We start from the raw sequence: 213,592 nt of genomic DNA on the forward strand, positions 1-213,592 counted from the left end.
ACAATGATGATTTGCAGGTAAAAAGGCATTCTATTTGAGTCTAGAATATTCTGCTCAAATCAATTATCAATTATTTTAGTAAAAACCAAGAACCCAGGAAACTAACAAGTCTTCTGATGAGATTTATACAAAAGACGAAAAAGACTCCATTTTTTCCAATAGAAACCAACATGGGATAAATGAGTACCCAAGATAAGATAAGCATAAACATTAAGTAGACAACTGGCCATGGCATATCAACCACCCATACGACAATAAAACCACTAATTGAGAGTTACGAATGCAATTAGCATCAGGATTTTCCCAAAACGGCAGCACAAGAACTTAGCAAATAAAAACTTAGACCACTAGTAGCAATTGGAAAGTCAAGCATGACACAGTTTAACTTGGTTTTAAATCTCAAAAGGAATTTTGTCTGCAAAACAGCGACATCAGATAGTGAAGCAGCAATTGGACAATTTGTATAGAACAATAACTGATTTTCTCATTGTTCCTCGATGGAAAAAACAAGCAAAAACTATCTCATGTAGCATTTTCAAGCAGATACCGAGTTTTGAGAAGAATCCTATTCTTAGGACTAACATAATTAACTATCAGACGTGTATAATAGAAGAAATAATCCAACTGTTCTGGTAGCTTTTACCTTGACATGCATGGGATGCCCAATTCTGTCGCGAGGATAAGGAACAGCATCATGCAGAAGGCCCATAGTTTTCAACCGATGCCAAGTTTTCTGAGAAACAAAATATCAAGTAAAACCTTTTACTTAAATTGGAGTAAATGATTGCTCAATAACATGATAAGAATGAGGAAATTCATTCTTCCAGTTGTCAGACACTATCATTTTTAACAACATACCCATGTAATCCCACAGGTGGGGTCCGGGGAGGGTAGAGTGTATGCAAATCTTATCCCCTTGGGATGTAGAGACACAATAGTTTTTTCTTAAACTAAAATGAGAAACATTGTTTAAGGACTGAAAGGAGAGATCAAATTAATCTACCTGTGAAAAGCACAATATACGTCTGGATGCCAAGATTCCACTGCTCGCATTTTTCACTCGTTCAATGGTAGGAAAAATAATTCTAATCGATGGGTTCCTCAATTCTTGGCTCACACTCCAGCAGCCCCACTGCCAGAAAAAAGTAAGGACAAACTCTGAACCTGATAATAACATATTACTCGAGCCAAATCATACAATTTCGTGATAGCTACTCACATCTGGATCAGACTCCTCTGATTCAGTGAACCTTGATGACCGCTTCCCAGCTGCTGTTGAAAATGCCGCTAAAAAATTTGCATTGATGGACCCAATTGAGGATGCTCCTTAACAAAATGGCAAAGATAATTATAAATGATAAACTCAATAAACTTTGAAGGACTGAGCATAATAATCATCAAGTAATCATGAAACACTCACCAAATACAAAATCAGTTTCTAAATGTTCCGGCCATTTGAACTGGCCCAACACCTGAACGCAAGATGCAACGGAAGCAAATGTGAAAGTCAGGACATAACTGTTATAGATAAAGATGTTATCTATCAAACAAATTATCTGTCAAACTTTATGTTCCGGCTGACTGTTCCAACGTCCACCTACATACATTTTGAAACACTACCCAACTTTAAATCTTTTGTATGCTTCTAGGTCTGCTAACCAAGAAGCTACAGCTCATTGTACACCTAAAATACCGAACTTAGGTTCTTCAAGAAAATGATGCATCTATTAAAATGTTTGCCTTTTTCATTGTGAGACAACCATAACAGGTCAAGATACCCTCAAACAGTATACTTGTAAATGACATACATTTGGCATCTCAACAGAATTGGTGTCTACATAATGCTAATAAAACGTTTCGTAGGAATTCACAGAAAGAGTGAAGTCTTCAAAGATCCAGCAATCATGTGCAATGTGCCATGTTTTAACCGAACACCACCCTACAATCAGACTTACCCAATAACCGCAAGATAGTTCGAAGAAAATTTGAAAAACTTGTGAAAGCGATGGACAATGCATTAAGAATAACAATGGCTATCTTGAGAAAATTGTGAAAGCAATGGATAATGTGTTAAGAATAAAATTAACTATATCGTGCCTAAGCTCCATAAGCTGTTAGACCATGGTATCCAAGGTAAACCATCACTTGAGCCCAAAAAAAAAAAGTCCAAGCAGAACAAGGTAACATAGAAAATTTTCTTTTGTGATGTTAATTATTACTGTTTTATACTATTAACTTGATTGCGGTCTACACAACTGCTACACTTAGGGTGGCAACATGAGAGGATACAAAGCATGGATTTTAAAAGCAACATTTGTCACAACTATAATGCAGTGCCCATAAGCCCATGGTTGAAAACTATACGGGGCTGACACAAAAAAATGGTGACTAGTAATGTCCACAGTCCCAAGACATAGTAGTTATTTTTAATTGCACCAATTGAGAATCAGTTTAGATTTGACATATTGTCCGACCTTCTCAGAAAATTACCTCTTGAAGCCGCCAGATTCCCCAACACCTCTGAAGCGATGCAATTAGTGAGCAGATTGCAGAAACATGTTCAGCTCTAATAATTTCTGCAATGACTGAAAAGGATGGACCCTGCACGTTATGATCTCAATACGACTACTAGACACATGAAAAATCAGTTCAATAGAATAATCTAAAAGAGTATCACAGATGAATACCTGAGATACATGCAGTATTAACTGTACTTTGCTGCCGCTTCCCTCTAAAGCAGCACTAAGAACTTCACTTGGGAAAATATATGCAGAAAACACAAAAATACCACTGTCCGAGAGTGGCGCAACCCACTTCGCATAATTCTTCGGAAGAAATCCAAGTTGAACACATTCTATCACACAATAAAGCAAAAGAATTGGTTCAAAATTAATAATCAGAAAAATAATTTGGCAATCAGAAGAACACAAATGAAAATATTCAAATCTATGGCACTATACGATTTAATTGTCTGTCCCTCTTACAAAACAACAAAACAGTAAGATGCTAATGAGAACAAGACTGAACTACTTCTTAAAATTAGGTCTAAGAGTGAAATGTGGAATCCAGCTCTTACTAAAATGTTATCTGAAACTACTTCTAGATTTTATTCTTCAAGTCACTTGGACCATTAGTATGTCACAGCCACCACCGGCATTTATAATAAACTCGCCTCTAATTAAGGAATTGAACATGAGAAAAAGAATTGTTGACAAGTGAAATTTCTTGGAAATCAAACTGATCCTAGTGAAGATACTTATCATTACATTTCAATACAGATGCCACAAATAAAGTATAAATCAGCTAATATTCCTATTCAAATATTTATATATGAAGTGTTAAGTAATTTACCCCCTAAAGAAAGATCTTCAGGATTAGGTACATGAATGCTAACAGCATTTGCATCGGCTGGTATATTTGGGTCTCTCTTTAGAATAACCTCTGACATCCCATATACATCTTCACCGCATTTCCTAAGGTAACTTGCAAGTTTCTTCAGCCGTGCTCCATTAAGATCCGCTGAAGTACGGAAGAGATGACTTAGACCAGCCACTGATGCTTCAACAGAACCCACTGACTTAAAGTGACATAACTCTGGCAAACAATCACCCTACAGTATTACGAGTAGTGCACTTCAAACTTCACTTCACCAACCACACCCCAATAAAATGCCTCCAGGTTATAGAAGAGCTAAAAAGAGAGAAAACACTGAAGAAATATTTAACTAGTAGAACCATATACATGAGGGAATTTACAAAACAACACGGCTCATGAGATACGAAAGCCCACAAGAGCAGAACTTTTTTTCTGCTAATATCAGAATTTTGAAATGGGTTTTATTCAGACAACTGGTAAACAGATTTTCTTAACATAAAACTAGAAAGTAATGGGGTGGATTTATTCAAATGATCTTCAGATGAATACCTTTTTCACCCTCAATCAACAGGGAGCTGTTCCAAATTTAAGATAATACAACACGTAAAACTAACACAATTGTCGGGAGAAACTCGGACCACTCTACAAATTTATTCCCCAAGGGCCAAGGCAATGAAATCTATCACTCTTTCTACAAGATTGTATGCAACAATTCCTTATTTTGAAAAAAAATTATATTTCTCAAATATCAACCTTAAGATTGTACTGTCAGCTCGTCTTACCCCATCATGCCTACAAAAGCTGGACACATGCATTAGCAGAGCCATGCTTGGGTAAATGGAGATCACAAACCTTTACATTATTTTGGGGAAAACGTTTGGGTAAAATGGAGATCACAAACCTTTACATTATTTTGGGGAAAACATAGAGAAAAGGAAAGAGATTGTATTGCTATTTAAGCAAAATTCACCAGTAATTTATTTATATTGATGTGCAAAGGTATCCAAGTCATCTTTTTTCCGTGCACATGACTGGCAATATCTTGTCTTACATGTACTGTTTATTAACACCACAAAGCACTAGTCTATATTAGGTGTAAGCTACAAAAGTAAGAAGATCGCTGTACAGAGGGTTTCATATTTGCTTTCGTGCAGTTACACACTAAATGGGAATTGCTTTAAAATCCTGTGCAACACTACAAAAATATCATCAGTGTGACTGAAAATAACAATTCAATCAGGCACTTCACCATAAGAAAGACATGTAGCAAAACTATATCAGACAAGACAAAAATTCACAAGGACAGAGGGCACTAACCCCTAAGAAATGTTTTGGTTTTGATATACGTGGAATGCGACTTGAGTGAACTCCAGGTACAGAGGCAACCAGATAGCAAACACTTCCTTTAAAGTCATAGTTTGTCAGCTCCAGGATCCAATGTGCCTGACTAGGTACATCAGCTACCAAAGAGGCCATGAATCCAGCTAATTGAGCAGCAAAATCAGATACCAGATGTCCATTATTTCCCACTGCAGAAATTGGTGTGAACAGTGACAAGTAATCTGGTACATCCAAGCGAGGGAAATCCTGCCACCAGATTGTATTTGTAACTCTGCACCACTGCAGCATTTGAGTCGAAAACATTAGTACACCTGGATGAAGACAGTTCATAGAACAAACACTCAGATGATTAACAAATATATATATGATAATATAGGGCCCTTCTTAACCGATTTTTAACCCTCAGAAGGAACGGAGTGTCTAGATTACTACTTTTCAAAGTTGGAGCCAATCTCTAATCTACTTTTTTCTTTGTTCAAGAATATCTGATGGACTCTTAACTCCTACTTCGCAGCCCAACTCGATGTTGCAGGTGTAAAAAAATTATATATGCTCAATTAGGCAAACCTATAGCAATTAACCGTATCGTGAGCACCACAATTTTGTTCTTTTTCCTCTTCTCAATTTATTTTAACAGGTTATCAAGATTTACAAGAGTACTGACGAAAAGGGAAAGACGAAGAGGAAAAACTGAATTGCTAGGTGACTTGGTGCCAAAAAAAACACGTTCTTTTCAAGTTCACATAATAATTTAATAGGTCATAAGAGAGAATGATTTGATTCACACAAGACAACACAGAGGAAAGGTGATTAAACAAGCACCTGTCCTGCCACCAAATTAGCAGATGTGACCACAACACGGAGACTATCTCTCCTTTGCAACACAAGCAACTTCGGATGATGGCAACCAATGCCTGATTTCCTCAGGTCTTGACCAAATGCTATCACCTCAGGAAATGCAGGATAACTGTAATCATGAATTCATGTGATCAAAAGTTGTCTGTTGTTACATTCCTAAGCAGTTTAAGAAACTCAACCATTTCTAGTGCATGCTCCTGATAGCATACCATTGGCAAAGCAGAGTGGAAAAAAAAAGGGGGAGGAGGGAGGGGTATGTCAACCTACACAACAACTAAGTTTGGAAAATCTGGGTAAGGCTTTGAGCTTCTTCTATCAGGGCTCGAACTCCAACATCTTTCAGCATTGTGGCAAGCAATGGTAACAGGTAGATCAGCTGGAATCTCACAGTAGGACAGAAACCTATAAGAAAAAATCCATTCAGAATAAAGAAAAGAACAAAAACTAGGTAGTCTGGACATATACATATATTCCAAGCTATGTAATTGACTATATTGACTCTGTATAGTCAGTTGCCTTATAAGCTTCAAGGAACTCCATCTCAAACAGAAGATAATTAAAATGTAACCAAGAAAGTCTAACCTACCATGGTATATCAGCAGTAAATGTCGCAATAAATAGTTGTTCAAGAGTCTCAATTGGATAAAGAATCTCCTGCAATGATACAGCATTAGGATCTTCTAGAAAATTTGGTGGCCCTTCACTAGCCAGTCGATTCAAAACAAACTTCTTTCCTGGAGGAGGAACAACACGAGTTCTGTCCTCTTTTTTCATTGTATCATCAAGTAGACCAACTACCTCCTTGCTTATAAACCCCTGAGATAAAGCTTCCTCTATTCCAATAGCAATGACACCATTCTCGTGAGATGCTCCGTCATTATTGACTTGTTCTGCCCCCTTCCCATCGAGATGACATGTTTCCACCTCAATAGCAAGTGCAACATCTTTGAGGAAATCACATTCCCTATCCTGGACAGGTTCACCCTCAACAAGAAATACCTCTTTCCTACAAGCTTTTTGACCAGACTGTACTCCATGAACACTAGCCACTGGGAAATTAAAATCCTCATTGACTCCAATTTTACCATGGCATCTAACTCCCCTTCCATAATCAAGAATAACACATTTGTGGATACACGACACAGGATGGTTGCTACTTAATATCTCCCTACACATATTCAACAACACATTTGCTTTAGAAGCAAGTGCATAACTTGCATACCCAACTGGAACACAATCTGTTGTTAATACATCATTTTTTCCAATTATATTCCTATCATCAACCTCCTGAATAAATACAACCTTTTGCAAACAAAATCCTATCTGTAACCCCATACAACAGACCCCTTGACTTCCACAGCAAAGCGAAACTTCATCACCGACACAAATCTCTACAACCTTGCCTTTTGCAACTCTAACCCCATTAACAAACACCCCATTCAGCGAAACCCTAAACTTAGTTGAACCAAAAAATAACCCATCGCATAAGTACAATTTCTTATTTAAGGGATCAAAAAGAATCTGACAATGAATATTACTGATTCGATGGTCTTCGAATATGAAATCACAGCGGCTGTAATTACGGCCAATAGAGTAAGGTTTATAGGGTCGAAGATGTATAGTATCAGAAGAAGAACCAGTAGTTTTTTGAATTAGAGGAATTCCAAGAGACTTTATATGTAAATATGTTGAATTTAACACATTGGCTCTAGGTTTCTTGCATGGAAGTAGAGAAAAATCGAGTCTATGGCGTTTCGAATTCGTAGGGTAACTATCATCTGAATACTTCATGAATGAAATAGAGAAAATAATAATTATCAATTGTAGGAAAAAACATGGATAGTGAAGATAAACAATTACAAAGAATTGAAATGAATAATTGCAAAAAAAAAATTAAAAAAAAATGGAAAGAATGGTGAAACCTGAAGCGTACAATGGAAGCCAAGAACTGTTCTTCCTTGTTCTAATTGAAAATTTCCCTCCAACTTGTTATTTATATAGAATTAATGGGCTTTTCTCATATTACTGGGCCTTCAACTGTATCTTAATTGGGCCTTGTGACACTGATAACCGGAAAAGACTTCGGAGAAAACTAGGGGATTATTTGCACTTCTGTCTCTATTTTTTTGTGATTTTCTTTTGGTATAAACACACTAGAAATATAGAGTTTCAGATTTATCTATGAGTTTTCAAATTATTCACCATGTCTCAATTTATTTGGCATAGTTAAATTTTGAGATTTAAATTAGTTTGATCTTTTCGTTTGCAAAACAGATGAGACACAACAAACAATAATATATTTGAGATATAAAATTTATTTATTTATCAAAATGTATATAGTATTTATTTAAATGTTAAATGCTACTTTCAATAATATTCTTCTCCTTGTGTTTATAGTTTTATTGATAAGAAATCTAAATTATAGAAATATGACGTTTGAATTGGCTTAAAAAGTAGCTTTAAAGTCAAACTGAAATGATTTTTAAGTTAAAAATAAAAATAGGAAGAGATATACTTTTGGTTTTTGACTTATTTTAACTCATTTTGAACTTATTTTAATTCATTTTTTATCTTGTCAAACACTTCCTAACTTATTTTAAGTAATTTTTTATTATTTTAAGTTATTTTTTATATTTGTCAAATACTCCAGAAGTCAAAAACTGACTTAAAAGTAAGTTTGACCAACTTTTAAGTCAATCCAAACACCCTTTACGTATCTATTTACAATACTCCCTCTGTCCCGTTTTATATGTCATCCCTTCCTATAAATAGTTGGACCACAATATTTGTCATTTTATAAAATTTATGCATAATTTACCATGTTTTGCCTATTATACCCTTGATAGAATAGTTAATAAATCTTGTCATTTATTAATAAAGTTAACTTAAGAAAACATTAAATAAGAATAGAAGGGTAAAATTACATAATTTCTTAATGCAAGTGCAAAGTAAAAATGTGACATATATAATGGGATGGAGGGAGTATTAGAAAAATAATTTTAATGAGTAATAATAACCTAAAAAAAGTAGAGAATAACGAGACTATATTTGTAGTTTCCTATTTCCTCCATTTCATTTTCTATTTTCTTTTGCTAAATTAATAAAACATTAAATGGTCATGTTTTTTTATATAATAAAACCAAGAACTCCTAAATCTAATATGAGATCTTGTGCACGAACGCTTTTTTAAAGTTTTCATTCTTTAAAAGGATGACCAAAATTGTTTTTAAAATATTATGTTATTTAAAAAAAATTATATATACGTAATAACATAATATATACACAATATTTTGTTAATTTTATATACATTTATCACGGAATATCTCATATACAGGAGAATTGATTATAAAATTTAAAATGTTGGTCTGTTTTTTTTTAAAAAAAGAAGGGAAAAATGACAAATATACCCCCAAAACTATCGTAAATAGTATGCATATACCCTCCGTCATACTTTTGAGATATTGGTGCCCCTGCTGTCCAAAAACTAGAGCATATATACCCTTTATACTAACGGACATACACGTGTCATAATCTTATCCACCGACCGACATTAATTAAATATTAGATCGACGGATAAGATTGCGCCACGTGTCCCTATTTAGTCTTCCGTTAGAGTGAAGGGCATATATGCTCTAGTTTTTTTATGGCAGGGGGACCCATGTCCCAAAAGTATAACGGAGGGTATCTGCATACCATTTACGATAGTTCAGGGGCATATTTGTCCTTTTTCCCAATAAATAAATAAAAATACAAGCCCCTTTTTTGTTGCTAATTCAAGATTGTTAATGTACATACTATTATTATATACTTTCAAAATTAAGTATCTTATCACTAATTAAGAGTTTCATACCTATCTTACACTTAGATACATGTATTTTTGCTACCAGATACACAAAAATAGGGAGAAAGACTAGTGAGATTGAGGAGAGAAGCGAGCAAGATTCTTATGTTCCCAAAATACATGCGAATCACACTAGTTATGTGTATCTGGAGTGTTTCACACGTATCTGAGATAACAAATACATGAGAGAGTGGCGAGCGAGATAAGAGAAAAACAAACTAGGCGAAAGAAATCTAGATACAAGTAAATCTACTTGAATACAATGTATCTAAAAACAAATTACACATAAATTTGACCTCATTTATCCGAAATACATGTATCAGAATGTGTCAAAATCTGATAGGATACATAATATTATAAACTAAAGTGTATCTAAATAATTAACTCTTAAATAAATAGAATTTAGATAATTACCCTCAAGAAACCAAAATAATCGAAAGACAAAATATCTGATCCTACAAAACAAAAAAAAAAAACAAAAAATTTAAACAAGAAAGAGGGTTTTGGGGCTCAAATAGAGCCCATTAGGTCCACAGTCGAATAGAGCAATGCCACAAGCTTCTCAGACAAGCTTAAAGATTCAAGAAATTCCCCTTTCGTCACTCCGGTGAGTGTGACGCCACTCTTATTTCCCCATATATAATCTGCATTAACAGCGACACATAGAGAGAGCTAAGCAGGAACGAATATACAAACACCCAAAAGAGCAAATTGTTGCGGAAATGGCGAATCCTCCGAAGCCATGGAAAGCTGAGTATGCAAAATCATCGCGTTCAGCATGCAAAACTTGCAAAAGTATTATTGATAAAGAAGTTTTCAGAATTGGAAAAATGGTCCAATCCACTCATTTTGATGGATTAATGCCGGTATGTCTCAATTTCCCTTTCCAATTTTTCACCTTGCAGTGTTTGTTTTGAAATTCATCTCTTTCTTTTCTATTTTGAATTTCTTTTCACTTTGTACCTTTTCCATGCCTATTTTATTGTTTTCTTGTTTTCCTTTTGCTTCTCTAAAGTAATTTTCTGGAAGTTTTTGCCTGTTTACTTTTTTTTTTTTGTCTTGTGTGGGTTTCTCCCATTTCGTTTTTCACATGCTTGATGTGGGTATACACTTCATGGGGACATGATCAGTTTTCTAGGATAGGGAAAGGTAGACATTATGGTGAAACTCACTCTTGTGTGCACTATTTTGACTTGGTGAGTTATTATTAGAATTAGAAATTCGGTGGATGGTTACAACAACAACATACTCAGTGGTGTATGCGGACCTTAACCTTGCCTCATGGAGGTAGAGCGGCTCTTTACTAAAGACCTTTGACTCAAGTAATGAAAGCAGTTTGAAAAAGAAAATACAAAAGCCGAGAAGACATAGCAAATAATAGGGAAAACATTAAATAGCATTTAACAACAACAAAGGAATGATAAAAACAACAAAATAATGCGATAACCAAAGCACAAGTTGATGATATGAGTTGCTTCCATTGTAGTTTTGTTTGTTAATCCACCAGGGTAACAGGGAAATTTCAACTACACATGAGACAAACGGTATATGTATGCTATTGATGGAAGTATGATTATCAGTCCTATATGTGTTATGTCCTGCTGATTCTTGAGATCTGAAGACCCTTAAAAAAAATTAGTTTGTTAGTTGATGCCTCAAACACCACCACTTGCTGGGGCATGTAGCTCTTATTCTACTGGTAAATTTGGTATCATAGGTTCCCTTATGATACTCATTGCTAATGAGTTAAGAATCTTAAGATTTGTTTCTGTTATATTTTTCATTTTTCGTCCTTGTTTACAAGAGTTTAGTTTTTTTTTGAAACTGGTAAATGTGTATTCCTCAGCATTAAGGACATGCTGGACACCATCAAAAAGTGTTAGATAAAAAAAAAAAACCAACTAAAAAACAAGATACTTACAGAGATCTTAATATATCTACAAACTGATCTATATCCTCTAAACCTACTTCTTTACATTAAGTTTTGCTTTATTTTGTCACTGATCTTCCTTTTATCACTCCACTTTTTGTCCATTTAATTGGTTCTTGTTTTTGGATTCAGATGTGGCATCATGCTAACTGCATCTTGAGGAAAGCAAAACAGATAAAATCGTATGCCGCTTCCATTTCCAAATATTACTGTTAAATTGTGGTTTGGTGATACTAGAAAGAACTTTATTTTCCATTGACTTGCATTTTGGTGTTAGCCTTGAAGATGTTGAAGGGGTTGACCAGTTGCGGTGGGAGGATCAGCAGAAGATAAGGGAATATGTACAGGTTGGTGGATCCTCAAACATCCCTACTCCGGCTGCAGTGGAATGTGGTATTGAAGTATCTCCAGCCTCTCGTGCTTCCTGTCGGCACTGCAACCAAAAGATTGTTAAAGGGGAGGTTGGTTTTGTCACTTAGTATGCTTTATTTAGCTACTACTACTACTACTACTACTAATTCTTGGTTAAATTCTGAATCTGCCGTGATTCCTTCCCTGGGGATTATTAGTTAGTCTTGGTTGAACATTGCCATAAATCATCAGGGCCTCTGTTCTTTTTGGTGCAAGCACCTGAACAGTATGTGTTTCTTGGGTCATTTTTCTCTGTACTTTTAGAGAAAATGTTATTTTATACAAAGACTAATATCTAGGCACGAGACAAGTTTTTTTCTCAAAATTAAATGACAAATGATGTAGTTTAAAAGATTGTATGCAGATCTGTAACATTGTCAGAGCTTTGAATATCATATCACCTGCTCATAAAGCATAAAATAAAGATAAAATGGATAGAGCACTATATTTTCTTAAATACTTGCTATCTGTGTTAGGTACGCATATCATCAAAACCTGAAGGTCAACGTGCTAAGTCGCTGGCATGGCATCATGCGAAGTGTTTCTCTGAAATATCTTCGACTACCCAGGTTGAAAAGCTATCTAATTGGGATAGCCTCTCAGCTGCTGATCAGGCAGCTGTTCTATCCCTGTTTAAGAGTTCTACATTGACAGGTAATAAGAACTTTGCTCTGTTGATTGCACATCATGTTGATTGCACATCACTGTTGTGGTTGAGTCGCCCTCTTTAGCAACTAATGTGTTTGACAATTGTCTTAGGTAACAAAACTGATCCCAAGGAGGAACTAGCACAAGAATCAACATCTAAGGCTGGTGCTAAAAGGAAAAAACCCAGTAACAACAGTGAGAAATCAAAGCTTGCTAAAGCTGAAGTTGATGTTTCTACCGGCAAAAAAGTGGTTGACAGAAACATTGACAACGTGAAGGATGAACTCTCTAAAGCATCTGAGCTGGAGAGCCAACTAGAGTCACAGACTAAAGCCCTATGGGCACTCAAGGATGATCTCAAAAAGCATGTCAGTACAGGAGAGTTGCGAGAGATGCTTGAAGCTAATGATCAGGAATCTTCAGGATCAGAGCTTGATCTTCGAGATCGCTGGTGTGGTTTTTCTGCTGGTTAATCTGATATATTTTAGATGTGGCATTGGTCACTTATGATGCATCCAATATTTTTCTTTTCAATTGCCAACTTTAGGGTAGTTTGTACTAGAATAGTCTTGGATTTTGAGTGATGTGGGCTTTCTTTTCCTTACTTAGTTTCCTATATCCATTGTTCGATGTCACCTCTTCTTTCTTTGGATTTCTTTGTTTGTTGAAGGCAAAAGAAGTATGCAATGTTGGATGGAGTTTTTGTGCTGCACTCATACATTCTCTTTATTTTTTTTCTTGGCTTTATCCAGTGCCGATGCGATGCATTTTGGAGCGCTCCCCAAATGTCCCCTTTGTTCAGGACACCTTCGATATTCTGGAGGCATGTATAGATGTCATGGCTATTTGTCAGAATGGAGCAAGTGTTCATACTCTGTCACTGACATAAAACGTGATAAAGGAAAATGGAAAATTCCTGAAAAAACCAGCAACGAGTTTCTTCTCAAGGTACATGGTTAACAAATTCTAAAATATGATACATAAGTATGAGCAGCACTTTAAAGATTCCCTTTTACCCTCAACTTGTATTTGTATTAGAGGTATGGATCAATGTTATGCTGCTCTTTGATTGTAAAAATTATTTTTCTGTTCAGTGGTATAAGGGACAAAAGTCAAAAAAACCAGAAAGGATACTGCTTCCGGCTACACCCAGCAAGGAATCTGTGAGCCAGGCTGCTGATGGGCTGTCTCAGTCTTCCAAGGGTGAAAACCTAGAGGATCTAAAAGTTGCTTTGATTGGATTGTCCAGAGATTCCAAGGTAAGGCTTTTCCTTTCTTTTTTTCCTCAATTTCTCTTTAGTCTAGTGGGTCACTCATGAGTATTTGAGGTTATACTCTTTCCCTCTGTGATTTTTGTCCAGCTTATTAATACACTATTTTCAATTTAATAGGAGAACTGGAAGAGCAAAATTGAGGAAGCTGGTGGACGGGTGCATGCCAAGTTGAAGAAAGGTGCTTTAAGTCTTAGAATTTAGGTTTAAAATTTGTCAGTCCTTGTCAGTGGCGGCTCAAGCTAATTAGTGGCCTAAAGCCAAAAATAAGTTGGAGGCCTAAATTTTAATTGTTTTTTTATATCTGAGATTTAAGTTATTTCTTTTTTTTAATAAAAAAAGTCTTATTTTTTTATGATCTTAAACTAAAGATATATACATACATATATACCAAAATATTTTTTAATCTTGTGATCTTAAAGATATCATGTGGAAGTTAAATTTAAAAATTGATCTATAAAAAAGAAACATTCCTTAATGTTTCGAAACAAATTAAAATGTTAAAAAAAGTTTAAGATAATTTTATTATTACTAAAAAATTAGGCCCTTCGGGCATATGCCTCATCTTTAAAGGCATTGAGCCATCCCTGATCCTTGTTATATTCTAAACGTTTGAAGTATTTGGACTTGCAGACACAGATTGCTTAGTTGTAATAGGGACGTGGAATGATCAAGATTCTGAGATAAAGAAGGCCAGGTAACTCCTTGCAGGTTGCAACAATACATTTTACCCTGTCAAATTCTTCATTTCTAGCTGCTTCATTCTGACAGGAGACTGAAAGTGCCAGTAGTCAGGGAGGATTATTTGGTGGATAGTATCAACAGAAAGAAAAAACTTCCTTTTGGCTTGTATAAATTAGAAGCTAATGGTGAGACTCAAAGCATGAAAACTGTCAAAGTAAAAGGGAGGAGTGCGGTTCATGAGTCATCCAGATTGGAAGATACAGGACACATTCTTGAGGACAAGACCAGCATTTATAATACGACTTTAAATATGTCAGACCTCTCAAGTGGCATTAATAGGTGATGCATCCATATTTTTTCCTCTGAAATATGCAGTTGCAATCTAGTAGCTGTCTTTTTCTTCTCTTTTCGTACATTATTCTGTGTTTCACTTTTGGTCTTTCTGCATCACTAATTGAGATGTCTCTGGTATTGATAGGTGTTTCACTTTTGGTCTTTCTGCATCACTAATCTAGGTTTCTAAAAAAAGAAGGAAAAATATATTTAGTGGGAATTGATCTCTAGTCCTCGATCTTCTTGTAACATGGGTCCTATGGGTGCCAACAGATAATATTACATTAATTTTAGAAAATATATACATAAAATACCTATGGGTTTACGAGCCCCAATCTTTGCCTATAAATTTACCCCTGGTTTGAATTTACCTAAACCAAATTTATAAAGTAATGAATATATCTCTACATCTACATGAGTAATAGGATATTCTTTTAAATATCATTTGGTTTTGGAAATAGCTCGGTTTTCCATGCTGCCGAGGTAGTCAAACCTCTTCAATTTATAAAGTAGCTCTATTATTATAGTGGAGAGTGATTTCTATCTGTAACTTTGCCCATGTGAGTTCCTGGTTTTGTTTGATCATATGGTAGTTTGGCCTTTTTGTTTCTGTTATCTGCAGTTACTACATCCTTCAAATTATTGAAGAGGACAAAGGGTCAGACTGTTATGTTTTTCGCAAATGGGGTCGCGTTGGAAATGAGAAAATTGGAGGAAACAAGTTAGAGGAGATGTCTAAATCAGATGCAATACAACATTTTAAGCGTTTGTTTCTTGAGAAGACTGGGAACTCATGGGAAGCATGGGAACAAAAGAAAAATTTTCAGAAGCAACCTGGCAGATTTTATCCTCTGGATATTGTTAGCCACCTCCTCTCGCCTCAAGTCTTTAAACATTTTGCTTCTTTTTTTTTGGGGTTGCACCCCTAGTGTTCTTCTCTAATAACACCTTAATTTTATTAATTTTGTGCTATAGAAACGTCAAGAACCTTCACCAAGTACTCAGGTTTCAAAATGATTTACTTTGTAGGATTATGGGGTTGACAAAAAACCCACCTCTAAGAGTAATATCAATGACACAAACAGCAAACTTGCCCCTCCATTGATGGAGCTGATGAAGATTCTCTTTAATGTTGAGACATACAGGTTAAATAAAATCTCACTGTTGAACTCCTTGTATGTTTTAGAAATGCAGCTGAACCCACAAGTGATGCAGGGCTGCTATGATGGAATTTGAGATAAATATGTCGGAGATGCCACTAGGAAAGCTGAGTAAAAGGAATATCCAAAAAGGTACATTAGTTCAGCTATCTACTTCTATTGGGTATCTCCTCTGTCTATCTATGTGGTGTTTAAGCTCGTCTGCTTACTTGTTCCTGATAATGTTTCTGGTACTTAGGTTTTGAGGCATTAACGGAGATACAAAATCTGTTCAGCAGCACTAATCATGATCCAACTGTCAAGGAGACCCTTCTTGTTGATGCAAGCAATCGCTTTTTCACAGTCATACCATCTATTCATCCTCATGTTATTAAAGATGAGGATGATTTTAAGTTGAAGGTGAAACCTCTTTACTTGATATCAATGTTGTTTGATTTGACAACCACTCTGCCAACTGTGTTGTGCCATCTTAGGTTTTTGAGGATCGCCACCAAGTTAAATTTTTTTAACCAACTGCCATGTCTCCATGCAATCTTGAGTCATTGTTTCCACTTAATGGAGGTGGCCTAAATCTGAGTCTAGATTTTAGCATTTTCTTTTTTTCAGCAACCACTTATTAGCTCTTTAATAGATTTGAATCGTTCATATCTTATACAAAGTCTTGAAATCATTAAGACCTTCCCATAAAAGTTTCATTAACGTACCGTTTACTGCTATTCTGTTTCTTACACCACCATGATACTACCACCGGTTGCCTCTACCAGCTTCTACTGCCGGCCTCGACATCACAACCTCTAGCGTCACTTACTACCAGCAAACCATCAGCCATCACCACCAACCACTTCCACCATTACTAGCTATCAGCCCATCGCCAACACCAACCACCTCCATCACACAACTACCACCTCCACCACCCACCTTCACTGCATAACCACTACCAACAACCACATCCACCACACAATTATCACCACACAACCACCAATCCATTGCTAGCCACCACCATTACTCTTCACCATCCACTGCAATCTATTTGTTTTCTCCACATCCAATTCTACCTTTTCCAATTCTGTCAGTATAAGAGTGATACTTCCCATTTCCCTGTCTTGTAATTTTCTTATAAACACTATTTCCAAACTTCATTACTATACCATTCAGCAACAGTTCAGTGGGGATTATTTTCGATACTATATGGATTCGAGAAGCATCTTTTAAAGTGTTCCCATGCATCCACATGTCTTGCTGCATTCTAACTTTGTTCATATCTCCAATTTTCATTCTGATGAGAGTCAGAACTCACCCCGGTCCTTTAGTTTGTTTCCATTGGCCTGTTCCATGGGACTTAAGACCTGTTTGAGCACTCTGGTTTTCCATTCCATATCTTTTTTTATAACATCTTCCCACCGCTCCTCCTTTTCTGCACAACTCCATAACCAATTGTATAGTAGGCTTTTGTTCTGTATTTAGTTTGTATATCTAATCACCCTCTATTTATTTTTCCCGTAGCACCAGAGTCCACTTGACTAGGTGAAACTTTGTCTTGATTTCCTTCCCATTAGAAACATCTTGTAATCTTGACTCAAGGCTGAAATGGAAGATATTTTGTAAGATTCAGATGAGCCCCAAGGACGTTGGTCTAGGGGGTAAGACGGCAACGCTTAATGATTTGTAGAATGTTTGAGCCATATTTATCAACTGAAATTGCTTGTAATTGCTTTCTTTTTTTCTTTTCACATATTTAAAGATCATGCATTGCTTGTTTGGAATGCTAGGTTTCCTCATCTTTTGGTATTAATCATAAGACTAATTGCTAAATCTGTATGAGTTCTTTTAAGTTTATGTAGTAAGTTCATGGAGTGAGTTAAGAGGACATACTCTGACTGAGATATCTGCCTCTTCAATATCCCACGTGTTGCTGTTTCTTTGGCTAACCTGCTGTTGGATATTTTACTCAGCGTCTCTTCTACCTCATTTGGGTGCCAGGATACCAGCTAACTTATGCCCTGTGTATTTGGTGACAGATAAAAATGCTGGAAGCTCTTCAGGACATTGAAATAGCTTCACGACTTGTTGGCTTTGACATTGACAATGATGACTCGCTGGATGAGAAGTATAAGAAGCTACAGTGTGATATATCTCCACTTCCTCATCAAAGTGAAGATTATCGAGTTATTGAAAAGTATCTCCAAAATACTCATGCTCCTACACATAAGGTGGGCTTGTGACTCCCCCTTCCTCTAACCGTCTTTTCCCCAGGAGCTTGCTAGTTGTTTACTTCAATCTTTTTGTGTTTTGTACTTCTGGAAACCCAAAATGGATCTATAAGCACACTTTGGCTGGCGGTGGTGAGAGCACTACCGGCATAGATGCAACTGAATCCTCTCCCTGCCGTCTTTAAAATCTTTAGCTATCTACCTACTTATTGAAGCGATTTGAAAAAGACATGTTTTATATTTTTCAAGTTTTTGAAAAAAAGAGAGGGTATGTGCTAATGTTTGCAATTTTCTCAGGACTGGGTTCTAGAAGTCGAAGAAGTGTTCTCTCTCGAACGTAAAGGGGAATTTGACAAGTTTAAACCTTGCAAAGAGCAACTGAAGAACAGAATGCTTCTATGGCATGGTAAGGTTAAACACACATCAAGGCGACCTGTCAACGGGAGGATTTATCAGTTGAATGGCTCACAATTTACATTGTATTGAAATTTAAGGTTATGAGACTATTATTAAACTACGAAAAGAGAATTTAACTGCATCGAAAAACTTTTCAGGTTCACGTTTGACAAACTTTGTGGGTATACTTAGCCAAGGACTAAGAATTGCTCCTCCAGAAGCCCCTGCTACGGGGTACATGGTATCACCTGCCCCTTACATTAACATCTTGTACTTTTTGAATTGACCTCTGTTTCTTAGCTACTCTTTTGTCCGTATATCAAGGCATTTACTAAGCTTTACACCTATCTGATGTGCAATGTCTTTACCTACATTGTAGTTTGGAAAGGGAATATACTTTGCTGATATGGTCAGTAAAAGTGCACAATATTGCTTCACTGATCACAAGAATCCTGTTGGGTTTATGCTTCTCAGTGAAGTTGCTTTAGGTGAGGTTTATGAGCTAAAGGCAGCCAAGGTGAGTAAATACAGTAGGATTGCCATACCATACTGCTGTTATTTTGTTCATTCACCATACTGCTGTTATTTTGTTCATTCAGCATGTTCGTCCTATCTCTCTTTGTCTGCATTTAATTACCTGGTACTTATGGTATTTATTGCGGCTTTGTTTGGCTTCCATGTAGTACATGGACAAACCTCCTAAAGGGAAGCACTCTACTAAGGGTCTTGGCAAGACAGTACCTGAGAAGTCAGATTTTGTGAACTGGAGGGATGAAGTTGTGGTTCCGTGTGGAAAACCAGTAACATCAAATGTTAAGAACTCTGAGCTTCTGTACAATGAATACATAGTCTACGACGCTGCTCAAGTAAGTGTTCTTATCAACATTAGGTCTGTTTCTTGATAGAGTTTGGCAATAAACCTTTTGAGAGTATCCAACATCTATTCTTGTTTGATGCAACACCACCTCTATCCATGAATTGGATGAACGATAGGGTTATGTATTTACTTTTGCTTCTTTCCTATAAATCAGTAGGTTTATGTATTTCGTGAACATCAGAATTTCATGCCACCAACATAAAGCAAGGAAGCGCTGTAATGAATTAACCCCGTTACAGCAGTTTCTTAGTTGATACAGAGTAGTAGTTCAATTATTTCACATTTTGATGTCAGGGTCGCCTAATAGCTGTGTGCAGAAATCAGTTAGGATCTTTATCTTTTAACAATCATTACATATTTTTATATCATGTTCAAACTTCTTTCATGACATTCTTCAGTTGTGGGGGTGGGGACATGAATGATAGATGAACATACTGATGGACTGACTGCTTTGAATTTCTGTGTTCTGCAGGTAAAGCTGCAATTCTTAGTCAAAGTGAGGTTTAATTTCAAGCGGTGAAGTTATGATTCAGACTTGTAAATACGTGTGTTTTGTAAAAAGATAGTTTCACTCCATATCAGTGAAAACTGCACTTTCTTACCCATCATGTGCAGGCTTGACATTGTCTTTTGTTGTGTATGGGGAGGGCTAGATCTCATTTTGGGGTTTTTAGGAGGAGATCGCTTCCTGCACATGTAAATGTCTCTTTGTAAGAGATGAAATCATGTTTCTATTTTTCGACTATGATGCTTAGATTTCTGGTAAAGATTAACATTAGCAGTATTAACTTGAGAGCTCTCACTGTTAGCTGTAGCCGAAGCTGCTTTTGCTCTGCAATTTCCTCGAGATTGCTACAGGTTTGCTTAGCGTCCTTTCTGCTGCTACTTTCTTACTAGTTGCGAAGAAAGTTTGACATGAAACTAGTTAGAGTTGCATGGTTTCTCCTGGTTTTGCTTTCTTGCTACATCATGAACTGTTTGAAGTCCTAGCAAGTTAACTAACTATGAATGGCTATAACATGAAAGATGGTAATATTAATTTATGGAAAAGAAAAGGAATTTTCATAATGTTTATCAACTTTAACGAGCATGGAAGCCTTGAAGCACATTTTGACTTGTCCAATTCAATCCATCTAAAAAATTAGACCAGTCCCCTAAATTGATTCATGAGAAGTCAAAATATTTTTAAAGAGGTTGTCTTCGTTTGATATATAAATTATGGAAGGACAAAAAATTAGAACTTTTTAAGGACTGACCAGATAGATTTATGATTCGCCTTTTAGTTCATTTAACTTAGAATGAAGTGTGAATAACACACTCAATTTTTATTTTTTTTAAGCATTGGGAATGCCAGTTTGATACTAAAATTATTACTCGGTAGAGAAATACATTTCTCTCTTTTACTACACTCTCTTGATGGTGTTTTATCTTCACTTTATTTTATAATTAGAGGAATTCCAAGAGATTCGGGCATCTCCAACTCTAATCTCTATTTTACTCTCTAAATATAGAGTTCTCTATTATTTTTAGACAATCAACTCCACACAATTCTTTATTTTACTCTTTAAAAAAGAATCTTTTTCTCTCTCCTCAAATATTATATTATTATTTTTATTATTTCATTCTTATTTTCTTATTTCATAATATCACCCTTTATTTCCTCTTTTTTTTTTTGCAAATAATCACTTTATATAATTTCCATGTAATATAAAATTTTATTTTTTCAAATTCTTTACTTAATATAAAATTATATTTTTTTCTAAATTTATAAATACATAAATTGCTAGTTAATATTATATAATGTACAAATTAATAGACAATTCAAATAAAAGTGAAATTATTAATGAAATATAATTACATAAATACTCTACTTTCAAGATTATTACGTTGCTCCCATAAATGCTCTATTAATGCATTATGGACTTCCAATGAGCATTTTTATCCTTAATTATTTTATGTCTAGCTAAAGATGTTCAAATTAGAGATTTTCATGCAACAAGAACAACTACGAATAATTGAAAAAAGAAATCAACAAGTACAACCGCAATCACAACTACACTAATTATGTGGATCACACTATTTTTTTCCAAAAATTGTAAATGACCTACCGGATTACTAAATTATCGTTGTGATAAAATTATTATGTTATGTATTGTATTTTTAAATTAATATTTTCATCTTATCATTTTAATTTTGTGCATTCTTCATAGTGAAAATTAATAATGATATCAAACTATATTAAAGTGACGAAAATTAAAAAAATTGAAATATTATAAATTCGAGATGAAAGTAGTATATATTAAATAATATATTTTTTAAAATGTTATATTACATTTAAAATGAATTACTAATATTAGAGATTTAATTAATGGTCTTATGTAGAAAATAACATGTTAACTACAAAACAATAGAAATAAAAATAATCAAATAATGAAAAAAGTGAAATAGAGAGGTGGTTCTCCAGAACTACTATTCACCTCTCTATAAATGGAGAATAGAGAGTTATTTAGAGGATGGTTGGAGAGCTCATTCTCTATTTTACTCTCCAAATATAGAGAATGGAGAGTAAAATAGAGTGGGGTTGGAGTCTTGGAGATGGCCTTATGATTTGTAAATATGCTGAATTTAATACATTTTCTCTGGGTTTCTTGCATGGACGAAGAGAAAAATAGAGTCCATGGCGTTTTTTATTTGTATGGTGACTACAATCTGAATACAATTTCATGAATGAAGTAGAGAAGATAATAATCATCAATTGTATGAAAAAACATGGATGGTGAAGATAAAGAATTACAATATGAAGAATCTATCTATATATAAAAGGAGAAGAAAAAATGTCACGTGTCAGCACCACAAAAAAAGAATTTATTAATTATTAAAACTAATTTAAAATATAAAAATCTAAAAATAAAAATTTCAATCACTAAAAAAAAAAACTGTCTTTTAACGTTTAGAACTTTTCTTCTTCTTCCTCTTTTTTTGGAAGTTTTCAAATTTAATATTAATTATTTATTTAAAAATAAATTTTAATTATTTGAAAGAACTACCCACGTTCTTTGGAAAAAACATATATTCATAATAATTTATATATATATATATATATATATATATATAATTAAATAACAAATTACTATTTTATTTTACAACTAAAGTTTTTTTTCTTAATTTAAAACAGTTCTAAAAAATAGGATGCGTGATTCCCTTTTTAGTGGAAAGTTATCATATTTTTATTATTATTATTATTAATAATAATAATAATCTTTTATATCTATCTATATGTATCTATCTATATATCTATATCTATATATCTAAAAAACAGATATTTTTAATAATTAATATATATGTAATATAATCAAATAATAAAATATTTTATTTTATAACTAAACTTTTCTTTAAAATTTAAAACAATTTTAAAAATATATAGAGTTTTTACCATAAATAAATAAATATATAGATTGTCTTATTCCTTTTTTTTTTGGGGGGGGGGGAGTGGAGTTTTCATTTTTTATTAATAAATAATAATAAAAATATAATAATAATAATATTAATAATAATTTATTTAATATTTGCAGTAAAAAAATTACTATTTATATTATTAATAAAAATATGAAAACTTTCCCCAAAAAAAGAATATGTTAAATTCGAAATTAAAAATAAAAATTATATACAATTTTTTTATATATATTTTTAATTCTTAAAGTTTTAATTCAAATTGATTTGAATTCTTATCTGATTGATGTTTTTTGATTTTCAAATTGATGACAACTTCTCATAAACGGTTTATTAACTTCTCTGAATGTCTTTTTACTGCATTACAATTATCCTATAAATAAACTACCCATTAAGTCTTCTAAACCAACCCCACTCACTTCTTCTAAAAAAAAAATACTGCAAATTCGGAATTACTATACATTGTTGTAACTGTTCAAAATTTTATTATAATTTGAATATTTAATAATTAATTATTTCAGAAGGGTAATAGTCTTCTCATGCGTGATGATGGAAACAATTCATCAAGGAAAAATATGAATATGAGTAGGAGGTGCTAGACAGATATGTATTTAATCACTCAAATTATGAATTTAAATGCTTTTCATGATTTTCTTAGTGCCAAGATATTAAAATGTCACTGAGTCTTTTTGGTATGTATATCAGTTACTCCCTTTAGTTCTGCATACTTCTTTTTTGTGTTTTCTATGAATTGTAGTTTTTGATATATAGTTCGGTTTGTATATTTTGTTATTCATTTTTTAGATTTGCAACCGTATTCAAGATTTTGCAAGTTATATGGGATTAAGTTTTACATGTGTTACTAACTTTATTAACTATGGAAAGAAGCATCATGTAAGTGTTTCTTAATAGTTTCACATTATCAAAAACTTATTAAAGTTATTAATAATTAAGGAGTTGATTGTTAATGTTGATGAACCCATTGTTCGTAAAATAACTTTATCATTTTAACTACAACAAGGACACACGTTTAGATGTGGAAGAGAGCATAGGCAAGACGAAGCATAAGAGGAGCACAATTCTTTGTAAGTGTCTTGCTTCTTATTACAAAATTTTAGAGTTATTGAATTCAAATTAAAGACAATATTTAAAGTTCATATATTATTATTATCAAAAATAATCTTTAAAGGATACTAATACGTCATAATCTTTAACAAAAAAAAAAGAATAAAAAGATAAATTCATAGAAGGAACAAAAAAATATTAACTACTAACAAATATGTGACTGAAATAATGCTACATGCACAATGAATATAGATTTGTTCAAAAGATAAGGATACTTTTCAATCTGAAATAAAAAATTTAAAAAATCAAGAAAAGGATTAAAAATAATTAAATTTGATTATATATATGTTGTAATAATAATGCTGATAATTATCAATACAAAAAAAAGATCACTATATTAACAAAAAAAAATACAAAATATTACGCTTATAAAGTTATAATTTTAAAAATGAATTAATCTTTATTTTAGAAAAAAACATCTATCCAACTAAATAAAGAGGTTTTAAAACTTCTTTGCCAAGTAGCTAAAAATTAGGATTAGATAACTACTAATTAATTCATATTGAATTTTGAATTTTAAGTTTTAAACAACCCAATTAAATATTAAATAAATAAGTTATGGATATATTAATTATTTAAATATTATATAAAGTCATATATTAAATATAACTAATCACTTTTAAATTTCATCAATCTTTAAGCAATTGGTGAAAAGGATTTACTCTCCATTATGCAAAGAAATCCTAAATTTCATTTTGTCAAGGTAATCATCAATTTTTATCACTTCTTTTCATATTTTGGTATTGAAAATCTCATGAATCAATCTTCATCACTTCTTTTTATAGTTTGGCATGTATAGGATTGTTTACCCAAAAAAACAAGCATACGACTCCTATAATTTTTTAACGCAACAAAGAAATAGTAGAAAGATTTATAAGTATGAATTTATCATAGGCCAAATCATAGATCTATTTGATATATGCTAGAGAAAGAGATTTTGTGCTTGAAGTGTATCCACAAATATTAGATATGTATTGAAATTTTCTTAATTTTCAGTTTTCTATTAAAAAAATCAACAGAACAAATGATTTTTACCTATAAATTTTGTTTTGACTTTTTATTAATGCTTATATCTTTTATTTTATTTTTGGATTAATTTTCAGGTTTTGCTTTCGTTTATATGAATGATGAAAGAGATGCAACGGTTGATATTGCTTGCTTTTTTTTTTTCTTTTTTGAGACTAAAGAAGGTAAAATAGATGGCAGAAACTACAAAGTTTGATTGCAGTTTACATAATCATGGTTACTTTTTTTAATCATAATAATAAAAATAATAAATAAGTATACAAAGATTTTACTTGAAGAGAATGTAATAAGTAAAATTATCATTATCATTATCACAATAATAATAAAGAATTATCTTCTTTTTAAAGTCTTTTATAAAACTATTTAAATTTAAAATTGAGAAGTTAATTAGTTTTAAATGATAGATCTAAGGGTGTGTGGTTCCCTTTTTTGTGGGAACTTATCACATATTTAATTTGAATAATAATATTAATAAAAATGTCTTTCTATACGGTTTTTTTTTTAAAATAATATATTTTTTAAAAAAGTAAATTTGTTTGGTGGCGGAATTGTAAACAGAAAAAATTGAAACTCGAAATTAAAATTTTAAAAATGTAAAATACAGAATTCAAATTTCCACATAAAAAAATAAAAATGAAACATGTCAAGTTGGTTTTTTTTAATGAAACGTAATCTATCTATATAAATAACATATTAAATTTATTTATTAAAAGATTACTTAAAATTAACGGGGATAAGGGCCTGAAAAATACCCCAACTTTGGTCGGATTTGCTGTTGCGGTACTAAACTTTCATAAGGACCTATTACCTCCCTAGACTATTTAATACCGTATTTTTTACCCCATGAACTATTAAATAGTGTATTTTAAAGGTATATATGTGCCCACGTGGACACATTACTATTTATAATTTTGCATTATTTTTTATGTCCACGTGGGCAAATATATTTATTTAAAATACGGTATTAAATAGTCTAGGGAGGTAATAGGTCCTCATGAAAGTTTAGTATCGCAACAACAAATCCGACCAAAGTTAAGGTATTTTTCAGACCCTTATCCCAAATTAATGTGATATAATCATTTTATAATTTTCAAAATTTATATAAGATAATAACTAAAAATTTAACTATCTAAATCTGAAAAACAAAAAATAAACATTGCAGAACATGAGTGTGATTATTAATTTAAAATTTAAAAAATAAAATAAAAAATTGCTCCAGTTAGTCAGTGGATAATTTTAAGGAACAATTCAATTAGTGGATAATTTTAAGAAATAATTTCAAATTTTAAATTATTATAAAATAAAAATTACAAACTTAACTAATAATAATAATAATAATATTAATATTAATATTTTTTTTCAGAAATGTTCCAAATGACAGTCACACATAAAATTCTTTTCCCGGTATCAATTTTCAAAATAAAATTCCCCCAGAAAAATTCAAAAATATTAAAAATATTAAAAATCTATATTTTTTTATTTTTTATTTTTTAATTTGAATTGATCCTAATCCTTATTTGATTGATGATTTTTGAATTTCATATTGATGACAACTTCTTATCAACGATTTATTAACTTTTCATAATGAATGACTTCTTACTGCATTACAATTATCTTATAAATAAACTACCCCACTTCTTCTAAACCAACCCCACCCACTTCTTCTCCTTTTGTTCTTTTTTTTCCCCCCATTAATCAACGGGGAAAGAAATACTTTGGGATGCATACACGTACTTTGTTTTCGTTGTCTTCTTGAATTTATTTTTCATATTGAAAAAATCTATGATAATTCAAATTATGAGTTTTTTGATATAATATATTATCATGATTATCTATATATGATTAGTTTTCTCTTATATATATATCAAAGTAAGACACATCCAAGGAGGGATCAATCCTCCATTAGTGAAGGAGATTTTCTATATGTCAATATCCAATCAAAGAGTACAATTCTATATATGTCAATATCCAATCCAAGAATACAACAGTGGTACAATTATTGGTCTGATGAAACTAACTGTAATTTATGCTTCTTTGAAAGAATTCTTTTCACGAAAAACTTACTTTTTATATTACAAATATTTTGAAATTCTAAAGTGTTATGTTTCAGATGGGGTGTTATTAACAATGAAGAAGATAAAACAAGGATGTTGATGTCGGGGCCATAAATTCTATGTCAGGAAAGGAAAAAATTAAATATATACTAGGAGGAATATTTATATAAAATAATTTAGTAAGGAAATACTTAAATTAAAATCAGAAAAGGAACAAAAAAAATATTATTAACTAAGTAATAAACAAAATTAATTTAAAATCTGGAATTAAAAATTTAAAACAATTTAAATCTTAAAATCTGTTTAAAGGAGAAGAATACTTATGCACGATGGAGTTTTTAAAACATAATTCATATTCAATTAACAAAGTTAATTTATAATCTGTAATTTAAAATATTTTAAATCTGAAAATCTTTTTAAATCTGAAAATATTTTCATTTTAAATAACATAAAAAGAAGAAGATAACTTTACCCTTTTTAAAAAAAAATAGAAAATCTTCGCACGTTTTTAAAAATAAGACGAATCTCTTCTTCTTATCCTCTTATATATTTTTGTATCTATTGTTTTTAATTTTTATCGACTTTTAATAATTATATTATACCATCAGATTTTTGCTCGATGTTGAGATAAAGAAAAAATAGGAGTAAGTGGCACGTGAAAGTGAAAAACATCCTTTAAGTTTATGTATCATGGTGAAAAATTTAGAGAATTAGAAAAATAAATGTAAATTTTGATTCATTTGATATTTGGTATATTAGAAAGATAAAGTATAATGAATATTTTATTTAAGTTGAATATCTGAATAAAATAAGTATAAAGCCTTTGATTATGATCCGTTAGCATCTCTGAAATAGTTGAAGTTGTGACAAAAAATAATAGTATTGCATCGATTTGGCCAAGAATGACGTTCATATTATTATTATTATTTTTAGTTTTCTGAGTGAAAGTTGGGAGGTTTAAATAAAAATATTTTTCAATTAAATTTGTGATTTTTTAAGAGTATTATACTAATTATCATTAAAATATAAAAATAAATAATAAATATTAATTAAAAATCTACATGCATATTCATCACAAAAACCACGTGTCATTTTTAGGATAAAATTATTTGTCATTGTAATTTTAAGTTATTGGTATTATTAAGTGCATAATACGTTTTATTAGTTATTTTTAAGTATAAAATTATCATATTTTAAATTATCCGCGCAGCGCGCGGGCACGTATACTAGTTGTTAAAAAAATCAGAAGAAAAGAATAGTGAAACCTGAAGAGTATACTAAATGAAAACTTCCCTCCAATTTGATTTTACAGAGAGATATTGGGCCTTTCTCAAATTACTGGGCCTTCAACTGCATCCTAATTGGGCCTTCGAACGCTCATACCGGGTCGTTTGCACTTTCATCCCTATTTTGTGTTGGTTTTAAACATTTTCCCCTCAAGACAAATAATTTATTTCGATTTCACATCGTAATTTACCACAAGTTAATAAGTTATACCTGCGCCCTGAAAGAACTTGTGCCTGGTAAGGCGCAGGTTTGATTTCTCAAAGGGAAATATTAAAAATCAACTCATTTGAACGGCAAATTGTGCAACAAAATGTTGATAACTGAAGATTTGTCGAAAATTAAGACAATATTGTGGTTTCAATTTCTATATGATTGCCTACCAAAGTTCAAATAAGTCTTGCTATAAAACTTACAAACGAAATTTTTGCTTAAAAAATTGTCTTGGAACTTTAGCATAATATATTGGAGTATCACCTTTAAAAAAATTTAATTTTACTAAACTATCTTGAGTTTACTTATAGGACAATTTCAAACTCCAACAGCAGTGTGATGGATTTTCACAACTCCATCATATTTTTGTCCCAATATACTTTTCTTTTTCGTGTTAAAAAGTTGCTAGACTATGAATAGTTTTGATGTGATGACTAAAACTTAATTAACGGTCCAAAAAGTGGCTATTCGCCAAATTCTTCCCAAAATTCCTACAAAATGAAAAAGTCCGAATCTCTTGGGTTTACATGCTATTGGGCTTATTTGTGGGCTTACATATATTGGGCCTATTAGATGATCCTTCACCAGATGCTTGTTTGGTATCGTCATTGTCATTCTATAGTGTATATTCTGAAGATATTTTTTCTATACCAACAACAACATATGCAGTATAATTCCACAAGGTAGGATGTACACAAACCTTATTCGTGTTATTACGGGGTAGGGATGTTGTTTTTTATAGACTCTTGACTCAGATGCTATACCATATGTATAAATATTTTTGTATTCTATATGTTTTAGAGTGCATAATCAGAATATATATTTTAAAATATTGTTTTGTAGTATATCATATGTGTAAATGATGTGTAATATTTATACCACACACATACCTTACATTTATCCATGAAATATGTGTAATTTTTAAATATTTTTATACATACCTTACATCATTGCCATTAGATGTATGTATTTTTATATTTTTATTATTAAGTAAAAGAAAATTATTTAACGAGAAAATATCAATGGATTTGCATTGGGTTTGTAGGAATATAATTTAGTTTTGTTCCTATGAAATGTAGCAGAAATTACCAAAAAATGTCTATACCGTTCATTGTAATTTTTTTGTAAAAAATCTGAACAATCACACATTTAATCACTTAAACAAAAAAACAACCTATATATATAAACAATTTTTATAAATAATATTTTCAAATGTAGTCCAAATTGATCCACTAGAAATCTTATCAGAAGGTCAATTTTTTAATTTGATATATTATATATAGCCATGATAAAAAAAATATTAGGTACTAATTTTTTTTTATAGAAGAACATATAAATCAATTAAACTTGGTAAAAGTTGAGCGGATTGGGCTGTAACCTATCTATATTTTAATTTTTTAACTCATTTCAACCCAAATAATTTTTGGACAGTTTGTAAAGAGCTAGTAGTGTAAATTAAAGAGCAAAAGACTTTTTTTTTTCTCGCTGGGTCCGGTACCCACATTGAGTTTCACCAAATTCGAATTGCGTCAGAAAGTCTGGATAAAGCACTCCTAAACAAATGCAACTCTGTAAACCTCTGGTTAAGAACGAAACAATACTTATTACTCCATCATGAGTTTGTTGACGCGGTCGCGTCAATGTTATGCAATGAGCATGAATGGCGGGAGTGAAATCCTTAGTAAGTTTGAAAGCAAATGGACCATAGATATATCGAGAGAGAGAGAGCATTAATTGCTCTTGCATAATTTAGTTTGTAGTCTAGCTAGTGGAGCAAATTTGGCCCCAAAATAAAATATTCAAATAAATCTACTCGCACAAATTTCATTGATTATGTACGTAATAACTAATACCTACTATTCTTTGTGATATGAGTAACAAATTTATGGTGTATATGTAAAGGTCAAGCCAAAAGCTCTTGTCAATGCTTGTAACAGGTTAATTCACATATGATTCCTATTTTATTTACAAAATTATTTTTATGAAAAAAGAATCACTCAACATTACCAAAATATCCCGAAAGTCACCAAACCATAGGCAATATTAGGCATTGGATTCTCAATTTGCGTAATTTTAGTTATAAGTTCAAACTATAACATTTGCCATATTGGAATAAATACTTTTCTAATACAAGCCGTGTTTAAGTATTTTTGGCTTTACGGTAATGTATGTATAGAGTAGCCACCAAAAATCAATTTATGTCCGTTGACCGGTCTATATTTTCATACTAATTTGGTCAACCTTATGACCCAATAAAGAAAAGTAGAGAAGAAATAGGAAGGCCCATCCCTTTTAGATCCAGCAACTTCCTTTTTGTTCTTTTGTACACGAGTAATTTATAGTATCATAAATCATGGGTTGTTTTGAAATAAAATTATGTACTTATTAAAATTTGATCAAGCGTGATTTTGTTTGGGACTAAGGGTTGTTAGTATTAAAATTTGATGGAAACGTTTCTCTTTGTGTAATCTAAATAAGGGAAATTAGAAGAAAGGATTCCAGTGAGAGTAGAAGTCTGATTAGGATATAGAAAGTATTTCCCACAATCAATAGATTATGGTTCTCGTGAGATTATCCGAAATGAATTTCCATGTTAAATATATAATGTAATGATTTCCCCCTAATTAGAGTGATAAGGAAGTGAACCAGACAATGTAATTCAAACTCAAAAGCTAGTTTAAAAAGTGACGATTGTTCAAGACTATATGTTTAGCAAGAACCCATTGATGTGGGACCACTAACACGGTACCCCTGCACGCCTAGGCCAACAAGTATTGGGTGAACCTATCTCTTATACTATGATATTAAAAAAATGAACTTTAGACCTAACTCTACAAAAGTCTATCAAAATCATATAAGAAGATAAATTTCCATCCACACTCACTACTACTAAAATTGAGATACACCAGTAATTATCATTTCGGTGATTTAATTATGTAAATATATTTTATATTATCAGGGCATAAAAAAATCTTTGCGACATGTGACAAAATCCACAAAATTACGATTTGCATGCGTCAATCTTGAGGTTGGTTTGATTTTGTTGCGTGCATGAAAACGTAATATCTTATATTTGCATATCGTATCATGCCAAAAAGGATTATACACCACTGGTTGACACTGCAGGCTACCTCCCGCGGCTTCTTCGAAAGAGCACCAAAAAGCTTCTAATTAATTCTAAGGACAACAACTTTTTTTGGTCAATTCAAAAAAGTTGTATATATATACGTGATCAGGTCAACTTATTGGGTCAGTTGAAAAAATAATGTAGGATCGATACACAAAAGTCAATTGCAGTTAATATAATTAGGTGTGTTTGCAATAAGAAGAGAAATCAAAGTAAATTAGAACTTCTTTCTTTACTTCTTCTACGTATAAAATAGGAATACATATATACAAGATTATATATAATCAGGGAGGATCTGTAGTAAGTAGAATAAAATTTCATAATCTTTAATTATAAGTTTTGAATTTGAGTCTTATAAATAGAAAATTCTAGCAGAGATCTTTCTAATTGGCCTTAACTGTCGTCAGTCTTATGCAATGTAAATCTGAATTATCGGGATCCAAAAACAAGTACAGGACATCTCATATATGAAAAAAAAAAAGAACCGGAGATTTCCTTGAAATTCACCTACCAGCACTTTTGACTATTGTATCCAACTTTTTTCAAAAATAGACCTGAGTCTATCGTAGAACTTTTGAAAGTTTTTTTCTAGTTTATAGTTAATAATTTAACTAATTAAGGCGGTATACAAGTTGTACAACTAGTCTAAGATAAAATTCTTATTGATTTACACATCTGAAAAATGATTAACTACAGCTAGCTAGTATAATTATATAAAGTACTTTATGATATGAAAATGCTCTTAATAGTTACCGCACTAGCTATAACGTGTTAATAATAAATGCATGATGTAACTTGTGGTCTTTTTTTAAAAGATTCAGTATTTAAAATAAACAAATAAGTAAATAAAATAAGTAAAATAACTGGATTAGTCATATGATATCGTGGAAGAACTTTTTTATTTTTATTTTTTTAAAAGATACATCTTGATATCGTGGAACAAAAGTTAAAGAGTACTGTTTCTTATAATTTTACACTCTTGACCAGAACAGATACTGAATTGTTTAGGATTTTTTAATTATATATACTAAAAGGGTATAATGAATTAATTGAATATTTTAACATGACATAACTGTTACTTATTTTAACCCTAATTAGTGCTACCTAGCTAGTACCTATAATGTTTACTTGTAATTATTATATTAATGGCCTCGTTATTTAAATATTTTTTACTTATTAACACATAGTATTAAAATACATGCCGAAGTTGAGAAGGCTGGATAGACGATATACAATCTTGCAATCTAATCAACATCATTACTAGTAATTAAACAATTATTGTGATTCAGTTATAATTAAGTATGAATTCAACCAAATGCAATAATTTAGACTTAAGACTCTACATTAGTGTTAAGAAATCTACTAAGAACAATGTATATATAAAAATTAACTTTTGAATTTAGTATCTCAAATTCAAATTTTAAATTTGTCATTAGAAATAGATAAAAAAAAAATTATATAGAATATGTCAATCAAGCTAGGACTTTTCGAATAGCTTGAGAGTTGAGACTTGAACTCCAAAATAAAAGATGGGCAATCTTATTTCCAAAATAAGGGAAGTTGTTGTTCATATCATAGTACTTCCAATCTAATAATTGTAAATTAAGTTGTAACCTCTGAATGAAATCAATGAAATTTTAAAAACAAGATAATGTATTGAATAAAAATAAAATACCTGTTAGTAAAAAGAAAAGATAAGAGTATTACCTAACTGACCCTTTCTTCAGGATTTCAATTTAAGACGCGGTTAAAAAATTTATTATTGTTTCATTGAAAAATATTCAGTGGTTATTTTTATAAATATTTTGATTGAATCAGATAAAGAAGAAAAAAATAGTACTCCTAATATTTTCAGATAAAAAATTAAGAAGCTTTCCAGTATATTAGCATAGATTTTCCTATTGAGTTGGTTCGATGAAAAATGAATAAAAATCATATTTTGTAAAACACTTTTTTGATTAATTCGCAATGGAAAAAAAACTCTATTTCTTTTAATGAAAACTGATAAAGATGAAGGGTGTGTTTGATATGATTTTCAAAAAATAAGTGGGTTTCTTCTTCTTATTTTTTTTTTTGTGTTATTACCTAAGAAAAATGATTATTCTAAATGGTTGCTTGTATGGACTATGGAGGGTGCACCACCTTATATTATACTTGTAATATAATCTAGACAAATACTATGAAGATAAGGATGAAAAATTAGATTTTAGGGTTAGGGGTGGTGAAGATGGGGGGCTACACAGTAAGAATAAAGATGAAGGCGTGTTGGAGGAAGAAGATAACACAATTAAAAAATTATTTAATTAATGGAACTTATTTTCCTATTCCTATTAGAAATCAACATTTTTCTCATTTTAAAAACTTTTTTGTTTTGTAAGAGTAAATATTTTTCAATTTTTAAAATCATAATATAAAAAAAATTGATTTTTTTTTTTGAATATTTTCTTCCATTAGGAATACACTCCAACTGAAAAAACTAACTAGTTTACTCGTCATAGAGAAATTGAGAGGAACATTATTTAGGATTATCTAATAGTTATTTTTAATTAATTTATGTTAAGATTCCATTCCATTTAGGTATACCTAACATGTTTTTGGTGTCACACAATTCAGCAACACTGACTTGAAAGGGTATCCACAAATTCACAATATCATACGTACGTACAATATGCATGTCATAGTCATAGTATATGTAAAAACTTTCATTTCATGGAACTAATTTGAATGGAATTTAAACTGTGGAGCGGTATAAAAAATATTTATATAATCAGATTAATAGCTATTAATTATTAATTTGGTAAAATCATAATCATCTTACAATTCATTAATAATATAAAAAAAAATCGTTAACATTATCGATAAGGTGGCGGCATTAGACAAAAAACTCCATAGGGGTAGCAACAAAAATGTCGTTAAACAAGTGGGTACACATTTTTTGACCTTATAAACCAAGTTTTTGTTTTTAGTAAGAATTATAAACCAAGTTGCAATCTCTGTCTCCATCAATTACCCCTACTCATTTATTGTTTCCACTTTCCAGAAGCATTACAATTTTGGACACAACACTTCCTTTGTCCCTAATTACTTGTTCACTTTTTCCTTTTAAGTTGTTCTTAATTCCTTGTCCATTTTGACAAATCAAGAAAAAATATTTTTTTATATCTATTATACCCTCAATTAATTACATTGAAAAATGTAAAAACTTTTTGAAAATTTTAAGTTTTTAATTCATCTACTTCATAATTAATAGGGGTAAATGATAAACATACTATGTCAATCATTGTTTTCTTAATAGATGTGTCAATTCAAAAGTGAACAAGTAATTACGGACAGAGGGAGTATCAAATTATTATTTTTTTTCTAAAAAAAAAACTATAGATAACTTTCTATAGTAAATATTTGTTATATGAATCTTGAATTTAATTTAAGAGAGGAAAATTGGTCAAGATCATACAAGGTAAGAAGACGATCCACTCATTAATTACTAATATGGAATATCTATACTCATCATCCCACACACATAAATGTTACTATCCAGTATTGGATGTGTGTACACATTTAATGTCTATAGGGATTCAACATCAACTATCCAAATCCAGTATATTAAATGGACCTTAGATTTAATTTAGGAAAAATTACTTAAATACACAACACTTCTTTACCTATTCTCAATATTTCCCTACTCTTTTACTAAAATACAAAAATCCCTTATTTTCCCCCAATTCAACTTAACCGGATACTTTATTAGTTTAAGTATCCGCTCGTTATTAATTAAAGTATCCGCGTTGTTATATTATGCATCCGTCCGTTAATTAAGTATCCGTGCGGCTAACAACTTAATAATTTAAGTATCCGCCCGTTATTAATTAAAGTATCTGCGCTGCTATATTATGCATCCGCCCGTTAATTAAGTATCCGTGCTACTAACAACTTAATAATTTAAGTATCCGCCCGTTATTAATTAAAGTATCTGCGCTGCTATATTAAGTATCCACACTGCTATATTATGTATCCGAAAAACACTAAAAAATGGATTTTTGGTAATTAATGAAAGAGTAGGGAAAGGAAGTAATTTATTTCTTATACTATGTCATTTGCCTAATTTTTACTTTAATTTAATCTAAAAAACTAGCTCAAAAAGGAAAATATATCCCAAATTATACATATAATTATAAGGAACCATTTTCTTATTAATCATCGATGTGAAATATCTCATTCATCAACATTTAAAAAGTACGAAGATAGCTTGTTATAATTGAATTATTGTGTCAGGGTAAAATTTTGCATTATTGATTATGTAATGCCAGTCCATTTCCTTTAGTTGATTTTCAACCTATTATGTGTTTACTCTAACATGTTATAACATATTTCATACCTTATTTTCTAAGTTATGGAAATTTATTAATTACGGGATATATCACATGTCATTGTCGTTTTGGTACATGATTGAACTGTATTTTTTTAATTACACCATTAATATAGAATTAAGTCATTTTATTTTCATAATGAATTTAATGACAACATGCTTTATTATATTGCTTGCCAGTTAATGTTTTCGATTGTGAACTTTGACGTTTATAAGACCCAAGTTGGAGAAAATAAAATTGGGCAGTCCAAGAATTTAATGGGTCACCTTCTAAATAAACAGATAACACTATAATAGGTCACTTGCTAAATTGGGACGGAGCTCAATAATTTAGGTTCAAATATTATATTTATATTAAATTTTATTATATATAAACAATTCATTTAAAATCTAGTAAACAAAAATCATCATAATTTAAACTTCATATATTAAAAATCCTAATCCGGTTCTATTTTAAAATAGGTCAAATTTATGATGACCCAAAGTAATTGTTCATTGTAAATTAATGGGATTAGGTGAATGAATTAGAGGCTGCTACTTTGACTGAATTATTAGAGGTTCTTGCACCTAATCTATGCATAAAATATTAATATATGGTTGAAAATATGACGATTCCATTTTTGTTACGTCCTTTTTTTTTGGGGGGTATTATTTTGGGGAAATTACAAAATGGGTGAAGATATTTTTGTCATTATTTTATTCTAATATAGGTCAAACAGGTATGAAAAGTCCTATAAGGCAGTAAGAAAGGAAAGTCCGGATAGAAGCTGACGAAACCAGAACCGTGTTCCCAATTAGGACACGTGTTAAATATATTTCTTTGTAGATTATTTTTGTAACAACTTGCCTTTTCTTTTTCATTCAACTAATATTGTATTCGTCGTATTGATCTAAGTTCATAACATATTATTCGTTTTGCCCTAACAAATCTTATAAATTTATCCTTTTGATCATATTTTTATCGAGTCCAATAATGTGTATTATATTAATTTATTTTATGTTATATAAAAAATTCATATTCCTCTTTCATGTTAATGTCAAATTAGTCTAAGATATATATATTTTTTTACAAAAAACTGTCTACTAAAAGCATATCAATTTTTTCTTTTACTAACAACCTTCGTCAGCCTGCTTTTTATCTTGTGCATCATATATACCAATCCTTAGAGGTACTTAACGTCTTCATTGATATTTGATCTACCAAGCTCGAAAGCCAATCAGGCAAGACAATTATCCAAGTTCACGAAGCATATATATTTATATGTTAGTGCAACTAACTTCATAGATTTGTTTTTAATCTAGACTACACCATCATCAATTCTTAGATTTGATTATTTTTTTTAATTCTCTTTTATGTCATATAAAATATCATGTACAGGCAAGCTTCTATTCGAAAAATATGCCTTCCATCTTAAAGGTTCTACTAGTAATTTTTTACCAAAATTAAGTTTCACCTTCCAAAATTATAGCAACTTTGAACCACCCTCCATGTTCCACGTATTTTTCTTGAATTTAGTGTTCTGCAAATACCCTTGATAAAAAAAAAATAATGGCAAGCTGAGAGTATTCTCTTACTATATAAGAGGGAGTTTATGATGGGACATTGTGATGTCCAATCATAAACTCCCTATATAATATATAATATATAATATAATAAATCATTTTTTCTACTATATAATATATATTTATTTTTCTACTATAAGGGAGTTTATATAATATATAATAATATAATAATATAATAATATAATATAATAAATCATTTACAAATGACTTAAAATATTTCATATTTAAAGGATATATAATAAAATAGTTCACTCTCAAAATTCTATCCGGGTCACATATATTGGGACAGAAAAAATAACATATATCATTTTAAAATTACCAAAAAAGTATTATAAATAATAATAATTAACAACTTAAAATATTTAATTTTGTAATTGTAATTTCTACTATATAATAAAAGGGAGTTTATATAATATATATTCTACTATTATATAATATCATAATAAAACCCCTTTTATTATATAGTAGAAATAAATATAATATATATATATATAGAAAAATAATATAATATATATTAATATAATATAATAAATCATTTACAAATGACTTAAAATATTTAATATTTAAAAGATATATAATAAAATAGGTTGACTCTCAAAATTCTATCCGGGTCACATATATTGGGACAGAAAAAATAACATATATCATTTCAAAATTACCAAAAAAGTATTATAAATAATAATAATTAACAACTTAAAATATCTGAAAGACATTTTAAAAGGGTTAATTTTGTAAGTTTATCCATATCACATAAATTAGGACAAAGTGACCAGCAATGTAAGTTATTTGAAAATTACATAAAAATATTATAAATCACAATAATTAATAACTTAGAACATTTTTTTTTAAAATGCAAATTTGGATGACTCTTCAAATTTTATTTGTGTCACATAAATTGAGACAACAAAAATAGCATATATTGCGCCCATTTTAATTTATTTGTCTTAATTTTTTTTATATTTTAAAATTGTGTAAAAATACTATAAATCATGATAATTGACAACATAAAATATTTCAAAAATAAATACATATAAATTTTTTTGATTAATTCTTGATATTAATTTATCGTTAAAAATTATGTATAAAATACAATAAATCGTGATTTTGACCACTTAAAATATTTATTAAAAAACCGGAAAAAATAAATTGACTGATTCTTAAAATTAATCTATCAATGTCACATAAAATGAGACAAAAGTAGTAATATGTATTGTTTAATGTGAAATTATTGAAAACTACGTAAAATGTATTATAAATGTTAACAATTAACAACATTTGATTGAATCTTGAAATTTTATCAATGCTACGTACATTGAGACAAGTGGAGTAATATATATTAAGTATTTAAAAATTACGTACAACCATATTGCTTTTTGTAGGCTTCGAATTATCGTGGTCATTTTTTAGGCTAGCTGATACAAGTTTTGTATTTTTTTTTTAATATTATAAATCGCAATAATTAATAATTTAAAATATTTTAACAAATATATTAAAAATCTAGTTGGTTTCGGGAATTTTATTTATACTATATAAAATGGGACAAAGGAAGCAACATATAACATTTACAAATGACTTAAAAAGTATTAAAAATTAGAATAATTACCAATTTAAAATATTTAAAAGCTATATAATAAAATAGGTTCACTCTCAGAATTCTTTCAGGCTCACATACATTAGGACAGAAAAAAATAACACATATCATTTTAAAATTACCAAAAAAGTATTATAAATAATAATAATTAACAACTTAAAATATCTGAAAGACATTTTAAAAGGGTTAATTTTGTATTTTTATCCATATCACATAAATTAGGACAAAGTGACCAGTAATGTTGGTTATTTGAAAGTTACATCAAAATATTATAAATCACAATAATTAATAACTTAAAACATTTTTTTTAAAAAAATAAAAATTTGGATGACTCTCCAAATTTTATTTGTGTGACATAAATTGAGACAACAAAAAATAACATATATTGGGTCCATTTTAATTTATTTGTCTTATTTTTTTTGGGTTTTTTATATTTAAAAAATGCGTAAAAATGTTATAAATCATGATAATTGACAACATAAAATATGTTTTGAAAAAAAATACAAAAAATTCCACTCATTCTTTAAGTGAATCTATCGTAAAAATACTATAAATCATGATAATTGACAACATAAAATATTTCAAAATTTTTGTATGTGGATAGTCTTATTGTGCCTTGAATAGCGTCAAATAAAGTACAAGTTTGTGATAAAAAAACTTATTCCTTTATCCACGCAAACAATCGCTTCAAAATCTCCGTTATTAGCCCCAAAACATACCATTTATATTATTGGGCCCGTGCCCGTGCATAGCACGGGCAACATTACCTAGTATGTATATAATTGATACTATATGATTCCTATGTTTCCTCTATTTTATATTACTTGATCTCTAGTATTAATTACGTATATATCTTTCAAAAAAAATTAAATAGATTTATGTTTTATTAAATTAATTTTATTAAAAATACTTTAAAACTTTAAATTTGACTACTACTTCTTTATGTAATTGTTTAATACTATAGATAATATAAAAAATATGATAAAACTTTTTAAATTTACTAAAACGAATAAATAACATGAAATACTTTTTTTTTATTTTTATATAAGAGGCCATTAAAATAAAAGGCTTAAAGTAAAGTATATTACTAGTATATATAGACTATATATATCAACTATTTTTTAAATTTATGCTCTAATATTTTTTTCTACCTTTTAGAAGATCTAGAACAAAGAATTCAAATGTATGATACTTTACACTGCAATTATATATGACGAAGACACATCTAGTCTGAACACACTGCAATTTTTTTGCTTATGAACTTCTCTTTAAGAATTAGTCAACACATATATGGAACAATAAATAGATTCGATTTTATTTTATTTTTTAAAAAAGGATAACATACTCAATTGAAACTTGTTTTCTTCTCCTTGTTAAATAATTCACGTTAAATTGACTTTGAGTTCGACAAGAGTTCTCCAACTACCTAAGGAGTTTAGTTTTCTAGTTTATTCGTGAAAAATAAGAATTAATTATATAGAAGTTCCTGATCTAGTTCAAGTAGGTAGCTTCAAACTGATAATGGAACCAAACCCGTATAATTTTACTAATAAAATACACAGCCTAATAACAGGAGAAGATCCAAATAGCGGATTAGTAGTATTACAGAAGAATGCATTATATATATATATATATGTTAATAATTTTTAAAATCAAACAATGATTAAAAAGAGTAATAAATGTGAGTTCTCTACTTATTACTCCTTTAATTAAACATAACAGCACATTTTGAGTGGAAAATGGAGAGAGACTATGAGTATGTGAGTTGATCTTAATTACTTCATCAAAATATTAAAGAAATAAATAAAAACATTTCTTAGTAGGCATTTTGGATATGTTTGTTATGATTTCAATGAGGTTTTGAATATACGATTCGTGATCATGATTTCATGATTCAAATACATTTTTTTTTAAAAATCATCATTTAAATTCTATATCGTGATTTTAATTTTTTTTAAATGTAAAAATTTATCCATAAGTTTATATTCATCATTTTAAATTGTGCAACAAAGACTTATGTTCTACATGAAGAGATTATTTGATCATGTGAAATGTTTATATTAAAGAATAACCAATTACTACTATTATTGGCCAGTGTATCTTTATAAAATCATATGAATTCAAAATTTGTCACCGCAAACGATAAAATATATAATTATTATGTAAACACACTTTAAACATATGTATAGCACTGTCGATCAACATAGAATAGAAAATTGTAAAATACGCACGTTTGTCAAGAACAGTAATCAAAGATTTGGCACAAGATGACCAATTTTAGCCAAGGTTTTTTTTTAATTAATTACGTAATGTAACAGATAATCTTAGTGGGATAACACCAGTAATAAAATCTATTAAATGCGACTCATCGACCGACCGTTATCACTTCGAATTGACGAGTGGGAGTTGCTCGGATGGTAAGCACTCCTCACTTTCAACCCAATGGTTGCGAGTTCGAGTACCAAGGGAGCAAAAGGGGTGGGAACTCTTAAGGAGGGTAAAAAAAAAAGTTATCACTTCGAATTCATATTGTGTTAATATTAATTTCTCGATTATTATTCGACTTTCATTATATCACTGTTAACTTAATTTTCATTTACGTATCTGTGAAAGTTATTAAATTATTTTTTATAATAAAAAAATCCTTCAACTTTATTTAAGAAGTATCGTATAAATATTATGTTTTAGTTTTTTTTTTTCTAGTAACTTGAAGCGATATTCAAGCAAATTTTAAATATTTTTTTTACGATTAATCAAACATTTAATCCATTTGTCACTTCAATCAGGGACGTAATTTCAGACTAAACTCATGCGCATATGCTGAAACGGGAAAGTGAACAAAATCAAGTCTAGGACTTAATAATTTAGTCAAAGTTTAAGAAATCAAACTATTTGTGATATATATTAACACTATCCACGAATTCATAAATGCTTCTAAATTGTTTTTTTGTCCTTATAATAATTTATCGCTAATTAACAATAACAATCATATTTCAATCTCAGTTAAATTTGAGATTAATTATCGTTTATAACTGATTTAACAATATTATTAGGTAGAACACATGCAAATTTGTACAATGTGGATTACTGTGCATAATTTGCACATCAAACAACTCTAAGCCTTACCTATTATGTGTTGAAGTCTTAAATAATAATTAGTCGTTGCTAAGTTTGTACCTATGTGTTATGAAGTCTTAATTAATAATTAGTCGTTGCTAAGTTTACACATATGTGTTTTGATGTCTTAATTAGTCGTTGCTAAGTTTAACTATCTTCAAGACCACGACAGTATTTTGCATCAAAATTCAATTTAATCGACGACCACGTAATTTAAAAGCTAAATTTGAATATAATGGTGATCATTTATGGAGAAAAAATTGACAGTGAGATTATTGGTTATTACCTACTTTAGTGTTTAATTCAACTTATAATGTTGTTAGTCAATCTGATCAATAAGTAACGTAAGTGAAATTTTGTTTTACTTATTTCTTATCTATCTAAGTTTTTAATCTGTCCACATGCATTTCCGCGTGCCAATTATTAAGTGATACTATTAACCGTTTATTCAATTTTTATAATTCTAGTGATCACTCACAATTAATATGTATTATATAAGAAAGTCATTTTTCTCTTTTATTCTAATTTTCTTCCAAAAAAGTGTTTTTTGGGATAATAATTACTATCCCATCCACTAAACTAAAAATAGATTGTTACTTTTACTTGTCCAATTTGAAATATCAAGAGATAGTTTATCACTTAGTTTATATTTTACCCTTGTTATTAATTATAATCATTTCACAATGCATTACGCAAAATATTAAATTTATTATATTAAAAAAATATATAATAAATTTATTATTTTATTAATTATTTCTTAAAAAATATGTCAAATTAAACATAAACAAATAAAAATAAACGAATAAAATATTAATTGAATGACCAAATCAACTCACAAATAACAAAGCTGTTAACTTTTTTCTTTTCAAACTAAAATATAAGTAAATTATTATTATTATTATCAAGTACTCCTAGGTTGACTAATTCATATTATTTTCCCTCTTTCTTCTTCTTCTTCTTCAATTTTTTGTGCTTTTGATTCTAATATTTGCCACTTGATTCAAGAACGATGCCAACGTGTGAATATTAATTACTAATATTGAAGGATTCCAAGCTAAAAAATAAATTTCCTTGAAATTTCAAGTTCAACCATATGTGAATTATTAGGTCGTTTATTACCATCAAATGTTGTATTTTCTACCAGAAATTGTATGCCAGAACAAGTCCTAAATAGAATCATATTATTAATAAATATGGTAGAAAAATAGTTCCTAATCGTTTTTGAAATTATTAATTATAATCATATCATATATAAGTTATAACCCATTTTATTTCTCATATTTCATGGTTATAATTCAAATTATTTTTGGATCTTTAAATCTCCCCTCGCCTAGAAAATATGTATAACATAACCATATACGTGCTTACGGATTAAAGGTTTTCTTTCAAAAAATAAACTTGAAAAATTATATCTCCGGACTAATTTTTCATCAGATACAAACAAAGACATGAGCAAGATTTGTAATTTATGAATTTTAGCAATGACTTTAAGTTAATATACAATATAACTAAATTCACTAAATTTCCGTAAATCAATACATTACACACTTATTCCCCTCAAGATACACACACAATAATTATTAAATTATCTGAATTGTGACTCTCTAAATTATAAATTTTATATTTAGAAAAATCCGCGGGTGGGTCGTTGCGGCGAATCTAGTTTAATTAATTGATAATAACATAAGTCTTAAAATAATTATTTGAAGGAAAATAATTAAAAGGTTATATAAAGCCATGCAATGTACCGGTGAAATAATGCAATATTACATAAAACATTTTTCTTTGGTCAAACAAAGACCAGCTTCATTTTCCTAGCTCCCTCCTTTTTTATTTTCTTTTTTAAACAATGCGGCTTCCTTTTACCATTATATATAAACCCCAAAGTTGAACGCCTTATTGTAGAAGAGAATTAAGGCATTACGACCACTTCTGAGTTCTGTTTGGAAGAAGAAATCCTAAATCTTTTATTTGTTTATTGAATTTTAGTCTATGGTCTGAAAATCCAAATTAGATTACTTTTGTTATCTTTTTCCTTTTGATATCCATATCTACTACTGGAATTTCAAATTCGAATTCCATTTATTCATTTCTTTTTTCCACGAAGAAACTATTGTAGCGATGCAAAATTCGGAAAATCATCACCCGCACCACCACCATCACCACTCGGATACGGAGATTATAGGGAATGATAGAGCGACGTACAGCGGGCCTTTAAGCGGACCGCTGAACAAACGAGGAGGAAAAAAGAGCGCGAGGTTTAACATACCGGAATCTACTGACATCGGAACTAGTGCCGGAGCCGGCGCCAAGTCCAATGACGATGCTTATGTGGAAATCACTCTCGATGTTCGTGAAGACTCTGTGGCTGTCCACAGTGTCAAAACTGCCGGCGGTGCTGACGTGGAAGATCCAGAGTTAGCTTTATTGGCTAAAGGTTTGGAGAAGAAATCTACCTTGGGAGCTTCACTTGTCCGAAATGCTTCTTCGAGAATCCGGCAAGTGTCTCAAGAGCTCAAGCGATTGGCTTCCTTAAATAAACGCCCAACTCCTACTGGAAGGTTCGATAGGAATAAATCAGCTGCTGCTCATGCTCTTAAAGGTCTTAAGTTCATCAGCAAAACTGACGGCGGCGCTGGATGGGCCGCCGTCGAGAAGCGGTTCGATGAGATTACTGCTCCAACTACTGGCTTGCTTCCCCGGGCCAAATTTGGAGAATGCATAGGTAAATTAAATGAATTATAGTCACAACAAACAGTTATTTCGTGCTGTATACTTCATTTTAGTGTTACTTTTCGTGTAGTTTTATTTTTCTTCAGCTTGTTAAAATGGAAAATGAAAATGAATTGTTTTTGAATGTTAGGTATGAATAAGGAGTCTAAGGAATTTGCTGGAGAGCTATATGATGCGCTTGCTCGAAGGAGAAACATCACAACTGATTCCATTAACAAAGCACAGCTCAAAGAGTTCTGGGACCAAGTTGCAGATCAAAGTTTTGATACTCGACTTCAGACCTTCTTTGACATGTAAGGGTTAATTATCAGTTAAAGTTCAACATTTATCCCATAAATTAAGCATCTCAGATTCAATCGATTCAGATCTAAATCGTGTGATGAATTTAATTTATACAGGGTTGATAAAGATGCTGATGGTAGAATCACAGAAGAAGAAGTCAGAGAGGTATTTCTGAATTCTGATTTTTTAATTCTTTTATTGTACGTCAGAAACTCGGAATGGCATTGACAAAGTCTATCATATATTATATATTTTTTCTAAAATTTGTTTTGCGATTTGCAGATTATAGGCCTTAGTGCGTCTGCCAACAGGCTGTCAACTATCCAGAAACAATCTGATGAATATGCGGCAATGATCATGGAAGAGTTGGATCCTAATAACCTGGGATACATTATGGTAAGTAAGAGGCATTAATTAGACTAATAGTAAGCTTAAATTTATAGTATTAAATTGAAAATTAACTGTTGATGCTATGATATTCAACAGATTGAGAACTTGGAAATGCTTTTACTGCAAGCACCAAATCAATCGGTGCAGAGAGGAGGCGAAAGCCGGAACTTGAGTCAGATGCTAAGTCAGAAACTTAAGCACACACAAGAGCCAAATCCATTAGTGAGATGGTATAAGAGTTTTATGTACTTTTTGCTGGATAATTGGCAGAGAGTTTGGGTATTGTTGTTGTGGATTGGAATTATGGCCGGTCTATTTACTTGGAAGTATATTCAGTATAAACAAAAAGCTGCATATGGTGTTATGGGTCCCTGTGTGTGTCTTGCTAAGGGTGCTGCTGAGACAATCAAGCTCAACATGGCTATCATTTTACTCCCAGTTTGCAGAAACACAATTACCTGGCTTCGTAACAAGACCAGATTAGGTTCTTCTGTTCCTTTCGATGATAATCTCAATTTTCACAAAGTAAGTTGATTACTCCTTGATTTCCAGAAAACTTAGCGAATTTTTTTGTTATAATTAGTACTCTAATTGTGTACAAGTCTAACATCCAAACTATTATTTGCTTTGGTCCAACCTTTGGCGCCTTATAGTAGTACGTCTAGACGGTTAAATTCCTGAGTAGTCGATGGCTCATTACAGGAAACTAATTGGTTCCTTTTCCCCTGTTTAGGTGATAGCAGTTGCGATTGCACTTGGGGTTGCAATACACGGACTAGCTCATTTAACGTGTGATTTTCCTCGGCTTCTGAATGCTAGTGAAGAAGCATATGAACCAATGATATACTATTTTGGAGAACAGCCCGAAAGCTATTGGTGGTTTGTGTGGGGAGTTGAAGGGGTAACTGGAATTATAATGGTGGTACTAATGGCAATAGCTTTTACACTAGCAACCCCATGGTTTAGAAGGGGCAGAGTCAGTTTCCCCAAACCATTTCACAAGCTCACTGGATTCAATGCCTTTTGGTACTCACACCATCTGTTTATCATTGTCTACACTCTACTTATTGTCCATGGAGAAAAGCTATACATTACCAAAGATTGGTACAAGAGATCGGTTAGTAAAATGTTCAAAATCTTTTATTTTCATTTAAGTTTCTAAGTTGATGAATGTTTGCTAAAATTAGATGGATTTTTCATAATTGGCAGACATGGATGTACCTTACTGTCCCACTAGTACTCTATGCTGGTGAAAGGTTGCTTAGAGCCTTCAGGTCAAGCATCAAAGCTGTTAAGATTTTGAAGGTAAATCCAATCCGACCAAAATGTCGTGCTCTTAATAATTTCAAGAGAAATTTGCATTTTAGTCCCTTGATTATTGATAAATTTTATTTTTAATCCTTCTAATATTTACTTAATATATTTAACCTTTAATTATTTGAAACAATCTTATGACTCAACAACATGTAGATACAAACAACTACTCCATTATTTGGCCTCCCATGTGTTTTATAGGTTTATTTTATTTTGTTACTTCACAATTGGGGATGATTAAATAAAGTAAATATAATATATTTTCTATTTGACGGATCGATTTTTTTTTCTTTTGTGTGATTAAATGTTAAAACAAATATCACAAGGATTTAAATTAAATTTACCAATATTTGAGGGACCAAAAATATAATTATCCATACAGTCATGAATGTAATTTTGTAGATTGACTCGAACACAAATTAATTGGTGCTGGAATTTGTAGGTGGCTGTATATCCAGGAAATGTGTTGGCCCTTCACATGTCAAAACCACAAGGCTACAAATACAAAAGTGGGCAATACATGTTTGTCAACTGTGCTGCGGTTTCACCATTTGAATGGTAGGTGAAACTTTTTTATTTAATTATTAAAAGCATGAAATCAGCCCATCCATTATTATTTCTCATGCCATAAATTTGACCAAGTCATGAATTTTTGGTATCCTTTAATTACTACGTCTTTGCAGTATTTGCTGACTTATGGATAAACATTAATATAAAATTTCAGGCATCCATTTTCCATAACTTCGGCCCCAGGAGATGACTATCTCAGTGTCCATATTAGAACTCTTGGTGATTGGACCAGACAACTTAAAACTGTTTTCTCTGAGGTAATTACTAATTACTCCTAATTAGTCCTTTTAAAAATAATTATATATTATTTAAAACTTAAATACTTAAACCAAAATATCTAGTTAATTAAATAGTGGAGGAATGATTGTCCCACTTTGGATGACAGCTTTAAAAGCCGCCTCTTATATTTTACTTTGTCGTTTTTTCCCAAAAAGTAAATGTTAATTCCACTATGTTAGTGTTAAATGTTAATTATTGATCTTCCTGAATTAATTATTAGTAATTTTTGGTCTTTGTTAGGTTTGCCAGCCACCACCTAATGGGAAAAGTGGACTCCTTCGAGCTGACTACTTGCAAGGAGAGAATAATCCTGAGTAAGTCCTTTTCTATTCTATAAAATCATCTCCAATTCTCCATTACATTCACCTTTTTGAGCACACTGAATTGCAGAATTAAACTAAAAAATTTCCCACCTTAATATCCGGGGATATTATTTTTATAATACAAACTTTTTGATAATTTAATACTTTAAATGTAATTAGTTTAGACCTTAAAGTGATCGTGATTGGTCTGGACTGGTACGTATAACAAACTCGTAGTCACTTTATCCTAAAGAATCTATACACGTTTTGAATGGACCACTTCTTAAAGTACTACAGGGTTATTATTTTGTGAAATTACCGGGATAGGGACAAGGAGGGATAAAACAAAACTCAATTATTGCTTGATATTTCTAAGGAAAAAAAAAAAGGAACCATTGCTTGCAAGATATTTTTCTAGTAAAGGATTAATTTTACATATATCTACAATTTTTAATATGCTATAGAAGGTTACTTGTTTTATTTCTCAAATTATAAATTTTTATGATTATACATAATTACTTGGAATTGCATGAAATAACATTTGTGAAGAGTCTGAATAACTTCGGTAAAAATTCATATACCTTGTCTTGTGGGGAAAAGATAAACTCTACCATAAAAACTTAATTATATAGCATAGCTAATGGAAAGGATATGTGTTTGGCAGTTTCCCAAGAGTGTTAATAGATGGACCATACGGAGCACCAGCACAAGACTACAAGCAATATGAGGTGGTTTTATTGGTGGGTCTTGGAATTGGAGCCACACCAATGATCAGTATCGTTAAAGATATTGTCAACAACATGAAGGCCATGGACGAAGAAGAAAATTCCTTGGAAAATGGGAACGGGATGCCAAATGCAGCACAAAATGCTAGTCCCAATATGGCACAGAAGAGGGGTTCAGCAAGTGGAAGAAATAGCTTCAATACAAGGAGGGCATATTTCTATTGGGTCACAAGAGAACAAGGTTCATTTGACTGGTTCAAAGGTATAATGAATGAAGCTGCTGAAATGGATCATAAGGGAGTAATTGAAATGCACAATTATTGTACAAGTGTTTATGAAGAAGGTGATGCTCGTTCTGCTCTTATTACTATGCTTCAGTCACTTCATCATGCCAAAAATGGTGTAGACATTGTTTCTGGCACGAGAGTTAAGTCACACTTTGCTAAGCCTAATTGGAGAAACGTCTACAAACGCATTGCTCTCAACCACCCAGAGGCTAAAGTTGGTAAGTACTACTATTAATCAATCTTCGTTCTTTTGACTTTGGTGTCTTTATGTCCTTGTGAGAGTTGAAAAAGCATGTTCAATTGATAAGTTTTTCTTTGTGAAAGCAATTGGCACTAGGGTCATTTTCAAATCCATTTCATGACATATATTGTCGATGGCTAACTCGTTTTCCCTTTTTTGACGATTTGCAGGAGTGTTCTACTGTGGGGCACCGGCACTGACGAAAGAGCTAAAACAACACGCATTGGATTTTTCACACAAGACATCCACCAAGTTTGATTTCCATAAAGAAAATTTTTGATCAACAAATGGACCATTAAACAGACCATCAAAGAATTCGTCAAAACTGCCACGGACACTAGTTGTTTTTCTAGAATCCACTACCTCTCCCTATTATGTACAGATAATGTTGCATACCAAGTTGATATATATTAATTGTGGTTGTAATATTAGTATATTACAAAATATAAGATTTTTTTAAAGTATATAGATAAGATGCTGAAGGAATTAAGAATGTTCTCTTGGAGAGACAGGCAGAAGATAGTGGAGTTGAACCTGTTTTTATGGGTGCCACCCACCACTAAATTGGATTTTACATTATAATTGCATAGATGAAGGTGGTTGTCATCATTGTTTTTTGTTATTGTTTATTTTTTGTACTCTTTTAGGTGGTGGAAGAGAGAGTCAACTAGCCACCTACTTAGTAATTATTGACCATTATATGTGGATGTTTAATAGTTTCCAGTAATAATTGTATACTAGGCCTTCTTGTATAAAAAAGAGTTATATAGTTTGAATACCAAACTTAATTGCTATAAGATTATTCTTTTTAGTGGCACGTTGATGACAAAATGTTATTATCTACCCCCAAAATAAAATTTTGAAAAATGCAGTGATAATATGGATCTTAAGAATTGCTTGGTTTGCTTTAAAAAAAGTTAGAACCCCAATACTAAGGAGACCGTCTTATTTAATTTGCTTCAATGATAAATGGTACATAAACTATACGAGAAGTGAAAAGATTCGTAAAAAGAAGTAATCCGATTATTCTTGCACAAAAACAGTATCTCATATGTTTCACTATACCGCTAAGAGGGAAAATGGGGTTTTGGCGTGGGGATGAGGGATAAACCTGAATGCAGACAGTACCCAATAAGTTTCACAAAGTTGAGTCCTCAATACTTTTAAACTATAAGATATTAGAAATGGAAATATCTTTTTGGCCAGAAAATTTGGCCAGAATGATAGTTTTCCTATGTTATTTTAACTTTTAAAACATTTTTACCTTTTTAACTTAAATACATTTTAACTAAAATATAGAAAAAAGATCAATTTGTTTTAAAATAAAAAAATATTAATTTTTTTAATTTTCTGGCCATTTAGCACTTCCATTAGAAATATTAAACACAGCAAGAAAAAAAATCATAAATTGATCTTTGATCCAACTACCATATATTGACAATGAAAGCAAAATTACAAGATAACGGCGAGAACAATAATATTATACTCCCTCCATTCCATATTAATTGAATTTTTGAGGCATTTTCCATTTTCCAAATTAACTTAATTGTTCAATCTTCAAGACTATTTTTTAAATATTCTTCCAATTTTACTCAATGTGATGACTTCAATAAATTTGACAATAACAAGGGTAAAAATGGAAAACTATGTTTAATTTATGTCTTAATCTACTTTTCTTAAAGGATATGAAACACCTCAAAAATTCAATTAATATGGAATGGAGGGAGTAACATGACAACAACAACAGAAGACAATGACAAAAATTACTGTAAGTACAGAATATGAAGCATGATACTTAAATTGTTTTACACTAGTGATACACAAAACATTACACTATTTTTTTTTGAAATTGTAGCATAAAGAACTTTTCTATCACACTAGCCAATAATGTGGTGCAGTAATGATTTGATTGCTTCCCTAAAAGAATATTGAAGCATTGTGCGCTAACTCGGAGTCAACAAAATTCAACCGGAGGACACGCCGGTTAGTTGTTCGATTTAAGATTAAAATTGTAAATTTGAATATAGTATGATTCTTAAGAGAGTATATTTAAATTTGAATGCTAACTTATTAAAATTATTTTTCTTTTACTACATTAAATTGTGTATAATTAAATGCACTCAGTGTTGTCCCATAATCATATACGAAAACGTAATTGGTCATGGGACAGATGGAAGTAAACGGACATTGATAGTGCTTCAACTTGACCTCTAATTTAATTATTTATTTATGACTAAAGAAGTTTAAAAAGAGTGTATATTATCATTAAACCCCGCCACTAGCACAAAGATATACTGGTGAATATAGCGGTACTCCATCCACTAACTTCAAATCATAGATTAGTTGGTCTTTTGACGTCCCACAATATAGAAGCTAAAAGATGGGATACAGGCAGGCTAATAGTAACTTTTCACACACAACCGGTTTGGTGCCGACGGGCACACAAATACAGAAAAGAATAAATTGTAATTTCGAAGGACTTGTGTTTTCTACAGCACCACTAAGAATTTCCTGCATTGATGAGCAAAACTCAATAACTGATTATTTATTTATTTGATGGGTGCGAGTGGGCCAAAAGACTATTTTGATGCACCAGGAAAAGGAATCAAGACTGACCAAAAGTCCAAAACTGAAGAAAAGGAAAAAAAAACTGAAGAGTATGGTGAAAGCTTGCAAACTAGCTAAAAACCATATTTCCACCTAATATTTGAGGAAATAATGCATCACTCTTCATGAAGTAAAAAAGACGAATAAAGAACTCACTAACAAGTCTTTTGGCTTTCTAGTCTAGTCTATCAGAAAAGTCTCTTTACCTCAAGCAAGGAAAGGTAAGGTCCACGTACATCCACCCTCCTCAAACCCCACTTATGAGATCACACTAGTGGGTATGTTGTTGTACTAACAAGTCTTTCTAGTCTCTCGAAGTGTACCTATCTAATCTCCTCCCTGAATGCTAGGTGGACGATGATACGTCAGTACGTCACTCTTCTTGAAGTTAGAAATATGGTTTGATGTACTCATTTTTCAAAATGTAAGGATGCATCAGAATTTAACTAATTGAACTTGTCGTTCCTGAGTTTGGTGTTTCCAGTTCATTTCCCCGGAACAAGTTCATTCTTTATAATGTGTCATTGTCAACTGTCAAAGATTAAGCTACAAAGACCTTTCCCCAGACAAATTCCTTAATCTTTGCTAAATTGTAGCATATATAGTTCAAAGCTCTTCATTTCAAAATCTATTAAGGCACATCACAAGGTATGGTGGTAATCATGACCGTCCAGAATTGTTAATAGTTCAAGAATGTTAAGATTGAAGTAAAATGTAGAACATCTTATGCACATGATTAGTTATCTTATGAAAAGACAGCATGCTAGAGAATTAGAGATGCCAAAACAACATAGAACGAGAAGACGGACCTCTGCATACTGAAAGCTTTCAGCTTGAAAAGGATTTTCCTAGTTATCTTTTCCTCTTTAGCCTCTGAAAGTTTGGTTTTATGGGCTGGCTCAAAACAATTACCTGACTGTCAGGATTACTGGGTCCAAAGGGGATCAAAGGCTTCTTTACTGAAGAGATTGACACTGTATGGAAAGTTGACAACGTAGGGGAAGCTGCTTTTCTTTTCAGCTGCTTTGGTATCTCCAGTCTTTCAAGGATTCGTGAAGTTTTGTCATCAAGTTTCCCAGTACTTAGAAGGGGAGATGAAACCTCCTTATGCAACTTCAGCTTGGAGATACAAGTGGGAGAAGACATCTTTGGCATCTCTAATACAACCAGCTGTTCCCATTCTTCTGTAATTTTAGCACCAGTTTTACCATCAGCCAAAATGCTATCCAGCACGTTTTCTTCTATAACCTCCACATCGTTGGCTTGTACTGATAAATCCTCTACCACAGGGTCTTGCAGAGCTGTGTTTGATGCAGTCACCTGTTCTTTAGCCTTAGCAGGTATTGCCCTGAGACAACCTAACTATTAAGATGAAGGTCCATGACCAACCAATGAAAATATCGAAAAGAAGCAATTGACTCAATGCCTACATAATGCTGATGTACACGTGATCATCATGGATGGTGATTAGCAGATGGTGATCAGACTGCTAAGGCTAAAGCTCAGAAGCTAAACTTGTTATAAGAGTTCAAATGAAATTTGCTGCGGATCTTACTAAAAGCAAATAGCTCCTGATCAAAGTAGCTGACTTCTTCCATCTCCTAACACAAACTAATAAGATAGGATAGTTCTTTGCGAAGAATTAGTATGGGCTATAGTTTACCCAGATCAGAAGAGTGTAATTAAGGTTAAGGGCTTGAGAAGATGCTAGTTGAACAAATTAGCTACACTGATGCCCTATCAATAACTAAAAAAGGCAACAAGCTCCTAGAACTCAAATGGATGCTGTGAAGTAATCAACAGTACCGTCAGCAACTTAGGGCAGCTCTCAATAGACCACCAGAAAATTTTCAGGTCTATTATTGGCAGAAGATGAAAAGGAATGAACTTCAAGAAACAGTCAATGCATATATTGTAAGGCTGACCTGTGAACTATACTGAAAGAACTCTACAGGAGAGAAAAAAAAAAAGTTACCCAAATTGTAGGCTCTCTTTGACAAGCAAGTTTAGTCTTTGATGGAAGCCCCTGTCGTGCTGAACTGGATCGTAATTTCTTAATTCGATCTGGAATATAATAACAAAGAGCATCAAATTAAACTGGAAATGTACCAAAATGACTTTCCTCTATGCACCAAGGAAGCACACTCAGCCGTTTCTTTATACCTAGCAAAGTGCAAACACATTAGAGATAGAGCTACATTATCATTAATGACGAGAATGTGAAACAGCAAATACTTCAGAGAAATAAAATGAGATCCAGTTAATGGCGCTTGATGTATTTATAGATGGATGCTACTTCATCTTTGATCTCATGAATGCATGTAATTTGGCATTGCTCCCAGTAACAAATGAAGAGGCATCGGTAGAATCAACAAAAAGTATAGGAATAGAATATCCCTAATGAAACAGACCTTAAGCAAAGAGGCTTGCAGAGAATTTTCAATATCCTTGCTGACTGGGATGCAAGCAATATTAGTGATGTCAGGAACAGGCAAGACCTCCTCTGATCCAGCAAGCCTCTGCAAATAATTATGCAGTGACATCACAAAATAAAGAGTAGAGAACCATCTAGTAGGATAGCTGGACATATTAAGACAAAAATAATCCAGAGATCGTTGGAACAAAGTAATATTCCCACTGCAGATTATAACGATGGTGACACATTGGACTTCAGTACAACAACAAATCTAGAAGGCAGAGAGGCTTTTCCGATAGACATTGGATTTCAGTGTCAAACAGAAAACACTAGGATATTAAACGAAAGAAATATCATCATCAACAAATAACAACAACAATAACTAATTGCATGTTCTCCTTGGTGGCATATTGCAAGTTAAACCTAGTAAGAGTTATCAGTCACATGATTTTATTTTATTTTATTTTAAATGAGAAGGAAAGAAAGCACTAATGCTTGATCAAAATGAAGAGAAACAGAAGGGAAAATCAGAAGTTGTTAAAGGGACTGTGGACTTACTCTTAGAATCATCACTCCTTTCTCTGAAGGTAAAAGAATATAATAGCACAGGAAGGAAGTTTGCTTTGCTGTTTCTATATTACAATTTGATGAGCAAACTAAACCCTGGTCAAGGGAATGCAGTATACCACACAGCACTCGAAAAACTGCCAAATCACAAAGTCAGATCAAGATCTCTTCATGATGGAGTATTCAGAGTTTAATCTCAACGACTGTGTAACAGAACATTTTATAAGCTGGACAAGTTTATATAATATATATGGAAATACATTGCAAGAAATAATGGTAGGCCTTCTGCTTACGTTTAACATTTAGCTCTGATATATCAGTATCATCCAACTCAGAGAAGGCTGGGGTAACAATGTAGGAAGCACCTAAAATAATCCCTGTCAAGTAACAAAAGCTGATATTGAGTGTAGATCACCAATGATCAGTAAAGGTAACAAATGCATGTTCAAATTAGGTGCCAACTGATGAATCATATGCACCATGAGAATCTCCAAGTGAGGTAATGAATGCAAAGATAGGGTCTTGTTAGGACTTTGAATTCTCATAACTAATATAGTTTCAACTGGAACTAGACATGAACAATCGAAATTCTTAACATTGGCATCAAAGTCATAAACTAGATCAATCATATATAATCATCTGGGAAATAGCATATCTTGTATTATTTAATTTTTAGTATGCAAATTTTAAAAGAGGATGCTTTTTATTCTCATCCAAACTTACCTTCATCAAGTGAGCTCAAGTTAGTTCTTTCAATAACATTGAAGTTAATTGGTAAAGGAACTTTCTGAAGGTCCTGGCAACATTGAAAAGAGGGCATATAGAGGATTGTATGTTCTCCTATCTTCACCGAGCTATCAACCAAATCCAGTACTCCAAGCTCAACACCAGTTACTGGACAAGAAGACATATCGGTCGGGATTGTTCTTGAGGTGTCAAATGGAATGCCATGACACCTGCATGACTGTCAAAGGAGTGATAACTCTTAGAAATTTCACCTGAAACTTACCGCTAACTACAAGAAAATAAATGATGTATACTCCTGCACACCCAGGGGAGGTAAAAGAGGGTTTTCTGATGCAATTAATGGCAGGGATATCAATAACATTCAAAAGGTGGGGGTAAGGTCTGCGTACACCCCACTCTCCCCAGACCCTGTGAGATCACAATAGTATGTCGTTGCTGTTGTATCTCATGGTTAAAATCATAGAATCTAAAATAGCAAATGTTTTCTAACCAACTCATTAGGCCATCACAGAACAGATAAGTAGTTTAAATACATCATAAAACAAATCCAAAACTTAACAATTACCAATCAGTTAAAGAATGTAACCTTTTATTTTATAAGAACCAGTTAAAGAATGTAAGTTAGCAGTAGGAAGAACGCTAAACAGAGAGAACACCACGATTTTACTGAAGAATCAATAGTTCTTATAATCCAGCTCATCAAGACTTTCACCTTTAAAATAAGAAGGCATTCTTATGACCTATTTAGAAATAAATCAATTGTTATGCATAATAGCCTAATGAACTTAATTTATACCTTACAAGGAACGAATTCATCAATTATCTGATTGAAAGAGGTGCACAAGTTGCAGGATATCCGATTTGTTGAGCCTAAAAGATTGATCTTAAAGACAAAACGAGCCTGCATTTGTTCTTCCAAGCCCTCCTTCAGTTCCTGAAACCATTTCTTTACCAAGCCAGACAAAGTATGTGCATCTGCACTATTCGTTATAGATAATAAGGAGAAAAATTGATTCTCCCAGAAAATTATACAAAGATGTGAAGCCCAAGAGTGTACTCATCCATTGAACTAAATGAAGGAGATTTAACCTTTGAAGATCAAATTTATGAAATCAGTCGAGGATATTTGACCTTTATAATCCATCAAGGGCAACATTAACCTCTTTGAACACTCACGAAAGTACTAAGTTTTAGCTGCTTTTAGTATTACATTAACAAGGATCCAAAGACATAAGGAAGGATGCAAAGAAGCACACATGAATAGGAAAGCTTGTCAGAGTATCATTTTTTAGAACTAAATGAGCATTAAAATCATTGTCACTGTTAAGTAGCTTGAATTACCGACAATTTTGTGTCTTATAATCGTAAATGTTATAACCTACAATCAGGAAGAATAGAATTGGCATTTCTGAAATCTTATCTAATAGTTCACTTCCTACCCACTGAAAGCGTTGAGAACAAATTGATCTCTATGGTAACTTAGGTAACAGATTCGATTCTAAGAATCTGTAATATAGAACCAACAAAGATAGCCCTTGCTCAATTAGATAATTTATTATATTTACCCTTGACATAAAATGAAATCACAGTGAACAATTCATCTTAAAGATCCCTATAGGGAAGGATTAAGGAGTATCCATAACCTGGAATGTAGTTTTGAAACGAACAGTTATCAAGATCACCAATCTGCTTCAAGAATTTGTTAATACTTTCAGGAATATCAGCAAGATGACTTGAATTTTGCTCCAAGAAGACAAACTCTACTGATATACAGTTAGCTGCTGCATCCTGTCAGCAAAACCACAAGTTTTCTCAACCAAAAGCTTGCAGCTTAAAAGGTTCATTTTCTGGCCACCGGCAAAACATTACCATTTGTTCATTTTCCTTCTAAATCTAGTAGTGAAACTGAACGACTAAGACATCTAATCATCACTTGAAACACCAGAGAACAAAAGTAGAGTTGATAATGATAGAAATGCAGAGAGTAGATGCCCATACCGTGAGAACCTTTTTGGTAGCAGAGTCCAGGGTTTCAAATATGCAGGAACTGATCAAAACCACCTTTCGAGTAATATCTTTACTATGACCTCCCCATGAGTACAAAATTTTGTCATTTAGGACACTGCTAAGTTTCAAATCTGCAAGCGCCAAAAAGGTGCCCACTCTAATTGTAACAAGAGCGATCAAATCGAATTAAGTGTGCGCATGTAGCAGCACATAAACTTGAATACATTTACATTATAGAAAACTATATATAAAAGAAAACACGAAAGAGTTACCGCTACAACATAGAGCTCCAGAACCGTTGAAATCAGGTAAAAAGGCATCGGAAGGCAAATTGTTCACAGCATGATGGAAATCTCGGAGACTGAAGTTGCCCCGTGGACTATAAGCTACCTTAAGCTGTGTATAACACCACTTATCAGTTTATATGAATATTTTTACAAGTTTACCAGGTAAACATAGTTGTAATTCGCATTTCGGACTAAATATGCATACACTGATGTAAGCATATACTAATTCGTACTAGAAATGGTGAAGAGATACTATGTTTACTTCATCAGTACGTGAGAGTCGATTTTTGAACAAATAGCAAAGTCCAATGCGATCGAGCAGCGGTTTGGATCTCGAACTGCTTGTACTACTAGTCGGTGACGATATCGCGTAGAAATTTGCAAGCTGTAACATCGACTGGTAGAGAAGAGAACATCAATCAGAAATTACAATGATAAGTATGCGATTTCAAGTGAAATTCGAAGATCAATGGAAAAACAGAAAACGCAATGTTTTACACCAGCGAATCATTCAACAGATTGAATTGCCGTATAGAAATTGTACATGCGTAGATGTGGACATCTCACCTGCTTCAAATCGCGAAGCAATGGAGGTGATAAGCTCCGGAGATCCAAGACGAAGCAAATAAACACCATTTTCTGGATTTCTCACTCTTACACGCTACGTGCTCGTTCCTCTTTCACGCTACGTGCTCGTTCCTCTTTCACGCTACGTTTTTCCTCCGCCGCTCGCCTATTTATAAACTGGTTTTGGCGCCTAACCTCTCATCAGCCTTCCTTGGGTTTGTGTTTTTGAGGATTTGTAAATATCAAAATGACTCGATCCTTCAAATAAAGTTCACGTGATCAAAATAATGCCTTCTAATTATAAAATGGTTTAATTAATTATTCCCTCCATTTCAATTTCAATTTTTTTATGGCTTGGCAATAAATTTTAGAAATTATAAAAAGTAAATTCAACATATATTGAATACAACAAAATGTCATTCAATTTGGATTTTAAACAAATTGAAATACAGAAGTATGACCTTTTGAACTAAAGAAGGTATATTTGGATCGGATCTAAGAGAATTGATTTTTTTTTTTTGGGATTAACGATCTTAGAATAAAATGCAAAATTATTTTATTCTGTGTTTGATTAGTAGTAATACTGAATCTCGGGAACCATTTTGTATTAAAATGATGGGATTAACTATACCATATAGAGGGTGGAATAAATAATCGCATAAGATATCTTTATCTAACCGAACGACCCTTTTAACAATTTAATAATAACCTCGTCCACTCATTTAACTCATTTAGTCGAAGACGTATATATAAATGTATCAACTACACTTCTACAAGTACAGAGATATGCTTTGAAAAAATAAAGTTGAGAATATCTTATTTTGTTAAAATGTTCAATTGTCATCCTGGGTGCAGTAGAGATTAACAATTGGGTTAATACCATCCCAGAATAAAACTACCTACAAAAAGAAGTTGCAATTTGCAATTAGCTAAATTAGTTGACACCATTAACAGAGGAAACGAGGCTCTTGTGTTCATTTGGATCAGTAAGAATTTCAGATATGAACTTGATCAAAGAGCAGAGACCCCCCAAGAAGTTATGATCAATTACACCTCTTCCTTCAATAACGTGAGCAAAATCAATTAACTTGATTTGTCCACCTGGATTCTGTCCTTCCAATGCAAGTCCCTTTTCAAACATTATCAGGATTGAGCAAGAATAAAAATGGTACATCGTTTGATCCTCGAACCACGCTTTCATCTCTAGTAGCTGTGATAAAATGCCAGTAGAACCGCCATAAACAGTTGCTGCAAAAGCACAATCTGGTTGCAAGTCCATGTCAGTCGATGTGTTAGAAGAAACAAACTTTTTCAGGATTAACTTGACTTCCTCTGCAGGAAGGTTCTGCATGGAAGTTCTTTCAGGTTTCCAGTAACCAGATTCTCTGTTTCCATAGATTTGTATCCCTGATAGCCTGAATCCTAAGGGAAGGCTCGATGTCTCTCTATCTTTTTTCAAACACTTCTGGATGTACTCCTCAGATGCTTCTGGTGCCCAGGTTCTTGAACCTATTTTAATATCAACAATTGATGGATTGACTCGACCAACAGAGAGATCCTCTAAAACTAAGTGGGGTTTCAACCCAGATCCATCAGATGCCTCTATGAGCTGAGTGCCATAAAAGGTGGGGAAGAATTTGGAGATGTGTTCTAAAATCCTACTGTTAGAAGAGAATGATGTGTAGAATTTGAGCTCATTGGACCCTCGTTCATCGCCTTGGAGAGGCTTGTAGAAACGTCCTGATTCATCCACAAGGGGACCAAGCTTCCCGTTGCCTGCTTGGTGCCCTGCAACTTGGTGGGGAGGGATCTTAAGCATCCTCACAGAAAGTGAAGCACAATATAACAATCAAAATCTCCAATGCAGGCGCCTTTCCTGTGCATTGTAGAAATAAGTTAAGAGTTAAAACCAAAATCTCGACTTTACTGATTACATTATTTTCAACAACGAAGAATTCACATAGATTGAATTTCAATTTCTGGTATAGGTGTTGTTAGATATGACATATTTTGAATTAACTTTCATCATGATCGCCAAGTAATAGCATGGGGAGATATATAATGTGCAGGCCAGTTAAGATTAGGAAGCATTTGCAATGCTCAACATAATCATGACGCACATTGTTAAATAGTCCATTCTTTCAATTTTCCTTTCCTCTATCTTAACTGTGGAATTACATTGGGTATGTTATTGTTGTTCCAATTTTCCTTTCCCCCAATTTCTACAGACAAAGTAGATAAAGAAGCTGCTTGATGAAACCAACTACACAAATCAATGCCCAAAGTGACAATAATAACCGCATCACCAATGCAAAATCCCCAAGTGACTGTAAGCTTGAAAAGCATAGGCTACCCAAGCTCTAGTCTTTCCATCTCCATAGAAATTTTTTGAAATGAGTTAAAATTCTCTGCTTACATCCAAATATCTCTATCAAAATGGACAGTTTTTTCACAAGACAAACAACAGATAGTCATCATACAACCTTTTCTTTTTTCAGAAACATCACCTGTGTGATGCACAGAAAAAACATTTACCACATCCCTTCAAATATTCTAAAATGTTAAAAACAGGGGAAGTTTTTTCTTGGAACAAATATGACTCTAAATTCTCATAATGTTTTTTGTAAGTTGTTATTACATATGTTACCTAATCTCATTCACATCCTAAAAGTAACTAAATTTTCTTATTTGTTTAATAGCATCATATTTCATACACCAAAATTTTGGAGCGTAGGTCATGAGTTCGAGCAGTAGAAGCAACCACTAGTACTTGCATCAGGATGAACATGCGATGCTTTGTGCACCTGACTGTCCTTCCCCTTTACCAAGTGCTTAGATTAGTCATTTCATAAAGGTTAATCACAATCGGGATCTTATGGGTATGTGCATGCTTTTGAGTTTTAATAAGTGTTGGCATATGGAAGAGTTACCCTTCTAGAATGCAAAAACACATGCTAAATAAACCAGATGGCAGATATGTCCCTCATTTCATTATAATAATATAAAACCCCAATTTGTTAACAGAAAAAAGGTAGCGTAAAGTTTAAACAACACAAATCACCAAAACAGAAACATAAATAAACTCAATTCTGCTTATAAAATAAGAAGATCACATCTAAAAAAGCAGAATTAAATGATCTGCATGAAGAACAATAGATATACGCCAAAGATTAAAACGAATTTCACTCAAATGTTAATCCAAATAACAAAATTTCACCAATACAATATCATCGAAAGCTCAAGAGATAAACAAATCTGCAGAATGAAAAAAAAAAAAACCTTAATACTTACAGATTAGAGAATTCAAGCACAGATTGCGTTTCGTATTTTGCTGGAGATCCTTTTATTTAATAAGAAAATGGGATTCCGATTATGGGCACCCTACATGCAATTTATAGTAAATTGAGATAAATTGATGCTTTGGAAATTGCGATTTTCCAGAAAACGTGTCTTTATCGGGAAAAAGGATCTTATTTTGGGTCCTATTAGAGAATCCGCATCCCATGAAATTAGAATCTGATCCTACATGGCTTTTTGCCTTTTTAAAAAATTCTGAAGTATTTAATTATTAATATTTCTCATAAAGTCAAATAAAAGACCTTTCATTTTTTCATAACCAATAGATCTTAACTAACTCCTAACTGTTTTTTTAATTTGCGATTGAAGCATATTCCTTGAATAAAGTCTCAAAAGATGGCTTTTTGTAAGTTTTTTTTTTTCTTTTTTTCTTCTAAGTAATATTTTGACTCCAACAAAGGCGGCCACGTTAATTAAGAGAAATTAGGAACATTGTTGGAAAATTGATGACATTTTGGGACAAAGTCAAAGCAGTGACGGCTTCAAAGAGGATCGATCATTTGAACAAAGGAGAACACCAAGATTTGCTTTGTCCTTTCGTTGTCTTGTTAAAACGTTGAAGCAGCCCTTGTCTGTTCTTTTAATTATGCTGCAATGAGAAAATAAGGAGCTTTAAGGTCTTTGATCAAACAGAATTTTCACATATTATGAATTTCTCAATAACCTCAAAACCTTAAGCAATTAGTAACTTTTTTGTTGTTTTTTCTTGTCATTTTTACTACTCTGTGAGATGTGAGTATCAATATCTAGGAAGGAACTAGTTGACTTTTAAGACTCCATTTCTAAAATTAATTACATATTTGATTCACAAAATTATGTGATAATAATAAAGTACTTCATTGAAGAATTTATATTGTCTTGCTAGGAAATAGTCCATCCTTTTCCAGCGTCAATGCAATTTGAATGAATCTTTTGAATACAAATAAGATCAAAGAGTTTATCTTTTTAAAACTTGTTACTCAACAATAGACTCTTTTGACTTCGACAAAGTCTTAAATTTTAAAATGACCTTAACTATGTCTTGAGTTTTAAAATGACTTCAACTAAGTCTTAGATTTAAAAATGACTTTATCTATGTATTGAATTTTAAAATGACTTTAACTATTTTGCGTAGATTGGAGGTGTTTGACTGAGTGGGAAAAGGAAATCAAATAAACCAATAGAGAAATTGTACCCTTGTTAGGATAGGAGGCAAGTGCAGATCTTAAACCACATTGGTTACTTGTTTTCTCAAAATCAGTATTTTGAACGTTGCATAGGCATCTGGGGATCAAGATGGTATGCAGAAAGAGTAGTTCGGGGGACACAGAGTGTGTGGCAGATTTGCCCAAATAGAAAGCAAAAGATAAAGGAATCGGGCACAAGAGATATTGCCTCACAGTTTAGACATAAAACTTATCACCCAGACACAACGACAAAGAGGCCAGATTATTCAGTCTAATAATTTAATTTTTTTATAAAAATATTTTAAAATGGAAAGCAAGAGAGAACATAGTTTCTCGCACCTCCTGAAGACTATTCTTTCCTAAAGTTACATGTGAACACCACATTTAAGCTATCTCGAACTTTAACCTCTCTATTTCCTTAAGACAGAAATTTGTTTTGTTGGTATGATGGGTGGACTTTAGCCTGAAAAGGCCCCAGGCAATTGCCACCAATCAACACTAATGCAGCATTCACCGTTTCCCAGCAGGTTTCCTAGTAGGGATATCCTCCTCATCTGACTCGACATCTCCATACTCCCACATCGCGCGTCTCTTTTCTCGTGCTTCTGTTTGATGCTTCTCCAATTCATCCAGAGCCTGTTGTTTCTCCTTGGGCTCCCACCTCTTCCTTTTCTCCATCCTAGCAAGTCCTTCCTGAAAATTATGCAGGTCCCTTGTTAGAACACCGCCAGCAACAAAAAAACAAACATAACACTAGATATTTTAAAACCCAACTCAACCAGAAAAAAGAGAGGATAATCTAGGTAAACCTTAAAGTTTTTAATCAATTGGAACGACACAAATGGATTGAACAGCCAAATGCAATGTACTGCTTCTCTACTGTAGTCCAACGAAACAAGTTTGGCGGGGAAGAGGGTAGTGAACAAAAAGAACCTAGTGGCTATAGAAAAACCCATAGAATTCAAAAGCAATAGATATGAGTAAAATAATTATTAATATAAAAGCAGCTATAATTTCGAACCTTGAGCAAAGTAGCATTCACACTGACATCACTTTCAGGATCAACCAAAGTCACCAAAAAGATTGTCCCTGTTCCTTGACCTTTAACCTTTCCACCTGAAGTGTCTTTCTCCTCGATGACAGCTCCAAATTCCTTTGTCCCACTTAGAAGAAGCTCACTTAGCCGGTATGCCGCCTCCTGACCATAATCATCTTCTAGCCCAGGAACTTTAACATGGGCAAGACTACAGAGCTGAGCAAGACCAGGACTGGAGGACACAGATGCTTCAAGAGGCCGCAACTGACTGTACGAAACAACTTCTTGGTTTCCATAATCAACATAGAAAACTTCAAACTTGTCTTTGGAAGATTCCACAGCACCGCGAGGGGCATTGACAATCTTGAACATATTTTGAAGTAGTGAAAAATCAGAAAAAGAATATGATATGACAAGCAAAAATATAACATAATAAATCACTTATATCCTACAGAAGACATGAAACGTCTAAAACCTACAGTAATGACCCAACAGAAATATGCATGCATTGGATTGACTAAAGGAAAAAGGCCTAGCGGACGACTAGATGATCAACGAAGATCGATTCGAGACAAGTGCAGCAGACAAGAGAAGCTCCAAGACGAAGTAATGAATTGTTCAAAGAGCTAGCAACGTTGCATGAACAGGTATATATATAATAGAAATATATATATTTGTGTGTGTGTGTGTATGTGCGCGCGCGCGTAGTACCAAAGAAAACACTAAATTACCTAGCAATGTTTATGTGATGACAAGAAGAGTAGTACAGTTTAAGCAACTAGTTCATTTGATTAATGGAAAAACATATTGTAATTTGCATGATACGTGAAAAAGTAGCAAGTGTAATATTTTGAAGTGAAAAGCAGCAAATTGGAATTTTGAAGATTAACGGTTTGTCCTCATACTAGTAATTCCCATTCAAATTATAGAGTACACAAAGTTAGGGGACTCAGTAATTCAAGTCATATCTTCAACTGTTTAAAGGCTTATGGAACTACATAAATAAAATTAAGTAAGAGATAGAATTATTGGATCACATACCATTGCTCGGTTCCATGAATTATCAGCACTGAATTGAGCAAGAACAGTATCACCCTTCTTGGGATTAAAGGAACCAATTACAGGAGCCTCCTGAAGATTTAGTGAAGCAAGTTGCTTTTGAATGGTGGCTACTTTCTGGTCGGAAACCAGCTGAACGTAAAATTTACCCCCACCCAAAATTTCAGTGACAGTGACCTGAGAACATAAGCGTGTAAAAGTATAGAAGTCAAACAATCATAAGAAGAAATAGTATTCACAATGAATCCAGATGGTAAATAATGACAAACAATTAGGGATGGCAATGGGGCGGGGCGGTTGCGGGGCAAACCCGCTTAAACCCTTTAAGATCTCAACCCGCCCCACTCCACCCCACATAACATATTTTGTTGTTTTCAACCCGCCCCGCCCCGCCCCATCCCACATATTTTGTAAAATCAAATAATAGGCTCAATAAGTTTTCAACTTAAGAAATTAAAATTTTGTTAGCTGTTAATCGCTAAAATTAATATGTTATAACATTATTTTAACATTACAGTTTCTTAGCCATTCAAAACAGTTTACGTAAAGAAATTATTTTAATAAATAATGCTCTATCACTCTTATAACATGTAAGAAGTTAAAATTAAGTTTGAATCCACATGAAATCACATATACCCGCAACCCGCCCTGCATCCCACCCGCCCCGCACAACCTTAAACCCGCCCCGCCCCGCCCCGCATAGCCTTAAACCCACCCAGCCCCGCATCCGCCCCATTGCCATCCCTACGAACAATAACTAACTGAGAAGCACTAGATCTAATTACATTACCTTCACCTCTTCCTTTTGGCGTCTTTCAGCTGCTCCATCACTGACAACTTCCTCTCCCTCGACATAATTCTCCCATATCTATATCGAGGCACTTGTTAATAAATAGTAAAGAACAAATACATGACTAAAAAGTATAACAGATCTTGATCTTGCCTTCAATTTCTGCCTTTTGGCAGCCTGTTCAGCTTGCATGAGGAGGTGAACTTCTGGGATTCTATCAGCTCCAAAAGAAGTTTGAAGCCTTGCTAAACCAGCTTCCAGTAGGGTCACTGCCACATTGGATCTTGATTCCCATAATGTTCCAATGAAAGTCCCTGTTCTATCAACTGTTTCTACCTCGATCTATGTAGAAGGCAATAGGAAAGAAATAAGAGAGATTCATATGTAACACAATACAATGTAAGAAAGAAACAATATTACCTCGACATCTCTCTGCATTATCTTCCGCCTCATCAAGGCAATGGCTTCCTCAGAGTACGGTTCATCACGACCTGGGCATCTCACTCCAGAAATAGAGAAAGCAATGCTGCAAGTCTCCTTGGGAATGAACAGTTTGAATCTATGACCACTGAGGACATACTCTACTACAGCAGACATCCTCCTGTTACGCTGCAAGAAAGGCAAGAAATCTCTAGCTTTCTTTGACGCTGCCTGAAAGTATAACAGAAAGATTAGTTGTTCCCTAGTGTCACATAAAAAGAGACAACCAGTGACAATGATACTAACCGTTAGCAGGTCCGTTACATGCATCACCGGAGCTTCTTTGGGAGAATGAATGCCCTTTTTCCCAGAAGTAGCACGTGATTCCGCTGAGAGAAGCGCATCATAATAGTTTGAACGTTCTTCAAAATCACGATGTCTAACAACAGTTGCAAAACCGCGGGCAACCAAAAGCTCAGCAACATTGACTCCAGCCAACTGGTTGCCAGCAGCAGATGGAGCAGGTGATGCATCATCCCCATCCTTGGATTCCAGGAATACAGTTCCAAAATCCATCACCTTTGAATCTGCACCACTGGTGGGAGCAGCAGGTCCATCTGCCATGCCGACCTTCCGTGAGTACTCCATGGAAACATGCACCTGAAAGGATATAAGGTTAGTAAATCATCCCTTTCTTATTCTGTACCTCTAAAACAAGGAGAGGAGGTATCAGAAAAGATAGCAATACCTGTTTTCCGATAAGACGATTTCTCAAAAACTCCTTTGCTTCACGAGCATAGGGAGCAGGCTTCTCTTCTCTACGAGGATTTCCCATTTTAGGAGACCTAATACTTGAAAGATTGACTCTTCGTTCTGCTGATGGATCTCCAAATGGCAGAGAATCATCAGCTATAACAAGACAATCTCCGCTGACAACCTCAACCACCTACAAAAAGCCAAGCACAAAACATTAGAAGAGAGAAAGGGAGAGGAGAATAAGAAGTTAAACAACCTTTTAACTCATAGCTACCTTTCCAGTGAAATTTTGGTCATGAATAGCCTTGGAATTTGTTGCTGGAGCTACATAGTTCGTCCAGATTCTTAAGCGTGTCTTTTTGGCATCAAGCTCAGCATTTTTCAGCTTCTTCTTGGCTTCACCTTCCAGCATGTTTGCACTCCAATCAACGTATTTAGCATAGCCCTATGCAAAAGGAAAGGGAAGGGCATAAACAATAGATTAGATTGACCTTAAAAGTTCTAAAACCAAAAAAAAAAATGCATTTCCTTTTGTACAATTAGGAGGAACTAGACAGTCACCGTCAAGTAAGTTCACTAATTGAAAATTAGAGATGAGCCTAATAAACAGTCTTTATTCTATAACTTCAATTTCATAAAAGAAAAGTTAAAGTGACGAAAGTTGCGGCTAGAGAAAGTTAATACATTTAGGTGAAAGAGGATCCCTTGCTCATCCACATAAAGGAACCAAGAGATGGTACAAAATGAGAGACAGATAATGCCCACTGAATGTAATGGCAATAAAGACTATGATGGGCAGCACACACTAAATGTACAGGTAATAGAGACTATGATAGGAAACAGGTACATAATGCACACAGATGCATAATATTGAAGACTGCATTTGTACCAACAATGACCAGCAAAAAGAGGGCACTAACTGTGTTACCTAAATGAGATACAAGCCACTTATGTTGAGCATATCAATGCATAAAATTCTGAATTACAGAAAATCTACAAGTAAATAAATAATCTTTACAAGACACAATCAACAAGAAATGCCCATCTATGGTTAAGAAAGTTTCCAATTTCATGGAGAAACGTATCATAAAAAGACACAAAGTAAGCCTGTGTACCAACTGCAGTGACCTTTTAACAGCTTCAGTTTCTTATTAGACACATGTTCTAAAGTATCAAAAGTAGTATGTATATCACGTACATTTTCAATAAGCTCCAATCCCAGGTCCTTTGCGGATTCTCCATCAGGGTAGTACACTGAGCCGATTAGATTGCTATACTTGTCAACACCCTCCAGAACAATTCGAACCTGTATGTTAAACTACATTAGGAAAAGGGTAAATAGGAAATACAAATCATTAAGAGCTAACAAATAGAATCTCACATCTCTATTTAAGACACGAGTTTCAGTAAAATGCTTTGCTTCTCTGCCATAAGGATCAGGAGAAACTTCTGTTACAGATGCTGCTGAAGATGTCAACCTCTGTGCTGATGTCGGAGTTGCACGAGGTTCAGTAATTGATTCTCCATTTGGGTCATCAGAGGTAACACGAGTATTAATGACAGTTTCTGATGTTGCTCTTCGTCCCATAGTTGGTGCCTGTTTATTGAAACAAAAGGGTAAACGAACTGGTAAACTAACAAGATCTGGTCAAAAAGAAAATTTAACTTGTATTGCATTAACCTGTATTCCAGCAACGAACACTTGAATGAACTGGAAGTCTGGAAGCAAATACACTCGCAGCGTACTTCCATCACGAACCTGCTCAACAAATGCTTCTATAAGCTTACCTTTACTTCGCTCCAATAGACCCATTGCATCAAAGTTACTAGCATCACCGATCGCAGATGTAGGTAGATTCCTAATAGATGCCTCAGAAGCACCAGGTGCCTGAAAACAGCAGAATGCCAGGAATTACTGCGCTTGCAAAAGTAGGAAGCAAAAAAAAAAAGCTAGATCGCAATATGTGGAACACTGAACTAAATGAACAAAGGTACTATGCAAAAGATCCACCAGCCAACACAAACCACAGTGACAGGAACTACCCATAAGAGATTACAGTTTGGATTAGATCTAGACATTTAGTTGATGGTTTTTCTACTTGAAAGGATAACAAGTAAAAGGAAATGAAACAGGATCATCTGGATACCACCCACTGCTGCAGCACACATCCTGAAGTGCTACCATCAAAACTCAATACATTCTAGATTAAAATCTTGTAGCTCAAGGAGCATTGCAGAAAGAAGCAGACACTAAATGGAAAATAAACATGCTCAAAAACAGCTCGAAAGTGTAAGGGGTCAAAAAGGAGAAGTAAACGGCTTCATAGTGTTTCAGTCTACAGAAAAATATCATCTTCCTTGGCTCAACCCATCTCATCCAAAAGAAGGTAAAATGGTGAAGTTCACAATAATTGTCCAGTAATAAAAACACATCAGAGACGATGAGAAACACACCCTACTCCAACGACCTAGACCTTGTTGCTTGGCTTGTTCTTCAGCATCTTGCAGCTGTTTTAAATAGGGATTAGCATCTTTCTGTTGACCCTGCTCCCTGACCTGGTTCCATCAAAAATAATCATTTCATGATACTAGATATAATGGGAAACAAGTCACCTGAGAAACAGAGAAATTAACAACAATCCAACCTTGGCCCAGCCTGCAGCAACAACTAGCATGGAAACGTTCTTGTCACCAAGAAAAACAGTGCCATATTCTCGCCCTATGGAAGGTACAGCATATTCCACCTTGAAAGTGACCTCCTAAAGAATAAAAAGGATGCATTTAAATCTAATACTACTAAAAGAAGAATATATATATAGAGAGAGAGAGAGGATCAATGCAAGGACACCTTTCCAATGCAAAGCTTCCTCAAGAAGTCTCTGCTTTGCCATGCAAATGGCTCATCCACTCCACCACGACGTGCCTACAAGTGGAAAGCCAGAATGAGTAATGAAAAAAGAGATACAAATATAGGAGCAATTTGAAAATATGGATCATAAAAAAGGTAAGGTTTATTAGTGCATGTCATACCAATCGAGGAGCCATTAGAGATCCTAAGGTAATAGATTTTTCAGGGGGGATTTCAGCCTTGGAACTACCCATTATAACCAAACTGTCACCAGAGGGAACAGCTTTCACTCTTCCCTTCAACCATCCTGTTGATGCCATTTCAACTGCTAAATGCCTGAGATTAACAATCCAAGTGAGGAACAAAATTCAATCGAGGCAGGAATCATACCGCTGAAACCAAATGAAAAGTTCTCATCAACCAGGTAGACATGCAAAAACAAAATAAGCCACAGCCACACTTTTCGAGGGCCGTCTCTTTTGGTAAAGAAAAATCAAAACCTTTAATATGAGTAAGGCCGAATAACTAAAGATTTGGTAGAATAACAAGATCTTACATGGACAAAGTAAATGAAATCAAAACAAAAAAGATGAATTTTGTTATAGATCTCTGCGGAAGTAAAGTTGTTGAAACTGCTAAATAAAATAACAGCCAACTTAATTATGTTCTATAGATTTCAACTTATCTTTCATAACATCTAACCATAACTACTACTTCTAATGACTCGTGAAAATGAAACTAGATCATTGTCAATTCCCAAGTCAATTTCTAACACAGGTAGATATACCAAATAATCATCCGAAATAGAAAGTTTACTTTGTCTTTGAGACTTTCTTAATGCTACTTTTGGGGGTTCATCTACTATTGTTCTTAGGTTGTACAACTACTTCACGAACAACAATTTTTGATAAAGAAGTGCTGTATAGAGGAACTTGCACCCTAAATTCTTTAATTTTCACATCACGTGGTTCATCACTACCACTAACTTCACCATTCTCAATGAACCCAACATTTCTAGTTTCAACAATGCTCATACTGTGATTAGGACAGTAAAATTTATACCCCTTTGATTTTTCTGGATAACCAATAAAGAAACCACTAATTGTTTTTTAATCCAATTTCTTTTCTTGTAGATGGTCAATACGCTGGGCAACCTCAAACATGCAGGTGCCTTAAACTAGGTTTCCTTCTCATCCAAAGTTCAAAAGGTGTTTTTCAGTCTTTCTTACTAGGTAACCTATTTAACAAATACACAACCGTTTTACAAGCATACCTATACAGTGAGATGGGTAAAGATGAACTACTTAACATACTCCTGATTAAATCATTTGATGCACGATTATGCCTTTCTACCACTGTTTGTTGTGGGGTCTAGCATTATGCATTGAGGATGTATGCCAGTGTCAAAGAATTTACCAAATGGACAAAGATGTTGTCCAGTTTCATCATATGTTCCATCATACTCACCACCTCTATTTGACCTTACTATTTTCACCTTTTTATCTAGTTCTCTTTCAACATCATTAATAAATAGCTCTAACATATTTATTGTAGGAGATTTTTCATGCAACAAATAGGCATATCTATAATGTGAAAAGTCATCAATAAAAGTGATAAATATTTTTCTTTATTGAAAGGAGGGCAAAGGGTCAAATATGCCCCTAAACTATGCAAAATAAAATAGATTTTCCCTCCGTTAATAATAAGGAACAACTATACCCTCCTCGCTAAAATTAGCCACATTTGCCCTTATTTTCAAACAACGAAAGCCTAGCACTCGATGATGCCATATGTCAGGATTAATCTATTTAAACGAGCGTAAATATGAACCTTTTGCATAGTTCAGGGGCAAATTTGATCTTTCTCCTTAATTTTGGATTTTAGATTGCCTTTTTTTATTATTCCACCTTTTTCTCTTCCCTCCACTACCTCTACCTGTCAATCATTCTTTCTTCCTCCTTTGTCCAATATGCAGCTATACACCTGCATTAAATTGGTACTCCCTCCGTTTCACAAAGAATGGTCTAAATTGACTTGGCACGGAGTTTAAGAAAATAAAGAAAACTTTTGAATCCTATGGGCCTAAATTAAAGTTATGTCAAATGTACAAAATTGTCCTTTAATCTTGTGCCCTTAAACATGTCACGTGGAAAGCTGAAATTAAAATGTTACCAAAAAAAGAAAGAGGTCATTCTTTTTGAAACATACTAAAAAGGAAAGGAGGTCATTCTTTTTGAAACGGATGGAGCACTATATGTTGCATATTCAAGTCGTTTAGCATATTCCCTCCTGGTGGTGGAGGTGATGGTGGGGTGGCGTGGAAAGGGAAAAGGAAGTGGAAGAGAAGATGGTGGTGAAGGTAATGGTGACAATGTTGGTAGGGAGAGAAGAAGGATGGAGGAATAAAGAGTGATTGTTGATAGAGGTAGTGGCGAGGAGGGAGAAAAAAGGAACAAAAAGAATTAAAAAGTCAAAACTAAGGAGAAGGTTCAACTTTACCCCTAAATTATGCGAAAGGTTCAAATTTGTCCTCCGTTTAAAAAAATTAATCATTAATCGCAAACACATGGCATCATCGGGTGCTATTTCGTCGTTTGAAAATAAGGACAAAATTAGCTCATTTTAGTAACGACGAGTCACTCCACTCCATAAATATTATGCACATATTCTTCTGTGATTTTCCATACCTTTTGGGTCAAAAATGTGCACAACTAGTAGGGTTGTGCCAATTTTAGCAAATTTGACCCTAACCATCAACGGAGAGTAAATTTTTCCATTTTCCACAGTTCAAGTGCAAATTTAACCATTTGTCCTTGAAAGAATTTACTTCAAAATGACCACATATGTTGATGTGTATAATTTCTAGAAGCTTTGTGCTTATGTGGCTCTTTTCCTTGTTTGTTTGGTTTGTTCTTCTCTAATACAATTGACATCAAATATTATAGTTCCATAATTCAAATTTGGAAGGATTTCTTTCTTTTTTTGGATGTGTGACCTAAAGGTTCATGCAACAAGTAAGCATTGTGTTCATTCACCAAACCACGTTTAGATCCAACATTATGATGCACACTTGAAAAGGATTTTGTCAAGTAGACTATCAAGATTTGGTTTGTACAAACCATCACAACAAATACTCGAACCAATGAGAAAATTATATGCTTAAACAAACTAGAGCATTCATTGTCTAAATTTAAAAAGTATTCAACTTTCCTAACTTAGACATGAAAATTGGATTTCTTGAAGAAAAAAAGGGTACATAATAAGTTCCAAACAAGTTTAAGTGATGCTAGTAGCTAGAACTAAACTAAAAGTCTCGATAGCTTCAAATAGAGTGTTCACTTTATTCTCCATGTACCCAAATCTTTCATTTTGATTTATGATCTTGGTTGTAAGGAATTCTTGCATTGTGTTCGAACCCCAAAGTCAATCCACCAAGTACTGTAAGGTACTTCAATTAGATTTAATTTAAGACACGTAAAAGCACTAGGTTAACCTTTCTTCTCAAACTGAACATTACCTTTCAAGTAATATTTCTAAAAGTGCTAGGTTCTCCATGGAAACGACACTTAACATTCATGTGTTCTTTCTTACGTAATTGGAGAGATGACTTGTTACATTATGTTGCCTCTATTTACCCTTGTCGTGTTTTTGTCCTCTTTTTAGCTCCTTGATGGCTGACAAGGTTAATGATGTGAGTTTTTTTATTCTTTAGCCTAGTTTCCTCAAACACCAACATTTTGTGCATTTCATGCACGTTCCATTGGTCTTTCATGATGTAGTAGTTCATTTAGAAAGGCCCAAACAATAATGAGTTAATGATGAATTTCACAAGGAAATTCTCATCTACCTCCATTTCCAAGGTCTTAAGTCTTATTGTTATATTTGTCAGTTCAATGACGTGCTCATGCATGGTACAAAACCATAAACTTCATGACCGTCAAGGTACCCATTAGTGTCCTGACAAGAGATTTATCAGTTGTTTAGAAGCATTCATCCACAAGTTTCAAAATCTATCTAGCACTTCCAGTTTTGGAAAGAGTTTTGTTTTCTTTGAATAGGTAACAACTAAGTATTGGTTACCAATACTTGGGAACCAAAAAAACTCTCTACAAAAGAAAGTGCAAAACAGAAAATAACAAAAACAAGGTGAGACGGGATACAATTCTAACATGAATCAAAAACTAGGATTGTCTATGTGTCTTCAGGATATGACTTTATACACCAAAAAAATAGCAGAACACCACTGAGCTTGATCTTCCATATGGTGCTGCTTTTATTCTCAAAACATCCGCAATTCCTTTCTTTCCAAATGGTCCACCAAATATGCGCCGGAATCAACCCCCAATTTCTTCTGCTCATTGCCCAGACTCCTTTTGCTCTTAGCCCCAAAGCCGCCTCATCCCAGTTTTGGAAAGAGTTAGTCTTAATGTTGCTCGTAATATTCATTCAATTAACATTAGGCTTATGACTTAAATGGTAGATCGGTCCCAATGCTACTTCCAATAACAGCAATTGGCTTCTCATTATACAGTGTGGAATCAAGATCTAACACTCCAACATGGAATTTGATCTATTCACATCAATGTTGGAAGTTAAGTTAGCGAATCAAATTGTAGTTTCCTTAGGTAGCCACCGATCTACGGTTATCCTTACACTTCCGTGCTTGGCGGAGAAGAAGCGAACAAAAGACGCTCGCTCGTTGTCTTGTTCTCTATCGCGAACAAGGATCGTTTACCATTTCGGTTAGATTGGAGAAAGATTTTCTGAGAACACATTCCCCGTATCAAAGGAAGGTCATAACAAAAGCAGAGTGTGAACGAAGAGCAAATGCTACAAATAAAATATGTTAATTTGTTAATGCTTTGAGTTATAACCCAAACATACTATCAGATTAAAAAATTGTATATTTATTATTAAATGTATAGTCATATTCTCCTTTGGGAAAAATATGAAAGTACAAATTTAGACATGCTCAATAAAATTAAAACATTATTTGATAATCTATAATGCGCCAATTAGTAATATTTACTATCATTGATATAAAACAAACTAATTGCACATTAACCTCAATTTACCAATTTTTTTTAAAAAAACTAATGGCACATTAAAATTATCAAAGTGTAATTCAACAATTATAAGAACAAACGATTAACCATGTAGCATTTCTTGAATATCTTGAGCAAAAGTTCTTGAACTTTCTAGTTCTGAGAAACTGTTTTCTCTCCTTCGGGGTAGCTTCTTCCTCGCGTTAATCGATAAAAATAACTATGAATTGCAATTGAGAGAGGACTAGTTTCTAAAGACCACTTTATACTCCAATTACACATAAAGTAAGAGTATATCACTAAGCTACTCTTTTCTTAATGTGCAACTGTGAATTCATTATGAGCTATTTATATATAGCAGGATTGTACAAGCACGATGTGTGTCATGTTGACGAGGCATGCACGCTAAACCATGTCATGCTTACTTACCAAAATTTATCAGCCACATTATCGTACATTGTGAATGGATACCATCTAATCATGGAACAGTCACATAATTTGTCACCTTCCATCAATGGGGAGTTATTCAATTCTGTTACAAAGTTGTGCTATAAATTCTAACTAATACACTTTTATCAGCCCTTTTATTTATTAAACCCAATTTAAACACATGAAACATATGTCTTACAGAGTGAAAAGCAAATCTTCAAACCAGTGGTTTGATTAAACCCAATTTAAACACATGGAACATATATCATACAGAGTAAACAACAATTCTTCAATTCAGTGATTTGAATTCATTAAACAACTGAGGGAAAAAAAGCATCACATGAAAAAACATACAGAGGATTGCATCGGCGATACATTCAATTGTAAAAGTAAGTTGATTTGATGCATAAACAAATGAAAGCGTCAATTAAGCATGAACGATCCGACAGCATACCTGAATGACTAGCGCTGAATGGATCGATTGTAGACGGAGGAAAAGAGAGAAAGCAGAGTAACGTACGGATCTAAAAGCAAATCAGCTACCAAATCATGTGAATTGGATTGCTTCAGAACAACGGTTAACGGAATCCGGCCAGAAACGAGAATGCAGACGCTGTGTTCGGTGGCGGGCGGCGGATCGAATGAGGAGAATTTTTTAGATGAAAACCCGTAACTGTAGAGTAGAGTGCCAATTTATATGTGAGCCCGATATAGAAGATGGGAAGGGGAAGTGAAAAGAAGATTCACCTCCTTTTTGGGTAAAATTACTTAAAGTGCCAGTGGTAGTTTAAAATCTAGTAGAAGAAGGTTCTAATTCGATTAAAAGAAAATGACTGTACTTGGACCTGATTAGGACAGGCAGATTTTCCTATTTTTGTGACGACGACGACGGAGGGCCACGTGCAATAATCCACCAATAAACTCCTGCCACGTCACTATGGAAATGTTGCTGTTGCCAAGTCAGCACCGTGGGTTTTTTTTAAGAAAAAGAGTTAAGGTTTTACTTTAAATCCCATCTCCAATTGTTTTTAGTGTTGATTAGTGCAGACTTGCTTTAATCGTTGAAGTTCTGAAAAAGTTTTATTAGTCCCTCAATTTACTTTCCTTGTTTGGTTAGTCTAAAAAATGAATAATGATTTACTATTTTAAAAATATTTATTTTATTTTTAATAAAATAATTTCTAATCACATAAATATCGATGACTCATTTAAGATCATAAGTCTCATAAAAAAAATCTTTAATTTCGTGTCAAATTCAACACATATAAATTGAGACGGAGGAAGTACTAAACGGAAGTCCGAAGAATTAGACAAAATATTCATTGGGTCAAAAATAACTTTGACTACTGAATGGTTATTCGGCACATTTTATTTTCAGCCGAAGTGCATTTAGTTGCACTAATACTTCTCTTCCTTCTTCAGTTTTTTTGCTTCTTATTTTCTTCTTAGCTTCTTGCTTCTTCTTTTAGCTTAATTTAAACCTTCTTTAAAAGGTCGACTTTAAAATTTGATATGTCGTAGACATAAATTATTTCGAGTGATTTAATCAAAACACTTGAAACATTGAGATGAACTTATATCTAAAATTTGAGACTATTTAGAAGAGATTTTGAGTTGGTCAGGATTGAAAAACTCCATTAGCCATTAAAACTTCTTCAAAGCTCGATTCTAAAATTCAACGTGCCGCAAATGAAAATCATTTCATGAATAATATATCAAGACTCAAACATTAAAAGGAACTCATATCTAAAATTTGAAACTTTTTAGAGGATATTTGAGTTGATCGAGATTGAGAAAAATATGTATATGAAAAATATTGCATAAACAGCATATATGAATGTATATACATCTCTAATATATAGCTATACATATATAAACAATATATATATATATATATATAATTGTATATAGATCTCTGATATATGATTATAATAGATTACATACATATACGGTTGTATACTATTTATGCAATATGATACATTACATATACGTGTGGCCATTTGTTGAGAAAAAATTCACATGTAGTAAGAAGCCCAAAACGATTCTCCAAATAATTTGGCCCACTTGTGTTGAAGCTTGGTACAATAAATACGTGTAGTGAATTGTCGATTTCTATTTGAAAACCTTGGTCTATTTTTTTTTAAAAAAACTAATCTTACACAGATCTTATGCTCATAAGGCAGTGCCATTGAATAATATTTCCACATAAGACTCTACCTTCTTCCATCTTTCGATCATTCCACAACTCACGATTGCATTTGGTCGTGACAAAATTTTAAATGGTTTTTGATCTCTGTATGTATATATCCTAATGGTATTTGAATTTTCTTGATTTAATTTGCTTCTAAACCAATCTTATTTCATGTTTCCTAATTTTCTGAATAGTTATGGAGTGGAAAGAGCTGAAAAAGAAGATCGATGGGAGAAATGGGGGAAGAGAAATGGTAAAGAGGTGAAAGTCTGGACTCTGGACTGGGAATGGGAGAACACTGGAAGTGTTGAATTATAGTGGAATATGGGTGTCATCTCCATCCCTTTTTATAGTAAAATCTAAGGATTTACCGGTATAGCATTCAATAAATTGATGAAAACATTTGTTTTTGTTTCCTTTTACTCGTAAAAAAAACATTGAGATAGTAAAACGATCACGATAAATATTGCCTCTCAGTTCTGATAAAATTTAACACATCCCTGATGTAAGAACGACAAAGGAGGCCGGTTTATTTAGTCATATAAATTTAAAAAAATTAAGAAAAAAAGGGGGAAAAAAGAAAGAGAACAAAATTTCTCACCTCCTGAAGTCTCTCTCTCTCTCCTAAAGTTACATGTGAACAACACATAAAGCTAACTCAAACTTTCACCTCTCTATTTCTCTAGACAGCAATTGTCTGATTTTAAGGCGGATAAACCCCCCATCCAAATTTTGTCAATTGCCACCAGTTTAACTCTGTTGCAGCATTCACCGTTTCCCAGCAGGTTTCCTAGCAGGGATATCCTCCTCATCTGACTCAACATCTCCATACTCCCACATTGCAAACCTCTTTTCTCGTGCTTCTGTTTGATACTTCTCCAATTCATCCAGAGCCTGTTGTTTGTCCTTGGGCTCCCACCTCTTCCTTTTCTCCATCCTAGCAAGTCCTTCCTGAAAATTTTATAGGTCCCTTGTTATAACACCGCAAGCGGAAAAAAAAAAACATAATGCTTAAAGGGACAGAGGAAAATGGCAGAACTAGGAATTTCAAACCCAACTCTACCAGATAAAAGATGGTCTAACTAAATGGAATTTGAACAGCCAAATACAAGGCACTGCTTTACTATGATATTGTAGGGGAGGACTGAACAGGGACCTAGTGGCTATTGAAAAACTCAGCAGAATCCGAAAGAAATAGAAATGAGTAAAATAATGTTGAATCGTAATTAAAATAAAAGTGGCTATTAATTTCGAACCTTAAGCAAGGTAGCATTTATGCTGATATCACTTTCAGGATCAACCAAAGTCACCAGAAAGACTGTTCCTGTTCCTTGACCTTTAACTTTTCCACCTGAAGCATCTTTCTCCTCAATAACAGCTCTAAATTCCTTTGGCCCACTTAGAAGAAGCTCACTGAGCCGGTATGCTGCCTCCTGACCATAATCATCTTCTAGCCCAGGAACTTTAACATGAGCAAGACTGCAGAGCTGGGCAAGACCAGGACTGGAGGACACAGATGCTTCAAGAGGCCGCAACTGACTGTATGAAACAACTTCTTGGTTTCCATAATCAACATAGAAAACTTCAAACTTGTCTTTGGAAGATTCCACAGCACCGCGAGGGGCATTGACAATCTTAAACATTATTTAAAGTGAAAAATCAGAAAAAGAATATGATATGACAAGCAAACATATAACATAATAAAATCACCTATATCCTTCAGAAGATATGAAGCTTCACTAATCTACAATAATGAACCAACAAAGAACTGCATTGGATTAACTATAGAAAAAAGGCTTATGGGACACAACTAGATGGTGAACAAAGTTCAATTCATTAGACAAGAGCAGCAGCAAGACCAAGTAAGGTATTTTTAAAGAGATAGGGACATCACATGAGCAGGGATTTACTTATAATATATATGTGAGTGCCAAAGCAAACACTAGATTAACTTGTACAGTTTATGTGATGACAAAAAAAGTAGTACAGTTCAAGCAATAAGTTAATTTGATTGGAATGGAAAAGCACACATTCCAACTTTCTTTGAATACATAAAAAGTAGCAACTGTAATGTTTCAAGTGAAATGTCCCAAATTGTATTTAGACGATTTAACGGTTTGACTTCATACAACTATCCAAACTGGTAATTTACATTATATTATAGAATGCACAAAGTTAGGGTACTCAGTAATTCAAGTCATATCTTCAACTGTTTAAAGGCTTATGGATCTACGTAAATAAAATAAAGTAAGAGTAATAAAATTATTGGATCACATACCATTGCTCGGTTCCATGAATTATCAGCACTGAATTGAGCAAGAACCATATCACCCTTCTTTGGATTAAAGGCACCAATGACAGGAGCCTCCTGAAGATTTAGAGAAGCAAGTTGCTTCTGAATGGCGGCTACTTTCTGGTCGGAAACCAACTGAACGTAAAATTTACCCCCACCCAAAATTTCAGTGACTGTGACCTGAGAACATAATCATGTAAAAGTATAGAAGTCAGAAAATCATAACACGAAATAGTATTCACAATGCATCCATATGGTAAATTATGACAAACAATAGTTAACTGAGAAGCACTAGATCTAATTACATTACCTTCACCTCTTCTTTTTGGCGTCTTTCAGCTGCTCCACTACTGACAACTTCCTCTCCCTCGACATAATTCTCCCATATCTATATCGAGCCACTTGTTAATAAATAGTAAAGAACAAATTCATGACTAATAAGTATAACAGATCTTGCTCTTGCCTTCAATTTCTGCCTTTTGGCGGCCTGTTCAGCTTGCATGAGGAGGTGAACTTCGGCGATTCTATCAGTTCCAAAAGAAGTTTGAAGCTTTGCTAAACCAGCTTCCAGTAGGGTCACCGCCACATTGGATCTTGATTCCCATAATGTTCCAATGAAAGTCCCTGTTCTGTCAACTGTTTCTACCTCGATCTATGTAGAAGGCAAAAAGAAAGAAATAAGAGAGAAATTCATGTGTAGCACATAACAAAACTAAGAAAGAAAAAATATTACCTCAACATCCCTCTGCATTATCTTCCGCCTCATCAAGGCAATGGCTTCCTCAGAGTACGGTTCATCACGACCTGGGCATCTCACTCCAGAAATAGAGAAAGCAATGCTGCAAGTCTCCTTGGGAATGAACAGTTTGAATCTATGACCACTGAGGACATACTCTACTACAGCAGACATCCTCCTGTTACGCTGCAAGAAAGGCAAGAAATCTCTAGCTTTCTTTGACGCTGCCTGAAAGTATAACAGAAAGATTAGTTGTTCCCTAGTGTCACATAAAAAGAGACAACCAGTGACAATGATACTAACCGTTAGCAGGTCCGTTACATGCATCACCGGAGCTTCTTTGGGAGAATGAATGCCCTTTTTCCCAGAAGTAGCACGTGATTCCGCTGAGAGAAGCGCATCATAATAGTTTGAACGTTCTTCAAAATCACGATGTCTAACAACAGTTGCAAAACCGCGGGCAACCAAAAGCTCAGCAACATTGACTCCAGCCAACTGGTTGCCAGCAGCAGATGGAGCAGGTGATGCATCATCCCCATCCTTGGATGCCAGGAATACAGTTCCAAAATCCATCACCTTTGAATCTGCACCACTGGTGGGAGCAGCAGGTCCATCTGCCATGCCGACCTTCCGTGAGTACTCCATGGAAACATGCACCTGAAAGGATATAAGGTTAGTAAATCATCCCTTTCTTATTCTGTACCTCTAAAACAAGGAGAGGAGGTATCAGAAAAGATAGCAATACCTGTTTTCCGATAAGACGATTTCTCAAAAACTCCTTTGCTTCACGAGCATAGGGAGCAGGCTTCTCTTCTCTACGAGGATTTCCCATTTTAGGAGACCTAATACTTGAAAGATTGACTCTTCGTTCTGCTGATGGATCTCCAAATGGCAGAGAATCATCAGCTATAACAAGACAATCTCCGCTGACAACCTCAACCACCTACAAAAAGCCAAGCACAAAACATTGGAGAGAGAGATGCAGAAACTAAGAAGAACTTTAAAAAAGCTTAGACTCCAAGCTACCTTTCCCGTGAAATTTTGGTCATGAATAGCCTTGGAATTTGTTGCTGGAGCTACATAGTTTGTCCAGATTCTTAAGCGAGTCTTTTTGGCCTCAAGCTCGGCACATTTCAGCTTCTTCTTGGCTTCAACTTCCAGCATGTTTGCACTCCAATCAACATATTTAGCATAACCCTATGCCAAGGAAGGGGGGAGGGCATAAAGTTCAGATTAGATAGACCTTAAACATTCTAAATATAAAATAATGTTAAACATTTCCTTTTCTAGAATTAGGAGTAACTAGCGGATCACTGTCAAGTAAGTTAACTAATAGAAAAATTAGAGACGAGCGAAATGAAATTCTTTTATGCTACAACCTCAATTTCATAAAATAAAAACTAAGTAGAGAAAGTTACAGCAACAGAAAGCTAATAAACTTATGTGAAAGAGGATCCTAATCCATAAATAAATAATCTTTACAAGAGAAAATAAACAAGAAAGGCCCATCTATGCTTAAGACAGTTTCCAATTTCTGGGAGAAACCTCACATAAAAAGACATAAAAGTATGCCTGTGTAACAATTACAGTGACCTTATAACAACTTCAGTTTCTTATTAGACACATGTTCTAAAGTATCAGCAGTAATATGTCTACCACGTACATTTTCAATAAGCTCCAATCCCAGGTCCTTTGCCGATTCTCCATCAGGGTAATACACTGAGCCAATTAGATTGCTATACTTGTCAACACCCTCCAGGACAATTCGAACCTGTATGTTAAACTGCATTAGAAAAATGGTAAGAAGGAAACACAAATCATTAAGAGCTAACAAATAGAATCTCACGTCTCTATTTAAGACACGAGTTTCGGTAAAATGCTTTGCTTCTCTGCCATAAGGATCAGGTGCAACTTCTGTTACAGATGCAGCTGAGGATGCCAACCTCTGCGCTGATGTCGGAGCTGCACGTTGTTCAGTAGTTGATTCTCCATTTGGTTCATCAGAAGTAACACTAGCATTAATAACAGTTTCTGATGTTGCTCTTCTTCCCATTGTTGGCGCCTGTTCATTGAAACAACACGGTAAAACGAACTGGAAAAGTAACAAAATCTGGTCATAAAGAAAATATAACTTGTATTGCATTGACCTGTATTCCAGCAACGAACACTTGGATGAACTGGAAGTCTGGAAGCAAGTACACTCGCAGCGTACTTCCATCACGAACCTGCTCAACAAATGCTTCAATAAGCTTGCCTTTACTTCGCTCCAATAGTCCCATTGCATCAAAGTTATTAGAATCACCAATTGCAGATGGAGGAAGATCCCTAATAGATGCCTCAGAAGCACCAGGTGCCTGAAAACAGCAGTATACCAGGAATTACTACGCACACAAGAAAAGGAAGGAAAAAAAAAAGCTTGATTGCAAATGTATGTGAACACTGAACTAAATGGACAAAGATACAACGCAAAAGATTCACCAGCCAACACAAATCACAGTGACAGGAGTTGCTCGTAAAAGATCAATACAGTTTAGATTAGATCTAGACATCTAGTTGCTGGCCTTTCTAGTTGAAAGAATAACAAGTAAAATAATTTCTACTTATAACATAGAAGTTTATTAGTAAAACCAAGAAGGTACTGAAAAGTAATTCCTAAACAGACAGCCCCTTATAACATTCCTAGTTTACATATTTCCTGGTGAACACAAAAATTCCATATACTGATCCATACTCTAATATACTCCTTTTACACCCAAAAAAAAAAAAAGAGAAACAAGTAAGTGAAATATAACAGGATAATCTGGATACCACCCAATGTCTCAACACTTATCCTGAAGTGCTAGCCATCGAAGCTCAAATAGATAAAATCCTCGTAGCACAAGGTGTTTTGCAGACAGAAGCAGACCACAAAATGGGACAACAAATATGCTTCATAACATCTAAAATTGTAAGGATAGACAAAGAATTGAACACCAAAATGGAACAAATCTATAAGAATACATAGGCACCAAAAAGGGAGAGGTAAACGACTTCTTAATATACCAGTCAGCAGAAAATATTATCTCCCCTGGCTCAACCCCCCGAACAATCCAAAAGACAATAAAGCTTGGAAATATATTGCTGTGAAGTTCACAGTATCTGATCTCAATAAGGTAAAAGGATGAAGTTCATAATATTTTCCCAATAACAAAAACATATCAGAGAATATGAGAAATCATAATATTTTCCCAATAACAAAAACATATCAGAGAATATGAGAAATATGAGAAACGCACCCTACTCCAACGACCTAGACCTTGTTGTTTGGCTTGTTCCTCAGCATCTTGCAGTGGTTTCAAATAGGGATTAGCATCTTTCTGTTGACCCTGCTCCCTGACCTGGTTCCACAAAAAATAATCATTTCATGAAACTATATAGAGTTGGAAACAAGACAGCTGAGAAACAGAGAAATTAACACCAATCCAACCTTGGCCCAGCCTGCAGCAACAACTAGCATGGAAACGTTCTTGTCACCAAGAAAAACAGTTCCATATTCTCGCCCTATGGAAGGTACAGTATATTCCACCTTGAAAGTGACTTCCTAAAGAATAAAAAGGATGCAGTTAAATTTTATACTGCTAAAAAGAGAAGATAAATAAATATATAAACAAGTTAGAATGATCAATGCAAGGACACCTTTCCAATGCAAAGCTTCCTCAAGAAGTCTCTGCTTTGCCATGCAAATGGCTCATCCACTCCACCACGACGTGCCTACAAGAGGAAAACTATAATGAGCAATGAAAAAAGAGATACAAATATAGGAGCAATTTGAAGATATGGATCATAAAAAAGGTAAGGTCTATTAGTGCATGCCCTACCAATCGTGGAGCCATTAGAGATCCTAAGGTAATAGATTTTTCAGGGGGGATTTCAGCCTTGGAACTACCCATTATCACCAAACTGTCACCAGAGGGAACAGCTTTCACTCTTCCCTTCAACCATCCTGTTGATGCCATTTCAACTGCTAAATGCCTGAGATTAACATTCCAAGTTAAGAACAAAATTCGATCAAGGCAGAAACATACTGCTAACACCAAATAAGAGGTTCTCATCGATCAGGTAGACATGCAGAAACAAAATAAGGCACAGCCACACTTTTCAAGGGGCATCTTTTGCAAAACCTTTAACATGAGTAAGGCGTAATAACTAAAGATTTTGGTAGAATAACGAGATCTTACATGGACAAAGTAAACGAAATCAAAATTTAATTAAAAAAAACGAATTCGTATATAGATCTCTGGAAAAGTAAAAGATTACTAAACAAAATAACCTCCAAAATCTCAGCCGTGTTAATTAAACAAATTTAATACAGGCGAATGTCAAATCGGTCTTCTCTTAAAACATGACCATGCGGCTACTTGTTTGAACATATCAACCAATGTGAATACTCCTAAACATACACGCAGCGAAATCCAAATCTTCAAACCAGTGATATGAATTCATTATGCATGTACGACAAAAAAAATCACATAAAAAATAACGAAACATTGAATTGCATCGGCATAACGTTCAATTGTAAAAGCAAGTTGATTTGATGCGGAAAAACATTAAATAAACACGATCCAATAGCGATACCTAAGTGATCAGCGCTGAATGGATCGAGAGAAAGCAAAGTAACGCACGGATCTGATAGCAAATAAGCTAACAAATCATGCAAAATTGAATTTCTTCGAAAACAACGGTTACCGGAATCCAACGAGGGTCGTCAATGCAGAAGCTGTGTCCGGAGGAGGACGGCGGATCAGATCGGGAAAATAAATATAAGAAAAAAAATCCTAATTGTAGTGTGAATTTATATGAGACTGGGGTATACAAGGGGGAGTGAAAACAAGATTCACCTCCTTTTTCGGGTAAAATTACCTAAAATGCCATGGTAGTTTGTGTATTGTACGGTAATTTAAGATGTACTACCTCGGGTTTTCTGAATTTGTTAAAAGAAGGTTAGTTGAAAAAAGTGACTGTACTTGGACCCAATAAAGACAAGCGGATTTTTCGATTTGTGACGACGATGGAGTGCCACCTAAGATTATTCTACCAATAAAGCATTGCCATGTCACTTAGAGGGCATTACTTTTGCCATGTCAGCAGCAAACCATGGGTTTGATTTTTCCCAGCAGGATTTTTAGTTATTTGAGATTAAGTATTTTTCATTGATTGTTTGATTTATAATTGTACTAAAATAATATGTATTGTACAATTTTTAAGACAAAAATTGTTTGTTTATAAATTACTTTTCGTCTTATTTAGTAGAAAATGGTTTTAAGGAAGTTATGGGTATTTTTGTCATTTTTAATATTTTATCCTGGATGATTTCAGTATTATAGTTACATTATCTGGTTTGGATAACTTATTCGGTTAATAATTATTAATTTTGATGTAACTGAAGCTAGTAATTACCAAAAAAAAAAAGAGATAAGATTGGATAGGATAAAATCCGGACTCGATGGGGTGTTGAATAGAATGTGCACGTGGCAAAAGTGACAGCTAGACACGAGTCAACAGAATTTGCATCACGAGATATTCAATGTTATTCAACTGATCAAATCATTACAAAATTGTTTGTTTATAAAATTACTCTTCATCTTATTTAGTAGAAAAGGGTTTGAAGGATGTTATGGGTATTTTTGTAATTTTTATTATTTTATCCGGAAGAGTTTCAGTATTATAGTTACATTATCTGGTATGAATAACTTATTCGGTTACTAATTATTAATCTTAATATAACTGAAGTTAGTAATTACCAAAAAAAAAAGATAAGATTGGATAGGATAAAGTGCAGACTCAATGGACGGTTGAATCAAATGTGCACGTGGCAAAAGTGACAGCTAGACACGAGTCAACAAATTTTGCATTAAAAATGTGGTAACAGACACGAGACAATCAATGTTATTCGACTGATCAAACCGTTACAAAATAATATGTATGTTATAATTTTAAGATAAAATTGTTTGTTTATAAAATTACTTTTCGTCTTATTATTTAGTAGAAAGGGTTTGAAGGATATTATAGGTATTTTTGTAGTTTTTATTATTCTATCCGGAAGGATTTTAGTATTACAGTTACATTATTTGAAATGGATAACTTATTTGGTTACTAATTATTAATCTTGATATAACTGAAGTTAGTAGTTACCAAAAAAAATAAAATTGGGTAGGATAAAATGCGGACTCGATGGGCGGTTGAATCGAATGTGCACGTGGCAAAAGTGACAGCTAGACACGAGTCAACACAATTTGCATTAAAAATATGGTAACAAACATGAGACAATCTATGTTATTCAACTTATCAAATCATTACATACGATTCAAACTTTATTGTTACACTCTCGATTCAACTATAGATAACTTTTTCTATTACTAATCATTAATTTTGATATAACTTAAGTCGACGGTTACTGAACAAGAGATAAGACTATATGAGATAAAATTCGAAGTCGATAGGTGAATGAATTGGTAAGTACATGTGGCAAAAAGCAATAAGACATACATTAATGAGCAAAAATTAAATCAGAATTGTGGTGTCTAACACGAGACAAAATAGATTGTTGTTATTCAAATTATTAAAGCATTACACAAGATTCTGGTATTATTGTTACACACTCTATTATAAATAACGCATCCAAGTACTAATTATTAATCATGATATAATATAAATTAGTAATTACTAAATAAGAGATAAAATTATATAATATAAAAATTGAACTTGGTGGATAGTTGAATGGGAGGTGCATGTGGCAAAAGCGACAAGTCAAGTATGAGTCAACAAAAATTGCAATTAATAATGCGATGTCAGACACGAGATATGGATCTGGTTAGTATAATTTAAATGATCAAGCTATTACATAAGATTTTGATATTATTATTACACTCTCAATTATTGATAACTTATCTTATTGCTAATTATTAGTCATGACAAAAACATAAATTAATAATTATCAATTAAGAGATAAGACTGTATATAACAACATCTAAACTCGATAGGTGTTACCAGAAAAGGAAAAAAACTCGATAGGTGGTTGAATTGAAAGTTGCATGCAGCAAAATGACAGGTTAGGCGTGAGTCAGTAAAAAAATATAATAAATCTCCAGTAATAGCTACGATACATGGATCAAATCAATGTTATCTAAATAATCAAACTGTTACACATGATTCCGACAATGATGACAGACAATTAACGAGCTTTGTGAGTGCTTAATTTATGGTACTCGATCTTTGAAATATAGTTATAAATAGTTGTAAAATTTTCACAAATAGCTACTTTAGAAAACTTAGTTAGGCAATTGGCTACCGTTAAAATGATTACGCGTTGTATCTATAGTTTTAATTGCTATGGATAATCTTCATGTTTGTATAATTCGCATGTAATTGTATAATTGAGTTATTTTCATTTGTATTTATATAAATTGGTTAGTATTAATTGATTTGTATTTATTTTTGTATAAATTATTTTTGATTGATTGAATCATTGATACAATTTTGGTGGAATAAGTGCTTTGATAAATGAGCTATTTCTATTTGTGGTTGTATAAACAGAATAGTAGCAACTAACTTGTACTCCCTCCGTCCCTATTTAGTTGTCCATATTTCCTCTTTTAGTTGTCCCTATTTAATTGTCCATTTGGACAAATCAAGAAAGGACAACAATTTTTTTCCTATTATACCCTTTTTTAAATAAAGTTGTCATAAATAAAGTAAATAAACTTATGAACTTCTTACTTAGCATTGATTAGTTATCTTGAGTGAATTTATTTTGGAATTGTAAATTGTACTATAAGGGTAAAATTATAACTTCACTATGCTAATCATTGTTGCCTTAATCTGTGTATCATTTCTAAAGTGGACAACTAAATAGGGACGGAGGGAGTACTTATATATTTTGTATAAATATAATTTTGTTGGTAAAATTTTGTATTTATATATTTTGTATGAGTAAAATATAGAAATATACAATTAGAATAACTATATACAAATATGGGTACAATTGTAAATTTAAAATTATGCAAATATGATAAAACTCGAAAATTTATACAAATACAAACATAAACATCTAAACTTTAAAAAGCTATACAAATTACATTATACAAATGTTATACAAATTATATTATACAAATTACAAAAACTACATGCTTATACAACTCAGACGTGGCCGCGTAATTAAGCCTATAAATTAGTGACAAATGATAATTAATTCAAATTGTAGCTATGTTAACTAATTTAACTAGGATATATTTGTTTATTCACATAATTTTTCTTAAAAATAATATCTTACATTTTCGTTGAATGTCATCTAAAATTCATTCTTTCACAAGTATTATATTAAGTTCTCAAACTTTTATACTTTCTAGGCGTCATTGAAGTTCAGGGCAATTTAATTTTCTTAGAGTTAATATTATTTTATTCTGTATTTTTTATAAGTAAATTTATTATAATTTTATTGTCGATCAATTTACTTCATATAAAATTACGTATAAAAATTTAATTATATTATTCTAAAAGCAAATAAAACAAATCATTGTTTTAAATTTTTTATACTCAACATACCCACCTACCTCTTACGGTATGAAAATCCAAAAATAGGAATTATCCAATTAATATGTCCACTTGTGTTGTAACGTTGACATGTCTATGGTATTGTATTACGTGAAGTGCTTGAATTGTAAAATTACACATAAATTTTATGCTAATATATTTTGTCCCATAATTATTTTTATTTGGGGTTGTGGGTCCACAAATAGGTCAAAATCTCTCCTTTTAAAGGGAAAAAAAAATGTTTAAGTGAATTGATTTCCCCCACTAACGCTCCACCACTATCTCTCCTTCATTTGATAGATAGATCGTGATTTTAATTTGGGTGAATTAATGTATCAAAATTTGTATTAATGATGTAAATTATGAATTTATATGTAAGAATATATGAAAATTAGTATAAATTTTAAATATGAACTCGTAATATTAATTGAGTAAATTTTAGGTTTAACAAACATAAAAATCATATTTGTATGTTATAGATATAGTTTGTATAATTGCGCTTCATACCAAACTTTATGTTTGCTATGACTATTGTGTATATTTCGATATAAATATACATAAAAATATGTATTTATATATTTCAGTATACAGACTAAAACATAGTAATTGTATATAAACAAAATTACTACATATATATAACACATATGTATATCGAATGAGTCTATTTGTATATATCAGTATACAAATGGCTCCTGGAATTAATTTTTATACAACACATATGTATACCGAATGGGTCTATTTGTATATTTCGGTATACAAATGGGTCATGCAATTAATTTTTATACAACACATATGTATACCGAATGGGTCTATTTGTATATTTCAGTTTACAAATGGGATGACAAAAAACATAAAATGTTTGTTGCGAATTACAAATAAAAGAAAATATGGCTATAACATTTAATTTGAATTAATAGTTTGTTATTTCATACAATTTCCCCATATTAATAATATAATGAGTTTATTATTGAAAACTTTAAGAATCAAATTCATAAAATTTTAATTCCGAATCCGTTTCTATTTTTAATTAAACTAACTTCTTCCCATCTAAATTTAGTTGAGCACATCAATGACCACCAATACTGAATAATGTCGTTTTTAAGACAATTGAATATTTTCTAAATTTTTATTATTTACAGAAATGAATTCGTCATAATTATATTAGTTTTAGGGTGATATTATTTTTTTGCGTAATTCTCATCTTTATAATGGGCCTATCTAACCAAAATAAATGTCACTTTCGAAAAGGATGCTTATACGCCATTTGACATTATTGATTGGCCTATCTTTATGAAGTTAGGTAGTATGCTCAACTATCATAAATCACAATGAAAGAATAAAACAGTATGTTTGTTAAGTATAGAAAATATTATTCTTTTTACGTTATTGGTACTTAGATAAATATGTTATAAATCTTGTGGATTTACCTCATGTGACACATAACTTCATTAACAGGACATCTCTGCAAATTGGACAATCTTGTTGGGAGATAGCTTTAAAATGAGGCGTAATGTGAATTGGGAATGGAAGATCTCCAACAGGTATTTTCACACATGTTGATTGTCCAACTTCTGACTATAAATTTTGAGACTTCACCTAGTTTTTATTCACAATGGAAGATCTCTTCTTTTGTGCGTCGTTTTCAAACAACAACTAGTGTCGTGTGATTTTGCTTCATCAAAGTTCTGTAATTTACATTGTCATTATTAATTTATCTGTTCTATCCCGAAAGTAACCCAAATCATTGACAATAGTGAGGGAGTTATATTTTCCTTAAGGGCACACAAACAACTTGTTGACTCGATTTTTTTTTCTACACATTTGTTTCAGTATTTTTTTTGTTTCTTTTTTATAAAACAGAAACTGATTTCTCAAAAAACGGTTCGAAACACAAGTGATAATCACACTATCACCAGAGTGACGATATGTGATGCAGCAGATGAATAAAGTTTTGGCACAAAGTTGTTAAATATACAACAATATCTCCAGATTCATCCTTTCTGAGACATCTATATTTCAATACTTAAAACAAACGAATAACAACTTCAAACAGTTTTGAATACAGGTTGTTCCAGCACATGTTCAAAACTGAATCTATCGTGATTAGGTAATCGCGATCGTCAAGACAGCAACAACAACATTTCGTTTAAAGGAAGAAAGTAAAATAGTAAATGATACTAACACGCAAATATTGTTTCTACGATTACCTCATCTCCAAAAAAGAAAAAGGAAAAAGAAAGATGGAGCTAGCCCAGATCTAAAGCAACCTTGTAATACCCTTTATCCCTGGTATAGAAAATGGATGTAAAACTTTTACCCGTGTTTACACGAGAATAATTCAGAACTGAGACATCATATCATCAAAGAAAAAAAAAATATTTCAATCCTCGGTAGAAGTGTTGCTCTTCAGCTTGGATAAATAATCCACTAAATATGAAGTTACAGACATTTACAGATTGGCAGAATTAGAACCATAACATAGAGAAAGAAGTAAACATAATTTTTATCTTCCTCATGGCTCAAACAGAAAATTGCGATTCATGCTTTCATAGTTTTAGCAGCTACAAACGTTGGTCTGAATCACACCAGGTTCAAGCACATAGAGGCTCATATCAAGCACTTGTGAGCATGAACAAACAACCCCACTACAGGGATTTTGGTGATTCTGGAATAGGATCATTTGGCCCAAGGTCATCAATTGGTGGCCGCTGCTTATGATGATTGGTGACTGATTGATAAGCAATTGCTAAAGCTAGGGCCTGGACATAAACGAAACAAACAAAATGAACGAGTGCATGTAATAAGCAGCACAATCAGAAGTTCAAAGTCATCCAATTCTTGTTTAAGTCCAGAAATCCCAGGACTCAACAACAAAGCAAAGATGATACATTTATCCAAGACCAGATAATATAGCACGTGTCCTTTACACATTTGCTACTACACTAAAAAGAGGATCATAACTAAAGAACACTTACGACATGATCACGGTCTGGAGGAGCATATATTCCTGTAGTTATTGTTGTTCTCCTGCGAGTATCATTTGATGGTGCATCAGATATCTTTTTGAATCCTGTTGGAACAACTACTACTGGAAAACCCACAAGATTGCCAACACAAACTTTCTCCCAGTCAGTTGCATTTCCAATAAATGCATCAACACTGAAACTTTCTCTTACTTGCTGAATCAATATACCTCTAGCTCTTTGTGCCTGGTTAAATAACATACAAATATTGATCTTAGTGTTGACAAATTCTAAACCAACGGTTTAAAAGTGGATTACGAGCTCCGTTCTGTAACTAAGCCAGTCAGATTTTGAGATGTATGAAAGAATTTAATTAATTAAGTTCTTCTCCTATACCAATGGAAATAAAAATAGTAACATTTTAAACATCTAAACCAAGAGAAACTCTGTAGGTCAGGACAATTACCTGAAAATAGTCAACTGCAGATATGGCACGTGCTCGGCGAAGTTCAATAGGCCATTGATCTTGGGCTTCATATTCATCATCCAGATTTGAGCGCTGCCATTTATCGAAGTGAGCCAGCATCTCAACATCCATTGTGAAATTGAGAATACCTTGGACAGAATCAACAGTGTAACTCAGGTTAAATGGGACCATATTCACTCCTTTTGATTGAAGTACATGAACGACCTGTCATCGTCAGCACAATATAATCCAGTTAAGATATTCGTCAAATAGGATAAAGAACCCAATTAACTCAGCCACAATCCGATATTGGAAAATAGCTACTTACTTCCATCTCAGCATCCTCAAGATATCCAACAGTGAGCTTTGTGATATCAACTGAGAATGGATCTCCAAAGGATATGTCTCTAGATGAAACATCATCTGGGTCCTTTCCCCGAATGGCATCCAGAACAACCACACAATCCACAGAGTTTCTACAAAAAGGGCCTAATTTATCCTGACAAAAAGTTAGATTTTAGTGTATCGTAATCAAAACTAATGTTAGGAAAGGAATTGCACTGTGGAAGAAATATGAGTACCAAGCTTTCAGCTATGCTCATAACACCCGTTCGGCCAACAGCTCCAAAAGTGGGCCGCAGTGCCGTCACGCCACAGCGGGAAGCTGGATAGGTAATAGAGCCGGAAGTTTCTGAACCAATTGCAAATGGAACCAAACCTGCAATACCAGACTCTCTTAAAACAATATGTTCTGCCTACTAATCAATTATAAATCAGTAAAGGACATCATTTCCCCATTTCAATCTTCCAAAAGGGATACAAACTGACAATAGCTATTGAGCAGAATTGTCATAATTGCAAATGGAGAAGACAGGTACCATAATTTGGAATTTAATCAGGTATAGCACGATAGCTCAAAGATACCTGCTGAGGTGCAAGAAGCAGGACCTGCTGATGATCCCGTAGAATATTCCTCGATATTCCACGGGTTTCTTGTTCTACCACCAAACCAAATATCATCATATGCTAAAGAACCAGTTACTAACTTTGCAACAAGAACTGCCCCGGCAGATTTCAGCCTGCATCAACCATATCTAGATTATTACAAATACACGCACAGTAAGAATGGATATTTAGATCTGGCCTTATATGTCGTTGATTCATGATTAGTTATACCTCTTATAAACCCAAGCTTCAATATCAAGAACTTGGACTTTAAAAGATGTTGAACCCCATGTTGTGGTATAGTTAGGTACTGCTATGATGTCCTTCAGACCATAAGGAATCCCATGAAGAGGACCTGTATAGAAAAGAAGATGTTATACTTGTAATCCCTTTGAGTTAAAACAGAGAATCTAGAGAGCAAAATATTGTTAAAAAGGGTTATGAGACTATTAATGTCGCAAGGAAAGTGATCCAACAAAACATTGGAGAAAACATTTTTCGTATTACTCCAAATTTCATAAAGAAGTACCAAGAAATATCATTTCAAGAAGCTACCAATGCCATAAAATCCTAAAGTAAGCTTCTCTAAAATAAAAGAAATCAAGAAAAATTAATTCAGAGCATGAGATGAGAAGCGAAGGAAGCATTGGAAGATTACTCTGTCTGGAAAAGGTAACTGTAGAAAATGAACAACCTTAAGTGCTTGAAGGGTAAGGTAAACCATTACGGCATCAAGAAAATATCAGTCTGAACAGCTTGAAGATTTACGATTTTCCTGATTATGTGTAATGTTTCGATGGTCTAATTTTGATATGGCTGATAAACATATAAAAATTTCCTTCCATGGTACTTACTATGCTCACATTTTATATTTCTTTATGGAGAAGTTGGATGTATACCACTACTTTTTTCAGATGTAAAGGTCCTGGGTCCATGACATCTATGGAGATTTAAAACCAAATTCCTATTTCGTCTCTTCGCCACAAAATCCCCTCACTCCAGTTGTATAAATAAAAACTCATATATAAAATCCAAAATTTTGAATAGAGCGGAATGGATATGGAGAATTCATTATTACTGAGGCATAGTTCAGTGATTGATTGACGGAAAATCCAAAATTATGAATGTAAATAGGAAATACGTGAAAGAGGTTAGTGGAGAGGAATTTGGCAGACTGTTACCTAAATATTTGCCTTCAGCAAGCAGTTGATCAGACTCTTTTGCTTGTTTGTATGCTAATTCTTCAGTAATTGTAACGACCGATTCAAGAACAGGACCATACCTGCGACACCCCCAGTAGATGAATCATTATGAGGACTAGATAATCAATAGCAAGAAATAATTGAAAGCAAACACTAGTTCTAACACCTCTTCAGTCTCTTCAAGAAAATTCCAGTCAGCTCCACTGATGTGATTAAATTTACCTTGAGAAGCTGACCAAGTTCAAGAATCTGAAATGAAAGTATAGGTGTATGAGTAGATGGAAAATGCCATAAATTTGAGCACATAAGTCCTGATATATAGATCTGAAGGGAATAACACGGAGCACTTACACTCATGAATGCGATATCCTCGTCACTTTTTGGTCTTTGTATACCAGCAGGTGATGGATAATTGAGCTTTTTGTTTGGTTCATGTTCTAGTTGTCGGGCCTTCCATGCAGAATTGAAGACTAAACAAGACGGTTTATGCAGACCTCCATCAATAGAGGCAACTAACTTTCGGTTGGATCTGATTATGGGTATGTTAAAGTCATTTGCTCCCTTTTCGATTTCAAGCATCTGAAAAGAAAGAACAGAATAGCTAAATATAGTCTTGCTTTATACTCTAGTTCAGAGCACAAAGGATAACCAGAATAATTAAACTGTCACGACAGTACCTTGTTCTTATTCAAGAAGCAAGAGTCCAACATTTTGAATCCACATTCACAAACTGGAAGATGTGTGGCCTTTCCTGAGCATACACCGGGGTTTTGGGGACCCAACTTCCCTCTTTCCTGATTAATGGTCAGATAATTAGACAGAAAGCAGTACAGTCCATAAAACCTCCACAAATGATAGTTCAGGAAACGGATATAACCCGCATTGACCACTTCACTAGTGATAGTATCTTTGGGCGTTTAATCTTCTCAATAACAAGCTGGAGATGAGATTCTTCATTTATTATTTACAAAAGTTCATAATGGATTAGTAGGATTTTCTAATTTATGTTATTGACTACACAATAGCCTCTACTCAAGCCAGCAATGGAAACGAAATGTGCTAACAAAAACTTTGCTGCATTCCTCTCTAGTATTATCTAACAACACAGTGATAACACAGAACCACATTACTTGTACTAGAAGCTTAGAAAGTCAAAATAGTCCAAGAGAAAGCGTACCATATCTGTGGAATTGTTGCAGGTAAAATCCCAGTATCCTGATGAGTATGAAGAAACACAGTTGCTATTTAGCAACAAAGTAAATACAAGCACGAACATGGGCAAGCGCAAAGACCGACGAACTGAACGTGCCGGAATTGGGAAAAACACGTCGCCGCCCTTTTCACTCGCCGCGTAACAAGCCATGGGTACTATATTTCCGGCAACCCTCTGTAGTATGTTAAAAAAAAAAACTCTGGATCAATGCCTTCCTTCTGATTGAAGGCGCCAAATATTCGATCCTCCCTTTCCTTTCCCTATGAACTGAAATCCCCAAATTTATTTAATAGTTAAAAGCATTGACTGCTTGAACTGTTGACTTGATTACGACAAAATTACTTCACTGTTTCAGATTTTACCTTTAAATATTTCTGATTTCTGACCTATTCAGCAAGAATCAACTTTCTCCATTAGATCGTCGGCCACAGCGCAGTCAGCAGGATCAGCCGTCGGCACCTAAAAATTGCTAGCTCAACTTGTTGGCAGCAATTACATTACCATTAAACTGTGATCTACGTATAGATTCTCAGTTGTAGAGTGCGGCCTAGTGGCAAGTGGTTCAGAGCCAAAACACTAGGCATTCTTTTCATCTTTTTTTAGGTCTTGTAGACCGAGTTCCTGCTACATATTGTTGGTGGGACGTAATACGTATCTCGTGAAATAAATTCAAGTGCGTGAAAGCTGACTCAAATATCTGGATATAAAGTTACATTCTACTCAACTTTCTCTGCTCTTCTTCTTCAATCTTCATTCCCCTCCTCTATTTACTGCTACTTTGAGCCCTCAAAGCAAAACTTCCAGCATCTGGAAAATTTTGCCATTAATGAACCTCATTTGATTTGAGACAGTATCTAATTAACCAATCATATAACATTTATGTTCTATTTGGATGATTGCCATTTGTCGGTATTGTTTCTGTATTTTATTAATATCTTATTGTGTTATACTCCCTCTATTTCATGTTTACCGAATTTTTGTGATTTTTTCGTTCAAAATAATTGTATTATTCAAAGTTTAAGATGTTAGACATCTATGTTAATTAATGGTAACATTGATTATCAATCGTCGATCCGATCATCAACCAAATCCATATCATTATTGTAGAAAGACAATAATGAATGTGGATTAAAGTTGATTGACCCCCGAATCCAATTTATTTGGATCAATAGGGAGAGTAGATTATGATGGTGTTTTATGACGTTAGCACATGTTCTCTTTACTCGCAAAAATGGTGCCTTTAAAGCAAACTAAGAGCAAGGAAGGAATTATGATCGGCATAAGCTCACCAATTAGGATGCGTGACTGACGCATCTTTTTTTTTTCCAAATGATCTAGGCATTCCTTCCCTTTAATGAAGTTGAAAATTTTCTAAAATCATAAATTGCATTACGTTATATTTATGATTTCATAAAGGACAATAATGGAAAATATGGTAGTGGAAAGTATTATAAGAATTTTGACTAACATTTTACGATATATTTTTTCATCATATTTAGGGCCCGTTTGGCCATGCGATATGGAATTTTTGTGTTGTATATTTTCTCATAAACATAAAAATCTCATAAGTTGTAAAACTATTAAAATAACCCCAATTGTTTATTCAATCTTATCAAATACACAAAAAAATTATAAAATCGCATAATAAATTATTACAAAGTTATTTGTTCTCCACTTAAGTAATTGTTTCATCTAACTTTAATTTTTTAAAAAAAATTGAACATAATTTGTAGTGTTGCACTGCTTTAGGAACCTCCTTTGCGATTACGATATGCTTGTTGCACCGCTTTAGGAACCTCCCCTTCTATATATGTTCCATCAATCGCACCACACACAATCCTACCAAATAAAAAAATACATCAATATTAGTTTAGTGAACATAAAATAAATTGGAAGCATTATAGAATGCACTTCATAAAAATAATGTTTGTAAGAGTAATAAAAATAGTGTTTCCAAGACAATGCAAAGTCATAAAATAAATTTTATTTCTTTAAACAAAGTTGATAGGAAATATGTAAATAAATACTAATAACTTACACATAAAATATAAAGTGCACTTATTAAGGCCATGAAATAAATTTATTAATGTGATTGAAATTTTACCTTAAACCAAGGCCAAAATCGAGTATTATGTCGAATTTTGGAATGTACACCACTCATATTTTTTGGTTGTATAAATGTTGGTGCCATCTTGCTAATTGCATCGACAACTATTTTAACATGCCGGTTAATTGTTTCAAGTGAATGTTGAAAAGTTTCACAATCGTGAGGTGTGAGTTAAAGTGACTATATGTTGGTGAGAATAATAAATTTTAAAAAGTAATGATGTGATTATAAATTTTATTTACGTATGAAACAAATGGTTAGTATATATAAATGTGGGGTTGTTTTAACAAAATATAAACTCATGGATCAATTATTGTATTAAAAGATCTCAAATCATGATATGGAATCACCATATAATTCCATATCATGGTTTTTGGAGAATATGGTATCACCTCTCATGATATGGAATCATGAGATGAAATCAACGTAAAATCGCATGTCCAAACGCTGATTCCATCTCACGATATCATATCGTGATATGGTATCGCATGACCAAACGCCTACTTATAGTATTTTTCGTATAGTTTTTGTATATCTAAATCTTTTGTTTAAAATATTGAATTAATGTAATCTAATGGTATAATAGTGACTACATCTCAATATCAAGTCGGGCACCTTCTTTTTCTTCTGTTCACTACAGGAAGAAGAAGAAGAAAGACAAAGTTCTTTTATCCAATTGAGGATCATTAGATCTTGAACAATTTGCATTCCAAAACAATATGCGCAAGGAAGGTATAACAACTAATTTGATTATATTTTGTCTAATTATAAGAAAATAAGAAAGGTACATAAGTAAACGACTGTAATTATTTAAATTAAAAACGTAAAAAGTAACCTAACAAACAAAATAAATAATATGTATGACTCAATACGGAGTTGGTGTTATCCAAGTTGGAGGACAAAAACGACTGAGGGAAACACCGTTGTAATCCAGTTGGATGCTGCCATCTGCTAAGTTGAACACCCCATGTCCAAGCCTCTTCATTTATAGGACATGTATGTTTCTTAAAATCATCTGTAAAATAAATATGATTGGGCCTGATTCTTGGATATCGCGAAGTTTGGACCGAAAGAGAAGCATTAGCACCTAGAAAAAAAGTTGTGTCCTATAATTCTTTGGTTTCCGTCATTTTGACGGCAGCTAAATCAACCTGGAGAACTCAAAAATATCTTGTGCCATATGTTACATCCCGATCAGCATCACTTATTTCTTCTAGATCGTGCGTTAAAGGAATCTTGTCGCAATCATTTTGGACTAGCCTAAATTGAACACCATATCGCACAATTACAAATAATGATCTTAGTGATTCTAGGATGTATGAGTGCTATTGAAAATGTTCATCATATTCAGATGGTATGATATGACATTTAGAGAGTCTAGGGCTAACAACATCAGCAACATTACAAACTAGGAGATTGCCCCAATAATCCACGACATATATTTGATTATTAAAATATATCAAATCAGTAAAAAAAAACCTGTGATTGTTTCCTTCCCATGTAACTCTAGTCCATCTAATATCTCCAAGTTTCCAAAAATTGAGAAACCTGAAGTTCCAGTCAATGACCATGAGAAGGTAGTCGGATGTGTGAGAAGGAGTAGCTGACAAAACTGTCTTGCTAGTAAAGCAAGTCAGTGGGTTAATATGATGATTGGTGTACTCTACTGTGGTATTTTGATGGGGTAATTCAATGTGAACATCAAAGAAGGGATGTAGCAGACTAATTTCACCCTCTTCTCCTACCGTGATAAGCCAACCCATAGACTCCAAACATCGTTTTCTGCTGGCTTTGGGAATCCTTTTGTTCAAAATCATGCCATTATAGAGGCTGAAGAATTTCGGACGAAATTTCCCTCTTCCTCCGCTAGCATCAGCCAAGGAGCTCTAGACATGTCATTGTTAAAATTGGTCTTGGTAGCCACAGAGTGCCACGATTTGCAAACACAACCAAAATTTAGGTAGTCTTCAATCAGATTCAAACATCTACCTATCGAAACCAACAGATCAAGTGGAATTTCCGACCAATCAGGCATTTTTTATGCCATCGGCAAATCTATCTCAACCATTCCCATCCCAGCCAGAGGCGTATCCAGGAGGGGGTCACCGGGTTCACTGAACCCATGCTCCCCTCCTGAAATCATATATAGTAGTGTTATATTTTTTAAAAATATTTAAATATAGATATGTGAACCCACACTTGAAGTATTATACCGTGCGATTATGTTGGGTGCACCTCTCTAAGTGAGGTTAGAAATTTGAATCTTTTAGTTACCTTGTTTTATTTTCCTTTTTAAAATTGGTAATGTCTCTCTAAGTGGTTTGGACAGGTAAAAATAACTTTGAATCTATAATTTTAAAATTTTAATTATTTTTAGTGATAAGAACCTAAATGTTAAATCAATCAAATTTATATCTTAGATCCACCTTTTTGTAATAATGCATTCATCATCTCAAAATTCTGGATACGCCTCTGATCCCAGTCGGCTTATATAATAACCTAACAACAAATCCCTATATTTGGTGAACAAAGTGGAATCTTATTTCACGTGACCTATTACTTTTTTCCTATTACTTTTTCTTTTTGAGGCTAGGTGCAAATCCTTTCTCCAGGCATTTTGTATAGTTTCGTGTATCATATTGTATTGAGTTGTATGATTGATAAATATAATTGTAATTATTAATTTATTGACAATATTAAAATTTAATTTACTATAAAATAATATTATAATTTTTTTTAGAGAATATTAACATTTAGCACCTTTATTATATGTAATAATAGAATATTTATGTATATAAATCAATATTATCTTAGAGAGATTATTAATTTATCGAATATTAATTTAGTGAGGTTTTATTGTAAGCATAAGAATATTTTTTACTGATTTTATGTGTTCTCTATTTTATAAAATCAAGTGATATTTGCGTTCTTTCTTGATTAGTTACATTGTATAAACAAAGAAAATAAAATTTTTAAAAGACAAGTGGGATAGTTTTCAGAGTATACATGCACTATTATTTTTTAAAAATATTTTTTGAGACAAATTAATAATTTTTTAGAACTGGAGCAAAAAAAGTATGACAATAAAAAAACTTAACATATTAGATTATATAGAAATTATCATATTCTTTTTTAATTTAATCAAATTATCGAAAAATAATTAACATATAGAAAAAAAAATGCATATACGAGAAGGGGGGGGGGGGGGGGGGGAGGGAGGGAGTGAGAGAATTATTTTAAACTTATTTTGAAAATAAAATGAAATAATAATACATATGATACATATATTTAAATTCATACAATGTAATTGAAAAGATGAACTATTTAAAAATCCCAAACTTTTTCAAAAATTCAGGAGTAACAAAATAAATAGACATGTTATATATTAATAAAAAAAACACCTGGATAATTATATTAAACTAAATGATAAGCTAATACAAGTTAATATTAGCAACCTAATATTTTTAAATAATAAACAACCTAACGAATACAAGTTAATATTAGCAACCTAATAATTTTAAATAATAAACAACCTAACAAGGGAAGACATGAAATATAAATGTAACTTATTCGTTGTCTATTCATAGTAATATAGTTTTGGTTATAGGGGATTGGGAGGGGAGGGGTTATAGGGGATTGGAAGGGGGTAAAGGAGTGTACATTTCACCAAGAAATAATATAATAATTCATTTTTTTTAAAAGATAATATTATTTAGCATATTCAAACAAAACATTATAATCTAAAATGCTTTATATACACATCGCATCAAAAGAATCAACACTAATTTGCAAAAGAAAATTAAACGGAATTATGAAGGATAATAGGCCTTCGGTAAAAGAAAGCAAACAAGAAAAATCTGTTTTCTTTAAAAATCTATGATATAGGAGAGGATACTCGGATCAATCGACATCGAGATAAAAACTGTCTCATATACACTAACTGTGATACATGCTTGTTTTGAGGGGAAGCAAATTGCTGGAAAAACTTGCTTGCCTTGATCATCAAGAATTTGAGAAAAGAGGAAAAGGATTTCAAAACAACAGGAACACAACTACTAGCTCAAAAATCTAAAATAAGTCCGACTGAGGTTACTAGAACCTTTCCCATCCTAATTGTCGCGCCTGGTCCTCCGACGAGGAGCAGCAGCAGCATCCTCACTCTGCTCTTCCTTCTCCTCAGCGGCTTGACTATTGGAGGTCGAGGTTTCAGCTCCGTCAGTTTTCTCAGTCTCCACACTAGCTATAGCCTGCATATACACACAGCAGAAACATAAGATAAACGAAAAAAACTAGTGGGTTCTTTCCTTGCTCTCTTTTAACTAGGATGACAGGGATTAGTTAGTGCTTACAGGCTGCGGCTTCTTCCCACCGAAGATAAGCTTCAATAGAACTGAGAAGACAACAACTACGACTGAGACAACGACACCAACTGTGATATTGGGCTGTTTCTCAGCTTTCTCGAGAAGATCCTGGAGAATAAGTTAAGATGTATTAGACACTTGCAGCAAAACCACACCATATAATGCAACAACAATAGTTCCTCCACTTACCAATACTTTGGCCTTGTGTTCACCCAAGAATGGGACACCAGCTACCTTGTAGAGGAGGTCAAATACCACTTTCTGCAAAGTATTAGCACATATTTCAAGTTGTGTGAAATGAGAACAAATCAGAAGCATAGAAATTATATGGTAAAGAAAAATCCAATCCCTTACCTGGTATCCTTTGAGGCCACCAGATTCTGCTTCTTCCTCGGCTTTCTGTTTCTCCTTTTCTACATCAAACTTGGGTTTCCAGGCAGTCTTCCTGTATGATTCTGCAACTTTTTCATCACTCGCAATCAAGATATTGTCAAACAATATGCCATCTTGCATTGTCCAGATCTCAATGCCAATGGCTGCGATAGGCTCAAAGTTGGGTTTGTCAAGTTCAAAATAGTCAGGATTGGGGATATCTCTTGGCTTCCAAATACCCTTGTAATTGGGGTTGTCAATAAGTGGAGAGTGCCATTTTCCCTTGTACGCTGGATTTCTGATCATTGGTCTTTTCCACTCCCCACAACCAGGAGCTTCTGCACATTTTGGGTTGTCAACCTTTGGAGCCTCCCATTCACCATCCTCATCATCATCCCAATCTTCAGGCTTAGTGGCCTCAGGATCATCAACATCCTCAGGCTCATCATCCAGCCATCCTTCGGGCTTCTCGGCTTCCTCATCTTCAATTTCCATTGGTGCATCCTCATCCCAATCATCAGGTTTCTTAGCATCTGGGTCTGGAATCTTGGCTCTCTCATCCCAGTCCTCAGGCTTCTTGTCTTCTGGGTCTGGAATGGTCTCAGCAGGAATGAGTGGTGGCTCAAAATCATCAGATGAGAGGAAGTTAGCCTTCTTCTTTTCTTCTCCGTCAACCAAGATAAGAACATCATTGTCCGGTTTCAACACAGCAGTGTAAACATGGGTTAGCTTGTCAGCTGGTACAGAAGGAGGAAACTTGAGGTGGTGCTCAACGTATTCTCCACTTTTAGGGTTCTTGTGTTTCAAAATGAAGTGCACCTTGTTTGTGGCTCCGCATTTATCAGGTCCAAACATTATTGTGTAGGGGGACTCGTTATCAAAACCCTTTGCGGTCCAACCTGCTTCCTGGGGGCGGAGGTATTTTATGTAAGCACCACCACATTCAAGTCCATCCTGGAGGCGAACCTCATACTGAAGGACCACAGTTCCATCTTTGAGGTCAACAACATTGTCAAGCTCCTTGACAATGGCGTATTTCCTAGCCTTCTCACTAACAAGAAGTCCATAATCATCATGTCCCTCACTCTTGGCATGTTTCCACACACCTGATACACAACACAATGTCAATTTAGACTTGGTGCAACTTAAAAGATCAACGATTTGACTTCATATCATTAATGTAAACATGATGCGCAAACATATAAGACTTGAAACATTTAAGTGGCTTCATGAATATTCAGTATTCATATTTAGCATGAATAATCAAAATATTTCAATGCTGAAGACTGCATAATAGTATGTCAGAACTCATGAGGCACATAAATTGCACCTTCAAAAAAGTCCCACAACTGAAAGCAAATTTCAAAAGCAACACAGACTTCCAATTTTCAATTTTCAAGAGTAAGCATACTTGCACTTAGTAACTACTATAGGATCACTTACCAGCACCACTGAAACCCTAATACAACTTACATAATTTTAAATAGTTAAGAGACAGGATAAACATCCATAAAAGCTAAGAAACATCACAAAATTTTCGCTCCACTGTATCCAACAAGGAAACATTTTAAACAAATTATGCTAAACACTGTTTACCCTTTAGCCTTAATATGTTTTATAATTACTTCCTAATCTTCTGATTATTTTAGCAGCTAATCACTACCACTGCTACCACACAAAAATTAAAATAAGTTATATTCCTTAATTATTGTCTCTTCCTTTAACTTTAATGCTGCATAATTACTTCCCGATCTTCTGATTATATTAGTCTACTCAGTTAACAAGTCATACATAAATCAGTAGCAAGGATGACATTAGTCTAATCAGTTAACAAGTTATACATAAATCAGTAAAGGATGACATTGTAGCAGCTAATCTCTCCACTTTTACCAAGCAAACATTAAAACGAGTTACGTTCCTTCATCATAGTTTCTTCATTTAGCGTTAATTTGCATAATTACTTCTCAACCCTCTGATTCTTTTCCTAAACTCTATCAACAAGTTATAAATGAATCTGAAGAAGTGCAAATGACAAAGTAGCAGCCAATACTATGAACAGTCGATGCAACAGAGTGAAAAATGAACGTAACATAAAAAATCAAAACCAATACTTCAGAGATCCAGACAAAAACTCACCTGAATACTCCTCTTTCTCAGATACGATCCATCGCCCATCAAATGCTTCATCAAATGACTCGTAGAACTTCTACAGATCAGCAAAAAAAAACATATCTCAGAACAATACAATACAGTACAGATCGATCCAGTAACCACAAAAACAAAATCGCAGGTATAGATTATCGGTTACCGATAACAATCTTACCACATCAGAAGTAGCGTAGAGTTGAGAGAAGAAGCAACAAGCCAATAACAGGAACGCATATTGCGCCCAGATCTTCCTTCTAGTTTCTTCCATAACCCGTTGTGGACTATGCGAAGAAGATAATAATCGAAACTGTATCAGAGATCTGGATTTTGGAAAAACCCTAACGGTGTTTCCACTATGGGAGGAATGGATCAAGGAGAAAATAAAGAACACTTCAGAAACTAAAGAGTACGAAAGACGAGATATTCAAGAGGGCTTAAATAGATCTTGAGGAAAAATGGCATCGACTTGTTGTAGCCAATGGAACTTCATGACACGTGAATTAAACCAATGGGAGTTTGCCACGTTTGCATCCGCGACGAGGTAGAGTAGAAATTAGGATCGACGGTTGAGATTGGTTTCAGCATCCCTATTTGGTCACCCATCATCCTTGACTCTTGTTTCCTTTTAAATTTTCTATCTTTATATATATACTAGATATTAGGTTCCCGCGCCAGCGCGAGCCCAATATATATTACTTCCTCCGTCTCATTTTATGTGAGATAGTTTAATTTGTCACGGAGTTTAAAATAGAAATGAAGACTTTTAAAATTTGTGGTCCAAAATGAATGATATAAATTTGTATGACTGTAAATTGTTTCATTGAGGGTAAAATAAATATTTTATAATCAAATTGTTACTTAATATAGAAATGTGACATTCTTTTGGGACTGACTAAAAAGGAAAGTAAGTAACATAAATTCGGAGCAGTTCTTTGTTTCAATTTATGTGACAGCGATGAAATTTGGAGAGTTATATAATTTTTTGTATGTGATTTTGTTAAATATATTTTGAAGTTGTTAATTTATTGTGATTTATAGCACTTCTTATATCATTTTCAAATAATATATATTACTCTTTCTGTTCCATTTTATGTGACGTAGGTACTTTTACGAAACTCAACTAAATTTCTTATATGATTCTTAAATATTTTTAGTTGTTATTTTACTTTAATTTACGGTACTTTTTATGTTATTTTCAAACAAACTTCTTTTGTTTCAATATGGAATTAAAAAGTCAATAAAATTTCTTTTATGATTTTTAATTATGCTTTTTTTAATATCTTATATTATTACATTGTGATTTTAAGTACTTTTTATGTAATTTTTAAATCTAGAACAAATTAAAAGAAAAATAAGGAAAAATTTAAATGAAGAAAGTACTAAAATTTTCAAATAATCATATTTCTATATTAAAATGTTAAAAACTTTAAAACTCCACATATATGCAGAAAATCATATACGGAAGACAAAATAATTTTTAAAATATATATTAAAGCTCTTTCTAATAATATCACATATTTATTCTATTTTTCAAATATTATGTATTTCTCACTCAATCTCAATTACGCAGTACATATGAAATTTTGAAAGTTAATCAAATTTTTAGTACTATTTTAAACTATATTTTAGTACTATTTATATAATTTTCAAATAATATATGTTACTCACTCTATTATATTATGCAATACATGTGAAATTTCAATAATTAACCAAATTTTTAATATTTTAAATTGATTTTAGTACTATTTTTGTAGTAAATAGAGGAAGTTGAAGAAGAAGGGCAAATCGATCAATTGACTAATTGACCTTAAGCTCCTAAACATTTTCACTTCTAAATGCAAGCACGGGCACAATATCCGTTAAATTGTTAATTATTATGATTTATAATATTTTTTACATTATTTTCAAATAATATATGTTATCTATTTTTAAATACTTTAAGTTGTGATTAATAATATTCTTAATGTAATTTCAAATAATATATGTTACTCCATTTGTCCCAATTTATGTGACACATGTGAAATTTTGAGAGTTAATATGTTTTTCAAATATTGTAAGTTGTTAACTATTGTGGTTTATGGTATTCTTAATGTAATTTTTCAAATAATATATGTTATTCCCTTCGTCTATTCGCGTAAAATTTTGAGAGTTAATCGAATTTGTAATATTTTAAATTTATTTTTTAGTACTATTTAAAAAGGAAAAAATTAAAATATAATGAAAGAGGAGTGTATAAAAGTAGGTGGACCATCTTTGTGATAGGTCAATGAAGAGTGTGCTTATTCATTCTTCTTATATAGTAATTTTTAGTACTATTTAAAAAGGAAAAAATTAAAATATAATGAAAGAGGAGTGTATAAAAGTAGGTGGACCATCTTTGTGTAGGCCAATGAAGAGTGTGCTTATTCACTCTTCTTATATAGTAATATATATATATATATATATATATCTTAAATTTTAATCTTCCTTTTTTTTCTTTTCCCATTAAAGTGTTAATAGAGAAAATAAATGATTATTATTTTAAAGGAAATCTAATTAGTTATATTATCTTTTTGGATTTTGATTGCTTTAATTACAAAAATAAAGGAATCTTATGACATTGCGAATAAAAAATTAATAGATCTTGTTGATAGTGAATTCTCCCTTAATGTAGAAATTGTAAAAACTATAAAAATGTATTGATTGGAAAATCATTTTGTATCTTTAATAATTTTATCATCCAACAGATTTGCTTTGAAGTGGTTGGTTTAACTATAAACATGTACAATATTCTATATGCTATATTATTATCATTGATTTGTACACACTATTAGATTAATTTGATTTCCACTAAAATGTAATTTGATTGTTCTTGTCTTTGAAGTATTTACGCAAAGTGTAAATAAGACTATAGTATATAGTACGTATACGTTAATCAATTTTAAAATGTATATGTTATCTCTAAAAATACTTTTGAAATTGTAGTCAAACATAAATTATTATTGGCTGATTATACAATAATGATTAATTGGTCTTGATTATACGAATTCACGTATTTGAGCTCTATTTTGTTGATTTTAAATAATTTAATTAAATTAATGAATTTACATGAACCACAAATTATTTGGTTATTGTAAAAATAATCAAATCAAGTGAAATAATACATAAGTAATTATCAAATAGCTATATGTATAACAATCCAAATCGATTTCAGTAATCTAAATCACACATGTATTTGCTATATTCTTTAATTAATACTCTCTTTGTCCCTAATTACTTGTCCAATTTGAATTTTATAGTTGTTCCTAATTACTTGTCCATTTTGACAAATCAAGAAAGGACAAAATAATTTTACCTATTATACCCTCAATTAATTACTTTGAAAAAGGTAGAATTTCTTGAAAATTTTAAATTTTTAATCCATTTACTTCATAATTAATAGAGGTAAAATGATAAACTCACTATGTCAATAATTAATTTCTTAATAGATGTGTCAATTCAAAAGTGGACAAGAAATTAGAGACAAAGCGAGTATAATGCAACATAGAGTACAATCTTATTCATCACTCTTATGGTGGATGGTTGGAATGATTACTCTTAATTATGTAAAAGTTTAGTTTAAGTCTCCTAAATGAAGACTTTTTTATGATGATTGCTTTATCTTATTAATAGATTTATCTCATGCGAATTTGATTTAATTGGCTGATTTATGCAAATATTCCTTTTTAACCACTATTTGAATTTTGTCTATATTTTAAAAGTTGGGTAAATATAATTTTTGGAAATTCCGATTATACAATTATTATAATTGTCAAACATCTATAGACTTTTGCATCTTTACCTAATATTTATATCGTGATTTAATATATATATATATATTTAAAAAATGGAGACGAAAAATTGAACCTTCATTAACAAGCTCATAATTCATATAGTGAATCGTTTAAACTAGTAAAATTCTCGATAATTTAAATGTTTCATGAATTACAATAAAAGAAAAGGATGGTTATTTTCTAAACTTTTGTTCCAAATGGCTAAACCAGAAAAGTTATATAACTCTGAATTAGACAGAGAAAGTATTTGAAAGGTCTTCTTGATTACACAATTCAGAGTCTTCGTTCTCTACATATTTGATCGATTTCAACAATTCTTCAATATTTAACTTGTCATAACTGCAACCAAAAGATGATCAGTTAATAACAGAATGGTGTAATATTTTAGGATGAAAAATATCCATATAGTAAAAAAGAATTGTCCTTCAAGCGATGAATTTGTTCATAAAAAATGAATCTTATTTCTAATTCAACTCTGAAACCTAGCTAGCCAATGTGGGTCCCTCAACACCTCTCTCACACATAAGGGTAGCTAAATATCTGGTCTGTGGACAATTTAATATGAGAGGCCTATCATTAATAAATCATGAATTGTGATGAATCTGACTCTGATATCATATTAAATGAAGAAATGAATATTAGATTTAAGTTAGCCCCAAAGATTAAAAAGAAATTGCCAAGTCCACATACGAAGTCTAAATTCTCCTCATTCCAATCCGAACTTAACATGGCCCAAATACGACCCCTAGTAGGGTGGTTAAAGAGGAGGTTGCAGATTTCTGACCTCCGAGCCAAAACTACTAGAAGCAAACTATCCTGCACCGGCTTCGACCCTCTTTCCAAGAGAAACGCTTAACTAAGAAAGCAAGAGCTTTCTGGACTCAACCCCCCAAAGCTGCTATTTAATTAAGCTGCAAAGTAGCAGCATAATTATATGAACAGCCATTGAGGGAGAGAGTTCAGAAAAATCTGGATTTCCATTAATATCATCCCTTCCATAACAACAATGTGCAGGCTACTCGATATTTATAGGTAAAATTTCTGGCCAATTTACTTAAAATAATTAATTAAATATATAGTATATGTTTCTAAATCAAGTATACAGTTCTAGGCATTGTATTTTTGCTGCTTCTTTTTGTTCTTTAGTAAAGAAAGTGTTATTGCTGATGAATTTCGACTTAATTACCTCCACAAGTTTGATGCTAAAACAAATTACTACTAATTAATTAAGAAATTTCATGTTAGGTTCCTTCGAAGAACGTACTGCGAAAATTCTACCAAATTAATAAGCTCCTAATTAATTAAGAATATGTAATTCCAGGCAAACATTACGTGTCACTGATATGGATTACAATGGACCACACTTTCCCCATTCTTCTTGTTGTTTTCTGTTTTTTCATATTGATAGTTCACAAAGATTACTGTTTTACGTATTACTCCCTTTGTTTTTATTTATATGTCAGAATTTTAATTTTTACGTTTTTTAAGAAATTAGGTAAATTTAAATTTATCATTATCCTTGGTCAAACGTATACTTTCAAGGCATGCATTGATTTTGTAAAATGACAAATATTAAGCACTACTTATTTGTTTAAGGACGACATATAAATAGGAACCAATGGGGTAATAAATAATTACTTTCTCTACTGCATATTAACTGAATTTATGAGGCAATGCACACTTATTAAAAAAAATACTCAAGGACATAATTTAAATCGTATTTTTCACAATTATCCTTGTGAAAGCATAAATGTATTTTTTTAAAGTAGTGCAATTTATCTACTTGAAAATATCAAACTCCATTAAAGGAAAGTGCAAATATAAAAAAAATAATTCAAACATTCATCTTAAATTTTGAACAATGCAATTATCTTAAACAATAAAAAAAAATTCAAAAAATTCAGTTAATTTGAAATAGAGGGAGTACCTTTAAGTAACTTAATTGTATTTTCATGTAAATGTTATGATGTATTTATAATTATTATTTTCACTTTTTTTCGAAACATTTTTTCTAAATCAAATTGAAATTAAGGGGGTGTTTGGTATGAAGGAACGGAAAATGTTTTCCAATTTTCTCATGTTTGGTTGGGTAAAATGTTTTGGAAAATGTTTTCCAAATCAACTCATTTTCCTCAAATTCAAGGAAAATGACTTCACTTCGAAAATGAAGGAAAACATTTTCCAAAACTTTCCTTCAACATCAAAAATCAATTTTTTTGTTGAAAAAAATAAATTTAAAACTTAAAAAAAAAACATATTTTCAACTTCAATTTTTAATTTTTTTTATCCCCTCCTCCCGCCAGCCCCCTACTCCCCACCCCCCCCCCCCCAAAAAAAAAAAATTCAAAAAATTGAAGTTTGTTTGTAGAATATATTTTCTAATTCAAATTCTTATTTTTCATCCGACCCCACCTCCCGGCCTGCCCCCTACCAGCCCACCCCCATCCCAAAAAAAAACAATTTAAGTTTGTTTTTAAAAAATATTTCTAATTTCAATTTTTTATTTTTTCACCCCAACACGTGACCTCCCCCCCACCCCATTAGCCTCCTACCGCCCTCCAAAAAAAATATTTAAATTTGTTTTTAAAAAATATTTTCAATTTCAATTTTTTTATTTTTCCACCCCACCACCACCCCCACGCCCTACCCGTGACCCCCCCCCCTCAGCTCCTCACCCCTCCAAAAAAAATTTAAGTTTGTTTTTAAAAAATATTTTCAATTTCAAAATATTTTTTTTTCACCCCACTCCCTCCAAAAAAAAATTAAGTTTGTTTTTAAAAAATATTTTCAATTTCAAATTTTTATTTTTCACCCCTCACCCCCACTTCCTACCCGCGACCCCCCCCCTCCCGATCAACCGCCCACCCCCTCCAAAAAAAAATTTAAGTTTGTTCTTAAAAATATTTTCAATTTCAAATTTTTATTTTGTTACCCCATCTCACCCCTACCTCCCTCCCCCCGCCTTCCCTCCACCCTTCCCCCCAAAAATTAAGTTTGTTTTTAAAAAATATTTTCAGTTTCAATTCAAAAATTATTTTCTACTCTCTAGTAAAATTAAAATAGATTTTCTCAAAAATATTTTTCATTCATAAATCAAACACACATAAATCTTTTCCGAAAAAAATATTTTCTACTCTCTAACCAAATATGAGAAAATAAGTCCAAAGTCTACTTGTTTTCCAGGAAAACATTTTCCTTAATACCAAACACACCCTAAACGAAGAAAGTATTGTTTATGGCTAAACGAGTTTAGTACTTTGTTGGTGATTCTCATAGGAACTGCGTTTTTTGTTAAAAAAACTGGGCTGGGCTTATCTTACATGGGCTTTTACTAGAAATTAGGTCAGCCCATTTAATGTTGCAGTCTTATGAGTCAATCTCAAATGGGAATTATTGTCGGCCGTCACTATCTTTACCCACTGACCATCCTACGTTTCCATACATAGAATAAGTTATGTTCAAATTCGTACAAGAAAAACAGTTTGTTAAATGAGAATTAGACTAATTATTTTTCTAGTTCGAATTTGAACACAAAATATTCTGTTTATTGAAAAAAATTATATATTCAAAAATTATATAAAAAATTTGTAAGTCACAATTGTTAATAATTTACTTTGATGAGAATCAAAGGCAAGCACTAGAAACAGTTCAAAAAGAAACTGTGGCAGCAATTTGGGAAGATATTGCCCAGCATATGTAAAATATATTGAGTAGTAAAAATGATAATAAAACTTGTAACATCCTCAAAGATAATTGTAGGTTAAATATAGAGGAAAATTATGCAGAATAGCAAATATTAACTCTATATTAGGTATTATAGCTATAGTTTAAGAAATAATTATAATTCGCGGTTATAATTTTCTCAATTCTTGTTATTTGTTTGATTTGTACAAAATCAGAATTTGTATAATTCGATTGTTATATAGATATATAGTGTTCGCCTGTTATTTTTCAAGAGCATCGTTCTGAATTAGAAAACACCATCAGATCAGGGGCGGAGGACACCTTGAAATTCCTTAGTCAAAAAATTACATTTATATAAGTCAAAATTTGGTTTAACAATATATACAAGTGTTAACAGCTCTTCATACAAGTTGAAGGTTTAGTATAGCACTTATATAATTTTCCTTTATATTTTGACACCCCTTAATAAAATTCCTAAGAAGAATTTCTTCATATTTTACCAAAATATTTGTTTCATACTTTCATTATTTCATACACGATTGAAATTATGAAGAGATAATGAAAGGTTGAATACTGCTACAATGTTTCATTTAAACACTAAAAATAAGTCTTGTTTCAATTGAACACTAGCAAATCTTAATAAAATATTTTAATTAGACACATTCGCTTCAAATTTTGATTCCCTTTTAATGTATTTTCATTCATTTATTAATTATTAGTAGTAATTAATTTAACCATATAAAATATATCATTTTCCTTTGATCGTACGGATCAATCTCTAAATTAATTTTTTTAAAAGAAGAAATGACATCCTTTTCGTAAAGTCCAGGGCTCGTTCATTAATTAATATTTTAACTGGTAGGTTAATTAAGCGACTACCTAATTGTTACTATTTTTTTTAAATTTCTTGATATTGATCAGAAAATGACAAAAAGAAAGGAGGAGATCAGTTTGTTATTTAATTTCTTTGAGCTCTTGCAAGGATCACGTGTCCACAATTATGTCGTCAATATGGGCTGATCCATCCTATTCGGGCTAATTCATACAGGCTTTGAAATTTAACGGGTCAGGTTGGGCTAACCCATTTTTTATATGAGCCAGAAAATAGTTAGCCCAGCCCACAAGTATGTGAGCTACGGACTTTACCGGGCCAACTCTCTTTTCTTAAAAGTATATATTTTATAATTTTTTAAATTAAATTATAATTTAAAAGTATTATCATAAATATCGACAAGACAATATTACCTGGTGTTAGTGTTACTACTTGTTAATCAAATCCACAAATAAAATTATCTTTATAATATATATTAAGTTTGATTTCAAATAAATGCATAAATAGCTAAATAAAAATATTAACCTAATTGTTTTCCAATAATCATGATAAAACACAAAAACTATGACAATATTCCATATGCTACAGCATATGTAGTGATTCCATAGAAATTTTAGGAAATTTTTATTTTATGTAATACATATTTTATAAACATGATTTGTATTTAAATTGTAATATTTCAAAATTTAAACAAATTTTGAGTTTAGACTCTTGTTATTTTTAATACTCCATTTTATTTTTATTTTTTAATTAATTTTTGTTTGGCCCACGGGCTGACCCTATCCATATTTCCCAAGCCTCACAAATCGGCAGACTTATTCAGGATGGGCTAGAAAGCCGTTTTCTTAAATAAGCTCTAAAAATCGTAGCCCAGCCCTATCAAATTACAGGTTAGGCCAGGCCAGCCCAACGGACCTAACCCATATTGACGGCTGTAATTATGTCAAATATATTTCTCCCCTGGGAATTAATTTAGGATTATTGAAGGAGTTTACTTAAGGAACCCTTTATTTAATTGGTTAACTGACTTATAAATAATTAGGAGATAAAAGAACAATCGAAAACTATCATAATCCTATTATGAAGGAAATAACCGAAACCCTGTGTTATGTGAAGGGAGGAAAACTCAAAAAAATGGAAATAAATAAAATTAAATTTTAACATTTTTTTTTAAAATCAAAGGTAAAAATAACTTTACTATAATAATAAGATGATTACGGTAAATTTCAAATAGACTTAAAAACAAGTGCCAAATAAGGAGCAGCAATTATAGCAACAAGTACATAAAAAATTTGAGAGAAATCACTCAAAATAGCTAGAGCTGTTGTTCAGGGCTTGAAATTGGATGCTACAGACCTCTAAATTCGATCCACCATTCAAATCAAAGATCTACAGGTAATATGCTAGAACACTTCGTCAAAATTTTATCCTGATCTGATCCAATGATGAACGAATCGGCAAACTCTCAACTTGTTGTTGGTAAGGGTTCAATTTTTTTTCATATTGTAACCCCTCCCTAATTCCCCTTCCCCTTCCCCTACCCCAATTTCGAAAAAAAAAAAAAAACGAATCGACAAATGTAATTTGAAGGTGACTTGTTGGAGTGAAAAACTAGAGCAAAAACTTCTTTCTTCTCTGTTGATGTGAAAACTCTTCAAAAGCCACTCTTATATCCAGTAGCTGCATGATAAGAAGAAGATTATATAAAAAATGATACTGCAAAAAACAAAAGAAAATACTATGTATAAGGAACTGTAGCTTCTGGCCTGGCGCTAGCTAGTGGATTCATGATCTGAAATTCAGCGTTGAACTCTTCAAAACTAGGAAAGCCAGAGTTTTCTGAACTCAATCACTCACGGCTGCTCTTTAATTAATAAAAGCAGCCATTGAGGGAGAGAGTTCAGAAAACACTGGATTTCCACTAATGATTGCAGCCTATAATGCCGACTTATAACTTCTGAATTCATAAAAATTTCATATCAAAAAATGAATAATTAATTAACACTTTCTGTCTCGCATAAGAAAGTCTTTAGAGTATCATGTAAGAATGTCTCATTAACTGAAATTCAGAGTCAAACTTCCACACAAGACAATCGTTGTGTTGCTGTCTTGTGGTATATATATATGTGTGTGAATTATTGAATATATAAGGAAGATTTGGACTGATGAGGAGGAAGCAATTAGCTTGAGAGTTAGGGCTAACTATTTATAGTGTACTAGTATTTAGTTTACTACCCAATATATTTTACTATTGTTTTGAAATCAAGATGAGTAGTATATATTTTATTGTTAAAACTTATAGCTGTAACCCTTGCTCTTTCCATCCTCTCCGTTATCTTTTTATTTTTTTAAAATAATAATAATAAGTAAATGTAGTAATTGCTGGTGAACTTCTAAAGTCCCTGTTTGCAACAAATTTTAAAGTGACAGAAAATAAAAAATTTATTCATCAAGATTGCGGGTACAATTCTGTTCCTCCCTTAATTCTACTCTCCAAAGATTTATCCATGATTCGAGGGCCATTAGTGGCGTATTTTTGGAATTAGGATGATTTAGATTTGACCTCTTCCATGAATTTGTGGAATATTCGAGATCTTGATCTTTAAAAAATACCCAGAGTTTATGGGATATTTGAGATGACTTTAAGAGAATTTTGTACCCTTTATATAGGCGTGAACTAGGATTTAGGGTTGAGTAGCCTCCAAAAATTCTAATTGAAACTGAACACCTTCTAAAGTTTCAATTTGAATTGAACACGTCTTGTAGACAAAATTTCAATGTCTACAAATGCCCCTGCTTCAAGGCTTGTCGGAGTGTAGACTCGATGAAACTCAAAGACAAGGCTTGAAGTACTCATTCATCCACCTTTGCAGCTTCAGATTTTCAGATTTGATTTATGAGAGAAGAGATGAAGGGCAGACTTGGTCCCACTGGGCGTGCCAATTTGGTTGCAACAAATTTTAAAGTGACAGAAAATAAAATACAATCACAAAAAATATGAAGAAACATAATTTTATTCATCAAGATTACGGGTACAATTATGTTCCTCCCTTGATTCTACTCTCCTAACATTTATCCATGATTAGAGACCTCTATATGAATATTCCATGAATTTGTGGAATATTCGAGATCTTAATCTTTAAAAATACCCATAGTTTATGGGATATTTGAGATGTCTTTTAAGGGAATTTTGTACCCTTTATATAGGCGTGAACTAGGATTTAGGGTTGAGTAGCCTCCAAAAATTCTAGTAATTGAAACTGAACACCTTCTAGAGTCTCAATTTGAATTGAACACGTCTTGTAGAGTCCCACAAAATTTCAATGTCTACAGTCCCTCCAGAAGTCTGGTCCTAAAACAAATTAGTATTTACTAAGAAATTTCAAGTCAAATTCCATTCGAGGAACGAGTTGAGAAATTTCTATCAAATTTGTACCTAATTAAGAAAAACTAATTCTAATTTCCAAACAAATATTAGGTGTCATTGATTTGGAATTATGGATTACAATGGACCACTCTTTTTTTTTTCTTCTTCTTCTTCCTATTGTTTTCTATATTTATTACTTGCATATATGATGTTACATATTTATTCATTTAATTTTTGGTTATCATAGTTTGACTAATCATTAAATTTAAAATGAACAATTTATCATAACTTTAAATATAAATATCATTTAATCTTATATCAAGAAAGCGTCTGAATATCAATATCAATATAAAATTAAAATACGGGTTGGTCTTCCAAGCTAAGTTTAATGGATCATAGGACAAGAAAGTAAACACAATTATGAGAGGAGATGCCATCATAGGAAGAATCGCCAACTCTCCCAACAAATTAATATTATTTTTCAGTAATTCTTTGTGAAAAGTGTGGTTAAGACTTGTGACAAATCTTTCACACATATGCCCTAGTTATACGCTGACATAACTAACATCGAAACTTAATAGACGAGACTTCCCACATACCTCCTTTAATAATATTAATATATTTATATTATTACTAGTATATAGTATGTAGTAAGTGCAACCTCGTTTTAACAATATTTCATTTTATTTATTGTTGTTATATGTAAAATATTGTTATATAAAGGTAAAATATATGTACATTTATTATAGCGATTATAGTACATATAACATATTACACTCTTTGTAAAATTATTTTCTATAATAGTCATACTTATATATTATAGTCATACTTATATATTGTATACTAGTATAATGTAAGAAATATATTATGTATAAAAATAAAATAATCATGCACTTAATGAGTTTCAAATACAAATATCTAATTAGAAAAAATAATTTAAACAATGCTCATCTAATCATAATTTCACTAAGAAAATTACTAGTGTTTGCATTATATACATTCTCTCTCTCTCTCTCTCTCTCTCTTTTGGATTAATAGGATAAGAAATGCATTACTCTTCCTTCTTTAATGCAGAAAATCATTAAACTATTTTTAAAAAATTAATTAGCTAGTTCCACTTATTATGCACAGTTACTTATATTATTTATACCATTGTTCATTTATACAAATTTAAACTGATCTTTGAAAAAATTTAAATCAAGAAACTACTAATTATACAATATTTCTTACTCGTCCTCGTTTTTGAGTACACCTTTTTTATTTAATTTGTTTGTATTACTTTCTTATTCAGTTTATCTAGAAAAGAATGTCTATTTTTTTTTTAACATCTCTTTAAGTCTAACTTTCCACATTATAACATGTATAAGATTATAAAATTAAAGAACATTTTGGTACATTTCACATATCTTTAATTTAAGATCATATGAATCATACATCTTTTTTACTTTCTTAAATTTGATGATAAATCAAAACCAGACAAACAAATTAAAACGGAATGAGTAGGATACTTAACGAGGGTGCTTAGCGTTCATCGACTAGTCCTGTCTTTAACAATGAAGCTATTAAGTATGCTACTCCTGTAGCAGACCTAACATTGTAAGAAACAAATAATTTTACTGAAACTTGGAACTACATAAGTGGTCCAAATTCCATGATTAAATCCCACTTAAGTAATTGCTTTTGAGAACCCTAATACGAACTCTTTTTTTATTACAGTATGTTTTTATGAATTATTTTCTTATAATAAATAACATTGGATTTCTTGTTATGGTAGCGCAAAGCACTAATTGTCTTGTTATGTGAAATATATGTACGTAGGCGTCTAAAATTATGTATAGGTCATTGCTTTTTTCCCTTTTAATTTGTCCATTTAATTTGCAATCTAATTACATAGTAACTCATGCACTATCCAAAGAGGTGTCATAATTATAACGATTATAAGCATCACAGACAATCACAAATCACAATATAGGCGGTTAATTAATAACGATGCCATGTATTGATGGATGGCAAATTAGAATTTTGTAAGGTTTTAGTATCAAATAGTTATAAGACAATAAAATATCAAAAGAAAACAGAAAAGCTTTACCTGACCAACAATATAAATAAACCAATTAGTACTAACTTACCTGAATTCCAATAGAATATTACGCTTCTTTCTTACAAATATTACAAGGCAGAAACCAATAAAGTTCAAAAGGAACTTTTTTCTTTTGGGCTATATAACCCCCCCCCCCCCCCCCCAAACCCTCACCCCACCCACTCACTTTTTTTTTCCATCTGGTACTGTTTGATATTCTGAATGCGATTAAATTTAGATTTGCATCGAAAACTTTTCATATTAGAAGTAAATCATTTTATCTTTAATAAAGGTGGCTTCGTATCTAGCTAGTCAGACACAAAAATCAAAATATATAATTGACGATATATTATATTTAGCGGCTATAATATAAAATGAATATTTAGATAGAGACTGCAATTCTACTTAACCAAATAAACTATCCAATAATAAATGTTTAGATGATGAATTTAAACTCTATATACTGACGCGTGTATGATAAACAATAACTCATTAAAAAATGAGTAACTAACAAAATATTCCCACCATATATATATATAAGTGAGGTATTTCTTACATCGAAAGATAGACTGTTTCTGATAGACTTTCAATTTAAGGCTAATTAGTATATATACATCACAATTTATGTGGTGGTTAGATTGTGAGAGACGAGAGTCATTGCTTTTAATGTTTAGAACTAAAAAAATATTGAGACTTGTAATACCTTTTATGTAATTATGTTCAAATATATAAATTTTATTTCAATAAATTGTATTCGATTTGACAACAAAGTTGTACCTTAATCCATTTGAATGTTGGTCCTCTTTAATTCCTCCTTCATCCTATGGCCATGCAATATGCATGCATGGTTTTTTCTAGTTCCATTTTTGGGTATTCTGTAAAAGAGAAAAGGAGCAAAGGCTTCAAGAGGCCTCGCAAGCTTCCAACATTTCAACGCCGCAGCAAAAGTGCGCAATATATTAGTAATAGTAACAACTATTAATGCGGGATGCTTTGTGCATCGAACTACCTTTTTAATACTATATAGTATTGAGCTGGAAGCTGAAATATTGGAAGCCTTTGAGGGCTATTGAAAACTTCTCCAATTGAAAAGAAGAAAAAAACATCTATTTTTGTTCTCACTGCTTGGCTCTTTGGAAGAACCAGTCAAGAAACTAGCAAGATTTATATAGCCAGGTCCTATGCCTATAGCAATAATAATATTCGTTTATCTAATTTTAATTTTAACCTGACATCATATGAGTACTGGATTATTACTTTATCTAATCACTACTTTAATTTAAATGACCATGTAAAACAAGCTAGCCCTACGTGTCCCAATTTGTCATTTCTATATATAATTTTTTTAAAAATATATAAAAAAGCTATGTGCCCCAACTTATAGGGGGAAAAACGTGAAGTAAATACCAGAAAGGTTGCTCATTCATCAACTGAAGAGTCAAGAATATGCTTTTCAATACTTTATTTTCCATTGTATATAGTACTTGCTTAATCATCTTTTTCTTCTCAGTCTAGTCTAGTCTAGATCTATAATTGTGAGAGATATTTTGGATTGAGGAATCTATCTTATGGCAGCATAATTGATTGACTATTTGAATTTTCACTTCGTTGATGAAGATTCAATTGTTCGTATGGCCAATTTTGAAATAACTAACAACAATAATAAATAAATAAAAAGGAGGATACATTCTTGATTTAAGAAGTTGGCCACTAGGTACCTTGTGTACAGTACAAGTCAATATCTAGGGACCTGGAATCCACTGATCTACATTTGTAAAGTTTTCATGCAGTAGGTATTTGCCACCATCACATACTTTTTACACTTCTTGATACTTCTCGATTCTGGACCACATTTGTATTTTTACATACTTTCTTTCTTTAGAGTCAATTAATTGATATATAGCTGGTTTATAGGTGAATAGTGCAAGTATTATTATTATGTATATTACATTTGATAGTTGATTATGAAGTAAATTATTCATGTATACTGTTAACAAATAGAAGTATAGGTTATTTAAATGCCAATCAAATTATAGCACGTAACCAGAATATTCATCAATGGACATCTACCGCTACGCCACCAATAATGGCACTGCATGAAGTGCGTTTTACAAAACAAGGAGAACTACGAGCCAACAGCAAGAAGTAAATGCTCCCAAAATAAAATAAAATTCTCAACACAATTAATAAGTGCAAACAAAATGGACCAGAAGAAAATAACTAGAAATGAACAAATATTCTATGATAATCTACATTGACGTTAAACTCATATTAAAAATGAGGATGCTTATTTGTCTCTTGTTCAGAAATTGATATTAATTTACAGAGTACGGGTGGAAATAGATGGGTCCATTTTATTGAAATTAAAGTCCAAATAGTGAAAGACCTATTCTTCTTGTTAGACTTGCAAATTCAACCCAAAACTTGCTATCCAGCCCTGTTTCTAGCATTTCAAAGCTAAGATAAGTTCTCATAAACATACAACTAGTGCTTGTTTCAACTCTCTAACATAATTAGCTGGAAAATATGTTTTACATACATACATATTGGCGTTTGCATGCTTTTTAATTTATTTATTTAATGCTGCAACGATAGATATATACATCTCTTGAAAAATTATGAGAAAACGTCGCCACAACGCCTTCAAAGTACTTCAATTACGGAATGCATAAAGCTTATTTCAATTACGGATTCACTCCCACAGATTTCAATGTCACTGCATGAGGTTCCCTACAATGACACCAAGTAAATCACAAATATTAAAGCACAATTTTTTTAATATATATATATAAAGTAAAATAAATACGGTATATTATAACTTTAAATAGCAAAATAGAGATGACTTTCCTTTCAATAACTTCCTTTTCAATAATTCAATGTGCATCTTCCCGTAGATAAGAGAAATATATATAAGGTAGGAGTGTATTTGTAAGCCTTCAATAAGCTAACCTAAATCTTAAAAGTTGATACAGGAGATTAACATTTCTTTATTTACATCAAATCCTTTTGACTATTCTAATAAATAACTGATCAAAGATATGATCACCTAGACCAACACGAATTTTTTTGGGTCAAATCGGACCATAAATAAATGTCAAGCTTGGCCTGTGACAAGGTATGGTATGAGAGACCAATTGCCCCTCGTTAGGAGGGGCAAACCTGACCAAATCTCAATAAACAATACATGTTATGAGCCTGGATCGTGCAGGACAATACATATCATATCATGAGCTTAGCCTGGGACAAATTACAAATATGATATTAGAGATGAACGCAAGTACCTTGCAAGAGCATCCCCACGGATAGGATCATGCATGACAGATTGATTATCAAAATCCTGAACATGAGCCACCTTTCGGAAGAAGGATTTCTTTATGAACTTGTCTGCTTCATCCACAACCTCTTCCGGTTCGGTCACTTCCGGTATAGTTTCCCTCCTTGATTTCTTCACAGATACATTTGGTGCCCGCTTCAGCTGATGCATCGCCGTCTGTAAACCAAAACCCACTGATAGCGCTATTAGTCCCAACGCCACGTACACTGGAACGAAATCTCCTTTCATAAATCCCCTGTTTTCAACTTAACATCAACATCTTGCTTTTATTTCTAAAATGAAAAACTAAACATTTTTGTAATACAAGTGCTATAAACCAAAACTCACCTGGGCTTAGCGTCTGGATGCTCAGCAGTACTAGCATATGACCTGGTAATATTTGATTTTGCAAAGGCAGAATTTGCGCTAACACGAGTAGCCATAGATTTCCACAAACTCTACATCAAGGTTAAACAAAAAATTCCAATGAATGTATAACACACACATTTGAACAATCAAAATGTAACTCCAAAAACTAATAAATTAACTTGACTTACCGAAGACCTGAATGCCATTGATGCAAAATATGAGTAGTCTTAACAAAGGTTAATTGAACTGTTGTAGGAATATATGGTTCTTCTTTTATATATATACATTTGACGGAGACATCGATAAGTGACACGAAGTGATAGACATGCAAATTAAGGACACTCGTCTACAGCTAACAAGTCCACTTTGCGCTAGCGGTGACTCATGTCTTATATAAGTTTATGTTTTTGTTTTCCCTTTTTTTTATCGTTCTTTTCTTTTGGCTGACAAACCACTCTACTCCCAATTTGTTGGTCACAACAAGGAGTACATTATCTATAATCTCATCGACTCATTTTATTTGGACAACAATAATATTATAATATGTATAAAGGATGTTTAGATTATATATACACGTACAATTTTATTCAAAACAATGTAACTAAGGTAATTTGGGTATAATTAGGTAGATTTCCCGATTGGTAGTAACTCATTTCGAAGTATTTTAACCACCAAATTCGTTTTACCGAGAAAAAAAAGTATAACATAAAAAATGTTTGCATTTAAGGAGTTTTTTCTTCTTTTGTTTTTTTCTATTTGATGTTCAATATTTGTATTAAAACTTTTATTTAATGTTCAATATTCGTATTGAAATCTGACTAGATTTGTATTTTTATAAACAAAACTTACATAGTAAGGATGACGTCTTTTGTCTTGCTTTATATACTTGCTTTCCGTGGATCGCCATTAGACATAAATCGAAGCCTAACGTCTTTCATAAACTTAATTAGGTGAATATATTTTAGGAAAAATTATATATTTTGTCTCTTTACATTGTAAAAGTAGGTGTCTAATTTTCTTTTTCTAACGTACTAATCAACAGAGTACTCGAAAGTCCTCCAATCCATTTAGATAAGGCAAAGAAAGATCACATGGCATTGGAAAATAGCCCAATTGCATTAGACTTGCTATAGCATTCACAAAGCTGTACCACATATATTTATAATATATATGTATATATATACTCATTAACATGCACAACATCAAGATATCACCAACATGTAAACTTAAAACATCTACACATATCTACTACTAATAGCTTTTCACGGTGCATGTTTTGAGGCATATTACAGAATTAGAAAAGCCTTTCATTTACATCATTGGATCCACTCCTATAGTTTTCAACGTCTCTACACCTGGCTTCCTGCAACACATAAGTAAAAAAAGTAAATTGAAAAGCAATTATGAAATAGTACTACTTATAACTAAATACTAATTAAGTACTAACTTGGAATAAAACATGTCTCCGGTACGAGTACTGCTAGCATGAGCCACCTTTCGGAACAAAGATTTATTAACAAACTTTTCTGCCTCTTCCGCAACATATTCTGGTTCCACTATTTCTGGCACAGTTTCCCTTCGTGATTTCTTCACATGTACATTAGGGGCGCGCCTCAGCTGCTGCATCGCCATGTGTATCCCGAAACTCGTTGACAGTCCGATCATTCCTAGCGCCATACACACTGGCACGAAATCTCCCTTCCGTGATCTGCCATCATCAAATCAAACAAATACTCTAAATTTAAGAACGGATCGCAATTAATTCTAGTTTTCTTTTGTGTGAATGTTACTTACTCTGAATTCTAGATTTTGAAACCAATAATCAAGCTACTTACTTGGGAACAATCTGTTTGAGTGAATAAGCTGGCTTAAGCTTTGAAGTGGCTGCTGTTGCATAATTTAATGATGAGCTTCCCTTTAAGTGATTCATTAATGTGGATTTTAGACCAGACTGCAACAATCCAAAAATAGCTCTAGCATTAATATAGTAATACAGATCGATAATGAAGCATATAATTAATGATGAATTACAACGTAACATTGGTGATCACCAAGTAATTATGTAATGGAAATTGGGACTTACCAGTGATCTGAAAGCCATAGAATTAACAAGAAATTTATGTAGTATATCGAAGTAATTAGTTTGCTAATTGTGATCGATACATTTGCGTTTGTAATTGTCCATTTAATAGTTGAAGAATAGATGCTTCGGGAGACACCTAGGATGTAATAGGACTGTGATTTTACAAATGGGAGTTGGCCACGTGTCAACTACTAAATGAGTTCACGTCACTGCTATTGGACATGGAAGTCTCTTGAAGCTACTAATTAAGTCATCTTTATCATATTATTATTATATAATCACTTTTTATTATGATTAAGCTAAGGTATAGTATCCAATTGATTTAATGGGCTTGAATGAATATTTGGGTCATTCCAGAACGAAAAATCACATGTAGATTGTAGACCCAATAGTGATTAATGGGTTTGTAGTCTAACCATGTTATATTGGGTTGAAACGAACCCAAATTACAATTTTAAATTTTAAATTTTAAATTGGAAACTTTCGCAAATAGTCACTATAATAAATTTAAGGAAAATTCACTCCATATACACATTTAAGAGTAAATTTTACGGGTTTTAAATATACTTTTAAACAATTCTTACTTATAACAGTTTATTTACGGGTTATGACATATCAATTAAATTTAATTTAATTTAAAAATCAATTTCAATTTATTTAATAAATGATTAATCTGTTTATATTTTTATATTATTAATTAATAGTATTTAATTAATTTAATTTCAGTTCCTTTTTTAAAACGGAAATCATCAGTTACACATATTAAGGAATTTACATAGATTAGACTTCCTTGTTTACTGTTACACTTCAAACCTCCCATACCTCAATCCCACCACCCTCCACCCACGCCTATTCAAATCTACACGCCATCACCCCCACTACCCCATTTTCACCTTGTCTCTCCCATTTTTTTCACCAGTCAACTACACTATTTTCACAATCGTCCGTCCAATTAAGTCTTTCAACAAAATCATGTGTAAGAAACTCATTGAAACGTCTCGAAAGAGTCTTAGATTGGTTGAAGGAACTTCGACTGATGAAGTTCATGCTCCACTTGATATCAAGCATATGATGCATGTTCCTCAACAAGAGGATAGTTCCGAGTATGTATTTCTATACTTTACTGTTTTCATTAGAAAAAGTAACTTAATTTATTTCTTAAAATGTTTTTCTTTCAAATTTTTTTCAGTGATTGTGGTTTGTACACATGTCTATTTGCTGAATACATCAGTAATGATGTTTTTGATATGCATTCTGTTGATATCGATGCAAAGTACCATTGTCAAAGGTATGCCACAATCCTATGGCATTATGGAAAAATAAAGAATGAGGATGGTGCGATCAGTGAGAGTGAAGTTACTGGTACGGTTGCTAGCAAATTTGGTGGACCTCACATAGCAAAAGAACATGTTCCGGATACCACCAATTATTCTACACCAAGACCACGGACAAGAAATTTGAGATAGTTGATTGCACCTTCTACTTTTTTAGAATTACATGTTATTTTTTTTATACTTTTGGACAATTTTTTTGTGTTTAAGTACTTGATGATATATAATATCATATGCTTTCTTCCAGTCAGATACCATCTACATATCATGAATTACTAATTGACTATTATAATTTCAGGATACTAGCATAGTAATATACAAACTTCATACCAGTTGGATTCAATTTTTTAAAATATCAGTGTGTTTTCAAACTGTGTATTTATTGGATGAAATGCATATGAAATCTTATTAATATTTGTATGACTATGACTTTAATGTTTTGATTTTGGATATTGTATGAATTGAGATATAATATTGGTATACAAATGATATGAATTGTATTTTAACATTAGTGTGATTGTCTATTAACTGTGTATATGGTATGAATTTTTAAACTGGTATGAATTATCAAACTAGTGATTTTTTCTAAAAATATCACACTATGCTTACTTTCGATTCTAAACATGTTTTTGGATGAAACGTGTATGAAATCTAATCAATACGTGTATGCCTCCGACATTAATGTTTGCTTGATGATATATAATATCATATGTTTTCTTCCAGTCAGATACCATCTACATATGAATTACTGATTGACAATTATATAATTTCAGGATACTAGTAATATACATACTTTATACCAGTTGGATTCACTATTTTTAAAATATCACTGTGTTTCCAAACTATACATTTATTGGATGAAATGTGTATGAAATCTGATTAATATTTGTATGACTATGACTTTAATGTTTTGATTTTGGATATTGTATGAATTGTGATATAACATTGGTATACAAATGGTATGAATTGTGTTTTAACATTAGTGTGATTGTCTATTAACTGTATATATGGTATAAATTATTAAATTGGTATGAAAATGATATGAATTGTCAAACTAGTGATTTTTTCTAAAAATATCATATTATGCTTTCTTTCTATTCTAAACTTGTTTTTGGATGAAACATGTATGAAATCTGATTAATAAGTGTATGTATCCGACTTTAATGTTTGATTGTTGGATATTGTATGAATTATGATATAATATTGGTATACGAATGATATGCATTGTGTGATTATATGAAATTACGAATGTTTATATGAAATTGATTTATTGTTGGTATAATATGTGTGATATAAATTGAAGTTAGTGTTGAAATGAAACTTGAACAATATTGGTAAAAAAATTGTTTTAATTTTATTTATAGTAGGACACCAGTTGAAAACCAAATTAATATTCATGATAACTTACATTAAATACTCAGGATACGTGCATTCCATAATTACCTTGTATAATTATCACTATATTAACACTATCTTATATATTAAGCTTGAATAAATTTTATTTTCAGCAATATGAAATTTGTATGATTAATGAATGAAATACATATAAAAAATGAACAATATATTAAACACTTAGTTATAATGCATTTCACACCAATTATGTTTCATATCAAAACAAAACATGAGTCATAAAGTCAAAACAAAATTAAAATTTTATACAGTCTAAACAAATAAGTAATCTTTTTTTTTGCACAGGATAATTTGAACATGTCGTCCTGTTGTGGCCAACTTGACGACATCTACTGCAAGTAACTCTAGACCGTTAGAATTTCACATCAGCAAACCCCTTCCAGCGTTCAAGTTGCGTTCTTCCTACCGTTCTTTTTGGACCAGGCGACATCAATTTAGGCTCTGAAACATAACTTGGTATATCCCATGTGCTCTCGCATGGGAGAGGTTCAACCATCTATCATAAGTTGCGGTGTTATCGCACTTACTAGACCTATAAAGACTAGAAGATTCATATATAATCCACTCCATCTGAAAATCAACATATTTCCGTGTTTCATTAAAAAAAATAACTAGTAGTCATTCAAAGAACATACAAATTTCATCCACAAAATTCATTATAATAACAACAAAATTATACACACTTGTCAGTATCTTTTCATACAAATGTCATTCAGACAATACTCTACAAAACAGATTTCAAAAAAAATAATATTTCACATTTCATACCCACTTAATACATATTTCACACAAACAATCATCACTCATATCAAATTTATACACAATTGACAAAACTTATATAAACAATAAAATTTCAAATTTTATACCAACTTTAAAACCTTTTCATACATTTCTTCAAAATTCTAAATAAGTTTTTTTAAACATTACTAAACACACTTTCATACCAAATTCATTCCATTTATACTACCAAATTCATTCAAAACTATACATTTAATTTATATTTTCAGGAAAAAAAACAGTATTCAATATTATAATCTTAATCTACGAACCCAATCTACAACGATAAACATATTTATATGCTATACATTTATGCTCAAATCATTCATATATTGCGCTAATTTTTCACGAAATCAATGTTTTAACATTTTACAAAATAACCAAAAAACAAAAACTTACCAACACAGTCACTAATATTACTGTTTCACAACAATTAATATGTATTATGAACAAAATGTTTTGTTTATACAAAAAAACTAAAAAATTAACTGTAGTGACGATTTACAAAAACAAAATCACATAATGTGATTTACAGTTTCATTGTTTTTTTTTTTTTTCATTTCACTGAAATACGAAAACAAATTATAAACAATAACAAATACTAACCTGAAGGATCCCATCTTACACCATGTTTAATTAATATTGATACGTAGTCGTCCATCACAACAAAATCAAGATTTTTCAAACAAAAAAAACTTCAATTAGTTGACAGTGACAAGATTTCTGGAAGAAAATTGAAGAGAGAGAAATGTGGGAGAAAAATAGATAAAATCATAATTTTAAATTAAATTTAACAAATTAGAGTGAATTAAGGAAATTGAATATTCTTAATTAGTTTGAATTTCCTTAATTCATGCTAATTAATAATTATCTTCAATCATTTCAAATCTAATTAACACCACTATTTCCATTTTTTACCTTTTTTTAATTCTAGAAACGTTTTAGTTTTTTTTTTTTTTTTTATCTTTTTTTTTTTTTCAAAACAAATGTTTTCAATTATTAAAAACAACTTTTTTTTAAAATAAATCGTTAGAACCTGAAATTTTTAATTTTACAACTTGAAAGTTTTATTTTACTGCTATAACTTGAAAATATTAGTCTAATATATGTCATATATTAAATTTTCACTAAATTTAATTATGCTTCCTAGCTATAGTTTGCATATTTACGGACTGTAGCTACAATTTAAGTTGTGTCGTTTGTATAATTCGCTAGTACATTTGTATAATTAAGTTATTTTTGTATAAACTCAAAATAACGAATTACAAACATCAGAAGTGTAAACAATTATACAAATTCTGAATTATATATACAAAAGTTATACAAATTATATTATACAAATTCAGAATTATACAAACATGTGAATTATACAAAACTAAAAAGCTTAGCCGCATAATTATAGCTAAAAATAGGTCGTGAATTGTAATTAAGACAAACTTGTTATGTTAACTAATTAACTAGTATATGTTTGTTTATACACGTAATTTTCCTTTTTAAAGATTTCATGTTAAATGTGTTTTTATCGTTTATTATTTTCATAAACTCTTAACAATTATATTTGACAAAGATAGAAGTGAACTTGACAAATTTTTAAAATTACAATTGTTCATGAACAATTTTGAGGACTAGTTGAAAGTGTTGAACTTACCCAAATATAAGAGACCTTTGTATTTATTTATTTTTTGTCATTTTTTGTTCTATTATAATAAAGGTATTTGCAATTATTTTTTAAGTGGTTCGATTCTGAAAATATTTTAAACATTATTTGTGTGTTGAATTTTAACTCTTAAATCATTGGAGGTTATACTATGTGAAGAACTTGTTTCTCTCCGATCGAATATTAAATGTGTTCACTTTTAATATAAGTGCTCCAAGAGATATCTAAGAGACCATTTGAACCTAACCAAACATGAAGAGTATTTTCTACTTTTATTTTTGGGTTATTTTCTCTCTTTTAAAAAAATAAATTTACTTGTAATTATGTTTTAAGTGATTTAATTGCATAAATGTGTTAAACATTCTTAGTACAACAATAACAAATAATATCATATTGAATAACAATATGTCAATATAATTTCATGAGTGAAGTTTTGAGATCAAGATGGGTGTATACATTTTATTATTATTTTGTGTAAGATAAAAATGTTTTTTTAAACAAACTCTCAATCTGAAATAAAGCTTTTAAATATTGTTAATGTATTGAATTTAAACTCTTAAATTATCAATAATTATATCATATAACACACTTGTCTTTTTTGTGAGGTTGAGAGAGAAAAGAAAAATCATTTTGTGAAAACGAAGTATTTGATGCGTAGAAACATTTCACTTTATGAAAACGAAATATTTAATGCGTGGAAAAGTAATGAAGTTTAGACCTATATAGGAACAAGACGTCTATGTTACTCAATGTAATTTTCAAACGTTACCTTACAATATAATTTCCCTAAAATAATCATGCACCTCTAAACATCAAAAAGGGCCAAACACATAGGACATATGAAACAGAAACTAAATTTCTTGCTATTTAAAGCCAAACAATCTTACCGGAAAAAAGCCCAAATAATTGTAATTCTTTCGTCTCAAATTATTTATTGTTATTTTTAAAAATATTTATTTCAATAAAGTTTATGATAAACTTAATTAACCCCCCTCCCCCCAAACCCCCACTGTTCTTAAAAATCACAAATATTTCAATAAAGTAAATAAATATAATATAATGAAGAAAAAATGTACATTTAAAACATAAATAAAGGTAAAAACAGTAAAAAGTTCTTCTTAATTAACACTCAATTAGTTTATTTTTACTTGTTCACTAAATTTTAAATATATTTTTATTTTTATTTGCCACTTTTAATATATCAAAAAAAATATTTATAATTTTTTTCTTTCATATTTTATCCTTGACGAAAATGACTTATTTTCTAAATTATTTTTCATGATCTAAAACCATACATCAAAGTAGTAGTGAGCATATAAACTAGGTTAAGGAACATACTCTATCTCTTTTATTTTCTTTATATTTACATTTTTAAATATGGGTACTATAATCAAATACTCAAAAAAAATATAAAGTAGACAAGTAAAACTGAAGAAGACACAAGGTATTAATATTATTTTTTTTAACCCTTCTCCTAGAGCTTTTACTTTTCCTCTATTAATAATTCGAACTCACAATCTTAAATTTAAAAATAAATATGCTTAACATCTAAATAACTCCCGTCGTGAGATAGGACACAAACACAAGGTGAGTATAAATGACAAAAGAAAAACTTTGGGAAAGGGAAGTGAACCAATGGAGAATTTCTTCAACTATTTCAACATTAAACTACACAAACATCATACTATCATGTCGTATTCATGCCTATATTTTTTCTATAAATATTATTTCCCCTCTTTGCTGGCTTCTTTTCATACGGAGATACCGATGCTCTTTTACTCCACCATTTTCCTCTGGTATTTCTATTGATTTTTTTTTTTTTACTATTAGCTGCCCAAAACCATGTATTTATACAAAATCACACAAGGGAAGCAGTTCTGTATCTGAAGTGGAAATGGTACTAGTTACCTTTACATGGAGCCATGGTGGTACTCATGTTTTTCTCTGCGGTTCCTTTGATGGGTATTTTTCATTTTTTTCTATTACAACTCCTATTTGATGATTTCGCAAAGTGCACTCTACATGTTTGATGTTATGTGCCTATTAACAGCTGAGAGATTTTTGGGTGGTGCAGATGGAGTGAGCAGATACCGATGAATTTGGTGGAGGGTTCTGCTGCCGTTTTTCAGAGGACTGTTGATGTTCCACCAGGATATCATAAGGTATTACCTAAAGTTTTGTGTGATGATTGTGTGTATTGAGCTATGATTCCGTGCCAATTAGACCTAAAAATTGAAAGAAAGGGTTGCATGGTGTCATTTTTGTCTTAAGTAGTGTACGCGAAGAATAGATTCACCTTTGTCATATAGTATAGCTGCAGGGGGTAATCAAGTTCATAGAGCTAGAATTGTGGTATTTGTAAAGAAATGGATGAACAGGAAGAGTGTTTCAAGAATCATGATTAGCTTTATAATTGTAGTATAGTGGTGAGTATTCCCTCCTGTTACTTGGGTGACCCGGGTTTGATCCCGGCAACGGCGTGTTTGTTGTCTTCTGAGCTGAGGGTCTATTGGAAACAATCTTTCTACCTCACAAAAGTAGGGATATAAAGTCTACCTACATCGTACCTTGGGTCTTGTGGAATCACAGGGTGTATGTTGTTGTTTTTTGTGTTAAGTTGCAGGCGAGTTAACTGATATGAATGCTCCCCCCCTTCCAGTTAATGTTTTGTTACTCCTTCACAAAAGCTATATGTGGGTTTGTTTTCTGTCATTTCGACTTGAAATCCTCTGGAGGTTGCGAAGCAGATTGTAACTTCTTCATTTGCTGCAACATGTGCCTGTTGAAAAATATCTTACTTATACAAGTAGGTAAAAGCTGCATATGGTTTCTGAAAGCCAATAACGAGGAAAGCTAAAGCTTAAATGCATAACTGCCTATGTCGGAAGGATCAACCACATCTTCTTAAGTGAACAATGTAACCTGTTTTGGGGGATTTCATCTTCAGGCTTTAGACGTGTACTTTTGAAGTTTGTAATTGCATATTTCTCCCAATTATGTTGTAATGGCATAAGAAGGTTAATTTGCTTCCTCCGTACGCTTTCAAGTTTCTGTCTTCTCTGGAACAGTGGTGTGTCGTCGCAATGCAGCAACAACAAAAGAATTAATCTGAGTCAAAATTAAACTTGGGCTGCTGGTTTCATCGTCTGAGGCTTCTGCTTTCATGTTTTAAGCTTGTTTCTGGCATAATAGTCTTTTCTCATTTACGATATGACAGTTCTGTATGTTTCACTATCCGTCTTTAGGTTCTGAAAAATGATGAAATCATAGCTAGTCAGTAATCAGTAGCATATCCAAGCAACAACAATGATTATTAGGTGCTTTTTTCAAAAAAAAAAAATTGATGACCAAGGTGCTTTTTTTCAATTGCAATCAGATCTAAGTGCCTTAGCCTTTATAAAGTGGATAAGTGAGAACCAATTCTCAACCTACATTCTTTAAGGGATTATAATGTGGATGATTGATACCCATTTGTCACCTACATTGCTTACTCCCCCTTCACAGTTAAGCTGATTTGAAAAGATAATATCAACATTAGGAAAGTAAATTGAATTGTCTAGCTTTAATTGGGTGGGTAATAATATTTCAAATAATAGCTAAATGTGTAGAAGATGGAAGGTGAGTTTATTGGATAGTAGGTCAAGGCTGGAAAAACACAGGTAGTGTTACTTCTCATTAATTTGAGTTCTGGAGATGGGGAACTTGGTATTTTGGAATTGGTCAAATGAATTGGATGGAGTATAACCAAAAGTGAGTTAACTTAATTGAGACCAAGTGAGTACTCCAAGAGATGTGCCATTACTCACTGTGATCCATCTTACCGTACCCTGTACATTTTTTGTGTTGTGCATTTTAACTGCCTCTAAGAAGAATCGATGTGCTTATTAGCATCCATGTATCAGCAAATAGTAAGGCATGCAGATTTAGTAATACTGTACCGGCATTGGTTTTTCTCTTGATAATGATTTTTCATGTCTAAAATTCCCGAGGATTGTGGTATTCTTTGATTTTGATGCTTTGGCTGCTGTGTTACTGATCCAAATTTGTATCTAATATGTCTATTCTGGTAAATAGTTTGATTTTCAGGACCATCCTTGTTTTCTTAACAAGCTAAGCATTTAGCAAATTTACCTCTTCATAAGAGAGGAGTATCATGAAATTTTACATTATTGTAGCTCTTACTGATCGTATTATACATGCACAGCCACACCTGCTTAAAATAAAGGAAAGTGCTCATTTTGTACGGAGTTGAATTTACTGGCTCCAAATGAACTATGCAGTACAAATTCTTAGTTGATGGCATCTGGCAAGTTGACCAGGACCAGCTTTGTGTTCAGGATGAGTATGGTGCAATCAACAACTTAGTATTTGTTAAGGAATCGGTTTCCATGCCTTCTACCTTAATAAGAGAGGATGCTCAGTCAAAGTTGGTCTCAGGTTTTACTAGCAGCACACATCTAGAGGTTAGTGCCAATCAGAAAGAGTTTCTTACTTGATATGGTTCATGACCCAGTTTCCTTTTCCGTCCTTCATTCTGACAACTACTCATAATGACTTCATCCGACCATTTTCCTTCACATTTTAATTTCGCATTATCTCTTTGTCATACCAACCAGGCTTCATCTTCAAGCGAGTCACAACTTAAACCAATCATGCAGTTAAACAATGAAATAGATGTTTCCCGCCATCGTCTATTAATGTTTTTGTCATCTTCCCAAGCATATGAGCTGATTCCAAATTCGGGAAAGGTTTGGAAGTCTTTATGTATGCTTTCCCTTATATTGTGCCTTTACTTAATAGTAACTCTAATTAAATTTACTGACTACCTAATTGGTGATTTTTTGTTGTAGGTCTTTGCGTTAGATACTGAAGTGGCTGTGAAGCAGGCTTTTCATATCATGTATGAACAGGTATGGTTTTCTATGGACACTATTGATTCTCTTCTCGGCTCCTTTTGCGTGTCAGAGACACCTTTGTCCTCAAGGTAAAGGTTGTAGCTGACTATAAATACTTGTTCAAGCAAATTCTGGAAGTTGTAAGTTGTCTTGGAGAAAAGCATATCAGTTAAATTCAAATTATACATTTCAAGTTTGGACTTGATTAGTAAATCAACACAAGCAAATATTTTCTGCACTTTATGAAGACTATTTTAATATATTGGATAAAATGCATGAAGGTTGTCTACAATGATTTTACCATGCCCAACTACTAGACCTTCAAATGCACCGGTTCGTAAATGTTTCACTATGATGATTGAAGGTATTTGATAAAGGAAAGAAATTTAATTTACAAGATACTATCTCCACGAGATAGTTGGTAAGGTCTGCGTACATTCTACCCTCCCCAGACCCCACTTGTGAGATTCCACTAGGTATGTTGTTGTTGTTGTTGTTATGTTCCTATATTGGAGGTTGTGGAAGTGTCTAATATTCATTTGTCAATTTTCTCTGTTATGGCCTATGGGGATATGAGTGTCTTTCCTTTAGTCCGCTGTGTTCTAGGTGATCTATTCCTTGGTTTAGTATCATTGAAGAAAACGTAGGAAATCAAAAATATTATTCAGTGCTGGCAAATCCTGCCAAAAAAAAATGTCCCTGTATATTTGGCAGGGCATTTATGCAATTGTGTCAGTTGAAAAATTCTAATATTCAGTAGGAGTTTGTGCTATCCTACTAGCACTAAGAATTATATTTCCTTGTCTTTAGTGATTTATTTTGTACTTTTTTCCTCCATTCAAGTTCCATTTTGATTTTGTTTTATGGTTGGAATTTCTTGAACTTAACTAGCTGAATATATGTTCAGCGACTTGCAGTGATGCCTCTTTGGGATGGACAGAATGCGATGATTTCAGGAATGCTTACTGCTGCTGATTTCATTTTGATCTTGTTGAAGGTACTTTTAAATTGCTAAGCAGTGCTAGCAACAAGTTTAGAGTTCTTTATCTATGAGTGGAAAGTGCTGAAAATTGAACCAAAGGTGATTATTCTTTGGCTTGCCTCTGAATAACTTAGCATCATAATCCATGTTTTTAGTAAAACCTCAGAAACTCACTTTTTATATGGCTAATAAGTTGCTCGTCCACGGAGGAACCTAATCCCCCTCCCCCCTCCTTTCCTCGTCAAGTATTTGGTCATTCAAGTGCATCAAATTATGGAGAGTGAATCATATCGATCAGAGTCAAGCTTATTTTTTTAAATTAAATTTTTTAAACAAAGTGACTGTCTATGTTCATTGAGGATTATAAACCTGCTGATGAATGTTCCTTGCATTGTATTCATGGGGAAAATCGATATAGTAAGGTTTAAAATCACAAGAAAATATTGCCTTCTGAATTCCATCTACTATGTATAACTTTGTGTAGTTGAATCCTCCAATCATACGCCTTTGACCTTGCAATTGTAATGTTTATTGGTCCTTAGAATTGTTGTTTATTACATTAGTGCATTATCTATTACACATCTATGCTTCTTTCTTATATGTCACACCTAAGGTTTTACTATTTTGCAGCTCCAGGAAAGTCATCCAATGCTGACCCATGATGAGCTTGAAATGCACACGATTTCAGCTTGGAAATATGGAAAGTTCCAATTGCAAGCAGAAGTGTCAGGAGCTATGATACCTCCAAACAGAAGAGTACTGCAAGTATGTAATCGTTTGTTTTGCTGGAGTTTTAGTTAACTATCTTTCTTTTCTAATTGCTATGTGGAATATTAATATTTTTTTTTGTTTATAACGACTCTCCCTGAAGTCTTGGTGGTTTTTTTTTTTTTTTTTTTTGGGGGGGGCGGGGGGGATCGTATCTTCATGTTAGCTTACCATAAGAAAATTTATTTTCTCTCACAGCAGCTTTGATCTAGAATCTTATTCTGTCTATTCATTCCTCCTATTTTCTCTGCAATCACAGGCTGGTCCTGATGAGTCGCTGAAAGACGTGGCCCTAACATTATTACAAAATAAGATATCTGCAGTTCCAGTTTTACATTCATCAGAAGACGGGTCATCTTCGCAGTTGTTGCATACTGCATGCCTTGCAGGAATATTAAATCGTGTGTTTGCCTATAGCTTGCTTTCACTTATGCAGCTTTGTTTCCTCAGAAAGTTTTTGCAAGGACTTATGTTGGGTTTATTTATCTTCCTTGGAAAATCTTAGACATATGCAGGCATTTTAGGCACTCTCTAGAGTATCTGCCTATTGTACAGCAACCAGTGGGTAATCTTCCATTTGGCACCTGGACAAGAGAAGTTGGTGGAAGAGCAAGCAGCCGTGTATTGTTGACATTACACAGTGGAGACCTCCTTAGCTCTGCTCTTAAATTACTAATAGAAGGTACACAATCGTATTTTTAGAGTTGTACAAAATTGTCCTGGGTAACTTGCTCACAGATAAACAGAATTTGCAAGTGCCCTATTGTGAGCCTGTGGTTTTGAATTTTCTTTCTGATTGGTCTATAGTGGAAGGTCTAACTTAGCAATGGCTAATTGATTTCAATTTGAGGATATCAATGAGCTCCTAGCCAATAAATTCATAGCTAGCAATTCTCAGACTCGTGGTTTAGTGATAATGCACTAATTGCAAGCTAGGTTCCTGGGAAAAATAAGATGTAACTTTTCTGGTTTTCCATCCTTCCTCGTCCCCTCTGTGTCTTATTCCTAGTCTATATGCTAGTGGGGTTCATATTTACTATTAAACATGTGATAGGGACCTGATCCTTCCACTTCCACATCTCAATATAGGAATTGTTTAGTTGAATTAGAAGACCCTTTCTATTGTTATTGGGATTTTACCCTCTCTAGAAGTCAGTGATTGTAGAACTTTGAACATGTGTACTAAGCACATCGTTCTCTTGCTCTGACAGGTGAGATAAGTTCAATACCTATCGTTGATGATAATGGAGCCCTTATAAATGTGTATTCTCGGAGGTAATTCATGCACTTCCAATGGTAAATTCTTGAATTTTTTTATTTTCACGCATAATTGAAGTTGCTTGATTTAATTAAAGCCTTACAAGATTTGTAATTTTGATCGTCTTTATATAGTGATATAACCTCTTTGGCAAGAGGCAATGTGTATGCTCGCTTTCGGCTTGACCAGATGATAATGACTCAAGTAAGTGCCTTTCAATCCACCATCTCTTGTTTCCTCAAGATTATCATGCTTGCCTAATATAAGTGAGGTGCTAGTATGCAATAGAATTCTATGGAGTACAAAAGTCAGTGAATTTTCTTAAAACATTTCAAAGTTTGTTCTTTGGCATACAAAATTACTCTATGAAGACTTAAATGGTAGTCATACTTGTATGGTATATGAAGCTTCTTAAACTATTATTAATTTATTACCTACCATTTGGTTTTTTCTCTTTGCTTGGAACTCTTTCATCTTGATTAATTCCAGATGTTATGGGTAAAAGTCTTGGGAGTCATTTTGGTAAACACTCTTGGCCACTGTTGATGTTCGTTATAGGGCATGAGGACATTCTATCACTTCATTTGTAAATCCTCGGAGGAGAGAATTTTCGGAAGTTGTAATGATGCAGTAATTTGAAATTGGCTTCAGGTCCTGCAGGTCTTAGATGAAGCATCCCGTGATCGTTGTAGGACATGCACACGCTTTGATTCACTGTATAGGATTATGGAGGTCCTTTCAGATCCAAGTTTGTACCGCTTCTTTTTTCCTTTCTGACATTTTCCTTGTGAGCATCATAATCTTGTAGTTTGAATGCCTCTTCTTTTTGTTTCAGCTGTGCGGCGTGTTGTGGTCATTGATCCCAATAGCCGGCATGTAGAAGGCATAATCACTTTGAGAGATGTGTTTAATCTTCTTTTAGGCTGAAATTTCTCTTAATCTATTTCACAGGTATATTTACATTTTACTTCATGAACTGGCAAATCAATCTGCATATTTTATGTTGCACTTGCTGATTATGCGCTTTCATATAAAGTAGTATTGACTTATCAAAAGTACATAAAAGTTACTTTGTAGAAAAAGTAGTGAACTGGATCCAATCATCTTTTTGGTCATAAAAGTGACAATTCATTGTTTTATTTGGCAGGTGGGAGTAAACTAGGACGATGACTTTGTAATGGCTAGTCAAAGAGAAAAGTTCACTATGTCATTTGGCTGAGTGGAAGAGATTTTTATATATCATCACCAATAAAAACTGTAAAATTGTAGCATCATAAATGAAGTTTGTGTAGTCAAGGAAAAAAGAGAATACAGAAAACCTGGACCAAGATGTAACTCAAGAATTTTCTTACAAGTATATAACAATAGTATAGTTGAACCAGTATATCTGCAGCTACACTTCAATGACCCCAATCATGTTGGGTTATGTTATATGAATTTTCACTTCTCATGTCGCTTCATTTAAGCTTCGTCTTAGCACAGTACAAACAAGTGACAAGAAAATGTTGTTAGTAATATTGCTTCAAATTGAGTTGCAGACAATTTAAGATAGAGTATATCTCGTCGTTTTGAGGGTGCAAGTCATCCCATGAAATAAACTCATGTGCCACTCCATTCAATTGAATCAAACTACAACCAGCACTCTTCTTGATCTTTACGCGGTCTCTTTTTCTCCTTATATCGACCAAGTCATCCCAACGGCCAGCATCTGCAAAGACATTTGCCAAGATTGAATAAACACCACCATCTTCAGGTTTCACCTCCATTACATTTTCAGCAGCTTTCACTGCTAGCTCGACGTGCCCATGTGTCCTACACCCACCAAGCAAACCACCCCAGACAAACACATCACCAGCCATTGGCATTGCCTCTATCATCTCCATAGCTTCTTTAAGCAACCCTGCACGTGCCAGCAGATCCGCCATGCATCCATAATGTTTTAGTTCTCGAGGAACACCATAAACCCCTTCCATTTCTCCAAAGAACCTTCTAGCTTCATGAATAAGACCCCCATGGTTACACCCCACCAACAACGCCAAAAAAGTCACCCCATCAGGCTCAACACCAGTCTCCACCATTCTTGAGAAGTAATCAAATAGTAATTGGCCATGGCCATGCATCGCTAATCCAACTAGCATAGCGTTCCAACTAAACACTTTTTTGTCCTTGCTCATCTCAAATAACTCTCTAGCAATGTCAATGCAACCACATTTGGCATATAGATCTACCAAGCCAGTACACAAGTACGAATCTATCGCAATCCCCTTCCTTTTAATATAATCATGTATCATCTTCCCCTTCTCGAGTTCCCCCAGTTGTGCACAAACTGAGAGAGCAGAAACCAACGTAACGTTATCAAATTTCACATTCAACGTAACCATTTGATCAAATAGCTCAATGGCATCTTTACACTGGTTCATTTTCGCATATCCAGCCATAAGTGTTCCCCAAGAAACTGCATCTCTCACAGGCATTTCATCAAACACTTCCCTGGCTTCCCCAATCTCACCAGCCTTAACATACCCATCAATAATTAAATTATAAGAAACAACATCTCTGTCACAACTTTCATCAAACACTCTACGTGCATCACTAATACTACCACTAACAGTATACACACGAACAAGATTGTTACATACAAACACATCAACTAAAAAACCAAACTTCAACGCTTGTGAATGAAGGGTCCTGCCCAGAAACGGAGAATTCAGTAAACCACAAGCTTTAAGAACAAAAGGGAAAGTGTGGGAATCTGGCGGAACTGAATTTCTCCGCATTTTGATGAAGTAAAAGAAGGAAGTATTAGGAGAAGAGAGAAGGGTGTGTGCTCGAATGATGGTGTTGTAACAGAAAGTTGATGGGTTGTGAATAAGATTGAAAATGGTGGATGGATAGCGAGTGGTGGGTTGTGTTGGAAGAGAAGAGAGAATGGAAGTGAAGGAATGAAGGATTTGAGTGAGGATAAAAGTGGAACTGAAAGAAAAGAGGAAGCCATTGGTAATGGATTGAGCATGAACTTGATGAATTTGTGAAATCGTCTTGCATTGATGCTTCAGTGTAAAAATCAAGAAGGATGTTGACTGCTTGCACCTTATTTGAACCATAGAAGAAGAGGGTGTAGTTCATTGTGGGAAGTGTCACAGTGAACGGGGAATGGTGGCAAAAGAAAGTGAAATAGTGGGAAAACGATAAACAAAAAATCGTGGACGGCAGGATTCGAACCTGCGCGGGCAAAGCCCACATGATTTCTAGTCATGCCCGATAACCACTCCGGCACGTCCACCACATGTTCCTTGAGTTTGAAATATTTACCTCCTTGTTGGAAACACTTGTGCAATGGAAGTAGTATTCCTTTCTAGGCTACTTATCGGGCAGATAATTCCGCTTAACGATTTGGCTTGCTGAATAACGGTTATTTAAATTTACTAATTCGCTAGTCAAGCAATAAGATATCGGTTGGTTTGATAACATATTAGTAATTGGTTATCATTCGATGTATCGGCTAATCTCTACCTTTTTTTTCTTCATGAACGCACCTTAAAAAAAGACTTCTTTTCATGATTTTAAACCCAGTTAAATCATAAAATTCTTTTGTATTACAAGATATAGATTACTACTAATATAATAGTTAATACAAAAGAAAAGTAAATAGGTTTTTCCAGTTTTTGGCATTACGACTTTAGGACTAACAATATATAGTATATTATGAAAAAAATATTAAATGAGGATAATATATCAAAGATAAAAGTGTAAGTATGGTAATTCTTAACGGGTTAACAGTTTATCCGATAAGGAAATTGAATAATTCGCTCCCACACCAATAAGTTCATTATTAAATTCTAATCGGTTCACCAACCGTTTATTCGATAACCCAATATCAATAAATCAATTTTGTGATTGACTTATCGGTTACGGTTCGATTTTGAACACTCATATTTCCCCGTTTCAATTAGGTGACACCGTTTGATTTGATACGATTTTTTAAAATTTTTAGATATTTGTGTGGCTGTCCGAAAAACAAAAGAAAAGGTGTCCTATTACGGTTGTTCTTTTGCTTGAAGTGCATACTTAGAAGTCACAGTTCATTAAAAAGAAAGGTAGTAGCATGTTTGTCATTCATTGTCTTGCAGATTTGAAGATTTTGACCACTACCAATACTATCATTTATGACATGATTTCACAAATTCAACTATTTGTCTTGATCGTGGTATCAAGAAATATAAATTCAAATTATCTAAAAAATTATTGTGATCATTTCTAGCATGAATAAGTCAATCATTCATTTTTATATCTTATTGAACAAAAATGACGATATTATTCCTTTGTTGATCAAGAATTTAGATTTTTTGTCAAATGTCATTTCTTGCCTTTGAAAGAAAGCAAGGAACTAGAATACTACTAAACTTTAAGTCGATGGTAATTTTAAGTGTTTGTCCAAAGGCAATGATCAAAGTAATTACATGGAAAAAACATTTCCAAACAAAGTCTAATGATAGCCCGTGGTCCTACTATGATATTCTTAGCCGCCAGCCAAATTCCAAGGAGCAAACATCTCAATAATACCTAAACGGTTAGGGCAGATCTAGAGTATCGTGTGTTAGATTCAAACTCAATAGTTTTTGTTCAATACGTGTTAAGGAAATCAATTAAATATTTAAATATAAATTCAGTTACTATTGTGTATTAAATCCAGGCCATTATAGAAATACCACAAAATTTAAATTCTGAATTCGCCTCTTCAAAAAAGGTAAGTCAATCAACCAACTCAAGACAGCTACATAATCACTTTTAGCTACTTTGTTTATCAATAATTTCACTATCAAAAGGAACATTATGATGGAAAATGACAAGTATTGTACTCTTTCCACATTTAGGTCCTTTTTTACTGGGATAATGTCTCCTTCCCTATTCCCCACTTAATAATGCATTATAGTGGCACCTCAATCTCCACAAAGATTCCTTAGAACCATTTATAATTTTATAATGTTGGGGTACTAAAAGTGGACGGTTCAAAATAATTATACTCTATGAAGGGAAAGCCAATCTGCATCATATTCTACTTTTAGTAGGTAAACTGTCCTCTGTTTTCTTCTTTCAGCATCCTTATAAAAAAAAATTATGGGAAAAAAGTTTGAAATATATCTAAATTTTGATCGAAATTATTGTAATAATTTTAAACTTTGGACATGACCTATTACTCATGCACTATTTAATAGTGTATTTTAAAAATATATAGGTGTCCACGTGGACATCATAAATATTACATCATTATAAATAGTAACTTATCCACCTGAACACTTATATATCTATAAAATACACTATTAAATAGTAAAGGGGTAATAGGTCCTACTCAAAATTTGAGATTGTTACAATAATTTCGATCAAATTTCGAAGAAATTTCAGACCATTTTCCTTTTTTTAATGTTTGAGGACCTCAGTCAAAATGCTTTTTACGCTTTAACTCCATCACTTTCCACTTGCATTCCACTTGTCAAACTAACTTTAGCTCTTCTTCATTCCACTAAAACGATTTTTATCTTCTTTTCCTCCCTTTTCTCCACATGGGGAGTGAATAGATTTCCTTGCTTTTATTAATCTAATTGTGTTTATGAGATCAACTTAAATGAAGCGGCGAGATAAGATTTTCACTGACACTTTATTTTGATAGTTGTGACTTATTCTATTATATTGTATTGTTAGTTTAAGTAATATATTGTTATGTAACATAAAAGTCTCATTTTATGTATTGTTGATTTAGTATAATCGTATGTTACCTTATCTTCTTTTTTTCTCCCATTTGTTTTTTTTTTTTTTTTCTTATTATCTAATAATTATATTTTATCTTTTTATAATAGCTTTACCTTGTTTCCTGCTTTTCTGGTAGATTTATCCTTCACATTATTAATACACGACATTATGTAATGACAAAAAATAATAGTACAATCTATTCAAATGTCGTATTGATCAATGCAGTACACTACAATATAATATAACACAATACAATATAATACAATACATTATGAAATGATATGTAACAATTATCCAATCAAGAAATTCAAAAGAAGAAAAGGTAAACATATGAAAAAATCAAGCGGATTCAATATCTACTATATATACCTAATAAGTAATTTTAACTTAGTATATTTAGTAGAATTTTTCGACCATGGGAGTTCGTATACCCTAGCTCTGTCCATGAGCGAATTGGACAGTGAAAATCTATATAGCTAACCTCAACTTATTTGAAAATATAATTATTGTTCTTATTGTAGTTATCTAAATGTTTTGAAAGAGGGAATATAAATATCCTTAGTGGTGGATAAGCAGGAGGGACTAATACAAAAAGAATATTATTAGGATGGGGACCATAAAGATTTGTCATTTCTCTATTTTTGTAGACCTAGGCTAGTACAGATAATATAGTGGACAAATCCTAGGCATCCAAGATTGTTATATATAATAGGACTTGCATAAAACAAGAGAAAACAGCAACTCAACTCCTATTAGTTGTGATTTGTGAAGCACAAGAAGATGTGGAGGAAGAAAAAAAAGAAGGATGTTGATGTACCACTCGAGGAAATGGCGATCACTAGGTCACACCCTTTGGTGCATCTGATGTGAGTCGATACCAAGGGCGAAAAAACAGGCAAGTCATATAGGCAAAGGGAAGGCAACGCCTTTCTTCCAGGATTTTAATTCCTCTTTTTTTTTCTTGTATTTTCATACTGTATTACTTTCCATCATGGATAAGTTGGGGTTTTCAAGTTTCACATGTATAATGATGTTTTAAGCCTTTTAGCTTTGGATTGAACTACTGTTCAACCAAATATCCCTGTATTGTGTTTCTTTTCAAGTAATACTGCCCTATTCATACTTTCCTATTTTATCCAATGTGTTCTACGACTACTAATCAGTGGCGGCGGATTCATGATTTTTACTAATAGGATGAGGTTCAATTGTTCAAACGGTTACAACATTGAAACAATTCAAAATAAATTTCTATACTAAGATATTCATCTGGGATTCAAAATATACAATATATCGTGTAACTTTAGAACGAAGAAGTATTGATCGACTCCATTTGGACAATACTGGCAGGATACATCAACATGCTTTTGATGATAAATGATTCATGACGATGAAACAACCCAGACTTGGAAAGAAGTTAAACAACTCATCCACAAAAAATAAATATTAATAACATATAGGAGTATGTGTCGTCACGCATGACGCATTGATGAATAACATATTAATTATTGTGTGATTCGAGAAATCTAATATAAAATTGAAGAAGTTGCCAAAAATATAAGTATTCAGTCGAAGTTAAACAATGAAATGGTGCAAAATGAGTTTGAATATTCATTTAGTAAAAAAATGGCAAGGTGTAGACCTTACAATGTGTATGTAAATTTACAGAGGGATATTCCTATAACTGGGACAGAAATCTCCAAATGAAGATGACTATTCTCAATTGACAAAATAGTTGTTCCGTCAGGCGAAGAAGAAAACTCTCCTAAAAAATTCTTCAACATCCAATGAGGGCAACAAATCAATCAAGTGTTTTTTCTTTTTTGACAAGTAAAAATCTGAGTGTATGATTTTGAAAATCCATATCACCAATAAGACTAATAACCTAATTCATTTTCATCGTCATCATCAGCGTCTCTTAGCATCAGCTGATTAACCTCAAATGTGGAACAACCTTCCAGGAGTATATACCATCTATTTGATATCTAAACTCTTTTTCATGTATTCATAAACGATATAAGTAATGCTTGCTGCTGGCACTACTTTTAGAAGATTCGGAAAGAGCCCTTTGTAGAAGCCCCTGGGACCTTCATGCTGAAGTGTTCTCCGGAACACATCAGACATTCCATTGTAAGCAGCCTCAGTATTTGTAGGTTGAGCTTGCATTCTAGCAGGAGTGTGAAAAGAAAGACAAGTTGCATTGTAAAGCACAAATAGTTTATCCAAATCCTGAAAACCAAGTTGAGTCAAACATGAAGATTTACCTCGTTCTTATAACCTGCAAAGGATAAACACATGTTGCTCCAAGCGCTCCAGAAATTGTTCCACAACCAAGTTGCACAAGAGCACCAGGTTCTGCATATTAACACAATTGTTAGAAAAATGCTAATTTCACTTCGTCAGAGATGAGTTGGTTAGCAGTTGAAGAGTTACAAGCTGTACCTCTATCCTGAAGAATATAAACCCTGGACAAATCCTTCAGTGTTTCATAAACAGCCAAATCAATGCCTGAATAAGGTATAATTCCAAGAAGAGATGGTATCAGCCCTTTATAAAACGCCCGAGGCCCCTCCTGAATCCATATATCTTTTGATAGTTTTCCCAGGTTGGGGACCTTTCCACCTTCACTTGCATGAGTTTGTAACCGAGTCTTAACAAGATCCATGGGGTAGATAGCAGTCTGTGCTACTGCACCAGCCATGCCCCCAGCCACAAAACGTCCAGAAGCTCCAATGTCACCCTGTTCCTCACCCTTCGTATGAGCAATCACATTTTTTAAGATCTCATAAGCGTAAAACCTAATTGCACTTTCAGGTGCAACCTTCATCACATTTAATCCATTGCCCCTAAAAAAACTCAATACACCACCATCCTTCCATATTTCTCGGACAGTGGACCCAATAGAAGCACGATTAGTCTGAACTTGTAAAACCACCTTTAGCCTATCAAGGGGAGCAGTAGCGGTACGAGAAGTAGCTCCTGCAACTCCCCCAGCAAGGAAATATTTAGCTGTATGGACATGCTTATTGATGCCTTCGGGTATGACGGCTTGTTCACCAATATCTACAAGACATACCCTCTCCCAGTACCGGTAAATATTCTCCAAGGTGGCCTCATGTGGATAAAGTAGAAGAAAATTTCTCCATTCTTCAAAAGTGATAATCCCATTATTATCCTTATCAACGTGTTCCACAAAACGTGCTAGTTCATCATCATCTATTTGTATACCTGCAAAAAAAAAAAGTCCTCATTTATAAGAGGAAGACAACTAATGAAATGAAATGAGGCTAGGGAACACAGAATGGCCTGGAAACATACATCCAGAAGAGATGAATATTCGCAATAGCAACATATTTTATTTTATTTTGATGACAAGGGAAACCCGCAGCCGCTACCCGCAATAGCAACATATTTAAGGAGTAAAGATGAACTTTTGGTTTGTAGATTCAGAAAACTTTTCAAATGATCACCCAAACCTATCCCTGCTCACATGCATACGTACATATACTCTTCTTTTTTGTTAGATTAAGCAAAAAGATCATTATACATATCCACATGCTTTCTAGCCATGTCTAAATATAGGAAATAATGAATTAACACATAGAGAAAGTCGATAGAAGCTTAAATAAGGACAAAATCTAAATGCAAAAGAAAGATTCATAATAGCATCCATCAACTACTGCAAATTGTTACAAAGCCACCAATCAACATGGTATAGAAAGGTTACCAATCATTAAATTCAACAATAATTCCTATGTTTTCTTGCAAATTAGTGTTACTTTTTACACAAGAATGAAGGTGAACAAATCCGTAAAGATGCAGGGGCATCAGAATATGATGTAATATCATCCAAGACAAGATAACATCACACCTACTTGATATACACAAGGGGCTATTAAATCTCTCACATAGCATCCACCCACTATTTTTTCTTTCTTGTACCTGTCTACCAAATGGAAATCTAAAATAGACTACTCATCCCCGAGGTGTAAAGGATATAACTTTGGTCTAGTACAAAACGAAATGGATCCCAAGAAACAGAAAATCAGGGCTTCAGTCAAACAAGAATTAGCAACTGAAGACGAAGCTCGTGCAATTTCAGCTATTAAATTGAAGTTAAATTATCACTTCATAGCTAACGAACTGAAGCTCATGCGTACAACTAAGCTTGTTCCCAGGCTCAATAAGATTCCTATGTGGCATCTCTAAAAGACACCACAAAAATGTGACTTTTTAGCATCAAAGAATCATGTAACCAACAAACTAGAGCATATCATATTCTAGGTAATTAGTATCAGAAAAAATGAGGAGCAGGACATCCTTTTGAAAGAAGGCAGTGGAAAGAACAATGTGGAACTGTCCAGAATAAGGCAACAGGGACAGATGACTCACTACAGCATTCTTCCAACATGGTCAAAAAGTGATTGGAGCTGGGAAGTGATGTCACGGAATGCGTGAACCATTTCCACTAATACAACTAAGTTGGTATTGACTAAGAAGCATGGAGAGGATTTGAATTATTTCCTAATAGAATGTAGTTCTGCTGCAGCACAGTTATGATCCATAATATACCATATATAAATGGTGAAAGTGATTGCAAGTTAGATGGCGAGCAAGTTGGATGCTAGAAAGAACAGCTTATAGAAGACAACTAATTGTATAATTTGGTCGTAAGAAAAGAGGACTAATCAAACTTTTGAAGGAGTCGAAAATCCTAGAGTTAAAAGTTCTCTTTTGTTTCTTCTGTAAAGACGATACACCTTTTTTGTATAGGTAGCTGGCTAGATTTTTGGATACTTAACTATTGACCCAACGATTCATAAGCTTTGTACTATTAACATCATCCTGGCTTTTTTTTTCTTTACAAGTCAAGACACACACATACGCACATCGTCATCATATCATCTTGGCAATAGCAATGAAAGACAATTGAACTCACAAAACAAAAGTGCAAGGATGGAAATTCTTAACTAAAGATAATTCTACATTCACACCAAAGCAGCAGTACCAGTAAACAAGGCAGCAAAATTATCAGCAATTAGGATTAAACTACGAGTCAGCGAAATAGTAAATACCAGCTTTTACAAGGGCATCCCAGAGCTCCTCAGGCAAGATACACCCATTGTGCTCCACATCAATAGCCTGAAAAATCCTATACAGCTCCAACTCCTTATCATCCATATACTTTCTGAATTCCGGATAATCCACCCTCCCATCCTTATTCTTATCACACTCGGTCAACAATTCCCTAGCAAACTTATAATCCGCCGGAATTTGCATAGCAAACAACCCCTTTTCGATTTTCACAGAATCCAAGTAACCCACATTGTCGGAATCAAAGAAACTGAATAGACCTCTGATTCTAAGGTCCCTCTCTTCCTTAGTCTCCCTTAGTGCTGATAAAACATGGTCCACTGAAACCGGACCCGGCTTCTTCACCGGGTTACAACAACCAGACCGGTCCTTAGCCGCCATTACTGGATGATTCACATGCTCCGCTACAGCTCCAGACATACCCAACAAAAAAATAATTATGGGTTCTTCACAGCATGAATTTTAAGCAACTTCAGATCTAATAGAACAAACGCAACCGTGCTTTTGATTTTCCTGTAGTGGGTCAGTAAAGAAGCGAATTAGTTCCTCTGATAGAAAAAGAATGATAACTATTACAAGAGAATATTTCTGAAGGATCAAAGAAGATCCGAAGAATAGACCCGTATAATACACGGGCTTACTTCCTTCCTTTCTTCTTGTTCACGGGTCAAGAAAAAAAGGAAGAAAGAGAACAGTTGAAGTTTTACCAAAGTTGAAAAAAAAAAATGATTAATTTATTGGGAGTACTGTTTAACATACCACTTTTAAAGAAAACGTCAATGGCCGGTTTCAAACACACACGCGGACAACAAAAAAACTCAAATTCCTATACCAGTTAAGAGGTCCAATGGGGATGAAGATGAATTGTGAACGCCGTTGTGGTGGTGAGTCGGTGAAGATGAAGACGCAGCAGCTACAATGTGTGTGTGTGAGAAAATTTTCCCAAAACATGTGGAAGAAAGACTCGAGGAGTGATCAATTTATATGAAATGGGAATATGATTCATACACATGTTCCTTTGTTTTTATTCCTAAAGAGGCTCGATATGTTACTGCAAGAATAAATTTGTCGGTAAATTTTATTTAGATGGATAAGATAAGATTTATTTTGTTTGAGTAAAAACTTCTTATAACAAAATGGGGTTTGAATTGACTTATTTTTAATGTTTTTGACTTTTTAAGTTTTTTTATTTTGTAATAAATATTTAAATAACACAATAAAGGATCGTTTGATAGAGTGTATTAAGAAAAATAATACATGCATTAATATTAGTATGATTAAAGACTCAATTGTCCCTCAAAACCTCTTTTTACATCTTTTTCCACCATAATAGTGGAGGGTATCTTTGTAAATAATTTTTTTTATGCAATGCATGTTATTTTGAATGCATCGAACCAAACAATGAATAAAAATAGTCTATGTATAATTAATATAAACATAATTAATATTTGCATTGCTAATGTAATCATTACAAATACTCTATTTAGTATTATTCTTATACACTCTATCAAACGAAACATTTTTACAAAATTGAAAAAGTACATAAAAAAAAAGGTTGAAAGACAAAATACTCAACTTATGATTTTTGTCTTTTTAACTAATAAATCATTGTCAAAAGTCAATCCAAACCCCCCAAAAAAAATTATTAGATATTTTAGGTCTTTAATTTTAGAAAAGATTTTAAGTGTATTTTAAAGTGTTTATTACATATATAGGTTAATCACGTAAAATATGTTAACTTTTTTCATTATACATATCAATGCTAATGATTGAGTTTTACGAAACTTAGGCTAGTTTATCTAATATATATTACGTTAAAAGCATGAAGGTTCTTTAAAATATTGACTGAACATTTATCTTTCATTAAACGATAATAAAATTGTTATTTATTATTTTTTTAAATAATTATCAATTATTATTTTCCTCAAATAATTGTCATTTATTATTTTCCTCAAATAAGTATCATATATTTTTTTCCTCGAATATTTATTATTTATTATTTTTTTCAAAAAATTATCATTTATTATTTTTCTTCAAATAGTTATCATCTAATTATTATCCTTAAATATTTTGAACTTTTTTTCATAAGATGACAAAACTAGATTTACTCTTTTCCTTAAATAATTTCTTAATTATTTTTCTTAAAAAATTGTCATTTATTATTTTTCGCAATTATTTATCATTTACTATTTTTCCTCAATAGTTATCATATAATTATTATCCTCAAATATTGATTGAACTTTTTGTTTTACATAAGACGACAAAATTATCATTTACTATTTTCCTTAAATAACTTCTATTAATTATTTTTCTTAAATAATTGTCATTTGTTTATTTTCTAAAATAATTATTATTTATTATTTTCCTCAAAGAGTTATCATTTATTTATTATCCTCAAATATTGATTGAACTTTTTTTTCCATTAAAAGATGATAAGATTTTCATTTGTTATTTGCCTTAAATAATTGTTATTTAGTATTTTCCTTAAATACTTTTCATTTCATTATTTTCCTCAAATAATTGCTATTTATTATTTTCCTCAAATAATTTTCATTTATTGTTTTTTTCTCAAATAGTCCTCGTTTATTATTTATCTTAAATAATTATCATTTAATTATTATCCTAATATCTCATATTTTGAAATTAATTAAAAATATAAATATTAAATTTTTATTATTTATAATAGGTAAGAACTCTTAATATTTGATAATTTAAAATTAACTAAAAAAAAATCTCATTAGATCTTTTCTTATTTGAACTATATTGAAAGTTTTAACATTCAAGACTTCAAAATCAGTTTTTTACCTTATTAGTACACGACAAAATAAATAAATAAATTTTAAAAAATGAAATAAAGGGGTTTAAGTTTAGTTAAATAAATTTTCAACTTCGCTATATGAAAATGTTATCATTTAGATATACATAATATTTATTTTATTATCAATTGTTATTTTAAAATAATTTTGTTCTTCATATATACAAAATTTTATAACGCGAGATAAACATATAAAACACATACACTAAATTAGTAGTTCTTATATTGCAAAAGTGTTTTAAAATTTGTTGTTCTTGAACTAATTAATTGTTAGTATAGCTTTCAAATAGATAAGTAAAAAGGGAATTCATACATATTTCCTATTTATATATACTTCTAGTACACCTACCAATTCCGTTTCCGAAGTTTATTATGTTTGAATAAATATTGCATGTAGTGTAACAATAAAAGTTTTCTTAACCGGAGGTTTCAGGTTCGAGCTTTAGGTATGGAGAAAATCTTGTTGGGAGTGTCATTTCCGAATGGATTCTGCAGAGCGCAATCCAAATTTAGTCGAAGCTCCAATGTGGCACCGGGTGGAAAACCCAAAAAAAAAACTTTTCTTAAAATATATTGTACTTCTTGTTGTTTTATATTAATTGACGTAATACACATGCACAAAGTATGTATACTAAACTAGTGTATATAACTAAATAATACTCATGACATAGTAGTTAATTTATCCATATAATGAATGTTCAAGAATATGCGCATGAAAGTTTTTTCAAAGTTTGAATAAAAATATGACGAAACAGTCTATTATGAGCTCAGATACTCAACCACAATAGATTGTAGTTTGAGTGTCTAGATAAAAATAGATATTCATCCTTCAACTTAATTTAATGTCTGTAAAAATGAACTCTAGCCATTACTAGGAATATTCATGGTTCAATTTAGATCGGTAATTGGTTAAAATCGAAACCAAATTAATTTAATTAAGCAATATTAAAATTATAATTACACGATCAAAGTGATTTAGTTAAGCTATACGAAAGTCATTATACACCAAATTAAGATCAAAAGATCAAGTCTTTATAGCAAAAATGGTAAAGTTAAAGACTTAGATGCATTAAAATTTAACAAAAATATTATATTTTTATTTATGAATAATATATAAATAATTATAAAATTTGTATATATAATTTATCGGTTCGATTCAATTATTTTTGTGATTTTTTTAGTAAAAACCAAGTTAAACCAAATATCAAATTTATCCGTATTTAAATTTTTAACCATAATCAGGAACAAACCTACTCAATGCTTAAAAAAACTGCCTAAAATTAACTATGAGGTCGATTTTTTCAATGTCAAAAAGAATAAAACCACAAATCAACCTCAAGAGGTTAATTTTTTTCTAATCGATAAGAATCAATAGTTGATTATGCATTTCTATTAATAGTACTGACTAGAAAAAATAATTATACGAATAATCAAATGGACTCCTAACTTTTATATTACATCTAAATTTTTTTTATTCGATATCCGACACTTATATTGAAGCATGATTAAATTTAAAATTACATTAAAAAATTTCTTTTTAAGAGTAAAATACTCTCAGACGTAGACAATTCCATACTCAAAAAAACTCAAATTCAAAATCATTAATTAAAAATGAAGAACTACTCAACCAAGATCCTTATCAGTAATAAATAATACATCCAACTTGTTGCTCCCACATCCCTTTATGAGAAAATTATGTACCAAAACTATGCTTCGAAGTTCATGCCATGTAGGTATGGGAAGTTGGTTAAATCCGAATTCCATACTGCCCAGTGCCAACCCAATAAACACCTTCTAGATTAGAGATCATCCCCAAATTCAAGGAATTTTTAATTAAAATATATATCTTATTAAATTGATATTATAATAATAATACTTTCAAATTTAATTACTACTTACTACTCACTTCGTTCACTATTGTTTATCAGGGTAAGATCATGCATAACCCTTAAGAAAAATTTAATATAATGTGCAATTTGACTAATATAACCATACTATCAATCATTATTAAAATAGTTTGTACTTTTTGAAAATTATAAAAACAACTTTTTTTCTCATTAAAGTAGTCTTGTAACTTTAAAATGACTACTTTTTGAAACTAGTAGTAATGTAATTATTAAGGGCAGAATTGGAAAAAACTGACTAATTGTTTCTTGATTGTTTAAATTGACAATTAATTTTGGACATCTATTTTTAATATACCTGACAAACAATTGTGGACGGAGAGAGTACTTTATATAGTATTTTAAATCTAACAATAACAAGCAAAATATTGATGTATGTATTAAAATGAATGAGTAAAATAAAATATTTATTTTTATATAGAGTCCAAGTCAAATGGGACTGAGGGAGTACATTCTTCTCGTTGTAAACATCTAATTTTAGGTAATCCTCGAATTTGCAATGATTTGAAAATTCTTTATAGTTTATTAGGCAACAATTTTAGAAAGTTAGAAGTGTTCATTTTTAAAAATAAAGTTGCGTCTGATCAAGCTATCATAGAAAAAAAAATACTTTTAGTTAGTAACAAAAGCTGAAAAAAAAAAGTTTCTCTTTAAAAGCATTGTTGGAGTGCTTGTCAAGCAACATATTGTTTTTGTTAGGTCCGTTTAAAATTGAATTGAAATTGGTAATTCAAATCGAAAAAAGCTATGATTTATCGATAATGGGTTATTGGTTTAACGATTTTAATTTTTTTTAATTATTGATTATTGATTTTTAACGGTTTGAAGTTTTTTTTTAACGAGTTAACCAATAACCCGATAGTAAATTAATAAATTATATTTATATCATTCGGTATAAAAGTCCTTGACTTAGAATTTAATTTCATATTTTTATTTCTGGCTGTCTCAAACTTTTGATTATTCTACAATGTTTTAGTGTTTCTTTTGAGCAAAATGCAATCAATCAATTCATGTGCATGATTTATTTGGTTTGTCACCATGTTTCTAAGTGATTTTCAATCATTTATTTTTTTGTGTCAAATCTTAACAATTAACTCGATAATGATCAATAACTGATAAATTGATAACTGATAAGTCAATATCTTAATGATTCATAACAATTTAGCATATCTACAAACCGATGAGCGATAAGTTGAACTGAATCGATCAAAATGCAAAAATTAATTAGTTATTCAAACACAAATTATTACTCTCCAAAAGTTTTTTAAAAAACAAAAAGAAATCTTACAGAACACCTTATAAACAAATTTTGAAAGTTTGACCAAGTGGCTCCTCAAGATATATAGTTTAGTCTAATCTATGAAGAAAAACAACATTGACTAAATCAAATTGGGGCTGAAGAGAATTAGCTTACGCGAAAAAAACACCCTTCAATCGTCTTGTTTTATTTTTTTTCCTTCTCCGTTTGACAAGCAAATCTAGACTCTTTTGGACTACAACTGATCAACATTGAATTTCCATATTCTACTTGTTGCTTTATGATGCATTAAGCGCTTGTAACCCTTTTAACAAAATAGATGTATACAACTTATAGATCACACGAAGATAACTTTATGTATCTATAGACTATAGGTTTATATAAAACGGAAATGTACCAAGGACATTGTGTATGTATAACTAATATTTATTAAATCCATTACAGAGGTCAAAAGCAAGCTTGCCTGCAATCTGCTTAAATAATAAAATTACAAGTACAAATAAATTTGCTCTTCATCAATATCAATATCTGCCACTGTTACTTGTCAAGACACCTCGAGCAAAATACCACAAAAAATACCAAAAAAACAGTTCACCCCAACGTCTCTAGGCAATCAATTTCATCTATTTCTACTTATATCAATTAGGTGCATTTCCGTTAACAAAATGCAGGTTATCTCGAATCTGAACTCCATCGATGAAAATCTTGTTTTAAAAAAACAAAAAAACAAATCATATACACTGACAGTTTAAAAGTTAATTTCGCGCCTCTCAGCGAAGAACTTACCACTCACAAACTGATCAGGGAGCAAAGCAAGCCAGACAGCAGTATCAGCAGCTTCTTCAATAGTAACATGGCCTGCCCAGCCAGTCATAGCAGTTTTCACCCATCCCGGGCAATAGCAATTTACGTATATTTTTTCACCTTCTGGCCGTTCCTCGAATATCCTTGCCATTAACCTGGTGTATGCATTAACTGCTAGCTTTGACAATGAGTAGTCTGTGAACACATGAGGCCATCCGCCTGATTCCCAAGTTCCATCTTTTACTTGTTCCAAAAATGTGTTCATAGTTTTATCGATAACTTCCTCAGATAGCGAATCCACGTTTTCTAATTGTTCTCTCACTGCTACATTTGAAATTCCCTGGTAGAATCAACCAAAAATAGATCATATTCAGATGGTAAATAAGATCATTCCATCTTATGGTACCATAGCAGACATGAAAGAAACAGAATAAGGCCATAAACGCGAGGGTATGTGTAGATGCATGATTACAATTAAGCAATTAAAAGTATGTTCTTTATAACAGTTTAAGCTTTGGATGAGTTGATCACACACTGCAATGCTAATTATAATGAAATACTGGAGCTGTTACTTACATTTCGTTTGCTATTAAGTCTACCCAATCGCGAGGTCACACTAACAATACGAGAACCAGCAGGGGAAGGCCTCATTAACGGAGTAAGTGCTTTGATCATGTTTTTGGTGCCAAAATAGTTAACTTGGATTACCATTTCAGAAAATTCAACAGAATTATCTTTGCCGAAATTGAAATTGACTCCTGCATTGTTGATCTACAAGTTCCCATACATATCATCATTAGCTTTGTGAAAGTAAAATAGATTCCTAATTAATAACAAAACACATTAATGATTACCAGTATATCTAGGCCACCATATGTTTCTTTAATCCAATCACAAAATGTTTGAATTGATACAGGATCCACAATATCCAATTGATGAAATGCCACATTTAGACCTCCTTCCTGAAAGACTTTCACTGCTTCTTCTCCAACGGCTGTCTCTCGCGACGTAAGAACAACAGTAATGCCATGTGATGCAAGCTGATGAGCAATCTCAAATCCAATCCCTCTATTTGCACCCGTCACAACAGCAATTGTTTCAGATGACCACCATCTATAAATCATGCAAAACACGATCAGCATTATGCTCAAAATAAAAATCCACATGAAAAGTAAACCGCGGCCAAATATAACCATCCATTAGGAATCTAGGACAGGATCTATGAGTTCAACTGAAATCATTGCATCTAATTAAAATTATACACACATATACATAAAAAAAGATCAGATTAAACACATTCTGAACTCACTAACTCTAGATCCTAGATTCGTCTCTGCTCGAGAAGCTGATGAATCTAATTCTTTAAAAAAGGGTAAATGTAAAAAAGAAGAGACCTTTGGTGATCAGAATAGGGAATAGTACGTAGAAGAGAGATCTCTTGGCGTCTTTTCTCCTTTTTTTCCTTAGCCCTTTCCTTTTTATCCATTATTATTTTCAATTTCGATTCTGCTTCCAATTAAGTTGTATCTATCTATTCTGCAGCTGCATTAATTCATTCACTAATTTGGGAAAATTGTTAGAGAGAAAGAAAGGTAGCTTAGGAGAAGAGATGTAACAGAAACACCGATATTCTTCCGATATATTTGGAGCAATCCTACCGCGTTCGTTTCAACAATATTCATTGGTTCTAAATGAAACAAAAATAATATTTGAAGACGATTTTCTAAACTTGGGTGACTATTTAAGAAATTATCCCAAAAAAACAAATATATATACTAGTATTTAGTGTCTCATTTTATCTCATATTATTATTATTATCAAATGAAATTTGTATTGCAAATGTTGAATTTTATCATATTTACGTCGAGAATTTTTGCTTGAGTTATAAAGGGAATTAGGGATCAAGGCCTTATTTGTTTTATCAAATTAATAGTATTTCTTTTATAAGTTATCTATTATTTCAATTTTTATTTACTTTTACGGCTCGTTGAATATTATAATATGAAAATTGAGGCAATGGTATCTATTTATAGTCATTTGTACTTTCGGCCTTACCTCATACTGTGATGATGTTTAATTTTTATCATAAATAACTTTTTCCTAGAACATAAGTTTATATTTTCACATCATAATATCTCACAAGTTATCTTCGTGTTGTATAAAACTTATGTCCCTCCAGACAAATGTTTGATAACTAAAAATAAAAACTGAAGAATAAAATTAAAAAATAAGTACATTTATAAAGCAAAAAATCGTGCAATTAAATCGTCTATTTTTACTTTTTTCGGTTTAATTTGGGATCAATTTCGGGTTGAATTATACCCGAATAAAAAAGTGTTCACAGACGGGTATAGTGGATGCCAAGACGCCACGCCTCGTATTTCATTAGGCAAAAACCGCATGTTAAACCCCAATCGAGATCAAATTTGAAGTTTCCATTGATCCTCAATAGAGCTTAATTAGTTGCTTGCTGCAGAGAAAAAATGGCGAATTTGCGAAGGGCACTTCTCTTCACCATTCCTCGAATCATCAATTCCTCTAAAACAGCATCTGTTGCAACTTCCACACTCCAGTCTCACAATCTCTACAGGTACAGAATTCTACCTTGTCTTACCCACTGTATGTTTGTTATGTGTTGAAAATATCTTTTTTGTATGCTCAATTAGGCCTTTAGCTGGAACATTTTCGCGTTTTATTTCTTCTAATGAGACTTCATCGCCGATAAATATCGATTTTTCTGACGAAGAGAGCAAAAGACGTTTGTTTAACAGGTGAATTTGAAGTTTTTTTTATTATTTGATACTCTGGGTTATATGGTCCTCTGGGCGGCGGACTGGTTCATGATAGTGTTTTTATTTTGTATGGATATAGGCTTATTTATCGCAGTAAACAAAGAGGATACCTGGAGCTAGACCTTGTTCTTGGCAAATGGGTGGAGGAACATATACAATCCATGGACGAAAATGGAATTAAGTCCCTTGTTCATGTCCTTGACCTGGTAACTCTCTTATATTTTTTCATTATAATTATTTTTATGTTTTCACGTTCTTATATGGATTTTATCATCTTGTATGTCAATAATTAGATATCATAAATGCTCTAGCTCGTAGTAGGAGTCTATGATCTTGATTTGAGGTGAATAATCTAGAAATTTTCTGCTATGTTATTGTTAGCCTAGTATGACATCTTCTATTGAACCTTAACCCTAAAGTTTGACAAAGATGTAAAATTGTCAGCGATGGCTCTCGTCTCCAGCAAAGAAGAACAAAATATATCGAAATCCTCCATCAGTAGGTCCTCAATGTCATCAATCTGCCATTGCCGACTTCTTTAGATTTGAATCTGTTGTGCCTCAATTTGAGCTCAAATAAACCACAATCTGCAGCTCAGTTTCACACATGCTCAAACTGGTGCTCAAGTTTTCAAGCTTGATCTTCATAAAACTAGATGATTAAATCTGAAAAAACTAAAATTAAACAACAGATGGCATTTTCTCTGAATTCAACCTTGTATATTGTCATGTATATTGTCTCTTAAAGGGAAATCAGGCAAGCTTCTGCGTACATTAAGAATCAACCCGAGGTTAACCAAGACTTATAATAGCCTAGTTGTACTGGTTGGAGTCTGCCACAATAGGTGTCTGCAGTTCTCACTGTCTTTTCCCTTTCCTAGTCCCGTCAGATCAGAGACTAAGACTCCTGCAAATAAATTGGCACTATCTTGCTCTCTGTATTGAACCCCAGTGGTTATAACTTCTTCATGTTCGACTTGGGATCAAATGATATGACTTTCATTGATTTTTTTGTTGCTTGCTAGCAGTTCCTTGGTCATTGATGAATTACATTCTTGTTCTGAAGAGTAGGCATTTCTTGGTTGGTTCGTGGTTGAAAAATTAAGCTTTGCAAACTTCTAAGAAAGTAGAAGCAGAACAGAGTAAAGCACCAAGGTCAAATTATATGGGTTTAAAACTGATTTAACATCTTATCTAAACATGCACATTATTGTATCATTACTTTTTTTTTTACCGAAACTAACTGGAGGATGTAACCTACTACTTTTTAGGATTGTTTGGGATGTTTTTTGTTTAACATGAATATAGAATGATGTGGGTTGGGTTTGGGATATAGTTAAGGGATACTTTTGGCCATTTACTCTCATTTTTACTGTGCTCAAAGGATGTATAGTGATTAGAAAGTTTTGATTTTTATTTTTTTTTACTTGAGTAGACTGTGAACAGAATTGTGCAGTAATTTCATCAAGTTCAGTATTGGCGATTTTGCTGTTTGTGCATCATTTCATTTTATAGGATAACATGTCCACTTTCTTTATTTCTTATTATTACTTTTTTTGCTGAATGTGAGGGTGGTGGGGTTAAGTCAGAAGAAGGGTAAGCTTGGCTTCAGGGTTTAGGAGAAGCAAGCATAATTTTGGGGAGGTGGATCCTTGACTATTGGAGCTAATGCCTTGGGCTAACATGAGTGTTTTGCTTCTTGGTGTTTTTATAGTAAACGATAGTCGGCCCTCCCCTGCATAAACTTTTACTGGTACTTTTAACTGCTTAGTCAGCATTGGGCTTAATCTTTCTTAGTACTATTACTTACGAAGGCTGTACCATTTGAGTATTTGCTTCTTTTTGTGTTCCTACTCTGCCCACCCCCCACTCACCCCTAATTACGAGAGTAAAATATTATGTTATGCATATATCTTATAGCATGTAAGAATTGGGTAGTTGGATGTATGAGTTCCTACTTATTTTTTGTGGCCGAATTTGGACTCAAAATCCTCCCCTTCACCCCAGGGAACTCAGGAACATGTTAGGTAAAGGAAAACCAAAAAGTTAAGGAGTGTAAGATTAAGGCATACAAAAGGGAGGCAGGAGAAAAAGGATTATATTAAGAGGTGGGAAGGTTGGTTGGGGATTAGAATGTGACCAGTCCAGTCTGATATATTCAGCAATCATAGAATATATGCACCACATTGACTTGACATTAACAATCATCAGTTTTGTTCAAATGCCACAATTTGCAATGCAATGTTTACAATTGTATTTTCTCTGTGATTCTTCCGATGATGGTTGTCTCATCCTTTTCCATCAGTTAATATCTTTCTCAACCCTCTTTGCCTTGCCCCACTCCCTCCTCCAACAAAATAATGAAAGAAAAACAAATGCAAATAATCTGTTTATATGGAGTAGAATGGTCGTAGCTGGTCAAATCTCCTTTGTGAAGATTAACTAGAGGCGTCTTATTCAGTTTATTCTATTTATGTCTGTAGGAGAATCCAGATTTGTGGAAGTGGCTGACTGGTCAGGAGCAACCCCCAGATGCAATAAGCACAAATCCTGTGAGCCATCAACCTTGTAGAATTGATACTTCATTCGATTGGTTTATTTGAATATATAATTCATCTGATGTGTACTTGTGGTGTAGGTGTTTTCTGCTGTGCGTGAAAAGGTTATGAACAACCTTAACAATCATTCTTCTCCCGAGACTCGTGCTGTTCCAGGAAAACCTTGGGTGAGAGGGTGGGATGATATCAAGAAAGGCCGAGATGCACCTATAGCTGGGAACCAGTAGTTATTTTTCTGGTTGAAGGTGTCAAAGAACAACTGATTCGTAGTCTTGTATAGGGACTCGTTATTACTATGTATGTTTTTTACTTAATAAATAATAGGATCTCAGTTCTGTTTGAATAATGCCTCAGTAAAAGCATTTCTTTGGTTAGCTTATGTAATTGCTACATAACTATCACTGGAACATTATAATAGCTTGATTGCTACATAATTATTATTGGAATATTATAATAGCTTGATTTCCTGTGGTGTTTGCCGATTTGTATAAGTAGTCAAAAAAGGGGCAATTTAGGATACTAAACTCTCGCTATGTGTTGGGTTCAAGGAAAGATCGAATCATAAGGATCTATTGTATGCCGTCTTACTTTTTGTATTTGTACTAGTTGCTTCAAAATATTAAACAATCAACTAGAAAGTTAATACGAATTTGAAATTTTTTTATTTTGCTTAAAGTTTTTTTTCTTTTTTTAATCACCCAAATTATTGCTACCTTATCTACCCATTTTTTATATGAGCCAACAAAAGGTAAAGTCAACAAATAGGGATATCCTCTATCTCTGCCTTTGTAGTAAGAGAAATAAAAATGTTGATTTCAGGGAAATCCATTACAATTTCCGCTCTTCTTCTCCTCCTCTTCGCGGCGTCTTCTCTGTGCTTCACCGTCAGCATTGCGTCAGAATCCGGCGACCCAATACCTACTCCATGGCCGGAGCAATTTCATTCGATTCTCTTCATGAACAACAGCAAGGGGAATCTACAGATCGTTGATTTGTGGTACGATTTTCCTAACGGCCGGAACTTCAACATTATCCAAAATCAATTGGGAAAACTCCTTTACGATTTGGAATGGAATAACCACACTTCGTTCTACTACACTTTGGACGCTAACAAAGAGTGCAGGGTCACGCATTTTCCGGTGGGACTCCTTAGACCCACTTGGCTACAAGACGGAAATTATCTGGGACAGAGATATATGGATGGATTTCTCTGCAATGTCTGGGAAAAAGTTGAATTCATTACCTACTACGAAGATGTTGTTACTAAGAGACCTGTTTATTGGGCTTTTTACACAGGTAATGCTTTAATTAGAAGTGTTTGAAGTTTAGCATATTTTGGAGTGCATTGTGAAATTTACTTTTTTAAACAATTTGGCAAAACAGAAAAAATAATTTTCGTGTGATAAACTCAAAGTCAGATGACTTTATGTGAATGAACACAAAGCTGAAATTTACTCATATGAACATTGTAAATTCAGTAAATTTCAATGATATGTGTAGTAGAATTTGCTCGTGCTGTCAGTGTATATAACTTTTTTTTTCAAATGTGTTTGAACATTCGCGTAAATTTGCGTTCTTTTTGGTGAGACAGAACAGAAGTTATTAACGAAAGAAATTTGGGTGGGTGCAGGTATGATTGCACATGTAATGACATTTGAAGTAGGAAAAGTGCTAGAGGATCCAAAATGGCAAGCCCCTGTTTACTGTTTCAAAGAGGCAAAAGAAGAACAAGAGATATCATATCCTGTTAGGTTGGTTACTGATAATGATGTTTCCATTGGCAGACTCATGGGAGCGGCTATGGATGTTTCTTTACCGTTCTAATTATTGTTGCATTTCCATGTTTGTTCTTTATGATGTTGTTCCTTTGGACGATAAGACGAATGGGTAACAACTTATTTGTATTCATGTTTATATCAAGTCAATAAATGAATGATATATATCTGCACAAAAAAAAATAGCAATCAACTTAGAATCGTGATTAATTAGTAAATTTACATAATCTAATGTTAACACCCGAACGAGTAAGAATTTACCATAAGAATGCAGTAGAGATTGGAGGGAATTGCCTCTCTATCTCACATGAGGTAAGGATAAAGTTTGCGACTTGAAAAGGCATTTTGCGGGGACTATCGATACTCAATACTCACTTATTGCAACAACTAGTATAGCTATTAGTGGTGACTAAAGTTGCTGCTAATACATACTATTAATATTAGGGGCACAAAAGTAACTATGAAAACATACTTTTATTGGCAACTAATACTAATATTTGCGGCAGACAAAGTTGCCGCTAATACTAACTTGGCTACAAATATGTGTATTCGCGGCGAGCTGCTATATGGCAACTAATAAAGTAATTTGCGGCGACTAAATCATCACTAATGAGTTGTTTTTTCCATATGTAAATATGCATGTTGATTTTCGTGAACTTCGTTTGACCTGAAATTTTGTGAGTCTATCATATACGCCCAAGCAGTGGCGGCTCAAGCTAATTAGTGACCTAAATTTTAATTATTTTTTTAGAATTGAGATTCAAGTTATTTCTTTCTTTTTAATGAAAAAAGTTTTATTTTTTATGATCTTAAACTAAAGATATATATTTATATATACCAAAATAATTTTTAATCTTGTGGTCTTAAACATATCACGTGGAAGTTAAATTTAAAAATTGATTCATAAAAAAGAAACATTCTTTAATGTTTCGAAACAAACATAAAAAAGACAAATAAATTAAAAAATATATTATATATTTTTTTGTTTAAAAATGTTTATAATAATTTTATTATTACTAAAAAATTAGGCCCTTCGATTTTTGGGGCCTAAGCATATGCCTCATTTTTGAAGGCATTGTGCCAGCCCTGCGTCCAAGCAATTAATAGTTACCACGTTCATAATTTATTTTGACGTTTCAATATTTATTCATGAATTGTCTTTTTTCGTGGATATTGATACATATTAACTTTTTAAAATTCATCCTGCGGTGGCACATTTCTGTTCTTTTATGACTAGTGATGTTGCTTTGGCCACACTTTTAGACTTCTTCAAGTGCTTTCATTTTTTGTCGTCTCAACTCTCAAGAGAATTCGACTTTCTTCTATTATGACATTGAGTTTGTTTTTTTCTTAGCAAAGTAGTAATGATGTGATGAAAGACAATTAGTAAAGTGACATCTTTTTTATTTTTAATTAACGGAGGATTCAACATCATAATTCATAAATACCATTACCCCCACTTACGTTACCATAAGAATGCAGTTGACATTGAAAGGTCTTTTGAAGACGTGATAGAATTGATGTTCTGAGAATAATAAAGAGTAATTGGCCATTCCATTTAGGATTTGAATTATGTGAGCCAAAGATCTATTGAAAACAACCTCTCTACCTCATATTAGGTAAGCGTAAAGTTTGCATTCACGCTAGACACTACTTATGAGATCAGTAACATACTGGGTATGTTGTTGACAAATAGTATTCTAATCATACCATGACATCTGTATATTTAGCATACTTAAGGCTGATTCAAACTCATATTTATCAGGTCTTCTTTTGCATAAAACAGTTTGTTTAAACAAAGACAAATTAGCAATTTCATATTTCCATCACTTTAGAAGTGGAATATATAGAATGAATGGATAGAATAAACAATTATACATAGAAGAACTTCAATACAAAATTTAACAATCTCCTTGATGTGTTAATCAGAAGATGAAGACATTGTTTCTGTGTCCACTTGAATCTAGGAAGTGTTGTTGACATAGAAGTATAAAGCAGCAAGTGCAACAACTCCAACTCCAATAGCAATAGGCAAAACATTCCTACACCAAGGAAGAATCATAGTTGATTATGTTGATTTGAATTCAAATTAATTAAGTAAACTGATAGAGAGAAGAGTAAGTATGAAGGATGGAACTTACCCGACAGCCTCGTCTCTCTTTAACTGTTCTTTCCTGGCCTTACGAACCTCTGTGGAATTAGCATCTTTGGTTACCTTAGGTTCATATGCCCTGAATCTTCTTTTTGGAGCTCCACATACTGCAATCATATATCAAACCAAAGTCTTACAAATCACTTGGGATCTCGAGAAATAAAGAGGAAAATTCATAGCTAACGGCTAATAGATGCTAATTGAAAAACTTAGCAAGGAACCATCAAGGAGTGTGGCGGGATGATGGGATGGATCCCTCTCCCTTAACTAGAAGTTTCAGGTTTCGAGACCTAGGAATAGAGAAACCTATGGTAGGGAGAGGTTTCCCTTAAAGAGTTCTACGCGAAGTGAATCTCGATTAGTTAGCTAGGCTGAAACCAGATGGCTATACCAAGTAAAGAAAAACTGAGCGAAAATCGGTGAACTTTTAAAAGTTTGCATCTGGATAAGGAATTAATGGTCACAAAGCATTGAGCTAACAGGGTGTTCGTTCTCACTTGGAGGTCCGTTTTTTTTGTTTCTTTTTCCCCCTAATTCCCATTTTCAATCTATGAATTTGTTTCATTTCTCTAAGTTCCACATTAGATAAATCTACCAAATACTATCCTTATCATAAAACATAAGTTCTTTAAGTATATCTTAATGATGAGATATATTTGTCATAGAGCTAAATTAGTGCAGAATCATCTTTTCTAAGGAATGGCTAATTGTTCCAGAGGCTGTTTCACTTTGATTTAAACCAAGGAAAACCCCAAAGCTCGTTGATAAGATATTGGTAACTAATTATGACAGAATGATAACTATTTTGCTTAATCACAAAGCAAGATAACATCGGATACTGAATTAGTGATTTTTACAATTCAATGATTATGTAAATAACATACCAGGACAGAAGTAACTATCAGGTACTTTCTCAAAAGGAGTTCTGTCATTGTAAATATACCTGTGCACATTATATTCATCACAAACACATTAGATTAGCACCAATAATGCAAGCAAAACATAAAGAAGAAAAGAGTCTTTGACCCCAACATCGGGTGAGATATATAATGTTAAATTAGGTCTTAGGCCTAACTCACACACCAAAAGCTAGCTCAAAGGTTAGATTTTTCGTAGACCCGTATTTATTAATTAAATATATATGTATATTAATTTGTGAACTCCTAACAAAATTAATTGACATTTCTAAAGAAAATTTAGAACCTTTTTAATACTGGCTCCACCTCTATATACATTTAATAATAATATCAAATATAGTCAGACCTCTCATTAACAATGATTCTGCAATAATATTTCATTGCAATTTATACATTTAATAATAGTTTGTTTTAAAAATAAGCAATTTTCATGTTGTGTTTTCAATAACAACATTTCACTATAACAACCACAAGTAATACTACTAGAGAGAACAAACTCATTGATTTAAAATCTTAAATCCGCGAACAAAAGGAAATAGAAAAAAGTCATGGGTTATTAGTAAATTACCCGCAATCTCGGCAAATGTAGGATTGCTTAGAGGCAACACGCATGGAGATTTTAGGAGCAGTAGCAGGAGCTGCTCTAGAGAATGATGGAGGTGGGAGCAAAAGATGAATTGATGGAGAAAAAAATGAAGATTTTAGGGCTAAACCATTTGGTGCCTGTCTGAGGCCACTGTTGCCGCCATTTGGGGCTAAATTAGCTGGGATTCTAGTGGGTACTTGCAGGGCCATTGCTTATACAAATTGCCCTTTCTTCTAGCTCGACTCCTTCTGCAGTACACTATCTGTTTGATGAAATGCCCAAAAGAAGAAAGAAGTAGTAAAAGGAGATTGAAAATAAGTGGGTGATGATGTTTCAGTGGTAAAATTTGCGTTTGCGTTAGACGTAATGCCTACAACTGTCTACAAAACTGTACGTGGAACGCGTGGCTGTCATTATTTATTTTATGATCGTGGTGTTGGATTAACTTGTATTGAATTTCGATTAATTTTATAAAATATTTGTTACTTTCTATAGTCAAGTACAAAAACGTATGAGAAAAGACTCACATAATATTTTTATTTCCGTTAAAATTTAAAATCTTAAACTTCATATTTTTTAATCCACTTCATTTACAACTAGGCCGACAAGGCCGTGGTGCGAACGCGTGGCTGTCATGCTCCCCACATAATACCTTTGCCACTCACTTTTTGGACCCTTTTTCTTATCTTCTCGACCCTTCTTTTATCGAACATGGTCGATCAATATGACATGTTATTTTCCGACGTTAATTTTTTTTTTTTATATTTAAAATATAAATTATGAAAAGGCAAATGTTTGTAATGGAAACAAAAAAAATCATATGCACACAGTAATAATAAATAATGAAGCTGAAAATTTTACTTTTCAAGTATTTGTATTTTCTTTTTGAAGTATAATAATATATTTGTCACGCTCACATAGCTATCCTAAAATAATATAATGGTAAGATTTTACATTGGGATATCAGATTTGAATATTGATATTATGTCTAATTAAAGAAATGTCTAAATTAAGATTTTAGTAGAAATATTTTGTTGTAAAATATTTAATAAATTTATAATATCATTTTTGGAAATATTATATTTGACTATTAATATTAACTCTCACTTTAAAGATATGTCCAAATTAAGATTTTGAATAGAGACACTTATCATTTGCCTAACTTGTATATAAACATGAAGAATGTACATAAAAAAACTCACAAATCATTATATATACTACATAAATTACTCTCTGCTTTTTCATTATTGACTTAAAAAAAAGATGACATTATCCTCAAAAATCTTTTTTATCTTCTTTGTCGTTGTTGCGATTGCATCAGCTATCCCTTTTTTTTTATTTTTTATAATACATTATTTTAATAAAAAACATAGATCTAAAAGATTGGTTCAATCTTTAAGTTCTTGATACTAAATTTGTTTTTTTAAAATTTTGAGTTCAAATATACTATATGTTACTCACTGTATTCCATATTAATTGAATTTCTTAGGCTTTTTTTATTATTTAAAATAATTGAATTGTTCAAAGTTTCAGATAGATATTTGAATTTTTTCCATATTTGTCCTTTCATTTATTGAAGTTTAGGAGATACTTTCAAAGTTATTATGATTTCACAAAGGGTAATAGTGGAGATTTTGCTCCCCTCCATTATTCTTTCCCTCTATTTCGTCAAGTACACATCTGGATGAGAGACATGTGTACTATTTAATTGTTAAAGGTCAAGATTATATTGCATTAACTAGTATCATAACCATAGTTAAGTGAATAAGTTTTGGAAAAAATTCTCTCCCAATTTAGAAAGAATAATTAATTCTTCTCAATTTTTCGTATCCATATATTTATATCATTAATTTTATTTTATATTTTTATATTTCAATATTAAAATTATGGAGCATGAACTTAACAACGTTTAATTTGTTTAGCCTAACAGTTTGTAAGAATATTTTGCCTTTAAATAGATATTTTCTTTTATTTTATTTTTTTTAAATAATTTTATTTTTATACTTTCACATTTGTAATTCTAATGCATTTTTTACTTCCCATTTTTATTATATGATTTCTATCATCAATGATAATTCTTCCTTTAATTTTTTAAATTTCTCAACCTAATATTTCAAGAATAAATTTGCTAGCATAGGAAGCGATTAAATAATGTACAATATTAATATTTGAATATAGAAATAAAAAATGAAATTAAACGGTTCTAAGATTTGTAGGAATATTTTTCTTACCAAGGTTAAGAAATTATTTGTTCAAAACTTATTCCTTAATTATGGTTATGATACTAGTTAATGCAACATAATCTTGACCTTTAACAATTAAATAGTACACATGTCTCTCATCTAGATGTGTACTTGACGAAATTGAGGAAAAGGATAATGGAGGGGAGCCAAATCCTAGTGAAAACTATGATAAGTTATGTCCTTAAATATTTTTCTTAATATGTATGCATTGTCTTACAAATTCAGTTAATAAAGAATAGAGAAATCATAATTTAATAAATAAGCTTATCCATAGTAGTTATTGTTATTATTATTTATTTATAATAACAAAATATAACTTGTCACATCTCCAATCTCCAAGCATGTAGTTGTGTATTTACAATTCAAACTCTTATTTATTTATTTTTTATTTTATAAGATTTTTTATTCCGTCACTGACAGTTTGCGGAGCACAAGCATATTGTGATGAGGGATGTGTCTCTTATTCGAAGGACATATGCAATAGTGTTTCTACCGATGAGGGATGCAAATCTTATTGTTCTGATAATTTTGAAACAGTTTGTGATGCAAAATGTGTAGCAGATGATGATAACGTCTTGTGGTGTGAATGTGACCTACCATCAGATTTATGTTTACAAAAATAATAATCATTTGCTTTTTCCTAATATTTTAATATATTTATAATTAAAATTAAAGGTGTTTAGTTTTTCTTCTTTATTATTAATTTTTTATTCTTTAGTTTTATTTTATTATATAGAGAAAGATTAAATTGGTGTCCATTTCAATTAACGATTTATGTTGGAGTGTGTTCAAGTTTAAGAACAAAGAATAGTATTGCATTTCACCATGAGGAAATTTATATTTTGTTATGAAATGCGAAAAAGGAATAACAAGTTATACTTGTGATACTAAACATAATATTTCCTAAATTATACCGTAAAAAACATATTAACACATAAACTCACGCATGTACACATATAATGCAGAAAATAGAGAGAAATTAAAATCCATCGATTTCTTTCAATTCAAAATATCATTAAATTTAAGCAAAAGATAACAACTCAAGCTAACAAATACAACATTGACCAAAACATAAATCGATGAAACAAAGACGGAAAGATGCACGTCAATAGAGGTCCTCTAAATCCCGAGGAAACTTGCGACTGAAAGGGGAAAACCTAACGCATGAAATGAACAAAGCAGAGATGGGAGGCATACCGTTCTTTATTCGCAGGAGCGAGTTTCTGAACAATGAATTTGCTGTTTTCCCAAGAAAATTGAGAGAAACTTTGCAAAACAACAAATGTGAAACAAGAAAGATAGAACACGCGGTGACTGTAGATGAAAGTATGAAACAGGTGGCAACACAAGAAATCCTTTCAATGTCCTAAGGAAGCCTAAGGCGAAATGACGAAAATACCCCTAAGGATGTCCGACGAATGCCTCACTTATTAAGAATGATGAAGTCATGTTTATAGTGAAAAGCCATATATTAAGATTTTAATTTAATAAGTATAAGTTTTAATTTCTTAGTACTAAATTAACGAATTTATATTGGAGCGTGTTTATGAACAAAGTTTTACTATGATAGTATTGGCTTATTGCATTTCAACATGAATAAATTTATAGTATGAAATTGTAATCTATGAAGAAAAGAAAGTCAGAACAAATTATACTTATGACAATGAATAAAATATCAATATATTTTATTTTTTTTAAGAGGTAAACTATCTCATAAAAAAAACCGTAACTAACACATAAATGACCCACGCATATACATATAAGAAAAACTTTTTGATCTTCATTGTTCATGTTGCCATTGCATCAGTTTCTACAATAAGTTATTGTAGTTAAAAGGCACATATATTTAAGATTTAAATGTTATATGTTCAATCTTTAATTTTTTAGTATAAAATTTGTGTTTTTAAGGCCTATTTGGGAATGACACTCTCAACTGAATTTTCTTCAAATACAGAACTCGAACTCGAGACCTCAAAATAACATCTTATTAAATTCAATTAATGAAGAATAACAAGAAACTAATTTTTTTTATTCTTCATTAATCGAATTTAATAAGACTTTATTTTGAGTATGAATGTTTTAGATATCTTGCGAGGTATACTCAAATAGTCATTCTTTTTATTTTCTATTAGTTAATTATATCATTTTATTCTAGCAGTAATTTTTATTTTATTTTCTCACGAATTTTTTATTAATTAAATTAAAGAGTATTGTCTTAAATATATATTTAGATATATCATATAGCCTATAGGTTAGCAGGATATACTCAAATAATCAAATTCGTGTTTTATGTAACTAATAACATCAATCACATATTATTTATTTTTCTCTATCTCATTATTCTTCATTACTATTGCTTTTTAAAAGAAAATTGTTATCTTCATAAAACCATGTCTGTGAAGCACATTTGAAACAGAACACATTTTTATTTTCTTCCCTACATTACATTTTCAATTCATCATGTCCATTTATTTATAATTAATTATTATTAAGATCTTACTCAATCCTTAATTGGCAATTTATTGAATTTAGAATATGTGTATAGATGTATATAAATTCAATATAATATATATATCTTTTTTTTATGTATATAAATGAACATTTTCAGTATATGATTGATTAACCTTCAAAAAAAGAGTGATAATCAAATTTGACTATTGACATTTATGTTAACTCTTTAATGAAATGTTCAAATTAATATATTACTATTGATCTTTTCCAAATTAAGATTTTAATAACGGCACTTATCATTAGCCTAACTTGTATATAAACCTGGAGAACGAACACATAAAACTCACAAATCATATAACATTACATAGACTACTTTATTATTATTACTAGATAATGTTGCCCGTGCTATGCACCGGCCCAATAATATAAATGGTATATTTTGGAGCTAATAACCTAGTTTTTGAAGCGATTGTTTGCATGGATAAAGGAATAAGTTTTTTTATCACAAACCTGTACTTTCTTTGACGCTATTTAAGGCATAATAAGACTACCCACATACAACATTTTTGAAATATTTTATGTTGTCAATTATCATGATTTATAGTATTTTTACGATAGATTCACTTCAAGAATCAGTGGAATTTTTTGTATTTTTTTCAAAACATATTTTATGTTGTCAAATATTATGATTTGTAGTATTTTTATGCAATTTTTAAATATAAAAAAATAAGACAAATAAATTAAAATGGACCCAATATATGTTATTTTTGTTGTCTCAATTTATGTGACACAAATGAAATTTGGAGAGTCATCCAAATTTTCATATTTTTTTAAAAAAATGTTTGAAGTTATTAATTATTGTGATTTATAATATTTTTATGTAACTTTGAAATAATGTACATTACTGGTCACTTTGTCCTAATTTATGTGATATGGATAAAATTACCAAATTAACCATTTTAAAATGTCTTTCAGATATTTTAAGTTGTTAATTATTATTATTTATAATACTTTTTTGGTAATATTAAAATGATATGTGTTATTTTTTCTGTCCCAATATATGTGAGCCTGATAGAATTCTGAGAGTCAACCTATTTTATTATATAGCTTTTAAATATTTTAAAGCTTTTTAAGTCATTTGTAAATGATATATGTTGCTTCCTTGATTGGGACTTTTCCGTTTGTGAGATATATATATATATATATATATATATATATATATTCTATATTATTTTAAAAGGGAGTTTATGCCCAAGTATAATATATAATATTCAAGAAAGTCCCAATCTTGAATATTATATATTATACTTGGGTATAAAATAGAATTTTAAAAGTCCCACAAGTATAATATATAATATTCAAGATTGGGACTCAATCTTGAATATTATATATTATACTTGGGCCTAAACTCTCTTTTATAATATAGTAGAAATTATTATTGGTGATAGAAAAATGACAATGTCCTCAAAAATCTTCTTGATCTTCATTGTCTTTGTTGCCATTGCATCAGGTATTCCTTTTTTTTTTTTGTACTATAAATTATAATAGTCGAACTTAGAAATTCTAGATTTAAACTTTACTGGTTCAATCTATAAGTTCTTAGTTCTAAATTTATATTTTTATAATTTTGGGTTCAAACATACTATTTGTTGTGAAGTTTTACCCATAAACCTATACTACCCTTCAAAAATACTAGATTTACATGAATACGATGCTAATTATTAAATTTTTTATTTATAAGAAAAAAAAAATGAACTTGTACCCATTTTCAAACATTATAGTTATATATCTACTACCCAACTCCCTCAATAGGTAAAGAAAAAAAAGGTGTCTATTTAATTATCTTTTTATGTTTTGATTTTTTTGAATAAAGATTCTGATTATGTTAATGATCGATTATATTATGACAGCTTGCGTAGCACAACATGGACATTGCAATGAGTCATGTTCTGTTACTTACAAGTTACAGGAAAGTATGCAGAAATTTTGCTAGCAATAATATATGTGAAGCCTTTTGCTCTGGAAGATTTGGAAGAATTTGTGATGCAAAATGTTTATTAGATGAAGAGGATGTTTTAGTTTGTGAATGTGAGATACCAGCAGACTTATGTCCCGAAAAAATAAAAGATTATTTCCTAATTTTTTTTTTAAAAAAATTGAATTATTATAATTAAAAATAAATGTGTTTCTTTTTCTTTATTGTCGTTTTTTCTTCTTTTATTATGTATTTATATAAATTTTTGTTTAATTCAATTAACAAATCTATGTTTAAGCGTGTTTACAAACGAGGATTTACTATAATAGTATTGCATTTCAGCGTGAATAATTTGTTTATTATTATAAAAGCATGAAACCTAATCGAAAAATTGATTTACCAATTGTCATTTTTTTTAAAGAATATTTAGGACTTTAAAATAAAAATAAATTCTCTTTTCAGAAAATAATATAATTAACTTTCAACTGTGTAAGAAATCCTAACATAGCATTTTGAATAAATTTTTTATCTTATGTTTTGATATTTGAATTATTTTACAAAATTATACTTCAATTACTTTTTTTTTGCTTGACTACTATTTACAGCTTTGAAATCGCTTACAAACCTCGTCCTCCGCAAGGAAGGAACGAATCGATTCCCTTTTTCGTCTTTTGGTAGCATAAAGAAAATAGATTTAAATTGACAAATTTATTTAGTGGAGATTTACTTCTATGTTAAGTGTCCTTGTTGTGTTTGCATGTATCACTAGTAGTCTTCAATGCTTCAGTTGTTCACTTTGTAATGTAGTGTTTAGTTGTGTGGCTGGTCTACAACTTCTTGGGCTGGGTTACCAGCTTGAGGTTGTTCCTGATGTTGGACTTCAGCAATGGTAGTCACTGTCTCTTCAGTCTGAGAATCTACCTCTTTGTTGCTTGCGGCCTGGACGGCTCGGTTCGGCTGATCCCGTGGGAATGATATTTTGTCCATAGTTGAATCGACATCTTCTGAGTTGTTCTGCCGGATCGATCGCTCAAGATCTTTGGTCTTTATACCAAACATAATCACTCACTAGTTGGTTGAGAAAAAAAAAACATAATTTTGATTTTAAAAGATTACTATTTTGAGTCATTATTTTATAAGAGATAATATTTCAAATGATCATTTAATTAATAACTCGTTTTAGAAAGTCGTTCAACTTTTTTTTATATAATATGAAAGTCATTCAATTAAAAAATTTCTTTAAAAATTCACTAAATTTTATTTTATAGCTCTAAATCTATAATACCATGAGTAGGGGTGTACAAAACCGAACCAAACCGCAAACCGAGTCAAACCAGAAAAAAAACTCAACTAGTGGTTTGGTATTGGAAAAAAAAACCCAACTATATTTGGGTTGGTTTGCTTTTAACTAAAAAAAAAAAACCCAAGACCAAACCAACCCGACATTATATATGTAATTTTAAAATTTTATTTTATACATAAAAATATTTACTTTGATATAATTTTAAAATATTTCTTACACTATTTCATAGTTTTTATCTTTTAATATATTATTTCAAGTTTAAAACTTAGAATTCGGAATGGTCCAATAAAGCTTATAGTTCATGTTGATAATTATAATAAAACTTAAATCAAAATCAAATTAATACTAATGCAAAAAAAAATCAATTCAACATTGGTTTAGACAATTAAAATAGATTGGTTTAGACTATTAAATACATAATCTAATTTTAATTCTCCTTAAATATTTAGTAATGTAACTAATACTTATTAAACTTATTTTAGCATGATTTAGTACTTTTAAATTATGATCATTTTCATTATGACTTTGCAATACTTATTTTATATGATGATTTCATTATTATTTTTTATTGAATATTTTAGTGTCAACAGTACTCATCTCATATTTTGTGTTATTTTCTTAAGAAACACCTTAGATAATTGTATTTTGATTAGACTAAAGAAATATTTAGAACACAAGTTAATTATATGTTTGTATGCAAATTTTACCGAAAAAATTCAAAAATCTGGAAAAAAAAATCAAAGGTTTATTAGTTTGGTTTGATTTATAAAGTTAAAAATTCAACACAATGATTTGGTTTGGTATTTGAAAAACCCGAACAAACCTGAGGTTGAAAAACCCGAATGATCCGAATTTTATTAGTTTGGTTTGGTTTATAAATTAATTTTTTTTACACAAATAATTTGGTTTGATATTTAAATAATCCGAACCAACCCGGTCATGTACACCCCTAAAGCCCTAACTATGAGTGTGAAACACATGGACAAATCTGACACATACGGCTCTTTTTTTTTCCTTAAATAAAAAAGGTCAAACACATATACAGACCCTTAAACTTGTCCCTAAATTTCATTTTAACACTACAACTCAACTTTGTTCCATTTTAACCCTTCAACTCCATTTTTTATGTTTCATTTTGGCACTTCTAAGTGATGTGGCAGAGAGTGTGCATCACACATTCTCTAAGAGAGTGAAAGACAAAAAAAAAGTATTTTTTAAAAAAAATATAAAAGATTACCCTTCAACTCTATTTCTTTTATGTACCATTTAACACAAAATACTAACTTTATGATTTATTTATTTCTATATATGTTATTCAACTGCAATTTTGCATTTTAAAAATCGACAATCATTTGTTAATTATTGTAAAAAATTAAAACTGACGGATTATCATTGTTTTTTTTAATAAAAAAAGTAACAATTTCTTTTTAAGAGTTTTCCTATATGTTTGCGCGAAAAATAACCGACGGAAGTGCGTCGATTTTCTTTCTTAAAAAAATCAATGACAACCCAACGAAGTCTATCGAGTTTCAACATTTTTTTGTAGTGTTATTAATTAGAAATGAACATGAGTTTTTTTTTTTTACTCGTATTTAGTTGAATGAAAAATTAGAAAGCTGATATTTGAGTTAGTCCAAGTAGACTAGATATGAAAATAAATATATGTGATGTTATTTAAATTAACTAATTGTTTTTAAAAAAAATCAACACACTTTCACCGATTATTTTTTCACACAATAATGTACAGAGACTCTAAAAAAAATATATTTAAAAAAAATGATGTTCTTCCACTTTGTTGATTCTTTGGAAAGAAGTGTCAAAATGGAACATAAAAATTGAAGTTGAAGAGTTAAAATGGAACAAGGTTGAGTTGGAGTGCCAAAATGAAATTTAGGGACAAGTTTAAGAGTTTGCATATGTGTTTGGCCAATAAAAAAAGCCAGATAATTAGATTTTTGTATAAAATACTAAAAGAACCAAAAAGAAACAAAATCAGTTCTTCCCTTCTTCTTCTAATTGTCGGGCCCACACATGGACAAATTAACGTTTGGTTTGTATTACAATACCAATAAAAAATCGCAAAGTGCACTAACTTGAAGGATCCCATCTATCACCGTGTTTTATTAATACTAATAAGAAGCCGTCCATTACAAGAAAATAAAAATTATTGAATAATAATAAATATGAATTAGATGAGAGTGACAATTTAAGATAAAATATTGAGAAGAGAGAGAAACATTCCAACAAAAGAATAGAAATATGTTGAGCGAATTTTAACTGCTTTGAGCTAAACAAGGAAAACAAATATATATTTTTTGAATTAATTTTAACTGATTGAGTAAAAAAAAGGAAAAAAGTATTCCTATTTTTTTTTAATCCCCTAAATTTATGGCATTATTAATTATCCTTAATGTATTCAAATTAATGACATATCCGTTTTTTTCTTTTTATGATTTTCAAAAAAATGTTTTTTACTATTATTTTAATTTTATTTTATTTTATAATAAAATGTTACAACCTGGAATTTTTTATTGTTACAACTTGAAAGTTTTATTATAGAGATAAGGGTCTAAAAAATACCCCAACTTTGGTTGAATTCGCTGTTGCGATACTTTCATGAGGACCTATTACCTCCCTAGACTATTTAATACCGTATTTTAAACATATATATTTGTCCACGTGGACATAAAAAATAATGCAAAATTATAAACAGTAATGTGTCCACGTGGGCACATATATACCTTTAAAATACACTATTAAATAGTTTAGGGGGTAAAAAATATACTATTAAATAGTCTAGGGAGGTAATAGGTCCTCATGAAAGTTTAGTATCGCAACAACAAATTCGATCAAAGTTGGGGTATTCCCTTTATTATACTGTCATAACTTGAAAATATTAGTCTTATATATGTCATTTATAAAATTTTCACACATATAAATTACTCGCGAATTTTTTATTATATATTTATTTTTTAATATTTTATGATGTTTTAATTAATGAAAATTCTAATTTCGTTATTAACATGTTATGAGGCACAATGTGTAGACACATGTACCTCTTATTACCAACACATATGCGATCAAATTACAAGTCATGATCAATGTCAAGCTTTTTGCACCAAAAGATTTAGAACAATTTGTGATGCAAAATGTGCAATGGAGGACAAAGAACTTGTTTGTGAATGTTTCCTACCGGAAACTGAATGTCCCAAAAAATGAGGGATTAGTTGTTAATTGAGAATTAATTTCCTAAATTTTAAGTAATGATGTGAAATATTATAATTGAAATTAAATGTGTTTTTTCTTCATTATCCATTTTTTTGTTTTTTAACTTTTCAAGAAAAAAGAAAACATGGCTATTTGATGTCAAATAAATATTTAAAAAAAAAAAAATTTTTGCCAATAAATTTATGGGAAATTTTCGCATACCACCACTCAAAAATAACTTAATTATGCTCCATAGTTATAGTTTGCTAATTATAATTTGTAGCTACATGTTAGAGGGAGGAGAGAGGCGAGCAAGATTGGGAGAGGGAGGAGAGAAAGGACAGAGAGTGGAGAGAGGCTAATTGTATTTGTATATATGTTATATAATTGTGTGTGTGTAATTTGTATTTAAGCTGTGAGTCGTAATTAATTCAAACTATAGTTATGTTAGCTAATTAGCTAGTATATGTTTGCTTATCCACGTAATTTTTTCATAAATTAAAAAGGGGCTATTAATTGTCAATTTATATGTTATGCTGTGCCATTTTTTCGTTCTAAAGCCCCCAAAAATCAGCAAATTTATTCAGGCCGGACTAAAAAAACTTTTTTTAAATGGGCTCCAAAAGTCTTAGCTCATTTATATCAAATCACGGGTTAGACCAGACCGGCCCAGCCTATACTGACAACTCTGATTTTAAGTGAGTTAACTTATAAAATAAAGTATAAATTATAGGAACCACATATTATAAGTACTAAATAACATCCTATCCCTTATAGTTTTCTATTTACCAAAAATCCCTTAAAAATGATGTTTGTGGGATACATAGCGTTGTGCACGGGATCTATTAGGTTTGATACATTCCACATAGCGGGATACATAGCGTTGTGCACGTGATACATTAGGTTTGATACATTCCACATAACGGGATACATAACATTGTGCACGGGATACATAGCGTTGTGCACGGGATACATAACGTTTAATACATTCCATATAGCGGGATACATAGCATTGTGCACGGGATACATGCGGGATACTTAGGTAAATAAGAGATTTTTGAAAATTTTGAAATAAGTAGGGATAAATGGATATTAAGGTAAGTAAATGAGTGTAGTTAAGTAATTTGTCCTAAAATAAATTAGTTAGATTTAAGGGATTCTTATCTAAACATTTGGCCATTTATTTTATCAAAATCCTAATCATTCCTAAATTGACTATTTATTGAATTTATGGTTAATTATAATTATAACTAACCTGCTAAAAGAATGACAGTCAAAATTTGACTATTGATATATAAACATGAAGAGTGTACACAGAAAATTCACAAATCATATAGACTTCAGAAACTACTTTTTAAATTAGTGATAGAAAAATGGCAATGTCCTCAAAAATTTTGTTGATCTTCCTTGTCCTTATTGCCATTGCATCAGGTATCCTCTTTTATATATTTTTTTACTATAAAATGTTTTAGCCGAAGACAAATAATCGGTTTAAGATTTGAATTTTATAATTTTAATCTTAAAGTTCTTAACACTAAACTTGCACCTTTTAAATTATTGGTTTAATATATTTTTTGTTGTAATTTTAGTGATTCTTTTTATAAAATCAAAAGTTATGCTACTTGTCGAAAGCACTTTGGGATCTTTCGCAAACTAAAGCAAATAAAAAGTTTTATTCTCCCTTTCAATCAATCAGAAGTAAGAAGATTACTGGTCCAAATAAATCATGTGTTACAACGTTGCATTCTTCTCTTATTATAGCCTTAGCAAAAGTAAAAAATCAATCCGACTCGTTAACTTTCAGCTATGCACGAGATTAAAAAAAGATCGGTCCACAATGGTCTATAGCCTCCGTTTTTAATTATTATTTATAATAGAAATTTTGAATGATGTACAATATGAAGCATTATAGTTATATTTCTACAACCCAACTCTCTAAATAAAAACTACTAAAACATATAAATTACTTCCGAATTTTTTATTCTGTATTTATTTTTATATTTTAAGACGTTTTAATTAATGAAAATTCTGATTTTATTATTGACAGGTTCCGAAGAAAAATGTAGCGGTTATTTCCTAGAAATATGCGATGATATTTCAAACCATGATAAATGTTATGCTTATTGCGCTAAACGATTTAAAACAATTTGTGGTGCAAAATGTTTAATTCAGGACGAAGCAATCCTTTGTATATGTTCCCCACCGGACTCTGAATGTCTCCAAAAATAAAGAATTAGCTAATTGAGAGTTAATTTCCTAAATTTTAAATAATATATGAAATATTATAATAGAAATTAAATGTGTTTTTTTTCTTCATTATCTGTTATATATAAATATATGTGTGTGTGTGTAGGATAAATTGATGTTCAATTCAATTAAAGAATTTATATTTGAGAGCGTTTGAGAACAAAGATTTACTATAAGTCGATAATAGTATTGCTTTTCACAAAAAATAATTAATAGGATAATAGTATATTTTTATCCCTGAATTATTATCTTATTCTATTTTTAGTCCTCGTATTATTTAACTAAGCCTATTAGACCTTCAAGTAATATAAATGTGTGATTTTGACCCTTAATACTAATAAATGCTAAAAATTTGACCGGAACAAAAATAAGAAAAAAAATAACTGTAAAAGACGAACAAGTATAAGAGATTTTTAGTAGGAGCATGTTCATATATTCAAGATCTATTTTATTACATCATATCTAAAAAAACTTTTTATAATGAAGAAACAAGATCGTATTGTACATAATATTCTCAATTAGAAAATTAGAAAGCTAATGAAAATAAATTTGAACAACATAGATCATCAAAGGAAATAAGACAAAGGGATTTATAACCAACGCTTTTATGGATCTATGCCTCAGAATTTAGTCAGTGTAATCAGAGGCGAAGCTAGGTGGGGTTTGTGGGTTCGGACGAACTCAGTATCTCGTCTCTTTTCATTCATTTTTTTTGTTTTACTTTTTTTTTAAAGCTGGGATTATGTTATAGTTTTAACATTTGTTAATATTAGAGATCAAAATCACATATTTATATTAAATGAAGGTCTAATTAATATGCTTAGCTATATAATACAAGGACTAAAATTAGAATAAGATAATAATTCAGGGATTGAACGACTTATATAGTTGAGTGCTTCCATATAAGTTTAAACTAATTCTAAAAAATAGACACTCTCCTCGTCGTCCTCATTTCCATCACCCTCTCCCAAACTTTCATAGGAGGATGTGTTAAAGATTATTTCTTAAATAGTTTGATCTCAATAATATACCCTTGTGGTTTGTATGGTTTTTCAATTAATTCACCAAACATAATCACTCACTAGTTATAATAAAGTAAAAAGACAAATATTTGAGTGAAACATTATTTTGTAATTTCCTGTAAAATTAGAATAAGATAATAATTCAGGGATTGAACGACTTATATAGTTGAGTGCTTCCATATAAGTTTAAACTAATTCTAAAAAATAGACACTCTCCTCGTCGTCCTCATTTCCATCACCCTCTCCCAAACTTTCATTGGAGGATGTGTTAAAGATTATTTCTTAAATAGTTTGATCTCAGTAATATACCCTTGTGGTTTGTATGGTTTTTCAATTAATTCACCAAACATAATCACTCACTAGTTATAATAAAGTAAAAAGACAAATATTTGAATGAAACATTATTTTGTAATTTCCTGTAAATCTAATGTCACTCAATCAATTTATATTTATTCCTTGTTTAGCAACAATTTATTTATAATTAAGATCTTACTCAATCCTAAATTGAGAATTTATTGAATTTGAATATGGGAATATGTGTATGTTTCTAAAAGAAGTGAATCAAATTAAACTATTGATATTCTGTCCAGATTAAGATTATAATAGAGATACTTATCATTACTCTAACATGTATATATAAACACATAAAGGGTATACTACATCACTACTTTTTTTTTTTTTAATTATTACTATTTTGTAATTGAAAGATCGCAATTTCTTCAAAAATCTTGTTGATCTTAATTCCATGTTCTTATTGCCATTGCATCAGATACATTTTTTTTTTCTACAATAAAATGATATAATCAAAGACAAATGGATTCGAAATTTAATCTATAAGTTCTAAGTACTAACCTTTTATTTTTAAAATTATGATTTCAGATATACTATTTATTGTAATAACATTTGACTTATTTGTATATTTATTTTGCTTCATAACGAAAATTTTGATTCCATTACTGACTTTGTTATATATATATGATAGTTCGGACAGGAAAAAGACGTTGTTTCGAGTCGTGTACGGTAAGTTACAAGGGGATATGCAGACAACATCGAAGCGTTATAACATGCAAAGCTTTTTGCTCTGGACGATTTGGAGTTTCCAAAGTCTGTGAAGCAAATTGTGTAGATGAGGACGACGTCGTTTATTGCCAATGTACTCTACATATAGACGCATGTCCTTAAAATTGAAGTTTTTTTTTTCATTGTCTTTTTATTTTAAAATTTCTTGAAATGAGGATTACTTGTGTTATTTCCTATGTTTTAAAAAATTGATTTATAAATGAATTTGTGTTTTAACATATTTAAGAGTCAAGACACTATAATCAGTAGTAATAGTTTATACTATTCTACGAAGTACAAAGTCACAATGTGCTATGTGAATTATTGATCGATTATTTTATTTATTTTTCAAATAAATTTAACAAATGGAAAAAAATAATAATTTGATGCACTAAATCTCTCATTATTAAAAGAATCACAAGAATTATACATCAAAAACTTTATCCGTTACGTCAATGCTTCTGTTTTCATAATTTGAATTTTGAAACATTATTATTTAATTATTTTTATAATATTTAAGATTTTAAAATAAAATGACATATCTCTGTCTTTTTTTTAAAAAAAAAAAAGTTATTAAATATATATATGTACTTCATTATGTAAGAAATTCTAACAATTTAGATTTTATTTTATGTACCTTAAAATAATAAATTGTTAACTTTCGTTAACTTTAAGAACCAAGATAGCATACTTTAAATAATTAAAGGTTAAATCTGCATGGTCAAATAACACATAGACAAAAATCATAATTATGTAATAATACAAGAATTAAAATCTATTTCCCCTAAAAAAAAAAACAAGTTCTTTATTTGAAATTAATAAAAATACTACTTACTAAATATCTAAATTTAATTTTGGCCAATTTTCCTTCCACGTGTTTTTCCATCAAAACCAAAAAAGGCCAATTCGTTTTCAAATTCATCAATGCTTGCGATCTGAAACCCCCGCATCACTATCACTATCATCATTACAATTTCTGCTATTGCCTCTCGTTTAGGTAATCCCTTTTTTCGTTTTTTCCATTTTTAATACTCTGATTGTAGCGTAGAATCAAATATTTTTATTAAGATGATTTAAAATATATATAAAAAAATAAATGCTAAGAAAAGTAGAAAGATTCAAATGTGGTTGGGAACTGATCCCTGTAGTATTAATTGGTTTCATCAATTTGAGGTGGTTGTGTTGAATGATTCAAAATCACAAGGAGGAATCACTACCAATTTATCATTAACATAATATTCCTTTGATGGGTCTAAGGAGAGATTGAGGTAGGCTAAAGAAGTATTGGAGAGAGGTGATTAGATAGGGCATAACTCACCTACAACTTAATGAGGACATGATCCTAAATAGGAGGATATGGAGGTCGAGGATTAAGGTAAAATGTCAGCAGGTAGTCGAGTGTTATCTACTTTTTCTTATATGTATGAATATTATTATTATTATTACTTTTCTATTATCTTATTCCTTTGAATCTTTTATTATCCATTGTTTCTTTTGCATTGATTTTCGTATTATTTGTTGTTGCTACGGTTTCTTTGTCCATTATTTTCAACCTTGCTTCTTTGCTTGTGAATTGCTTATTCAAACTTGTTTTGATATGCTTTACTTGAGACCGAGGGTCTATCCGAAACAACTTCTCTACTTGCACACAGTAGGGATAAAGTCTGCGTATACATCACCCTCCCTAGACTCCACATGTGGAATTTCACTGGGTATGTTGTTGTTGTTGTGCGAGAGGAAACTAAGTTATGCTTCTTTACTTTGTAGGTTTGGTGACTTGGTTGAAGCAAAAATTGATCAAGAGAGGAAAGTTCAGATATGGTGAGTTGCATTGAAATGAGAATAATGTGTTGATTATATAAATAGATGCTAATACTTTCATTTTTCGTATTTTCAGTCAGCGCTCTTTAATTTCCATTCCTTCTTGACGGTAGTGCTGTTATGGATTTGTACATGCAGTTATGTAAAGATGCATTTTCCGGCACTTCTTGAACAAAGAACTGGGTAAGTCTAGCTAATACAATTTCTATTATTCATATACTGCGTGCGATAGCCTGAATTGTCATTGTTGGCATTCAATTGCCTGAACTGGCAACCCGGTGCTGCATATAGACAGCAACAATCACTTTAGCCACTTTCTCTGTTCCCTCCTCTGTAAAGGATGGAAGGAATTTGCCATGAACTGATGAGGAAGTGAAAATGTTTGTATTAGTGGATCTTATTTTTACATCCTAATTAGAAGTACTACTTATGGTAGGTTTCGAGGATTCTTCTGGAAGGCTGCTAGAATAGGTAAAGAAAGTTAATCCCATTAAAAATGCAAGCTGTGGATTTAATGCTGAACTGCTGCTGAGATGAGTACCTGTTACACATTATATGAGTGGATATTATTGCATAGCGCGGTTAAGCATTGTTTATGTGTATGCATAATTTCGACTAGGAAGTTAATACTTTAGGGTGATCGCTTGTCCCTTTGCTCAGGTTCAGCTTTAACAAACTTTTGAGAAGCGTCGTTTTCTGCTCCTACTGTATGCTAGGAACATCTCTGAATAGTCCATTTTTCAAAATTCAAAAGGCACATGGAAGTGATGTAGCTAGAGAAAATGAACTTATGAATTGCAAATAACTCTGCTGTCTATCATAGGATGTGTAAATGTGGAAATAACGAGAAAAGAAAGTTGTCAGCGTAGAGAGCAAACATTAGAAAACAGGGAAATCATTTCTCTGTTGTAGGATAGTGAATATAATCTTCTGCCCAAGGTGTTGCTAATTGGTGTACTTCAACGTGGTCCTTGGATGGCTGTGGGCTGCTTGACAATGGGTGTTTCAATAATCTTCTTCTAAACTCAAACAGTTGCTTATAACAAAAAAGAGCTAATTTTTCTGCATCAAAATGCCTTCTTTGATCAAACTTGAGCACTGAATCATTGTGACACTACTTTGATTTGGAACTAAGCTTTTGCTTGTAAGATTGTCTTTGTTATGAGGAGGGTCGATGTTATCGATTCTGGCTTTTGTAACACACTCCACAGTCTCCACTTGATACCTTTTTGTTTATGATCATGGTGTTTGAGTCAGTTTTTGCGCACCTCGAGTCCTCAACTAATTCCATGAATGCCTGCCACCTCCCACTAGTAACTTGATGCCTATTTCTGCCAACAAATCTAAAAAATTTGATGCTGCATTATATCTTTTTGTTGATTATGTTATGTACATCATCTATCAGTTATAAGAAAATTGACGTAGCTGGTACTAGAGCTTGCTTGTGATCCCAAAAAGAAAAAAAGATTTAACTTTTTGTAACAAGCAAAAAGTAGGCGTTTGGCCTTCTAATTTGGGGCTCAGTATTGAAATTTTGATTTGAGATCACAATTTCAAATCTCAAAATTTCTTAAAAGTGTGATTTCAATTTCAAGTTTGTGTGATTTTGTTATTTACTTTTTTTTTAAAAAATAATATTAAACCTGATCCATAGGTTTATATTTTGAAAAATAAAATAATTTAATAATTTTAAATTTTACAAAAAAATAATCAATGTTTAACATGAAAAAATTGTTTGTACTATGTGAAAAAATTATATTAAAGAATAACGAGTTATTACTATTCTTAATTTATTGAACTAGTAATTTTTTAAATTACATAAAAATATGAGAAGAAAAAATGGTGGAGAAAATTAAAAAATGAAGAATAAAACCTTCGTCTACAAAATAAAAATCTAGATAGTAATCCGACTAAACTATTAATATCCCTCATTTGGCACATGTATATAAGCATGATAGATCAATTTTTCACTTTATCAAATTGAATTATTACATCAATTTTTATATTAATAAACCGTACCAAATTAATAAAAATAGGTTTTTCAATCTTCTTTATTTTTTTTATACAATTATTATTTATTTAATATAACTCATGGTAAACAGTTATATAAAAAACTATCAACCATAATGCCACAAATAGGGAAAATATTTTTATTTTTTTTCTCGCATTCTCAAATATATATTTTTTTAAATAATCAACGTGATAATTATCAAATGGAGAACATATATAAATATATAAGAAAAATTGGATAAATAATATTCACCATTGAAAAAACTGATTAAAAAATTACACAAAGAATTAGAAAAATAAAAAGGTGAAACGAAAGAAATGGCAAAAGGAGGGATGAGAAGTAAAGGTAGGAGAAAAATACATGGGTCCAATCACTCCACCATTGTTAATTATCAAATATAAAAAAGATAAATATATCGAATGATATAAAAAAATTGAATAAATAAAATTAATAAGTAAAAATTGATCTGAAATATTTTAGGAAAGAAGAATTAAAGAAGAACTTTTTTTAAAAAGGGGAAAAGAAAAGAAATGGACAAGTAAACGGATGTGGAGTAAAATGTATGGGAAAGAGAAATAACAATGTAAAATAAAAGAATAGGACCTACATAATTTTTTATTTATAAAATTAAGACAGACAGGAGAGAGAAACAACAATATTGAATAAAAAATGTGGGACCTACACATTTTTTTATTCAAAAATAATCTCTCACATACCAAAATCATAGTTGTGTCTCTCCAACCATAAAATTTCTCATTGCATTGATTGTTTTCCTCTACTGACCAAATTGTAAGGAAACTGTCATTAACTTCATTATTGTCCTTGTTTCTAACTTTTCCATTTGTGTTCTTTTTTGTCTTATTGTTTTTAATTTTGCTTCTTTTTTCTGGTAATTTGGGTCTTGTAATAGAAAGTTAATGCCTCTAATATGACAAAAACAACTGGACAAATTATCCATAAGCAAAGAGTTTTCCAACTTCATTCTTTTTACTTTACCAAATTGGTGAAACTTATGCTTCACATCTGGTTAATTTGTCTCAAACATGCAAGTGAGTAGTTGCTCTCATTTTTTCCAAGAGAAGATAGTTTAGTATCTTCATTATAGACATTTTAGTTGAACTCAAGTAACTTTTGAACAAATCAATAATTCGCACGTTTGAAAATTTCACATAATTACTCTTTGAATATCCAAAATGCAACCCAATTCATACTAAACTCGTAGGCCCTACACATTGAATGCAAATGAGTTAGTTAGGCAAGTAGGTGAACTTCCACTTCCCACAACTAACCCCTATATTCATTTATTTTTTTATTATCTCCAAATATTTGTATTTCTTTCAACAATCTATTTACTACATTTCAAAAATATTACTCCCTCAGTTCCATTTTATGTGATGTACTTTGATTCGGCACGGAGTTTAAGAAAGAAAGGAAGACTTTTAAAACTTGTGGTCCAAAATGAATGATAGAAATTTGTGTGGCTGTAAATCATTTCATTAAAGGTAAAATAGACATTTTATAGTCAAATTGTTAGTTAATATAAAAATATGTAATTCTTTTTTGGACTGACTAAAAAGGAAAGTAAGTCAGATAAATTGAGACAGAGGGAGTAAATACGATCTTGAGCTCATGTTGAAAAGCTATCAATGAACGTGTCCTCTACACATCCTCAATTTCTCAAGTTAGGTGGGATGAGCTACAACACGTAAACGCAATATATATATAAATATTTCTTAAAACATTACTATAAGAAATGCACTTACGTTCTTTAAAAATTAAATTATGATTCTACCTTCCACTAGCAACTTTTTTGGTATAACCATTTGTTAAGGGTTAAAACATTCGAGAAAAGAAAGTTAAGGGATTTTCGGATAAATTATTAAACATATTAAGTAAATTACTACTTATTTAACACAAAAAATACAAAACTAGGCCAAAACTACTGATTCTACTAAACTCATAAGCTGAATATTAGCTGGCTAATTTCGATTCACATGATCCACTAAAAAAAAGATAAAGTATTCCTAAAAGTTCATTTTATCATTTTGAAAGAAAAAAATCTCACCGAGCAAAACTACAAGTATATAGATACTTCCACTCAACTACATCTATGGTGGTCCCATTTGATTTTTGTCTTAATTTCTCTAACTTCCTCATATGCCTTTTCTAATTTCATCTTCCAAGTTAATTGGCCATAAATTGAAGTAGAAAAAGCATTATATTAAATTTAAAAGTAAAGTTAGGTTCTTCCTTTTGTATTTTTCTGTGCTCTGCTAGTTTTAGAAAGTAAAGTAATGGAGGGAAAAATTGAGGCAGCAGAAAATGAGCTACACAATAATAATGGGCTAATAAAATTGCAGCAACAAGGAAAAGAGATCCAATCAATACATTGCGATGACGCCACAATCAATGAAGAAGAGATGAACAAGATTTCTCTTGTGAGAGCTGTAGTTGAGAAACAAGATCCGTCTTCTAAGGTAATTGTATTTTAATTTTAATGCTGTGTTTGTTGATTTTTTCGATGTTAAAAGTGAAAAATTGAAATTTGTTTATAGACATCTCCACTAATTTTAAGTGTATTGAGTTAAGCCCAATATTCGTTCTCCTAAAGTACGTTGAGACCCAACATTATGTAGTGCTCGACATGTTGGAGCTAGGTGTGACTTTTAGATGAGATGGTCACACACTTCATCGTAATGTCAGAGCAGGCAAAGGTCATGGTCATAGACTTTTTTCGTAGTATCAGAGCAGACAGAGGTCCTGGATCGAATCTCACCCCGCCCACCCATATTAAAAAGAATTTCCACATGCTTGGTCATGAGTGTCCTACATTGAATAAGGGAATGGACAATTGCCTCTTCATATGGTTTTGTGTCATCCTATATGTTTGGGGTTTGAGTTAGGTTCAAGGTTCATTTTTTTATCTGGTTTATACATCAATTGTTTTGTAGGAAGTTGATGATTTTGCGATAAGAAGGTTTCTTCGAGCAAGGGATCTGGATGTGGAAAAAGCTTCAACAATGTTGTTGAAATACCTAAAATGGAAGAAAAGTTTTGTGCCAAATGGGTACATTTCACCTACTGAGATTCCAAATGAGATAGCACACAACAAAATGTTCTTACAAGGTGTGGACAAATTAGGACGCCCCATTGCTGTCGTTTTTGGTGGCAGACATATGCCGAATAAACAAGGAGGTCTTGAAGAGTTCAAACGTATGTGTTTTTTTTGTTGATACTATTCTACTTGGCCTGCTGTTTTTTGGTCCCTGAAATGACTTTTGAACAGATCAGGTTGTCTTATTGTTAAGTCATTGTTTTGATCTACAGGATTTGTTGTCTTGGCTTTAGACAAACTCTGTTCAAGGTACACTACTAAAAACATATGTCCATTTTTACTTGTTCAGTTTAGAGATCTGGAGAGAATTTATGACGTAGTTCTTAACTTACCCTCCTTATTAACTTAAGTCATTTCCCAGAGCACTGAATTTATTATATTTCAAATGGTGTTATATAGTAAAATTGTCGTTTTGTTTATTGCTCCTTGCCAAGTGAATATTGGACAAGTAAAAATGGACGGAGGGAGTAATTGGCATGTTTGGCCTCTATTTTTGAAATTAATGTGTAATTGCTTGTCTTGATGAATCAGAACTTCACCAGGAAGGGAAAAGTTTGTGGTAATTGGGGATCTACAAGGCTTTGGCTATTCCAACAGTGATGTTCGTGCATATCTTGGCGCTCTATCCATTTTACAGGTCTACTTACCCATTTTTCATTTGATTTTTACCTTTTATACATACGATTGCACAATTTTAGTTCACAGGTTCAAATCCTAGATGTGACCGTCTTAGTAATTTTTTGAAATAAATTTCTGGTTCGACCACTGAGCTTACCGAGTAAAACAGGTTAAGACTTGAGATACACCAGTACTCAGATGGTGTAAAAACTCTTGACACTACCGGTATATGTTAAGTGAAATCCTTTTCATATTTCCTTTTGGAACTGTAATACGTAAAGGCTCACCATATTATATAGTTCATAATCTTGAAATTTATTATTAATCGCAGGACTGCTACCCTGAAAGACTCGGAAAACTGATTGTAGTTCATGTTCCTTACATATTCTGGACAATGTGGAAGCTTGTGTACCCTTTTATTGATAACAACACCAAGAAGAAGGTGAGGCTCTAAAATGGTTGATGGAAACAATGCCAGAGATTAGTCAACGATAGCCTTGTTATTTCAACATTGTATTAAAATCATCTTTTCTCTCAGATTACATTTGTGGAAAACAAACGACTCACGGAAACTCTACTTCAAGACATTGATGAAAGCCAGCTACCAGATATTTATGGAGGCAAAATGCCATTAGTTCCTATTCATGAAGCCTAAGCAAGTAGTTACACATCATTATTATTCAGAGCTGGTTTACGAGGTCTTTCAGGCAATGCACTCGATAAGAAGACAACGTTTGTACTATGATTTTACATTCGTAAACATCTAGCTTTTATATAGAAAAGAATTTAAATATTCAAATCAGGCTTATAGCTCTGTTATTTACTCTAACTGGCACAGCACATAAGAGTCAAATACTCCTAAATTTAAGATCCATTGTAGAAGGAGAAACTGACTGCACTCAGCACATAATTCGTTTCTGGATCATATAAACAGCATTGGTAGCCTAGGAGCCTTTCTTATAGCAATTGAGTTGCCCTCTTGGTGGATTCAATTTGGTTTTCTCGTTTTTGATTGAGTTTGGGTTATTGTTATTTGATCGAATTCAATTGAGAGGTGAAGTTATAAAGTCCTTGTTGCTAATAAATTCAATTAGTTTTCGATATTTCCACGTATGTTTTCTTATTTCTTTTCAATTGCCCTTTTGATTCTTATCACCGTTCTTATAACAATCGCTTCTATAGTATGATCGATGTTGGTTAATGGGTCTTTGTTTTCAATCTATTGAAGATAAAAACTTGCTTCGAAAAGTTATTTTTTAATGACCAAGTGTGTTCGGGTCAACTTTCGCACACCGTGACTAAATCCATGGGATACCTAAAAGCTATAATTTATGTACTCCCGTAACTAATTCGCTATAATTTATGTACTCCCGTAACTAATTCGAAGTGAAATTATTACCTCCTTAAATGATGACAGACATATATGGAAGGAAACAACACTTGGTAAAATTACAATCCAATGTCTTTGGGTCATTTAATTACAAAATATGTATAGTATATACCTTATATACTAAATATGCATATATTATATAAATGTAATATACACAACATATACCATCGAAGTGTATAAGAGTATATGACGGTACTCGGTAGTGAGCATTTAGGTAAGTTTCCCAAAATACTTTCCTAGTTTTGCTTAATTTAGACAATTGATTAAACAACATTCAAATTAATTAGAACATTAACCAATATATACAAGTGACTTTTGCAAACTGTCTTTTCACTGACCTGACATTTGCAATTAAATCAAGACTCTGAGATTTAGGACAAACCATCATTAACACTTTGAAACGTTTTTCAGCCTCTAACAACTATTCTTTTTTCAATTTCTTTGTTTTTATTTTTTGTGTTGGTGGGGTGGTCGAGGAACACCAAAAATAAAGTAAATAATCAAAACTCTGAGATCAAGTTCTTTTTTATTTTCAAATATAACAAAATAACATCCATAATATAGTTATTAAAGACTTTTATTTAGTAGGAGATATATTTTCTTTCGATAGTTTTTTTATGTCATGTGTAGACCAATTAACCAAATATGTTATTTAGTATAATATTATGAGTCGTCTAATTTATCATTGTCATAATTTGCAATTAATATTAGTTTTTTTTTTGTATGACGCCCGATTTTGATACCAAAAGTTCGTTCCAAAAAAGCATCTTTCAGAATAGCTAAAATAGTCTAAATTTTAGAAATAATATACTTCTTGATGAAGAAAAATTAAAGTGAAACAATTAACTAGATGAAATTTTTTTAAGTAGTCACTTGTCATAGATTTTAAATATCTTTCACTTATTTTATATATTTTTGAAACTTATAGAGTTAAAGTAGAAGATGTAGTTATATTTGATTATACCTTTTACAAACAATATTTGAAACAACTTCAAACATTAAAAAGTGAGTTGAAACATAGGTTATAATATTATTTCTTTTCAAATTTGAAATACAATTTTAAGTTCTCGTAACTAAATACTTCATCTGTCCAGTTTTAATTGTCATGTTGCGTTTTTCAAAAGTCAATAAATTAGATTACATTAATTCGATATTTTAAATAAAACAATTAGATACTTAAAAAATATACGGAAAGTATTATAATTGCAATTTTTTGCATATTAATATGATGAAAATATATATCATAAAATGTTAAGTCAAAGTTTTTATAATTTGACTCTAAAAAGCAAATCATGACAATTAAAAATGGACCAAGGTAATACTGATTATCAAATTAAATTAATAATTATACTAAAATAAATAAATATTTTTTTTAGTCAAAGGAATTGTGGTTTAATTTTTCTTGTTATTATGAGAAGAGACAAAAGCAAAGAAAGTCCAAAGAAGTTAAAGCTGGATATTCAATTCTGCGAATCTAACGCAATGACTCTCTGCAACTCAGCGACAAAATTTTACTATAAAATCCGTACACTGCTCTGCTCTATAGTACGTGTCATCATTTCATTGGTCCAAATATTTAGTCTTAAAGTTGACCACATCTTTCTTATTCAGTACGAATATTTTATGTATAATACTGTTATAAAATATATTTTATTTTGATAAAAGGATACCATTGATTCATTTCCAAATTTATGTAGTTAGTTACTCCATATAGAATTGTACTTTTGAAAATGTTAAAATATTTCGACTAGTCCTGAAATAGAAATAAGCATAGAAATTCACACCAGGGAAGTTGTTGAGAGATTGATTTAAATTATGAATGGTTCATGTGTATAATAAGATAAATAAATAAAATATGAACACTATACATAAAATATGGTGTTTTACTTATGTATTTTTATTCACTTTTCTTTGTTTGCTTTATTCCTTCTATTATCATTGTTAAATTTTGTACAATGAAATAGCAATTTTATACTTAAAATCAGTAGGCAGTGGAGGATGTAATATATAGACAATGAATTCAACTAATCATTCCAATACTTTTCGAGACAATATATAAATACATGTGTGAAAACTTACTAAAAAAGCGAAATGTTTTAATAATTTTGGAGTAATGAGTTTATGCTTAGAATCTAAAGATTGCACGCGTCAAATATAAATCCTATATTGATTTCTTCGTCAGTCATCATAGTAGACTCAACTTCTTAAAATCCTGAATACGTCTACGAGGATATATATCATAAGAATGAGAGATAAGCTTATAGGATATATCGTGAATACGTAAATCCATATTTTTGTGTTTGGAAAGTACAAAGGGAAACAGCCTTATTAGATTACAAAAAGATTATTAGGCTTAACACCTTAGTTCTGTTGTGTGATACTTTTTTCTGTAAATACGTACTTCCCTGCATATATATAGCATACTTTAAACTTGCCAAGTAATACTAGTCTAATTCTTAACTTTGGTCCCCTTCAACTTCAACTGAATCCTTTATAAATTTTCTTCACGTACAAGTCCCCCACTTGAGCAAAAAGTTCATTTAATTTTTTTAATAAAAAATCTCTAGTAATTTCAGAGGCGGAACCAGTATTAAGAGTTTAGGGTTTCTAAATTTCCTTCCCTTTTCTTAACATTGAGTTGTCAATCAATTTTGTCAGGGGTTCACAGGTTATTACTTAATTTTCTAGTAAGAATATAAGGTCTACGAAAAAGCTACTGGGTTCGTCTGAATCCACAAACCCCACCTAGCTCCACCCATGCTAGTGATACTGAAATAAGCTATGGAGGAATTCCTAACTAAATAGCACCTACCTAAATGAATTTTCTTATAATTAAATATAATTAACATAGAATTTTGCTTTTTTTATTTAATTTCTTATTTTCTAGTAGTACAAAAATTCAACTTATCTTCAATATTTTCGAGGATGATTTTTAGTTAAATTATCTAATAAATTAACCTTGGTGACTGACTTGTCCACTTTGAATTTTAATTTTCACGTTTCTTAAAAAATAATGATTGATATGAACATTTTACTATAATGTTTTATTGATATGCTATAACATAACAAGTAAAAATTAAAAAAATATTTTTGGAACAATGGACAGATAAAATTGAGAATGCTGAGCTTTTAGGTCCAAAACTTTGCGAAGACAAAAACACACTATATGATTCTTTTCATTTATCTTAGCTTTGGTAGACAGAATTATATGGTATCCGATCCATTGTTGTTGTAAGGTAGCAAATATCACATGTAATTAGTCGAGATGCACATAAATTGACTTAAACACTATGATCATAAAAGAAACAATAAACAAATAAAAATGAACAAAAAAGCGAGTAATGAATATATGTGTGGAGAAGCGTAATTAGAAAAAGTTTCTAAAATGGGAAAAATCCCAAATGTGTTGCCCATATAGTCGAAAAAAGGTGTCGAAGTAGAGACTGGGGCTGATTGGTTCGGAATTGGAACTAGTTTTATTTGAACTAAGTCTCTTCCAAAAAAGCAAAATTATTTCAACTGTTGTATCCGTACCTTTTCTCTCTGTATGCAAATGCAGAAAAGCACATTGCTATTCACGTATGACTCTGATCCTATCCCAGAAATTTTGTATATATTTTCAAAGTTAAAAACAAACTTTTATTTTATATATAGTGTAAAGAAAAAATCATCTTTATCTTTGGTGTAAGATGTATTTTCACTTATTTTTCAAATTACAAATTGAGATATCTTTTTTAGTAAGCTGATAGTTTAAGTTTTTCTATATATTGTCCGTTCCGTATATATATAAGGTAAAATCTTAGTAAATTTTAACTTATAAGGGCTTATTTAGTTGGAGATAAGTTAGTTATTTCGTAATGTTATCACAAACAAACATGAAATAAACTCATCTTAAAATTAATTCTGAAATTAGTTATTTCTTATCTTTCGTACCAAAAGAGCACTATCCTCGAAAAATTATCTAATTATCAATCAGTAATACTTATCAAATGATTTATCTATAATGACTTTTAAGTATTCATGTTCACTATCAATATATACAAAAAATGTACTACCATGTTATCTAAATAACACCTACATATACATATTTCCTCTAAACGTTTGGCTTGTAATTTTTCGAATAAAACAAAAATTACTACATTAATCTGAGATGATGAAAAAATAAGTATGTACGTGTACTTATTGAACTGATCTATAATTACCATTTAACTAATGGTGTATAAAGAATCAGGAGAGAACAGAGTACGCAAACAAAGTAATGTAATGCAAATATTTATTTTATAGTCGAAGTAAAACTCTTATAAAAAGCAACAGTTTTTCATCTTTCATTTCATATTTACCCAAGTGTGTGCTTCTAACAAGATGGACCCAGAAGCTTTCTCAGCGAGTTTGTTCAAGTGGGACCCAAGAGGTGCAATGCCACCACCAAGCCGTCTATTAGAACCGGTGGCGCCACCACAACCTCCTCCGCCTCTACCAGCACCACCACCACCTCCTCAGCCGCTCCCAACATCATCGTACTTACGGAGTACGAGGGAGCTAGGAGGACTAGAGGAGTTGTTTCAAGCGTACGGCATACGCTATTACACCGCCGCTAAGATGGCGGAGTTAGGGTTCACTGTGAACACGTTATTGGACATGAAAGATGAAGAACTTGATGATATGATGAATAGTCTCTCGCAGATTTTTAGGTGGGACCTACTCGTCGGAGAAAGGTACGGTATCAAAGCGGCGATTAGAGCTGAATGGCGGAGGCTGGAGGAAGAGGAAGCACGGCGCCGCGGACATATTTTGTCCGACGGTGGAACTAATGTCCTTGACGCTCTATCACAAGAAGGTTAATAATTTTCTTCAATTACATGTAGTGAACCAACTTTGCACTGAATTGCACAAGAAGTCTTCAAAATGCTTGTAAAATCACTGTTATATTGATGTTATCTTTTCCTGGTGCATGCAATTAAGCAACTATAGGGTTCTTGCTGCGTATATTCTAATTTCTATGGAGATCAAGCACAATAATTTGGGTTTCTGAAGAATCGCAGTTGGTTGGTTACGTACGTAATCTTCTACTCGTATATTTTACTTATAAAACTAAACAAAAAGAGTCTGGAAATAATTTTCTCAAAATCTTATACTAGTAAAATATTTAGGAATATCTTAATTAGTATCACTCAGTTTTATATATAATTTTAAATATATAAAAATGAAGTATTTTGACGTTTCATACACCGAAATCATTGCATATATATAAAATGAGAGATCTAGTAAATTGATTTTATGTCATGTGTATATCATTCATGTGTTATGAACTTCTGACAATTTTTATTATACGTTTAAAATGAGCATGTATACGTAGTTGTCCTTATACATATGGTGAAGTAGGATTATCGGAGGAACCACCAGTGCAGCAGCAGCACGAGAGAGAAGCGGCAGGAAGCGGTGGGGGCGGGACATGGGAAGTTGCGGCAGGTGGTGGTGGGAGAATGAAACAAAGGAGGAGGAAGAAAGCGGCGACGGCGACGGGGAGGGAGAGAAGAGGGGCTTCAGGAGAGGAGGATGATGAAACGGAGGAACCAGGAGAAGAAGATGATGAGAATATTAACGAAGGTGGAGGAGCAGGAGGAGGAATAAGCGAGAGACAAAGGGAGCATCCGTTTATCGTGACGGAGCCTGGGGAAGTGGCACGTGGCAAAAAGAACGGCTTGGATTATCTGTTCCATCTCTACGAACAATGCCGTGATTTCTTGATCCAAGTTCAGACTATTGCTAAGGAACGAGGTGAAAAATGCCCTACTAAGGTCACCTTCCTTTTCTCTCTTTCTCTTTTTATTAATTACTATTACTCTGAAACACAATAGTATAATTGTGCTGATAAAGTTAGTGAGTCGTCGTAGTAGTAGTAGTTGGGGGGAAAGGTCGTGCATAAAAATGAATGTGGTAACAGAGGACCTCGTTAATTGGGTCTAAGAGTAACCATTAGCTGTCCACAAGTAAACTCGACAGCTAAGGTACGGACTGATGGGCTCAACCATAAAAGCTTGAATTTCAGCCCTTGCCCCATTACTCCATTTGTACTTCCACTCACGTACCTCCACCTGTAACCTTGTCCTTACCACATCCATAGTCTACACCTTGTGCATTCTAATTAACTTACTACTCGTATTGATGGAAAAAGTACCAAGTCGTGGCATTTTTCAAATTTTGAGATTTAAACAAATTTATTTTTAATCGTAAATTTTTCATTGTGAATTAAGTTAATAAAAAAAATTGACGATTCAATGCACAAATATCTTGTCAAACTTAAACTGTTTAACTCTCAAAAGTACCGCATAAATTGGGACGGTACACAGAATCTAGGACAGTTACAGAGAGTTATCGCGTATTGGATGGTTGATTCACGAGTGTGTTGAATATGCAGGTGACGAATCAGGTGTTCAGGTACGCGAAGAAGGCAGGGGCAAGCTACATAAACAAGCCCAAAATGCGACACTATGTGCATTGCTATGCATTTCATTGTCTTGACGAGGATGCTTCCAATGCTCTAAGGAGAGCTTTCAAGGAGCGAGGAGAGAATGTTGGGGCATGGAGACAGGCGTGTTACAAGCCATTGGTGGCTATAGCTGCTCGACAAGGCTGGGATATCGATGCTATCTTCAATGCACATCCTCGACTTGCCATTTGGTACGTCCCCACCAAGCTCCGCCAGCTGTGTCATTCTGAAAGAAGCAACGCGGCTGCAGCTGCTTCTAGCTCGGTTTCTGGTGGTGTTGCTGATCACCTGCCGCATTTCTAATTGTGCTTCTGATGATGGCAGCTTACAAAGTATATCAATCTCTCTGACTTAGCCACTATGTTAACTTCCCTACTTTATTCTACTGTTGATGTAATCTTTTCGGCTTAAAGATCAAAATTTTCTGCATAACATGGAGGTCCCTCATTTCCCTTCTGTAACTGCTTAAAGTTCTAACATCTCTAACACACATAATGGTTCAACATAATGGACAAAAACAACAGAATAGACTAAAAATAAGACCACAAATAAGGAAAATGAATTATGGGACTAAATGGTACAAAGTACTCTCATTGCACAAGGATTTACTGTCACTTTGATGTAATGATTGTCAAACAAATTGTCGATGTGTAACAAATCAATCCGCTAATAAACATTCTCAATTCAGGGGATCAAGAAGAATGGGTAGGGTATTTCCATAACACATCACCCCATGTGCTCTGCCCATCAGTTACCTCCTTAATAACAGATGCTACTTCATCCACATTCACACGAATCTGCTGCTTGCTGTCTCTTTCACGGATCGTCACAGAGGATGCTGAATCCACTGTAATGGCAAAGGGAACTCCAAGTTCATCTGTTCTTGCATACCTTTTCCCTATTGACGTACCTATAGCACAAAATCACATGGTCAGTGAAGAATTATATAGCCGACCCAACTTGTTTAGCACTTGACGCATAGTTATTGTATTAGCAGTTCATCAACCTTAAAGTATATAAACATATTTTTTTTGAGAAAAGTATATAAACATATTTTAGTGCTACAATAAAACCAGGTTATCATAGTTTGATACGGCTGCTGGTGATTTCTCATATATTAGTCAATATAACTTTGTTGGTAAACAAGGGAAACTTTAGCATATATATGAGTATTGTATAATAACAGTCTCCGGTGCACACATCTTCAGACATGACCAGATTTATATATCACAAGGAGACCAGCACCATAATGGATAGCGCACAAGGATAAATTGGAGTCCCCGTGTACGGTAAGTCAAAAGAAGAAGTCAAACTCAAATTTCTGCATTTAGACAATGCAAACACAGAAGTTGTTTGCCATGTAAGCACCAACCTTAGCCAGACTTTGAAGTTACTACCTATTTTCGGTCAGCAAACAAAGTTGATAGACCGAAAATATTGGCCTGGACAGATGGACCTTAATGAACATCGGACAATACATTATGTCAATTACTCAACATGAATCAAAATATTGTTTCAAATTTTATTTAGTTAACTTACAAATTTCCGAGTGAATGTAGTTCTCCCTTTTCTTATACTAGTAGTGTTCCGGGCCAGCTTGTACACCTAGACTTTTGCACCAGTTACCAGCTGGAATGAACATCATAGAGACTAGTTCGAATTCCACTAGAGGCAAAAGAAAGTAGGTTATTTCTTCCCTTCTGCCTAAGCATTAGTGAACAGAGTTGGAAAACACTATTAGGTGCAATTCCCAGTGAACACCAATCCAATATTGCAACCAATGTTAGAATTTGCTTAACACTATCTTAGTTCTAAGCCAACGTAGAAAACATATCTTAATAAGAGTCTAAAGTAATGTCCACATATCGATTTCTTATCACTGTCCTAAGTGAAAAGGACAAACAAATAATTCGCAAGCAACTGATAGCTCAAATTAGTCATTCTCAGAAATGGCAAAATGAGTATACAGGTGACATGTAAATGAACGGGTGGAGAATAAATCTCCAACACCCTAGATTCAGATAGCTTTTCACGGAAAATCAAATAGAAAATTAGTGATGGATTTTGAAATTAACATTCATATCAATTGAAAGAAAGGGAACTCATTATACTTGTCAAAGGAAAGAAAAGTGACAGTCCTAAATCAGAAGTTGCTACAGCTTAGTGCTTAGAATAACTTTCGAAGACAACAAGGATACCTGTTATGTCAATCTTATACGAGATCCCATAGACAGTCAGTGACTTAGCAATTTGTCTAGCGATTTCCTCATATTGTTGATTCTGAACCAACGGAAACACCGTGCATTTGATAGGAGCTACGAGAGGAGGGAAACTGAAAAAGTTCATTTGTTCATCACCATCTCTGCTAGGTCTGGTGTTGAAAGAATGCTCATAGAGGCAGTATATTATCCTCCCAATACCAAAAGATGGCTCAATGACTGATGGAGTAAAAACCCTCTGATGCTCCTTCTTTATTTCCTTGGAGATGGACACCATATTCTTGTTTATAGTGACAACCTTGTCAAGCGTGCAAACATTAAATGTTGCCTCCCCCTTAGACTCCAATGTTTCTTTCATTTCCATTGCTTCTTTTTCACCCATAGCCTTGCAACAGAAACAAATAATTACACTTAATAATTAACCCTCACATGAAAGGCGTAAACGAGTAAACTAATGCAATACTATCAGGTACCTCCAGTGCTTCAACCACCATTTTTTGGTTACCCTTAAAAGCAAGACCCAGCTCCTTTTTCGCTGGAACTATTATAAGCTTCTGAAAATAGAGATAACAAATTAAGCTAGTAAGCATGTTTATGTATTTTATTCAGGATTAGATTATCTTGTTCAGGGGTTGAGAGAAAGAGAAACACCTCTACTTCCCTGGGCTCTGGAAACTTTTCATGGGCAACAAGAGGTACACCACTTTTATCCTGCAATAGGTACTCAGTTCAGTATAGAATTGTTTACAACAAATAACAACATACCCAGTCTATTCCCACAAAGTGTGGAAGAGTCGAGTGTACGCAGACCTTACCTCTACCTCAAGTAGAGAGGCTGGAAAAATACCCAGTATACAATTGTTTACTCAGAAAAAATACGTCCATTTGCATGAAACCTAGGCTAACCATAAGTTATCCGATAGATCCCGAAAAGAAGAAAGCAGTGAACTTGGAAATTCAAACGCCAAGCAACTGATGAAGCACCATAAGAGAAGACTGGGAAGGGGGCTTTAAGAATAGAAAAAACTAACAGAATGCGCCTATTTTATGTTAGTCTTACCGTGTGAGCACGCAAGTCATAGGCAGATCTATCAGCTATACCAACACATTCAATCCATCCATAGGAACATTCAATTTCAGCATCCCAACAGTCTGCCGCATAATGTGCCATTTCGTTTGCAAGATGTTGTCGAAACCGTAACCGATCTTTGTCAATACCAAGATGAGTAAGAAATAGATATACTCTTCCTATAAAATATCCAAGAGTTTCATTGTTGACAACTCCCTACAGCAATAACAGTGTGATGAGTCATTTTCAAATATGGATAATGGAAATCAGAGAGATTATCCAGGAGAGAGGAAGAAACAAAGGAGAAGTTAATCGTTGACATTAGCTAACCTGGGCGACTGCTTCACCAATATTTATTCTCCTTGCTGATCTTCCAGCCACCTGATCTTCCCTTGGGAACATCAAGAACTCCAAATTTGCAACATCAGGAAATTTTGGATGGGACTTATCCTCCGGGTCAACAAAGTGCTCAATCTCAGCCAGTGTAAATTCACGGACTCTCAGGAGACCTTGACGTGGTGAGATCTGCATATCTTGTCATCTTAAATTATTTACAAAAATGCAAACATGGTCCTTCTATGAGCTAGCTAGAGAGGTAAAATAAATCAAGAAAGCTTCATTAACATATAGATCAAATAAAAATTAACCAAAAAAGGGGGAAAAAGGGTTGGGTAAAATATTGAAGCATAGTTGCCTAACATTTCTACACAAAATGTATTAGCATAATGCTATTAGTTGCACACTTGAAGCATCACTCATGTCTTCTTCACCATACCCAAGGCAGCAGATTAAGATAGAACAGTCTACAGATTCTGATCATCAGCAATGTGGAGAAACTTAAGAGCCCAGACAACTACTTATTCACCCTTCAGAAGTCCTCAAATTATACTTTTTCCAGATAGATAGTAGAAAAATACAAATATGATCAGGATACACATCAGAAAAACAAAGGCAACAGTAAGATTCGCTTTTTAACCTCATTTCTAAAAGCTTGACCAATCTGTGCAGCCGCAAAAGGAAGCTTATTTCCATTGTAATAGTACAAGTCCTTGAAGTTGACGAAAATGCCTTGAGCAGTCTCTGGACGCATGTAACTGCACGCAAATGAAGACAGACAGGATATTCAAAAAATATCTCTATCAAACTAAGCAAAAGCAATGGGTTAGCACAGCTCTAAATGATATTCTTACCCAGGACTCACGCCGGATGGCCCAATTGAGGTTTGGAACATGAGGTTGAAAGGATAAGGGGCAGAAAGAGGGTTCTTGGTATCAGGAGCAGTAATGCCATATTCCTTAATCTTAGCACCGAGCTCTTCAGAAGAAAGATCATCCAAAACAGCAAGCACATGCCTGAATTCCGCAGCCTTTTCAGCAGGAAGATTAGGATCTCTCTCAAGCTTGTCTTTGCAAAAGTCCTTGAGCAGATGATCAGCACGATAACAAGTGCCAGTCTTTTCGTCTTTCACCATAAGATCAGTGAATTTATCCACATGACCTGACGCCTTTAACACAACCTCAGGTGTAACACATGGGCAATCAACCTCTAACATGTTCTCCTCAAGAACAAAATGCTGAATTACAAAAGCACAAGTCACCAATTGAAGTTATCTTAACACACATCATATAAACATGGCAGAACCCATCTTGTCTCAAGAAAGAAGAACATAATACAACATTCTTCATACAAACCCATGATCATGAACATGTCTAACTAAAACCATACCATTATGTTACATTCGGTAGCTGGTTAGAATTACGCACGTATTAGTTATTCTATCTTCTATCCCACCATAAGATAATACACCAATTCCCTCCTAACTTATACAAGTAGTCACGCGGGTTTCTAAATTGCAAATCAAAAGTGGTATTAATTGTAAACGTGAACAATTTATTTCCTAACTTGGCTACCAAATTAATACATGAATAATTTGCTTCTTTAGTAGCTACCAAACAAACCCTACCATCTGAGCAACAACCCCTTCTTGTCTCCAATTACAAACGACCCCTTACTGTTTACTATCCTGATTGAATAACCCCAATTGAGTAAAGAACATATATAAGAACAAAACAAGAAAAGGGGAAACCTGGCGCCAGAAGGCGAGGACATTGGATTTAACGGCACATCCAGGAGGGCCATAGTCATAAAGGCCAGCAACCCCACGATAGATCTTGAAAGAGGGTATGTAAAAAAGACGGCGTTCAAGGGTGTTAGTCACAGCTTGCCGGAAAGTTTCTCTGTTCTGAGCTTCTTGTGCAGGGTCCATTTTTGACAGAATCACTCAGAATTCAGATCGATTTATCCAAAAAATATATCAGAGAGGTAAAGATATTTTTCGTCTCCACTATGGATAACGGATATTTTTAAGGTAATTCAATATTCCGGTCCCCCACACTATGGTTCTTTAGGGCTATTGCTGCTAATTCACGCCAGTCCAGTTTCTTCTTCGCTAATTACTCATCATTTGTATGCTTTCAAGAATTTGACTAGACCCACAGTGGCACTGGCACACAGTCTAAATTGTTTTTGCCTTTTCACTATTTAGCCAAAAGACACCGTTTAAACACGCTAACAAAATGCTTGCTCCGAATATTTAAGGGGTCGTTCAGTTGACGGTATAAATTTATATTACTTCTTTAACTAAACACATATTTTCTCTATTTATTTTTATTTATTTGATATATTATTTTGAATGTTTAATAATACTTGTTTAGTTTATAAAATTAATGAATAATTTATCATGTTGTGTCTATTTTAACTTTGCTATTAAATATTACTAATATTCATTTTTTCAATTTTTAAATGGCGTGATTTGGTAAAATTATATCTATCATTTACTGTTTTTTAATTCATGTGTCAAGTCAATGATGGACAACTATTATTGAACAGAAAGAGCATAGAACATAAGTAAAAATTCAAACTTAATTTGAGATATCTAATCTTATTTCATTCAATTTAGATAATTTTATCCTGCCTTATAAATATGATAAATTAGTTTATAAACTATAATCTCAGAGCTATAATTTTGAAATAATTTAGTTTTCGTTCAGAGCTATAATTTTGAAATAATTTAGTTTTTATAGAGAACAATCTATGTTTGAACTGAACACATGTTAAAATCTTATTTTAGCATCAGAAAATAAAACAGTCATGATGATTTATTTTTTAATACATAAAACTTATCTTTCTTTAAAAAATTATAAACATAAATTTAAAAATGTTAAATTAATCTAATATATATCAAATATTTTAAGAAAAATTATGTCAATAGATGATGGTAGATGTATTGGAGATTTGTTAGATGATGGTGACGGGTGTGGGACAATAATTAGTGATAATGGTGGGGGTTAATTATATTTAAATGTGTTTTATATTTAAAGTTCCTACCGATGATTTTCATTTGTATTTGCTTTCCATGCAAACACACCTCAAGAGTTGGTGTATTATCAAATGTTGGGACTTGACATGCAACATACTCTCAAGTTGTTCAACGTAACAATTTCTTTATTTATTTTCCTTTAAAGAAAGGTTCAATAGGTAATATACGTCATTTACTACATTTAGATAGACAACCAAATATGATGACAATACACGTCATATACAGCGTATTTAGAGAGCTTTATCAAAATATCTGAGGTTTTAGAGTAATATTTTAAAATTAATAAGGGTGATTTGATAAAAAAGGCGCATTGTTCGAGCCTATAAAAATCATCTTCGTCGAAAACCCTAACAGACGCTTCTAGCCTATCACTATACATTGTCTCTTTGCCTATCTCCATGGCCGCAACAAAGCCTTTATATGATTTTTTTGTTCACTTCCACTCTATGCCTACAAATAACATATAAAGTATAATTTTTTTGTCCTTTTATCTTTGATCTTTCCTTTGATTTTGACAATACTTTATGTATTATTCAAGAATTTAAGGATATCGATCTAAGATCTAATGTCTAGTAACTATTTTTTATTTTAAGGCTTGGATCTAAATATTTCTGCTAATAAGTTTCAGATCTGATATCATATAAATGTCAGTTTTCTTTATTTATCTCTGCTTTTAATTTAAGTCATTTGATTGAAATTTTAATTATTTTTTCATAATTTTTCAATTCAAGGTTCCAAGTTAGAGATTTAATTGAACAAGTATAAGGAATATCGCCATAAAAGGTTAGTGTTCTCTCTATCTAGCTCTTTTTTTTAAAAAAAAATAGTCATTAATCTTTCTTTAAAGTTACTTCTCTTTATTAAACTATGAATTTGAGAACGCTATTGAAGAATGTTTCATATTTTATATGTGTCAGATCAAAATTTTATGCTTTAACAATTAATCATTTAACAAAATCAACTTTCGTTCTAAAATTATATTTTTATCAGTAACACTATTCAAATTAGTGACATTTCCTAACATATTTTCACTATTATTTATCCTTATAAAATAAAATCAATAAAACTGTACTTTGAAATAAAAAATGAAGTGAATTACATTAAATTAATTATAATTTAAATTCTCGATCATTTCTTTTGAGGATTTTTCATTAAACAGAAAAAGACATATTAAAAATTAAAATGATTAACACTATAAAAATATAAATTTAGGATGAATATTTTTCTTTGTGGGATTTAGGCCACACACACACACACACACATCTATATATATATCTAATCAAGTTGGATAGAATTTCGTTGAAAAAATATGCCCCATCTAATTTGATGGTGCATTATATTACGTCTAACAACATAATTTTTATTAAATAATTTTGTTTGTGACTGACTCAATTTTTTTTATTAAATAGATGAATAATTAATCAACTGGTTATTCTTTATTTGTTTGTTTGTTGCCTTTTATATTCCTTATTAATGCATTAATCATTATATATATATATAGCTGCATTTACAAGTGTTAAACCTTAATGGTTATCATGGAGAACTAGATTGAGTCCAGAAATATATAATATTATAGCATTATGTTATAATTTCTTAATTATTATTTTTGTTAGAGATGTTGGGAAGTTTTTTTCTTTTATCATGACATATTCTAATAAATAATTGATTATGATTTTGATTTATATATATATATGACAGACTTGGGTGAATAATACATTTTGCTTTGAGCCTTGTTTGATAAGGTCCAAAACAAAAGACGTCGATTACAATAATAATAGATAATATTAATTAGTAACTACTTAATTAACTTTTAACTAAAATAATTATAATTAAATTGTTTTTTAATTTTGTGTTTCTTATGTTCTTAGTTATTTTTAAATATGTAATTAAATGTTAATATCAAAACAAAAATCATCTAATAATTAAATTTAAAAATTGTAAACTTGAAACCTTTAAAATATTGTATTAAAATACTTTTCAAACTTCCTTTTTATCATGATAAATCTAATTAAGGTGGTTACATTTTGAAAAATTACTTAGTATTTAACTATCTTTAAAAAAAATTATGCAAAAATAAATTGTTGATAAAGCAAACAAATTATGAAAACACAATATCTATTACTTATGGTAGAAATTTGCTATGGGAAAAAAATTATTCACATATTGATGAAATTTTTTTATTTTATTTTTAAAAAGGATTTTCATTGTTTATAACAGCAACTTTACGAAGGCCTATTTGTAATTTAAATGTTATAGACTCAACATTTTTAATGTTTTTAGCATTAACTTGTCGTATTCGTAAAGATATCGGGTCATATTTTATTATTCATTACAGTGTAATTTTTATATTTTTTGTTTGAATTTTCAAATTGTGTGGCTGTTAAAAATGTATCTTTCTTCTCTATCCTTTGAGATCATCTAATCAAGTTCCTTGTTGGATATTTTTATCAAGAAATATCTTGAGGTTGCAACTTGTAAACACTATATTCTTTATGCATGTTTATTAAAATCAAATATAATTTGTTTTTACTCTGCTTAGTCACAATTTTTTTTTACTATAAATCTAGACTAAGAATACCCATTAACTTATCAAGTATGTTGACTTGCATTATTGTGGGTTCAGTTAATGGTCTATTATGTCTCGCGATATTAGTAATTTTGATCATATCATTTATAAATGAATTAGTCAAATATATAATATGATCAAAATGACTCGTATTAATTAGACAAATAAGTCCATTACCTGAACCCAATTCAACATTTTTGAGAAGTCAAATGATACTTTTAATTTAGACTCATAGTAAAGCGTTTTGTGATTAAGTAAAGTGAATTTTTTCTTTAGACTTGTTTTTAATGGATGCACAGAAAATATAGTTTATACCTATTGCAATTGAGGTCTCATTATGCTTCTTGATGAAATCTTAACCTTTTTTTTTAGTGAAAATTACAAAAATATACTCCTTAAGACTTTTATTAACAAAATATCAATATATTTATATTTAATTACAAACTAAGTTTTTAAATTACATACATAACAAACATTTAATTTTGTATTTAATTTAATTTTGTTTTACAGATTTTTCTCTCTCATACTATTAATATTTTGTGCCTTTTATATGGAGTATAATTAGGATATTAATATTTATCAAATATTCTCTCTCCTAAACAGTTTCAAACTCTTTTTTTTTATAACAATAACATTTTAATTATACATATGACAGCGTATTAAATATATATATCTTCACACGTGTTTATACCTATTTTTGTGCCTTGGTGGCTTATTTTATGGAACTCATTATTTATTACTTTTACCATTTAGATTATCAACACAACTATAATTGCATACATTTCTTTTACTTAAATTTTTTTTTTTTCTCTTTTTTACTTGATACAATTACTATGGTAAAAAATATTTTTCTCTCTCTTCAATTACCTTTTTCTTAAATTATCTGTTTTAGATTTTGATGCTAATTTTTTCTCTCTCTCTCTTCAATTACGTTTTTTTTTTAATTATCTTTTTAGAATTTGATGCTAATTTTCTCTCTCTCTCTCTCTTCAATTACGTTTTTTCTAATTATCTTTTTAGATTTTGACATTAATTTTTAGGGAGTAAAAATGTATCATCTAATTAATATGATTTCTATCCTTAAACACGTTTCTCATTAATTTCACACAATTACTATTGAATTTATTTTCTCTCTCTTTAATTTCATTTCAACTATTATGGGAAGATCTTTTTTTACTTCTCTCTTCAATTTTATATATGTTAGTTAAAAAGGGGTGGGGTGGGGGGTGAGTATATTAAATGGTATAGAATTTGTATTATATCGTTGACCATTTTTTTGTAATTATAATAAATAACTTATACCAAAATATAATCAAATTTTATTCCTATTATAAACCATAGCACCGTTCAATAGTTTTAACTTTTTTTAAAAAAGTTTATTAAATAATGTACATTGTAGATTAAGTTTGGTGTACAATTATTTTTAATCACAATGAATAACTTACACCAACAAATAATTAAATTGCACATGAAGTAAAAATTCATGATTATAACATTAATATTTGTTATATATTTCAACTATATGTTGCCTTACACCATAATATTATCAACTATCTATCAATATTTATCATTGAATTAATAAATAATTATACCAATATATATATGAAAAAATCACTAGTATTAGTAAAAATTCCATTCATAAAAAAAAAAAATTAATTACAAAGTATTGTATCTATTTGGTAAACGTCTTTTTGGTGTTTGTGTCATATATCACTCCTTCAATCTTGAAATCCACATACATTCCTGCGATACATTTCGATAAATAGTTAGACACATACTAACCTACAAGAATGTATAACATCTTAATACAACCACTTATTTATAATTTTTTAAATTACAAATTAATTAGAAATGATATATAATATGGTGACGCTTTGGTGTACAGTATGGTAACGTTTTGGTGTATAATATAGTGATGTTTTGGTGTACAGTTCAATCTAATATATAATATATGATGTACACCAATATATACACCACAAACTAACCAAGAAATTACCATTTTCAACTTTATTAAAAAAAAAGTGCACATGATAGTTTAACATTGCTATCTTGAACAATATTGTACATTATGATTAAATTTTGGTGTATAGTGCACTATAGTACGAAATACATAAACTAGACCAAGATATACACCATAATTTAACCCAATTTTTTTCAATCATTTTATATAATCAAATTAATTCAAATTTGTGTGTCAAACAATATACGAAGCATTCATTCAAGCAATATTTTTCATAGTTAACATATCTATTTACACAAAAAATCAAGCAAGAAAAACAACAAAAAAAAAAAACTTAAAACAATAAAAAAAAAATGAACTATATATTTTAGCAATCAAACTAAAAAAATAATAATTAAAAAACTAATACATACTTGTTACACTCCATATTTAAGATCCCATCCAAAAAACACCAATCAATAAAGCTATAGCAATATATGTTTATAAAAACGTTTAATCAATAAAATCAATAAAATACTTCAAAACAATCCAACTTATATTTGTGTATTATAGTGGTATAATTTAAGATAAAGAATGCTAAAATTAATTTACTGGTTTAAATGCTATGCAGAATTGGTATAAATTTTAGTATTTACAATTATTATGGTGTATATTAGGATTAAAAATTTGTGTACACTTCAAATTGATATATATATCATCATTTGAACTACAAACTAACCAAACAATACCAATAAACAAACTAACCACTATCATATAACAAAACTTTATAAAATCTTATTTTATATTTGTTGGTGTTTTGTTTTTGGTAGATACAAAATAAATAATAGTGCCTAGTAGAATAACCCGATAAATAACATAAAAATTCAACATACACCATAATATTTTGGTGTATATACGCCACTAACTAAAAAACATATGCATTCAAAATATATGGACTACACCAATATATAAACCACTAATTAACCAATAATTTAACCATAGGCCAGTACCTACGTATGGTGCAAAGCAATTGAGAACAATATAGTTTATGTTTTACAAATTCCATCCAAAAAATACCAATCAATAAAGCTATAACAATATATATATATTTATAAAAAAAATCAATAAAACCAATAAATATACTTTAAAACAACCATAATTGAAGCAATTATTATGGTGAATACCAGTTTCATTCCATCTCCCGTCGTGCTGAAAAAAATTCATTGAACACACTTTTAGAATAGTGAAGGTATAGAGTCTAATTTTGATTAGAATTATGAGAGAGAAGCAATAACTATATTAGAGATATTTATGGAAGGTAAATAAAAGAGGGGGAGAAAATTAAGGAATTAAAAAATAAATTGTGGGCTGTCATGCTTTAATTTCCGATTTTTCTTTTTCTTTTTATTATTTATTTTATTGTTCCGATTTATTTTTTTAACATATTTGAATAATTTAGGGAAGGGTAAAATTATTGGAGAAATTTATGGAAATCAGGATAAGCGTGGTTGATTTGGAATTTAAAAATAAAATAAAATTCTACTTTTGAAAAAAAAAAATTGCTATATAATTGAAAAATAAAGTATTGCTATGTTGATGTAAATACAATTGTTAAGTTGTATACTTAAAAAATCGGCCCTTTTTTTTTAATCGTGACACACTAAAATGTACATACAACGAGGAACTTGATTAGTACTATAGCAAGGAGAAGCAAAAGAATTGAAAATAGAGTAAATTTTAGGTTTAGCAAACATAAAAATCATATTTGTATGTTATAGCTATAGTTTGCAATGCGCTCCATAACAAACTGCATGTTTGCTATGGCTATTAATATGTATATTTCGGTATACTTGTACAAAAAGAAACAATTGTATAAGTCTATATTTGGAATATGTATACAAATAAGAAAGTATTTTTTTTTGTATAATCTGTGTTTGTATAAAGCGAGAAAGAGAGAAAGACAAAAAAGAACTAGACAGGAAAAGATTTGTATTGTATAATTATAAGTGTATAAGACGAAAAGATATGTATTAGTATTTGTATATACAATTCCTCTCGCTTTATACAAACACAAACACAATTTATACATTTGTGTTTGTATAAAGTGAGAGAGGCGAGAGAGAGAGTGGCGAGCGAGATATCTGGGGAGAGAGGCGAACTAAATTTTTCTCTCGCTTTATACAAACACAAACATAATTTATATATTTGTATTTTGTGTAAAGTGAGAGAGGCAAGAGAGAGGGTGGTGAGCAAGATCAAGAGAGTGGTGAGCGAGATATCTGGGGAGAGAGACGAATGACAAAGTGTTTGCTACATATTAGAATTAAATAAAACCGTGGTTACAACATTTAATTTTTAATTAATAATTTGCTATTTTATACAATTTTCCCTTGAAAATATTCTTCAAAGAATAAAGATGATAAAAATATGTTATAAGAATTTGAAATTCACAGAAGAAATATATTAATATTATAATAAATATAAATAAGAATCAATAACTTTAAGAATATAATAGTTTAGCGCTAAAAACATAAAAGGTATTGAACCCACAACCTTTACATTTCGAATATGCATCTATTTGACTTTATTTGTTATGACAAAGAAAAACTTAAAAAGATTTGACATTCATCAGTAAATAAATAATTTTTTTTTAACTTTACCATAAGCAATAGCTATTGTGATTTTAAGATTCATTTATTTCCTTTTTAATTTACTTTTGCATAAATTTTTTAGGTCAATTTTCATTTTAAATTCGATAATAATAAAATGTTAATAATTTTTCAAAGTACTACCAACTTGTCATGAATTTTTAAAAAAGTACATTTTAATACGACATTTTTAAGAATTTGAAGTTCACACATTCTAATTTAATTAGTAAGTGAATTTGATTTTGACAAAGTATTAAATTATATAGCAATTATATAGCAGTTAAAATTATTTAGGAAGATAAGAAACATAATACTAGAATCATCTAATTTTAATCAATTTAATTAGAAGTTGGGGATGCAGCTCAAATGACAGAGCAACTCGCTTTGCATGGGGTTCGATCCCCCACATCTCCGTATTCTCCAAATCCTTAATATCTTAAACCATAAGAAAAAAGTCGCTATGATAAATATAAACACGAGGAGAGGTCTCTAAAATTGTCCCCAAAATAAATAAAAAAACTTTAAAAACAAAACAAAAAGGAGAAGTTGTATGAAACTATTAATTCTAATTAAATGTTATAGTAATAGTTTATATTATTTGTAATTCGCAGCAAACATCCCATTTTTTTGTCATCTAATTCGGTATACAATTAGCCATTTTATACATTTTAGTATAAAATGCATTTACGTTTGTATAAAGGGAGAGAAAAGTGTATATACAAATACAAATACAAATACATATATTTTCGTCCTATACACTTATAATTATACAAATACAAATCTTATTATACAAATTATAATGTATAAATGAATTTATACAAAACAGAACAATTTGTATAAAATTTGATATATCTAGCGAATTATACAAATCAAAAGCTCCATAGAATTATTCAAACTATAGCTATAACGTACAAATATAATTTTTATGTTTGCTATATATGAAAGTTGCTCAAATAAAAACACACTTCAAATAAAGCCCAATCCAATCACCCAATTAAGTCCGCTAAAAGATCCGGGTCCAGTTATAAAATTGTCGGGTCGGTTCATATAATTACGCCACCCTTCAACGCCCTTTCTAGCTGCAAATATTTGGGTTTTTAGGGTTCTTACAATTTCTTGATTTTGTATTCATTGATTGAAGAATCACGATGTTATTATCGTATCGGCGTCGTAGCCCAGGTTCTTTTCCTTCTTCATTTTCATTTATTTAATTCTAATTTGTTCCAAGAACTTGCAGTTTGATGAGATTATATTGTTAAACTGTTATTCATTTTGTTTTTTGATATCTCCCTTATGTGTTTTTTCTTTTCGATGAGAACTCTCAAACGAACTGATCTAAATTACGTTGAATTTGATGAAATTCACTTTATTTTCCCTTTTGAACTGTAGTTTTAGTAATTTTGTTTTAAGGGACATTGTTGTAGTGGTAAGAGCGAGAGTGTGTGTAAGGAGAACAGATTGGTTTAGATCCTGCTCTAGATTAAAACATGATTTAAGTGGAGCGGAGAATGGTAAAAGGGACACCACTGTCCTTGGGTGTTTCTTGGTTATGGGAGTTGGACAATTTTAGTCGTTCATATATACGGCATGAAAAAATGATGCTTAATGTATGGAAAAAAGTGATCATTTTAGTTCTTCATATATACATGTAACCGAAATAGTACTTTTTGTACATATGAAGGACTAAAATGATGACCAACTTAAGGCTTTGGTTGATTTTGGATTATAAGCACGTTTAATGTTTACCAAATGCTTAGATAAGGTAGAAAGTGCTTATAAGCCAGTTTGACCAGCTTATAAGCTTAGCCAAACACTCTCTAATGTCTGCCGCTTCACCATATCAACTACTGCTATCTATGAATCAGAAATGGTAAGTACATGTACAACCTTCTCTACCTATGTTTCTTTTGGGTCATGGCACTCTCCATTATCTATTGGCTTTCTATGGCTTTTGGGGTGCTAAGGAGTTGTGCTCAACATGAAGGGTTGGTGATAAATAAAAGTTAATTTCTCAACTCATTCATATTTTTTTAAAATTCTGCACTATTTATCTATATATGTCAACAACATCCTTTTAATGAATGTTGATTTAATAGTCTAGATAGCTTTTCCAGAGACGAAGTTAAATTTTATTGTTTATAAATTTTTTATGTATAGATGGTTATTATGTTTGTACCGAAAGAGTAGTCACTTTAGTACTTTTTGTAGATGTATGCTGCTCATCTTTGTTGTTCTATTAAATTATTTTTTCGCTTGGATTCACAGATCTGTCTGTTTGAAACTGTGGCAATATGGAGGCAATGTTGGAAGGTAATGGAGCCAAGTCTTATCTAAGGCCAGAATTTTTATTTTTATATGGTTGATTGTTAAAGCACGAGAACCCTGTACGTAATACTCATAAAATCCGAAATATGCTTCAACAATGTTCTTACATACATAGTTTAATAGGGAAAGAGATAGCAGGGACCAGTGAGTGAACTGTGAGTACTGTTCAAAAAAGGAAGAGTTATATAAAAAAACACTTACCTTTTATGGCGCTATTCCTTGAAGTTTTTCAATTACCTTCTATAGCTTAGGGCCTTGAATTGGAAAATTTTGACACATGGATTAGAACTCATATCGACATTCTTAATTTGAAAACAGAGAAAAGATGAACTGAAACGTGGAAACTTGTCCATATGAAAAATTCCTTCTTCAACATGTAGTGCATGTGTTTCTTAATCTCCATGTGCATGGTAATATTTGCTAGTGGGTGGTAAA

General features: G+C 31.9%; 21 protein-coding genes, 1 long non-coding RNA gene, 1 other non-coding gene and 1 pseudogene across 32 annotated transcripts in view; 9 read left to right on the forward strand and 15 right to left on the reverse strand.

The window, feature by feature from the left end:
• The window catches only part of LOC125832594 (uncharacterized), an 8,389-nt gene extending 940 nt beyond the window's left edge, over positions 1-7,449 (reverse strand). The window contains exons 1-11 of one of the 2 annotated variants that reach the window (XM_049511784.1): positions 6,161-7,449; positions 5,842-5,976; positions 5,539-5,683; positions 4,693-4,995; positions 3,352-3,610; positions 2,688-2,854; positions 2,491-2,601; positions 1,421-1,472; positions 1,220-1,326; positions 1,004-1,132; positions 644-733 (exon numbers count right to left, since the gene is read on the reverse strand). In XM_049511784.1, coding sequence (XP_049367741.1) covers positions 644-733; positions 1,004-1,132; positions 1,220-1,326; positions 1,421-1,472; positions 2,491-2,601; positions 2,688-2,854; positions 3,352-3,610; positions 4,693-4,995; positions 5,539-5,683; positions 5,842-5,976; positions 6,161-7,365 — 2,703 coding nt within the window. In that variant the 5' untranslated portion in view covers positions 7,366-7,449. The remainder of the gene's footprint in view (positions 1-643; positions 734-1,003; positions 1,133-1,219; positions 1,327-1,420; positions 1,473-2,490; positions 2,602-2,687; positions 2,855-3,351; positions 3,611-4,692; positions 4,996-5,538; positions 5,684-5,841; positions 5,977-6,160) is intronic. The other variant, XM_049511786.1, reaches the window with a different exon arrangement.
• A 2,498-nt stretch (positions 7,450-9,947) lies between these two features.
• LOC125832167 (poly [ADP-ribose] polymerase 1) lies at positions 9,948-20,132 on the forward strand. Its single transcript, XM_049511317.1, has 20 exons — positions 9,948-10,281; positions 11,478-11,527; positions 11,623-11,806; positions 12,233-12,410; positions 12,516-12,855; positions 13,157-13,352; positions 13,499-13,663; positions 13,796-13,856; positions 14,309-14,372; positions 14,447-14,698; positions 15,315-15,552; positions 15,722-15,837; positions 15,908-15,984; positions 16,091-16,251; positions 17,871-18,062; positions 18,360-18,468; positions 18,617-18,699; positions 18,838-18,975; positions 19,142-19,324; positions 19,808-20,132. Exons 1-20 carry the CDS (start codon positions 10,138-10,140, stop codon positions 19,853-19,855), a joined length of 2,979 nt encoding a protein of 992 aa, XP_049367274.1. The 5' UTR covers positions 9,948-10,137; the 3' UTR covers positions 19,856-20,132.
• A 24,002-nt stretch (positions 20,133-44,134) lies between these two features.
• LOC125832718 (respiratory burst oxidase homolog protein C) lies at positions 44,135-49,661 on the forward strand. The gene is made up of 12 exons (XM_049511935.1): positions 44,135-44,976; positions 45,115-45,277; positions 45,383-45,431; positions 45,549-45,662; positions 45,753-46,181; positions 46,390-46,773; positions 46,866-46,961; positions 47,413-47,528; positions 47,695-47,797; positions 48,060-48,133; positions 48,786-49,351; positions 49,545-49,661. The coding sequence occupies exons 1-12, from the start codon at positions 44,373-44,375 to the stop codon at positions 49,652-49,654; spliced, it is 2,808 nt and encodes a 935-aa protein (XP_049367892.1). The 5' UTR covers positions 44,135-44,372; the 3' UTR covers positions 49,655-49,661.
• Positions 49,662-52,556: 2,895 nt separating this feature from the next.
• LOC125832636 (uncharacterized) lies at positions 52,557-58,696 on the reverse strand. 2 transcript variants are annotated; one of them, XM_049511830.1, is made up of 12 exons: positions 58,573-58,696; positions 58,268-58,402; positions 57,991-58,114; positions 57,710-57,849; positions 57,355-57,499; positions 56,508-56,686; positions 55,688-55,928; positions 55,258-55,341; positions 54,956-55,101; positions 54,393-54,500; positions 53,957-54,045; positions 52,557-53,329 (listed from the first exon to the last, which is right to left on the reverse strand). In XM_049511830.1, exons 1-12 carry the CDS (start codon positions 58,639-58,641, stop codon positions 52,834-52,836), a joined length of 1,956 nt encoding a protein of 651 aa, XP_049367787.1. In that variant the 5' UTR covers positions 58,642-58,696; the 3' UTR covers positions 52,557-52,833. The 2 variants fall into 2 exon arrangements, with proteins under 2 accessions (XP_049367787.1, XP_049367789.1); XM_049511832.1 differs by lacking the exon at positions 58,268-58,402 and having other exon boundaries at positions 58,573-58,690.
• A 666-nt stretch (positions 58,697-59,362) lies between these two features.
• On the reverse strand, positions 59,363-60,457 carry LOC125832333 (inositol polyphosphate multikinase beta). Its single transcript, XM_049511473.1, has one exon. The coding sequence runs from the start codon at positions 60,389-60,391 to the stop codon at positions 59,507-59,509; it is 885 nt and encodes a 294-aa protein (XP_049367430.1). The 5' UTR covers positions 60,392-60,457; the 3' UTR covers positions 59,363-59,506.
• Positions 60,458-63,346: 2,889 nt separating this feature from the next.
• Positions 63,347-85,563, reverse strand: LOC125832696 (ribonuclease TUDOR 1). Of its 4 annotated transcripts, XM_049511908.1 has the most exons (18): positions 85,313-85,563; positions 84,556-84,709; positions 84,374-84,448; positions 84,165-84,278; positions 83,974-84,075; positions 82,846-83,052; positions 82,545-82,760; positions 82,362-82,469; positions 81,725-81,895; positions 81,444-81,641; positions 81,002-81,355; positions 80,696-80,926; positions 80,426-80,614; positions 80,273-80,350; positions 79,948-80,142; positions 78,926-79,303; positions 78,517-78,620; positions 63,347-63,684 (listed from the first exon to the last, which is right to left on the reverse strand). In XM_049511908.1, the coding sequence occupies exons 2-18, from the start codon at positions 84,691-84,693 to the stop codon at positions 63,606-63,608; spliced, it is 2,937 nt and encodes a 978-aa protein (XP_049367865.1). In that variant the 5' UTR covers positions 84,694-84,709; positions 85,313-85,563; the 3' UTR covers positions 63,347-63,605. The 4 variants fall into 4 exon arrangements, with proteins under 4 accessions (XP_049367865.1, XP_049367868.1, XP_049367867.1 ...); XM_049511911.1 differs by lacking the exons at positions 78,517-78,620; positions 78,926-79,303; positions 79,948-80,142; ... (11 more) ...; positions 84,374-84,448; positions 84,556-84,709 and adding exons at positions 64,117-64,494; positions 65,173-65,367; positions 65,981-66,058; ... (10 more) ...; positions 70,005-70,079; positions 70,187-70,340 and having other exon boundaries at positions 63,347-63,788; XM_049511910.1 differs by lacking the exons at positions 78,517-78,620; positions 78,926-79,303; positions 79,948-80,142; ... (12 more) ...; positions 84,556-84,709; positions 85,313-85,563 and adding exons at positions 64,117-64,494; positions 65,173-65,367; positions 65,981-66,058; ... (11 more) ...; positions 70,187-70,340; positions 75,933-76,138 and having other exon boundaries at positions 63,347-63,788.
• LOC125832698 (uncharacterized) lies at positions 63,438-78,652 on the forward strand. Its single transcript, XR_007443241.1, has 2 exons — positions 63,438-63,622; positions 78,455-78,652. It is a non-coding gene; the product is annotated as an uncharacterized LOC125832698 (long non-coding RNA).
• A 6,093-nt stretch (positions 85,564-91,656) lies between the features above and the next one.
• Positions 91,657-96,623, reverse strand: LOC125832471 (uncharacterized). The gene is made up of 12 exons (XM_049511622.1): positions 96,020-96,623; positions 95,520-95,636; positions 95,194-95,421; positions 95,009-95,091; positions 94,822-94,922; positions 93,872-93,995; positions 93,620-93,774; positions 93,277-93,413; positions 93,024-93,194; positions 92,696-92,920; positions 92,242-92,475; positions 91,657-92,025 (listed from the first exon to the last, which is right to left on the reverse strand). Exons 1-12 carry the CDS (start codon positions 96,203-96,205, stop codon positions 91,912-91,914), a joined length of 1,875 nt encoding a protein of 624 aa, XP_049367579.1. The 5' UTR covers positions 96,206-96,623; the 3' UTR covers positions 91,657-91,911.
• Positions 96,624-99,322: 2,699 nt separating this feature from the next.
• Positions 99,323-100,197, reverse strand: LOC125832278 (uncharacterized; annotated as a pseudogene).
• A 1,904-nt stretch (positions 100,198-102,101) lies between these two features.
• LOC125832717 (calnexin homolog 1) lies at positions 102,102-105,483 on the reverse strand. The gene is made up of 6 exons (XM_049511934.1): positions 105,219-105,483; positions 105,032-105,101; positions 102,878-104,001; positions 102,713-102,784; positions 102,512-102,631; positions 102,102-102,409 (listed from the first exon to the last, which is right to left on the reverse strand). Exons 1-6 carry the CDS (start codon positions 105,309-105,311, stop codon positions 102,272-102,274), a joined length of 1,617 nt encoding a protein of 538 aa, XP_049367891.1. The 5' UTR covers positions 105,312-105,483; the 3' UTR covers positions 102,102-102,271.
• A 16,019-nt stretch (positions 105,484-121,502) lies between these two features.
• Positions 121,503-122,706, reverse strand: LOC125832279 (uncharacterized). Its single transcript, XM_049511418.1, has 4 exons — positions 122,689-122,706; positions 122,480-122,589; positions 122,100-122,387; positions 121,503-121,548 (listed from the first exon to the last, which is right to left on the reverse strand). Exons 1-4 carry the CDS (start codon positions 122,704-122,706, stop codon positions 121,503-121,505), a joined length of 462 nt encoding a protein of 153 aa, XP_049367375.1.
• Positions 122,707-123,800: 1,094 nt separating this feature from the next.
• LOC125832552 (uncharacterized) lies at positions 123,801-124,601 on the reverse strand. Its single transcript, XM_049511729.1, has 4 exons — positions 124,584-124,601; positions 124,336-124,451; positions 123,948-124,208; positions 123,801-123,863 (listed from the first exon to the last, which is right to left on the reverse strand). The coding sequence occupies exons 1-4, from the start codon at positions 124,599-124,601 to the stop codon at positions 123,812-123,814; spliced, it is 447 nt and encodes a 148-aa protein (XP_049367686.1). The 3' UTR covers positions 123,801-123,811.
• A 6,818-nt stretch (positions 124,602-131,419) lies between these two features.
• LOC125832547 (sucrose nonfermenting 4-like protein) lies at positions 131,420-139,038 on the forward strand. Of its 3 annotated transcripts, none has more exons than XM_049511721.1 (14): positions 131,423-131,720; positions 131,833-131,920; positions 134,039-134,221; positions 134,375-134,506; positions 134,609-134,668; positions 135,561-135,650; positions 136,266-136,400; positions 136,663-136,804; positions 136,909-137,085; positions 137,615-137,678; positions 137,796-137,865; positions 138,313-138,409; positions 138,497-138,612; positions 138,809-139,038. In XM_049511721.1, the coding sequence occupies exons 1-13, from the start codon at positions 131,653-131,655 to the stop codon at positions 138,586-138,588; spliced, it is 1,398 nt and encodes a 465-aa protein (XP_049367678.1). In that variant the 5' UTR covers positions 131,423-131,652; the 3' UTR covers positions 138,589-138,612; positions 138,809-139,038. The 3 variants fall into 3 exon arrangements, 2 of the variants coding, with proteins under 2 accessions (XP_049367678.1, XP_049367680.1); XM_049511723.1 differs by having other exon boundaries at positions 131,576-131,720; positions 133,963-134,221; XR_007443230.1 differs by lacking the exons at positions 138,497-138,612; positions 138,809-139,038 and having other exon boundaries at positions 131,420-131,720; positions 137,615-137,699; positions 138,313-138,407.
• Positions 139,039-139,169: 131 nt separating this feature from the next.
• On the reverse strand, positions 139,170-140,767 carry LOC125832373 (pentatricopeptide repeat-containing protein At5g61800). Its single transcript, XM_049511516.1, has one exon. It carries the CDS (start codon positions 140,763-140,765, stop codon positions 139,170-139,172), a length of 1,596 nt encoding a protein of 531 aa, XP_049367473.1. The 5' UTR covers positions 140,766-140,767.
• Positions 140,768-140,862: 95 nt separating this feature from the next.
• Positions 140,863-140,944, reverse strand: TRNAS-AGA (transfer RNA serine (anticodon AGA)). The gene has a single exon. It is a non-coding gene; the product is annotated as a tRNA-Ser (tRNA).
• A 4,096-nt stretch (positions 140,945-145,040) lies between these two features.
• Positions 145,041-149,432, reverse strand: LOC125832569 (calcium-dependent mitochondrial ATP-magnesium/phosphate carrier protein 2-like). 2 transcript variants are annotated; one of them, XM_049511750.1, is made up of 5 exons: positions 149,333-149,432; positions 148,482-149,013; positions 145,849-146,634; positions 145,671-145,761; positions 145,041-145,573 (listed from the first exon to the last, which is right to left on the reverse strand). In XM_049511750.1, the coding sequence occupies exons 2-5, from the start codon at positions 148,918-148,920 to the stop codon at positions 145,381-145,383; spliced, it is 1,509 nt and encodes a 502-aa protein (XP_049367707.1). In that variant the 5' UTR covers positions 148,921-149,013; positions 149,333-149,432; the 3' UTR covers positions 145,041-145,380. The 2 variants fall into 2 exon arrangements, with proteins under 2 accessions (XP_049367707.1, XP_049367706.1); XM_049511749.1 differs by lacking the exon at positions 149,333-149,432 and having other exon boundaries at positions 148,482-149,171.
• A 5,787-nt stretch (positions 149,433-155,219) lies between these two features.
• Positions 155,220-156,781, reverse strand: LOC125832411 (uncharacterized). Its single transcript, XM_049511557.1, has 4 exons — positions 156,676-156,781; positions 156,136-156,394; positions 155,858-156,052; positions 155,220-155,621 (listed from the first exon to the last, which is right to left on the reverse strand). Exons 1-4 carry the CDS (start codon positions 156,765-156,767, stop codon positions 155,226-155,228), a joined length of 942 nt encoding a protein of 313 aa, XP_049367514.1. The 5' UTR covers positions 156,768-156,781; the 3' UTR covers positions 155,220-155,225.
• Positions 156,782-157,627: 846 nt separating this feature from the next.
• On the forward strand, positions 157,628-161,095 carry LOC125832597 (succinate dehydrogenase assembly factor 2, mitochondrial). The gene is made up of 5 exons (XM_049511788.1): positions 157,628-157,871; positions 157,948-158,052; positions 158,153-158,279; positions 160,556-160,624; positions 160,711-161,095. Exons 1-5 carry the CDS (start codon positions 157,765-157,767, stop codon positions 160,855-160,857), a joined length of 555 nt encoding a protein of 184 aa, XP_049367745.1. The 5' UTR covers positions 157,628-157,764; the 3' UTR covers positions 160,858-161,095.
• A 279-nt stretch (positions 161,096-161,374) lies between these two features.
• LOC125832630 (uncharacterized protein At4g14100-like) lies at positions 161,375-162,572 on the forward strand. The gene is made up of 2 exons (XM_049511827.1): positions 161,375-161,926; positions 162,261-162,572. The coding sequence occupies exons 1-2, from the start codon at positions 161,437-161,439 to the stop codon at positions 162,452-162,454; spliced, it is 684 nt and encodes a 227-aa protein (XP_049367784.1). The 5' UTR covers positions 161,375-161,436; the 3' UTR covers positions 162,455-162,572.
• Positions 162,573-164,159: 1,587 nt separating this feature from the next.
• Positions 164,160-166,388, reverse strand: LOC125832338 (uncharacterized). The gene is made up of 4 exons (XM_049511479.1): positions 166,043-166,388; positions 165,442-165,500; positions 164,547-164,664; positions 164,160-164,447 (listed from the first exon to the last, which is right to left on the reverse strand). Exons 1-4 carry the CDS (start codon positions 166,267-166,269, stop codon positions 164,369-164,371), a joined length of 483 nt encoding a protein of 160 aa, XP_049367436.1. The 5' UTR covers positions 166,270-166,388; the 3' UTR covers positions 164,160-164,368.
• A 16,135-nt stretch (positions 166,389-182,523) lies between these two features.
• Positions 182,524-184,411, forward strand: LOC125832449 (uncharacterized). The gene is made up of 5 exons (XM_049511602.1): positions 182,524-182,564; positions 183,335-183,388; positions 183,465-183,571; positions 183,825-183,864; positions 184,349-184,411. Exons 2-5 carry the CDS (start codon positions 183,386-183,388, stop codon positions 184,409-184,411), a joined length of 213 nt encoding a protein of 70 aa, XP_049367559.1. The 5' UTR covers positions 182,524-182,564; positions 183,335-183,385.
• Positions 184,412-187,512: 3,101 nt separating this feature from the next.
• On the forward strand, positions 187,513-190,013 carry LOC125832169 (uncharacterized). Its single transcript, XM_049511320.1, has 6 exons — positions 187,513-187,876; positions 188,351-188,612; positions 188,727-188,763; positions 189,046-189,151; positions 189,464-189,574; positions 189,671-190,013. The coding sequence occupies exons 1-6, from the start codon at positions 187,694-187,696 to the stop codon at positions 189,785-189,787; spliced, it is 816 nt and encodes a 271-aa protein (XP_049367277.1). The 5' UTR covers positions 187,513-187,693; the 3' UTR covers positions 189,788-190,013.
• Positions 190,014-194,880: 4,867 nt separating this feature from the next.
• LOC125832404 (protein ALF) lies at positions 194,881-197,444 on the forward strand. 2 transcript variants are annotated; one of them, XM_049511548.1, is made up of 3 exons: positions 194,881-195,359; positions 195,905-196,320; positions 196,941-197,444. In XM_049511548.1, the coding sequence occupies exons 1-3, from the start codon at positions 194,885-194,887 to the stop codon at positions 197,313-197,315; spliced, it is 1,266 nt and encodes a 421-aa protein (XP_049367505.1). In that variant the 5' UTR covers positions 194,881-194,884; the 3' UTR covers positions 197,316-197,444. The 2 variants fall into 2 exon arrangements, with proteins under 2 accessions (XP_049367505.1, XP_049367506.1); XM_049511549.1 differs by having other exon boundaries at positions 194,885-195,359; positions 195,902-196,320.
• A 155-nt stretch (positions 197,445-197,599) lies between these two features.
• LOC125832073 (glycine--tRNA ligase, mitochondrial 1-like) lies at positions 197,600-202,799 on the reverse strand. The gene is made up of 9 exons (XM_049511209.1): positions 202,387-202,799; positions 201,491-201,873; positions 201,277-201,394; positions 200,631-200,825; positions 200,292-200,516; positions 199,883-199,942; positions 199,705-199,785; positions 199,211-199,616; positions 197,600-197,922 (listed from the first exon to the last, which is right to left on the reverse strand). The coding sequence occupies exons 1-9, from the start codon at positions 202,564-202,566 to the stop codon at positions 197,705-197,707; spliced, it is 1,866 nt and encodes a 621-aa protein (XP_049367166.1). The 5' UTR covers positions 202,567-202,799; the 3' UTR covers positions 197,600-197,704.
• Between the last annotated feature and the right edge of the window lie 10,793 nt (positions 202,800-213,592).

The sequence above is a fragment of the Solanum verrucosum genome, unplaced genomic scaffold (assembly GCF_900185275.1).
Source record: "Solanum verrucosum unplaced genomic scaffold, falcon-dt-bn FXZP01000009.1, whole genome shotgun sequence".
In the NCBI taxonomy this organism is placed as follows: Eukaryota; Viridiplantae; Streptophyta; class Magnoliopsida; order Solanales; family Solanaceae; genus Solanum; species Solanum verrucosum.

What these genes read in the sequence shown, in the direction of transcription:
- LOC125832552 (XM_049511729.1), bottom strand. An exon ending in CTCAAACAGATTGTTCCCAA is followed by an intron (nt 124,209 to 124,335) that starts GTAAGTAGCTTG and finishes TGATGATGGCAG; the next exon opens with ATCACGGAAGGGAGATTTCG. An exon ending in GGAGACATGTTTTATTCCAA is followed by an intron (nt 123,864 to 123,947) that starts GTTAGTACTTAA and finishes TATGTGTTGCAG; the next exon opens with GAAGCCAGGTGTAGAGACGT.
- LOC125832169 (XM_049511320.1), top strand. Translation starts at nt 187,694, where the DNA reads ATGGAGGGAAAAATTGAGGCAGCAGAAAATGAGCTACACAATAATAAT. An exon ending in AGGTCTTGAAGAGTTCAAAC is followed by an intron (nt 188,613 to 188,726) that starts GTATGTGTTTTT and finishes TTTGATCTACAG; the next exon opens with GATTTGTTGTCTTGGCTTTA. An exon ending in GCGCTCTATCCATTTTACAG is followed by an intron (nt 189,152 to 189,463) that starts GTCTACTTACCC and finishes TATTAATCGCAG; the next exon opens with GACTGCTACCCTGAAAGACT.
- LOC125832630 (XM_049511827.1), top strand. Translation starts at nt 161,437, where the DNA reads ATGTTGATTTCAGGGAAATCCATTACAATTTCCGCTCTTCTTCTCCTC. An exon ending in TTATTGGGCTTTTTACACAG is followed by an intron (nt 161,927 to 162,260) that starts GTAATGCTTTAA and finishes GGGTGGGTGCAG; the next exon opens with GTATGATTGCACATGTAATG.
- LOC125832167 (XM_049511317.1), top strand. Translation starts at nt 10,138, where the DNA reads ATGGCGAATCCTCCGAAGCCATGGAAAGCTGAGTATGCAAAATCATCG. An exon ending in TAAAAGGAATATCCAAAAAG is followed by an intron (nt 15,985 to 16,090) that starts GTACATTAGTTC and finishes TCTGGTACTTAG; the next exon opens with GTTTTGAGGCATTAACGGAG. An exon ending in TAGTCTACGACGCTGCTCAA is followed by an intron (nt 19,325 to 19,807) that starts GTAAGTGTTCTT and finishes TGTGTTCTGCAG; the next exon opens with GTAAAGCTGCAATTCTTAGT.
- LOC125832547 (XM_049511721.1), top strand. Translation starts at nt 131,653, where the DNA reads ATGGTACTAGTTACCTTTACATGGAGCCATGGTGGTACTCATGTTTTT. An exon ending in CAAACAGAAGAGTACTGCAA is followed by an intron (nt 136,401 to 136,662) that starts GTATGTAATCGT and finishes CTGCAATCACAG; the next exon opens with GCTGGTCCTGATGAGTCGCT. An exon ending in ATAAATGTGTATTCTCGGAG is followed by an intron (nt 137,679 to 137,795) that starts GTAATTCATGCA and finishes GTCTTTATATAG; the next exon opens with TGATATAACCTCTTTGGCAA.
- LOC125832279 (XM_049511418.1), bottom strand. An exon ending in CATCCAGACGCTAAGCCCAG is followed by an intron (nt 122,388 to 122,479) that starts GTGAGTTTTGGT and finishes AGTTGAAAACAG; the next exon opens with GGGATTTATGAAAGGAGATT. An exon ending in CGTGGGGATGCTCTTGCAAG is followed by an intron (nt 121,549 to 122,099) that starts GTACTTGCGTTC and finishes GTGTCATTGTAG; the next exon opens with GGAACCTCATGCAGTGACAT.
- LOC125832449 (XM_049511602.1), top strand. An exon ending in CTTCTTGAACAAAGAACTGG is followed by an intron (nt 183,572 to 183,824) that starts GTAAGTCTAGCT and finishes TACTTATGGTAG; the next exon opens with GTTTCGAGGATTCTTCTGGA. An exon ending in AGGCTGCTAGAATAGGTAAA is followed by an intron (nt 183,865 to 184,348) that starts GAAAGTTAATCC and finishes ATTGGTGTACTT; the next exon opens with CAACGTGGTCCTTGGATGGC.
- LOC125832717 (XM_049511934.1), bottom strand. Translation starts at nt 105,311, where the DNA reads ATGGAAGAAACTAGAAGGAAGATCTGGGCGCAATATGCGTTCCTGTTA. An exon ending in TCTACGCTACTTCTGATGTG is followed by an intron (nt 105,102 to 105,218) that starts GTAAGATTGTTA and finishes GCTGATCTGTAG; the next exon opens with AAGTTCTACGAGTCATTTGA. An exon ending in GTGGGAAGAAGCCGCAGCCT is followed by an intron (nt 102,410 to 102,511) that starts GTAAGCACTAAC and finishes GTGTATATGCAG; the next exon opens with GCTATAGCTAGTGTGGAGAC.
- LOC125832636 (XM_049511830.1), bottom strand. Translation starts at nt 58,641, where the DNA reads ATGGTGTTTATTTGCTTCGTCTTGGATCTCCGGAGCTTATCACCTCCA. An exon ending in ATGAATTCGTTCCTTGTAAG is followed by an intron (nt 55,929 to 56,507) that starts GTATAAATTAAG and finishes CTCCTTTGACAG; the next exon opens with TCATGCAGGTGTCATGGCAT. An exon ending in ATCAGAGCTAAATGTTAAAC is followed by an intron (nt 55,102 to 55,257) that starts GTAAGCAGAAGG and finishes GTGATTTGGCAG; the next exon opens with TTTTTCGAGTGCTGTGTGGT.
- LOC125832404 (XM_049511549.1), top strand. Translation starts at nt 194,885, where the DNA reads ATGGACCCAGAAGCTTTCTCAGCGAGTTTGTTCAAGTGGGACCCAAGA. An exon ending in TGACGCTCTATCACAAGAAG is followed by an intron (nt 195,360 to 195,901) that starts GTTAATAATTTT and finishes CATATGGTGAAG; the next exon opens with TAGGATTATCGGAGGAACCA. An exon ending in GTGAAAAATGCCCTACTAAG is followed by an intron (nt 196,321 to 196,940) that starts GTCACCTTCCTT and finishes TTGAATATGCAG; the next exon opens with GTGACGAATCAGGTGTTCAG.
- LOC125832569 (XM_049511750.1), bottom strand. Translation starts at nt 148,920, where the DNA reads ATGTCTGGAGCTGTAGCGGAGCATGTGAATCATCCAGTAATGGCGGCT. An exon ending in TTATATTCTTCAGGATAGAG is followed by an intron (nt 145,762 to 145,848) that starts GTACAGCTTGTA and finishes GTTAATATGCAG; the next exon opens with AACCTGGTGCTCTTGTGCAA. An exon ending in TTGCAGGTTATAAGAACGAG is followed by an intron (nt 145,574 to 145,670) that starts GTAAATCTTCAT and finishes CACTCCTGCTAG; the next exon opens with AATGCAAGCTCAACCTACAA.
- LOC125832411 (XM_049511557.1), bottom strand. Translation starts at nt 156,767, where the DNA reads ATGGATAAAAAGGAAAGGGCTAAGGAAAAAAAGGAGAAAAGACGCCAA. An exon ending in ATGGTGGCCTAGATATACTG is followed by an intron (nt 156,053 to 156,135) that starts GTAATCATTAAT and finishes GGGAACTTGTAG; the next exon opens with ATCAACAATGCAGGAGTCAA. An exon ending in GACTTAATAGCAAACGAAAT is followed by an intron (nt 155,622 to 155,857) that starts GTAAGTAACAGC and finishes TGATTCTACCAG; the next exon opens with GGAATTTCAAATGTAGCAGT.
- LOC125832333 (XM_049511473.1), bottom strand. Translation starts at nt 60,391, where the DNA reads ATGCTTAAGATCCCTCCCCACCAAGTTGCAGGGCACCAAGCAGGCAAC.
- LOC125832696 (XM_049511911.1), bottom strand. Translation starts at nt 70,324, where the DNA reads ATGGCATCAACAGGATGGTTGAAGGGAAGAGTGAAAGCTGTTCCCTCT. An exon ending in TGTTCGTTGCTGGAATACAG is followed by an intron (nt 68,754 to 68,837) that starts GTTAATGCAATA and finishes TTCAATAAACAG; the next exon opens with GCACCAACTATGGGACGAAG. An exon ending in TGAATGCTACTTTGCTCAAG is followed by an intron (nt 63,789 to 64,116) that starts GTTCGAAATTAT and finishes CATAATTTTCAG; the next exon opens with GAAGGACTTGCTAGGATGGA.
- LOC125832597 (XM_049511788.1), top strand. Translation starts at nt 157,765, where the DNA reads ATGGCGAATTTGCGAAGGGCACTTCTCTTCACCATTCCTCGAATCATC. An exon ending in TTGTTCATGTCCTTGACCTG is followed by an intron (nt 158,280 to 160,555) that starts GTAACTCTCTTA and finishes TTATGTCTGTAG; the next exon opens with GAGAATCCAGATTTGTGGAA. An exon ending in ATGCAATAAGCACAAATCCT is followed by an intron (nt 160,625 to 160,710) that starts GTGAGCCATCAA and finishes CTTGTGGTGTAG; the next exon opens with GTGTTTTCTGCTGTGCGTGA.
- LOC125832471 (XM_049511622.1), bottom strand. Translation starts at nt 96,205, where the DNA reads ATGGCTTGTTACGCGGCGAGTGAAAAGGGCGGCGACGTGTTTTTCCCA. An exon ending in GAAGCTTGGGTTTATAAGAG is followed by an intron (nt 93,775 to 93,871) that starts GTATAACTAATC and finishes TGGTTGATGCAG; the next exon opens with GCTGAAATCTGCCGGGGCAG. An exon ending in TTGAGGATGCTGAGATGGAA is followed by an intron (nt 92,921 to 93,023) that starts GTAAGTAGCTAT and finishes TGACGATGACAG; the next exon opens with GTCGTTCATGTACTTCAATC.
- LOC125832373 (XM_049511516.1), bottom strand. Translation starts at nt 140,765, where the DNA reads ATGGTTCAAATAAGGTGCAAGCAGTCAACATCCTTCTTGATTTTTACA.
- LOC125832718 (XM_049511935.1), top strand. Translation starts at nt 44,373, where the DNA reads ATGCAAAATTCGGAAAATCATCACCCGCACCACCACCATCACCACTCG. An exon ending in CAGAAGAAGAAGTCAGAGAG is followed by an intron (nt 45,432 to 45,548) that starts GTATTTCTGAAT and finishes TGCGATTTGCAG; the next exon opens with ATTATAGGCCTTAGTGCGTC. An exon ending in ATAACCTGGGATACATTATG is followed by an intron (nt 45,663 to 45,752) that starts GTAAGTAAGAGG and finishes GATATTCAACAG; the next exon opens with ATTGAGAACTTGGAAATGCT.
- LOC125832338 (XM_049511479.1), bottom strand. Translation starts at nt 166,269, where the DNA reads ATGGCCCTGCAAGTACCCACTAGAATCCCAGCTAATTTAGCCCCAAAT. An exon ending in TACATTTGCCGAGATTGCGG is followed by an intron (nt 165,501 to 166,042) that starts GTAATTTACTAA and finishes TAATGTGCACAG; the next exon opens with GTATATTTACAATGACAGAA. An exon ending in TGATAGTTACTTCTGTCCTG is followed by an intron (nt 164,665 to 165,441) that starts GTATGTTATTTA and finishes ATATGATTGCAG; the next exon opens with TATGTGGAGCTCCAAAAAGA.
- LOC125832073 (XM_049511209.1), bottom strand. Translation starts at nt 202,566, where the DNA reads ATGGACCCTGCACAAGAAGCTCAGAACAGAGAAACTTTCCGGCAAGCT. An exon ending in ATGACTTGCGTGCTCACACG is followed by an intron (nt 199,943 to 200,291) that starts GTAAGACTAACA and finishes TACCTATTGCAG; the next exon opens with GATAAAAGTGGTGTACCTCT. An exon ending in CAGAGCCCAGGGAAGTAGAG is followed by an intron (nt 199,786 to 199,882) that starts GTGTTTCTCTTT and finishes CTCTATTTTCAG; the next exon opens with AAGCTTATAATAGTTCCAGC.